The 288,358-nt window shown below is 45.0% G+C and overlaps 1 protein-coding gene across 8 annotated transcripts; it reads right to left on the bottom strand.

Moving 5' to 3' along the window:
* Positions 1–159,896: 159,896 nt before the first annotated feature.
* Positions 159,897–285,975, bottom strand: MELK (maternal embryonic leucine zipper kinase). 8 transcript variants are annotated; one of them, XM_031654318.1, is made up of 18 exons: positions 285,885–285,975; positions 261,051–261,146; positions 258,095–258,180; positions 252,565–252,681; positions 246,566–246,709; positions 243,977–244,045; positions 240,811–240,903; positions 234,336–234,434; positions 211,310–211,378; positions 208,392–208,490; positions 197,969–198,055; positions 187,721–187,852; positions 181,294–181,416; positions 172,553–172,784; positions 168,468–168,564; positions 166,768–166,936; positions 162,651–162,754; positions 159,898–160,420 (listed from the first exon to the last, which is right to left on the bottom strand). In XM_031654318.1, exons 2-18 carry the CDS (start codon positions 261,106–261,108, stop codon positions 160,243–160,245), a joined length of 1,956 nt encoding a protein of 651 aa, XP_031510178.1. In that variant the 5' UTR covers positions 261,109–261,146; positions 285,885–285,975; the 3' UTR covers positions 159,898–160,242. The 8 variants fall into 8 exon arrangements, with proteins under 8 accessions (XP_031510183.1, XP_031510178.1, XP_031510180.1 ...); XM_031654320.1 differs by lacking the exon at positions 285,885–285,975 and adding an exon at positions 282,179–282,198; XM_031654317.1 differs by lacking the exon at positions 285,885–285,975 and adding an exon at positions 270,190–270,332.
* Positions 285,976–288,358: the final 2,383 nt, after the last annotated feature.

Raw genomic sequence — 288,358 nt, 5'->3', positions numbered from 1 at the left:
CGGTGCTTTGCAATCCTTGACCACACTGTGGGGCAACGAGCATGATGCCCACTTTATAGACAGGGAAATTGACATTCGGGGCTCACATGGCAAGATAGAGGCAAAGTGAATTCTCAGATCTCCAGGCCCCATTCTCTCTCCACCGAGTTGTGCTCCTGCACAGGAGTGTATGTCTTTAGACACTCCCCCACCCCCATTCCCTAGAAATCCCCCAGACTCACAATAAGGCAAGAAAGAACAGGGACCCAGAGGCTGGCCTGACCTAGGGGCCTGGAGGTTGGTGGCTTTGTTTCCTATGAACATTGAAACCTGCGGAGTCTTTGACCAAATCAACAACAGCACTTCTGAGGTTTCATCCAGACTGTTTCCCAGCGGTCCCTGAGGCTCAGAAGGTATCAGAGCCAATTCAAGGCCACACCATAATCCCTGACCAGGCCTGGACATGGGTCCAGCCCTGACTGCAGGGGTCCAGGTGCCAGGGTCGTGTGCTGTCCCCTACTTCCCTTTCTTTGCCTTCCCACTTTGGAACAAGCTCCAGGCCTGGCTGTGACAGTATGCAGGAGTGCCCAAGCCAGGGCCACCAGAATGTCCACAGCCCCTGGAAACACAGATCACAATTTCAAGTCCCCTGAATGAACTGCTTCCTGGGTGAATTGGGTGGTGTAACCTTGCCACTCGGGCAGGGCACCAGACAGTATGGTGCAGTGGTGCCTGAGACGCCCAGAAGTGTGCCTGCCCCCCTGAGTGGCATTCAAGTATGAAAACGTGTAAAATGTTCTGTCGGCCTAAAGAAAAATGTCAATGGGCCAAATCTGACGCACTGGTCACCAGCCTGTGAGCCCCAATGCCTGTCAATTGCCCCCTTTCTTATTCACCTCCTGTCCTTTGTTGCAGATTTGGAGGAGATGGGAGCCCAGAGAGGTGAGAGATGTGCTTCAGGGTGTCCAGCAAGGCAGGGGCAGAAACGGGCACGCCCAGAGCCTGCCACTCTCCCACGCCTCATCTTGGGCTCTTGCAAACCTTGCGCTTTGAAGGTAGAATTAGGTAGAAGGTCAGAGGCACTGGGGATGGGATTGGGGAGCTGCTGAGTTTTCAGGGGAGGTCAGTGCTGCTTGGGCGCCTTTCACATGTTCAGGGAAGAGACTCAGATGTGGCCACAGGGCACGGAGGGGTGAAATCCATTCACCAGAAGTCACACCCCAGAATGACTGTCCAGCCTTGGCAGCCAGTGGCTCCAGCCACCCCCTCCTCATGACATTCAGCCAGAATTGAGCTCCAAGCCAGGGAAGCAAATCTTAAAAACCAACCAAGCACCCTGACACAGCCCTAGGAACACAATGAGTCTGAGATACAGCTTCCTGGGAGGGTGGAAACCAGCTTCTGCCCCTGGCCAGGCCAGGCCCAGGCAGGCATGGGTGGATCCCACAGGGCGCCGAGCTAGACCAGCTCCACGGTGGCCCCACTACGAGGCCAGTTCTGCAGGCTTGGCCTTGTCACCCATTGAGAGGCTGCTCTGATGGTTCCCAGCCACACACCAGCTCTCCTGGGGAAGCTATTTCTTTCGTTCTTTTGGCCTCGGAGAGATCCGAGGCAAGTACATTTCTTAAAAGGTAATAAAATGCATTATTGGAAAGTTGGACAGTCAGGCCATGACTCCTAGCCCACAGCGTGCCCCACCTCCCAGCAGCCCCTTCAGTCCCTTGCCCCTGTTGTCCCCTGTTGCCCCAAACCTCAGGGTTCCCTCTTGCATATTCATGGGGGAACCACAGTGCTGATGTGTACTTCCCCACTGTCAGCTCTGCTGCACCTTGTGTGGCGCCAGGTCCCGACGGGCCTCACAGAGGCCAGGCCGTGAGCCCCTTGCCTGCCTGCTCCCCTGATGAGGCAACAGCTTCTCTGAAATGAGCTGCCGCCCAGGAGCAGGCAGGCACCAGTCTGTCTTTCCTTTTCTGGTAATTCCTCAGCACTGAGGCTCCATTCTTGGGCACCCCAGGATTGAAGGGGACCTTAGAATCATGTCACTGCCATTCTAGAGTTTCAATCCAAGGGGTCCCCTTTAGCTCATCTCCAAGACGGGTAAATGCAGCCACCATTCAGAAAGCCCAGAAATTCTTCTTCCCACATCTTAGACCCCTGAGCAACACAAGGAGAAAATGCATCTGCTTACCTGTTAATATCTACTGATGGACAATCAGCGAAGCCTCAAAGGAGTCGTCTCAGGTAGGGTACTTGGCCTGTGGCAGGAGAGACAGAGGCACAAACCCACCCACCCATCAGCTTCGGGTGGCTGATCGGGGCCCAGGGAGAGAAGCAGGTAAAACAGCAGGGTGGGGGTGACTTGGCAGTCATGCACCCCTCCCCTACTCTGAGGCCTGCAGGAGGAAGTCACGCCAGGAGGAGGCCACACCAGCCTCACCTGCCTTGACCCCCACCCCCTGCCCTGCGACCCTGTGGCTATGGCTGCTGGTCGCTCGTGTCCCCAAAATCACCATGCCTGTGGCCACATCCCTCATCTTCTCCAAAAACATCATTAAGAACAAGTGATTTTGGATGATGGATTTTTGATTTACAAATGGTGCATTTCCCTTGGAGTGGAACAGAGAGGAAACCATTTAATGGCGCCCTTCTTTTCAAGCATGAATACATTTTAATGAAACTATTTTATTGTATTTGAGGAAATGGAGAGTTGAACATTCCAACCAATCAATAGCCAATTAATTGCTATAAAGCTAAAAAGAAAATAAATAAATCCTGAGTCTATTTTCAACACTGCAAAAAGTTCAAAGCCTCAGAATCTGGCCTTCCCCCCGTAATGTGCACGAGCACGTAAATACACACACACACACACACACACTCCCCTACACCTCAGACATACTCGAAACTCAAACAGCACTGAGTCTCCCCGTGCCAATTCTCGCCTGCTCTCTTCGACTTTGGTCAGAGAAGGTGAGCAGACCCGGCAGCAGCCTGTCCCGGGGCTCAGGAAGAGGCAGGCCCATCCCCTGGCCCCCAAACCCCCAGCACAGCAGAGGGTGGCAGGCAGTGAGGGCCTGGTGTTACCTGGGCCCCACTTCTCAGCCCCAGCTACTGGGCCTCCAAGGTTGGGGTGAGGATGGAGTTTTGGCTCTGGGTTTGCCCTGACTCCTGCTGGAAGACGCTGCCCTGGTTTTTCACCCTCTAGTGGCCTTGGACATTGCGTATTTGTAGAAATGCAGATTACATTGCAAATGGAAACCTTTGCCAGGAAAACACATGGATTTTGCTTTTTATTCTTTGAGACATTTGACTTTGTCCTAGGGACTGACCTTTCAGCATCAAAGAAATACATATCTACTGTCTCCGCCAAAGTTTGTGATGCCTGCATAGACGCTTACTTGTAAAAAAAAAAAAAAAAAGTACAAAAAAACCCAACAAAAACCACAATTGAATTGCCTTTGAAAGTGGGAGATGATCTGTCTCCAACGGATTGAAAAAAAAAATGCTTCTTAAAAAATGTGTATGTTTTGTATTCTTTTTTTCTAGTAGAAAATAACTGACTTGAAATATTGGTGGTTTTTTTCTTAGTGATGTGTGTTGCTTTTGTGTGTAATAATATTTGAATGTAATTACAGCAGTGCCAATTTGCCAAAGATGTTGGACATATTTTTCTTTTTTGGGGAGGAGGGCAGGGCTAGGGGTGGGACTTGGGAGAAAACAGGGGTGGGGTTTTGGTTTAATTTTTTTTTACTTTTTTTTCTCGTCAAACCTGAGATTTGTGGCTTCCTTTTAAGTTAAATGGTTGACTGCAACACCTTTATTTTAGATTAGTTGGAGAAACATGCAATAAGATTGGCGTAGTTTCAATATCTGTGTGTCTTTTCATGAGTGGCTGTTACTTGTGAAGAATTGATTTTATGTAACCTTTATGTGAGATAATTATTTGTAAATATTTGCCATAATTTTATTGGTTCCTAAAATAAAAGTAATTTTTTAAGTTCAGAGAAAGAATTTGATCTTGTTTGTTTTTACTAGTTTGAGGATGATCTTTGACAACTTTGACTGTCCCCTAAGGGGTTGTGGGGCGTTTGATGGCTGTCCTGATTCAACTGGGGTCAAAACAAATCCATGCATGAAGAATGATGTGTTACAGAATTGGGCTCTGCTCTGGGCAGGGACAGCAGGCACTGAATCCACCCTTGAATGTCCCCAGGTTTGGCAGATGGAGTCATGGGTGAGCCTCCACTCTGGATTTGACTCCTAACTTATTTAATGTCAACCTCTTCAGTTCCCAAATGGTCAGTAATTCCTACCTCATTCATTCATTCAGCACATAGTGATTGAGCATCTGTTCTGTCCTCAGCACTGGGGACACGGAAGTGAACAGGGCCAACAAGGACTCTGCTACCAGTGGCACAATCATAGCTCACTGCAGCCTTGAACTCATGGGTTCAAGCCACCCTCTTGCCTCAGCCTCTCAAGTAGCTAGGACTACAGGCGTTCACCAGCAAGCCCAGCTAGTTTTTTAAATAATTTTCTCCCTACTTACAAACTAACATATTATCAGCTAATTTTTAAAAACTTTTTGTAGAAACAGGGTCTCACTATGTTGCCCAGGCTGATTTCAAACTCCTGGCCTTAAGCCTTCCTCCTGCATCAGCACCCACAAAGTGCTGGAATTACAGGCATGAGCCACCACCCCCATCCCATACGTGCTTTTCACTTTGATCCTGTCGAGCCTCCTGGAACCCAAAGTGCCTGGATCCAGACAGAACTTAGAAGCCATTCACACTGGGAGACCTTGCCTTTGGGCCCCAAAGCCACAGGCCATATCCAGTCAGACCTCAGAGAGCAAGAGTCCACAATCCTTTTGTGCTGTCCTTAAGCCTTTGGAACTGAGCATTTCAGGTGCAAAGGAGCCCAGAGGTGGCTTTTCATCAGGGGGTAGGGCAGCTGCAGACCTGAGCCCTGCCCCTGCCGGGCGATGTCAGTGTGCAAGGGCAGGCGGGGACCACTGCGCCCGCTGGCACAGTGTGTGCAACTCAGTAATTGCCAGAGATGGAGTGGGCGAGTGACCGCGTGGGGGCCGTGGACAGCAGCTCATTCATATTTAATAAAGCAGCTGCACGGCCTCCATTCATTTCTGCAATGGATGGTGGCGAAGGTGATTCCTGAGGGAGAGAGAGTGAGCCATGGCAGAGTGCCGGCCTGGCTCCTCCCTTCTCAATGCTCCTGACTTACAGCACAGACTTTAAAGAGAAGTAGGCGTGTTTTTTAACTGAAATCGGACCCCAAACCTATGAACTGGTGAGGCAGGGCAGGCGCTTGGTTTCCTGACACTGTGGCTTTTGTCCCCGGTGTTCTGGGGACAGAAGCCTCAGGCCTGCCCTCCCGAGAAACAGGGCACCAGTCTCTGCAGTAAGCAGGGCATGTGCAGCCCCCACATGACAGCAGAATGGAGGCAGTGAGCAAGGCCTTCAGGTATGGAGGTGGAAGTACCAACCCTGACAGCCGCAGGCAGCCTCCAGCAGCCCTTCCGCACTCAGGGACAGTGAAAGAGGAGCAGAGAGAGAAGGCTGGGATCTGCCCTGGGAGGTGTTCCTCGAACTCCCCTGGGAACCAGGCCCCATTCTGGGTGCTGGGGACAGAAGAAACCCCTGGGGGAGTGAGACTGCTGCAGGGCAGAAAGATCAAACCTCCCGCAAGCCACGCCTGGGAGTCTCAGCTCCAGGTTTTGACGGTCAGTTTGCTGATGTAAGCAGTCTCTTAACTTCTAGAAGCCTTGATTTCTTCACCTGTGTAATGGGTGAAAACCTGATAACGTTTACCTCAAGGGTGTTATGAGAAACAAGTGTTATGCATTGTGTGCAAGTTTTTCCAATTGACAAACGGGACTTTTGCCAGGATGTCTTCTCCACTGTAAGGAAATCAAAATTTTCCCCAAGGTCAAACTCTAGTCAGAACCTCCTCTGTGCTGGGTGTAGGAGGAGGGTAGAATACAGAAATGAACCAAACAGGAGCCTGCTGTCTGGGGGCAGGTGATGTGTGTATTTTAATTCTAGGCATCACGTGGCCAGTATCACCTACGGCTGGAGCAGGCGGGGAGGTGTGGTCTCGGGAGGGGTGCCATTCAGTTGTGGGAGGGGTAGTCAGAGGAGGCTTCCTGGAAGAGATGGCTTTTGAGCTGAGCTGTGAAGGGTGGGCAGAATTTCAACAGGAAATTTTAGAGAGGGCAGGAAGGGAAGGCATTCCAGACACAGGTAACAGTGTGAACAAAGCCCCACAGGTGGGAAAATGAGTGTGCTGGGAGGAGATACTGAACCATTTACCTCTGAGTTAACCAGGCACTGTGGCCTTTTTCCCAAGCCTACCTTCTGTGGGTGACACCAGATCAAAGGTAAGGGGTAGCCTGGGTTCGGGATCAAAGGTGAGGGCTAGCCTGGGCTCATGTCATCTCCTAGCAGATGGGTTGCTCAAGGAGGAGAGGAGGTGGCAAATGCGAGCAGAGCCTGACGTCTTCCTTAGGAGGCAGTGAAGGGGAGCGTGTTTCAGATGGGGGTGGGAGCAGATGGATTTCCAGCCCCGCAGATCCCATAGCTGCGGAGCCTCTTGGCCAGCTGTGTGGTGCTATGGGGAAGGGGACCCTTCTGGTGGACTGAGCACTGCTGTGGCCTCCTCAGCACACTGTCTCAGTAGCTGTCTCTGGGAGGGACGCCTGGCCTGCAAAACCCCACAAGAGGAGGCCATCACTGGGAGGCCCGCTCTGCCGCAGACACAGATGCTATGACTTTAGACCACTGGGGCCATTAGCACCCCAAGTGATCTTAGTGATTTATTTGATTTATCTACATGTCCTGATTTTTCTTTAGTGCACATGCATTACACACAATTTGAAGATCACTTTTAAAAGCTGGCGTTGCCTCTCCTTGCTTGGTCTTCCCAGCAGATAGTGATGGGGGCCTCTGCAAACTCCACTACAGACCAGCTCTGAGGACATTTAGCAAAGAACCTGCCTGTGTGAGTCTGTCAGGGTGCATAGCACAGGAACACACACTGGGTGGCCGAAACAACGATTTATTTTCTCGAAATTCTGGGGCTAGAAGTTCAAGATGAAGGTGTCAGGCAGGGTTGGTTACTTCTCAGCCTTCCCTCTGTGTCTTCACACCCTCTTCCTTCCGAATGTTCCTATGCCTAATCTCTTCTTACACGGGTATCAGTCGCCCTGGATTAGGGCCCACCCTAAAGACCTCATTTTAACTTCATTACCTCTCAAAGACCCAGTCTCCAAATACAGTCGCATTCTAAGATACTGAGAGTTAGGACTTCAACATATAAATGTGGGGGTGACACGATTTAGTCCGTAACGCCATCTGAGAAGTAAGAGACCCCCAGATCCCGAAAGCAATCCCAGTTGGGATCTGCTCTTTGCCCATCAATCCTACCTCTGCCCGTGCTATGTCACCTCTACCCGGAGACATCTGCCCCTGTTTGTCCAAAGCCAGAGGCTTCTGCCCCTCAGATCTGAACTCCCAAATGTGGCCCCCAGGAAGATCCTTACCTCATACGTTCCATCCAGAGAAATTCCTAGTGGAGCCAAAGTTTCTTTAAAAAGTTTTAAATAAAATGAACGGGGTTATAGATGAATATATTTCAGACTTCTATATGAAATATGACTTTATAGGCTTAAAAAGATGGAAAAGTCTCAAAGGACAAGATTAAAATATTTAATCTTGTGATTTGCTTTTTTTGGTTTTATGTATCCAAAAACATTTAACAAAATACAAAGATGAAGTTGGAAAAACAAACCTAAGAAATATGAAAAGGTATAATGCATTTAATACATGACAAATGTGCATACAATTTTATAAAAAATCCTACCACCCTCAGTAGAGACATGGGTAAAGGTATCCACAGGACACTCGTGAATGAACACAATGTTCAATCCAACAGTGAAAACACAATTCGACTTCACAAAAATCATTTTTTAAAAATACCTAATACTGGCAAGAGTGAGAAGAAGTGAATACCCCTCTATCCAGCCACTGAGCTCTTACAATATGAGGCCAAGGCTACTGTTACTGTCTAACCCCAGCTGGATAGGGTGGCTCATGCCTGTGATCCCAGCTACTCAGGAGGCTAAGGTGAGTGGATTGCTTGAGACCAGGAGTTTCAGATCAGTCAGGGCAACATAGCAAGACCCTATCTCTAAAACAAACAAACAAACAAACAAATCTCTAGGCCTAGGTGCTGGCCCCAGGGTACCTGGAGGTGCTGGGACTTGAAAGGGTTGGAGTGGGGATGCTACAGGGGGCCTGACCACCCCCAGTGCTGTGTTTTTTTCCTGGGGCTGGCTGCCTGCAGTCACAGGATGACATTTACAGCCCAGGTCAGGTAGGAAACATGGCGTTTCAAGCCCAGGGGTGTCATCTGGAAGGGCATGCAAGCAGCAGAGGTTCCCACATTATCCACAAACATGTGTAAATATCGCGACGGCGCATAATGCAACCAAGAAAATCACTTCCCGTTGTTTCCCCTTCAGTGATATTTTCTGCTTGGCTGAGTTTGCTTAGCACACTGGAAAGGCCAACTCATCAGTTCTTGTTGTTAATCAAGAGCAGTAATTGTCCGAGTTCAAAGCCTCCTGACTTAGACTCTGCTGAATAGGATAACAAGTTTCAAAAATGCTAAGTAGTAGTTTCTATAAATGGGCTTTTTTAATAGGGAAGGCCCCTGAAGAGGGTTTGGAAAGAAAACCTTTCTGTGAAGTGGAATTAAAACATTGTGCAGACTTTATAGAGCATGGCAAATAAACTCCTAAAACTCCTAGAAGCTCTTAAAGCATGGACAATGTGGATGCAGACTCATTTTCTCATTCACAGTGCAAACTTGTGTATTGGTTAAGGCAATATCAACTGATGTAAGAAACATATCCCATAACTTCAATGTCTTAACACAGTAAAAATCCATTTCTCACTCACATGTCAGCCTTGTGAGACCCCAGGGAGAGGACCCACATAAGTCATACCCCATGTTAAATGTAGCATTTCTGGTAGGCAGGCAGCCTTCCACAAAGTGACAGGGATCCAGCCTCCTCTCTTGTTTTAACTCTGCTGTCTTCAACCTTATGGCTTCCAAGTTTACCTTGTTTGTCTGCATCAGGCCTGCAAAAAAGGACAGCACGGAGGATCAGCCACCGGGTAGAGTTCATGGGCAGGGATGAAGTGGTAGACATCATTTCCATTCACATTCTAGTGTCCAGAACCCAGTCCTGTGGCCCTACCCAACTGCAAGGAGGCTGAGAAATGCAGTCTAGTTCTGTGCTGAGGAAGAAGAGGACATGGGTCTGTGGGACAGCTAGCCAAGCAGTATTTTCATGACGGTCATGAATTCAAGAATTTCAACTCCAGCTTTGCTCAGTTCCTTTCTACCAACTCTGGGGCAGTGGAAGGCAAAATAAGCTGATGAAAAGAATGGCATGCGTGTGTCTGGCCCAGCTCAGCCCCCTGCTCCTCACCTTTGTCCTGCTCTCGCGTGAACTCACGCTGACCCCAGGCTTGGAGAACAAGCACATTCCTGGCCTGGAAGAACTGAAGGGAGTCCCAGGGCTTGTCATCAGCAGTCCTGTTCTTGGTCTACTCTGATCTTCTGCCTTGCTTCTAAACATAGGACTATTTGGGTTGAGTTGTGAGCAAGAATGTCAATGAGCATTTACTGAGCACCAACTATAACAGTCTACCGGGCAATGATGCTTAGTGAAATTTTCCCCATTGTCCCGGAATTGCACAGCCAAGGCCAAAGCTAAAAACTGAAATTTCGTGGAGCCTCTAATAGTTGGTCCAGTCACCTCCTGCAGTGTGGGGAGGTGACAATTCAGAGAATGAACTTGACCACTCAATAACACCTTCTACTCACCCCACCACCACCATCACCACACACGTAAAGACTGAGAGAGGAAGAGACAGCTTGAGGAAGATGCAAGCTGACCATCTTCCTCTGCTTGGCCAACAGATTTAGTGACCTGCCCTTTCATTTCCTGAAACAGGGGAAAGGAGAATGGGTAAAGATATGCATGTGCCTTGTGAGCTGTGGGATGCCATTGATGAGAGCCACCCTCCCCCTGCCTAGCGGGAACCCCACCCCAAAAGCCTCTTCCTGGACCAGGAACATCTGGAAGCTGCGCAGTGGATGGTCTTTGATGAGGGTTGGGAGAAGGAACAGAGCCATGTCTCCCACCATCCAGGACCTGCCTGCAGGGGCCAAAGAGGGAGGCACATGGGATTACCAAATGAGAATAAAGACAACACATCCTGCAGATGCCATGGAAGCCCCCAATCAGCTGAGTTTAAGCTAATCAAGAGGGAAACGGTCCTGAGTGGGCCTGACCTCATCAGGCGATCTCTTTAAAAGAAGGTCCAGTAGTCAGAGACACAGATGCCCTCCCTTTGGCCTTGAAGAAGCAGAGGGTCCGGCTGTGGAGAGGACCCCACAGCAGGGATTTGCGGGCAGCCCCCTAGGAGTTGAGGGCTTTGGCTGTCTAACAGCAAGGACCCAAGTTCTGTCAACACCCAGGGAATGTGGAAGAGGACCCCAGCCTTAAGTGAGATGACAGCCCTGTGAGACCCCAGGGAGAGGACCCAGATAAGTCACATCCCAACTCCTACCCCACAGAAACTGAAATAATCAATGCATGTTGTCTTAAGCCACTGGGTTTCTCATAACTTGTTATGGAGCAGCAGAAAACCAATGCAGTTTCTCCACAGGCTGCCAGAGCCACAGCAAGGGCCGGTCAGCCCCGGGTGATGGCAGAGAACTCTGACTTCGGATTATGTTTGAGATTGAAATTTCAAAAAGAACAGGACAGAATGTTAAATACCAAAACAAAACTGTTCTAATAACTGAAAGTTATTCAAATGTTCTGGAATCTGACCAAGAAGTCAATAAAGGTGCCATCACCCTACCAGAAATGCGAGAAGGAGGAGAGTGCCATGTAGCACAGCTGGTGGGGGGGGGTGGTGGAAATTAACTCATGTCATAGTTACACTCCAAAGAATTATGACCCCTTTATAAATGGATTTCATACGCAGGATCTCACTTACTCCTTACAATAACACTATGAGGTGCTGACAATTATTACGATCCTCACTTTTATGGATGGAGAGACTCAGGCTGAAAAGCCCAGCTATCTCACTCCCGGTCACACAGCTGGTAAGCCGTGGCCAAGACTTGAAGCCAGGCCATGTGTGACCCTGGGTGGGAGGGAGCCCAAGAGTCACTGCTGCCCATTCAGCCCACGAACTCCCAGCACCTGGGCCCTGCAGCAAGTAGTGAAGGCTTGGTGGAGATGGGAGGGCATTTTCTTACCCTTCACAAGAAAGCCACTGGCTGGTGTCACCTCCAGGCAGAGTCTCCAGGGCCCTTCTCCTACCGCGTCTCACCTCAGCAGCTCTGATGCGGCTGGAAGTCAAATCCAGGAAAAACTAAAATTCCAGTAAAAATCACAGATCAGCTGGAATGACTTGGAACTGCTGTCAGCATCTGCATTTTAGAATGAATTGCCGGCTGTCTCCTCCTTCTTTCGGCCAGTAAACACTCCTGGATCTCTGCTCTGTGCCAGGGTCTCGGCTAGGCACAGGGACCCCAGGGACAAAGAGGAACAGGTATGGTCCCTGCCCTCAGGGAGTGCCCCATGTGGTGGGGTGGGGGAGCACATCCATAGCCGTACAGCAGATCTGTGAGTCTATGAGCAGTATCTTAGGAGGTAGACGTTGTGGGTCTGGCGGGAATGACAGACTCTAGTGGACCACACAGGAACAGGGGTGTGTCGCCGGTAACCAGCACCTTTCCAGAGCAGGTGGATGTGCTCTCACCACAGTCCTGCAAGGAGTGTCTGTATGTTCCCCAGATGAGGAAATGGGTTCAGATCAAGCTGTCTGGGAAGGAGATGAGCACCCCGTCACTGAGAAGCCCAAGCCAGAGCTAGATGTCCACTTGGCAACACCAGAAAGTCTCTTCTGATAGAGACTGGACTGGGGGCCTCATGTGTACAATGGGTTTTCGTTTTGGTGTTAAATGTTGGTGTTTTTAAAAAAAGATCACACGCACAGTTAAAAAATTCAAACATGGGCTGGGTGCGGTGGCTCATGCCTGTAATCCCAGCACTTTGGGAGGCCAGGACGGGTAGATCACAAAGTCAGGAGTTCGAGACCAGCCTGGCCAATGTAGTGAAACCTCATCTCTACTAAAAATCAAAAAAAAAATAGCCAGGTGTGGTGGTGGGCGCCTGTAATCCCAGCTACTCGGGAGGTTGACGCAGGAGAATCGCTTGAACCCAGGAGGTGGAGGTTGCAGTGAGCCAAGATCGTACCATTGCGCTCCAGCCTGGGCAACAGTGTGAGACTCTGTCTCAAAAAAAAAAAAGAAAAAAAAAATTCGAACAGAACAAAAAAAGTAGGCAGTGGGTCTCACTTCCACTCCAACCCTGAGGCTCCCAGGTCTCTTTCCCATGACTCCAATCTCTGTGTATTCTTCCAGAGATAATTTATGCATATGTTATATATGCATATATGTAGAGAGATATATTGTGGGTATGTGTGTATATACACGTATCTCTTTATTTAAAATATTCTCAGAGTCTCGTTTCTTTGTAAAATTTCATTTTGAGGAAGTCCAATTTTTTCTTGGCAAAGCTCGAAAGAATAGTATTTTTTTCAAACCCATGTTAAATATTTATTTTACTGCCTCTAGTAGTCAGAATTAGATCAGCTATGAACGACTGAAAAATCCATAACAGCAATGGCTAAGACAAGACAGATTATCTTGTCTCACATTCAGAGTCTGGAGGCCAGCAATCCATGGCTGATACAGCAACTCGGCTGAAGAGGCCCATAGGGACCAGGCTCAGTCATCTGTGGCCCTCCTGAGGCTATGCCTCTCAGCCCCAAGGCCCAAGATGGCAGCATCAGGATTCCAGACAGCAGGACAGAGGAGACAAAGGAAAGAGAACCTGCTGGCTCTCGAGTAAGGTTCCAGGAGGCTGGCACCTGGCACTTCTGCGTGTATGCCATGGACCAGAAGCGAATCCCGAGGCCACATCTGTCAGCAAGGAAGGCTGGGGAAGGTGATCTCTACTCTGAGTGGCCCTGTTTGTCCAGCTACAAATTTTACTATTCTGGGAAAAGGAGAGACTGGATATTGGATTGTGAGTTGCGGTTTCTGTTCTATCTCCATTGCCCAGTTGGTCAGAGTAGAGACACATTTCTTCATTTATTCAACCAATTGTTATCGAATAAATGTTGAATTAAAGGGAGATGGCAGAAGGAGGAACTTGTGTAGAGATAATAGAGGACCTAGATGTGCTTCAAAAATTCATAAGGGACCAGCTAAGACCACCAGCCTCCAGCCCTAGAGAGAACTGTTATCACATTGCCTGTTTACTCTCATACCTATATCAGAAGGCCCTCACCCAGGACTCAGTCTTTCCATCTGAGCAATGGGGCCAGAGACATGAGTTTGAACCACATGATTTCCAGCCCTTCCATCTCAAAATCTCAATGAGTGTGTGCTTCTAAATGAATCGTAGTCAAGGGACCAAGCAATCATTAGGAAGCCTGAAAGTCACGGGCGAGAGATCAAAGACACCAAGGGCCCCTTGGAGCTGGCCTTCCCTGTGGTGACCCTCATCCCTCAAAAAGCCATTGGAAGCCCCCAGACACATTATTCTGCTGAGGCAAAGAGTTAGGTCTCAGTGAACATAAGCCAAAGGCTAGGCAGAAAGTAAAATACAGCAGACTACCTGTCAACAGAAGTTTCCAAAGGGGAACTATTAAAAACGGTAACTTGCGGGTTCATAAGTTCCAAACTATGGAGGAAGGAGTGTGGCTTCTGCAAAGAGAAGCCTGCCTGCCTGATCCGTGAGGCTTCTTTGAGGAAGAATGATGTCTGAATGAGAATAAGCCAAAAGATGTTATTCTTTAGTCTTCAAATGGCTTTGGAGACATTCCCCAGGAAATCCACTAAAAACAGCATTTTTCAAGAAGTCTTGGGACATTTCCTCTTGATTAACACACTGGCTTAGGGAAAGAAAAGCCAAAAGTAGGGGAAAATAGACTCTTCTCTGAATAGAAGACAGTAGCATTATCTAATTCTCTAGGGACTAGAATTAATGGGTTTTAATTAATATTTGGTAGTTATCAGGGAGAATTTCTTGTGAGAAAGGAGTTAGGTCCATCAGAATTCAGTCAGGCTCTGGAGGAGCTGCCAGGCTACTTGGAGGTCTGAAGTGAATCAGGTGAGCTTCCATGGGGAAAAAAGAACTTCAGGCTATGGGCTTGGAGGAGTAGAAGACACAGTTCAGGAGCCACGTGGACATTAAGGTTGCTCAGCAGCTCCCCAGAAGCTGAACCTATGCTTTATCAAGGGACTTTCAAAATAGGGAATATGCCTATGGGATGTTTGGCTAATCACAGCCGTGGGTGTGTGGACGCAGTCACAGCAGTACTGAAATGTAGAGACAGGGAGGCAGCTAAACTCTGTGGTCTGGTCCGTGGTTCAGAAGCATCTTTCGGTCCCAGGCCAGCCAGCAGCTGCTTCTCCTTCTGCCAGGACACTAGGGTTTCTATCCAACTTCCCCAGCAATGCTGAGCCTGGCGAGGGTTTTAATTTTCTATCTTGATGAAAAATGTGTGGTTTATACACTGTCGTAGAACAAATAGAATTGGGATTTATGTTTCACAACTTCCATGGTTTGTTTGGGTTTCTTCCATATGTCTTTGACAGTCCTATCACATTTCTGACAGTTACGATTTTTTTTTTCTTTCTGGGAAGTTGGGGAGAGGCAGAGAACATGTTTTTCCCTTTTTCCCACTAAGTCTTGCTTGAAAGTATGTGTGTGAGCATCATATGGGCCCATGCATGTGCCTCTCTTGTTGAGAGAATACGTGCATGTGCGTGTGCAGGCTGTGGGGTTACATGTTTGTGTAGAGGGCACTGGGCTACAGTGTGCAGACATGGACGTGTTAAATATAGTGCTATGTATTGGATACATGTCTGTGATGTGATGGTGGTGGTGTTTGTGTGTGTGTGTGTATGTGTGTGTCTACAATAGAAAAATCAGCCAATTAGATGTTATTCTAATTCAGATGTCATCAATGACCGAGTCTTTCTCCTCACAATGTCATGCACGCATGTGTGCAGGGCCTGCCAGCCGTTGGGAAGGGTCAACTTGTTCTCCATGCCCCAAATTCCATGTGTTTTCAATTAATTTGATATGTGTGTTTCCATGTGTGCTGCTTTATTTATGTAGGTGAAGAAAATGTCTCACTCCCAATTATTCATCGAGGCCCATCCCTTCACTCTGTGCGGCAGAGTCCTCCTCACCAAGTGCCGTTAAACACGACATCAATCCCAATAGATTGACTAATTCCTTTTTCATTATTAGAAGAGATTTACAACGTTGGAGTCAGAGTGTTGGGTGGTTTTTTTTTTTTTTTTTTTTCCACTAGAAAATTCATCTGTATCCTAGAATCAGCTTGTAGCTCAATGTAAATTCAGTGTAGAATTTAGTCAGTTATTAAGTGGATTTAAGTGGCTGAACCCTGGTGTAATCTGACCAGCAATGCATGAAGGAAAGAGTTGGAGGTGTAAAAAATGTCAAATAGCTTTCTCAGATGCATTAAACTATTAATAAAGATAAAACGATCTTTATGTTTGGGGTTTAGAACATCTCTTTTATGATAGCAAGAAGCCACTTTGATTCACGACTCGTTGGTTTCAAGGTTTGGTGTCATTATTCAGAAGGTGTCAGGAAGGAAACGGAGACAAGCTCCTCAGCAGGGAGAGAGGTGAAAAAAGAAGCTCGGAGCGCAGGACTGCTCTTGCCCAGCTGGGTTGGGCAGGGAGATGTGACAGTGAGGGGACGAATACAAAAGGCAGTGGTGATCACGTCCACACCATCAGAGCCCTCTGTAGACGCATCTCCGTTTGGTCCTGAGATATGTTTTCCATGGTTCTTCTGAAGAGGTCATGGCCTCCCTCTGAGGGGCTGGTGTGCTGGGTATTTTCCATCTGCCCCCAACCCCACCAGCTCCAGGACTTTCCTCAGCCCTGCTCTGCAGCTCAGGGGGCTGATCTCTGCAGACCACCTCACCCCGACTCCCTGGCCCTCTAGCTTCTGGTGGGATGGATCCAGCCAATGGGAGACAGCAGAAGACTGGAGAGAGGAGAGTGAGAGGTCGGAGGATTTATCCCCACTCCCTCCTTGCCTCACCCCAGTTCAGACAGTGGCTGCCTTCAGGAGTTACATCCTCTTGCAGCCCCTCTTCCACGGCTCCCGGTCTTCCTCCAGGTTCTGGTGACAGCATTCCATCCCCTTGTCCTTCAGGCCTCAGGGTGGTTGTGGTTCCCCGCTGGGGCTGCACCCTCCCACGGTGGGTTCCTGGGCCCTGCCAGCTTGCACCACTGTACGCTGTCTCATCGTTAAACTCTCCTCCCTTAAACTCTCTGAGTGGGCCGACCGTTTTCTCCTGGGAGGCACTGACTCAGAGGAGCCCGATCCTCCCAGAGCTGTGTGCCTATCGTGGATGGAAGCAGGAGCTGGGGCATCGTGCAAATGCTCCGTGAGAAATGCTGATGCATGGCTGCCCATGCAGCCGAGGTGTCTGCAGCACGATGTTGCGCGTGCCTCCTCTATTCCTTTAAGAAGCCTTGGTTGGCCAGCTTCCAGGGGCCGGTTTCCATGCTAGGCAGGCCCTGCCCTCATGGAGTTTACAGTCAGGGGTTAGGTGCTATTGTGGGAGGCACAGGGCTCTGAGCAGCAGAGGAGGAGAGGTGCTGGGTGGAGGGGCCAAGAGGAAGAAACAACCAAACTGAGAATCTGGAGGACAGGAAAGAGATGTCTGAGAAAAGGAGTTTGGGGAGCGACGCAGGGACGGTGGTGTTTCTGGCAGAGGAAACAGCATGTACAAACCCCTAGAGGTGAGCGAGATCAGGAGTAGGGGGCATGGGCATTTGATAGCTGTCTCCCCTTCCCCAGGGACCAGGGACCTGAAGTGCATTCACAGAGGAGGGGTCAGGGAGAGAAAACTGTGAAGGGGGCACTGGGGGACTGCAGCCCTCCCTGCCCCACCCCAAGCCCCACTAAGGGGTTCTGTCTTTATCTTCAGGGCCAGAGGGCCTTTGGACACAGCCAGATTTACATTTGTAAAAGAGCCCTTGGTCCACAGCATGGGGAATAGAAATTCGGCAGGAGGCAGGTGACTTCTTCAGAGGAACTAAGATATGATGAGCTTGCTAGCGGAATGGGGGAAGTGAACCTATACCAGCAAATCTGAACCCCCATTTTCTGGACAGGGATACAAGACCCAGAGAGGGCCAGATCTTGCTCAGGTCACACAGAGAGGCAGCAAGGGAGAGGAGAAAGGAAACAGCCAGGGGCTGGAGCCACCTCGCCCTGGAAGGAAGACCGCTTCAGAAGGGATTCCGGGGGGCAGGCCCTGACCACCCACCTGTTTCCTTGCAGGGCTGGGGGAGCCTTTGGATCCACTGGACCCCACCCTGGCAGGACCTGAACCCTCACCTGGACGCACCCCAGGCACCTCCACCGGCATAGGTGACAGGAGCTTCCCACTGAAATCATGCGGATATTAAGCTAATCAAAGCCTTGCTTGGGAAGGGATGGGACTGGGAAGGCGGCCCTAACGAGCTGCTGCGTGTCACTCCCTCCACCCTGCGCGTCCTGCGCTGTCCCATTTGTCTGGCTGTAATCTACATTTCAAATGATTACATGGGAAGCTGAAGTGGTAGTGACAAGGATAAACGAAGCTTGTTAAACTAATAGCTGCACTAATGCCCAAATATGTGAACTTCCCGGCGCAGGCCGCATCCCAGCCTGGCGGAGCTGTCAGCCCCGCTCCCCCGGGCTCCGCCGCCAGCCGCGGCCACATGATGAATGGCCCTGTCGACCAAACTCATCCGGGGCCCAATTAAACAGGCAGAAATGAACTGGAGCCGTCAGGCAGCCGGGGAGGGGGGACGCGGGGAGGGGGCGGCTGAGCCAGACACAGAGAGGCTGGTAGGGGGGAGGGGAGAGCAGGGAGAGAGAGAGAGAGAGAGCGCGAGCGGGCCTAGGAGATGGGAGAGAGAGAGCAGCCTGGGAGAAGAGAGAGTCAGAGGCCCAGGAAAGAGAGAAGAGACACCAGGGTGGGAGCAGGAGGAGAGAGACAGAGACACACAGAGATAGCCTGAGACAGAGAGACCGAGAGACTGGGAGGGCAGAGGGAAGAGACTCCCAAATATACAGACACAGGGAGTGGGGAGAGACAGTCAGAGACACACACAGAGACAGAGGCAGAAGCACACACAGAGACGGAGTGAGGAGAGAGAGGCGGAGAGAGGCGCGCAGGAGCGGGGGCAGAGTCGTTGCTTCTGAAGGGGGCGGTCCAGGAAGGGCCAGAGGCCAGGCGGGGAGTGGACGAGAAAAGAGGGCGAGCAGAGAAAATGTGTCCCGGCAAGTCCTGGCAGCTCGCAGCGGCAGGGAAGTCGTTCTGTCAGAAAATGGTCATTTAATGGTTTGCCGAGCCCGCGACAGATATGTCATCTGAGGCGGCTCGGCGGCAGTCCCAGGGCATTTCATTTATTAATTACCAGCTTCCAGCAGCTCCCTCGTCCCTGCTCCATGCCGTCACCAGCCCGGCCCCCCACTCCCTCTGCCAGCAACACCCCCATTACCCCATTCCTGCTGGTGCTTCCTCTCGTCCCATTTTCCGGAGGTGGCGGCCCAAGGCCAAGGTCACAGAGCGTCAGGCCCGCCAGCTGTGGGTCAGCCTCCCTCCCCGGGGGGCCTCCTGGGCTGGGCCTCCTAGACTAGGGTGGGGAACCCAGTCCCTCCCCTGCCCCAAGCCTAAAGGGAAGCGGGAGGCTGACCTACGTGCTCTCCTTTTCTCCTTTCGTAGAGACAGGGAGATCTTGTGTTGCTCGAGTTGACTTTGAACTCCCCATACTCATGCAATCCTCCTGCCTCAGCCTCCGGAACTGCTGGGATTACAGGCGTGAGCATACCTGGTCCACATTACACTTTCTCATTCACAAATAAAATAGTGTTTTGCTTGCCTGATAATTTTATATCTATTTCTTTTAGTGTAAACTCACTTTTACAGCCTTCAGATCTGTTCTTTTCCCCCTCTTGGCAGCCCTTTAAAAGGCCTTAACTCTGATTTCCTTTCATTCAGACCCAAGGAGCTTGTCTCTGTTTCCAAGCAGAGGTAAGTGCTAATATTCTCTCACGTGGCCCTTTGCCCATGAGAAATGTTCCACCAGGAATGTTTAGTAAACTAGGAATGGACGCTCACAGACCGTGCTGCTGGCGAGCCTGCCCATTGGGCAGCCTGCACAAGGGAAGCTAGCACCTCAGCCACCCTCCCTTTCCAGCCTCCAACCCCCACCCTCCAAGCTGGCCTGGAGCTGCCTCAGAGGAAGGGAACTGACAGCGTATCTCTCTGTCCCCAGAGAGTCAGGGACGACTCTGGGCTGCCTAGGTCCCCAATTGGCAACACTCCTCAGGCCTTACTGCCCCCCAGGACCCCATGATCCAGACCCTTCCCAGAGGAAGATCCAGAATGGAAGGGAAATCCTTGTTTTTTGTTTGTTTTTGTTCCTTCCTCCCTCCCTCTCTCCTTCTCTTTCTTTCTCCCTTCCTCCTCCTCCTCCTTCTTCTTCCTCTTCTTCTTCTTTTCTTTCTTTTTTTCTTCTTCCTTCCTTTCTTCTTCTTCTTTCTTTCTTTCTTTTCTTTCTTCTTCCTTCCTTCCCTTCTCCTTCCCTCCCTCCCTCCCTGCCTCTCTCTTTCTTTTTTCTTTCTTCTTTCTTTTCTTTCTCTCTCTTTCTCTTTCTTTCTCTCTCTCTTTCTCCTTTCTTTCTTTCTCTTTCTTTCTTTCCTTTCTTTCTCTTTTTCTCCTCTTTTCTTTCTTTCTTTCTTTTTTGAGAAGATTTTGCTCTGTCTCCACCAAGGCTGGAGCGCAGGGGCATGATTTTGGCTCACTGCAGCCTTGACTTGCTGGGGCTCAAGCAATCCTCCAGCCTCAGCCTCCCCACCCCTGACTAGCTGAGTAGGCGGCACACGCCACCACACCTGGCCAATTTTTTTTTTTTTTTTAAATAGAGTAGAGATTTCACCATGTTGCCCAGGCTGGTCTTCAAATTCTTGGGCTCAAGTGACCCACCTGCCTCAGCCTCCCAAAATGCTCATGAAATCCCTGTTTTAAACAGGATGCCTGCTCAGAAATGGTGGCACCAACTAGAGTGGGGCAAACTCTTTCTTTCAGAGGCCCAGGGCTGGTAAGACATTGCTGAGGCCTCTGCTGGGGCTGGCATGAATCTGGAAGGTAGGTCTGAACCTCCCACCTCTACTACCTGAAACCTCCAGGAGGCTCCCTGCACGTCCCGTGTTCCCAGGTGCCCAAGTGAACATAGCTCCTTCCCAGAGCCTCCCTGGGCTCCCCATCCCAGCCAGCAGCACTGGCAGCACCACCCTCCAACTTGAGCATATCCTGTATCTAATGTGTCACTAAATGCGGCACAGCCACCTTTCAGCCTTCCCACCTGTCCATCCCCCATCAACTCCCCAGCACAGACATCTCTCACCTCCCTCAGGCTTACAGTTCTCCTCCACACCTCACCTGGGCGACCTTCCAAGGGGCGAAGCTTCTCCCCTGACTCCCTTCAGAGGCACAGAATTCAGGCTCCTTTTCAGCCTTTGAGATCTTTCCTATTTTTTTCCTGCTCCTGCTACTGAGCTTTTAGCTCCCTCTGACCTCTCTCTATCTCTCTCTCCTCTCCTTCACCCCTAACACTGGGGCCTTGGCATACAGTATCCCCTCTGCCTGGGATTCCCTTCTCTGCACTGGGACCTGTAGGGAAATGTAAAGGTTGTAAAGGTAAACTGGACTGTCAAGGAGTCCAAGGATGGAAGTGAGCCCAGTGTCACGGGCGGCGGTTTACAACAGCAGCTGGAGAAGCACTCTCCTGGAGTTGGGGAGGAGCCTCTAGCACAGGATGGGAGTCTTGGCTCAGAAACCACTCAGGACCTTCCAGCCCAGGTTTCTGACTCTATGTATCTGCTTCTTAGAAATCATAGCTGCTAATCACCCTTTTTATGGGCTCCTGTCAGTGGGGCCAGGGCCGGGAGCTTCCAGGAACACTGAATTTTAGTTTATTCCTAACCTTAGCACAAATCATGTGCTCCAGCAGTCCTCAGAAGAAAGCTGGTGGGGGCAGAACTCACCTGTTCCCTGTAGGGGCATCCAGGGCTTGTGGGGACAATGAATATCTCTTGCAAAGAGACTTAACTAAGAGAAAGCCAGTACTATAGGAGTGGGTCAAAGTCCATGAGGTCTACCAGCAGACATCACCCTTCTCACAGTAAAGATAGGTCAGCTGAGGTTCAGAGAGAGGAAAGGATTTGCCCAAGATCACAGAGTGAGCCAGAGGCAGGCCCAGAGCCAGAGCCCAGGTCACATGACTTCCCACCAGGGCTCTTCCCACAACTTAGCAGAACCACTGTCCCCTTGATGTCAAAACCCTATGGAGGAGCAATTAGATTCCCATTGAAAACAGAATTCCTCAGCTTTAGTTAATCTTGTCATATTGAGATAAGTGACCATGACTGTTTTCAAAAGCTCATTAAAATATATTTTTATATGTTTATTATTATTATTTCTTGAAATGACCTAGGCTTCCAGATTTCTGGGATGAACACTCTGATTTATAAACACTCTCCCATGGATCATTTTCTGTACAGTGGACAGCCTGAGAAAAGGACCATAAGGCTCTTGGGTTATTTTTGTTAGCAATGATTTGCTTTCACTGGCGCTCTGCTCTCCTTCACTGTCTGTGATTTGACTAGCACTGCCAGTCAGTCTTAGGACAAGCCTGGCCACTCATAGTACCTCTTCCCTCTGGCAACAGTGATTGGTCCAAGAGATGGGCATGTGACCCATCAAGACCAATCAGAGTGCTTCCCTGGGACTTACATACACAGAAACTTCCTCTTTCTGCTGCAATGCCAGCCTAGCGCTTTCAACGGCTCTTTTCTTTACCTACATTGAGGAAGCTCAATAGCAATGACAAATAATGAGGTCAATATACAAATGGAAGCAAACCCAAGAAATGGAGAGAGAAAGAGAAACCTGATCACTTGGTTTAGGCCCTGGATTCAGCCATGTCTGAAGCCAGTGCCATCTCCTGGAGGTACCCAGGACCATGGGCGAATTAATTCTCTTTATTCTATTTTTTAGATTGATTTGGGATTTTTTTTCCCCTTGTACATGAAAGAGCTCCAAAATGAATACAAAGCCTTTCCTTCTGTTCGCCTATTTTACACAATAGTTGGCACATACAAGCCCCCTCCTCTGAGCCACTTTGGGTACAGAGTTCACACACACATTCTTTCATCACTGGGGAAGAAGTCCCCAGTAACAGGCCCCTGTGTCCCTTCCTGCCTCTCCTGTACTGGCTTCTCAAGGTCTTAGTGTTTCTTCTTGTGGCAGAGGAAATTTCTAGACCACTGGAAGTCCTCTTTGGACTCAAGGGCTCTGAGATGTTTTTGGGTTATGCACAAGACTGTTTCCAGGAGGGATGAAGGAGTCTCTTTCATTCAAGTGCTCTGATCACATCACTCTCATGTCCAAAAGCCTCCAATTACTCCCTACTACCCATGGGGAAAAGTCCAGACTCCTTAGCCTGGCAGTCTAGACTCTTCACAGTCTGCCCTGGATTCCTCATCCTCTCTTTCCTACCTCTGGGTCTTTGCTTGTGCTGTTCCTCCTCCTTTCTCTGGAACACCCACATGTGAGAGTCCCTCCTGTCCTTCTAGGCCTGGCCCAAGCCCTACCTCTTATAAGCAACCTTCCTCACTCCCCTCGCAATAAGGCAACTTGTTCTGGGCCTCCTAGGACAGGCATGTTATCTGCCCCTCTTTGTGACTTATCATATAGTCTGTCTTGTATTAAATGTATTGTTTCTCTTGCCTGACTTATTCTCTCTACCTCCATCCCATTTCCAGACTGGGCAATTCTTAATTTTATCTTTTGGGTCTCAACTCAAAGGTTACTTGCCCAGAGAAGATTTTCTTGGCTGCCTCCCCATGAAAAAGTCTCTTCCCCTTGATTTCTTGTGTTCACAGCCCTCTAAACTCTTTTTCAATAGTGCTTATTGCATTTTATGGTAAAATATTCATTACTATTAAAAGTTTTTATTAGTGCCTGTATCTTCCTATTACAACATATGCTCCCTGAAGCCCGAGACTTTGTTTTGTGGCTAGAATGGCACCGGTCAAAATTAGTGAAATCACTGTTAGTAGAGTCAATGACTGAATAGGTATATGAATGAATAAATGAAAGGCTCCCTGAGCCCTGTACTAAATGGCAGCTTGCTGAGGTCAGGAACTATCAGTGATCTTTATATCCTTCATTGTTCCTCACATATAGTCACAGTAAGTGGTCAGTAAACATGAATTTAACCATCAGCAGGTGCAGTTTATAGGAGTTCCTGGACTCTACCCATGGCTATAACATGAGCCAGAAACCTAAGGCCCCAATCCAAGCTGGGTCAAGAATTGACAAATTTTAATAACCACAAAGGATGTTCTCTAATCCAGGCATACTAGGGCTGCAGAAATGACTGAAACAAGCCCCCCTGCCCTTGGGAGCAAATAGTACAGTTGTCCTGAGTGAGTTGTTCTGACCCATCACCTCTCCAATGGGGTATGACATCGTTCTCGAGTTTTATTGCTACAAGATGGGCTTACTCAACTCCTCAGTAAATAGCATTACATAAGCACCATGCACGCACACACATGCAAATCCAGAGTGGACAATAACCCCAGGCGTGTTGGAGTGTTTGATGGGATGGCTGTGGGAAAGCGAGCCAGGAGCCAGTTCTAAAAAACAATATTTATTTATTACAATTGGCAGAGCAATGGAGAAAATTGCCACTTAGATAGGATTTTACATTTTGCAAAGCGTTTTGTAATCAGCACAATTTCTCCCAACAATTCTCGAGGACAAGTTGTTTTTGTCATTCCCATCTGCAGGCAAGGAAGAGATAGTAGGAGAGAGTGAGGGAAGTACTATGCTTCTACTTATGCAGACCTCAAGAGGAAAGGAGAACTCTGGCTTAACTGAATATAGACACGTTTTTTGGGGGGAAATGTCCCTACTATGTGCTGGGCAATGGGGAAGACCTGCATAAGATTCTGGGCTTTAGCTCACCACTGATTTCGCTGGGGGTGTATGCCCTTTGTCTCATTCAGAGAAGAAAACAGTATGTAACCTTACATTGCCTCCACTTAGCACTTTGCTTGGCCACCTCTCTTTTGGAAATTCACATAAGTTATATCAGGCTAGGTAATGCTGCTGCAACAAATAATCCCAAAATCTCAGTGCCTTAAAACAGCATTTTATTTCCACCTCAAGCCATCTGTCTGTTGTGGGTCAGCAGGAGCTGAGGGAAGTGTTATGCTCATTGTAGACCCAGGCAGAAGAACACCCACCTGTGAGAGTTCTTCCTGTCCTTCTAGGCCTGGCCCAAGCACTACCTCTTATTAGCAGCCTTTCTCACTCCCCTAGTAATAAGGCAACTTGTCCTGGGCTTCCCAGGACAGGCATGTTATCTGCCCCTCTTTATGACTCTGAATGAGTGTTGTGCTCATTCAGAGACCAAGGCAGAGGAAGTAGCTTTCACCTCAAACATCATTGGTAAATGTGCTAGAGGAAAAGAGATTTCTGGAAACTCTTGCATTATCAGTAGTTCAATTCCTTGGTGCAGAGGTGATGTATCGTTTCAGGGCTTACTTTTTGGTCAAAACTAATCATACAGACCCACTTACCCATAAGGCATCCAGGAATTGCAAATCTTCTGTGCCCAGAAGATGGAGAGGACCGGCAATACTTCACAAATAGAACTAAAAACTACTATTCGAGTTGAAGTTCATCCCATGCCAAGAAGAAAAATTAAAGCCAAATCCTTGAGTTTGTCCTTACATCTGGAAAAACACCAACTTTTTAGGGAAAATGGATTTTTGCAGCTGATCAATTGTGTTTTCTTAGGAAGGAGAAAAACTTGAGACCTGTGCAAAGACTGACTTGTACCAAAATCAGGAGTGTCTTGAGATGCATTAAAGAGAAAAAGCCTATCTGGTGCAATAAGACAAGCAAAGTAAATTAAAAGGCATATAGATTACAAAGGAAGAATTAAAATTGTCTTTGTTTTCAAATGACATGATTGTTCATAGGAGATCCTAAAGAATCTACCCCCCAAAAACCTACTAGAACTAATAAATGGGTTTAGAATAAATCGATATATAAAATCAATATAAAAATCAATTGTATTTCTATACATTAGGAGTAAACAATTAGAAAAATATATTAAAAATAAATACTATGTATAAAAGCATTCAAAAGCATCAAATGCTTAGGGAGAAACTTAAAAGATGAAAACCTTCTACACTGAAACTATAAAACAATGCTGAAAGGAATTTAAAAGACATAAATTAAGGAGATTAACGATTAAATTTCTAAAACATGATTGAAAGACTCAATATTATTATAACATCCATTTTCCATAAATTGATCTAAATATCCAATTTAATCCCAGTCCAAAAGATTTTAAAATTTATTTGGAAAGGTGAAAGACCAGTAGTAGCCAAAACAATCTTGAAAATTAATTCCAAAATGAGGAGATTTATGCTACCAGATTTTAAGACTTACTATAAAGCTATAACCATCAAAACAGTGTGGCTTTGGTGAAAGCATAGACAAATAAATCAATGGAACAGAATGGAGGATTCAGACATAGGTCCACACATATGTTGTCACTTGATTTTTAACAAGGAAGCCAACACAGTTAAATAGGGAAGAAAAATGTCTTTTGCTGGAATAACTGGAAATCCATATGAAAAACAAAGAATCTTGGCCCCATCTCACACCACACACAAAAATAAATTCAAGATGAGTTACAGACCTAAAGGTAAAAGTGAAAACAATAAAATTCTTAAAGGAAAACAGAATATCTTTGTGACCTTGGGGTAAGCAAAGATTCCTTAGAAAAGATGCAGAAAGCATAAATCATAAAGGAAAAAGTTGAGAAAATGAATTTGATCAAAACTAAAACTTCTGCCCATTAAAAAGTACTATCAAGAAAATAAATCGGTAAGCTACAGAATGAAAGAAAACATTAACAACACATTATCTGACAAAAGACTTGTATGCAGAATATATTAACTCCCACAACTCAGCAAAAAGACAGGCAGCAGAATTTACTTTAAAAAAGACAAAAGACTTGAGGAGACATTTTACAAAAGAAGATAGATAAGTGGCTAAGAAGTGCACAAGAAGTCACTTAGCATCATTGGTCATCAGGAAGATGCAAGTGACAATGAGAGATCACTACTTACTGTCTAGAATGGCTAAGATGATAAAAGTTGACAACACGAGATGTTGGAGAGAATGTAGAACAACCGTAACTCACATATAGTGCAATTTGGAAGGTAATATGGTACAACCACTTTTGAAAATGGTTTCAAAATTTCTTGAAAAGCTAAACATATATCTACCCCATGACCCAGAAATTTCATTTCTAGGTATTCACCCAAGAAATAAAAACCTATGTCCACAAAAAGGCTAGTAGGAGAATTGTGATAGAAATTGTATCCGCAATAGTTAAAGAATGGAAACAACCTAGATGTCTATGAACAGGAGAATGACTAAGTAAGCTACGGTATTGTCTTCCAGTGGTGTCCTCACAGCACAGACACAGGCAACAACATGGGTGAATCTCAAAAATATTATGATGAGGGAAGAAGCCAGACTCAGAATGTGTATAATATGTGATTCCACTTATTCTAAAATAGGCAAAACTATCCTATAGTAATATAACTCAGATTCATGGTTGTTTTGGTGTGAGAGTAAGGATTGCCTGGAAAAGTTCTGATTTAATCTACTTTCATGAAAACTGATGAGACACAGATTTAAGATCTGATCAGTTCATTGCATGTAAATTATACCTCATGGGTCAGCGTCTGTCAGCAAAGAAAGCCAGGTAATAATGTCCTCAAGATGCTCCAAATAATATCATGGCTCCATCACTAAGTAAAAAGTGAGAATGAATATTGGGATGCCAGACCTTGTTCTCAGAGCATCATACATTTGTTCATTTAATCTTCACAATGACCATTATTATCCCCATTGTGCTGGGATGACAGATCTCTGCTACAGGAGGTGTTGAAACTCAATGTCATGGCATATGGAGACTGGTTGAAGGAATCAGAGATGTTTGATCTGGAGAATATAAAATTGAGAAGACTCAAGAGTTGATTATACATTCCTGAAGATCTCAGGGCAAGGAACCAGAGTTCTTCTTGATAGCCCCAAAGGGTGGGGCTAAGGTCAATGGAAAGAACATGGTGTCTGGGTCTGGTTTCATGAGAGGAAAGAACATTCTCCTAAGCACTATCAGCCCTTCCTCAGAGCCCCACAAGAGTCTAGTGAAGGAGATATGTCTGGTACTATCTCCAGTCTACAGACAAGGAGGCTGAGGCCAGGAGAGATCACATGATTCATTGCACACTCAGTGACAGAGCCAGGGTGAAATCTTCATGCTCCTCCCCAGTCACTCGGCCTGTCCCCATTTGAATGACATCTGGGAGGCAGTAAAGCTCAATGTGGAAACTCTGGAGTCACACACAGACCTGGGTTAGTGTCTCCACCACTAACAAGCTGGGAACTTTGGATTAGCAAACCATTCTGAGTTTAATTTTCCCATCTGTAAAATGGGAATGATAAAAATGGTAACTCTCTTAAGATTGATATGAAGATCAGTTGAAATAATGCATGTGACATAGCAGAACGTCTGGCACATAGTAAGTGCTCAGGAAATCATGGTTATTATTGTTTGCCCCGGAGATTCATTCAATGGCATAGTACCTGGTACCAATGACCTTGACACAGCCTTAAGTTCACATCCTACAAGATGGGAAACATCTGGATCTTGTGCAATGTTTGCTATGCCAAGGAGAGTTGGAGGCCTAATTAAAATTGCTACTCTGTTTGCATTATCAAATGTCAGGGTTTTTTTTTTTTTTTCCTTCCCACAGAGCAAAGATTTTTCTTATCAAAAATCTATTCGCTAAAATGCTAATGATCGTCAGTGATTAGAAACTGCTGCTCAAATTTTGAAAGTTCCCAGTGGGCCTCTCAGACATGGCTTGTAACTTGTCAGTTGAAGAAATGTTCTCAACAAATCAAACTTTGCTGCGTATGTTAAAAAAAAAAAAAAAAAGAAGAAGAAGAAGAAAGAAAAAGAAAAGAAAAGAAAAAAAGAGAAAAGATTTCATTTCCTTAACGCTTAACGCTTCACTGTACGAGTCCAGCAGGGACTTTTGAGTTAAGTGACAGAGACCACATTATTAGTTGTGGAACTGGTTCTAATAGAAGTCTCTCAAGGCAAGATAGTCTCAGATAGGCCCCAAAAACTGCCAACGAAAACCTGTCAAGCTTATCTTAACTTCAATGAGCATTTAGTTTGCCAAAAAGAGGCACAGCAAGCAATTTTCTCTTATTATATTCTTTTTTGTCCTTCTTCTCCTTTTTCTTCTCCTGTGCCTTCCTCATCTGCAAGGATGTTTCTTCAACGTGTAGCCAAGCATCAGATGCCATCAGCTGTTCTCTGTGGTCAGACCTGGGTACCTGGGGCCTCCTGGGCTGGGTCTGCATAGCCCCAGTAGAACCAGATGGGCTGATGATGTGGGAGGGTGAGAGTCACTTCACCCTGGGCTCTTAGCTGCCCTGACACATGTGGACACCAGAACTCAAAGGCCTTGCCTCTCACAGGACCTCACATACGGCTCACCTGGTCTCTCTAGGTTCTGGGTGGTCTCCAGAAGATACATGACTGGACTGTGGTGGCCTCTAACTTTGGCCACAATGAGAGATTTGGTGTCCGTTTACGTCTTAATGAGGCAGCCCCACTGGAGGGTTTAAAGTCCAGGGACACAGGCCTGAGTCATGTTTGGAGCACAGGCTCTGCAGTCAGGCAGGCTTGGCTTGGGCCTAGTCTCAGCTCCACCACTGTGCTCATTCATTCAAGAAATATTATTGAGTACCTATTATGTGCCAGGTACCGTGCTAGGAGCTAGCAATAGCAAACTGAACAAAACCGGTACAGTCCTTGTCCTCCTGAAATGTGCAATCTGGTGGAAGAGACAATCATCAATTAAGCAAATCAATACATTAAATAATTACAGACTCTGATTAGTGTTTTTGTTTGTTTGTTTGTTTGTTTTTTAGAGAGTCTCACTCATCGCCCAGGCTGGAGTGCAGTGGCGCCATCTCGGCTCACTGCAAGCTCCGCCTCCCTGGTTCACACCATTCCCCTGCCTCAGCCTTCCGAGTAGCTGGGACCACAGGCACCCACCACCAAGCCTGGCTAATTTTTTGTATTTTTAGTAGAGACGGGGTTTCACCGTGTTAGCCAGGATGGTCTCCATCTCCTGACCTCGTGATCCGACTGCCTTGGTCTCCCAAACTGCTGGATTACAGGCGTAAGCCACTGCGCCCAGCCTGACTCTGATTAGTGTTTAAAGGAAATCAACGGAGTGCTATGAGCAATGGTTCTTGAAGTGTGGTCCCCGGACCAACAGCTTCGACATCATCTGGGAGCATGTTAGAAGTGCAAGTTCTGGGTACAAAAGGAAAAACAGAATGCATAAGCTCTAGTATTTGAAAGCACAACAGAGTGACTATAGTCAATAATAATTTAATTGTACATTTAAAAATAGCTAAAAGAGTATAATTGGATTGTTTTTAACACAGGAGGGGCTTGAGGTGACAGATACCTATTTACCCTGATGTGATTATTATACATTGTGTGCCTGTATCAAAATATCCTACATGCCCCATTAATATGAACATCTTTTATGTACCCACACAAATTATAACTTAAAAACTAAAGAAATGCAAGTTCTCAGGTTCCACTCCAGACCTAAGTCAGAAACTCTGGGGTTAGTGGGGCAACAACCTGTGCCATAACAAGCCCTCCAGGTGGCTCAGGTGCATGCTCAAGTTTGATGACCTCCGATACAGAATGATGAGGCTGCCAAAAGCCTCTTGACTGAGGGTAGTGAAAAAGGCCAGCCGGAGGAAGTGATGCTCAAAGAGAGGCCTCAGGAATGAGGAAGACCCATGTGAGGAGTTGGAGGAAAGTGTCCCTGGCTGTGTATTTGGGCCTCAGTTTCCTTATCTGTGAATTGGGGATGACAATAGTTTCTGCCATCATAGGGCTGTAATGAGGACCCAGTGGCTAAAGGGCTTAGCAGGATTTGCAAAAAAGTAAACTCACTGTGGATGATTACTTTTCTTATTTAGAGTATGATGCCACCAAGTCCCAGCTCTTGGGGGCCTGCAATACTAGGAAGGTGGGAGGCAGGCTTCTGGGAGGCCCAGTCTTCAGGGGTCTGTGCTGTATTGTCGATAGAGTCAGGACCTCAGATACAAGCAACAACGCTTCCAGGGGTCTCATTACAGCTTCCACTTAGCATTGGGCTCCACCCTCCATCAGTTTGTTTTTTTTTTTTTTTTTCTTCCTGCTTGCAAAGAACTCCAAAGTACCGGGGATTTTGTGCATTTTTAAACAGCACAGATCCTGGTACATCATCCCAACAAGATGACGTGGAACACTTTCATCTTCACAAAGAAGGCTTGGTTAAAAATCAGAGAAGTCTCATCTGTCCAGCCAGTCAGCAGCCATGCCATGAATCTTGCCTGAGAGCCCAAGGTGCACGGTCGCTGACCTCAGGGAGCTTGTGACCTAGTTGGGGCGTATAAGACATACAAGCAGCTGCACACAACACAAGGTAGAAAATGCTATTAGGGAGATGTCGAGCATTCAGGGGACAGGAGATTGATTCCTGCTGGGAGTTTGGGGACACCTACCTGGATGTACATTCCCTCGAGGACATCCATCATTTTTTGCAGGAGCTTCCAAGTCTAAAGAGCTTATTATTCCCTCCTGCACCACTTGGGACTGTAAATCAAAAATTCAGTTCATAGAAATCCTCAGTTCTCAAGCAGAGAAGAGAGAGGCTCAAAGTTGGTTTAACCTCCCTGCCAGCCCTTTGGAAGGAAAAGGGGAAGAACTTTGAAAGCTGCCTCTGTTGTGTTTATTTCACAACCAGGAGGTCCTTAGGAAATATCTAGACCAATTGTCCCACTGTAGACATGAGAAACTGAGGCCAGAGAAGGAAGGGATGTTGCCAAGGTTACCCGCTGAGTCAGGGGCAGTGCTGGGACTAGAATCCCGGCCCTGTGGCCTCCTGTGGGGGTAAGAGCTGGGGCCGCAGGAGGTTTGCCTGAGAACACTGGTCTGGACTTGCTACCAGAACTTCCTGGGACCTCTGTGCTGGGTCTTTTTGCTCTCATCAATTACCACCAATTTCTTGTCCCTGCATCCAGAGCTTAGGCCGACCCAACTAGAACAGTCTCCTGCCCCAGAGGAGCCAGACAAATGCCCAGAGACTGAGGCAGGGGCCAAGCCTCTTCCTTGTATACTTCCTGCTTTTGCCCTGTTTCATGGCCTCTGACCATTTCCTTAGCCCTTGCCCTGGACTTTGGCCCCAGAGGATCTGGGGCCATTTTGTGGGGTGGGTAGAGTTTCTGTACCTTCTGCTGCCAATGTCTGCTCCCTCCAGACCCCAGCTCATCTGACACGCTCCTGTCACGTCTCCTCTCCCCTGGCCTGCATGGACCTCTCACTGCATAGGTCCTTGGCTCTCACCTGGTTCTTCTGGTCCAATAACTGGTGCCCCTGCTTCCCATCCTTCTACAGCTTCACCAAGAAGAAAAACACCCACTCAGCATCGAGAAAAACTACCATATTTAACTTCGCTTTAAAATTCAGGTAAATTAACACAGCTAGAGAAGAAAAACATAAAAAGGTAGGCTCGATTAGTGAAAATTTTACTATTTAGAATTGATGAAGTGAACTGAGGTTAATTGATCATCCAGGTAACAACACTTATTTGCATCATAATCACATGTCAGAATCACTTAGTTATGAGTTTAATTTGATGATACCACTGAGCTCAGGTAAAGTATCCTGGGCCTTCATATTTGCCACATAGCTTTGTCATCTACTCCCAGTTTTAATACTTTGAAAACGTTTGGCCATATTCCAAGGTCATGGCAGTTGTTGTGATCGTGAAATTATGTTAAAGGGTAACAGAGGTCATCTATATCAGCCTCAAACCCAGGGAGGTAATCCCACCCACACCTCGGGAGTGGTTGCCCAGCCCATTCTTGAAGATTTCTGGTGCCAGGGAGTTTGCTATCAACAAGGAATTCTGATCTTTGAGTAATGCCAATTGAGGGGAAGTCCTTCCATAGATAGAGTCAAAATCTGCCTCTCTGCGGCTTACACCATCAATTACATCATCCATTACACCATCAGTGTTGGTTCTGCTGATCTAGATGTTAGTGAAGAGTCTTCCACATGACAGTCCCTTCAGTATTTTAAGATGTTGAGATTGCGAGACCCCAAGAGGCAGTATAGTATAGTGGATAAGAACCTACTTATTTGGGTTCAAATCCTGGTTCTACCACCCACTAGCTATTGTTATATTCATGGAGTTATGTATTCTCTCTATACCTCAGGTACCTTAACTATTAAATGATGACTATAGAGTTTATCTTTTGAGTTATTGAAACAATTAATGAGCTAATATACCTAAGTGCCTGGAACATACTCAGCTGTATTTAAATGTTAGTTACTGCTCTTTTCTTAGTCTCACAGACTAACTGTTCTCCATTTATTCCATTTTTCCCCTTAAAGATTACTTAAAGCTCCTTCATATGGAAACAATTTAGGAGTCCTACAAGTTTCTCAAATTGGGTACAAAAAACAATAAGCATCGTTATAAAATTAAATGAGTTATTTCAAGTAAGTCGTTGACTACAGTTGCCTGAAACATAGTTAGCCTCAATAAATACTTGCAGTCATGGTTATTGGTGCTTATTGAACTATTCTAAAATAGAGACGAGAAATTAATGACATACATGTCTCAAATCTAAGTGACTTTTGAATAACTTAGATGTGTACCTAAGTGAAATGTCTTAAATAAAGATTAGGCATGTGTGCAGAAAACTGCTCTAATTACTCAGCTCCTGCAGACACATTCCCGTCTTTGGAGACTCACAAAGTCTCAGTTACCATTTCCCCTCAGGTATCGCGCTTCACGGTGATGAATGGGAACTGAATCTTGGAATGGAAATGCCGTTTCCTTGGGGCTGCGGTGGCAGCAGGAAAGGTGTTAGACTGGTGTTTGAAATGCACAGTCTTGGACAGGAAGCCGGAAGCTGCCTTCAACAACACCCCCAGCTCAGCCCTGAGACTCATGGAGGGAAAATCTTTCACTAGCAGGAAGGAGTTCCAGGAACACCAGGGGTCGATCCTGGGGCCACCTCCAAAGCAGCAGCTCCTGATACAGCTGTCCCAGACACAGTGACTTTTCCCAGGTAAATCGACCTTGCTGTCTCAGAAACCCCAGAAGCAACAAATGCTATACTTTATTCTCCTTTTTGCCCACATCTTTTTGTTGTTGTTTTGGCTGTCATTGTTTGAGTGTGACTACATTTCACCTAGACTGCTGCATGCATTACCTCATTAGATTCACAATGCTCATCTGAGGTTGGTAGTTTTATTGCCATTTTACAGATAAGAAAGTTGAGACAGATCGTTCACAACTATTTCAATTCTCACTTTCCCACACTCTGAGAAGATGTGTATGGCCAGACTGGCTTTGACCAGTGGCATGTGAATGGAAATGAAAGAGCTCACTTTAAGGGCCAATGAGTGAATTACCATGCCCTGTTCACATTGCCTTGGTCATTGCAGAAGCAGTAACAAAAAGAAGTTTCCATAAACCTGGGTTCTGGAGTTACTACGATGAAGACAGCCCCTAGCAAATCTTTAATGAACACACAGCATGAGCAAGAGAACAACCTCGGTCATTTTAGGCCACTTAGATTTCAGAGCTGTTTGTTACTGTGGCATAAACTAGATTATCCTGACTGATACAGAAGCGTTCATACCATGCTGAAGGTTACAGAGGTGTGGCGCTGAAATATGAAGCCAGGTTTGTCCGATTTCAAAGTCCATGCTCCACCTGCTACATTATTACACTGCCTCCTTTCTTTCTACCTCCGTGGTTCTCTGCCTCACTGCCTCCTCACCCCAGCCTGCCGCCAGGCAACTATGCTCAGAGTGTAAAAGGGTCTCACTCCACTCCGCCTAGCAGGAAGCACTTCCCTGCCCTGAACTTTCCTGTTCACTAAACACTCCTGGGCAACCACAGTTTTTACAAAGGCACCCTGAACTGCAAAGGCAGGGGTGGAAGTGGATGGAATTGCCTCTCCCACTGTTCCACCCTCTTGTACTTGCTGCCCTCCTTCCCATCCTGAGGGATCCTTCCCCAGAAAACTCCAGTCTCACTGGGTTCCTCATTTTATGTCTCCTCAGGATTAAAGTCTGGCACTCAAGGCCCTCCGTGAACTAGTTCCTGCTTCCATTCTAGTTTTCATTCGTGTCCTTCCTCTGCATGAGGTCCCAGGCACAAACATGTAGGAATTCCCTCCTCCCTGATCCTTTTCATCTTCTGTCAGTCACACATATGCATACACACACACACACGCACACACACACATGCACGCACACACATGCACAACACATCAGTTGCTCCGTCCCTCCATTCCCAGCCCCTAGTCCTTGGCTGCATCTCAGCGTGAGTCACTGCATCAACCTGGTCTGTGCATGCTGTATCTCCCCTCAGACTGAGGCGCTCAGGGCAGGGACTACATCTGATTTCTTTCTGTGTCCCCCGAGACCCCTTAAGGTCTGATCTATCCAGAGTGGGGGCTTCTGACATAACAGCATAGGATGCTAAACACTAGCTACCCAAAGCCTGAACTTCCATAGTGGGCAAAAAAAAAGGGCATTTTGCAACCTTCCTTCTGTCTCCTTTGAATGCGATCCAGCTGAAACAAACAAAAACAAACAAAACGTGCTCTTCTCTCTGAGCCCCAAGCTGGTTCTCCCCGGGCACTGTGCTTTCAAACATCATCTGCTTTCCCACTCCAAGGTCTATCTATCATCTTTGCCAGAATCTGTCCCCGAGGGGCTGTGGCATGAGAATAGTCAACATTTAACACAATCAGAGCTTGTTCCATGGTAGGGGGGCAGTGTGTGTGTGCTGGCAGGGCTGAGCACACGGCCTGTCTTCTGAACTGAACACAAACGCCTAAAGACGGGATTCTCTCATGAGACCATCCTCCTCCTTCCCCCTTTCCTATTTTCCTTTTATTGAGGAGGCAGGGTAGGACAAATGCAAATGGTGGCCCCATTCGAGTGCCCGCCTCTCCCACGATCAATTGTGCTTCTAGATTCTGTCATGTCTTGGCCACATTTAAGGGTTCTCACCTATGCATCACTACATAGCACTCAGTGGCCAGGGACTGGGAAGATACATCATCGACACTTCTTCATGCCTTCAGTAGCAAACATTGTACTTGAGCGTTCAATTTATAGAAACAGAGCTCATGGTGCAAAGTCCTAGCCTAAAGAAACCCAGTGGACCCTCAGGTGGGCTGGCATGCTTAAAGAGGGGAGAGAAGGGAGAAAGACCACAGATGGACAGGTCAAGTCAGATGAAGTGGTGTCTGTGTTTTGGCTCTCCTTTCCTTTCAAGTTCCTGGTTTCTGGTTTCAACACCTTTACTTAGAGGCCTCAACAGTAATGACAAGGTGGGTATTGGAGACCCAGTGCTTGAGTTCCTCCACAGCGACGTCCATGCCCAAATACATAATATTTCTGTACTTGACCATGGTCAAGGGCATGCCCTGGGGCAATTCAGGTTAGGTAGTGTGAGACAGAGGCAAGAAGGAAAGGCCGAGTGAGACAGTGGCTGCCTCTTGGTGTTCCCTTACATCTTCTCTTTGCATTTCCTGGGTGGACATGCCTCTCTCCTCCCCATGTGTTACTCCCTTGGCATTGAGCTGTGGCTGCAGAAGTAGCCATAGCATGCTTTACTGACAGTCTCTAAACACCCCCAAACATGAGGCTGAGACACCTACTTACAGTGGTTCCTTGCAGGTACTGACGTGGGAGTGAAGAGATAGAATAAGGTAATCAATGAAGCTCCTACTATCCCCAATTTGCCGCAAAAACAACCAAGCTCCAGGCACTCTGCTCCAGGTGACGCCGAACCTCCTGTGAGATGGGGTGGCTTCCCCCAAACCACCCAGAAACAGGCTGATTGATTGAGCTGAATTCATTTTTCCTCCTGACTACAGGGACAAGTGCTTACAAATTGAATGCAATTGATGCAACGTCTGCAAGTGAAGTTATTCAATTTTCAACGCCCGCATTCTGAGCCTTTAGCATGCTCCTCACAGTTTTAGGGCAAATAATATTTGTTTTCTTCCTGCACAAATATGAAAATGTTTCTGGCATTCTGAAAGTTCCTCTTTTGAGTATTTGCACTGAATTCCATTTCTGTAAGCGTTTGCAGAGGCTATTGGTCCTAAAAGCCAGCAGTTGGCTGGCGATCCTTGAGTGCTGTATGCCAGGAATTTTAACATGTTAGATCTCATTTGACACCCCCACAAGAACCCTCTGAAGGGGACTATTTCCCCTGCTTCCCAGATGGGGAAACGGGGACTTGGAGAAATGGCTTGCCCAAGGACACACAGCCAGTCAATGTTGGATCTGTCTCCAAAGTCAGGCCTTGTTGTGGGACTCCTCTCAACCATGAGGTGGTGCAGGTCCATAAAAAGGTGTTGGCCAGCTCCAACTTGAGTGGATGGTGAGTCATCAGGGCCCAGCTCAGGCCCCTGCAGAAAACATTTATGAGTGAATGAATGAGTGGGTGAATAAATAGACAACTGAGGGAATCTCTGCCACTTAGGACAAGGCTTCCATCTCCTCCCTTCCGTGCATCATCATTCTGCTTCTCTGACACTGCCCTGGGAGCCATGGACCCAAGAGATCCTCCCAAGTCACATCTTCACCTCATAGGCCACCATGTGGTTGTGCACCACACAGGGCGCAAGCATCAACAGCCCTATGAGGAGAAAACGATTGAAGAGCTATCGCCACTCCTGGAAGAACTCATTTCTGTGTGTGCTGAAGGGCAGTGCCTGGAACAACCGTGACTGTGCAGCTGCCATGGCAGTGTTCCACAGACCTGGCAAACTCCTCTAGCCAAGCCCTTGACAGGCCTTTACAACAGCCTCTGGTAGCAGGCAAAAGGGGAACCAGACTCAAAGAGCAAAAGGAGAACCAGACTCAAAGGGGAAGATCATGCAGCAGAACTGGGAGCAGGCTTTCTGATACCCAGCCCAGTGCTTATCCCTCTGCCCCATGATGCATCCTCTTTAACGACTACCAAAATCATGGAGACCCATCAACCCTAGGCCCTGGTTTGCAAGTAGCTTTAGTTTTGAGTTAACAGTTAGGAGCATATGATTGATTAGTAATGTCTGCCATGAACGAAGGCCAGAGTGACATCAGAGGTGAAGTATATTTATGGACGCCTCCCCAGACCCTAACCAATATGCCTTTTTCCTCTTCAAAACAAAACAGTTTTGAAATTGCCTCTCCTTCTTCCTGTCTCCAGCTCAATATAATTTTCTGATCTAATGGCCAGAACTTGGGAAATTTCACCTTAATGCTACCTGGAAAGGAAGGGTTTGATAAACAATTTAACATTGACTTCAAGATTGCAAGGGGAGTGTTTAATTTGCTCAAGAGACCTACTGTCCTCAAGGACTCCAGTCCATTAGCTTTTGTCCAACTAATGACAAGTGAGTTTTCTATATTCATTAAAGTAGACTTGGGATTTGGCTTGAGGGGCAGTGAACTGGAGAGGAAATAGCACTGGACTCAAGAGGAATGTTCTTGATTACTTGCTGTACGTTTTGAAAAAGAATAAAATGGTGTTTTCTAAAATCCTTTAAAGTCAGGCTTTTCTCTAATATGGGCAGGTGAACCTTCCAGTGGAAACCAGGGGTCCACAGAAAGGAAGTTTGCATGTCAGCTCAAACCAGCTCAACTAGCTCAGGTCACCTCACCAGCTACTTTCCAGTGCTCTCCCACCAGGCTGGGCTGGAGGAGACAGAGATTTGAGAGGCCAAGCCTTGCCTTGGAGAACTCACAATCTAAGGGGGGAAACTAAGGCAAAAACAGCACCCTGCTGGTCCCCGGGGCCCTGCCTCTCTGCCCTGCCTGGCAGAATTCAATGGATCTCAGCACAACAAACATTCATCAGGATCCTGGTCAGTGCCAGAAGTGTTGAAAAAAGGCAAAAGTTCTCACCGTGCTGCCTCTGCCCTGTTCTCTGCACCTTTGCTTCAGCTACCCCATGAGAGACGCAGTGGGGGTTATTTCCTGACCTGCTCAGAACAACTCCCCAAATGCCTACAGACTGCCAAAAGAACGCCAGGAGGTTTCTGAAGCTGCTGCTGGCATAAAGAAGATCGTTGTGTAAATTATGAAAGAGCCCTTGAATTGTCAGGGTTTGGCAGGAGACAGATGGCTCACTCAGAAGGGGTGATTGGAGAGTTTACTGAAGACATTATTTATGAAGGTGTGGTCATGGCTAAGAAAAACTAGCAAAAGACGGTGAAATACCCTAGCAACAGAGGGGAGCTGTTACCACCCTTAGACCCAAAGGGACCACAGAAGAAAGCAGTTGTGAAATCCCACTAGGGCTGCAGCTGGGGAGATTTTGACAGACAAGCACAGTCACTGCTGAGCCAACAGGGAGGGAACCAAGGGAATAAATACTCGAGCCTCTCTCCACCACCTCCTGTCTCCTGTTGGTGTTTTCCCTTGACTTCTCTGCCCAAGAACAGAGATCCTGACTGATATTGGCCATAGACACTGGCCTTCCAGGGCACAGAGCAACAGGGAGAAGGGTGAGAGCAGGTATAGGGGTAGAGATGGCCAGCCCCAATTCCTCCAGATATTTGCTGCCATCTGCCGGAATGTCATGAGAAACATTCCATTCTACAATATGATGTAGATGGCGGCCCAATGTTGGCCTGTACAATCATTGGTGGTAACGCTGCTGTAGTCAGGACTGACCCCAGTCTCATTGTTGCTCACCCCTGCCCAGCTCGTACTCTGGCTCTTCCAAACACCTTGAACAGAAGTCCTACCCTTCCTTCCCTATTTTCATGTATGCCAACCTAGAAAGTCCAGGACAAATACCACCTCCTCCTTGAAACCTGCCTGATGATTCATGAGGGGGCCTCTTTTCTCTCTCTCTCTCTCTCTCTCATTCTCTCCTGTCTCTCTCTCTCTCACACACACACACACACCCCTGGCTCCTCTTTGGGAGTAGAAAGTGGGCTCATTCATTCCTGAATTGACCCGTGAGTCCCCTCTGTCCCTAAGGAAAATGTCCACGAAGCCGTTCACCATCGTGTGCCTCTGTCTGTGCCTCCTCCACAGGCACAGGGGTGCGTGCAGGGAGCCCCACCGACAGTGAGCCCAACAGGCGGGATGTGAACCCTGGCTCCACCTCCCACTAGCCTTCGGTTTGAGGCAAGTCACTTTACCTTTCTGAGCCTCAGTTTCCCCATCCCACCCATGGGAATGATAATCCCTACCTTGGGGCTGTTGTGAGAATTCCATAAGATCCTCTATGTGGCACTCACTAGATGACAGTGTCCCTTCTCTTCCCCCAGTAGAATGAGAGTCCTCAAAGGTGGAGAGGGCACATCTGTCCTGACCCAGCCTCAGCTCTCAGGATGGCCTGCCGCTCGGAGTGGGGTGGTAGAGTGTGCCAGTTAGGAGGGCAACTTCTGGGTAGCCCCTGGGCAGTAACTTGGGCAAGTTACTTGGCCTCTCATGCTCTGTTTCCTCATCTTTAAAGCAAATAAGAGAAATAGCAGTGGTATTCCTAGCTAATATCCATGCAGAGATTACTGGGCCTTTGGCACTGTTTTGAGTACCTAAAGTACATGAACTCATTCAATCCCTAAACCACACCAGCAGGTGATAGGGTGGCGTTTTCCTGTTCACCAAACATTTCCAGTTCTCTTCCAGGCATCTAGTAGGGTTGCATTTCCCCACTACCTTCGAGTTTAATGCGGTCGTGTAACTTGCCTTAGCCAATAAAATGTGAGCGGCAGCGCTGTCTGTCACTTCCTGGCAGAGGCCTTAAGAGTCAGGGCACGGCTTCCCTCTCTCTCCCTCTGTCACAGTGACTGTGCCCCAGGCTGACCATGACAATAGCACAGGCCAGTGCCCTTGGCTGATACAAGAAGGACATACAATGTGACTGAGACCACTTCAGGCCACTGACATCTAGGAGGTGCTCATTACCACAGCATAACATGGCTGATTCTGACTGAGACCAATGGGGCCTCGAATTTATTATCTCTGTTTCATGGTGAGGAAACTGTAGTATCTATATCATGGATATGATTGATGTTACCACAATATTGGTCCATGTAAGCTGGAACATAATTAGCCCTTAGTAAATGTTAGCTATGTAAATATCCATATCCCAGATCACTACAGACTTAAGCACAGATGTAAACACAGACATGACTCTGGGCCTGAAAACCTTTCCAGAGGATGGCTCAGGGCAGCCCAGGCCCTCACAGCCTGGAAGGAAGGCCAAGGTCTCCTCAAGCTCTTTGTGGTTCAGCTTGGCACATTTCTGCTGCTTCACCACAGGCCGGAGCTTGGGAATCGTCAGACCCCAGCAAATACCAACCCTTCCCTTGGTTCTTCTCGTCTGTCTGGCCATTGACCATGGCTTGCGAGTGCTCCCAGCTGCATGTGAACTGGCAGCCCTGGGGTTTCTTTCCTCCTGGGTTAGACTTCTGGCTATCAGTGGGTGACTGTCTGTTACCTCCAGCTCACCTGCACCTGGCATAGTCTGGAAGAGCTGGAGACTGTGATAGCCAAAGGGGCAGGCACCCCTAGGCATCTCCCAGGCCCATGGTCTCTGATACAGGCTCAAGTCACCTGCATCATGTCCTAATCATTCATAATTGACAAGGGGTGACATTACTCAGCATTACATTTGGATCATGGTTCCCAGTTTACAATGAAACATTTTCCTTTTTATATACTCAGTACTCACTAGGCTCTGGGCACTATACTAGGCTGAGGCTTCAGACTCCACCAACTCACAGTGTTAGTAACAACACTACCAACGATGATAGCTAACTTTCAGAATGCTGGGTCCGTGCCAGGCCTACGCTGAGCAATCTACGTGCATTACCCTAGTTTATTCTCCCAAGAAGTATATGAGATATGGGATAGGAGTTATCACCATTTTACAGATGAAAAACCGAGGCACAGAATGGTTGTAACAGGGCCAAAGACAGCTGGAAAGTGGTGGAGCCAGGATTCAAACCCAGGCTGATCTGACTCCACAGCCCTAGTTTCCCAATAGTAGTGACTGTAAATGGCTGAGGTGGAGAGAAGGAAGCTGGATCTTACACACTCCTTACAGCAGCCTTGTGACATAGACTTTTTTGTCCTCATGTTGCAGACAGAGTTATAGAGATAAAAGAAGTTTGCACAGTCACACAGCAAGCAAGTGGAGAACAGGAGTCTTTCTCAAGCATGCATGTCCCTAAACCTCCTCTGTACAGGAAGTCACCAGCCATCAAACATGGAGACAGGTTGTAATGCAGAAGAACATCATAGACCAATAACACGTTTAATAGGGATACAAAGAGAGAGGAGCAGAAAGCACGGAGAAAGTAACTCTGGGGTAATCAAGGAAGACTTCCCAATGGGGGCGGCATCTGAGTAAGGAGAGGAAAGAAGAGAATCCAGAAGGAAGGCATAAAGACTCTGTGGTATCGTACTGGGGGCCCAACACCTGATGGTGAAGGTAGTGTCAGGTCAGCACTGCCTGCACCTCTTCAAGGCTGCCATTCTAAAAGCCCCCTTGCCAAATGTCTCCTTTCCTTCTGCCTGGATACTCAGACGACTCCAATGGGAGGGGAAGTCTCGGCCACTCATATTCCCCATTCCCAGACCATTTGAAGAATGGCCAGGCTGGGGGAGGGGGATGGTGGTACCCTGCAAGATCTCAGGAGACACACCTGTAGGCGCACGGACAAATTTTCTAACCACATTCAATTTCCCCACCTGTCTTCTTGTGATTGTAATTCCAGCTCCATTTATTTTATACCCACCTGTCCCCATCTGGAAGGAAATTGGGCAGGAGTAAGAAGGGAATAAAATAATAGGAACTTTTTAGTCTGGAGCAGTCATTAAATGCTCTTTTTGCCCATCAGACTGGTATTTAAATGGAGGAGGGGTCCGGGGTGGGCAGAGGGCATTGTTAACAACTGCCTCAGTGTGGCAGCAGGAGACAGGAACAATAGACTTGGAGAATGTTTCCCAGATTGTGCTGAAACGATGGAAAACAATGGGTCCCCAAATGGAAGTAACAGTGCACAGACCCCTCCATGGGTCCTGCAGACAGCAGCAGAAACTCTGCCTTGCTCCCTTTCTAACAGGACTGAATTAATTCAGGGACTGTGCGAGCGTTGTACTCCCATTTCGATTACAGGCAGACCTAGTTTTTGCAGAACTCATTAACTAGCAGGTCTTTGGGGATCCGGGCTTCCAAGCCTTGCTGGACAGGCCCCAGGAGCCAGCTTCTGAGGAATCCAGGAGCCTGGATGTGGGCAAGGCCTGTGCAAAGGGGCAGGCCTCAGAGGGCAGCATTGGCTGTTCTGAGTCTGAGGGAGGTGAGTGTGTGGAGGAGGCAGGAGGGGCCTGAACAGATGACTTCTTGCAGCCACACCAAGCCAGGGCAATGGAGGGACTTGGTGGCAGGGTAGTCCAACATTGATGACTGGGTTTCTGAATTTCCTGTGAAAAGTCATTCTCCAGTAGCAACTTAGCTCATCAGCCCAAGGCCAAGAGGGCACTGAAATCTGAAAGGGAGACCCATGGATGTGTTCGAATGCTGCTGGTCTCAAAGTTCAGCTCCAGGGCCCCCTCCTCTGAAAAGCCTCTGTGACACCCCTGCTGGCCAGGATCTCCCCTCTCCTCTGTTTCTGACCCCATCCCGAGGTGGCACACCCTTTACACTGTGCAGCCGGCATTCCCAGCTATTTCACATCTCCCTGCTGAGCCGTAGGTTCCCACAGGGAGGCTTCTTGCACACTTTGCATTCCCAGCTTCAGCAGGCTCCATGTTTACTTGCTGAACACCTGAATGGATAAATGAATGAAAAGTGACCGCAGGAAAAAAAAAATCAAAAGGATACAATATTTCACACAAATCTTCCCAACAGCCTCATACTGGGAGGCAAGTGGAGATACCCCAGCTGAGTGGTGGTACATGTCCACATTCTAGACAGGGCTCCAGAACCACGCAGGGGCAGGCTCCTCATGGGAGCAGCAGAGCACAACAGTTAACCCAGACTCTGCAGCCTGACTGTTTAATTCATTTCCCAACTCGGAACTTAACAGTTCTGTGACTTTAGCCAAGTTATCTGTCCAAATTACGTATGCCTTAGTTGCCCCATCTGTAAAGTGAGGGTGATAAAATAGTTACCTCGTAGGGTGTTATTTGTAAAGTGCTTAAAGTGGTGCTTGGCACAACATAATGAGCCAATATCCCTCTCCTCTCCTCTTGGACCCACTCAAAGTCTGCTGCTTTTCTGTGTTTCATTCCCTGCCACCCCCCACGTTCCTGCCACAGACACCTGGCCTTTCTCACCTCAGAAACCAAGCTGCACTGGGTCAGTGGGGGCCCCTGGTGGCCAAAGTGTGGAACTGTCCTACCATTGTTTCTTCACCACTTCTGTCCTTATTTAATCCCATAGGAGAATGCTGAATATACCAAGTACCCCTTCTCCTTGCCTCTTACTGCTCACAACTCAGTGTACGCTCCGCAAGTGGCCCTTCATACATAGACACACAACCTCTGTAGCTTGTGTCCAGCTACCTTCCACTGAACTTCCTTCTTTGTCTCTGTTATTTTTCCTCCTCCCATCCTACTCCATTTTGTTACACCTGAGAGGCTGAAGTCTGTTTGGGCTGATAAGCATACTAGTAATGCTATGCTGCACTGTTCACAAGTCCACAAATGGCTATTTACATTTAAATTTCAATTCCCTAACATTTAGATAAATTCACTAAAATTAAATAAAATTAAAAATTCAGTTCCTTTGTTGTATCACCCACATTTCAAATGCTGAATAGCCACATGTGGTTAGTGGTGACACAGTGCAGATATAAACAGTTTTATCATTTCAGGGAGTTCTATTGGACAACACTGCTCTACATTCCTCTAAATAAGAGAGAAATGCAATTTTCAGCTTCTGAAAGGAAAACACATAATAAAGAACCAGTTATTTCCTTATCTCTATATATATGTTCAATACAGATACATACATGCCTGTGTGTGTGTGTGTGTGTGTATGTGTATGTGGAGAGAGAGAGAGAGAGAGAGTTTTCATGCATTACAACCATGAACCCCTTTTGAAAGTATTTGGAAGCCCTTGGAACTTCATAAAGGTGTCTATCACCTCTCATCTAATTCAACCTGCTTTTTCTAGAGCATCAATATTCAAGATAAACAACAACAAACTCTTCCTTCCTCCCTTCCTTCCTTCCTTCTTTCCTTCTTTCTTTTTTGAGACAGAGTCTTGCTCTGTTGCCCAGGCTGTAGTGCAGAGGTGCAATCATAGCTCGTTGCTGCCTCAATCTACCAGGTTCAAGTGATTCTCCCATCTCCCTCCTGAGAGCTGAGACTACAGGCGTGCACCACCATGCCTAATTTTATTTTTATTTTTAGTAGATATGGCTATGTTGCCCAGGCTGTTCTCAAACTCCTGAGCTCAAGCGATCCTCCTGCCTCGGCCTCCCAAAGTGTTGGGATTACAGGTGTGAGCCACCCATGCCTGGCCAACAACCTATTTCTTATACAGCTTCATAGACTTAGAATTTTGTTTCCTCACTGGTAGTGTAGCTACTATGTCAGTTCAGTTGTAATCCAGCCACTAAATAACTGTGTGATTTTGATTACCTTCCTTACTCTCCTGGACCTGCCATCAAAGGGATGATTACAGGGGATTACTGAGTCCCCTTTTAGCTCTAAGAAAAGTTTTGCTTCTAGAGTTGTTTTTTTCATCTCATGAATGTAGAGAAGCTTGTATTAAATGGCCATTAGGGTCCACAAAGAATTGATTACATAGCCTTTGTGGGCTGGTGTGGGAACCAACTGACCATTTCACATCTATTTCTATAGGAACATACACTCCGAGGTCCAGACACTGGCCATGTCTCCGTTGGGGCAGTCAGCACCTAGAGCTCAGTGCTCTAAGCCCAGGAACCTGTGGCAGCTGATAATGATGACTAAAGGCTTGGCCTGGAGGCCGGGGGGCAGTGAGTAATGCCTACTGTCATTCCTTCTTCCAACACAGACACAAAATATGCTTTAAGATTGCCTGATTAGCACTAGAAAGAAAAGGTGCCACGTAGACTTTGTTAGACAAAGACAAGTGTTCCTGCATGTATTCAGCTGTTCATGGTATGTTAATGTTAATCCCATTGACAATGGCAAGAATAGGCCTAGGCTGCTATGCCCTTCCTCTGGGCAATCAAGTCCTTCAAGGCAGATAGCGTGAGTGTCCACACTATATGCGACAGCCCAGGAGAAGGATGCCTTTCCTCCTGGAGAAGCCCATCATTTTCGCTCCACCCTTTCTTGGAAAAGCAGCTTGGAAGGGGACTGCTCTACAGTGTGTGGGGCCTGACACACCCCTGCTCTCAGCTGATTGGGTCAGAGGCAGAATCTACCTAAGCCGACCTCATCAGACTGTTTCCTCTGAAAATCTGGAATCAGGGCACTCCGACACTGGCCAATGAGCCACAGGGAATGGCGTAGGAAGGCGTTGGAAGTTTGAGGGCTGAAGCTACCATTTTGTGGAGGCCTTGATGGGCCTTGCGCAAGCAGATGATGAGCAGAAAAGCCAGATCTGAGAGCAGTAGAATGAAATGGGAGCTCAGACAGAAGCAAAATGAGAAACCAGGTGCTCAGTAATGGACAGTGGCAATGTGGAAACGGGAGATATCCAAAGTCCAGTTCCTAAGAGGCCTATCTATACCTTTGGTGACTGGGTGCCACAGGAGCCCCCAGTGCCTTCATAGTTCCTACCCATTTTTTAAACCTGAGCTCCCAGTGGGCTTCTTGCCTTGAAATGATTCCTGCCCAGGCTCTCAGAGTCTCAAAACAAGAGCTATGACCAAATGAATGGATTTTGCTTGTCTTTGCCTTTCTGCTTCCAGGGTTAATTTTTGTTTTTGTTGTTGTTTTTTGTTTTGAGATGGAGTCTAACTCTGTCGCCCACACTAGAGTGCAGTGGCATGATCTTGGCTCACTGCAGCCTCCGCCTCCCAGGTTCAAACGATTTTCTCGGCTCAGCCTCCCAAATAGCTAGGATCACAGGCGCCTGCCACCACGCCTGGCTAATTTTTATATTTTTAGTAGAGATAAGGTTTTGCCATGTTGGCCAGGCTGGTCTTGAACTCCTGACCTCAAGAGATCTGCCTGCCTCGGCCTTCCAAAGTGCTGGGATTACAGGCATGAAGCACCACGCCCGGCCAGGGTTAATTTTTTTAAACACTGTTTGATCATGGCCTGAGGTCCCCAAATGAGTAAACTAGATGTGTAGAGAAAGACTCAAGGGTGGGTTAGCAAGCATTTTGGGGTAGCTCTCGTGTGCCAGGCCTAAGTAAAGGACAGAGGGGTGCCCTTCTGCTTCCATTTCCAAATCTTAGCCTGGCTCCAGGGCTCTGCTCAGTGCTGCTGCTTCCTTAGGCCTTCCCAGATCTACACACACATTCACACACACCCCAGCCAGAGCAAGGCTTGCTGTCTCCCAACTCCCAGGGGATAGTCTCTGCACCTCCATTTGGCCATTCCTACTTTCTGCCTTGTGTGACAGTTCTGTGCATCTGGTCCCATCCCTTACTAGCATGTGAGGTCCTTGGGGACAGAAGCTGGCTCCTGCTCACCTAACCAGTTCGGCTGGATTGCCTGATATTTAGACCATATGTTTGGTTTTGATGCATCTAGCCCCACAGGTGTTCACACAAAGCCACGGCATCAAAACCAAGTCTACGGAATGCTCTGCAGTATGACTGGGCACAATTCTCTGTTTTTGTAAAGGAGGACACTGAGGCTGAGAGAAGTCACTGAGAGATGCACCTGGACTTTCTGCGTTCCTGATACAGCTAATCTCACTTCTCCGAGAAGCCATCTCAGACACTGTCCGTTGACATAAACATCTCCCACCTCCCAGCCTAGCTCTGTGGGATGTTATTTCACGTCCTGATGGGCAAGGGAGGCATCCCAGATAAAGAAGTAAGAAGAAGCCCCAGTTCTTCACTAGTGAAACTAGTGGGTTTCCCTAGTTTGACAGTTCTGCTCACTGAAATGATTGATGGGACATAATCACTGTTTGTGGCTTTTTGGGCCTTTAATGTAGGGAATGCAAGCATTTGTCCCTGTGCACTTTCTCATGTCATTAAACAGCTAAGGGGCAGTTCAACATGACCTCCAAAAGGATGGATTCTTGGCCAGCTCTTTAAGCTTATGCTTTTCTAATTAAGAAAATTACACATGGCTGGGCATGGTGGCTCACACCTGTAATCCCAGCACTTTGGGATGCCGAGGTGGGTGGATCATCTGAGCTTGGGAGTTCAAGACCAGCCTGACCAACATAGAGAAACCCCATCTCTACTGAAAATACAAAATTAGCAGAGCGTGGTGGGGTATGCCTGTAATCCCAGCTACTCGGGAGGCTGAGGCAAGAGAATCACTTGAACCTAGGAGGCAGAGGTTGCGGTGGGCTGAGATCACACCATTACACTCCAGCCTGGGCAACAAGAGCAAAACTCCATCTAAAAAAAAAGAAAATACGCACAATTATCAAATGTTCATCATCAAATATGAAAAACTGTCGTAATAGGGACCAGATTAACTTCTGATACCTACAGCGTAGGTAACATGTAAACTAAACCAATAACACGAAAACACTAAATGTTGATTAAATTTTGGTTCTGTCTTCTGGATCAGGGATGATAAATAGGTTTCCTCTCAATTGCCAGTGGTCATTGTTTGGTGGCAGTTACTTACAGCCTGTGTTAAGAAGGATCCTAAGGGAGGTCCAGAGTAAGGTGCTGATGGATGACTTGGATTTCACAGAGTAGAAATTGGGATATTGAGAAAGGTCATTTTAGCAAAGGGGCTGGGCAAAGGCTCAGCCACATGGCCCATCCATGGAGACATCCACACCAAGCACCCTGGGAGCCCTTGGTTCCTGACCCAAAAAAGACCATAAGCCTGAGGGTTAGGGTGCAGTCCCACAAGCAGCCGCTGGGAAATTTTAGTGAGAGTATGCCTGGAGGGCAGTGGTGGCCCCCTGTGGTTCCCTGTCAGCTGTGATGGCAGGGAACACTGAGGAGAGTCAGCTGCAATGCAGTTCTGCAAGGTCACTGTGACCCCCTCCTGCCAGGGGCTCACTCTCCTCACCCAGGAGGGACAAGACTGTGCCTGCTTCATCAAGAAACTCAATGTTCATTAAGGCTGTGATTCCCAGCCTTGCAGGCAGTGCCAACGTGGTAGTCCCTTAAGCCCTTCACACGTCTGTCTATCCATCCTAGAGACTATCTAGATCCCAAGACCAGAGAAAGCCCAGGGACGTGGCACTGCAGCCCAGACCCCAGGAGGCTCGCACAACAGGGCTTAGATCTTGCCTTTGGCCTGTAGCCCCATTCGTTCCCCTTCTCCTCATCTCCCACTACTCTCTCACCTTTAGGGGGACGTTTGACTCCAGCATTTGAATAAAATAAAAACTGACAGTGTAGAGCCAGGTTCAGAGCTGAGCTACAAAGGATTCACGCAATTATCTTTGTCAGAATTCATTTTGTCAACGCCCCTCTCCTCCTCAGGTTGCACACTACTAATATCTTTGGGAAGTTTGAAGAGACTGAGAATAAAGTGAGGGAAATGCCAGCAACCTCTCCAGGGGGAAGTGGCTCCGGAGTGGAACAAACTCCAGAGTGGCACAAGAGGGGACAAAGGCAGTGTGAAGGCAGAGCAGTGATGAGAGAAAAGCCCTCAGGGAGAAGAGCCACAGAAAGTCCCTGAATCACAGTGGGGAAGGACCTTAGAGGCATCTGCTCAACCCCTGCCCTGATGTGAGACCCCACACTCAGTCCTGCAATTCAAGGACAGCGGCCCATCAGAGTTCAGACCACTTCAGCACGCGGTGGGTGTGGGCAGCCCCTACGATGTTCCTTCAGAGTCTGACCTAAGACTTCTTAGAAAGACCATAGGTCCAAGCCTAGAACAGCCCAGGAAAGGGCAGCCCCATGTCTAAGTCAGCCACACACAGGTTATCCCAACCATTCCCCCATATCCTTCCCACAAGTGAGCGCATGTGTACACACACACACCCTCCACCAGTGGAGAATCTAGATGCTAACTATTCCTAAACCAGTGCATCCAGCTCATATTTCTGCCCTGCACTCCAGGCCTGGGTGTCCAAGTCAATGGGCCATGCCTCCTTGAATGGCTAATGGGCATCCCAAACTTAGCACCTGATCTTCTCCCCCAACCTCCTCTATACCTAGGCTTCCTCATCCCAGCTAACCACAACTCTGTCCTTTGAGTTGCTCGCACTGAAATCCTCAGAATCATTCTTACTTCCTCTATTTCAACCAAACCCCACATCAGATCTGTCAGCAAGTCCCATTAGCTCTGCGTTTTTCAAGGTAAGTCCAAAGTCTGACCACTTCTCACACCTCCCCTGCCTCCACCCTGGTCCATCCCCCACCCTCTCTCATCTGCATCATGTGCCACTGGCTCACAGCAACCTGGGTGAGTCTCTGAAAGTATCAGTCCAGTTATACCACTCTTCTCAAGACCCCCAGTGTCTTCCCGTGTCACTCAGAGTAGCAACAGGGCACTCATATTGGTCTACAAGGCTATGCTGGATGCCATGACATACCCTTTAGACTCCTCTTCAGGGATATAGAACTTATCCCCCCAGATGTTGGGAGTGGCACCAACCACCAGCCCACAGCCATCATCTCCTCAGGCACTGCCTCAACTAAAAGTCACGCCCCCTCTTCCAGGCAACCTGCACCCAGTGCCTGATCAACACAGGAGTATAAGGCCTAGCCATCTCACCCCAACTTAGGACACCTGTGGAAGGTAAGCCTGTCTTCAGACCTCCGTGCGGGGTTGGCTGAGGCCCCCCTTGAGACTGTATTACAGCTCAGCTTCCTCCTCTGCCTTGTCTGTTTCCCTTCCTTCTCCTTTCCTTTTTCTTTCCCTTGCACCTTCCCTTCCCTTCCATAGGTGTTGATCCCAAGAGAACTCCCTAATAAACCTTCTGCCCACTAATCTTCATCTCAGAGTCTACTTCCTGGGGAATGAAACCTGTGACAAAGACCCCACGTGGCCTGTCCCTCTTTCCCCTCTCTCACCTCGGCTTCCACCACTCCCCCCGCCCCCTACTTGCTCTGCTCCAGCCACACTGGCCTCATTGCTGTTCCTTAGTGTGACAGGCATGCTCCAGCCTCAGGGCCTTTGCCTGTGCTCCCCCTCTGCCTGGGAGCTCTCCCCACATGTCTCCACATGGCTCACGCCTCATCTCTTTCATGTCTTTACTCAGATATCAACTTCTCAGGGAGGCCTTCCTTGGCCATCCCATCTACAATTGCAAAAGCCCTAACACCTCTATCCCCTTCCCTATTTAGTTTTCTTCTTAGCCATCACCACCAGATGCATATACTGTGCTTTGTTCATTGTCTCCCCCAGTAGAGTGTAAGCTCCATGAGGGCAGGAATCTTTGTCTTTTGTTCAATGTGGTGTCCCCAGTAACTAGAATAGTGCGTGACACATAATAGGTGCTCATTAGATATATGTTGAATAAATGAATTAGATTCAATGTTGTGAAATCCATCCTTTCAGTCATCCACCCATTGATCCATCTCTCCATTCTTCAAGCAGGTACTGAGCATCTTCTCTGGACACTGGGAAGGACTCCTGGGACGGTTAATGAGGACAGCAGATGAAAACATCAAACCTTTTACCTTTATCAGACAAATGGGGAACCCATAAAGTTATCCGTGGAAAGGACTAATATGGTTACAAATACTCTACTTTACAGGCAGACAGGGCAGTCATCGAAGATGGCAGAGAAGTAACATCAGAAGTTGGGCTGCAGGGTCCAGAGAGCTGGCTCCAGTCCAGTGTCATCACCAACTGTGCAAGTGATATTTGGTGATACCAAACCACATTTCCTCCCTTTTGGCCCACTGGTACCTGTCATAGAACCCCAGAGTCACTGAGCTGCAGGGACCTCAGAGGTCATCTAGTCCAGGTTTCTAAACACCAGGCTGGGAAATCAATTTACTGAGCTGTGAGTGTCTTTGAAATGAAATAGAAGAGAAAGGACTATTTCAGAGAACATCACTTATAGTAAAGGTAAATTGCTTCGTGAAACTTTTGTTTCAGGGGGGTGTGTGTGTGTGTGTGTATGTGTGTGTGTGTGTTGGTTTACAATATAAATCCATTTCTGTGGGTCACAGTAATAAATGTTTGAAAGCCACTGATTTAGTCCACTGCTTTTCCACTGTGTGAATTGCCTTTACAGAATTCTCAGTAAACTAGATGGCTGCTCTTGCCTGCCTCCAGGAGGAGGATGTGGACCACCTCCCAAGGCAAAGCCCCTTCTTTGTTGGCTGCTCTGTGCCTACAAAGTATTTCCTCACACTGAACTCAAATCTACCTCTTGTCCTTCTTCCCCTTGGTCTTCTCTAGCTCTCTGAATATCTCCCCCAATAAATTCAATCCCATTTCAGATGATCGCATTAACAGAATTGAAGACAACTCTGCAGGACTCGTGGCCACGTTCTTTCAAGGCTTCAGAGCTCATCTAGTTCTATTGCCTGCCAGCACTCCTTCTCCAGGAAGCAAGACCTGAGTTTTTATTCCAGGCAACCACCTCAACTCCACTCACAATCAACATGGCTTGAGTGGGACTGACCCCAGCACCTGCTCCAGGGATGGCCAATGGGAGCACCATGGACACAGGGACAGGCTCCAGAGTGGACACACGATCCAAGCTGAGCCAATGAAAGACAGTCAGGGGCTTTCACTGAAAGTCTTAGAAAAGATGGTAGGCTGCTAAGATGGTAGACTATAATAAGCCCAGAACTGCAATGAACATCTTTACCAAAGCCTAGGGCAAATCTGCTATTAAATGAAAGCCAATGAAGAGAAAAGTAAAGAAAGAGGACAAAGAAAAAGAGAGAGAGAAGAAGAGATGTTGAAGTCCCAATCCTCAGTACCTGGAAATTGGATCTTTATAGACATAATTAAGTTAAAATGAGGTCATTAGAGTAATCCCTAATCCAACATGACTGCCTTCATTATAAAACCGAGAAACTTGGACACAGAGACAGACACGGGAAGATGGGGTGGAGACACAAGGAAAATACCACGTAAAGACAGAGATTGCATGGTGCACCTGTACGTCAAGCATGCCAAAGAATTCCGGCAAACCACCAGAAGTCAGTAGGAGGCAAGGATCGATCCCTACAAATTCCAGAGGGAGCGTGGCCCTGCCAGCACCTTGATTTCAGACTTCCAGCTCCAGAACTGTATGAGACAATACATTCTGTTGTTCCAAGCCCCCCAGTTCATGGCACTTTGTTATGGAGGCCTAGGAAACATGTCCAGTTGCTTACACTCAGCTAGTACCTGCTGTGTGCACCACACTAATTTAAGAACATTACAAATATTCACTCACCTAATAGCCACAGTAGCCCTAGAAAGTGATGCTACTTTTATCCCCGTTTTCTAAGCCAGAAAACTGAGGCACAAAGATGTTAAGTCGCTCACCCAAGGTCACAGAGCTCGTAAGAGGTGGGGCCAGGCTCCAAGTCCAGGCAGTGCTGACTACTAGACAATACTGTCTCTCAAGAGACTGGGGCGTCCTGATGATGCTGGTAAGGCCCTAGAACTCACGGGTCCAACATCAGTGATGGAGTCAATAGATATTCATTTTTGCTTCTGTTTTGGGGGTTCAGGGGTTTTATTTTGGTTTTGGTTTTTGATTTTTTTTTTTTGAGACAGGCTCTCACTCTGTCACTCAGGCTGGAGTACAGTGGCGTGACCATGGCTCTGCATCCTCCACCTCCCAGACTCAAGTGATCCTCCAGCCTCAGCCTCCCAAGTAGCTGGGACCACAGGCACCCACCACCACATCTGGCTAATTTTTGTATATTTTGTACAAATTGGGTCTCACTGTGTTGCACAGGTGGGTCTCAAACTCCTGACCACAAGTGATGCACCCACCTCGGCCTCCCAAAGTGCTGGGATTACAGGTGTGAGCCACCACCCCACCCCACCCCGTGGGCATCCCAGCTCTGCGGACCTTGCTGTACAGCGTATGTCTCGGGCTCTTCGTCATCCCACCCTCCCCTGGGTGCACTACCATTTGAGGATGTCCTTTAATTCTTGCCTTGTAACAAAGTTTCTTAAAAATGACACATGGGCTCTCTGGATGGTCCTCGGGGATCCCAAAGCAGAAAGTGGCTGGAAGGGGCAGCAGGGAGCCTGAAGGGAGTTTCCTGAAACATTCATCAGAGAAAATCTCTCTCCCAAGTTTGAAGCAGAGAGAATTAAAGGAAAGAGGAATGACAACAAACATACGAGAAGTTCGTGTGTGACCTTAGGGAACTGGGCATCAACCAAGGCTTGGGGATTGACTGGGAGAGACGGAAGGAGGAAAGACGGTGAGGAGGAGACCTCGTCGATGTCTCCCTCCACTGTGTGCTCTCCAAGCCCTGTCAACCATTTCTCTCCAAGCATCTCCCCAATCTGGCCCTTTATCTCCTATAAGAAATCTCGGGGCTGACCAAGTCCCACAAAAAGACAGTTCTAGTGCTCAAAGGGGAGGGAGATTTCCTGATGAGTAGACTTTTTCAGGCTGGAGCACCATGATTTTGTGCAAGAACACAAAATTGCATTCTGTAAAACCCAGCGGGCTGGAGAAGAGACACAGGGAACTCGCCATCAGCTCCCAACCCCCAGGCTCTGGAGGCAGCCCGTTTCAGGCCAAAAGATAAAAGTGCGATTGATAAATAATGGGTGGTAAATGTTTAAAATTCAGGATCCCATACTGTCAGGATGCAACATGTTGAAGGAGGATTTGGAGAATTTCAGAGGCCTCTGATGGGAGGCAGTTTGGTGACACGGGCTGGCCTTAGTGTTGATGAGAGACAGGGTGAATGTATGACAAAGGAGAAAGAGGCAGGAGGTTGGGAGGGGAGACAGAAAACAGAAGCAATGGGGTGATGGGAAGAGAGGACAGGAGAGAAAACAGAAAGTGGAAGAGAAAGATAAGACATGGAGGGGCTGGGATGGAACAGCTCCCAGGGCAGTGGGGGAGGGTGGGACTGCCCACCATGTATGGAGGCAGAGATGCCCGGACCAGAGAGGGGGCCCATCCGGCTGCATCATGGGGCATATAATGGGAGACCCTGGGCCTGTAGGAATAGCAGAGGGGACCAGGAGGCCGACAGATGCCACTAATAAATGACTTGATAACCCTCATTAAACAGAACTTCACAAATAGCTTAATTTGAATTTCCAATACTTGATAGATTTCAAACCCAGAACAATTATTTCTGATGTAAAGAATCAATACACAGTTTCCCGAACTGAATCCTAAGGAAACGGAAACACTTCTAACAGGGTTGCTAGGATTAAAACTCCTTCAAATGCCAAATAGACACTGACTTATCTCTTTTTAAACAACTTTTTTGTAAGGCAAAGGTTAGCATTGTAAGGAAAGGCAGGATGAAAATTAATCTCACGTACTGTGACCTCCTCGGGCTGGGTTTGAATTACATTTCCACATGGCCTGTGAAGATCTTTCATGTCTCTCGCTCCATTAGTTGGTGTACTTAGCAAAGGTCGGGTAATGAACAGGCGTACTTTTCTAGCCCAGAACAAGATCCTGGCACACAGCCTTTTCCTGCCTTCCCTGGTGTGTTGGAGGTCACCGGTGTGGGCGTGAGTCATCTCTGCATGCTCCTCATCCTGAAGGGGCCTGCAGATGACGGACGTTAACTACCATTGTCGCCACAGTTCTGGGATGGCACAGGTCTCACACGCTTCCCCAGTGATCTGGGGGCCAGAGAGAATTTAGTGGAAATCCTCAAGTGTGTCTGTTTGAATTTTCTGCAGGGGAAATTCACGTGTGCCTTTCAGGGAACGGCTTCGTTTCAAGCAGCTCTGCCAGCTGAAGTCAAAAGAGGGAGGAGGAAGCAGAGGAGGACAAAGAAGAAGAAATGGTGAGAGAAGCCAGTGGAATAAGAAAGCTTCCCATCCCCAGACACTCAGAGCTTTCTGTCTGCTGGTCTCATCCGTGGTTCACATTCATGTGGGTCCCTGAGCTTCACGGTCCACTTTGCCCCATTTCTTTGCCTTCAGAGTAGGATCTGAATTCACCCCTTTCATAAGATGGCATTAGCGGAAAGAATGGGCAGAGCTTGCGTTGGGTAATAACATGTGCTCTTATTCTTCTTCAGCAACGGAACCTCCCTGTTCCGGGGACACAGAGGGATGAACCAGGTCTGGCCTTGCCCCCGGGGAACTTACAACTGAGGGAAGGCAGATGTGTAAGTCATCGGCTGGCACCCACAGGCATTGGGGATGCGGGCCATGCCTCTCCCTCCACACGCCTCCTGAGAGAACACAGCCCAGGTTTCCTGTGGGCAGAGAAGAATGTTCAACCTGTTTATGGAAGGGAATTCAACTTCTGTGTCCTGCTTTTCCTCCCTCTGCCGCTTCTGTCTTAGAAGTCACCCAGCCATCTGTTGGGTTATGCTTCCTGCAGTCTCTTTCCCCAGTAGTTTGGAAGCTACACATTCTATTCCTGGTTGTTTAGTGCTGACTCTTTGAACATTTAAGCACATACTGAATGTTATACTTTTCAAAGACTGAAGAGAATGGGAATCTTTCCTATCGTGCTCCTTTCATTCCCTACACCCCAAACTTCTTTCCTAGGAGGGTCACCTGTCTTCAAACACACACAAAAAGCAGCTGTTTTTTTTTTAGATTATACTTGTGTAAAGGAGTAAGGAAGGTATGGATGAGAACCAAGAAGACTGCAGGGGGAAAAGCAAGGAGGAGGTTACTGAGCCCAAGGACAGGAAATGAATTGTGGCTAGAGGAGTGTTGGGGAGCAATTGGAAAAACCCAGGCACAGTCTAAATGTCCAGGGGGCCAGACACCTTGCTGACCAGCCACCCAATCTTCAGGTCCCCTGCTCTCTGAGCCCTGGCCACCTGCAGACCAGTGACTGGGTGAGGAGAAGCTGTCTTCAGGGTACCTACCCACTGTGCCAGAGGGGTCCCTGCATGCAGTGAGGAGGGGCTCCATGCTGTTCTTTGGGATCAAAGCTAGCACCCCAGAACAGCCAGGGCTGGAATGGTGGGGTTGACATCAAAGATCCTCAGCTCTCTCCTCTCCATCCTCTGCGTCTCCTTTTTACTGGGCTAAGAATCTGCCAGTGGCAAGCCCTCCCAAGGGAAAGAGAAACCGTGAGATGGGATGTGAAATCAGACAACATTCAGAACCAGAGCCCACAGCCATGGCAGATCCTCACCTCCCAAAGAGCCTTTCGGAGGAACTACCCAAGTTTCCTCCCACCTTGCCAGCCTGTCTACTTATAATTATTATTTTTCCGGAACCAGCTATCAAAATGGATATAGAATATTCCTCATTCTGTACCCAGGACCTAGAGTGACCTTTTGAAAATGTAAATTGGATCATATCCCTTCCCTGTGTAAAGTCCTTTGACTGCTTCCCATCTCCCTTAAAAGAAAATCCAAAGTGCTTACCATGCCCTGCAGGGCTCTGTGTGGCCTGGCCGCTGTCTGCTTCTCCCACTGGATGGCGTGCTGTTCTTGCCTGTTCTTGCCTTGTTCATCCCGCTCCAGCACTGCATGGCAGCCTCTCTGTTCCTTGGAACTGCTGGTCTGGTTGCCAGCTCACTCCCTCTGCACAAGAAGGTCCCTCCGCCAAGAACACTGTCTCTCTTCTTCTCTTGTCCTAGCTCACTCCTTCTCATCCATCAAATCTCAACCTCAATGTCACCCCCTGGGAGAAGCCTTCTCCAACCCCCCTTTTGAAATTAAGCACTGCCACCCTATATATTTTCTTTACATGGCACTGTCTTTCTTTGCAGCACTTGCCTCAGTGCGTGATTACTTTTCCACGCGCATGGCTTCCTTGTTTATTATCACTCTCGTCCTACCAGGCTGCAAGTTCCACTGAAAAGGGCCCTACTTCTTCCAGCACCTAGAACACGGCCCTGTACACAAAGGCTACTCAGTCACTATTTGTTAAGCGAATGAATGAATTTATTAAATAAACGTTTAGTGAGCATTGCAAGGTTGTGGTGAAGATCAAGTGAGATAAATGATTATCACCATAAGCAGCCTCATTACTATTTGTACCTGCAATAAACTTGCAGACAATCTCATGGGCCAACCACTAGCCCATTTGGGGTTACTTCCAGCACAATCCGAACAATAGCCACCATGGAAAAGGTCGGGTTCCGCCACACTTTGTACAACAAGAAGCATGTACACTCTGATCATTTGGATTAATCTCCGGACTTAGGTTTGATCTATTTTTTTCAAGCAAGCAAATATATATTGATATTTGCAAAGAGCCTCATGCATGCGGTGCCCACTAAAATATGGCTGCATTTTCCATAGTAATTGTCTCTAGAAGCTCATTCCCAGCTGCGCTGGCTCATTTAGCTAATCTGCAGTAAGTACAGTATTGATCCAAGCAGCAAGGGAGGAGCACATTAACCCGGCCCAAGGAAGGGTGATTGCTTTGGCTGCACGGTCACTTCACAGACTTGGCTGAGGTCTAAAAGCCATCCTGAAATATCCTGGAAGTCAGCCCCCTACCCTCACCTCCCCACCTTCCCTCCTGAGCAACACGCACATTTGCACAGGCAGGGGATCTGAGCTGGTCACAAGGAGAGTGGCAGTGTGACAGCAGCATCTCAAGGAGACATTATCCCTCCCAGGAAAGGCTCTTGTCATTCATTCCTTCATTCATTCATAAGAGACGATATGTTACAAATGTGATAATGCCCAGCGCTCACTAAGATGAATCAATATTGATATTCTCATATGCTGCTTATGGAAATGGAAATCAGTAAAATTATTTGAAAAGCCAATTTAACAGAATGTATCAAAATGTTTCTATGATTTGACCCCATAATTCTACTTCTCTGAATATATTCTTAGTAAATAGTCAGGGATGTGCAGTATTGCTTATAATAATTATAAATGTTCAAAATTAGGAACTGGTTAACTGACTAAGCTACTGTATATTTTTTCAGAGAATACTCTTTAGTCATTGAAAAGTATTTGTGATTTATCACATGGGGAAGGGACCAGGGGACAATCAGCTTTCAAAACGGTGTGGATAATTTGTAGATCATTATCCCAAAAGGTTTAAAACTAAATTTGCAGCTAGGCGTGGTGGTGCACACCTGTAGTCACAGCTACTCCAGAGGCTGAGGTGGGAGAATTGCTTGAGCCCAAGAGATTGAGGCTGCAGTGAGCCATGATCGAGCCACTGCACTCCAGCCTGGGTGACAGAGCAAGACCCTGTCTCAAGGAAAACAAACAAACTAAATAACTAAATGTGCTAATATACATAGAAAAACTACTGGGTTGATAAAAGAAAAGGTGGATGCACCAGAGAATGTTATATTATTCTCCATTCTTTCTGTGTTTGAAATATTTCATAATATTAAAAATGAAAAGAAAGATTGAAAAGATATATACCAAAATATTGGCAGTGGATGTAGGATTTCAGGCTATCTTTAATTTTTTTCTGAAAGATTGTCTCAATTTTCCAGATTTTCTAATGTGAACTTGTATTCTTTTTAGGATCCAAAAAGAGAAAAAATAAAACTTCCTCTGCAACAAAGCACCATGGACACATAGTATCCAGTTGGTGAGTACCTGCCAAGCGCAGGGCCTGGGAAGCAGCCATGAAAGAACCATGGGTAGGTGAGAACAGGCATTCCAGGCGGGAAGAACAGCTTGGATAAAGGCTGGAAGGTGGAAAAAAATGTTGTATGAACAAGTTGGTAAATCCTTGTTTGGCTGTCAGGACCCATGAAAGGTGTGGTGGGAGATCAGACTAGATGGGTTGGGAACACCCAGAAATCAGACAACTGGGAGCCATTAAAGAGGGCTGGGGAGGAACAACGGGAGTGTCGTGTCAGGAGGCTCTCTGTGTTAGCATGGTCCTGCAGGCAGGAGTAGCGGGTGGTTGAATGGGCTACACTACAGCCATGGTACTCAGTGGAGAGGCTGGAATGCAGTCGGGTGGCAGAGACGTGGGCTGAGCCAGGGCAGTGGCAGCAGGGCACCCGGGAAACATCAACAGACAATTCCCTGTCTGTTTCCCAAGACCTGGCACAGGCTCTCTGGAGTGATGGGAAGAGCTCAGGCGGAGGTGCCAAACTGCCTGGGTTTGATCCTGGCTTCACCACTCACTAACTGTGTGACTATGGGCAAGTTACATAACCTCTCTGTGCCTCGGCGTTTTCATTTGCACAGTGGGGATGCTAATAGGGGAGTGTCACAGAGCTGTTGTGAGGATCCAGTGAGTTAATGCACATGAAGCATCTGGTCCAGGGCCTAGAAGAGTGTTACAGCCCCGTTAGCCAGCGTTGTTCCCTCTGACCTGAAGTCCACTCAAAGTGCCCTGAGAAGAGCATGTTGCCTGCAGGACCACCCGTATCTGCAAAAGGCACAAGCCCAGGCACGCAGCGTGGGCTCTGTCTCTCTGATCCTGCCCAAACAGTTATGAAAGAGTTAAAATGTTAACAAAGTCAAGATCAAGGAGAGACTGGAGGGATGTTGTAGAAGGTGCAGTGGCCCAGCCTCCGGTCTCAGCTTTGCCATTAACTCCCTGAATCAGAATCAGAAATCAGGCTGAGGATCACTGTCCTGGCACAGAATCTCGAGGCCCCTGGCTGATGATAGTGCATCTGGGCACGGCCTCCTCTCCCGGGACCAGGGCCACTTTTATGACTCCACCACCAACCTGGGTCCAGGAAGTGAATGAGTGTGGCTTCTCTCATCTAAAGGGACCTTTAACAGCAGCTGTCCTGGGCCAAGATCCATCTACTCATAAGGAAATAAACAAAAACTCTAGTTACTCATCATATAACCTTGCACCCACCAATTCCTAATGCAAAGTGCAAGTGACTTCTTTAAAAATTAAAGGGTTGAAGGCAGAGCTGCCTTTGGTCTAAGTGGGCAGGAGAGGTTGGTGGGAGCAGGCAGTCCCCAGCGGCCCCATGTCCTCTCCTGTTTCCAGATCCACAGAAGTGATAAACAGGCTCATTACAAAGCAAAGGATATGCACAATCAATCCACGCCTTTAGGGCTGGGCTACAATTTAAGGAGAGGAGATGAGAGGATAAATAAAAAGAACTATTTTCGAGAGAGCCATTTAAGCCCAGAGAGAGGCCATAATAATGTGCACACCAGCTCTGCTTAATTCGTCCCTGGCTCTCTCAAAATTGCCCCGAGATAATCAAAAGGAAGTGAAGAGGAACAACACAGGCTCCAATTCAGAAAACGCTGTAGTAATTAGAACCTGAGGCCTGGACCCCGCTGTCAGGCAGCGCGGTTGGTCACCATGGGGCCTCCCACTGTCTTCCAGTGGCAGAAGGCACTTCCGTTCTTCCTATCTCACACTTAAGTCAGAAAGCATGGAACTGACACATCCACGACTGAATTTCTAGAATCATCTCTCAAAGAGATAAATGACTTCCTCCAGCCAACGTTGTCTGACCTGGGTCTGGGAATAGATAAATTCATTTTACTCAGGAGCTGGAGCTCCATTTTTCTCCTGGTGCCATCTATAATCCCATCTCTTTCAATGTTTCAGGCACTCAGTGTGATGAATGTGCCCTCGGCATAGGGTGAGAGGTGAAACCTCACTGGGAAGATGGAGCAGCTGATCGTCTGGCCACCCCATGTGACAACCTGCTCTCAGGGCATGCTGGGTTCGAGAAGATACCATCTCATGCCAGTAGAATGGTGATGATTAAAAAGTCAGGAAACAACAGATGCTGGAGAGGATATGGAAAAATAGGAATGCTTTTACACTGTTAGTGGGAGTGTAAATTAGTTCAACCATTGTGGAAGACAGTGTGGCGATTCCTCAAGGATCTAGAACTGGAAATACCATTTGACCCAGCCATCCCATTACTGGGTATATACCCAAAGGATTATAAATCATTCTACTATAAAGACACATGCACACATATGTTTATTGTGGAACTATTCACAATAGCAAAGACTTGGAACCAACCCAAATGCCCATCAGTGATAGACTGGATAAAGAAAATGTGGCACATATATACCACGGAATACTATGCAGCCATAAAAAAGGATGAGTTCATGTCCTTTGCAGGGACATGGATGAAGCTGGAAACCATCATTCTCAGCAAACTATCACAAGAACAGAAAACCAAACACTGCATGTTCTCACTCACAAGTGGGAGTTGAACAATGAGAACATATGGACATAGGGTGGGGAACACCACACACTGGGGCCTGTTGGGGGGTTGGGGGACTAGTGGAGAGATGGCATTAGGAGAAATACCTAATGTAGGTGACTGGTTGACGGGTGCAGCAAACCACCATGGCACGTGTATACCTATGAAACAAAACTGCATGTTCTGCACATGTACCCCAGAACTTAAAGCATAATAATAATAATTTAAAAAAGAAGCCACCACATAGATACGTCCCCTGGAAGAACCATATTTTGTTCCAAGCAGGAATTCCTTCCTCTTCCTGCCAGGCTTCTCTTTACCTGGCTGCGGACAAACTGAAGCCTGCCTCAAAGAATGGCAGGGCCCCTTCTGCGTCCCCAGCAGCAGAAGATGAAGGCTGGCTGGAATCAGAGGAAGACAGAACAGGCAACCTGATCCCCACCAGACAGTCCAAACCCTCAGCTCCTGAAGCTACAGGGGCCTAGAGAAAGATTCCCTATTGATAGTAATTCTTCTGGGGGATTTTCACATAGCAAGACCACAATGTCTCCTCTTTGCCCTTCCAAGCTGGTGAATCAAGGTCATCCAAACTCCACAAGCTTCACTTTCCCCCTTCATAAAGAAGGGACCTTAATTCCTACCCTGCAAGGATTCAGAGGACCAAGAATATACACCGGTAAGATGTAAGGGTCATCACTATTCTGTCCTAACCCAGTCAAATCAAAGCAGAGACCCTGATTCAGTGTGTCTCAGTCAAAGCTCCCCATGAGCATCATCAGGAGATAGAGATAGATAGATAGATAGATAGATAGATAGATAGATAGATAGATAGATAGATGATAGATAGATAGATAGATAATAGATAGATGATAGATGATAGATAGATAGATGATAGATAGATGACATATAGATAGATAGATGATAGATAGATGATACATAGATAGATGATAGATAGATAGATGATAGATAGATAATAGATAGATAGATAATAGATAGATAGATGATAGATGATAGATAGATAGATAGATGATAGATAGATAATAGATAGATAGATGATAGATGATAGATAGATGATAGATGATAGATAGATAGATGACAGATAGATAGATAGATAGATAGATAGAGAGATAGATAGATAATAGATAGATCATGATGCCCAGGCCCCGGCCGGGACCAATTACATCTGATCTCTGCCAGTGGAGCTGGCATCAGTATTTTTCAATGCGCAGCCAGGACCAAGAAGCTCTGGTCCAGTTTTCTCACTCACCCATTCCTTTCTTCAGAACCCAAGACCAGCTCCTTGTCAGCCACCAAATGGTTAACACAATTGGGTTCAGTGGGCTCTGGGGCAGCCCCTGCAGTGACCTTCACAAGCAGAGGCAAAGGAATGATGACATCTGGTCACGACTCGTCAGTAGGGATACTGGTTTGAAGCAAAGTCAATGACGACAACAAAGCAATTGTTTTTGAGCCCGTATTGAGTGCTGGGCACCGTGCTGAGTGCTTGATGTGCATGGTGTTTCCGTTCATCCTCATTTTAACCCTCGAGGTGGCACTGATAGGAAAGCAACTTTAGTGATGAGAGCACTGAGGCTTAGAGGGGTCAACAGCTGTCCATGGATACATGGATCCTATGTGGCAGAAGATCTCACCTATGGCCCCACAGCAGGGACACATTCATCACCTCACCTCCCTGAGTGTAACCTCATCTTAGTCAAGCAGAGGGCACAGGGAAACCCAGCCCCGAAGGCAGGAGCCAGCTCCAGCTTTGAAGTAGCTCTGGCAGAGCAGAAAGAGCTCATGCTCAGCTGAGTCAGGTGTGGGTCCATGCCCATGCTCTGAATCACTCCTGGCTGCTGGCTTTCAGCACATGGCAGCAGAATAAAGCAAGCTCACAGAACAGTGACCCATTTGGATGGCAAGGGCCTGACCCCAGAGACCAAGATCTTAACAATTCTAATACACAGACTCAGGCAGAGATTAAGCTGTAGAGGCTCCTCCCCATCAGTCCGTTAAGCTTGCCCCACGGAAAGTTGCATGTAATGTGTCCATGTGTGTATGCAGGGAGCTGTCCAAGGTCACTCACCAGTTACAGATAGAAATCTGTCTGTAGTCTCAGGAAGTGCAATGCTCCTTTTCTTAAAATGTGGCACTGCAGGAACCTTTGGCTAAGGACAGGTTCTCCCCTGGGTAAACAATCCTGCTGTTCCAATTCGGTCCCTGGACTGTTGGCCTGGATCAGCCTCATGGCTGCATGGTAGATGTGGTGGCTTGGCACTCAGTATCCTTTCCACCCTCCTTCCAGTGAGCTGTCCTGTACCATAGAGTCAAGAAGACCCAAAAGTACATTTCTCAGATGCCCTGGCAGGTAAAATGTGATTTGGGTCCAGCCAATCAGATGCACTTGAGTAAGTGCCTTTGGAGGTGAAGGTGAGGCAGGAGCTGCGCTGCCTCTGCTTTGCTCCTTCGGCTTGTGCAGAGGTATCTGCAGAAGTTCCAGTAGGTCAAGAAGCAGAGCCCTGGGCATCATTGTTTTACTGTTGTGAATCTCGCTGGTGACTGCTTCTGGATTCCCCTACTTCCCTGATTGTGGCAGAGGCGGGGGCTCCTCTGGCCAGCCAATTCTGCAGTGTTGTTCTGTGTGTCATTTTTGGAGACCTAGCTGAGACCCTGCTTCTCTCACCACTCTATGATTCTGTAAGCACCTAATCCTCTTTCTTAAATTCCTTTTTTTCCTTAAACAACTAAAGTTATGTCTATTATCTGCAACTAAATGAACTGTGATTCACATATGTGCATTCCCAGCAACTTACCTGACCTCAAGAGTGGGACCCAGATGAATAAGGGAGACGGCACTGCACTGAACCAGTAACCAGAGATGAAGACGTCTGCCTCCAGCCCACAGGAGCACCTGAGTGAGTCACTTGCCTCACTTGAGCCCCTATCTCCACATCTGTGCAGTGAAGACAGCCATGCAGTCCATACCCATAGGGCTGTCAGCAAACACTTACTGGACCAGGTCCTTCAGATGCTTAGTCTGAGCAAGGAGAGGGGCTGCAAATAGGGAAATGGTCCTGGCGATGATTTTACCATACAGCGGGTCACAGAGGAGGCACAGGTCCTGCAGTCCGAGAAGCATTCTAGCGGGAGTCCGCACTGACAGGCTGGGGGAGGTACGGTGGGAGAACCAACCAGAGCAAAGACCTAAATGTGTCCAAGAGTCTTGGGAACTTGGGAAATGGTAAAGTGGAGGGCAGGATGAGGGCTGTGCTGCATCAGGAAGTGTCTCAGGAGGGCAGGGCCAGGCTGGGAACTCAGGCTTTCTCCTGAGGGTTTCAGGAGCAACAGTGGCACCAGGCCAACTCCACACCTACCAGCCTCCCAGCTCGTGCCTCTTCACAGTTGTAGTACCCAACTTACTAGGTGTTTCAACATCCACAGCCAACCTGTGAGGTGGGAAAGCAAGTCCTGTTTGTCCCATTTTACAGATGAGGATGCTGAGGCTCAGAGGTAGAAGCTGATCCAAGGTCACACGGGGGGCACATGGTGGGGAAGGAAGTGGGCCAGGCTGGCCCTCCCCTGATGCTCAGTCCCGCTCTTCTCCACCAAGCCCTTGTCAGTTCTGCAGGGCCCAGTTCGTGGGGAGGAGCTGAACAGGCTGATGGAGCAACTGCTCTCACCTGGTTGGCTTCTGGCACACAGAGACCGGAGTTCAATGCTGAAGAAGGGGCCTGGGCTTCTGCACAAAGACCCGAAGGCCTGGAGTGAGAGCAGTGGAGGCTCTGCCCACTCCCAACCCCAAAGTCCTGCCAGTCTCAGGATTTTAGGAAAAAGGACATGGGACCTACAGGTAGAAGGCTGATCCTAACTCTGTCACTGACCTTGGGGAGGGCTCCCACCTCACTGAGTCTCAGCTTGCTTGTCAGGAAAATGGGGATAATAAACCTTGCTTTTGTTACTTTCAAGGTTTTTGGAGAAACAAAAGTGATAGGAGAAGGGACATAGAAGCCCCTGGTCACCCGTAAGACCCAGTCGTCTGAGGTCTTCACTTGAGGCCTGGGGCAAGAGGGATGGGGGCACATTTTTCTCTCCTGCCCCTTGGTTCCCATCTCTAATTGGTGCCCCCTTCTCCCTCTGCCCAGCCTGTGGGGCTGCTCCCTGACATCTCTTTCCTGTGCTTGTCTTTGTCCTTCCTCAGGTCCCTTTTCTGAAGAATCAGGGGTAGGACCCGGGGTCATGGATGCAGAGACAGTGGGAGGAAAGACCTTCAGCAGCCAAGACTCCCTCCTGCTCTCTGGAAGACAGAACCTGAGACTCCCACGAGCTAGGTTTGGTCACAATCTTGCGTGGCCAAGGTGCTCACCCTTTTGTTTCTAGCATCTTAACGCAGTGCAGTCACCGCTGCCATCCCACCATCAGCCCTGTGAAGAGTTCCATCCCATTAACTCCTCCATATCACCATGGCAACACGGGCTCCCAACTCTCCCAAAGATAGGAGATAGGCATGCCACTGACACCAGGGTGGGACTGTGCTCCATCCACAGTTATGCAGGGACAGGCAGAGATCTCAACGCATTCACAGTTGTGGGAGCCACATTGCCTGAGCTCCGACTCTGCACCCAGCACAGCCCCTGCCTCCAGAAACAACCCCTCACCCAAGACACCCACGGCCACTGAGTGTTTGTTAGCACACGGCTTTCAGCTTAGTTTAGGTTAAGTTTCTCCATGACCACTTGCCTGCCCTTTCTCTGCATGGCACTGAAATCTAAGGTGCAAGGCAGTCCTGGAGTTTATCTAGTAATTGTATACAACAGTTGTACATTCGTATTTTCTCAGGATTCCCCAGTGTAAACCTCTAAAGTATATGAGGTGGCTTCCCTCACTTTATAGAAGAAATGAAAGCCTGGAGAGGTTAACACGTCCGGGGTCACATTGCCTTTAAGTGGAAGACTATTTGAATTCAGGGCTGTTGTTTACTTGGTATAGTTAGCATTTATGTAGTTCTTCTAATATGCCAGGCACTGTCTGTCCTTGATGCACATTAACTCTTTTAATCCTCATATTAACCCTATGAGGTAGGTACTATCAATAGCTCCACCTTACAGATGAGGAAACGGAAGCCCAGACAGGTTAGGTAAATTGCCCAGAGTCACACGGAAAGAGATGGAGCATGGACTCAAGGCCAGGCAGTCTGGCTCCTGAGTTTGTGTCCAGAACCGCAATACTATGCTTGATTATAATTCTAGGGCTCCTCACTCCCAGCCGCACCCCATCCCACCCTGAAGTCAAGAAATTGACCACCTGGCCATCTCTCCAATAGCCACGCCTGGCTCTCACTGAACTGGCTGGCCTCTCTCTCAAAAGAACTAACTGGCTAGTTTTGAGGATTTTATCTCCCCAACCAGTCTGCTGCATTCTTTTCCAATTTCCCTAGTTCTCAAAGTGATCTTGCATTTCCACTCATCTCACTGGGCTTTAAAATGCTCCCACTTGGAACAACAGCCGGGAATTGTCTTCTTTCAGAGAGAAGAGCCTTCCAATGCCCTCACAAGGGAAGTCCCTCTTGTCCTCCTACACTCTGCCTGTCTCCAAAGACCATTAATGCAATCACTTAACAAGAGGCTGGCTCTAATAGAAAGAAAAAAAGAAAGAGGAGGAGCATTGTTAGCGGTTTGGAGGGGAGAAGAAATCATAAAATCCATCAAACCTGTATTTGTCTCATTAAAAATGTTTCTAATTTATAATGTCCTGGAATGCAGATGCCACCCAGCTGTGCGGGCCTGGTAGTGCTGCCTGACACACACCCCCACACACACTCCTGGGCCCCTCTCCCACCTCACTGGGACTGCCATCAATTTCTGCTCATCAGCGGCACTTACAGTAAATGGATTCATTTGTGGCAATGGGAGCTGAGAGACAAAGGTGACAATATAATTAAGGTTTTTAATTCTATGCCTGAACAGTTAAGTCCAGAACTCATGATAATTAGCGGGCTGTAATGAAAGATCTTTAATCGTTATTTTCCCTTTGTTTCCTATAATTGTTCATTTTGGCCAACTACATTTGTCCTTTCATTTGAATCTGGCTACACAGTTCTATGTCACTTTCATTATTCCTGTAAACTCTAAAGAAAACATGTTGTGGAGCTGGTCATTTACAAAGTCGCTGGCGAGATGGCCTAGGGAGCTCATCCATGCAGATCTGCTGGTGGGGGGCGTGGCTACTTTCTGGAGGAGAGGAAAACTGGGCTCCAGAAATCCACAGGACTGGGGATGTGTCTACAGAAAAGCAAGCATTCACAGGAGAATGAGGAAGCAACACGCCCTTCACAGCTAAAACTGGCCCCACCAGTTGGTTTGCAAACTGGTTCTCAGAGAGATGATTGTTACTACACAAGTTCTCCATTCTCAAATGTATGTATTGTTTTTTCACATGTTGGTGTTCCTGTTAGAATGTATCTTATAATTGGTGTGTATGTTTAATGTCATGTCTATCTTTTGTATGTCCTGAAAAGTTGTCAATGAATTGACAGTGTTTCCTACAGTTGATGGCACCTTAGAGTTGATAAATCATGATGAAGGTACTATCCATACAACAAGTAACTTATTGAGGACCTACTACATCCCTGCTTTCATGGTCTCTACAGCCTGGAGGACCATCAACTCAGCCTCCTCTCCTATCACTGCTGGGTGGCCAGACAGGACATTTTTCACTTGCTATGAACTGCTTGAACCCTGATTCAACTATGGATTCAGGTAGTCAGATTTCTTATAGGCAAGTGCCTCTCAGGAACCACAAAACGAAAGCAAGAAGGCTGGGGGCTTCTAGCAAGGAAATGGCAGAACCCAGGAATGCAAGTTCTGCCTCACAGCTGCCCAGGACTGGAGAAGGGTTCAGCTGGGAAAATTGGGATTGTGATAGAAAAGGAAAACCACTCTGGGATAGGTTATAGGGAATGCACTGGGATGTGCGGGACACCTGGGCAGACCTATGTGGCTTGTGGGACATCCCATGCATTCCCCCCTCCCTCCACGCCTTCTCTCAGTCCTGAAAGTTGTTTGCCCAAGGCCATACTCAAGCTCATATATTTCTGGAGAGAATTAGGGATAATCTGTGCCTTTTCGGAGGTACTGCCCTTCAACTCAAGTTTCAGGGTGTTGCCTCATCTCAAATTGCCTCTAACTGCCATAAAGAGGAAAATTCAGCCACCTCAACAGAAATCTTCTTGCTCTTGATCAGAGATCATGCCAGCACTTTGGGAGACCCAGGCGGGTAGATCACCTGAGGTCAGGAGTTCGAGACCAGCCTGGCCAACATGGTGAAACCTGTCTCTACTAAAAATACAAAAATTAGCTGGGCGTGGTGCACACGCCTGTGATCCCAGGCTGAGGCAGGGGAGTCGCTTGAACCTGGGAGGTGGAGGTTGCAATGAGCCGAGATCACGCCCCTGCACTCCAGCCTGGGAGTTCTACACACAAAGTCAGAGTAATTATATAAAAATCACATGGCGCTTCCCTGTAAAAATATTCAGTGGCTTCCCAGTATCCCGAGAAAAAAAAATAGTCTAAACTCCTATTATAAAAACAGTCGAAGGAGTTCTGCACGGCTTGCTCTCCTCTGCTCTCACCTTGGGCCTCCCCGTCTAGCCCGGCTGCTTGGCCCCACATGCAGCACACTCATCTCAGCTTTGGGGACTTCTCTCATGTTGTTCCCTCAGTGTGGAGACTTCTCTAACCGCCAACGGTGCGCTGCTCTCTAGTTCAGCTCAAATGTCACTTTCCCAGTAGTGCTACCTGAATTATGCCCCATTATTTTGTTTCTTGACACACTTATTCAATGTGTAATTATAGAGGAGACTGCAGGTTTGTTTACTGTGTTTCCACCCATAGACGGTGAGGCCCATGAAAAGAGGGTCTCAAGGTGTATCCTCAGAGCCCAGACTATTCACATAGATCACCGTGTATCTTCGAGTCTGCATTCTGAAAACTCCCGTGTCACTAAAAGTATTATAAAATAAATGCATTACGCGAAGGAAACAGAAACGAAGGGAAGGGAAGAGAAGAGAAGGGAAAAAGGAGGGCCACCAAGTAGCCTGGGAGACGACAGACTTCGCCTCTGGGACACCCTGGTCATGCACGGGGAGGGGCGGGGTTTCCTCCGCGGGGGCGGTGCCCCGGCCCAGTTCCAGGGGCGGGCTCTTCCTCAGGGCGCCTCTTCATTGGCTATCCACTCGCCCAATGAGGTTCCACCTCTCTGAGGTAGACGCTCTACCCACGTGGGCCCCTCTCTATAGTCCCACTTCCTCCCGCTCGGAGTCTCCGGGGAAGCACAACGTGTTACCCGTGAAGCTGAGGCAAGTTCTGGTCGCCAGCGCACGCTCTCGGCCTGCTCTCTTCCTGCTCGAGCCCCTTATGCACAGAAAGGCTCATTCCTCGCCGAAGAGCAGGTTCATCCATTAATTCAGTCAACCAACACGCAACACCTACTGTGTGCCTGACTTTGTGCAGGCGCTGGGGGCACAGGAGGTGATCCGATTTCTTTCTGTTGTTCTCTCTTACTCTCTTAGAACCATCTCAGGCACAGCCTGGGCTTGGTGACCTCCAAGTGTGGGACATTCTTGTTTGCTCAGACGTCCCTCCTGGAGATCTCCAGTCCTCCTGGATGCTTGTCCCACAGTCCCCCTCCAGCACGACGTGAGTCATTCGTTTATTTACTCGAAAAAAAAAAAAAAAAAATTTAGCGATCACCTACTAGAAGCCGACACTGTTGTAGGTTCTGGAGATAGCGCTGGGAACATGGCAGATGGAATTCCTACTCTCTTATATGCTGGTTGAGCAAAGACAAAAACCAAATAAATGATGAATGTGATTGTTTGCCATGCAGTGATCACTGCTGTGAGGAATGAAAGCCAGGCTCCACGGAGGAGACGACGTTTCCGCAGATGGCTCTGGTCGGAGAAACATCAGTTCTCCCCACACCTGTTCCTCCTCTTTCTGTCAGTGGCGTCTCCAGTCTCTCTTGACCAGAAAACCTGGAGTCCCCAGCTCTTCCCCAGCCCAGCCCTGTGGACTCCATCCCATGTCCCTCTCGCACTGGCCCCCTCCCTGCACGCCTTCCCGTCCTCCCTACCTCGTTTCTTCCCTCCTTTCCTCTTGTCTCATTCCTGTCCCCTTCTAACCCATCTTCGCCCGCCGCTGCCAAAGTCGCCTCCCATCCATAGCTGCTTAAAGACTTGCGGTGGTGACCAGGTGCTCTCGACAGAAATTGCATAATTCCAGCTTGATAATCAGTGTCCTCCACAATCTTGTCCTAACCAGCCCCCCAGTCTTATCTTTCATGACAATGTTTTGCACCCCCAGCATGCCACAGCGTTTACCTCCTCTGGCCCCCTGCTCACCACTAGTTTCCTCGTCCAGAAGGCCCTCCTCCGCCCTTGGTGGCTGCCGGCGCCACCTGCCACCTGCGCCACCTGCCACCTGCCACCTCTTTCTCCGAAACTCCCTCCCTCACCACCACACACACACCACATAACACACACCACAGCACACATACGCCACACACACACCACTCACACACATCACTCACACACACATCACACACACCACAGCACACACCACTCACACACCACCACACACACCACAGCACACACACACCACTCACACACCACTCACACATCACTCACACACCATTCACACACCACTCACACACCATTCACACACACCACTCACACACAACTCACACCACACACACCACAGCACACACCACAGTGCACACACACCACTCACACACACATCACACACACCACAGCACACACACCACTCACACACCACTCACACACCACCACACACCACAGCACACCACACACCACTCACACACCACACACACCACAGCACACACACACCACTCACACACACATCACACACACCACAGCACACACCACTCACACACACCACACCACCACCACAGCACACACACACCACTCACACACCACTCACACATGATTCACACACACACCACACACCACTCACACCACAGCACACACAGCACACAGACACACCACACACACCACAGCACATAGCACTGACACACAACAGCACACACGCACCACATACACACACACCACAGCACACACACACCACTCACACCACAGCACACACGCACCACGCACGCACCCCCACGCACACACCACAAAGCACACACCACTCACACCACACTACTCACACACACCACTTTCCACAGCACACACACACCTCTCACACCGTGACACACACACCACAGTGCACACAACCCACCACACAGCCCACACATACCTCACTGCTCACACACACACCACTCATACAACACACACACCACAGCACACATGCACTACACACACACACACACTACGGCATGCACACACCATCCACACACACCACACACACACCACTCACACCACGGCATGCACACACCAATAATAATTCACAATAATAATACCACTCACACCACGGCATGCACACAGCATCCACACACACCACCACACACACCACTCACACACACCACACACACCACCCACACATACCACTTACACACCACACACACTATTCACACACACCACACACACACACCACTTACACACACCAATAATAATAACTACTCCACACACCACGTACACACTTACACACAGCACACCAACACGCAACACTCACACACACACCACACACACCAATAATAATAACTAATTTCACACATACCACCAATTCCACACACCACACACACTATTCACACACACCACAACACACACACCACTCAAACACCACATACACACTCTTCACACACACACACCACACACACAGCACACACACGCAACACTCACACACACCACACACACCACTCACACCACCACACACACACACCACACACACACAGCACACACACTCAACACTCACTCACACACACCACACACACCATTCACACCACACACACACCACTCACACATACCACTCACACACCTCACACACACTATTCACACACACCACTTACACACACCACACACACCACTCACACCACGTACACACTCTTCACACACACACCACACACACAGCACACACACGCAACACACACACACCACACACCACCACACCACACACACACCACTCACACACCCACACACCACCACACCACAATAATAATTCACATACCACTCAATAATAATTCACACACATGACCATTCAATATCAATTCAACACACACACACACTCTTACACCAATAATAGACCACTAATAATTCAATTCAATAATTAACCACACACACACCACTTACACCATTCACACACCACACACATCATTCACACACTACTCACACACACCACTCACACCACACACCACTCACCACACACACACCACTCACACACCACAGCACACACACCACACACTACAGCATGCACGCACTACATATACCACTCACACACACAAAACAGACACACCCCACTCACACACACCACATACACTACAGCACACACCATTCACACACATCACACCACACACACAACTCACACACATCACACACCACATACACAACCACACACATCACGCACACCACATAAACAACCACACACGACACACACACCACTCACACATCACATATACCACAGCACACACACCACATAAACACGCTACACACTGCACATCACTCACACATGCCACTCACACCACACACCACTCACAACACACATACCATATACACCACACCACACACAAACACATCACATGCAAAGACAACACACACATTACTCACCACACATACACCACATTATACATGCACACACACCACACATACACCACATCACACATACACACACACCACACATATGCCACATCACACACACCATACACAAACACACCCCCCACACACCACACAAATATAGCACACAACTGTACACACCACACAGCTGTCATTGTGGTCCTCCTTCTTCCGAGGTCCTCAGCACCTTACCTGCGCCTCTCTTGACCCAGCAGATGCTGAGTTGCTTCAGGACAGCAGCATTTCCCAGCACATGTGGCCCCCTGAGGCAGTGCCACAGAAGGGAGTGACTGAGTGCATGTTGACCCTGTGACCTTAGACAATTTAAGCCCTCTGTGCCTCAGTTTCCCCATGTGTAAAATGAGGACTAACTGGGTGGATATATATGAATACTTAAAACAGTGCTTGACAGTCCTGCTGACTGTGATGGTGACCGTAACTAGTCCTGGGTAGAGGAGCCAGAGAGACGGGGCGGAAGCAGATGCCAGCTCAGATCTCAGGGAGGGCCTCGGGGTCGATCCCCTCCAGGTCAGCCCAAGTCAGTCTCTCCCAGGTCTCCCCTCCTGCCTGACAGGCTGGTAGGACCTGGGAGGAGACCCAGCTGGATGCTCTCTTCCCCCCAAAAAAGCTGGGGAGATGCCTATCCATATACATTACACACACACCACGCACACACACACACCTGCCTCCATCCTGTGACTGAGCCCTGTTCCTCCACTCCCAGCAGCCGCCACCAGGGAAGGTGAGTCCTCAAGGTCACCCGACAGGCACGGGGCCGCTGGGAACCAGGCGTTGTCCTCGGCTGCTGGGGTCCCGAGGGAGCTGGCCATCATGCTCTCCCAGGCGCCTGGAGAGCTTATGGCCACCCTGATGGGCTGTGTGGGGCGAGAGTCAGGCCCTCTCCCTCCCAGGATGGATGGGGTCCATTTGCCAGCACACTGAGAAGTCGGGAGCTCACAGTCACCTTGAGCAAGGCCCTCCTCACCTGAGCAGCGCATTCCTCACTGGAGACGGCAGAAGTGCTCACGTCGCTGCCTGCCCCTGTCTGCGTGACACCGGCCTGCCACAAAGAGACTTCAAGGTCCTCTGTAATCCCCACAGAGGAACCCAGGCCTCCCTCCCAGCTCAGAGCAAACTGTGGGGAGTCCCATTGCCTCCCTAGGCCCCACTTCCCCCCTGTGAAATGGTAGTACGCCCCAGCCTGGCCCCTCCTGCACAGTGTTGCAGGAGACGGGCTAGGCAGAGGGATGGGTGGGGAATGGAGACTACTCTCTCTATGCTCGTCTCCCAGGAGGTAGGTGTCAGACCCCCTGAACCTGACCCCCATCCCAGGTGGTCCTGCTCCAGAGGACAGAGAGGGAGGGGTTTCAACCCCACCGTTCCCCCAACCCCAGCTTCAAGCTGTTTGCCTGCAGCTACTCAGCAGGTAAACAACAATCCTTTGCAATTTCTTATTTTTTAATTTTTTTAATTTTTTTTTTTTTGAGACAGAGTTTCACTCTTGTTGCCCAGGCTGGAGTACAGTTGCTTGATGTCGGCTCACTGCCATCTCCGTCTCCCAGGTTCAATTGACTCTCCTGCCTCTGCCTCCCGAGTAGCTGGGATTACGGGCGCCTGCCACCACGCCTGGCTAATTTTTGTATTTTTAGTAGAGATGAAGTTTCACCATGTTGGTCAGGCTGGTCTTGAACTCCTGACCTCAGGTGATCCACCTCAGCCTCCCAAAGTGCTGGGATCGCAGGTGTGAGCCACCACACCCAGCAGTCTTTTGCAGTTTCTTCAGTGTGTTGATCCCAACAGCAAGACAAGATGATGACAAAGGTCCCGGGAGTGACATGTAACTGAGCACCTCTGTATGCCACGTGCTTTCCAGATAAAGCTTGCTGGAGCCTCACAGCTGCTGTAGGAGCAGCATCACTATTGCCCCACTTTACAGATAAGAAAACAGAGGCCCAGAGAAGTGACATGATTTCTCCAAGGGCACACAGCTTCTGAATGGTGGGACTGAGATTGAAACCCAGGTCGCTCTGGTTTTGGTGATGATCTCCACCGCCTTGGGCTTGTCCCCTGCCCTCAGGACACTCATTCCAGAAGTCACCTCGGACAGATCCAGGTAAAAGTGCCAAGAACGCCAAGCGAAGAGCTCCTCCTCTCATCATAGTCCTAAAGGCAGAAGTTGGTTGGGGGTCTCAAATGCGTCGCTTCAGCCCCTCCCCGGAGCTCACTCACAACCCACAGAATAAGCCTAAAACTGGCCTTGGTGCGGGGGTGAGGGGGCTCAAACACGTATAGAAGTCAAGGCAGGCTCCAGGCTATCCCCTACACTCCCTCACCAAGCAGAGCCACTGCCCTCATTCCCACTGCCACCCGCCCTCTCCTCCCCGGCCTCCCGACCTCCAGTCTGTCTCACTAGACCCAGCTTCCTAAAACCACACTGGGCCATGGCACTGCTCAGCGGCTCTGGAGAAAATCCAGAGTCCTTACCTTGGCACTCAAGGCCTTTACAATCTCCAGCACGCCCCCTACCATGGCTCTGGATCCCATTCACCCCATCTCTTTCCTGCCGCCAAGGCTTTTGCTGATGCTGTTCCTTCCACCTGGCATGCCTGTCCTCTCCCCACTGTCACCTTACCAGGCTGCCCTGACCTAGGCTGGTGCTCTGCAGGCATCCATGGTGCTCTTAGTCCTGCACTTACCACATGACTTGGCTATCACCTGCCCCGCTACCCTCCACTTGCCCCCTGCAGATGCAGAGGCTGTGGCTCATCCACCCCCGTGTTCCCAGTGCAGGACAGGGCCTGGCCCAGGTCAGGAAATGTGTGTGCTTGGAATTAGTGAAGGAAGACAGCCAGGCCAGAGGCAGCAGGACCCCACCCTGCCGGACCTTCCAGTCCTTCAACAAACATCTCATGAACCCCTTCCTGTGCTAGACCCTAGAATCGACCCTGAGGCAATGACTCAAGTAAGAGTTCGAACCCATCTCAAGGCTGCTCACAGGCTTCCAAGGAGCCCACAGGTTACAGTGGTTGAAAGCACAGGTTCAAATCCTGTCTCTGCTATTTATGAGCCATTTGATCTTACATGAGTTTCCTACCCTCTCTGTGCCTGTTTCTTTGTGCAGCTACCTTAGATGGTGATTTGAAGAATAAACGAGGTCACGTGTGTGAAGGCGGTTAGGACCTGGCCCGGCACGTTGTTGATGCTCGAAGTTATGCTCTCCCAGCTGGTCCCTGCCCTTGGAGCAGCCTCCCTCAGGTGGACGTCCACAATCTGCTGCTCCTGGCCTCTCAGGGACCCAGCGAGCAGAGCCAAGAAGGCACAGGCTGAGGTGTCACCCCGATCGGAATGTAAGACCTGGCTCCACCAACTGGCTGTGTGAATTTGAGAAAGATACATGTGAAATGGGCCATTTCCCCAGAAGCAGGGGAGCCTTTGTTTTCCCTGAGGACAAGTGGGAGGGAAAGAATCATTGTTCTGCCTGCCTCACAGAGCCTTGTGAGGATAGAGCAAGATAGTGGGTGTTCAAGTCCTTTGTGGGCTGAAGAGGGATTAACTAATCAGAACCTCCATGTCCAGGGAGGCAGCTGGGGGGACCAGGCTTGTATGAGCCTGAGGACATGTGCAATACGCAGGAACCCTGGGACAGGGGGAGGGTGGGGGATCAGGAGGTCACAGATGCCTGACACCTTGATCAGGAGGGCCTTGGTGAGCTTGGAGGGGCACAGCCTGCTGAGACCCCATCCTCCAGCCCCAGGTGCTGATTTCCTGGTCTATCTCCCCAGTGCCTGCTGAGGTCGCCATGACAGCCAGTGCCACTCCCGAAGATTCACCCTGGCCGCAAGGCTGTTCCTATGCCCTTGAATCTATTAAACAGAGCAAAGTGATTAATTATTTTACTGTCTTTATGGCATCAACTTTAACTTGCTTCACATCCAGATTTCCAATTATATAAGCCAGAGTCTTAAACTCAGGAGGACGTGTATTATTGAACTATTTATAATCAGAGTTTTTCAGAGCAGAAAAAGCTCTGCTAGGCAGGAGCTACACAACCAAAATTAATGATTTGGAGACCAAAAGACAATCCTTCCATAATCGGAGGGGTGTGAGATGCAGGCAGGGAGAACAGAGAGGTTGAGTCTGAATCAAGGATGGCAAAGCACCTTCTCCTGAAGAACACAGAGCCCTGGGGGAAGACATTAATTGGTGGGTGGGGGTCAGGGAGACACACTCATGCCAACAGCAATCAAATGTAGCCTGGGGAATTATTCTTTGAAAAAAATGATGCAACCTAGGTTACCCCAACCACAGCAACCCTGGTGTAAAGGGGGTCATTATGGATAACTAATGTTTCACAGTTTTATTGTGTCCCCTCTACCTGATCATTCTGGCCGTCTAGCTGCTTCCAGTACCTCCTCAAGTATTTCTGGAAAACTCTTATGTTTTTACCAGTTATCATCTCAGCTACTGCTTCTTCTCTTTCTTCTTCAGCTTTCTACCAAGTCATGGGAGAACGCCCCCCGCCACACACACACACACACACACACACACACACACACACACACACTGCCTCTGTGCCCGCCTTGAAGTCACCTCCCACTCGGCAGCACCATCTTCGCCACCATCATCTGCACCTTGGATGGTCCACAGCCAGCCTGCGTCCCTGTGGGGACTGCCTCTCCCCCGCTTTGGCATTGTTCCAAGGAGGCTTGTGTTCCAATATTTTTCAGAAGTTTTATTTGGACCAATCCCCTCCCCCAGAGGCCCCAGACACAAATCCATGAGAGGCCTGGACCAGTAGGAAAGTTCTCCTCCTGACTGGTGGGTGACTCAGGCTGGTTGCCAGGCTTAGTTTATCAACCTGGCTCTCCTTGCCACAGGCAGATTCCTGGAGGAACCTCCAGTCTGTCTGCCAGACAGGCTCAGCTCAGGATCAAGTTGGGTAGCTGGCACAGGACCACAGAGGGAACAGAAGCTGTGAGATTGTTCCTATTTGTCGAGCTCTAGTTATATGCCAAGTGTTGGGCCAGGCTGTGTCCTCATAGCACCCCATTAGGTACATGCCGTTAGCCCCATTTCACAGATGGTAAAATTGAAGCTCAGAGAGGTTGAGTAACTTGTTCTGGGTGCCATCGCTAGAAGATTGTACCAGGTTCTACCAGGATCGATCCCAGGTCTGTTGAATGCTGTTTTCGTCCATTTGAACTGCTATAATAGAACACCGTAGACTGGGTAGCTATCAGCAACAGAAGTTTATTTCTCATAGTTTTGGGGGCTGGGAAGGTGAAGGTCAAGGCATCAGCAGATTCGGGTTATGGTGGGAGCCTGCATCCTCATTCACAGACACACCTGTCCTCTTGCCGTCTCCCTACATGGTGGAAGAAGCAAAGACGCACCCTCAGACCTCTTTACAAAGGCACTAATTCCATTCGGGGGGATCTAATCACCTACAGAGGCACCCCCTCCAAATGCCATCACCCTGTGTTAGCATTTCAGCAGATGGATTTGGGGGCCTTTGGTAGGTTCAAAGTTTTGATTCTCCATCCTGCTGCTTGTTTAAGAGCACAAACTCAACAACTTGTTACCAGGACTTCACTTCATAGAAGAAATAAACGTTTTGTTTATTTGTTTTCTTCATGGAACGCAGAGGGAAGAACTCTCGCCGTGACGGATGTGGGCACTGGCTTGTTCCCTCCTGGAGTGTGTGTTTGCTGAAGTAAAGCTGTAGTCTTAAAAAGACTACCCAAGAAAATGTATCATGCCTTCTTTAAAAAGTTGTGTGTGTGTGTGTGTGTGTGTGTGTGTGTCTCCATGAAATTTCTTCCACTTCTTCCTGAGCACAGAGCTGGACTACGTTTCACAGCCTTACTTGGAGGTGGGCATGGCCATATGACTGGTTCTGGCCAATGGAATGAGAGAAGACCCGTGTGTTCTAGTTACAGCTCAGTCCACAAAAACCTCCCTCAAATGATCCTCATGCTCACTCCCTTTCATCAGTTTGATACAAATGGGTGTCATGACTGTGGAAACCAGAGGTTGAAGGGACAGGGCCAGGAAGTGAAGGAGCCTGGGTCCCTAAACCAATACTGAAGAAGGACCACCCACCTGTCTAGAGTTGCCAGAATTAACAAAAACGAAAACAAAACGTCTAGGTAGGTTTGAACTTCAGATAAGCAATGAATGCCTTCTTAGTATACATCCCAGCTCAGGGACAGAGGCAACCCCAGCCACCTTTCTGGACCAGTCCTAGATGCTTAGAAAAACTGAGTAGAGAGTTATCACTTGAAAAAAATTATTTGTGGTTTCTCTGAAATTCAGATTTAACTAGGTGTCATGTTTTATCTAGCAACCCTATACCTATCAGAACATGTGTCTGGTACTTTACAAGTGAGACATAAACATCTGTTGTTTGAGCCATCATATAATTAGGAGTTTGTTATAGCAGCCAGCATTACCTTAGCTAATGCCCTATCACTCTTCTGAGGCATCAGATATTAAATAATCCAGGCAGATAAGCTTAGTCTGGCCTGGTCAGTGTACATGTCATCAGCTCTTCTTGCCTGGGCTACTCTAGTTCAATAAACCTTTGGGGTTTTCTCCCTTCCATGAACACATTTAGAACACCTGGAAGGAAGAGAGGACTAACTCGGTTCCTGCCCAATCCCCACCCCCAGGAGCTCTCCACTTAGGGCAATCAATAATTCCAGGAGGCTCACAAACAGGTGCAAACTAAGTCTCAGAGAGCGCACAGATTAAGTCATTCAGGGACGACAGGAGTGTGGGAGGGCTTTGGAGAACAGTAGCAGCAACACTGGGTCCCTCCTGGAAATGTGGCAACAGCCACCATCTTGGACACCCATAGAGCAAGTGCCTTGGTGGACAAATAGCCAGCCCTTCCATGCTGGGACTGGCTGGATCAGGGGCTGTGAGGTCGGGAATACTGAATCTTGTAGTTGGATCCCAGGACCCGTTGTGGGGGCTTCCAGGGAGTTATTTCCAATGTGGCCCAAAATAAAAAGCCAATATTTTGAAGCTTCATAGACACAGGTTCAAGTCCTGGCTTTGCTGAATTATATGACCTTATTATGCATGTTATTTCACCTCTCCGAGCCTCAGTTTCTATCTCCATATAATGAGATAACACCAAACAAGTACTGTAAGATTACCCAAGGTGATGAACCCAAAATATTTAGCTCATGGTTTGTGCCTAGTAAATAATACTTCCTCTCTGAGGGTCTGGTAGCTGAAGGAGAGAGGTGAGAGGGAGCCTACCTTTTTTATTACTCCCCAGTTTCCACTAATATGCCCGTCCTCCACCCCTACTTCCTTGGAACATGGCCTGGAGACCACAGCAACCGTGGTTGGCTTGAAGGAGCTGTGTTTCTGATGTATCCGTCTTTCTTTCTAATCAGGGACAAAAGAGTTTCCATCACCATAAAAATTGGGTTTCAAATAGAAGCTGGGCTCCAGGACAGCCCCCAAACCAGCCTCATTAAAAATATTGCTAAATCTCTGCCCCTTAATAGCAAAATAGACTTTAAGTGGGCGAGCCTGGAAACTCAATCGCTACTTCTAGCCTTGTTTCTTCAGGCCTGAGCCTTGCTCCTTCAGAAGATACCCCCTTGTGAAATTCACACCCCAGGGATGGCAGGTGGGTCCTGAGCTCCAGTATCCAAATGCTCATTTCCAGCGCCCACAACTCACCTGCTGCTGGAAACACTCCCGTTGATTCCTCCGGAGCCATTACCGTTCGTCATGTTTATCTGCATTTAGGTGCAGTGGGGATTCATACACTTCAATCTGTCTTTGCTCATGAAGCAATGGCCCAAAAAATGGTAATGACACCTCTGACGCGGCAGCATTACTGTATTCCTCACAGAGAGGGTTGCCAGATCTAGCTAATAAGAACATAATGCCCAGTTAAATTTGAACTACAGATAAACAATATGCTATTGTGCAGTGCAAGTATGTCTCACCTAAGCATGGGACATACTTATGCTTACTAAAAATTATTCGTTTATCTGCAATTCAAGTTTAACAGGGCATCTATATTTAACATCACAACATTTTCTCTGCATCCTTCTGGTCCACCTGGGCCATACCAGCTAGAGAGTGTTCACAGTCAAGCAAGCAAGAACTGGGGTGGTTGGGCATCTCCCTCCTCAGCCAGATTCTAACCTGGCTTTCTGTGACACCTGCACCCATCCCAGCCATCAGCAATAGGACCCCTTGCTTTTCCCTAAACACACACTTGCCCAACCCCAGGCTTTTGCCCACACTCATCTTTCACCTGGACTATCTGTTCCTCTGTCTCTTTTTCTCTTCTACCTTCCTGCTCTTTCAAAACTGAGTGTCCAGGCCACCTTCTCTATAACATGCCATGCTCCCCAGGCAGGTGATTCCTTTGTCCTCTGCTTTTCCACAGTGCCCAGTGTCCACCACTCTCTTAGGACAATGAACAAATGAACACTTTCACTGGAGCAGCTGCTGTGTGCAGAGCTCTGTGCTAGGCTCTGAGGCTGGCAGAGATGAACAGGTCACAGACCCTGCCCTCAAGCAGCTCAAGATCTACAGGGGAAAAGAGATATGGATGCAAATAGCCATACAGGAAACCATTCTGACTGCAAGGCTGGTCTCTAAGTGCAAGCTGCAGAAAGTAAATGGTAGAGCAAGGAGGAAGCAAAGCTCCATTTCATCTTGGGGTGTTGGGGAAGACTTCCTGGAGGAGGTGGAATGGGGCTACGGTAGAATGAGTAGGAGCTTCAACAGGGGACTGTAGTTCCAGGCAAGGGAGCAAATCAGCAAAAGACTGTGGCCAGAAAGGAAAGGACTTACCTTAGCAAGAAGTACGGGCAGCAGAAGTGTGGGTGTGATTGTAGATGTGGGTGATGTGAATATGAACCCAGAGCTGAAGGCAAGGTCAGGGTGGGGGGTTGCTGAATGACCCCAGTCTGGGGTCTCTGGATGATGTTCTAAATCATCAAAACAATAGTGACTGATTATTTTATACTTACCTTGTAGCAGATATTGTGCAGGGCACTTTATAAATGTGTTATGTTATTTAATTTACTTCTCCCTTTAGCCCTACAGGGCAGATTTTGTTTTCATTTATAAATGAGGAAAATGAAAAATCAAGGACTGGCTGGGCACGGTGGCTCACGCCTGTAATCCCAGCACTTTGGGAGGCCGAGATGGGCGGATCACGAGGTCAGGAGATCGAGACCATCTTGGGTAACATAGTGAAACCCCGTCTCTACTAAAAATACAAAAAAAATTAGCCAGGTGTGGTGGCGGGCGCCTGTAGTCCCAGCTACTGGGGAGGCTGAGGCAGGAGAATGGCATGAACCCAGGAGGCGGAGCTTGCAATGAGCAGAAATGGCGCCACTGCACTCCAGCCTGAGCGACAGAGCAAGACTCCGTCTCAAAAAAAAAAAAAAACAAAAGAAAAGAAAAATCAAGGACTTTGTCCAAGGTCACATAGCCTGAGAACGTTGGAGCTTGAACGCTAATCTGTTTGATTCCAAAATCTGTGTTCCACCCACACTGTCCTACCATCCCAACAGCAATGGAGTGTCATCACAGACTTTGAGCAGAGATACATTTGAGGCTTGGAACTGGCTTGGAAGGGGAGTGGCTGCAGATGGATGAACCAACTGGCGGCTGATGTCACTCCTCAGAAGACAACGATAAGTCCCCAACACTCACTGGGCACTGAGATGGAGATAGGTTTAGTCAACTCATCTGGCAGGGCTGAGCCCAGCAGGCCCCTGAACACACAGCTTTCCTTTGCTTCCCTTCGAGAGCACCAGCGGGCTTTAGGCTGTGTTCCAACAGCGTCAAACTTTTCTTAGTCCCTAAGCTTCTGCAATGCCTTCGGGGTAAGCCCAGCGGACCTGGTATCTGCCCATGAGGGGAGGAGGCCAGCACTGAAGGAGAGGGACCCAGCCCCACCCTCTGCCTTTTAGGGTGACCAGCCATGCTAGTTTTATCAGGACAGGTTGGGGGAGGTTCTTAGAGTCAGGGACTTTCAGTGCTAAAACCAGTAAAGTCCCAGGTGAATTGGGAGGAGTTGATCACTCTACCGCCCAGTGAAGACATCTGTACAGCCACCCATGCAGGAGGGTGACAACTGCAAAGGAGGCTAGGGCACCTTGGGGTGATTCATGTGTGCAGTTGTCACCCTCCCGCACAGGTGCCTTCACTTCCTGGTGGTACCTGGAAAGAGGGGGATGTTTTTATTGTGTCTAGATTCAAAGCAGATGAGCTAAATTCTCTACAGTGAAGTCAAGACTGCACGTGGCTTTGTGTTTCTGTGTGTCTCTGTGTCTGTGCGGGTATCTGTGGAAATGTGCACAAGAGCTTGTGTGGGGATGATGTGGGAAATCCTCAACTATTTACATGAAAATAAATATCCTTATTTATTTCGAGGGAACAGAAATTTGCACAAAGATTATGTCCAAGGAAATTCATCTAGCATTTTTTTCTGAGAGAAAGGAAAAAGAAAAAGGAAACTTGAACATCCAAAAATAGGAGAATGGCTAAAGTATGAAACTTGTATACAATGAAATATGGCATACTCATTACAGACTATATTATAAAAGAATATGTGATGACGGTGGTAAACACTCCTGATGTATAAAAAGAAGTTAATAACACAGTACATGTGATGTGACTCTGTTTTTTAAATAGACTTTGTTTTTTAGAGCAGTGCTAGATTCACAGCATAGTGAGCATAAGGTGCAAAGAGTTCCTGTACATCCCACATGCCTGCACATGCACAGCCTCCCCTGCCACCAGAGTAATGCATTTGTTACAATCAATGACCCTACATCAACACCTCATAATCACCCAAAGTCCATAGCTCGCGTTAGGGTTCCCTCTTGGTGTTGTACATTATATGGGTTTGGACAACGTATAATGATATCTATCCATCATTAGAATATCAGAGTAGCTTCACTGCCCTAAAAATCCTCTGTGTTCTGCCTATTCAACCTTCTCTCTCTCTCTCGGCAACCACTGAGCTTTTTACTCTCTCCATAGTTTTGCCTTTTCCAGAATGTCATGCAATATGTACCTGTTCACACTGGCTTCTTTCACTCTGTAGCATGCACTGAAATTTCCTCCATGTCATCTCATGGCTTGATAGCGCATTTCGTTTTAGCACTGAGTAACATTCCATTATACATTGTCCAAACTCATACGGCAGGGTGGAGCCCAGCCACCCCCTGGACACATGCACCATGGTTTATTTATCCATTCACCTACCAAATGGTATCTTGGCTGCTTCCAAGTTTTGAAAATTAGGAATAAAGCTGCTATAAACATCCAAGTGAAGGTGTCTTTGTAGACAAAGTAAAATTTCAATTTTTCAGTTACTTTGTTTTGGGCATACACCAAGGAGCGTGCCTGCTGAGTCATATGGTAAGAGTATGCTTTGTTTTTTGAAAAACCGTCAAATTGTCTTCCACAGTGGCCGTACCATTTTGCTTTCCCACCAGCAATGAATGCGAGTCCCTGTTGCTCCATGTTGCCTGCTCTCCTTGTAAATCTCCATGACAGGACACAAATCTGAGCTATTATCTGGCATGTCTCCTTGTCTCCCCGGCACCCCCTTTCACCTCACAACCATCATTCCCCATGAGAGCATGTCATGCTCCACTCCGCTCCCACCACTACCCCTAGGGGTAGTTGTCAGAAAGGACCAAAGAACAGAAGTCCCAAGTTCGGAGGTTTTCAGTTCAGGATCCACAGTCTAGGTGTAGGATGAACAAAGTAGGAGGGGACATGACCCACTAGAGTCAGTTATCCCCTGCCCACCCAGACTAGATAAAAGGCACCCAGGCCTGGGGAGGAGGAGAAGTCTGCAGATGAAGCTGCAGCTCAGTTGCTGGTGTGGGATAGCCCTGAACTCTGCCATCTACCCTTGGGGACAAATCTCACAGGAGGGGAGAAGACGCTAGAAGCCCCCAGATAAGTGTGGAGCTGCCGTGACACAGAGCTCCTGTGCCTACACCTAGTGCTGCCAAGGAAGCAGTCACTGGAGAATACGTGAGTGACATGGTTCATCTAGACATGAGAGGCTCAGGGTAGCCCCCATCCCTCCAGTTTCCTGAAGCCCAGAACTATATGGAAGGACATTCAGGACATTCTCAAGACTCCCGAATGGGACACTGAAGTTGTCTGGAAGAGGTCATGGGCCAGGGAGAGGTTCATGGCTAGGACAGCCCTCCCAAGAAGGGCATGGGCAGATGCGGCCACACCCAGTGGGTTTCCAGCCCAAAGGTGCCACTCCTGCCCAGGCCAGAAGGGAAGAGGCAGAGCCACACAGTCCCTTCCTCATCTCTTAGTGTCAACCCAGAAGGTGATATGGAGAGAACACCCTGAAAGGCGAAGCAAACCTGAGTGTGACAGTGCTCAGCTGAGAGCATTGAGAAGTTCCTGAATAATTATGATGTCAGTAAGAAACCGCTAGATTGATTTCTCTGCATCAGGCAGAACAGAAGCACAGGATAGAAGGAAAGCCCAGCTACAGAGAAAGTCAAGTTACATTTGGATGCATCTGCTTTGAACTACAAAATTCCTTCCCATGGACTCCACATGCCTACACACTCATCAGCTGGAAGACCTGGCCTTGAAATGTACACAGGGATGGAAAGATTCCCAATTATTTTAATATTCTGTGTTTTTGCTGAATTACCAGGACCCCCTTGGTAACTGGTTTCTCTGAAGTCTCCAGGAATCATGTCAGGACAGAGACCAGCCTGACTGTCTAATCTTAGGCCACAGGAGTGGATTTGGTTGCCTCCTCTCCCCAGGCCAACTCCTAGAAAGTTGGAAGATTTCTAGAAGGGTTGTCTAGGCTTAACCCCTCTCTAAACAGCAGCATCCCTCCCACCACCCACCCATCACTCTAACAACACACATCCCATAATAAGCAATGGGGAGCATCAGCAAGAGAAGCCAGAGGCACAAACTTACAAATGTGCCTTTCATCCCAATTCAGAGATGCGTGCCCTCCAAGGTCTCGACAGTGATCTCCTGGGACCACATATGACCAACCTCACACCATCATGGTCAGCGGGCTCCAACCAGGGAGGCTTTAGAGCCATTGGGATCATTTGCAAAGCCCGGTCTTAGGAGAGAAGGCAAATACCAACACTGCATAGAATTATACATGTGCAGACGGTGAGCAATCCCAGATCGGACCACTCGATTCTCTCCAGTCTCAAAAGAAGGTACACAGTGTCCTGAGATGAAAAGAGAACACAAAATAACAACAGTAAAGCTGTCTTACATCAAGAACTTGTACTCCCAGCTCTATGCAAGTTAGTCTGTGCATTTTTAGCATTTCATTCTTACAACAACCTATGAGTAGGTACTTCCATTATCACTAAGTGCCCGAATATCCTGGTTTGCCAGGATGGCCCTGGTCCACGCCTATTGTCCCAATGTGCTTATTAAGAGTGCCAACTTTCACTCTCAATAGTGTCCCCATCTGGATGACTTTAACAGTCACCCTGTTATTATCCCCTTCTGTAGGTGAAGGGACAGAGGCTCAGAGAAGTTAGGTGACCTCCCCTATGTCACACAGCTGGGATGTGGTGGGGCTGAGACTTGGGTGAAGTCTGTCTGACTCCAGGGAGAGCAGACTCTGGAGAGTGCAGGCTGGTAGTGAGGTGCAGTAAAGAAAGGTGCAGCCAGACAGGGGAGGCAGGGGTGACATTACCTCCCCTTTCAGCTTTACGTTCCCAATGTTCCTGCATAGACATGTATCCCCTTTTGCAAATTTCCCCCTAAAAATTAAAGCCAATACAGTTTGTGATTGGGATCTTCTCACAGACAAAGACAGTGAGCATTAGAGGAACAGAAGGGACACAGTCCAAGGTGTGTGGAGCTCAGGGACTGTCAGCTCTGAGACTGTGTGAAGGAAACCACCTCCCCCAGCCTGCTCAGGCAGCCTCTGGCCAGGTGCTCCAGAGCCCTGTGTGTCTGCAGCCGCTTCTGCACCTGCCATTGGTAGGGGGCTGGCAGAGATGCAGCAGAAAGGGCCCCGCGGGAGTGCCTGCAGCCTGGGGGCTGTTCTCTTCCACTCTCCCTCTCTGAGCAACATCTCCTCCTCTGTGAAATGGGCCTGGTAATCCATGACCTACCTGCTTCCTGGAGTTCTGCAAAAGGGAACTAAAAGGAAAAGCTGTGTCTAGGGGTATTTTCTAAAAGCCCAAGCCACACGAGCCAACCAAGCCATCAGCATCCCTCTACCCAATGAACACTGCCCAGGCCCTGTGATGTGGTCACCAGGGCCCACATGTCCAGAGCAGGCTCAGCTCAGCAGTGGGGTGAGCAGCAAATAGGGCTCATTTGGCTTGGGGTGATATGTTCTCCTGTTAATAGGAAGATTCCCAACCCATTCTTTTTTTAAACTTCCCTTATAGGAGGTGTTTTTTATTTAACTTTCAAGTAAATTTAAATGTAGTTCCCACCTGGGAGGAAAAGAAAACTGTAGCACTCAGCTCATGGTGTATTGATCATGTTTCAGGCCAGACATTCCAGCCTCCAACATGGAAAGAGGAAGTGAAGCTGAAAGGGAGGCATTGACAGGGGGCCCCATGGCGCAGGAACAAGGGTATGATCCCACTTTCAGCCCCTCCACTGGAAGGTGACCCCTCCCAGCTGAACAATGCACACACAAGTGGCCAAACCTCCTCTGGAAAATAAACCCTTCCTCCAGGAACACCCTCTCCCCTTGCACCCTCTCCAACAGGAGGCAGCATGGCAATTTCCAGAGGAATGCTTACTTTGAAATGACAGTAGGACAGAGTGGGGGCCTCTGGGCCACTGCTGGGAGGACCCCATGAGACCCCTCTGCTGAAGCGAGATCCCATAGTTTCTATAAACAGCATGTGAGGCTTGGCAATAAATGGAACTGGGTTCGGAATCCAAACACCCAAATCTGGAATGTAAAATCTATATGACTTAACCTCTAAGCCTCAGTTTCCTCATCCGTAAAATGGGACCATTAAACCATGCTCTGACCACATCCCAGAATGGCAAAGCCTCTCCAATCCATGAACTGGTGGGGAAACTGAATCCCATAGGAAGGGGTTTCATGATTCACCTACCCACCAGCCTGGTGCTTTCTCCTTTATCCCTTCCCCTCTTTTCATACTCTCAAAAAAGATACTCTGTTACTTTGTCGCCAGAACACCATTCCTGTCATATCTGGAGTTTGATTCAAATTAATTCAGACAGAAGGTCTTTGGAGCTATTTTGTCCCCAATGAAGGATGCCCAATTCCTGCCCTCCCCACTCACAGATTCCGCACAGCCTCTCAGGTGTCAGTCCACGCAGGGTCACCCCTTCTCACCCACGAGCCATCTGAGTTCACACTTGGCAAGAATTCCTACACCACCGCAAGGGCATGGCTCAAAAGAAGCCCAGTGCTTTTCTCAACTCACCTTCTCAAAAGTGCACCCTTATCCCCACAAAGAAGCCAGGAGAGCAAGGTGATGCCTCCAAAGGATGCCATTTACAGACACCCCTTAGCAGTGACAAGAGCAGGGCAATGACCTTCATAGGAATCCCTCGTAGTCACATTTCAGCCCTGGCCCGCGACAGGCTCCACTGACTCCTGGACATAAATTACTTGTTCATTATCAGGCCCCGACATGGGGAAGGATGTCTGCAGCTTGATTGTGTCTGGTGTGGCGGCAGGCATTCTCAGGCTGGGCTGCCACTGTCCATGGTCCTGCTTTGCATGGGCCAGCGCTGCCGTCCTCCTCACCGGGCAGGCTCAGGACGTGAGCCACCCACCAGCTTCGTGTTTCATTTAGGGAGCCCTAGAGTCTTGGGTGCTGGGTGGCAGAGAGAATACACAAGTGCTCACAACAGGGTGGCCAGTGGAAATTCAGCACCAATGTCAAGCTGCAGAGTCTGACTTAATACTTAGAGCCACCACTTAGAGAGCCTTTGCTATAAGCCAGGTACTGGGCTAAGTAATTTTACATTAGTTGGGATCCTTTGGTTGCAAGTGACAGAAACCCAACTCCAACCAGCTAACCCAAAAGGGAAATGTTGTGGGCAGTCCCTCAAACAGTGAAACCACAGGAAGAACAGAAATGACGCTGGACCATGAGATAACTGGAACCAGGGATTCAAGTGCAATCCAGTGTCTCTCTCCTCTCTGCTTCTTTCCAGGTTGTTCTTTTTTTTTTTTTCTTTTTATATTTTTAGACAGAGTCTCACTCTATCACCCAGACTGGAGTGCAGTGGCGCAATCTCAGCTCACTGCAACCTCCACCTCCTGGGTTCAAGCTATTCTCATGCCTCAGCCTTCCAAGTAGCTGGGATTACAGGTGTGTGCCACCACGACTGGCAATTTTTTGTATTTTTAGTAGAGACGGTGTTTCACCATGTTGGCCAGGCTAGTCTTGAACTCCTGACCTTAGGTAATCTGCCCACCTCAGCCTCCCAAGGTGCTGGGATTGCATGCATGAGCCACCACACCTAACTCCAGTTGTTCTTTTCTGATGAGTCAGCTGTACCCCACTCAGGCAAGACCAGAACCCCATGTGCAGGCAACTTCAAGCTTACATCTTTTATCTTTACAACAGAGAGGGGAGAGCCCTTCTTTCTCCAGCTACAGTATAAAATCCCAAGGACAGACTCTGATTGGCTGCATTGAGTCATGTGCTCTGGCCAGGGAAGTGCTGTGTCGTGACCTGCAGCCCTAAGAACACCCGGGAGCCCTTCTTGGGAGAAGGGAAACGCTCAACTGGGCAGAAAAATCATAAAGTTCATGCAGATGTTGCACACATTATCTCATTATTCCTCATAACCATCCTGTGAAATAGGCACTATTATAATTCCCATTTTGCAGGTAAGGAAACTGAGACTCAGAAAGGTTAAATTATCTGCCCACTGTCATCCAGTTAGAAAGTGGCAGGGCCAGGGGTCAAATCTAGGTCAGCTGGACCCCAGAGCCCAGGCTCTTTGCCTCCACTCATGAACATAGACTTGGCAACTTGAAGGAGACACTGGAAAATCTTCCCAGTCTTAAAAAAGCTGAGGGATCTGAGCTGAGGGTTTGGCTCCTAGACAAGGAGACATGGTGGGGATGGGGCAGAGTTGGCAGAGCATTAGCAGAGTCCTCGGTCCACAGGCCTGGTCTGTGGCTTCTGGGTTGGGTCTCTTCTTTTTGCCATGAAGGGATGGTTAGGGCAGAGATCAAACCAGAAGAGAAGGTCCAAGCAATAGCCCAGGCGAGCTCAGGAGCTTGTATGAGCTCCTCCACCTTGATGGGGGTTTGCTCCATTGAAAAGCACTTCTCTCCGTTGCATGCCGTTCTCCTGCTAGAGGCTTTATGCGTAGAATAAGAGGTCTTCTTGAGAGGTAGCCTGAGAGGCGAACAGGAGAAAGCAGCCCTGTATCTGGCCACATGTGCCAGAAGGGGAAAAGCTGCAACACTGCCCTACGCCACCCCTCACCCCTGCCAAAGCACACACAGCAACAAGAGGCTATAAGAGCAGGGCAGAGCCATTCGTCATTTTGGCCATGACTTTTTTAGAGATCATTTTCCCCCACCATCCCTCTCTCACCACATCTCTTCTTTATCAGCTGTTTCGTGGAGTCAGCACTTTACACAATCTCAGAGTGGGGATCAAGCAGGACTAAAGCTCCCATTTCATAGAGGAGCAAATTAAGGCCCAGAGAGGGTATAACTTTCCCAAGGACACACAGCTAGTGTGTGATTTTAATATTTTTGTCATCGACATCAACATCTTCTCTTCCCCAGACAAAATAACAATAGTTTAGTAAAACACATAGCAATTATTTACTCAATCTCTGTATAATTGTGCTGGCATCTTTCCCCAGGTGGGGGCTGGGGTGCAGCAGGGGCCCCTCGGGGCTGCCTTTAGTTGTCTGGGACACACGGGGAAGTCTCAAGTGAAACTAGTTACCAGGGAGGAGCAGCTCCCCTGGGCACTGACTCTGAGGGGAATATGCAGACCTGAACCTACCAGTGTCCAAGCCAGGAGGACTGAGGCAAAACCACAGAGGCAGCCTTGTCACCATGCAGATGGGGACACGGAGGCCCAGTGGAGGGGGTTTGCCTGGGTGCATTCCATATGGGCTCACATGTGGTGCTCCTCAGCTCTTTCTGGGGGGTCCCTCTGCATCCAGAGAAGCCTTCCCTGATCTCCCTGCCAGAATGGATGCCACCTTCCTCAGAGCCTCCCTGCAGCCTCCTTACCAGCACCACATGTTATTCAATGCCTGATGCCTCACTCTCCCTCTGCCAGCCCAAGAACCACTAGAGGGCAGGATGTGGCTGAGTCTTGTCTGCCTCTCCCCTCAGGGTAGACAACAGTTGCTTAATAAGAATTCGAGGTGGCTGGTGTGGCGGCTCAAGCCTGTAATCCCAGAACTTTGGAAGGCCAAGTTGGGCAGATCACGAGGTCAAGAGATCGAGACCATCCTGGCCAACATGGTAAAATCTCATCTCAACCAAAAAATACAAAAATTAGTCAGGTGTGGTGGTGTGCTCCTGCAGTCCCAGCTAATTGGGAGGCTGAGGCAGGAGAATTGCTTGAACCTGGGAGGCAGAGGTTTCAGTGAGCTGAGACCGCACCACTCCAGCCTGGTGACAGAGCGAGACTCCATCTAAAAAAAAAAAAAGAATTTGAGGAACTGGAGCACCTCTGGATCAAGCTGCCCGTGCTGGGGGATCCCTTCCAGCTCTAGGAAGGTTACCCTCTGGAGTAAAGAATCCCTGGAATCCTGGCTTCAGAGCAGAACTAATGCAGAAAAACCTACCAATGCCTGGGATGCCCAGGGGTCACGAGGGCCTCAGCTTCCAGCAGCACTGCAGCCAGGACTATGCCTGGCCATCATTCTGCAAGACGGACACCTCTGCCCAGAAAGCACTTCAGGGCAGCGAGGGCCAAGGGACTGTCTAATCCCACCACATCCTCATCCCTAAGCAGATAAAGCTGTCAGCCCCTCTTCTACAGCCACATCTAATTCCCAGGAGCCAAGCCCAGTGCTTGGCACACAAAAAGGGCTCTGCCAAACTTGCTGAATAAATAAATAAAGAAATGTACCAAAGGACAGCTGAATTGGTCAGGAAGGAAATCTAACATTTATTGAATACTACCTTTGATAAGCTATGAGTGCTCCCCGTAGCTTACCTCACTTAATACACAACCGCCATCCTCATAAAGAAAGCCAACCAAAGCTCAGAGAGAAGAGGTGACGTGCCCAGTGTCACATCTGACCACAGATGGGGCTGTCCAGTTCCCTTGGAGGCTACAAGGAGAATGTCCTGAGGACAGGAAGTAACTCTCTTGTTCACCACTCTCTCTCAGTGCCCAGCACAGGGCCTGGCTGAGAGGAGATGCCCAGCTGTCCTGTGAGGTTGTGGCTGGAGCCATGTTGTCCCCTGGTTGGTAGCAGGGGGCCATTCTCAGTGGCAGGGAAGAGACTGAAGCAGGCATGTCCCAGGCTTGGTCCCAGGGCCAGGAGGTCTCCTGAGGCAGAGCCCCTCCCCAAGGGCTGCTCCTGCCTCCCCCTCGCTGGCCCTCGTAGGAAGCACCCTGTGTTGCTGGCAAAGGGCTTCCGCAGCCAGAGTCCCTGGGCCAAGCAAACCCCGAGGTCCCCAAACTTTCCACTTCCATAAAGTGCTCTGATCTTGTCAAATTGCTACCAGAGGAGTCATAGCTGAGTGAGCACTTGCCAGGTTCCCGCAGCTCTCCCGAGAGCTGTCACCGTCCTCATCCATCATAATTGAAGCAGTCCACCTGCTCCGGGCCCATCTTTCAACTGCAATGATGGCTGAGATGCGATAGATGTGTCTTGTCATCACCTTGACTTTTTTTGGAGAATGCAAAGGTCAGTGGGGCTCCTGGGGTGGGTGAAGGTGCTATGGGCCCACCTTAGTGCAAGCCTTGACCTCAGGGTGGAGGGCTGAGTGCCGCTCCCACTGAGTGCCAGTCCTCACAGTGGCCATCGGCTTTGTCAGGGCCAGAGGAGAACTAGAGCCTCCCTTTACCCCAAAACCCTAGGTGCCTACACCTGCCTACCATCTTGTTCTGCAGATAGACTCCAGAGGGGCAAGGGAATTTGGGAGGCACTGGCTTCCATGACACCCAGACCTGGCTGGCCCTAAGATACAAACTTTTACATGTGCCTCCTCGCAGCCCATACCCGGGGCCACAAGCCTTGGATTTGCTTGTCAGGCAACAGAAATAGTTGTCACCGGTTTTCTGCCCTCAGGTCCATAAATTCAAGCAATGAGTATGATTAGGTGCACAAACACAGACTTCAGGCTGCACTGCCTCTAGGACTCCAGCCCCAGATGGGCCAGCAGAGTCACCTTCCTGAGCAGAGCTCTGCCCGTTCATGGTCCTCCTGCTCAGAGGCTGCCCAGGGCTCCCTCTGCACGCAGAAGAAAGACCAAACTGCTTGGCCTGGCACTCAAGGCCCTGGGCAATGTGCACCAAAGAAGCAGGCAGCTTGAGGAGCAGTAGGTGCTCCAAAAAGAATCAATGCCCACCTCATTTAAGAAAGAAGTTCATTTTGTATCCATCAGAGACGCCCAAGATACAAAGCAATGTCAAGGGAAGAATGAGCTCGGCGTCTCCAGAGACTTCAAGTGCAGCTGGATTATCTCCAGGAAGGCTGCTGCTGGGGCTCTAGAATGAGCTCAGCATTCTGAGGGAGAGGGAGGGGTTGAAGTGGGCAGTGCTGTACATCCCTCCAGCCATGAGTTCTCTGTCACTCCCGCTTCAGCCTTACCTGGCACTGTGACCACCTCCAGCCTTTGCTCATGCAGTTTCTTCAGTCTTCAGTGCCCTGTCTTGCCTTGCCATCTGAAGGCCCCCTACTCAACTATCCTTTGATCCAACAACACATTTTCCAGCTCCCACTCTGTGCTGGGGATATGGAGATTATTAAAACATGGTCCCTGTTCCCAAAACCCCAACCAGCTGTCTCCCTCCTCCCACCTGCCAGGCTGCTGAGCACAGCCAGACAGCATCAGGCGACTGTGCAGGCCAGAGCGCTGCTCATTCTACCCACCCCTCCCACTTGGAACCAAGGGATCCTCTTGTGCCTGTGCTCAGGGGTGTGAGCAGGCACGGGGGTTCTGGATGGCAGTGGGGAGGAGCATGGGGCAGCACAGGCCGCAGTTTAGGGGGACTCTGCCTGGGAGAACCACAGAGCCCCATAGTCCCAGTTCTATACGGGGCCACTTCCCGACCCCAGAATGTCCTGGGGCCAGGCCCCTAGTCTCAGTCCATAGTTCAGTGATTTCACCCAAATACCAGTTTATTCTCCTCAGATCTGAGTCACGGTCCCTTGCTTTATCCCAAGAGGTCAGCCCCTAACAGGCAGAGGAATCGGGGCCCTGTAGCTCATCTGTGTTGAGATATATGCACTTGCACTCTGAGCTCTAATGCCATAATCATTTTGGAAACGTGAGAACCTTCCCTCAATAAGGGGATGTTCACCTGAGCAAATATATTCTCCTCATTGGTGCCACATCTTATGCACTCCTGCCTACCAAAGAAGGGTTCTGGGACCCCAAGGAGGTGCCCATAGAGTGGGCAGAGGGAGGGGCAGAATGGGAGAGGCTGGCACAACGGTCCCCTTCCCTCCTCCCAACCATAGTGAGAATCACTTACAGCACAGCCCAGAAGAGCGCTTCTGCCTCTAGGAGCCCCAGAAGAGACCAGATCAGAGCTGTGCACCTGCCCCTTTGTGGGAGGGGTAAGGAAGCTGCAGTTACCAGCTGCCATACCTGTCGGGGGAGCTCAGGATCCATGCAACGGAAGGCTTCTTAGCTGATCCCCCTTGGAGTGGGCACTGCAGGTCTGAGCAGAGATTCCCAAAGCAAGGACTGGAGACAAAAAAAAAAAGATACATGGATGAGAGGGTAGCTCGGGGTAGGAATATCTTCTGCTCTCTACCCTCTTTCTCCCTATTGACACAATCAACAGACGTCAGTGTTCAGTGAATCTGTCATAAAAATGGTTCAGTGGCATCTGTCATTTTTCTTAAGATGTAAACTCCCCATCCTAAAAGGAGAAGGCTCCATGTTTACTCCATCTCATCCATTGAAAAAACAGCAGGACAAGGGCAGTGCCACAGCTGCCTGACCTTGGGCTGGCCGGAGCCCCCTCTGATGGCACGTGCTGTAGTGAACAGGGGCTCCAGGATTGAAAAGGCGGCCCACGGTCCAGTTTGACAGATCCTGCTGGTGCTTAGTTAGTGTCCCCATGTCTGTCTCTTTTCCCCATTAGCCTGTGAACTCACTGAGAGCAGAGTGAGGCTTGGTCACCTTTATTTCTCCAGCATCTAGCACTAAGCGTATTAGATATTTTAGGCACAATTTCATGATAGTAGTTATACCTTAATTTTGTATAGTACTGTGCTTTTAAAAGCACATTCCTATCAAGCACCTCATCTTACCCTTAAATCTCCCCTTTTGTAGTAGTGGGCCAAATATTATCCCCATTTGGTGGATGAAGAAACTGAGGTTCCATGAGGTTCAGTTAAATGCCCACACTCTCCCATGCCACCCCACCTAGAAGCACACAGCTAATCAGTAGCAGCATCTGACCAGGCCCCTGCTCTGCATCTTTTTCCAGCGGTAAATTCTGCCACACCAAGATCACCCAGCTGCAGCTAGGAATCTTTGAGAAACACCAAGACATGGGAAAGTTGCCTGACAACTGTGTCCTGGCAAATGTTATTCTGGTTTGTTTTAAAGGAAAATAAGGAAGACGGTGCAAACTAGGGACCAGTGACCTTGACATCAACACAGTCAAGACTGATGGTTGTGAGCAGCAAGGGACAGACATCAGTAGAAGGTGGCAGGGCCTGGGTGAGACCTTGGCATCCACATTTGCCAAAGTCGAATGCCCATAGACAATTACAATCAACCATGAAAATCTGTAACCAGGAAGTAGAATTTAATGTAGCGGTATAGAAACCTTTGGTTTCTGTGAGTCCCCTGGTTCTTTCCCTCCCTGCCTGCCAAGTGCTCAATGTTTGCCTTAGCCAACTTCTTTCAGCCACCTCTATCTCTCTCTCTCTCTCTCTCTCTCTGTGTGTGTGTGTGTGTGTGTGTGTGTGTTTGTAAAATGCTCTAAATTACCCAGTGCCAGCCACTGCATCCAGGGTTCAGGTCCTGTTTCTTAATGATGATGGATGGCTTTGAAGATGCAGTGGATCAATAGGGTCTGAATTCCTAAACTCTTGACAAGAGCTGGAAAGAACACACATCTCAATGCCCATCCACAGAAGCAGACGGGAGTCCTGCCCCTCACAGTCCTACTTCTTCTATGGTCAGGTAAACTGAAGATGGGGCCTCGTGGGGTCACTCCAGGAGAGGGTTCGCCATCTTTGGTCCACTGTGTGGCAGACGGTTGCCCCATGCATTCAACAAACGTTCAACCATTTTATCCGGAAAGGGTTGTGCTTGGTGTTAGGGCAAGGAAGATGGAAAGAGGGAGGAGATGGTGAGGCCTGGCCCCTGTCCTAATGGAACTCAGCACCGTGAAGGAGACCCCACCATAGAGAATGACCCTGATCCAGGGTAAGACAATCGCCTGCCGCTGCCTGCTGCTGTGAGCTGGGGGTTACCGCCGGCTCTCAACATGCACCCTCTCATTTGGTCCTCAGCAGACCTTGGAGGAACTTGCTGCTGTCATCCCCAGAAGGAGAGGCCAGTGAGGTCATCTGGCTGCAGAGCTGGTGAGGCAGAAGCAGAATTTGGGCCTGGCATCCTCACCCAACACAGATGGATAAAGCTTCAGACCAGAGGGAAATTACCTGGGCCTGGAGGGAGGGGGGTGGAATCAGGGAAGGTGAGGCTTGTGGGCTAGACCCCGGGGGACAAGAAGGATTTGGAGAAAAAGAGAGAGAGCGAGAAACAGTCTAAGTAGACCCCATACCTGAAGCAAGGGCAGGGGGCAGGCAGGAGAGGTTCAGGAAATGGAGAGAGGCCACTCAAGAGAAGGACTAGTGGAGGATGAAGCTGGAAAGGCGGTTCAGGGTCAAATGGGCAAGACCAGGGAGGGGAAGGGGATTTTCCTGAGTGGGGAAGAGGGAGCCACAGAAGGTAAGGTCTCTGTGCGAGAGAGTCACCACCAGGGCAGTGAGCCCAAAAGAGCAGCCTGCAGGTTGCGTCAATCACGAGACTGAATCAAAGAGCGAGGCCAGGCACGGGAGGGATGGAGAGGCCCGGCCTGTGTGCCCTGGCGCCGGAGCAGCCCGCGTGGCCCCGCAGGTGCCACGGGAGGAGGAAGGAGGCCGGGAGGAGGCAGCCGGCTCCCCTCCACAGGTAAGTGATTGGATTAAGAGGCCTGTCTGACAGGATGTCCGTTCAGCCGCGGAGGCTAATCAACTTCCCCATCCTGTCTGCTAATAAATCCTGCTCCGGGGACCACTCCGCCTGATGATCTGTCCTCGGGGACCGGCGCAGCCTTCTCCTGGAGAACATCCCGCAGTCTATTAAGGCGGCCGCCGCGCGCTGTCAGGCCTCCGTCCCGGGGAGTCTTGGGAGGTGCCCATCACCCAGGTGCGCCCGCCGGGACCCCAGCCTTTGTGCGGCCACCGCGGGGGCTGACAGCCATCCCGCTCCGAGGGGCCCGGACCCCCCAGTCCTGGCCGCTCCAAGCTGCCTCAGGCTCTGCGTGCATAAATTAGCAGGCGGTGATTGTGAGATCTATAATATCTATAGAGAAGATGTATAAATAAATTAAAGCTTTAATTATTTTCTTGGATTCGCTGTCGCTCAAGAGAGCTAGTGGAAAGCTGTCGGGGAAGGGCGGAAGGCCTGATTCTCTGAAGCCTTTCTAGTTTTTTTAGCTGCAGTGATTTTTTTTTTCTCTTTTCTTCCTTCTGCTCCCCCAACCCTCAAAAGGCAAGAGTTGGGGCGGGGAGACAGTGAAACAATGTCCTTTGTTGCTCAAGATAAAACGTACATGCCTTTTGACTTGCTTCCAAAAGAGCGTGCCCCTGCCCCCCCCCCCATCTCCCACCCCCACCCCAACACATGCCCACCCACCAGCAGCTTTCTTTTCTGTGAACACTGTCTATAGGCAGAGTTCAATCCCACATTTTCATCAGTTCTGGAAGAACCTCCAAGGGCGTTATTAAATATGTGAAATACGCCAGAAATATTCAAGCAATCCCCATCTGGCCCTGGGAGGGAGGAAGAAAGGACTGGGAAAGTAATAAAGTGTGTTTGTTTTTTAATCTAGATGACATGTTTTACATCATTAAAAAGGACAATTATTTTTAAAATTCAGCCTGCACGCTTCGACGGTTGGAGAGGTCTGCCGCCCCAGAATCCATCAGAACCTCACTCCACAGCCACGCCTGGGTCCACCCCCGAGGCCAAGTTACATTTTAAAACATTCAAAACCATGGAGGCAATCGTGAGTCCTTTAGAAAGGCCTCATCTCTAAGGAGCAGGAAGGGAGGGGCCGTCTTCTAACTGAGTCACCTTTCCCTGGAAAAGAGGGTTTCTGATCCCAAGACTCCGAGGATCCTAAGTTCAGGCAGAGTTTCAAAGACTGGTGGAAGTTAGATGGAGTTTGAAATGGCTGAGACTTCACCAAACCAGTATCTCTGAAACAAAACACCAGTTGTCTCACTACGAAAACCCTGCTGATCGCTCTCCAGAGTTGGAGTTCCTCCCTTTGTGCTGCCACAGGTCCAGGGCCACAGCCCACTGAGGGAAGCAGCCAGGACATGGCCAAGCCCAACACCCAATAGCCAGTTCCTAAAACGGTTTCTCACCCTCATCCCTTTTCTCTCTCTGCCCTGGACACATGCCAGGAGGTCAGTGTACTAAAGTGTGGGTTTTTTCAAAAGCATGCATCCCTTTTCACTCAGCAAGTGGATTTCTAGGAATGCAATCCTAGAAGTAATCAGAAAAAAATTATGCAAAGATTAGTCTCAAGTATGTTCACCACAGCATCATTTATGTTTGGTCAAATCATATGAAATTGCCATTTTTTAAGTCAAGAACAGTCAAATGTTAGAAATTTTATGTTGTTCAGTTTAATAAAATTAAAACATTAAAAATACTTTTGGCCAGGTGGGGTGGCCCATGCCTGTAGTCCCAGTGCTTTGGGAGGCTAAGGTGGGAGGACTGCTTGATCCTAGGAGTTCAAAACCAACTTGGGCAACATGGTGAGACCCTGTCTCTACAAAAAAAAAAAAAGAAAAAAGAAAAAAAAAACTTAGAAAATTAGTTGGGCATGGTGTTACACACCTGTGATCCCAGCTACTTGGGAGGCGGAGCCAGGAGGATTGCTTGAGCTGTGTTTGCACCACCACACTCCAGCCTGGGCAACAGAGTGAGACTCTGTCTCAAGAAAAAAAAGAAAAGAGAAGAAGAAGAAAGAAGGCTGGGTGCGGTGGCTCGCACCTGTAATCCCAGCACTTTGGGAGGCCAACGTGGGCAGATCACTTGAGCTCAGGACTTCAAGACCAACTTGGGCAACATGACAAAACTCCATCTCTAAAATTATAATTATATATATACACATATGTGTATATATGTATATATATGTGTGTATATATATATGAAATAAAGAAATATCTATATTTCCAATAATAAGGGGTGGTTGCTCCATTTCAGCACCTGCTGGAATACCATATGGCTTTTGGAAATAACCTTGCAGAAGTACATTTAATAGAAAAATAGTTTAGAATTATATTAAATGAAAAATAATGTGTACAGTCTGATCTCTTTTCTTTAAAAATGAAAAAGACATATGCAGAGATAATGATGGACCCCAAGATGTTGAAAACGGTTTTCTCTTGATATTAGGATTGTACATGAGTTTTATTTTCTTCTTTTTGTTTATCTTTATTTTCTGGCTCTTATAACAAATGCACACTACTTGTATAATAATAAATGTAAGCAATAAAAGTTTTTTTTAAAAAACAAAGTGTGGGGCTCCAAGTTGACTCTGCAATGCTGACCAAAGCTGACGACAGGAGACTGCAGCCCTCACCTGGCCTCTACGGCTCTGTGGCTGGCTACAGTCATGACCAGGATCCTGGGACAGGGGTAACAGAGGGCTGGCACTGAGTAGTCCTCTTGGGCCAGGTCATCTGGGCGACTGCTAACCCCACAGGAGCTCCCTGGCTGCCCAGGGTCTGGCCTCAGAGTAGAAGCAAGAGGGGTAGAAAGCACAGAGACAAGGATGTTTTTCACTTGAAGAAAAGCAGGATTTCTCACATCTGAATGTGGCTCCAGAGAAAGGCAGAGTGTAACCCAAGGATCAGTCCCAGATCCACCATGGATTCACCAAGCCTCCAGTCCTCCGTCTTAATGGGGCCAGATAATATTTGGACCATACACTGAGGTGTTTTCCTCCATATTTCCTTATAACGTTTTCTCTTGCCTCACTCAAATTGCGCAATAGGCAATCAAGTTGTTTTAGCAGAATCAGAGAGATTTAAAAGAACAACAAAAAAAGGAATCAGATGAAAGGACTGGGAACAATGCATCATTTGTCAGAGTCAGGTTTTTGTTTTTGTTTTTTTTTTTCACCTAAAAGAAATTTAAAACCTGCTGGGCTGGGAGAGAGAATCATGTCAGAGGTGGGATGATGGAGAAGCCCTGAACTCTGCCCTTCCCTAGGCTTAGGCCAGAGTTACAGGGATGACAAAAATCTCAGGTGGATTTGGAGAATCTTCAAGTGGGAGAGTGCTGGGCCTCTTCCCCAGGGGAGCCCACAGAGGATCAAGCCTGGCAGAGTTCGCAAGTGCCAAGGGTAGTGTGGGAGGGACAGAGTAGAAACGGCTGTGTGTGGTGTACCTGAGCAGAGAGGGCCTTAGGAGCCCTGTGGCTTCCTGTCGCGGAAGAGAGCAGCTGGATTCTCCCATGCCCCTTAGCAGCCTCTAAAGTGGGTGAGATTGCTCTTACCTCTGGAGAACTATGCTTTGAGAATGAGGGATGGTGGAGCGGCAGTCTGGGTCTCAAAGGCTGACAGCACAGATGAGTGTCTTCCAAAACACAGGCAGCCCCCAGCTCTCTTTTGCCAAGGCACCGAGTGAACTCCCACCCAAAATTTAGACACAAATTCTGGCAGATGAAGAGTGAGGGGAAGAGAGAACCCAAAGTAACTGAGATCACTTGGAATTCTCTGAGATGGCCCTCCTGCAGTGCAGCTGAATGACTCCGAAGAAAACAGTAAGTCCAGGGCTGGACGCAGTGGCTCATGCCTGTAATCCCAATACTTTGGGAAGCTGAGGTGAGCAGATCACTTAAGGCCAGGAGCTTGAGACCAGCCTGGCCAACATGGTGAAACCTCGTTTCTACTAAAAACACAAAAATTAGCTGCACATGGCGGCACATGCCTATAATCCCAGCTACTTTGGAGACTAAGGCACAAAAATTGCTTAAACCGGGAGGCAGAGGTTGCAGTGAGCTGAGATCGCGCCACTGCACTCCAGCCTGGGTGACAGAGCGAGATTCTGTCTCAAAAAAAAAAATTAAAAATAAGGCTGGGCGTGGTGGCTCACGCCTGTAATCCCAGCACTTTGGGAGGCCAAGGCAGGCGGATCACGAGGTCAGGAGATCGAGACCATCCTGGCTAACATGGTGAAACCCCATCTCTACTAAAAATACAAAAAATTAGCCAGGCACAGTGGCATGTGCCTGTAATCCCAGCTAATCAGGAGGCGGAGACAGGATAACTGCTTGAACCCAGGAGGCAGAGGTTGCAGTGAGCTGAGATCACGCCACTGCACTCCAACCTGGGTGACAGAGCAAGACTCCATCACAAAAAAAAAAAAAAAAAAAAAAAAAATTAACATTAAATATAAGTCCAGGTAGAAAAAGATAAAATTGTCTTTCTTGCAAACATTGCAAAAGTGTGTGACCTGAGACTGGGTGAAAGGATGGTAAGGTCCCACCAAACAGCACATTCTATGGGTGTCTGCTCAGGTGTTCAGGCAGCCGAGAGGCAAGAACGGCCAGGGTGGGCAGATGGGGAAGGCAGGCAGACTTGGACTCGGAAGAACCCTTAGAGACTATTGTGTCCAACCTTTTGGCTAAACAGGTGGGGAAACTGAGGCAGGGGAAATAGGGAGGTGCTTATGGACAAACGTAAACCCATGTAGCACCAGATGCAGGATCCAGCTCTTTCTTTCATCCAGGCGCTGCAAGTGGCCACAAGACCAACAGAGCAGAGTGGGGTGGATGCAGGTGCCCTGCACAGCTGAGAGCCATCCCTGGGGCTGGGCTGGGCTGGCAGACCGTACTCCAGTCCAGGCTGCTCTCAGAGTCTAGCCCCTGGGTTGGGGATCCAGGTGCTCACATGCACACAGAGCCAGCTCATCCCCAGCCACAGTTTCCTGTTAATAATCGCACTAACTGTCTCCACACCCGTCAGCACTAATCTTCTGCACAGCCTGCCAGGGCCTGATTTATCAGCATGGAGGGCACGCTCTTAAAGGGTCACAGCCCACCGCGGATCTCCAGCTCCTTTAGCAATAAGTGGCAGAACATATTTTCTCTGCTAACACTACTCTATGTTAGAGAATAGATTATTTTAAGAATCAAGACTAAATTGAAACAAGGCAGGCTTGAATTTTTCCCCCAGAACCATAGGAGAGGGTCATCTATCAGTGTGACACAGTGGACAAAGTACTAGAGAGTGACTCCAAAGCCCAGGGCTGGCGTCTCCGTCTAGTACTTACTGGCCCAAGTGACCTTGGGTAAGTCATTTACCCTCATCAAACCTCAGCCTCCTCAGCAATACAGTGGGAGTGGGGGCATAGTCCTCTGTCTAGTGCTTCAGAGTCCTAGAAATCTATCAGGGAAACATGAACCCACCGATGGGAGAATGGGGAAATACACACATACATATGGCCTTAAACATAGAAAAAACTGCTCAACTCCAAACATAGGAACTTATTTAGAGGATTTCCTGTAATGCCAGCACCTTGGGAGGCTGAGGCAGGAGGATTGCTTGAACCCAGGAGAACAAGACCAGCCTGGGCAACAAAGCAGGACCTCATCTTTGTCTTTACTAAAAATCCAAAAAAATCAGTCGGGTATGGTAATAAATTCCTGTGATCCCAGCTAATCGGGAGCTGAGACGGGAGGATCACTTGAGCCTGGGAGGCTGAGGCTGCAGGGAGCCATGATCACACCACTGCACTCCAGCCTGGGTGACACAGGGTCTCACTCTGTCACCCAGGCTGGAGTGCAGTAGCTCGATCTCAGCTCACTGCAACCTCCGCCTCCTGGGTTCAAGTGATTCTCATGCCTCAGCCTTCTGAGTAGCTGGGACTACAGGCGTGTGCCATGAAACCCAGCTAATTTTTTTGCATTTTTAATAGAGATGGGGTTTCATCATGTTGGCCAGGTTGGTCTCGAACTCCTAGCCTCGGCCTCCCAAAGAGCTAGGATTATAGGCATCAGCCACCTTGCCCCACCAAAACCCTGTCTCAAATTATACATATATGTATTTATGGAATTTGTCTGGAGGAAATAATTAACTTCGTGAACAAAGATGTAAAAATTTTAGGAATTTTATTCCAGATTCTGCTTGTAATAGTGAAAAAAAAAAAGGAAACAAACCAAATATCTGATCATTAGGGGCTGGTTAAAGTGTGACACAACCATTTGATGGAATATTGTATATGCAGTTAAACACATAGGTTCACAAAACCATTAGTAACACAAAATTATTTGCTGTTAGGTTTTCTAAAAAGAAGGCTACAAAACAGTACCCAGGGTAAAATCTATGGAGAAAAATTAGAAAGAAAGAAATACTCCAAAATATTGACAATGGAGCAACGAGATTGACAACTGAGCAATGGGATTGTAAATGTTTTTTATCTTCTTTTTGCTTATATGCATCTTCTACATGCTCTATGGTAGCCATTACATTTTTAATTTTAAAGCAATAAAAGTTATTTATGGCAATAATAACTATTCTTTCTCTGTCCCCAGGATGAGAGTGATGAGCAAACTGGAGGAGCTAAAGAAATCGGACTACATAGTGGATCATAATGTCACTGCCCACCCACGGGCCCTGCCTCTGTTCTGTGTCCCATGTGCGTGTCTATGACTCTGCCAGACCTGATCATGCCCTGTTTTCTCTTACAGCTATGTACATGCCCATCTCTCTTGGAGAGGTTGCTGAAGGTGGGGACCACCACGTCTTGTCATCATCACCCAGTCAGAGCTTGTCCCAGAATGGGACCCACTGAATGTCTGTTGAATTACCCTGAATGGCCATCCCCTAGAGCTAGACTGCTTTGGAGGCCCCTCCCTGCCTGCTGGGTACCTCTGGAGGGGTCCGTTAACCTTGTTGGGGCCAGACCCACAAGCCCTGCTTTCAGCACCGTTCCTCCTGGAAGGCCACCCATAGCTTGCTGCTCCAGGAAAACCGGAACTGCAACCCTTCCTCTGTAGGCAGTGGGTGTACAAAGGCTTTCCTGAATACGCGTTCCCTGGAACCTCTTAACCCAGGACTTAGGTCAAGGATTCTCAGCCCGCTATAGACAAGGAAACAGAGGCTCTGAGAACTGGAATAACCTGCCCACAGTAGAACCACTGAGAAAGAGAGGCTCTGCTCCCAGACCCGTGTCCAGTGCTCTGACCCCATGCTCACAGCATGCTGCTTAGCTCAGAGCAGCAGAAACCCAGACCCAAGCAGATATTCTGAAACCTGCAGGCAGTGATGGCTTTGGTCTCTAGCACCACCATTCACTAGCTATTGTTAAAGCAAACTAAATATGGCCTGAGAAGAACTCCATCCTTCTTTTTTGACATGGAGTCTCACTCTATCGCTCAGGCTGGAGTGCAGCGGCACAATCTCAGCTCACTGCAACCTCCGCTTCCTGGGTTCAAGCAATTCTCCTGCCTCAGCTTCCCAAGTAGCTGGGATGACAGGCACGCACCATCACGCCTGGCTAATTTTTTACATTTTTGGAAGCAACAGGGTTTCACCATGTTAGCCAGGCTGGTCTCGAACTCCTGACCTCAAGTGGTCTACTCACCTCAGCCTCCCAAAGTGCTAGGATTACAGCTGTGAGCCACCGCCCCCAGCCAGAGCTCCATACTTCTGCATTTGAGTCCTTGTGGACAAACTGTAACCTAGCTTAACAGGCTGACAAGATTGAAAACCTAACTTAGGAGTATGCGCCTATAACAATAGCTGAGTTTTGGCCAATCCCAGCGGCATACTTCAACCACTCATAGACTGCTGAGTGTTCAAACTGTATTCAAATAAGGCAAACGCCAAACTGTAAGCAATCCAGCTGTTTCTGTACCTCACTTTCGATTTCTGTACGTCACTTCCCTTTTTTTGTCTATCAATTTGTTCTGACCAGGAGACATCCTGGAGTCTCTCTGAATCTGCTGTGATTCATTGCTCAATTAAATTCCTTTACATTTAATTCAGCTGAAGTTTTTAACACTATGTATCCTTGGAAAGTCACTTGCCCTCCCAGAGCCTGTTTTCTCATCTGTAAAGTGGTCCTAATAACCTCTGTCTCAGAGGGTTCTTGAGAGGATTACATGGCACGGGGAAGCTCCTTGCACAAGATCTAATTCTGAGCATGCACTTTCTCTCCCTGGTCAGATGAACTTTTGACAAAGGGCTACCTCCAGACACGGCTGCCAGGTTGGGCCTTGTTCTGTTTCTCCGTGGGAATGGCTCTGCCTTCCTGTGCCCTGAGCTCAGCAGGAGCTGCCCAGCAGGTTGGCTGGCAAACAATGCCACAGCCTCCTCTCTCCCCACCTCCACTCCTTACCCAAAAAAGGGCTCCAAATGCCTTCTATAGCTTCTTTCCTGGGCAGAGAGGGAGGGTGGGAGTAATGAGAATAAGAGAGGAGACTGACAGAGTTGGTCTCTGCCATGGGCTTCACTGTGGATACATCACCTTCTATAGTACACTGAATGATGGCCCCAGCATCAGGGCCTAATTCCCAGATTAGACAGTGCACTTACCTTATACAGCAAAATAGACTCTGCAGGTGTGGTTAAATTGAAAATGAGATAGATGATCTTCGATTATCTGGCGAGGAGGGGAATAAAGACAGTCACAGGTGTCCTCATAAGAGGGAGGTAGAGGGAGATTTAACACAGGCAGAGGAAATGGCAGTGTGGCCACAGAGGCAGAAATTGGAGAGACGTGGCCCCAAGCCAGGAACACAGGCAGCCACCAGGGACTGGAAGACGTGAGGAAAGGACTCTCCCTTAGAGCCTGTAGAGGGAGCATGGCCCCACCAGCACCTCCGTTTCCACCTGGTGAGACTGATTTGGGACTTCTGGCCTCCAGAATTACGAGAGAATAAATTCCGGTTGTATGAAGCCACCAGCTGTGTGACCATTTGCTACAGCAGCCACAGGAAACTGATACACTCACCCTCCCTGAGTCCACATAAAAGTTCTGTGATCCAGACTCATACACCCCAAGGACTAAACAAATCTTCCTGTTAAATCATGAAGAAAGGGACTCACTCTGGGTTTACCCACAGTTATTTGACATCAGATGTCACCTTCTGAATGCCAGAGGGCCAGTACAGGATCCAGCACAACTGTGGTGCTCTTGGAGAAGGGTCAGGAAATCCCAAAAGTGCTTCACCAGCCCCAGGACCCTGTGCCTGGCACGGGTTAGCTGTGCTCGTTTATATGCAGGGCAATATGTTTACTTTTGTTTGAGGAAAAAAAAAAAAAGGGCCCTGATTATTAAAAAAAAAAAGAAAAGAAAAGAAAAGAAAAAAGGGTTTTGGTATGGTCCCAAATAATGCAGTTTTCGGAAATGAAACAGCAGCAGAATTAATTGCAAAAGCTACTGGGCTAGTCTAATGTCTTCCTACATAGACCAAGAAACCAGTGCCCAGAGAGGGGAAGGAAGGGACTTACCCAAGGACACACAGCCAGTCAGCCGAGATGAAGCTGCAACTTGAGACTCCCAGCTCCTCCCACCCTGACACACACACAGACACACAGACACACACACTCACTTAGATTACTAGTACTCTTCAGTTTGCTAACTTTCATCCTCAAGGAGTTTGTTGCATTAGTTTCTAAGGGCTGCTGCAACAAATTACCACAAACTGGGTGGCTTAGAACAATATCAATGTATTGACCCATATTTCTGGAGGCCCAAAGTCCAAAATTAAGGTGTCAGCTAGCCATGGTCTCTCTGAGGGCTCCAGGGGAGAAATCCTTCCTTGCCTCTTCTAATTGCTGGTGGTTCCTGGCAATCCCCATCATTCCGGGACTTCTGAGTGCCTTCGCCTGGCCTTCTCCTCGGCGTGTCTCTCTGGGTCTCTGTCTCCTCGTCTTATAAGGACACCCATCACTGGATTAGGGCCCACCAGCATGACCTCGTCTTTACTTGATTACATCTGCAAAGACTCTGTATTGCATTCACAGGTTCTGGGTGGACAAGTTTTAAGGAGGGATGCTCTTCAACCCAGTATACATCTAGTTATGCTCTTTATCTAGACAGATGAGGATCAGGGGTTCGAAAGCTCAGCAATAGCCTAATAATTAAACATCTGAAGCCCTCTCTCTGTGCCCCTCTCTGTCCTCTGTACGGTAGTAACCTATGGCCAGTTCTTTGGCCCTATCTAGCCTGTGCATTTTTTGCAGGCAAACACTGTGTCCCCAGCCCCCTAACATAGCCCTGACACAAAGGAGGAACTTGGAACCATTTGCTGAACAAACGAATGAAATGAGACATTTGGAAGCACAGCCCAAAGAATGTAATTTCCAGAAATGAAACAGCAGCTGAATGAATTGTAGCAATGTCGGTGCTCACTTCTCATGCTCTTATAGCCTGCTGCTTTCACAGTGGGCAACTGAGTTGCTGGGAGTCCAGCAAATTTCTGGGGAATCTCCCTGTGGGAGTCAGGAACAAAGCTGGCATTTGGCAACTGGCCAGCAGGGGGCAGGATGGTCTCAGGGACAGAGCCCCACAGCCTGGAGCTTGGCTCCACTTACCCAGCAAGCAAAGCCTCCCAGAATCAGAGCGTTTCTGATTGCAAGGACTCTGCAACCTACTCTGACTCCTCTTTGTTCTTTTTTTTATTTCCCCCCCTTTTTTTTTCTTGCTAGATCAGTACCAATGAGTCTTCTTTGAACGGATAAAGAAACTGAGGCCCCGCCGGGCGCGGTGGCTCAAGCCTGTAATCCCAGCACTTTGGGAGGCCGAGACGGGCGGATCACGAGGTCAGGAGATCGAGACCATCCTGGCTAACATGGTGAAACCCCGTCTCTACTAAAAATACAAAAAAACTAGCCGGGCGAGGTGGCAGGCGCCTGTAGTCCCAGCTACTCGGGAGGCTGAGGCAGGAGAATGGCGTGAACCCAGGAGACGGAGCTTGCAGTGAGCTGAGATCTGGCCACTGCACTCCAGCCTGGGCGACAGAGCGAGACTCCGTCTCAAAAAAAAAAAAAAAAAAAGAAACTGAGGCCCCAACAGGGGAAGGGACTTGCCCAAGCTCAGAGAGAGTCCGGATCCGTAACTCCAGACCCCATTCCCTGTGCCAGTTCTAGTACTGCCTGCAGGCTTTGGTCTACCTGGGACCAACTCTAAACAAACAAAAAATAAAAGAGCTTGTCAATGCAACTTGGGTCTTTTTAAAGGTCTTTTTGAATCCCTGATTCAACTAAATATACACAATGTATATGCTCTGACCTGGGGATGCCACTTCCAGAAATATATCCTAGATGCACACAAGGATGTTCATTGTGGTGGTGTTGATAGTAGAGAAAAATTGGAAACAACATACAAATTGGAAACAACCACGACAGGACTGCCTTAATAAATGATGACACAGCCAGGCACAGTGGCTCACACTTTGGGAGGCCGAGGCAGGTGGATCACTTGAGGTTAGGAGTTCAAGACCAGCCTGGCCAACATGGTGAAACCTCATCGCTACTAAAAATACAAAAATTAGCCGGGCATGGTGGCGGGCACCTGTAATCACAGCTACTCAGGAGGCTGAGACAGGAGAATTGCTTGAACCCGGGAGGCCAAGGTTGCAGTGAGCCGAGATCATACCATTGCACTCCAGGCTGGGCAACAGAGTGCGACTTCGTCTCAATAAATAAATAAGTAATGACATATCTGTTTTGTGGAATACTGTATAATCATTAAAAATAAGTTTTTAGAAGATGTTTATAAAGAAAAAATCACGCTAGAAAACTGAGGAAATAATACATATTGTACATTCCTAATATTTTAAAATTCCTTGTGCATATAAAATATAATTTGTGGTTCCAGAGGTACTCACTATTTAGCACTAATTTTCTCTACATGTATTTTTAAAAATTAGACCTTACAATATTAAAATAAATTAATTTTAAATTAAATATATACATAGTTTTATACACACACACACATGCTTAGACCTTAGACCTGGGTAAGTGTGGTCCATGCCTTAGCTCTCACAATTCAAAGTGTTCAGCATTTAATAAACACACATAGGCAAATAGTTATTAGGAAGACATAGGCACTTCTGTTACTTGCGACCTGGTGCTCAGTGCTGCATAGCGTAACCCTAAATATTAACTTGGGACTAACATCATCAAGACCCAGGAAATGTGTCTCCAGCTCTTGCCCTCTGTCTTTGAGACAAAAGGGACTGAAACCCAATGTCACAACACCATGTGGGCTGTGCTGTGGCTGACATCAGAGATGGACGATGCTTCAGAGTACAGGGAAAATTTGAGTAGTGGACGTGCTTAAGCATGTAAGAGAATAGACAAATTAATTTGTCAAAAACTTCCTCTCAGGTCGCATGGAATGCAACATTTTCATACATAACAAGGTAGAGTATCCTAGCAGTGCTAACCGTCCATTTCCCTGCTTTTCTTCATGTTCTAATTCGTGCTTCCAGAGGTACTCGCTAATTAGCAGCATATCTGCAACAGCTGCACCTAACAGCGGAGGAATATTTTGCAATAGCAAACGATTCATTGTACTCTTAAATTTGCCTCTGTGTAGGTCTAGACATAATATGTATGAAGTATATCAGTTCTTTACATTGACAACTATGGACCCTGGACCCTGGCCATTCAAATAGCATAGTTGTGCTATTTTTAATAGCTAATAGAAGGTAATCAAATGTTTTTTTAAAATTTTAATGTCTACTTTACAGAAATAATTTTCATCTAAATTTTTAATATTTACTCATTGTAATTTGAATTTTGCCTTTTGGTCTTAACAGATAATTTTGATCTTTTAGAAGAAAATCTTTCTTAGAAAAAATGATTTAAATATTAAATATTTAAACACACGGTATGTGGAACTCCAATTGTACTCTTGCCCTGGGCCCTTCAAATGTAAGATCTAGGCCTGTGTTTAGAAAACAGATTCTGATAGAAAATACACCAGAATGTCAAAGGAAGTTGACTCTGGATCATTAGATTGCTGTGATTTTTATTTTATTCTTTTGGATTTTTTTCTATTTTTCTAGATTTTCTAGTATTTATCTAGTCAGAAAAAAAATAATAAATATATATTTTCAAGTGTTGCATCAGCCCCCAGCCTCCTCCCGACGTGGAATAACTTTCTACCCTCAATCAGGGTCCTGGGACAGGTCTCTAATTCTGCCCCCATCCCCCTGACCACTCCAGACTTTCAGCAGGAGGGACCCCAGGGGTAGCCCCTCCCTCGGCCCTCACTGAGCACTTCCCCCCTTAGCTGGCACCCCAAGGCCTCAAGGCTTCACAGCTTCCCGTAATGAGATTCAGAAAGCTGCCCCTGACTGCTCTGCCGGTCTCACTCTAGACAAACGGTATTCTCAGCCTTGGGTTTCCCACCCTCCCACCCCACCCCCGCGAGCGTTTAACTTAGTGCTGCTTTCGGGACTAGGTAGAAACTGGCTGCCCTCCCTGGAGTCTGTGCTGGCCTCACATCGCCCACAACAGGGTAGAAATGCCCCCCCAGCTCACCTTCCAGAAGCCTCCTCTGGAGGCTAATCAGGCACACCGAGTGGGGGAAGGTGCCGTCATGGTTCCACGGACCGGTTCTGAGGCCTGGCAGATGGAATTTCCCCACATGTCCCTTGTGAAAACCCAGCAGTAGGAACAGAGGTGGAGAAGACAGAACTTTCTCACTGGCTCCCATTCAGGCCCAGAAGGGCCCTGCAAGGAGTGTAACCTGACACCTGGAGCTTCCCCCGCCTATCCTGCCCCAAGCACCACTCCCACCCGTCCCAGTCTGGCAGCGGGTGGCGCTCACCCAGGGAGAGGTTGCATTCCCTTGACAGACCATATATCCAGAAGGAAGCCCTTCCTGCAACTGGGAGAGGGGGACTTGGCCACCTGGGGGACCGTACAGAGTCCCTGAAGGTTGAAGCCAGGAAGTCCTCAGAGCTACAATCAATCCCTCTGTTTACACCGGCGACACAGAAAGCTCAACTGACTGGCCCCAGGTCCCAGAGCAATCATGTGACCATGAAAACCCAGAATTTTCTCTTCCAGTGCCCCATACAGCCTGGAACTCTCCCTCACATCTGACATTTTAAATTGAACATAGGATACCTGCCACATTCTTGAGGAGACGTACTTACACCTCAGGAGTTTTTAGAAACGTGTCTCCACCCAGAAGCCTGCACTGAGCTGCAAATTGAGCAATGGCAGAGACTTCAACGGCCTTATTCACCACCATAGCCTGGAGGTTCCTAGCATGGTACCTGGTTCATTGATTCTAAGGTGGGTATTTTTTTTCACATTTTAATATTTCTGAAATTGAGATATAATTTGCAATCCATCAGAAGTCAAAGTGTAATGGGCAGCATTTTTTCCTTCATAGTAGGCCAATCTTTGTTCAGTATGCAATTAATTGATGGCACCTTAGATTCAATGAAATACGGGAAAATAGGGTCATAGTGGCCAAAACATATTTGTCAAATAAATAAACATACTATGCTAAGCACTATGCTAAGGTTCTACATGCATTATCTTATTTACCCCTCCCCCAAATCCTCCTGTGAAGGAAATATTATTCCCATTTTACAGATCAGAAACTAAAACCAAGAGCAATTAAAACACTTGCCCCAGATCCCACAGTAATGGAAGAGCCAGAATCGACATCCAGCTCTAGGGGTCATAGTGTCTGCTGTAACCACTGAGAAATCCAGCCTTCCAGTACAATGCAAGTCCCTTGTTGCCAAGTAAAGTATGGTGACCAACCATCTCGTTTTGCCCTGGTCTGAGGGGCTCCTGGGACATGGGACTTTCAGTGCTAAAACTAGGATAAACCAGGGTAGCTGACCAGCTGATCACCAAGATCAAGAGTCCCTCACTCCTCCTGCCCATCTGTGCCTGCTCCCTCCACATAGCCTCCACCTCGTCCAGGGCCTGCACCTGTGAACAGGCCTCCACCCCAGCTCTTGGGCCCCTAGGCCTGGCAGGAATTCCCAGGGCTTGGCTCCTCTCTGAATGAACGGCCCCTCCACTCTTCTGTGCCAAGGAAGCTGCCAAAGTCCCTCTTTCTCCAAATGTCTCTTACCAGTGGGTGCCAGATCTAGATGTTCATTAGACCTGCTGGGCTCTTCCCATCGCTGATGGAACATCTGGCCAGGTTTTCCCAGAGCTTCATTGAAATGATGGACCAGGCTATGGCTCCTTAGTTCCCATTTCACACTGCTACATGGATTTCAAAGGAGCTCAACGTTCTCAGGTTCAGGAAGGCTGCTAATATTAGCACTTTTAGACCCAGTTAGCAAGGACCCTTTCCTGAAAGAAACTTCTCAGCAACTCCATCTGAGACTGCAGGAATCCAGACAAGGCCCAAGTTTGTTCAGAAGGCCAAGTTGCTGTCCAGTGCTTCTCGGTGGAATCCCCAGCCCAGGGCTCTTATTACAATGCAGATTCGTGGGTCCTGGCCCAACTTGATAAACCAATCTCCAGGGATGGAGCTCAGCTGTCTGCAGCTGCAGGTGGTTCTCATACATGCTAAAAGTTATGAACCACACCTGAGGATAGTTTCAGACCATCACATCGCCCTTGTCTCATGCTTCACCTCACTCCAGACCCTCCTGCAGCTGGACCCATTCAGGGACATCCAGAATCCTAGTGCCCCCACCACTGGGACCCTTGACCCCAGCCCCTTCCTCTAGAGCCTGTCACTGATGACCCACAGTTGGTCAGGAGGTAACCAATAGCTCCATTCCTATTCAGGGGGCTGGCTCTGGCCCCTGGGAAGAGCCTGCAGTCCTGCTAAAGTACTCACAGGGGCAACTCCTGGAGCGGAGCAGTACTTACTCCATGCAGGCAGCTTACACCCCCTCTCCCGAATTTCCCACCTCTCTATCACACCTCACCTGCCTTGCATACTGTGCTCTCGCCTCTCCTCACCTGAAACACTCCCAGGGCTCCCTGAATTCAGGTCTTTGGGGACTCCCTATCAGTACCTGTCCATTTTACATAAGTAGTTAATAGATGGATATATGCCACACCACCCTGACCGCAACTCCGGAAATACAGAGGTGGGGGCTGGATTTTGCCCTCTGCTATATCCCCAGTGCTTAGTACAGAGCTTGGCGCATAGTAGGAACCTGAAAAACAGTTGTGTAAATGAATATATAAATAAATCCCCACATGATCCTACAAAACAAGAACTATTATCCCAGTTTTTACAGCTGAGGAACCGAGGCACAGGTTAGGGAGTTTACTCCCGCTGCTCAGCTGCTAATTGGTGGGACACAGCTGGAACCCACCTGGGGTTCCAGACCTGAAAGCTCTTATCCACCATGCCAGTGCACCCCTGGGAGAGCCCAGGAGCAGGCAGACCTGGATCTAGTTTGGTAGCTGGTTTGCCTTTTGTCCTGAGACTGGGCAACATCACCACTTATAAAATCTCGCTTCTGTTCTTGCTCCCAGGCTTTCATTTCTACTTCTCTTTCTTTCTTCTCTCCCCTCTCTCCTTTCTCAGACGTCCCCTGCCCACTGGGTCCACAGCTTGATAGAGCCACAAAGACCCAGTGAGCCCTTCATAGGGAACTTTTCAGAATCAAGGTAGAGTCATGCTGGAAACAGAAAAAGGCCAGCATCCCACCCAGGTGAGTCAGAGAAACAGAGGCAAATAAATACCTAAAAGAATGGGTGCTTTAAAAAAAAAAAAAAAAAAGTCTGCCTTCACTATGAAAGAAAAATAAACAGAGAGAGGAAAAAGCAGCTCCTGAGGATGAAGAAAATGAATATTTGAAAAACTTAGAGAAATAGATATAATAATGATCATTGGAAGCTGGCTTCCACCCTTTATAGCAAATCCTGATGAGATGCATCCTGAAGTGTAAACAGATTTGAACAATAAACTAATTGAACCGCATACAATTATTTCTGGAGAGAAATGGATGAGCGGTTGGTTAGACAAATGGAAGAGGTGTGAATGATTCTTAACACTCTGATCTGGCAAAATGGTCCTTGGAAATTAATGGAACAAAAAATTATACCGGGGAAGAGAAGCATCATCAGGAGAAAGCACTAAACATAGGAACCATGAAATGAAAATGCATTCTTATGTATAAGAGAATTAATGAAATGAATTTAAGAAAAGGTCAAGTTGGGGAGAATATCAGATGGGCTGCAGTTCCACAAAGCTTCTAAATTTACTGTGGCATTTGAAGCACAGGACTTTGGAAGTATAAAGTCCCTGAGAAATCATCCCTTCCGTGCCCTTTTTCTATAGATGAGAAACCTCAGCTCCAGGGAGGGTGAGTGACTTGCCCAAGGCCACACAGTTAGGTGGGTACGAGTCCTTATGCCGCGTGAATGCCACATGTGGATCAAGGGAAGTTGTGCTTCCATCTTCTCTGGGTTGTTTTTAGTGACAGTTGCCATACTTTAGACTCTAAAGTATAGTTTATTGCCCAATAAATGATTAAGCTCCGAGCTCTGCGTAGACATGACCTAGGACTTGCCCAATCAGCAGAGGTCTAGAAGGGCTCAGGCAGTGCACGTCATGCTAAGAACACATGATCACAGTTCTTTAAATCCTTCAGATTAAACTGTCTGTTTTGACTGAATCAACTAAACAATGACCTCCTAGTTCAGATTCTGGCAAGTTCACGGCACCTTCTCAATTCTCTCATCAGGATCCATACGTCCTTCCTCTAACGCCCGTGGCTCCATGTTGACCAGTGTCTTTCTGGAATTTTAGATGTGCCTGTATGTCAAGTGGCAGCAACTGAGGTCAGGGGCCGCCTTTTTCTCATCCCTAGTGCCTTTCGCAGCACCTAGCTGAGTATCTGGCAGATGGCCAGGGCCCAGAGCATTCTTGAAATGAAATAATTGTGTGAAACATGGTGCCAGGCCAAATGGACTGAGAGGCCAAAGTTTCCAGCCATGGCTTTATTGCGTTTATATACCTCTTCTTCCTAGGGAAACCCAGGGTAGTTTCTACCGAGGGACTTGTAGTAAAGGGTACTGGACTGTGCTCAGTCATGGGTTTGGAGTGGCTGGAGTGCTGGTCTATAGGAGGGGAGAGACCTTCTCTTTGGTGATGGATGTACCCAAGGCCAAACTCCAGTTCTACTCCTTTCTGCCCTGGGCTTCATTTTCCTCATCTGTAATAAGGAGATCATAGGATTTACCTTCCAGAATTGTGGTGGAGTTTATTTATTTATTTATTGAGACAGAGTCTTTTTCTGTTGCCCAGGCTGGAATGCAGTGGTGCCATCTCGGCTCACCGCAACCTCCGCCTACTGGGTTCAAGCGATTCTCCTGCCTCGGCCTCCCGAGTAGCTGGGATTACAGGCACATATCACCATGCCTGGCTAATTTTTTTTTTTTTTTTTTTTTTTTTTGAGACGGAGTCTCACTTTGCCACCCAGGCTGGAGTGCAGTGGCATGATTTCAGCTCACTGCAACCTCCACCTCCCAGGTTCAAGCAATTCTCCTGCCTCAGCCTCCTGAGTAGCTGGGACTACAGGCATGTGCCACCACGCCTGGCTAATTTTTATATTTTTAGTAGAGATGAGGTTCCACTGTGCTGGCCAGACTGGTCTCGATCTCCTGACCTCAGGTAATCCACCTGCCTCGGCCTCCCAAAGTGCTGGAACTACAGGTATGAGTCACTGCACCCGGCCAAATTTTTTTTTTTTTTAGTAGAGATGAGTTTTCGCTGTGTTGGCCAGGCTGGTCTTGAACTCCTGACCTCAGGTAATCTGCCTGCCTCAGCCTCCCAAAGTGCTGGGATTACGGGTGTGAGCCACCACGCCCAGCCTTGAGTGAGATTTAAATTTGACAGTGTGCAAAGTACCTGGCTCATAGTAGGCCCATAAATACAGCAGCTTCATTCTCCATCCTGTTTTAAAGAGACATGGTGAGATAGAAAGGGGCTCAAGCTTCAGAGCTAGGCTGACCCAGGCTTGGTTTGAAAGCCTCCTTCTCCACATACATTTGTTTGACTTTGGGCAAGTTATTTAATATCAGCTGGCCTCTGTTTTATCATCTGCAGAATGGCTATAGTAGTACCTACTTTATGTTTTTCGGGGAGAATTAAATGAGATTAATAAAATGCTGAGACTAGGCCGGGCGCGGTGGCTCAAGCCTGTAATCCCAGCACTTTGGGAGGCCGAGACCGGTGGATCACAAGGTCAGGAGATCGAGACCATCCTGGCTAACATGGTGAAACCCCGTCTCTACTAAAAAAGTACAAAAAACTAGCCGGGCGAGGTGGCAGGCGCCTGTAGTCCCAGCTACTCGGGAGGCTGAGGCAGGAGAATGGCGTAAACCCGGGAGGCAGAGCTTGCAGTGAGCTGAGATTGGGCCACTGCACTCCAGCCTGGGCGACAGAGCGAGACTCCATCTCAATAAATAAATAAATAAATAAATAAATAAAATGCTGAGACTATTGCTTGGCAATTACTTCTAAGCAAGTGGACACTAGTATGTTCTTCCGTAGTCAAGGATGTGGTATCTATGAGGCCCTCAATTAGGGTCGGGCTTTGTGGTGGGCTCTGTGGATTTGGGGTCCCAGCTGAGAGGGCCTACCAAGACCAAGGGGCAGAGGCTCTGGCTAATTAATGGTGGGAAGCCTTCTGTCCGGTCAGCACCGCGGACAGCTCCACCGTCGCTGTCACCTGGGTGTGGAGTTGTTCCAGAGGTTCACGGTCCTATATTTTCCAGAGGATTCCCAGCACAGATAACTTTAAAGGAATTAATTTCCTAGTTTTCAACTTCCATACGAACTGTTTCCTAAAACTGTTTCTGTGATAGAAACATCGTGCCAGTTTTCTACTCCCACCTCCTCATCCATGATCCCCTTCTTTTATGGTACAAAGAGACTCCTCTTTGTACTATATGTCTTTTTCACACTGAATCTTATTACTGTAAATTGTCCTGTTGAGCCAAAACTTTTGGGGTCAAATAAAGGGACGATTTGGCAAATGTTCTTCTCAATGTCACCTTTAATCATTCATTATAACCCCGACTCCTCAAATCCAGGGCCACCACATACAGCGGTGCAGGTTGTCCACTGCAATACTCCAGGGGTTGCAATACTCCAGTTGAATGACTCTCTGGGGTTTTGTAGTGCACAGCCTTCCTGGATGTATGACAAGATTCTGATCCCATCCATATTATTAAGAGAAACATTTTCAATAAATTTTAACTGTTTAATAATTAGTCATTAAAATTTGCAGTACATTCATCTTATTTTAATCAAGTTTGTATTACTAATAGTTAAGATGATAACTCAATCCAAAAGAATTTTTAATACTTAGAGGCTTGTGTTCATAGGAAATAAAAAGTTCAATTTATATACATCTTTTTGTTGTGGAGAAGTATGATAGAAAAATCAATAAAAGACTTTCAAGCATAAAAACACATTACATTAGGATAAAATTCTGTGGGGGAAGTGGATTGGAAATACAATTTCCTACTGTTAAATAAGAGCTCATTCGTGTATTTTTTAAAAGAATGACTGTGGGTATCAAATTGTTATGATCGCTGTATTTTATTGGACACATTTAAAACAGAAATGCAAGAGTTTTATCTTGCAATGTCTATATTTATTATATACCAGACATTACATCCTTTATAATTATTTTAAATTGTTATAAAATATTCTAAACATCAACTTAAATGTTCAAGAAGGGAGATAGATTTTCAAAATTGTTTTAGGCTGCATTGAGCAAAAATGGTTAGCCCCACTTGATGTTGTCAACTCCATTTTAAACACTAGCCTGCCCCAGCAACTGGATGCATCCTCTGCACAGAAGAAAACATATTCTCTTTTGGATGTGTTTGTTCTTTGCTTCTCTTTAGACCCTGTTCAGGCTCAGAGGTAGGGACATTGCTATGTGAGAAACATGGTCCTTGACTACCAGACCAGATATGCCTGGAAGTTTGCTGTCATTCTTTTCCTTGCTGAAGAACTTGGGTTTTCTTCTGTGTAACCCTGGGCAAGTGCTTACCTCCCTTTAGGCCCCAGCAACCTCCCTGTCAGGCAAATGAAGGGGTTCAATCAGGCCTCTTCCCACACAGGCCCCGGGAGACTCAGGTGGTGGTTTGAGCTGGTTTCTCCCTCACCCAAGCTCCCTCACTGTGCAGCTAGTACCACACCTGGCACATAGTAGGCCTACAGTAAATATGCCTAACCATGTAACAACCCCAAGCATAGAGAGATCTGCCTTTTCCCAATGGAAATGTCCAGAACAAAGCTTTTGACCAACTAGCATGTATAAACTTTTAAAAATATAGATGAGATAATCAAAGTTCTACTTATAATATTTAATTAATTTAAAATTTCAGTTATACATACATTTAAATTCACTCACATGAAATACATTGACATACCAATGTAGTCATAAATTAATGTGTTAATCAGAAGTTAAAATACAACTATAAAGTCTTTGGCTAATTACAAGTATATTTAGAAACATTGCTTTTTTTCCATGTTCACATTTAATTCCTGAACCAATTGTATTCACTCTTCACGTACATCTTTGACATTATTATCTTTGTCATCACTAAAAGCCACTTCTCGAGTCATCTAGCACAGCTTTAAAGAGCGAATCATCTTCACTTCCATCTAAGTCATTTAAGATACAGGACTTTTTGCATCGTGGATGATGCTGTCACTGGAAATGATACTCCTAGCCCCAATTACCCATTCGCTATTCATGAGCTCTACAAACGAACCACTTAGTGTATTGTTTTTTAAAGGGATCATTAAAAGGCTTGTTTACAACATCCAACACTTGCAATGATAAGGAAAACTGACTAAATCTATGCTTCGTGTTTTCATCTCCATTTTTGCTCCAGTAAGTGACCTTTATAAGCGTTTGAAATATAGGATCAATTGAAGTTACTTTGGACTAATATACTGTTCCCAAACAGTGCTTTGTGGGTCAAAATTAAGTGATTGAGAGTAAGGTCTGTAACAGGAGGGATTTGGTAAGGACTTGAATAGAAGGTAAATTCCTCTTTTTTGAGACATAATGGGTGAGTGGATGAAGTTGGAAGTTGAAGTCTTTGGCTAAATTCAAGATCCTCTCTCCCAGGTTGGGGTTTATGGAGGGCTGCCCTCCAGGGTCCTCAGTGTCCTTCACTGGAATCTCTCCTGACTGACCTACCCATGTACTGGATTCCAGTTTGGGCAGAGAGAGAGCCCAGTGGCAAGGGCTGTAATCCCTACCCAGTCCCCAGCCAGGGAAAGGAACCCACGTTGACCAGGTGCAACGTCTGCACAAACAGTGCACCAAGCCTCCTCTGCTGCCACCCTGCTAAGTCTCCCAGCCAGGCTGTGAAGTGGGTGTTTATGTGCATTTAGCCATGAGGAAATTAAAGCTCTAGACATTTTCCAATAGCATTTATAGAGACATGAAAACCCGGCCAATAATTAGTCTCCCTAGTGGTTACAAACTTCTGCCCAGTGACTCAGAGCTAGTTTTGGAGTTAGACATCCCAGTTTAAATCTTTGTTCTTCTATTTAGAAGATATATGATCAGTAGCAAGTCATTGAATCCTTCTGGGCTTCACTGTTGTACCTATAAAATTGGGATGATAATGCCTACCTCATAGGGTGTCATGAGGATTAAAATAATAGTTATTTGCCCAGAAACCAGTACATCTTACACACTGCCAGTAAGAACCTGGAGCCAGTCAACCCATGTGCTGAGGGTAGAAAACTGATATGGTTTGGCTCTGTGTCCCCACCCAAATCTCATCTTGAATTGTAATCTGAATTGTAATCCCCAGGAGTTGAGGGAGGGACCTGACAGGAGGTGATTAGATCGTGGGGGCAGTTGCCCCCATGCTATTCTCATAATAGTGAGTGAGTTCTCATGAGATCTGACAGTTTTAAAAGTGTTTAACAGTTCTTCTGTCACATTCTCTCTCTCTCTCTCTCAATCTCTGTCTCGCGTGCGCTGCCATATAAGATGTGCCTGCTTCCCCTTCTGCCATGATTGCAAGTTTCCTGAGGCCTCCCCAGCCATGCAGAACTGTGAGTCAATTAAACCTCTTTTGTTTATAAATTACCCAGTCTCAGGTAGTATTTCCTTATAGCAATGTGAAAACAGACTAATACAAGAATGTAATTTACAAAGAGAACCAATGTCTCCTTGGGAGGACACAGCTTTCCCTGGACAGCAAGTGACCACAATCTTTGCACATGCAAAATTGCAAGAAAGAAAATAAGCTTTAGTTCTAAACTAGCCACCCACCGAGACACCGCGCCAGTGGCTATAGCAAGGGTGTCAGCATGGGACAAGCATCTTAAAAATCATGCCCATGGCTTGTTTCTCTTATTATAAAAAAGATACAGTTCATTTTACAAAGGAGCAAAAACTACTATAATCAACTCTAATTCCCAGAGATAACTTCAGTTATTGTTTTGATATAAATTATTCTAATTATTTCTGTGTTGTTGGTTGGTGTTTCATTTGTTCACTCTTTTGGTTACAATCATAGGTTCGTATTTTCTATGTTATTTTGCAACTTGCTTTTCTGACCTAACACTCCATGAACATCTTTCTATGGCATTAACGATAATTTCACGTCATCTTAATGATTACATAATATTCAGTAGAATTGGTTGTGCCATGCTTTTTAAAAACTAGTCCCTTTTTTGGAGGCTTTTGAATTTTCATTTTTCCCATTACCAAGAAGGCCACTTTGAATTTTATGGTGATTAAAGCACTTGTTCCCATCACTTTGGATTTCTCATTAACTTAAAGGGAAAGCAATGTAATAATCACTCTCCTGATTTGACAGATGAGAAAACTGAGGCTCACAAAGAAAAAGTGGGTTGCCCAAGGTCACCCGGTAACTGGTAGAGCAGCATCCAATCCAGGTCTTCTGGGCTTCCAGACCAGCCAGATTCCAGACCTTCCTTTTTCCCTCATGGAGAAATGAATACTCCAAAGGATGCTTTTATCTTTTCCTCCCCAGGACCATCTGGGTTTAAAGGGACCACGTAACCCAAGTCAGAAACTCCAACTTCTCAGTGCAATGTAGCTCCTTGTCTTCTCTCGATCCCATCAGCCAGTTTTGTTTTGATCATTGTAGTAACGGCGTTATTATTTTATTATTTACTTGTATTTTAACCATCACAGTGATTGGGAGGGAGAGGGGACCGAGATACTAGACATCTTGCAAGGCATGGATTGTGTTCAATTTACACTGACTTTTCCAGGAATGTAACCAACATTTAGTTTTTTAGTTTTGTTCTGTTTTGTTTTCTAGAGACGGGTCTTGCTATGTTGTCCATGCTGATCTTAAACTCCTAGCCTCAAGTGATCCTCCTGCTTCAGCCTCCTGGGTAGTGGATCTACAGGTGTATGCCACCCTGCCTGGCTCAGTTTTTCCTTTTTCTTTTTTCTTTTTTTTTGAAAGATTATTTCACTTCCTTCAACTCAAGAGTTTTGTCATTTCAGAAAATGACATCATCAATGGCAACCCCATTCATGGTATTTGAGTCACTGATTCTCTCCCTCTATCGGTCTGCATCTGTGTCTGTCACATTGAAGGCAATTCTAAGTATATTTACCAATGTACTTTTTTTAGCCCTTATTTCAAAATGTCAAAGATAAAGAGAAAATGTCATCAGCATTCCGTAGGATATTATCTTTCTTCTTACATTCAAACACTCAATATAAATAAGTGTAAATGCCTGAGTTCTTCACCATGCTTTCTCATGTAGTTACGACCAAACATTTGCATATTGAAATACATATTTTTAAAAATTATTTTCCTTTTATTTCTCCACAGGGTCCAGCTGTGTTGAGAACCACTGGCTTGGTCTGCCCCCACCCCGACTAGAACACCAGGTCCATGAAGGCAGGGCTTTGTCTGCCTAATTCACTGCCCCAGCCCTCAGCACTCAGAAGAGCATGTGATGAAAATCAGTTGAACAAAGGAATGATGGAGGCATTAAAAGATTTTGAGTGAGGAAGGTATTTCCAGGCAGAGTTCAGCCTTAGACAAGGTGATTAGGTGATGTTTCTGAAATTCCTTTCCTCCAAGTACAAATTGGGGTGGAAACCCCAATCTGCCAGGATATTGAGAGGATTCCAGGAGATCCTGGGTCTGGAGGTGGCTGGCCCTGGTGCCTGGTGGAGGGGAGGGCTAAGTAAATGAGGGTTGTTGTTGTCATGATTAGATTTCTCAAGCAGTAAACCTTAACTCTCTATTTTCAGCTACCCCTCCTTCTCTGCTCAGAATCTGGGAGTTGTTACTAATACATTTTCCTAAGTACCTCCTATTCCCATCTATTTCCTGCCACTTCCCCCACCCTGAGCCTGGGCCACCTTCAATAATCTCACTCTAATTGGAAACTGGGGCTGTCAGGACGACCTTCCTCTCCCCTCCCCGATTCTCACCTTCGTCCCCGCCTCTGACAGATGCGCACGTCCCCACACCTCTAAGCAGAAGCCACCAACCAGGGGGGTGCGTGAGGGAAGACTCCCATGGGCGCCGTGGCGGGCAGACCCGGTGCCCCAGACTTCAGCTGCCACGCAGGGAGTGAACCTGGCCCCTCTGCCAATTCTCCGTGATGAAATGCCGCCGCCCCCGGGGAGCCGTCTGCAGCCTTCCACAGTGGCTCGGCAGCAGGTTTATCACACTCGCTGAGAGAAGACATAATCAATTCCCCAGCTGGCACTTTGCACTGAATACCCACTTTTTCAGCTTGATAGCAGGACTAAATTAGTTATTTAGCAACTAGGCCCTAATTTAGAGCAAGCGAGAGCCTTGACAAGGATCATTGTTCAAGGCCATCCCCCCTTTGCCTTCAGATAGGAGGCCCACAAATCCCCAGAAGGTGATAAATAGACAATTAGAAAATAGATATATTTGGTTAGATCTACAAGGCTCCCTGGCGCTGTCAGGTTCACAATGAAGGGGGCCGGGGTAAATTGGTGGCCAATGAACACCAGCTGCACGGCCATCCGTCCTGCAGACACGCAGCCATATGTGGCCATTTACAGGCCATCCTGAAGAATAGATAGGACCAATAAGACCAGAGGGAACTAAAAATACTTGACAAAGTTGGCTGCTCTTCATTTAACAAGAATAAAATATCTAATGGGGTGTAATGGAAGCCATCAATCACCTGCTGCCAGAGCCAGCCATAACACCATACTTTTAACTATTAATGCAACTTTTTTCTCTAATAAGTGGGATAAACGCATCTGCTTTGTACACAGGGTGGATGTTTGGGGAGTGGAGATGAATGGGAGATGCTGGAGAGCTGTGGCAGAGGATGAATTCCGGCCTAAAAATAGGAAAGGGATGGTGGGAATGTGAAATGGTGTCGCTGCTATGGAAAACAGTATGGCAGTTCCTTAAGAAGTTCAGAAGACTTACCATATGATCCAGCAATTCCACTCCTAGGTGTTTACCCAAAATAATTGAAAGCAGGACTCAAACAGATATTTATATGCTAGTGTTTATAGCAGCATTCTTCACAACACCCAAAAGGTGGACACAGCCCAAGTGTGTACAGATGGACAAATGGATGAACAAAATGTAGTGTATACATACACTGAAATACTAAACAGCCTTATAAAGGAAGGAAATTCTGATATATGCTACCACATGCGTGAACCTTGAAAACATTATTCTAAGTAAAATAAGTCAGACACAAAAGAACCAATACTTCATGATTCCACTTACATGAGGCATCTAGAGTTGTCAAAGTCATAGAGACAGAAGGTGGGGTGGTGGTTACCAGGAGCTGGGAGGAGGGGAGAATGGGAAGTCATCATTTGATGAATATAGAGTTTCTGTAGGAAAAGATTTTAAACTTCTGGAAATAGACAAAGATGATGGTTGTACAACTTTGTGAATGTACTTAATGTCATTAAATTGTATATTTAAAAATGGTTAAAACCACAAATTTTATGTTATATATCTTTTACCACAGTAAAAAAAATTAATAGGAAAAGAAGAGCAGGCAAGACATTTGGAATCATCTGCTCAAATGGCAAACGATGAATTCAGCAGCTCGGGCTATTTGGTTATTTTCTACAGGATGAGGTTTGTCATTCCACCTGCTTCTTTCAACTCCAAGAAGCAGTCACTGAGCCTTCCTCTGCATAGAACAAGGTCCTAGGATGTAGGATGTGTGGGAATCTGGCCATGCCTGGCCTCAAGGAGCTTTCATTCTACTGGAGGAAACAGACACATGCAGAAAGAGCACAAAGAACCACAAGAGCCTGCAGAACTGCGCAAGTGGCGTAGGAGAGGGAAGAGGCAGAGATGGGGAAGGAGAGATAGAGCCTGGTAGGAAGGCTCTGGCACTGTTCATGTAAAGCAGGCCCTTTCGCTAGGGTGGTAACAGGCAAGATTGGGCCAGAAAGAGACAGAGGAAAGGCTCTCCAAGCAGAGGAAAGAATGTAGACAAAGAGAAAGACCCTAGTGAGTGGGACACACATAACCCATTTGGCAGGAGTGGAGGACATGTGAAGGGGAAGAATAGAAGATGAAGTGGGCTGGATGCAGTGCCTCACGCCTGTAATCCCAGCACTTTGGAAGACTGAGGTGGGCAGATCACTTGAGGCCAGGAGTTCGAGACAGCCTGGCCAACATGGTGAAACCCCATCTCTACTAAAAATACAAAAATTAGCTGGGCATGGTGGTGGCATGTGCCTGTAATCCCAGCTACTCCAGTGGCTGAGGCAGGAGAATTGCTTGAACCCAGGAGGCGGAGGTTGCAGTGAGCTGAGATCACACCATTGCACTCCAGCCTGGGGCAGCAGAGTGAGACCTTGTCTCAAATAATAAAAAATTAAAATAAAAAATGAGAAAATGAAGGGAGGTGGAAGATGGGGTTGAAAGAAGTCAAGGAAAATCTTCATTTATTCATTTGTTCGTTCATTTTGCAAATATTTGTTAACTATGACATGCCAGATATTGGGATTTGTAGAAGAGAGATATATGGGTATAGAAGATAAGGTTTTAAATTGTTCAATTAAGTTCTATGTGTTTGGCCTTATAATGTCAGATTTAAGAATCATCTTATAGGACACCACTCTCTGTCCCACGACTTCATCAGGAGAGAAGGGCCCAGGTCCTCTTTACCTAGAATGACAAAGTCTGCTTTTCACTCTAAGTGAAAGCCCTGCCCCTAACTCATCTCCTAGTCCTGCAATGCTGCCATGAAAGCAATTATGGCCGGTGGGGAGGAGGAGGAAAGAGAAAGCTTGCACCTGTGTCAGTTAAGATGTGTTCAGCTGTAACGAATGGGAACAGCAGCCCAAGTTGTCCTAAGCAATGAGAACATGGATTGGCTCCCATAACTGAAAGTCAGAAGTACAGCAGACTCCTGGGTAGACGGATTTGTTGGGTCTGCCTTGCCATCAAATATTCAAGAGCTTTCTCTGTCTGTTGGAAATAGGATACTCACTAACCGGTTTCCTCTTTTTCCAGAGCACACACCTAGAGTACATTTCCCAGCCTCCCTTGCAGGTAGATGTGGCCATGTGACTCAGTTCTAATTAGTAGAATATGGGTACAAGGGCATCACCTCCAAGTCTGGTGTGCAGAGACCACCTACACGCTTGCCTCCATTGTGCCTTCCCTCATCTGCCAACCAGATCCAGAGGACCTCAAAGTCCAAGGGGATTGCAGAACCACCCACCTAGAGGAAGGTAATTCCCTGAATTACCACATGTTCGGTTGCCAGGGCTGCCATAACAAAATACCACAGACTGTGTGGTTTAAATAACACATTTCTTCCCTAGCGGTCTGGAGGGTAGAAGCCCAAAGATCAAAATGTCTGCAGTTTGGTTTTGCCTTGTCTTGCACGTGGCTACCTTTTGGCTTTGTCCTCAGAGTCTTTTCCTCTGTGTGTGTATGTCCTTGGTATCTCTTTGTGTGTCATAATTTCCTCTTCTTAGAAGGACACCAGTCAGACTGGATCAGGGCCCACCCTAACAGCCTCATGCTAACTTAATCACCTCTTTAAAGACCAAATCTCCAGTACCTCACTTTCTGAAGTACTGGGGATTAGGACTTGAGCATATTAATCTTGGGGGAACACCATTCACTAGACCCTCGTGCAAGTTTTTTTCCAGACTCCTCGTTGGGGTTTACAAGATCAAGTACTAAACCTGTTGTAAGGCATTGAGATTTGGGGTTTGTTTGTTAAGCAGCTAATAGGACTCATCCTGACTGATGCGCTATCATTCTGCACTGCAGTCAACAGTGAGATGCGTCAGAAAGCTGGTTGCAAGATGGCTGCCAAGAGAATCAGGGCTTTTGGCTTCCCTGTTTACATCCATTGACAGAGGGTCACTTTCAGAAGCTCTCCAGAACAGCGAGGCCCCTCCTTTCCCAAAGCCCCTAACAACCCTTTCCTCAATTTTCTTTGGCCAGAAATGGGTCACATGCCCATGATCAAGCACCATGACTGGGAAGATGGAATCATTCTGATTGGCTTATATAGTAAAGGCACGTCAATTTCCTCCCAAGCACATGACTGCATGGGAGAGGAAGGGATATCAGCACAAAACTGGAATTTTGTTAGATGGGGGGAAGAGAGAACAGATGTTGGGAATACAACCAACAACATTGGCTCTGACACTTTCATCAAGGTTCTCTTTGTTCTAGAGCCTTCAGGGACCAGAGCTCTGTGAAGCCCAGCCCTGTATGGGCAACTTTTAAAAGACCATATAGAATGTAAGGATTTTCAGAGATTTTTTGAGATCATCTATTTTAAACCAGCCTCTTTATTGTATGAATGGAGAAAGTGAGGCGCCAGGAGTCGGTGGTGATGCCAAGACTGGATGCAGGCAGCCTGACCCCCACACCAGGCCTTCCCTTAATCCAGCAGTGGTTCCCACATCTTACAGCTCCTCAGAAACCCATGGGGAAATTTCTAGGAATACAGATCCCCAGACCCTGCCCCAGGTTAAATCAGAATCTGTAGAAATGGATTCCAGCATTTTGTCTTTTTAAAAATCTTTCTAGTTTATTTTGGTTCAGACAGGTTTGGGAATTAGAATACCATACTTTCTCTTCTTTTTTAAAAAATTTTTTTATTTTTATTTTTTAGACAGAGTCTTCCTGTGTCGCCTAGGCTGGAATGCAGTGACATGATCTCAGCTTACTGCAACCTCCACCTCCTGGGTTTAAGTGATTCTCTAACCTCAGCCTCCCAAGTAGCTGGGATTACAAGCACCTGCCACCATGCCTGGCTAATTTTTGTATTTTTAGTAGAGATGGGGTTTTGCCATATTGGCCAAGCTGGCCTCGAACTCCTGACCTCAGGTGATCCACCCGCCTTGGCTTCCCAAAGTACTGGGATTACAGGTGTGAGCCACTGCGCCTGGCCAAGAATACCAAACTTTTTCTAGAGAAATCATTCTTAAATTCCAACTTGCCTTAAGAACAGAACATCTTGTGAATTCAGTTAATCTAGGAGTATTTTTTTTAAGTCATCCCAGAAGACAAATCTTCTCATGGGCAAGTCATATTTTCTTAGGGTCTCACTTTCCCTATCAATAGATGATAGATAACAAACATGATCCCTGTACCCCCAGAGCTATAGTGAGGCCCCTATGAGATGAATGGGACATGAGCATCCTGTGAAACTGTTAAGCACTATTGTCTAATTTGTCAATCCATACCCGCTTCCAGCCCAGCTAAGAAACATTTAAGAAAACATACTAAAGGTACTTCTTCCATATGGACTGAGCTATCAATCTGAAAGATCTCACGGCTGGAAAGCCAGGTCCCCACAGATGGAGGCCAGACCCTGTCCTCAACCCACCACCCACTTGGGGAGGCTCCCACCCGGCCACTGCTGACTTCATGCATTATTCAGTCATAAGAGTCACCCTACAGTGGCCTGCTGGTGTCCTTCACACAGCCTGAGAGTGTCTTCAGGTAGGGCAAACAAGAAACAAGAAGCTGAATGACTTTGAACACACCTGCAGAATGCAGATGGACCAGGTGCTTTGGCAGCGTGGGGCTGAGTGCTCTTCATGTGGAAGGCAGAAGAGGTCTGGGCATTTGAGGGGACGATGACAGCTACAGAATGTTGGCCATCAGGTTCTTGGTAATGCCTGTGGTTTGGGATTTTTGTAGTCTTTTTTCCTCCAAGAATTTCTATTTGGGTTTATTGTAAAATTTTTTCATATTTCAGTTTTTAAGCACATGCATGCCTCTTAACCCATTTGACCCCCAAAACCACCGTGTACATAAATAGATTACATGTTTCTTTCTCTTGAATTTGGCTTGCTCTGCTTGAGTCCTGGTTCACAAGTTTGAATTCAATGCAGTCCCTCTGCTTACTGTTTTATACACAATGGTGAAGGCAATGACCCTACATTCTCTTTCTTTTCCCATCTGACTTATGCCCAATAATTAATTCATTTAGCAAATTGTGTTACTTAGGATTCACAAGTAGCAGGAAACCAACTCAAATGAGCTTGAATGAGATAGATGGAATTTTGTTTTGTTGTGTTGTGTTTTGAGACGGAGTTTCACTCTTGCTGCCCAGGCTGGAGTGCAATGGTGCAATCTTGGCTCACTGCAACCTCCAACTCCTGGGTTCAAGCAATTGTCCTGTCTCAGCCTCCCGAGTAGCTGGGATTGCAGGCGTGCAGCACCACGCCCAGCTAATTTTGTATTTTTAGCAGTGATGGGGTTTCACCATGTTGGTCAGGCTAATCTTGAACTCTTGATCTCAAGTAATCCACGCCCCCTCAGCCTCCCAAAGTGCTGTGATTACAGGCGTGAGCTATCGCACCTGGTGGAAGACAGTTATTATAAGGATAAAAGAGAAGCTCATGGAACCCAAGAACAGGAATATGGCAGGGTCCCAGTGCAAAAGCTGGGGGTACAGACTTTGCCAGGACACTCTCTTCATTTCCCTTTTATGGCTATTTATATCCTCTCTCTCTCTCTCTCTCTCTCTCTCTGTCTTCTCTAGTTCTCTGGTTCAAAGATAAAGAAATATGGTGACCAATGGTGTCTGAGCTTTGCCTCTTAATGTTTCTATTCACTGAGAAGAAAGAAATCTAGCCTTCCTTGTATCCCAAATTTTTTTTTTTTTTTTTTTTTTTTTTGAGACGGAGTCTCGCTCTGTCGCCCAGGCTGGAGTGCAGTGGCCCGATCTCAGCTCACTGCAAGCTCCGCCTCCCGGGTTCACGCCATTCTCCTGCCTCAGCCTCCCAAGTAGCTGGGACTACAGGCGCCTGCCACCTCGCCCGGCTAGTTTTTTGTATTTTTTTTAGTAGAGATGGGGTTTCCCCGTGTTAGCCAGGATGGTCTCGATCTCCTGACCTCGTGATCCGCCCGTCTCGGCCTCCCAAAGTGCTGGGATTACAGGCGTGAGCCACCGCGCCCGGCCTGTATCCCAAATTTTAAAAGCCCTAGGAGAGAGCTTACTGTCCCAGATAACCACTCCTGGACCAATTACTAGTGGGAACCACTCCACCATATAGAAAAAATAGGAGATTAGGGGGTAATCCTAGAAGAAGATGGTTTGGTGCTAGGGAACAAAACAAAATGTGTCCATTACACAAATATTTCTATAGTCCACCACGTGTGAGACATTCATTCAAAAATATGTATTGAGCACCTACTATGTGCTAGCCACTGTGGTAGACACTGGAGATAAAGCAGTGAACAAGACATTACCCTTGCTGTCAGGGAGTTTACAGTCTACATGGCAAGATAGATGACATATAGTTATAGCTATACCCAATAATTTATTGAAGTTATGGTGTTATGAAAAAGAGGACAGGATAGAAAGGATACATGTGGACAGGATACAGACCAAACCAAGGTCAGGACAGGATATTGATCCTGTTTGGATGGAGAAGAGGTCTTCCCAGAGGAAGTGAGATTGAACCTATGACTGAAGGAGGAGTAGCAGTTAGTTGGAAACTCTACCGAGAACCCTGAAAACTTAAAGATGGAGCTGCCATCTTCAAGAAATATCAATCTAACACAGCAGTGTTTCCAGAACTCGATAGAACATTGGGTCCACAGCATATTAACACGTTTCCAATGTATAAAAAAGGTTGTGTAGTCAAATGCATTTTGGAAACACTGCATTTAACAAAGTTAAACTGTTCTTTTTACTGCAAAACTTGTTAGAGATTTTTATATGCCATGGTGCCCTGAGAATCTCCAAAGAGATTCTCTTTCTCAATCAAGACAAGCCTTTAAAAGTAATGTCTTCAAATGCAAGCAAAAGTGCTCTGTTGGAAAACTCTATCAACTTATGGAAGCCAAGAACACGTAGCTCATAAATGATACTGCATGGACTCTGGGGACCTTCCCACTGCCCTCTCTTCTCCTCCATCTTCCCTGCATGATTATAGAGGTTACAGATGCACAATAACTACTTTCTAGCTTTCTTTATAGCTATGGATGGCCATGAAACCCATTTCTGCTAGGGAGATGTCAGAATTTTGCTTGAAGGCTTGTGAGAAAGACAAGCCTTGCTCCCGATATAAGGAGAGGCTTATAGGATGAGTTCTGATAAGGTTTGGCTGTGTCCCCACCCAAATCTCATCTTGAGTTGTAGCTCCCATAATTCCCCCATGTTGTAGAGGAGGGACTCGGCGAGAGATAATTGAGGCATGGGGGCGGTTTCTCCCTTACTGTTCTCATTGTAGCAAATAAGTCTCATGAAATCTGATGGGTTTTTTGTTTTGTTTTGTTTTTGAGACAGAGTTTCACTCTTGTTACCCAGGCTGGAGTGCAGTGGCGCGATCTTGGCTCATTGCAACCTCCACTTCCTAGGTTGAAGCAATTCTCCCATCTCAGCCTCCTGAGTAGCTGGGATTACAGGTGCCCGCTACCATGCCCAGCTATTTTTTGTATTTTTAGTAGAGACAGGGTTTCGCCATGTTGGCCAGGCTGGTCTTAAATTCCTGACCTCAGGTGATCCACCCACCTTGGCTTCCCAAAATGCTGGGATTACAGGCGTGAGCCACCATGCCCGGCCAATCTGATGGTTTTATAGGGGGAAACGCCTTTCACTTGGCTCTCATTCTCTCTTGTCTGCCACCGTGTAAGACTTGCCTTTCGCCTTCTGCCATGATTGTGAGGCCTCCCCAGTCACGTGGAACTGTGAGTCCATGAAACCTCTTTATCTTTATGAATTACCCAGTCTCAGGTATGTCTTCATCAGCAGCATGAAAACAGACTAATACAAACTCCCTCCCTTTCTGCTTTTGGACTCTGTTGACAGCAGATGTGGTGCTCTGAGCTACTGCAGCCATCCTGTGACCCTGAGCAGACACATCACCAATGCCATGAATGTGGTAAAACATAAAGCAGGTGGGAATGGCATTCGCCTTTGGTTGTACTGTTAGGCTGCTGGAGTTACAGCAGCTCTGGACTGATTTCTGGCTATGAATACCCACTTTAACGAGAATGTTCTATTACTGCAGCCCAAAGAACATCCTTACTAATTCAGTTCTCAACCATAGTCATACATCTGGAAGTTTTAAAATACAGAATGTCTTTCTGTGTAACATTTTCTTGGTAGAATGCCTCTTAGTTTAAATTTCATAGAATGTATGTATCTTTCAATATATTTCAGCAAATATTCAAAAAGGGGAAATTTATATTTATGACTTCAAAAACTCACTGCAGATTTCTCAAAGAGCTAAAAATAGAATTACCATTTGACACAGCAGTCCCATTTACTGGGTATATGCCCAGAGGAAAATAAATCCTTCTACCAAAAAGACACTTGCACTCATATGTTTATGGTAGCGGTATCCACACAATAGCAAAGACATGGAATCAATCCAGGTGCCTATCAGCAGTGGATTGGATAAAGAAACTGTGGTGCATATACACCATGGAATACTACGCAGCCATAGAAAGAACAAAATCATGTCCTTTGCAGTAACATGGATGCAGCTGGAGGCCATTATCCTAAGCAAATTAATGCAGAAACAGAAAACCAAATATCACATGTTCTCACTTATGGGTGGGAGCTAAACATTGGGTGCACATGGACATAAAGATGGGAGCAATAAATACCAGGGATTTCAAAAGCAGGGAGGGAAGGAGGTAGGCAAAGTTTGAAAAACTACATATCGGGTACTATGTTCACTACTTAGGTGCAAGATCATTAGAAGCCCAAACCTCAGCATTATACAATACCTCCATGCAACTAACCTGCATGTGTACACCCTGAATCTACAAAAAAATAAATAAATAAATAAAATAAAAAACACACCTCGACCGGGTGCGGTGGCTCACGCCTGTAATCCCAGCAGTTTGGGAGGCTGAGGCCAGTGGATCACGAGGTCAGGAGTTCAAGACCAGCCTGGCCAAGATGGTGAAACCCTCTCTCTACTAAAAATACAAAAATTAGCCGGGCGCAGTGGCAGGCGCCTGTAATCGCAGCTACTCGGGAGGCTGAGGCAGGAGAATCGCTTGAACCCGGTGGATGGAGGTTGCAGTGAGCTGAGATCATGCCACTGCACTCCAGCCTGGGTGACAAAGTGAGACTCCATCTTGAAAAAAACAAAAAACAAAAAACCACACCTCATTATGACATTATTAACAAAACAATGACTTAAAAAATTCTCATTATATTCCAATTCCAATTGGTAGACTGTCAGAATCAACATGCACAATTTTGAACAGCACACCAGGAAACAGCAAAAGGGAAGCACACCTCTCAGATGGGGCTGGCACTGAAAGAGACATTGTCACTGCACACAAAAATCTGTTGACAACCCAGCTGATCACTGAATGATGGAAAGGTTGTTGTAAGCATTTTTCCATCCTAATGTGATAGTTTATAACACAAATAAAGGCATTTGATTATGCTGTAATTATATTTTTAGGAAAATTTGCTTAAAGGTTTTGGGTTGACATGTAACATTGTGTATTATTCCCATTTGAAATAATGGAAAATAGGCTCCAGTCAGCATTTTGGTAAAAAATGTCTGATTTTCAGGAACGGATTGCTGAAAGTACAGATGCTTGTAATTTCATGTGGCAGGAAACCTGAATTTGAATTGTTTTAGAAATACCTCCACTGAAATACAAATCAATACTTTTCTTGTATTAAGAATCAATATGATAATTGGCTGTATTGAGAGCTTCTGCATCTTCTGCAGAACAGCAATTACTCATTTGTTTTCCATAAACCACTAAGCTGTAGGCCTGGCTGTGCATCACACCCACCTGAGGAGTCTTTCAAATATATAAATGCACATGCCCCACCCTAGACAAATTAAACAATTTCTGGGGATGGGGCTCATGCATCCAAATTTTTGAAACTTCCCAGATCATTCCAAAGTGTAGTTAAGTTTGAGAACCATTGCTCTAAACAACAAATTTCTCCAAGAACTTAGAAGTAGGCAAATATCAGCCGGGTGTGGTGGCTCACACCTGTAATCCCAGCACTTTGGGAGGCCAAGTCGGGTGGATCACAAGGTCAGGAGTTTGAGACCAGCCTGGTCAATATGGTGAAACCCCGTCTGTACTAAAAATACAAAAATTAGCCGAGCATGATGGTGCACACTTGTAATCCCAGCTACTCGGGAGGCTGAGGCAGGAGAATTACTTGAACCCAGGAGGTGGAGGTTGCAGTGAGCTGAGATCGTGCCACTGAACTCCAGCCTGGGTGACAGAGTGCGACTCTGTCAAAGAAAAAAAAAGAAGTAGGCAAATATTGACATGACAACAAGAATTATGAAACCCACTTATTTCCTTTTGTAGCTTGGCTCCCAGGAAACTCAGCCAAGCTTAGTTAAAATAACTCTCTTGTTCCTGATTCTTCCATTAACTCTCTCCTTTCTCCAGATGTCCAGATGCTTTTATCTGGATATCTCAATGCTTTCATCTTACTTCACTTGTATTACAATAAAATTCCAAATTTTCTGTGTCCTATTATCAGAACTTCCACCTACTCTGACCAACCATTCTAGCATACATGACCACACACACATACACACACACACCAGTGTTTATCCTACTATTCTACTGCTGGAAGTCACACCTCCTGCTTTTGACTTTTTTTTTTTTTCTGCTCCAGAAGTGTGATTGCCTTAAACATGTTCTACAGTGGTTAAAACCTTGACTAATCCAATTTTCTATGAATCAGGGATATCAAATATTAATATCAACCTACTCTCTGTAGCTAAAAAAATTTTACTTTGGGAACACAATATATGGCCTCATTTATGCCTGAGTTCGTCAACCAGCTAAACTTTTTTGTGTTGTTCTTTTCATAACCTCTGACAAAGTGATATGGAATTAGACACCCTGTGAACTGTTTTTTGGCTCTAATGTGTGAGCTGCGCTTCACTAGAGGGAATAAAATAATCCACTGTCATTTCTGTTTTTATCATATTCACTTTTGGCAGAGAATTTATTCGCTCTTCAATATATAGTTATTTATGTGCTACAGTCTTGCATTTTTGCATTCTGCAGAGAACGCACCATTAAAACTCTTAATGTGGCACCTCATATTTTTAGTAGACTAGAAAATAGTTACAATTTTAATTTAAATTGAAATGACTGTGTAATAGCTGGACAAATCAGTTTGAGATCCCCAGAGCTCTTAATTATAATTCTCCATTGTTTTCTATGCATAAATTTCTTTTCCAAAGTGCTCATTTTGAAATATTCACTCATTTTTTCAGATGTTCCATGCTCATTCCAAACTCACTTATTTAATAATTTTCTATGGTTAACAACTTCATGATTAAACTTTAATGTTAAATATAAATGGTTGAAATAATAAGCTTATTAGAGTGTTTAGAAAAGAAAGAGGATTAGACATTTAAGAAATGATGAATTTAAGTATCAAGAGTAAGAAAAGGAGAGACATTCATTCTAGCCAAGAACAAAGCAGAAGGACAGATGTAATAGTATATATGTGTATATATATATATGAGAGAGAGAGAGAGAGAGATTAGAGATATATACGGTACAGGTTTAGCATCCCTTACTCAAACTGCTTGGGACAAGAAGTGTCACAAATTTTTTCAGATTTGGAAATATTTGCGTCATACCAATTGAGCATCCCGAATCCAAAAATCTGAAATCTGAAATGTTCTGATGAGGACTTCCCTTGAGCATCATTTTGGAGCTCAAAAAGTTTCAGATTTGGAAGCATTTTGGGCTTGGGGATTAGGGGTACCCAGCCTGTGGATATGATGTTTAAGTCTTCTCCAAGCAATGGGGAGAGGAACTTAGTATGACAGAACTGTGGGCTGGAAGCAGCTGGGAAGTGTATGGTCTAACCTACTCATTTTACAAATGCAGAATAAAAGGTTCAGAAAAGGGAAAGATATTTTTCAAAATCAAATGATTTATTAGCCAAGACCAGGCTAAGAGAAGAATTGGAAACAAACTAAAAGAAAGCAGGGAGAATTCTACTAAAGCAGTCAAATAGGCTCTTTGTGTCCACCAACACAAGTGTCAGGACTGAACAATAAATTATATCATAGCCTCCCACTTACCTGCCATGCTGACGATGTTTTTCATGGCATCCGATTTTCAGTTTAAAAACAACAACAACATAAGAAAACAACAATACCTGAGAAACTGTGAGATCAGATTTTGTTTTAATCCTTCTGGCAATGTTAAGAAGGTAAAAATATCTCCAAGAGAAAACTGATGGAGGCCAGGCATGGTGGCTAACACCTGTAATCCCACATTTTGGGAGGCCAACGTGGGCAGATCTCTTGAGCTCAGGAGTTTGAGACCAGTCTGGGCAACATAGCAAGACCTTGTCTCTAAAATTAATAATAATAATGATACAAAATATAGTGGGGTGTGGTGGCACATGCCTGTAGTCCCAGCTACTTGGGAGGCTAAGGTGGGAGGATCACTTGAGCTCAGGAAGTCAAGGCTGCAGTGAGCTGTGTTTGCGCCACTGAACTCCAACCTGGGTGACAAAGTGAGACCCTGACTCAAAAAAAAAAAAAAAAACAGAAAAGAAAAAAGAAAATGGTGGAATGTCTCTCAAATAAGCCTTGAAAGTTTTGCTCAGATCCTTTGAACATTGTTGGAAGCAAGGACATCGATTCTTCCCCTCTGTGGCACACTCAAAACCCCCAGGAGACACACACACATAACACACACACGCGCACGCACGCACATACACACAAGGGCCTAATAAGAACTGACTGCTGAGCTGTCCCTGTACTTAATGAAGAAGGTTTAAACCACCTACATAAGAGCCATGGAGAGGTTACTGGAGACCCGGGATCTAATACTAACTCTGGCATTGACCTGGGTCAAGTTCATTTTCCACCCTAGGCCTCAATTTCCTCATCTGCAGGATGAGAAGTTACATCATAGGGCCCACCCTTCCCTCTAATTTTCCATGGCTTCTCATTCCATCAGTTAACTCCATCTTCTTGCCCTTTATTCAGCATCTACTGAGCACCTTCTCAGGCAAGACTATGCTTGGCATGGGGAACATGAGAGTGAACAAGACACTGCCCCTCCCCTCCAGGGGCTCAGAGCCTACAGGAATGAGACAAACAGTGTAGAATGTGGGAGGGAAGCAAAAGGGGGTTTAGGATAAACATGAAGTTTCTGGCATGAGCTTTGAGTGGGTGGTCATGCCATCGTCCAAAATGGATGGAGTGACTGTACAATGTATCACACAAACCAGGACACTTTTGGAGTAAAAGAAGGAATTATTAAATAATTATGCTGGAAACAACAGGCTTCAACTGAGACCATCCCAGGCAACCTGGGACATATATCACCCTAAAGATGGAGACTATGCAGAAAGTAGATTTGGGGGGATAGTAAGTTTGAGTCTAGAAATGTTGCCTTTTAAGTGACTATGGAACATCCAAATGGAGTTGTGCACACAGGGACTTGGGACTGAGGAGAAAGGTCTGGGCCAGAGAGACAGATTTGGGACCCATCAAAAGCCATTGAGTCACTGGGATCATCCAGAGAAATGTGAAGAGTATGAAGAGAAGGGGGTCAAAGTCAGAGCCTGAAATTAAGGGGAAGGCAGGGGAAGAAGCTGAAGAGCCGACTGAGAGGTGTGGTAGGAATGGTGGGAAAATCTGAAGAGGGTAAAATCAAAGTCAGGCAGCCATGCAGATGGAAGACACGGTCAGCAGAGTCAGAGGCTGTGAAGAGAAACAGTGATCACGGAGTCATCAAGTAAGTCAACGGTGCCCTTGGAGATTCCACCTCTGAGCATTTCCTGCACAGACATACTCTAAGATCACCCTAAAACCTAGAGATTTCTCACCTTACCTTTAAAGCAAGTCCCATCTGAAACAGATGCCTGTTTGTGCATCTGATACCCAAAGACTGCAGGGCACTATCTGATATGGTTTCACTCTGTGTTCCCACCCAAATCTCATCTCAAATTGTAATCCCCATGTGTCAAGGGAGGGATCTGTAGGGAAGTGATTGGATCATGGGGGCAAATTTCCCCTATGCTGTTCTCATGATAGTAAGGGAGTTCTCACAAGATCTGATAGTTTAAAAGTGTGGCACTTCCCCTCACCATCCTCCTACCACCACATAAGACGTTCCTTGCTTCCCTTCACCTTCTGCCATGATTGTAAGTTTCCTGAGGTCTCACCAGCCATTCAGAACTGTGAGCCAATTGAACCTCTTTTCTTTATAAATTACTCAGTCTCGGGTAGCTCTTTATAGCAGTATGAAAACGGACTAATACAGAATATTGGTACCAGAAGTGGGGCACTGCTATAACAATACTTAAAAATGTGGAATTGACTTTGGAAATGGGTACCAGGCAGAGGTTGGAAGAGTTTGGACGGCTCAGAAGAAGATAGGAAGATGAGGGAAAGTTTGGAACTTCCTAGAGACTTGTTGAATGGTTTTCGCCAACATGCTGATAGTGAAATGGACAATGAAGTCCAGGCTGAGGTGGTCTCAGATGGAGATGAGGAACTTACTGGAAACTGGAGCAAAAGTCACACCTGTGCTTTAGCAAAGAGACTGATGGCATTTTGCCCCTGCCCTAGAGATCTGTGGAACTTTGAACTTGAGAGAGATGCGTTAGGGTATCTGGCAGAAGAAACTTCTAAGCAGCAAAGCATTCAAGAAGTGACCTGGCTTTTTCTGAAAATGTACAGTTTTGTGAATGTACGCATTCACAAAGAGATGGTCTGAAATTGGAATTTATGTTTAAAAGGGAAGTAGGGGTAAAAGTTTGGAAAATTTGCAGCCTAACCATGTGGTAGAAAAGAAAACCCTATTTGCTAGGGAAGAAACTCAAGCCTGCTGCAGAAATTTGCATAAGTAACAAGGAAACAAATGTTAATAGCCAAGACAATGGGGAAAACATCTCCAGGGCATTTTCTCCAGAAAATGTTTTCTCCAGGGAAACTTCTCCTGTGATGGGAGGGGCTGCGGAGATCTTCATGGCAATCCCTCTCATCACAGGCCTGGAGGCCTAGGAGGGAAAAATGGTTTCCTGTGATGGGCCCAGGGCCCCGCTGCTCTGTGCAGCCTCAGAACATGGTGCCCTGTGTCCCAGCCACCCAGCTCTAGCCATGGCTAAAAGGGGCCAAGGTACGGCTTGGGCTGTTGCTTCACAGGGTCCAAGCCCCAAGCCTTGGCAGCTTCCATGTGGTGTTAGGCCTGTGGGTGTGCAGAAGACAAGAGTTAAGGTTTGGGAACCTCTGCCCAGATTTCAGAGGATGTATGGAAATGCCTGGATGTCTAGGCAGAAGTCTGCTGCAGCAGTAGAGCCCTCACAGGGAACCTCTACTATGGCAATGCAGAGGGGAAATGTGGGGTTGGAGCCCCCACACAGAGTCCCCACTGGGGTACTACCTAGTGGAGCTGTGAGAAGAGGACCACCATCCTCCAGACCCTAGGATAGTAGATCCACCGAAAGCTTGCACCATGCAACTGGAAAAGCCTCAGGCACTCAATGCCAGCCCATGAAATCAGCTGCAGGGGCTGTATCCTGCAGAGCCACAGGGGTCGAGCTGCCCAAGGCCTTGGGAGCACACCTCTTGCATCAGTGTGCCCTGGATGTGAGACATGGAGTCAAGGGAGAGAATTTTGGAGATTTAAGATTTAATGACTGCCCTGTTGGGTTTTGGACTTACATGGGGCCTGTAGCTCCTTTGCTTTGGCCAATTTCTCCCATTTGGAATGCGAGCATTTACCCAATGCCTGTACTCCAATTGTATCTTGGAAGCAACTAAATTGCTTTTAATTTTACAGGCTCATAGGCAGAAGAGACTTCCCTTGTCTCAGATGAGGCTTTAGACTTGAACTTTTGGGTTAATGCTGGAATGAGTTAAGAGTTTGGGGGACTGTTGGGAAGGTATGATTGTGTTTTGAAATCTAAGAAAGACATGAGATTTTGGAGGGGCAAAGGGCAGAATGATATGGTTTGACTCTGTGTCCCCACCCAAATCTCATCTCAAATTGTAATTCCCACATGTCAAGGGAGGAACCTGGTGGGAGGTAATTGGATCATGGGGGCGATTTTCCCCATGCTGCTCTCATGATAGTGAGTGAGTTGTCATGAGATCTGATGGTTTAAAAGTGTGGCACTCCCACTCTCTTTCTCTCCTACCACCATGGAAGATGTACTTTGCTTCCCCTTCACCTTCTGCCATGATTGCAAGTTTCCTGAGGCCTCCCCAGCCATGCAGGTCTGTTAGTCAATTAAACCCCTTCTTTATAAATTACCCAGTCTCAGGTAATTCTGTACAGCAGTGTGAAAATGGACTAATACACTATCTAAAATGGACTAATACACTATCTAAAAGACCAAACTGCATCATGGACCTAGAAAGCACTTTACAACTGTAAATACCGTACTGAAGTCCTCTCTCTCCTCTACCTAACATACTTTCTGTCTACAATGTGAAGCGATTTCTCCTCACCTTCTGCCTTTGATAGTCATAGGCCTTACTGGTTTAGCCTCTACCCTATTATTCTTGCAGTCAAATTCATGAGCATGTGGTCTGAGCTTCTTGTCTCCACATCCCTGCCATTCTCTTGTCTTCCTGAGGCCAAGCTTCTGCCCCTACCACACTCTAGAAACTGCCCCAGCTCCTCCTTGACAGATCCAAGGCCCTCTTCTCGTTCCTCAGACTCCTTGTCCTTTGCAGCATCCAGTACTTCCAATTATCCCTCCTTCAAAGGTCTCCACTCTTGGCTTTGATGACTTACTGTTTCTTTTCTCATTTCTCTTCAACTTTTTCACCTACTTTTTAGGGCCATGGTTTACAAAGGCTGGGTCTAGTTGCAGTTTGCCTAAGGCTTAGACCTATTCATATATTGGAATAGGGCCACTGGAGATGCTGAACCATTGGTCAGGGTTTAATTTCTCCTTCCTGAAGCCTGATCCTACACTTGAACTTTCTATCAAGAAACTCCTCCCACTCTACAACCTAAAATCCAGGTCCTAGATTCTTAAGTCAAGGACCTCATAGAATTATTGCCTCTCATGATTTGAAGGTGACCCAAAGTAATTTAGTTCCAACACCACCTAATCCTTATAAACCCTCCTCAGCAGTGCCAATGGAGGGACTCTGATGCTTCTGCGTGAGCACTCCAGAGACAGAGAACTTGCCACTTCCAGGGCAGGCATCTTTCCTTCCCAGATAGCTAAAAAGGAAGTCCTGCCTTCTATCAAGCCAAACTAGACTTATTATACCCATGCATTTGGTCTTTTTAATACTATATGGGTCTACCCAGAAGAGGCCAAATTCCTCTTGCACACATCTTCAGATTTTTTTTTTTTTTTTTTTTTTTTTGAGACTGAGTCTGGCTCTGTCGCCCAGGCTGGAGTGCAGTGGCCGGATCTCAGCTCACTGCAAGCTCCGCCTCCCGGGTTTACGCCATTCTCCTGCCTCAGCCTCCGGAGTAGCTGGGACCACAGGCGCCCGCCACCTCGCCCGGCTAGTTTTTTTTGTATTTTTTAGTAGAGACGGGGTTTCACCGTGTTAGCCAGGATGGTCTCGATCTCCTGACTTTGTGATCCGCCCGTCTCAGCCTCCCAAAGTGCTGGGATTACAGGCTTGAGCCACCGCGCCCGGCTAACATCTTCAGATTTTTGAAGACGCCTGTCCCATCTCCTCCTCAGTCTCTCCCTGCAAAGCCTGGCCACCTCCACTATTTTCACCACTCCTCACAACACAGCTTCAAATCCCCTCACAACCCTGACCCACTTATCTGAGTGTAACCATTTCCAATAGTGAAGTGTGTGTGTGTGTGTGTGTGTGTGTACAAAGGGAATTTCTGTAAGTAGTTCATTTTTGCAAACATCAGGGAACAATTTCCGAGAGGCAGCATGACATATGATGACATAAGAACAAGGTTATACAGAGCCCGCACATCAGACAGTCTGGAAAACCCTTAAGTGAAGAATGCTTGTCTTCATGAAACCTTGATAATTGAGAAGGGACAATGACTATCAGAAGCAGTCAAGGTCTCCGTTAAATCCAGCAAAGCAAGGCGACTAGAAGGGGGGGCTTCTCATGCAAGGGGACCCTTTGGTCTTTCGCGACATCATTATCTGTGGGTTATTATCATTACTACAAATACTAATACACTTTTATTAAGCACTGGCAATGACCCAGGGCAAGCGAGTTTAAGTTCATATTATATCCATTTTCATTATCAAGAGAAAAGAGGAGAATGAACAAAGGACTATAATGTGAAATTCTAAAGTAGGAAAAATGAAAAAAGGTTAATTAAAAAAACCTCACAGAGTAAAGAGAAAGGCTCCAACTGTTGGTAGTCAGGAGCCATGATGGATGGTGGATCTTGTCACCCTGGACTTGTCCCCTGTGATTTCTTTTCATCTCTCTCTCTCTAAAAAAAGATCCTCCTCTTAGTTAAGGACATGGCAGGGACAGGAGAAGGGGCTAGAAGGGAAGTAGACTTTGATCTAAAGGGCCCATTTGGGCTCTGAAATTCTACAAATCAATGCTTCCTCATTCTATTATCTAGCCCAAAACAAAATCAAATTTAACATTAAGCATGCATTAAAATAAAAAAATAAAATGAAAATGTTAAATGCTGAGAGATGGCCCCTTCCCCAAAGCTCTTTTTAGCACCTCTAACACTGAAATATTGAAGTACACCACTCTCACCTTTGGCCTCTGGTTTATGTCATTCAGGACAAATGTGAGAAGTTTCCTGTTAGCCACCAAACTTCTTCTTTTCTTTTTTGAGACAGGGTCTCCTCTGTCACCCAGGCTGAAGTGCAGTGACACAATCACGGCTCACTGCAGCCTTGACCTCATCAGGCTCAGGTGATCCTCCCACCTCAGCCGCCTGAGTAGCAGGGATTACAGGGACGCGCCACCATGTCCGGCTAATTCTTGTATTTTTTTATAGAGATGGGGTTTTGCCATGTTGGTCACTATGGTCTCGAACTCCTGGGCTCAAGTGATCTGCCTGCCTCGGCCTCCCAAAGGGCTGGGATTATAGGTGTGAGCCAGCATGCCTGGCCTACCAAACTTCTTTGAGATGGAGTTTCACTCTTGTTGCCCAGGCTGGAGTGCAGTGGCGCCATCTCAGCTCATTGCAACCTCTGCCCCCTGGGTTCAAGCTATTCTCCTGCCTCAGCCTCCAGAGTAGCTGGGATTATAAACACCTGCCATCACACCTGACTAATTTTTGTGTTTTTAGTAGGTTTCGCCATGTTGGTCAGGCTTGTCTCAAACTCCTGACCTCAAATGATCCACTGGCCTCAGCCTCCCAAAGTGCTGGCATTATAGGCGTGAGCCACCGCACCCAGCCTAAAATTACATCTTTTGCTCTATACTCTGTTTGACCATTTGGATTATGCTTCTATGAAGTTATTCTTCTCCATTAAGGGAATGACTAAAGTTTTCCAGAGAGATTGTCCAAATGAGGCTGAGAATTTAGGATACCAAGCAGGTTAGCAGAATGGACACCTCAATGTAGAAGAGATGTGCTGTTCAGACCAGAACATCTTGGGAAGGAATGTTGTATTTTGAGTATTTTTATATACACAGTGAACTGTTTGTAGCTACCCCACTGGATTTACTTACCTTGCTGAAACTTTTTTTTAACTTTTATCTTAGGGTCAGGGGTACCTGTGCAGGTTTGTCATACAGGTAAACTCTCCACCTTTCCAAATTACACATCAAGCCCTGATGTCTTTTGTGGTGTCAGCTATGAGGAACCCTAAATTAGGTGTGTAAATGTTTGCATATGTACAGAAACAAACCTGCAAATAAGCATGCCTTACCCAAGGTGTTCCGGGTCTGGAGTCCAAGTGCCTGCGTTCCAAAATCTAGTGCTTTTTCCACTAATGTGCACAGCCTCCTAGGCAGTGATTCAACACCACAGCTGGTCTTAGAGAATTCTACTGTGCCTCACAGTAGGAATAAGAGGTAATATGCCAGACCTTTCTCTCATATGCTATGAGAAACAGGTGGCTTACAGTGATGATTGTGTAAAAAGGACACACCAAAAAATCTTATGTGTAAACTTGTGAGCATCTTGGTGTCACCCGTGTGCTTTTCACTAAGGCCCTAAGCACCTTGATGGCAGGATAATACATGTTTTCCTTTTCCATATACCACCTAGCACCGAGTATGAAGTTCAAATTTAATAAATGTTGACTGAATAAATGAGCTAAATTAATTTAGAAGTGAGTCAAGAATGTATAAGCTGGGTGCTGTGACATGCACCTGTAGTCCCAGCTATTTGAAAGGCTGAGGCAAGAGGATCACTTGAGCCCAGGAGTGCAAGATCTGCCTGGGCAATATAGCAAGACCCCATCTCAGGGGAGGAGGAGGAAGAATAAATTAAATTAATATTCAATAAATGGTATTGGCTAATCATGGGGCAACATAGCAAGACCCCATCTCAAAAGAGGAGGAGGAGGAGGAAGGAGGAGGACGAGGAGGAAAAGGAGAAGAAAAGGAGACGGAGGAGGAGGAGGGAGAGGGGGAGGAGAAGGAGGAGGAAGAGGAGGAAAAGAAGAAGGAAAAGGAGGAGGCCAGGCGTGGTGGCTCACGCCTGTAATCCCAGCAGTTTGGGAGGCCAAGGCAGGTGAATCACCTGAGGTCAGGAGTTCCAGACCAGCCTTGCCAACACGGTGAAAGTATTCACGTTGTAAGTATTCACCATCCAATGGGGAACAATTGTCATGTATCCACCATTATAGTATCATAGGAAATTGTTTTACCATCCTGAAAATCCTCTATGCTTCACCTATCACCTATTCAACACCCTCCCCCTGCCCCTTACTACCATTGGCAACAACAAATCTTTTTTTTTTTTTTTTTTTTTTTTTGAGACAGAGTCTCAGTCTATCACTCAGGTTGGAGTGCAATGGTGCGATCTTGGCTCACTGTAACCTCCCCCTCCTGGGTTCAAGCAATTCTCCTGCCTCAGCCCCCCGAGTAGCTGGAATTACAGGTGTCCGCCACCATACCTAGCTAATTTTTGTATTTTTAGTAGAGATGGAGTTTCACCATGTTGGCCAGGCTGGTCTCAAACTCCTGACCTCAAATGATCCATCCACCTGCCTCAGCCTCCCAAAATGCTGGGATTACAGGGATGAGCCGCTGCACTGGGCCAACTACAAATCTTTTTAATGTCTTTATATAGTTTTGCCTTTTTCATAATGTCCAATAATTGGAATCACTCAGTAGGCAGTATTTTCAGACTGATTTCTTTCACTTAGAAATATACATTTAAGTTTCCTCCATGTCTTTTTATGGCTTGATAACCCATTTCTTTTCACTGCTGAATAATTTTCCTTTGTATAAATGTACCACTATCTGTTTATCCATTCACCTATTGAAGGGCATTTGGTTGCTTCCAATTTTTAGCAATTATAAATTGCTGCCCTAAGCATTCATATGCAGGTTTTTGTGTGGACTTAAATTTTCGAACCAACTGAGTAAAGATGAAGGAGCATAATTACTGGGTTATATGGTAAGATTATGTTTAATTTTGTAAGAAACTGTCAAACTGTCTTCCAAAGTGGATATAACATTTCGTGTTTCTTCTAGCAATGAAAGAGAGTTCCTACTTCTCCACATTCTTGCCAACATTTGGTATTTGTTTTGTGTGTGTGTGTGTGTGTGTGTGTGTGTGTGTGTGTGTATTTTAGCCATTCTAATCGGTGTGTAGTGGTATCTCTTAATTTAACATTCTCTAATGACAAATGATGTTGCATCTTGTCATATGTTTATTTGCCATCTGTATATCTTCTTTGGTGAGGCATCTGTTCAGACCTTTTGCCCAAGTTTACTTTTATTTTTATTATCATTTTTTTTTCTTTTCAGACCTTTTGCCCATTTTTAAATTGAGTTTTCTTATTGTTGAGTTTTAATGAGTCTTTTATATTTTGGATACAAGTCTTTTTGCAAAAGGATACAAGTTCTTGCAAATATTTTCTCCCATTCTGTAGGTTGTCTTTTCACTTTCTTTATGGTGTCCCTTGAAGCAAAAAGTCTTTTTAATTTTGGTGAAGTTCAATGTATAACTTTTTTCTTTTGTTGCTTGTGCTTTTGGTAGCATATCTAAGAAACTACTGCCTAACCCAAGGTCACATTTACTCCTACATTTTCTTCTAAGAATTTTTATCATTTTAGTTCTTACATTTAGGTCCCTGATCCATTCTGAGTTTTTATATGTGGTATGAAGTAGGGAATCCAACTTCATTATTTTTACATGTGTATATCCAGTTGATCTAGCACTATTTACTGAAAAGACTATTCTTTCCCTATTGACTTGTCCTAGTATCTTTGTCAAAATGCAACTGGCCATTGTAATAATCAGAAGAATGTGACCCCCTACACACACACAACATCCTAATTCGTGGAACCTACTGATATAATATGTTACATGTCAAAGGAGAATTAAAGTTGCAGATGGAAACAAGGTTGCCAGTTAGCCCACCTTAATATAGGAAAATAATCCTGCAGTATCTGAATGAGCCCAGTGTAATCATAAGCATCACTAAAAGTGAAAGAGACAGAAAAATTCAGAGTCAGAGGGAATGTGACTACAGAAAGTCAGAGTAATGTAATGTGAGAAAGACTTGCCTTGCCTCTCTCAGCTTTGAAAATAGAGGAAGGGAACAATAAGTCAAAGAATGTAGGCTGCTTCTAGAAGTTGAAAAAGGCAAGAAAATGTATCCTACCCGGAGTCTACAGAAAGGAATGCAGCCCTGTCAGTGCCTTAATTTTGGCCTGGTGGGACCTGTGATAGACCTCTGACCTACAGAACTGTAAGATAATAAATCTGTGTCTCCAGCCACTAAATTTGTGGTTATTATGAGAGAACTAGAAAAATAATACAATTATAATGTGTTTATTTTTGGACTCTCAATTTTAGTCTCTTGATCTTATATGTATATCCTTATGCCAGTACCACACCATCTTGATTACTGTAGCTTTGTGGTAAATTTTGAAATTGAGAAGTGTCGGGCCTCCAACTTTGTTCCTTTTCTTTTTTTTTTTTTTTGAGACGGAGTCTCGCGCTGTGTCACCCATGCTGGAGTGCAGTGGCGCGATCTCGGCTCACTGCAAGCTCCGCCTCCCAGGTTCACGCCATTCTCCTGCCTCAGCCTCCGAGCAGCTGGGACTACAGGCGCCCGCCACCACGCCCGGCTAGTTTTTTGTATTTTTAGTAGAGACGGGGTTTCACCATGTTAGCCAGGATGGTCTTGATCTCCTGACCTCGTGATCCACCCGCCTCGGCCTCCCAAAGTGCTGGGATTACAGGCTTGAGCCACCGCGCCCGGCCGAACTTTGTTCCTTTTCATGATTGTTTTGGTTATTGTGGGTCTTTGCATTTTCATATTAATTTTAGAATCAGCTTGTCAATTTCTGTTAAAAACAACAACACACAGCTGAAATTTTGATAGGGATTGCATTGAATCTGTTGGATCAGGTTGGAGAACACTGCCATCTTAACAACATTATGTTTTCCAATCCATGAACATGGGATGTCTTTCCATTTATTTAGGTCTTATTTCTTTCAATGATGTTTTGTAGTTTTCAGTGTACATGTGTTACATATTTTTCCTAAGTATTTTTCTTTCTTAATTGTTGTTTTTTAAATTTCATTTTCAGATTCCTCATTGTTAGTGTATAAAAACAAAATTCATTTGTATCCCACAACTTTGCTGAACTTATTAGTTCTAATAGTTTTTTTTTGTATGTGTGTATTCCTTAGTGTTTTATATATACAAGATCAAGTCATCTGCAAATAGAGATAGTTTTACTTCTTCTTTCCAATATGGATAACTTTCATTTCCTTTTCTAGCTTAATTGCCCTGGCTAGATCTTCTAGTACAATGTTGAAGAGAAGTGGCAGGAGCAGACATCCTTGCATTGTACTTGATCATAGAGTGAAAGCATCCAACCTTTCACCATGAAGTATGATCCTAACTTTGGGTTTTCAGGTTGAGGAAGTTCCCTCCTATTCCTAGTTTGCTGATTATTTTTATTACAAAAGGGTGTTGGACTCTGTCAATTCTTTTCCACATCTATTGGAATGATCATGTACGGTTTTTTGTCTGTTATTCTCTCAAAGTGGTGCATTACATTAACTTATTTTTAGATGTTAAGCCAACTCCCAGGGCGTTTTTAAAAACATCCATTTTTTGCAAAGTTCTATGATTCAGATACATTAATTCAGGTCATTTACAGGACATTTCTAGACATTCTAATTTCTTCTTTATAAAACTACTGTCTCACAGGCATTAGTTTCACATAGATGAAACTAAAGCAATTAGAGGGATAAAGCAAATTCCTCAGGGTCATGTGTCTAGTAAGAGAGAAACCAGCATTACACCTAATTTTGACATTTTGCTCTCCCCACCCTGCCACCCTTGTGTCTCCATACTCCTCAAACATCAGTCCCAGGGCAGAGAGCTCCCACAGCACAAAAAGTACAGGACTAAGGGAAGGATTCACCCACAGTCAAGTGATCCCTCCTGTTACTCTAACCCTTTCAGGTAATAGCTGATCATCCAAGGTTTGAGGATGGCATCCAAGTAACTGTTGAATTCTTTCACCTTTCAACATGCTCCTCTCTTCCCTCCAGACCCTTATAATCAAACCCATTTCTAGAGATGAGAGTTTTGAGGTATGGACCCCACCTTTAACAAGCACCAGGTTAAAGCCCAGACCAGACCTTCCAGATACCTCAAACCATTCACCCGCTGGGGGCATGAACTCTTCCCCTAGGCCCTCCTGCATAGGGGTAGGGCTTCTCCTTGTAGTTTATCTGAAGATCCAAAACGGATAAAGAAGCACTCTGAACAGTTGATGGTGCTGGATCCTCTATTTGAATACGAGGTACTCTGCCTTTTGGCTTCTGGTTGACCAGATGTCTCTGTAGCCACCACCTGGCCATCAGGTTTTCCTAGAGCAGGCTTGCACTCTTTCCTCCAAGTCCTTATTCTGAGGCCCTTCCAATCTCCACTATCCTAGATTCTCTGTATTCCAGTCTCATTTTCCTGTCTAATCCATTTTATTTGAAGTTTCCTTAGCTTCTTACCATTTTCCCAACAACATCATCAAGTCACCTGGGTTCTGAAGATCTGTATCCCCACTGATGCCAGAATAGACAGACCTTCTCAGGGTTCAGCAGTTCACACTTGCATGTTAACCACTGCCATCACCTCACCCTCCTGCCTTATAGCATGTGCTCCAGATGCCACATTACAAAGTCAAACATCGAAGGCACTGAATCACATCATTTTAATACATTAACCTTCAGGCTCTTGCTTACTCTTTGATTACTCCAAATACTGTTAGACATGGCAGTGGGGGCAGGACATTTTGCCATGGTAGTGAACAGGAATTCTGTGAAAGATAGTTCTTGCAATAAACTTACTCTCCAAAGAAAGGTGCCTCATAACACCTTACACTCCAAAACAGTACCCAACACTCTGGAAATACCAATGAATATGGGACTTAATATCATAGTACCTTCATTTCAATCACTTTTTCAGAGTCTCCCATACCTTTCCCACAGCTTCTTTCAGTTCCTTTAACTCAGAAACAAGCTAAATCTCTGCCAAGGTTCACCCCAAATCCTGATGTAGAGCCTGCTGGATGAGTATTGGGCCAGCCAGGAAAAGCTCCAGCTAGAGTACATCTACCTAGGAAAAGAGCAGTGAAGTTGCATCTGTATCCGTACCACAGTCTAGAGAGGCACACTCCACACTTATTGCAGTTGGCTCTGCCCCGACACTTGGCAACAGGCACCCCAGATCTGTTGCATAATACAAAAACTCACAACAACAAAAAAAACTACTAATACTACCACCTGATATCCAGATGTCTTGATCATTTTTATCTTTGTGGTTTGTAAAAGATCATTGTATCTACTATCTTATTTGACAGGATAAATATTATTTCATTATGAAGATGAGAAAATTGACGGTTAGGAAACAGGTAAGCTCTCCAAAAGAGATTTTAGATATCTGAGATTTTATAGATAGTAAGTGGGAGTCAGAACTAGAAGCTAAGTCTTCAGACTCCTTGCACAGTGCTTTATGCTACTCTCTGCTAAATCTGCTCTTCAGTGCAGCTTCACCATTTGTTTGAAGAAGGGTCCCAGGATATATCTTTATTCAAATACATGTATACATATCTCAAAGTCAATGATAATTATTAATAAATCATCAGGGCTGGGCTCGGTAGCTCACACCTGTAATCCTCTTTGGAGAAGAGGGAAAGAATTGGAAAAGTTGTATTTTTTTTTTCAGGAAGCTTATGGGACAACCTAAATAAATAAATTCAGATATACTTAAATTACATCATTTTTTAAGACTATCACAGAATCTCACTAGTTTGTAAAGAGATTAGTTTCACAATTATTAATACATATTTGCATTATAAATCATTACAAAGAATAGGATTTTCTTTTTTTAATGATATAATGCTGTAGGCCCTATATTACATAAAACAGAAAGTTCTTTAAAATGCATGAAATTATAGAGGAACCTAGAAGCTGAAAGTCTTTCGATTATTTTCTTAGTAGGCTCTATTCTTATTCAGAGGAAAACACTCTGAACTTGTTACTTTAACAAATAAGAATCACATAACACTCAACTGTAGTAAATACACAGTAATCTGGTCTGAATTGGTGAAGTTTTCCTATACTTCAACAGTTTGCGTAAGATTACTGCTATAAAAAGGCAATGTCTTCATAAATATCATATATAACCATGCTTTCATATATGGTACAATTTCAGGAGAGAGGTAGAAGTTCTATTTCTGGTATAAGAAAGAACATGGACTTTGGAGCCTGCCATACTTGGTTCCAATCCAAACCACTTGTAAGTTATTTGACCTTGAGAGTTATTACTTTGCCTCCCTAAGCTTGAGCTTCCTCGTCTGTAAAAAGGGACACCATCTACCTTGCAGAGTTAATGTAAAGATTAATGAGCTAATATGTATAATATGCAGAGTTGTTATATTTACCTAAATCGGGGGTCAGCAAACTTTTTCTGTAAAGGTTCAAATAGTAAAATACTTTATACTTCGCAGGTCATCAGTCTCCGTCAAAACTACCCAATTCTGCCACTGTAGCACAAAAGCAGCCACAGACAATGTGACTATGACTATGTTCCAATAAAACGTCGCAAAAAGAGGCCACAGGCTGGCCCACAGGCCATAGTTTGCTGATCCTTGATATAAATTATTCAGCATAGTGTCTGGCACATAGTGGGTGCTCGATATATGATCGCTGCTGTGATCATTATTTTATTTCTCCCTATTACAGCCAACAAACACCCAAATAATTGATCCATTATCTTCCATATTGTTACTGGATCACAGATGCTAAGGTTAAAGGAAGCTTTTAAGACAATGGGATTTAGTTCAATACTTAAATCCCTTCTATGACAACATCCCACGAATGGTTGTCTAACATGTCTGAAGAACTCCAACAACAAGGAAACCACTGTATAAGCAGCCCTTTCTCTTGTCAGGTAGCTTTGAGTTGTCTCTGAAAGCTTTTTAGTGTGAGCTCAAGTTCAATGTGATTCAACTTTATGAGCATCTGCTGAGCCTCTGATGTGTTCCACACTCTACTACATGCTGGAAACACAAAGATGAGTAAGATACAATCTCTACCTCCAACTTCTCACTGGACTGAACTCAGCCTGTGTGATGGTTAATACTGAGTGTCAACTTGATTGGACTGATGGATGCAAAGTATTGATCCTGGGTGTGTCTGTGAGGGTGTTGCCAAAGGAGATTAACATTTGAGACAGTGGGTTGGGAAAGGCAAACCCACACTTAATCTGGGTTGGTACCATCTAATCAGCTGCCAGTGCAGCTAGAATATAAAGCAGGCAGAAAAACATGAAAAGACTACACTGGCCTAGCCTTCCAGCGTACCTCTTTCTCCTGTGCTGGATGCTTCCTGCCCTTGAACATCAGACTCCAACTTCTTCAGTTTGGGGACTCAGACTGGCTGTCCTTGCTCCTCAGCCAGGAGATAGCCTATTGTGAGACCTTGTGATTGTGTGAGTTAATACTTAATAAACTCAATACTTAATTGAGTTAAGTTAATTAAGTTAATAATTAATAAATTTAATAATACTAAACTTAATACTATATATCTCTCTCTATATATATCCTATTAGTTCTGTCCCTCTACAGAACCCCAATACAGCCTGCTAAAACAAGTCTCATAATCTCCCGCACATGACAGTCATTTAGATATTTGAGGGTAATGCCCTGAGTTTTCTCAGGTTCCAAACGCTTAATTTCTTCAACTGTAAGTTCCCTTATCATCTCTTCATACTGCCTTCCTCTGGATGTAAAATCCCTAAATGCCCTACAAAGAAGCCTAGGTGTGGCTGGCCAGTGGATGATGAGGCAGACTTACAACTGTGCAGATTTAGTTTAGTGCCAGCAACCTGATCATATTTGCCTCTTAGGAACTAGCCCAGCTCACTTGTCTAACTCATATCTATATTCCTTTAATTTTCCAAGTGATTCTATAGAATTAGAATTAAATGATAGGTTTTAGATGACATGGCAACCATTGATGTTTTATTTTCCTTAAAGAAAATCTTTAGGCCGGGGTGGTGGCTCATGCCTGTAATCCCAGCACTTTGGGAGGCCGAGGCAGGGGGATCACCTGAGGTCAGGAGTTCCAGACCAGCCTGGCCAACATGGTGACACCCCGTCTCTACTTAAAAAAAACTACAAAAAGTAGCCAGGCACGGTCGTGTGCACCTGTAATCCCAGCTACTCTGGAGGCTGAGGCATGAGAATTGCTTGAATCCGAGAGGCGGAGGTTGCAGTGAGCCGAGATTGCACCACTACACTCCAGCCTGGGTGACAGAGACTCTGTCTAAAAAAAAAAAAAGAAAAAAAAAAAAAAAAGAAGAAAGAAAGAAAGAAAAGATTTAGCCTAACTAGCAGAGTACCTATTTTTACTTGATCCAGCCTGATGGGTAGTAGAATAGCATTTGTCAGCTGAATTGATGTGATTAACTAAAAAATGTATAAAATTGATTTGAAAACTTCTACCTATCCACTAATGAGTAACAAATTCACAGCTCCAGCTGCCATCTCTCTCTTGAGTTCTAAATAAGTGATTCTTTCCGCATATCAGAAATTCCCACCTGGATGTTATAGGTATCTCAAACTCAATGTGTACAAAAGTAAACTTAATCTCAATTCTCTAAAATAGATCCCTGTCCTGTTTTATTAGTCCATCGTGGTAAATGGCTTGCCTATCCACCTGGATGTCTGAGTCAGCAACATCAGTGCATTCTTCATTCCACCATCTCATTCCCCTTTGACAACTAAACACTTCCTAAAATCTGGTAATTCTACCCATCTCCTGGATTTGTCTCACACATTTATCCTTTATGCATTTCATAAACTGCAGGTTGCAACTAATCAATGTATCATGAAATAAACTGAGTAAGCTTTAATCTCCATATTTAAGAATAAGAGGCTTCTCCCTCAAAATGGGATAGAATAGTTTGTGGCAGATTAACGCTCCTGCAAAGAACTAGAAAAAAATGGATTAAAATGTTTGTTCAAACCACTATGGAAAACAGTATGGACATTCATTGAAGAACCAAAAGTAGAACTACCATTTGATTCGGCAATCCCACGGGGTATCTACCCAAAGGAAAAGAAGTAATATGAAAAAGACACATGCACACACGTTATAGTAGCACAATTCGCAATTGCAAAGATACAGAATCAACATAAGTGCCCATCACCAACCAGTGGATAAAGAAAATGTGGTATATATACACCATGGAATACTACTCAGCCACAAAAAGGAATGAAATATCTTTTGCAGCAATCTGGATGGAGCTGGAGGCCATTATTCTAAATAAAGTAACTCAGGAATGGAAAACCAAATATATGTTCTCACTTATAAGTGGGAGCTAAGCGCCAGGCGCAGTGGCTCACGCCTGTAATCCCAGAACTTTGGGAGGCTAAGGCGGGCGGATCACGAGGTCAGGAGATCGAGACCATCCTGGTTAACACGGTGAAACCCCGTCTCTACTAAAAATACAAAAAATTAGCCGGACGTGGTGGCAGGTGCCTGTAGTCCCATCTACTCGGGAGGCTGAGGCAAGAGAATGGAGTGAACCTGGGAGACGGAGCTTGCAGTGAGCCGAGATCCCGCCACTGCACTCCAGCTGGGCGACAGAGCGAGACTCCGTCTCAAAAATAAATAAATAAATAAAAATAAATAAAAACAATACATAAGTATGACTGCAGATTAGACACAACAAGACGACAAAGTTAATGAGCTAGAAGACATGTTAGTAAGTAAACTGAAGCACACAAAGGGTGGAAAACATACAAAAGGGAATAAAAGTATGTGAGACACAAGGAAAAGGTTTAACTTACATGCTAAGTGGAGCCTCAGAAGGAAGAATAGAGCAGAAGCAGTATTTGAAGAGATAACAGTAAAGAATTTTTCAAAACTGAGAAAAGACATCAACATAAAGATTCAAGTCTCTCAACAAACTCCAACCAGCATAAATTCCAGAAAACAAAACAAACAAAAAAATGTACATCAAAGTCAACCTACTGAAAACCAGAAACAAATAAAAATAATTTTTTAAGCAGTCAGAAGAAAAAAAACATTACCTTCAAAGAAGCAACAATAAAACTGACAGCTGATTTCTCAAAACAAATGATTGAAACCAGAAGACAATGCTATGACATAGTGAAATGGTAGTTGTAAATTCAACTATATGATTACATTAAAAGTAAATTGGTCGTAATTCACTATATGAACAAATTTAAGAGAAAACCAATGGCTGGGCGTGGTGGCTCACACCTGTAATCCCAGCACTTTGGGACGCTGAGGTGAGCGGATCATGAGGTCAGATCGGGACCATCCTGGCGAACATGGTGAAACTGTCTCTACTGAAAATACAAAAAAAATTAGCTGGGTGTGGTGGCAGCTGCCTGTAGTCCCTGCTTCTTGGGAAGCTGAGGCAGGAGAATGGCGTGAACCTGGGAGGCAGCAGAGCTTGCAGTGAGCGGAGATCGCGCCACTGTACTCCAGCCTGGGCAGCAGAGCGAGACTCCGTCTCAAAAAAAAAAAAAAAGGGAGAAAACCCATGTAATCATCTTGAAACAGAAAAAGGATATGACAAAATTCAGCATTCATTCATGAACAAAAATCTGAACAAACTAGGAATAGAAGGGCTCTTCATTGAACTGATGGCAAACATCTATGAAAAACCCAGTTAACATCATACCTAATGGTAAAAGAATTATTCTTACCCCATAAGATCAGGAACAAAGCAGGAATGTCTTCTCTCACCACCTTTATTCAACGTCATACTGGAGGTCTTTGCCAATGTGATATGGTAAGAATAAGAAATAAAAGGCACAAAATTTGAAAAGGAAATAAAATGGCTTTATTCACAAATGATGACATAACTATTTACATAGAAAATCCTTAAGAATCTACCAAAAAAAGCTACTAGAATTACTAGTGAGTTTAGGAAAGTTGCAAAATACAACGCCAATATATAAAACCCAATTGTATTTCTATAATGAACAATTAGAAATTGAAATTTTAAAAACACCAGTTCAAAGGCATCAAAAACACATGGGAGGCACTGATGAGACAAATTAAAGACGACCAAATACCACATTGACGAATCAAAAGAATCAATATTTTTCCTGACATGACTTAGAAAAAGAATCAGGCCAGGCGCGGTGGCTCCATGCCTGTAATCCCAGCACTTTGGGAGGCCAATGTGGGCAGATTATTTGAGGTCAGGAGTTTAAGACCAGCCTGGCCAACATGGTGAAACCCTGGCTCTACTAAAAATGCAAAAATTAGCTGGGTGTGATGGCACGTGCCTGTAGTCCCAGCTACTCAGGAGGCTGAGGGAGGAGAATCACTTGAACCCAGGAGGCGAAGGTTGCAGTGAGTCGAGATCGTGCCACTGCACTCCAGCCTGGGCAACAGAGGGAGACTCTGTCTCAAAAAGAAAAGAAAACAAAAAAACCTCTCATATGTGCTAGTAACTGTTGGTAGTTCCTTCTACAAACATACACTGACCACAGGATCCATTAATTCCATTCCTGGATATTTACCTAAGTGAAATGAAAACACATGCATACATCAAAACCTGCACACGGATGATTATAGCAGAATAAAACCCCAAAAGTAAAAACTCAAAAGTACTTCAACTGGTGAATAAACACATTTTGGTATATCCAATTGACTACTGTCAACAATATTATTCAAACTATTATTCAACAATAAAAAATGAGCTACTAATATAGACAACCACATGGATAAGTCTCAAAATCATCATGCTAAATGAAAAGAAGTTATACCCAAAAGTCCCATGTAGTAAATGATTCCACTTATATAATACTCTGGAAAAAAAACGAAACTATAGAGATGGAAGTCCTATCAGTGATTGTAAGAGCCTGGGAGAAGGAAGGATTGTCTAAAAAAAAGCAAGATGAAACTTTTTAGGGTGATGGAAACATTCCAATCTCAACTATGGTGGTAGTTACACAACTACATATATTCATCGAAACTCATCAAAGTGTACACCTAAAAAGAGTAAATTCCACCGTATGTAAATTACATCTCAATAAGCCTGATCCCCCAAAAGGATTTTAATTTTAAAGTAAATGCACTAAAGAACTCCAATTTAAAGATTACAATTGTCAGAGTAGACATTTATAAGAGAAAATGGAATACGCTGTCACTTAGTAAGGCTAAGCAGTGCTTCATATATGTTTATATGTGATGGATCCTAAAGTCATTAGGGAAACGTAAATTAAAAGCAAATGAGATAGATACTACTAGTGCACTACAAGTGCTTCCATCACGTGTACTTGTTTCTTGCTGTGGCTAGTGGTCAAAAACTTCTGAGAATCACTATTTCAAACCACACCACTTCCCATAGGGAAAAATTAATCATACTTTTGTATTTCATAAAAATAGGTAAATTGGACTTCAGAAAATTAAAAACTTTTGTTCTTCAAAATACGCGATCAAGAAAGTTAAGCCCACAGAATGGAAAAAACATTTGCATATCATATATCATATATATTATCATATATCTGGTAACAGACATATCTAGAATATATAAAGAACTCTTACAATTCAACAATAAAAACATAATCCAATTTAAAATGTGCAAAGGATCTGAATAGACATTTCTCCAAGAAAGATATACAAATGGCTAAAAGCATATTAAAAGCTGCTCTATATCATTAATCATTAGGGAAAAGACAATCAAAACCACAATGACATACCACTTCACACCCACTAGGATGACTAAAATTAAAAAGACAGATAACAAGTGTTTGACAGAATGCGGAAAAGTTAGAACCCTCATACATCACTGGTGGGATCATAAAATGGTGCAGTGGCTTTGGAAAAACAGTTTGATAGTTCCTCAAAATGTTAAATGACCCAGCAATTCCACTCCTAGGTATACATACAAGAGAAATGAAAACATATGTCCACACAAAAGTTGTTTATATACAAGCATTCACAGCAGCATTCATAATAGCCAAGTGAAAACAATCCAAATGTCTATCAAGTGATAAATAGTGATATATCCATACAATGGAATATTATTCAGCTATAAAAGGAAGTACTGATATATGCTACAACATTACAAATCTTGAAAATGTTATGCTAAGTAAAAGTAACTAAACCCCAAAAGTCTCATATTGTATGATTCCATTTATATGATATGCCCACACCAGTCAAATTCATAGAAAGAGAAAGTAGGTAAGTGGTGGCCAGGGGCTGGGGGGTGGGGAAAGGGGAGTAACTGCTAACAAGTATGGCGCTTCTTTTTGAGATAATAAAAATGTTCTAAAATGACATTGTGGTGATGGTTGCACAACTATGAATATACTTTTATTTATTTATTTTTGAGACGGAGTTGCACTGTCACCCAGGCTGGAGTGCAGTGGCACAATCTCGGCACACTGCAACCTCCGCCTCTCAGGTTCAAGTGATTTTCCTGTCTCTGCCTCCCAAGTAGGTGGGATTACAGATCACATGCCACCACACCTGGATACTTTTTTGTTTTCAGTAGAGACGGGGTTTCAACATGTTGGCCAGGCTGGTCTCAAACTCCTGACTTCAGGTGATCCACCCACCTCGGCCTCCCAAAGTGCTGAGATTACAAGCATAAACGATGGTGCCCGGACTGAATATACTTTTAAAACCCCACTGAATTGTACAGGCTTTAAAGGAGTAAATCTTATGACATATGAATTATATCACAATAAAGCTGTTGTTAAAAAATTAAAAATCCTTTGACAGCTCTCCTTTGCCAAAAAACTTATTTTAATTGGGCATTCAAGTACTTTCATGACTTACTTCCATCTAAACTTTGAAACTCATCTACTGTCATTTCCCGCTTCCACCCCAAACACATAATGACATTTTATAACTCCCTGTCTTTGCACATATTGTTCTCTCAAAAATGTCATGTCCCAAGCTGGGGTGGTGGCTCATGCCTGTAATCCCAGCACTCTGGAAGGCTGAAGTGGGAGGACTGCTTGAGATCAAGAGTTTTGAGATCAGCCTGGGCAGCATAGTGAGACCCTGTCTGTACAAAAAACAAAAAAATTTTCTGGGTGTGGTGACACATGCCCGTACTACCAGCTACTTGGGAGGCTGAAGCAGGAAGACTGCTTGAGCCCAGGAGGTCGAGCCTGCAGTGAGTTGAGATCACGCTACTGCACTCCAGCCTGGGAGAGTGAGACTGAGTCTCAGAAAAAAAGAAAAGAAAAGAAAAGAAAAAAGTCACACTCCTCACTCTTCTCTTTCTGCTGAACTCCTATATATCCTTCAATGACAAATGCTGTTTCTTTCAAGAATTCATTTCTAACTCCATGCAAAGTGGGTCAGTCCTGCTATGCTACAAATACATCTGTCCCCGCTAACAGACTCTGAAATCCTTGGGTTTACTAGACAGTAGCAGCTTCAGCCTGAGGACCTAAAGCTTGTAAGTACTTAGTAAACATTTATTGAATAAATGAATGACAAAACATTCCCTTCACTACTGACCAGAAGGAGTGCTATTTTTCCTCCAACTAGTTTAATTGGTGAAATCCATACCAATATAACTTGAGTTCTAGCCTTTAGAGACCAATAAAATAAAATAAAAATACAAATTTGGGGCCAACATTGAGACTTAGGGAAATTACCTTAAAGTAACATTTCAGGGGGGGTTCATAGTTTGGATACTTATCATTTGTTGACCAAACATACTTACTGAAGTCAATACTCTTTTATTCAACATATTAAATGTGTTGTTTAACTCTGGTAACCACAGCTGTGACTTAGTTAACGATCACAATAAATCCTACTTAAATCAGAGACAGGAAAAATTATGCAAATGAATTCTTATCTGTTTTTCTGCCCAAGGCATATTTGATAACAGATAAAACATACTCCAAATAGTCTCTACTTAATAGTCAGGAAGCCATTTGAGGTTTTATTTGGATCAAAATCAAATACAAAGAAGAGAAGCCTGCTATATTCACAAATGGTTTTATTTCAGAAAGAAATTACACATTAAAAAGAGACACAGTTAAGAGCTTACATTCACATATGGAAGTGAATCTAAGAAAGTCAACAATTATTAATATACAAAACCACATGATTAAAAAAGACAGTAACAGATAATGACAGATGGGCTTGACTTAGATTCATCCACAAAATAATCTTTTGTTTAAAAACAAAAAGATATTGGTCTTAAGATAGCTCTTTAGAAACAAGTTGGTAGTTCCAATGAACTTTAAAATCAAAGCGATCATAACAGTCTTTATGTAGGCTGTATCACACCCACACTCATCCGGCAGGATGGAAGAATCCATCAATTATACCTTGCAGCTAGATAGGATGTCTTCCACTAATCTCTTGTAAACCCAGGCATCGCCCTTAAGCCGCTGCCTCCTGATACCCACCACATCCGGTTTTTGAAGCTGGCACACTTCTAGTTCAAATTGCATTGTCACTTTGCCAAAATCTGACTGTGTTTGACACTTCAGTGTATAACTGCAAAAAACAAGATAAGAAGCTAGTTAGTAGGAGAACCATATTCTGTATAAGAGTTTTCTAAGCCTCTAGGAGGCCAGTGGAGGAAATGAACCATTATTTCATATTAAGCCAAGTATTACTGTTTACAGTTTCCAAATGACCTAACTATGCTTTAGTAATAGAGTATGACTGGTGTTTTCCCAGAAACTGAACTAGGATCCTAAGAATAAGCATGAAAAGGCTTTATTAGAATTCTCCCTTGCTCCAAAGAAAAGCCCCTATTTCATAGCTATACATGCCATTCATGCTCAAGAAATCTGGCATTCTTTACGTAACCCTTTCAACAGTGTAATCTGCAAACACTGGGCATTTCCACAACATTCACAACAAAGGAAAGTGCAAGAAAGATAATATTTCGTATGTGTGAGCCTTGTCAGAAACTTCTGTCTTTCATATAAATAAAGCTGAAGCCACTAACCTGTCAGAAAGGCACGTGTTTTTGAGGTTTTTCTAATTAGTAATAAGAGGTTATGATCATCACATCACTTTATGGCAGAAAGAAAAGCAGAAGAAAAAGCCCAAGGAAATGATATATTTCCATAACTGAAATGTATAGCATTTATAGCTAGAACTGCCACATTATCTACTCTGAGAATGGAAAGGCCCAGTCAAAATGAAGCCTGAAACTCATCTTAAGACATATGTATGACCCTGAAAAGTTGGATAAATTTAATTCATGTAAATAATTTTTAATTAGTTTACATTCTATTTTAGAGTTTTGTCTTACTAATCTTCAATAAATAGAACTGATTTTAAGTTTCAATTCCCTAAATACTTAAGGGTTCCTGATTAGGTGCTGTTCCGCAGATGTGTGGAGAAGTTACATTGTTTCTGTTACGCACTTTTTTCTGTTTCACACTGTTATGTACCAAAATATTCTTTTTCTTAGTAACTTAGTCATGTGTTTTGGGAAAGAGGCTTGATCTCTCAAAAATAAGCAGTCAACATCAGAAATGCCAAAAGGAGCACCCTGTAGTTAACATTCTTGACAGGAAGATGAGGCATAGAACAATTTAGTCACATGTTAGAGAACAGATCATTGAGAGGCCTGTGACAGAGATATGCCCAGAGGCTCATAAGCCCCAAGCATGAAGAAGAGATCAGAGTGGGAGAGACGTGTTCTAATGAAGCCTGAGAGGAATGCCAGGGTTCATAGAAGGAATGCTTGCCAACATTCATAGGTAAGTAAAAAGTAAAATTATATCTGTACAAGAATGTTTCTTAAAATCTTACTCTATATTGACTATTCTATTTACATGTTTAAATCCATGTGTGTCTCTACTGGCTGCTTTAATAAAGAAATTTTAAAGGGAAATAATTGAATGGAAATGCTTAGAAATATGGCCATCTTGGGTAACCAGAAGAGGCCTGGCTATTGAGACCAGGAGATCATAACCAAGGAGCTTTTGATGGCAGTTCCTTCAAAAGGAGAGAAATAAGGTGAAAAAACTTCCTAAAGCACTGAAAATCCAGCCCTGAAAAACAGCCAGTCATGAAGAGAAGGATTCTATATAAATCCCTGATTTGTTTGAAATGTCTCACAAATTTAATTATAATTTATAAATATTATTGTAAAGCAGAAAATCAAAGGAAAATAGAGGATCTACAAGAAAGCTAGAAGAATTTTGAATTTTCCTATTTTGAAATAAAAAGTCTAACTTTGAAAGTGGAACAATATCTATGCTTCTAAAACTTTTATAGCTTGAACCAAACAAAAGAGAATAAATTATAAGCAATAACACTACCTTAAAAGCTTTTGGAATGAGGTGGGAGAAATATATTTTTTCTAAAGCACAGAGGTGGGGAGATCAACTCCTATTTTCCCTTTTTTTTTTGAGACAGAGTCTCGCTCTGTCACCCACGCTGGAGTACAGTGGTGTGATCTCAGGTCATTGCAGCCTCCACCCCCGGGTTCAAGTGATTCTCATGCCTCAGCCTCCCAAGCAGCTGGAACTACAGGCATGTGCCACCATGCCCAGCTAATTTGTTCGTATTTTCAGTAGTGATGGTGTTTCTCCAGGTTGGCCAGGCTGAACTTGAACTCCTGGCCTCAAGTGATCTGCCCACCTCAGCCTCCCAAAATGCTGGCATTACAGGCATGAGCCACAGCACCCAACCAACCCCTATTTTCTCAAAGTCCAAAAGACATTAAGTAATAAATGCAACAGCTTGTAAATGTGCTTCTTACCCCTTTTGTACAAAGTCAACATGCTTCTTTGGAAGGACAGACATTATTTCATTCAAGAGTTGATCTGGATTCACTAATCTAGTTGTAGTCACATTATAGTGAAGCTTAAAAAAGAAAAAGAAGAGAAGTAAATTTTTACATCAACACAAAGACTATCACACCAGATCAAGAGTTCCAAAACTCCTCAATATAGTACCATTTCAAATGGAACTATTTCCTGAAAAATACCAAAGGAATTTACAGTCAACTCTTAGTGAGTTCATGGCACACTGGGAAAGTTTGGAGAAATGATGGTTATTAGTAACCACACCCATAGCTTCCTTTTCATACTTTCATCTTCCTCTCCTACCAATCCTTTTAAAGAAATAAATATTAAAGAGCATCCATCTAACTGTTTGAGCTGTGCTTGTTTTCCCCTTCCCACACTATTTTAAGAGACATTAACAGTCCTGAAATGTATACCACAGAAAGATAAACACCATACGAAGTTTGCTTTGTAGTTAGTTGGATATGTTTCCTTAATTCTTTCTGGATTATTTAAAGAATACAGGCCGGGCGTGGTGGCTCAAGCCTGTAATCCCAGCACTTTGGGAGGCCAAGACAGGCAGATCACGAGGTCAGAAGATCGAGACCATCCTGGCTAACACGGTGAAACCCCATCTCTATTAAAAAATACAAAAAACTAGCCAGGCGAGGCGGCGGGCGCCTGTAGTCCCAGCTACTCGGGAGGCTGAGGCAGGAGAATGGCATAAACCCAGGAGGCGGAGCTTGCAGTGAGCTGAGATCGTGCCACTGCACTCCAGCCTGGGTGACAGAGCGAGACTCTGTCTCAAAAAAAAAAAAAAAAAAAAGAATATTATAGAGTTCCAGGAGCTGATTTTATGACAGTTATATGAGGAAATAAATGTAACAGGTATTCCTTTAAAAAAGTAATGTCATGTTATTTTTTCTCATTGACTGAGAGCCTAATCCTGAGAGATAATTTCATTCCTAATTGATATTTATCCTTCATTCATTCAACAACTATTTTTTGAATATTTACTATGTGCTAGGCACTGTTTTAGCGGGTCCTGGACACACAAAAATCCCTCCCTTTCTGGTAAGTACCTTCACTGTCAAACAAAACCTTAGTTTCTATATCTTTCAGGTTTGAGTTCATTGTATAAATAAAATGCTGAGGGAAAAAAGTATCCAACTTTTCAAAATAAGAACCTATTGCCCAAAGAAGAGATATAAGTTTCTTAAGGTAGTGCTTCTCATAGTGTGATATAAGATATACAAGGTAATTCTGGGTAGCACATGGATAAATATTTTTAAATATGTATTTGTTTCCATCTGATTTAGAAAACATATTTGTATTAAATATGTATTTGTTCCCATCTGATTTAGAAAACATAATTAACAACAACAACAAAAAACCTAATGATATATGTTTCCTTTTAAATAAATTTGAGTTTTAAAAAATTATCTTGATTGTGGTAATGGTTTCACAGATGTTATATATAATGCCAAAGCATATTAATTGTACTTTAAAATATGCACAGTTGGCCAGGTGTGGTGGCTCATGACTGTAATCCCAGCACTTTGGGAAGCCAAGGCAGGAGGATTACTTAAGCTCAGGAGTTCAAGACCAGCTTGGGTAACATAGTGAGACCTCGTCTCTACAAAAAATTAAGACTTAGCCAAGTGTGGTGGCATGTGTCCCAGCTACTCAGGAGACTGAGGCAGGAGGATGACTTGAGCCCAGGAGGTTGAGGCTGCAGTGAGCTATGATCATGCCATTGTACTGCAGCCTAGGCAGCAGAGCAAGACTCTGCCTCAAAAAATTAACAATAAATAAAATAAAATATGTGCAAGTTTATTACATATCAGTTATATCTCTATAAATCTATTTGTTAAAGGAGAGTCAACATAAAGAAAATACCAGATAAATAATAGTGCACACAATACACCCATATAGCAAATGTCGTGAAACTGAGTGTTAACAAAGGGACCCTCTCTTTCTTGGTTCCTGATCTAGCACTCTTTTCACCAAACTAAATTGGCTCTGTCAAGACGATATTAATAATAAACTGAACACCTTCAAATCACAATATAAATCACTGCTTTGGTAAAATAAAGAATGAATCCTAATTTATCTATTTAAATTTTGGATTTTTAGTAGACTGTTTCCTAAAAGAGGACATAACTACATATGATTTGCTATCTTAAAAAACTATGGTATTATTTCTACTATCCTTGCAGCTCTTCTGGTAAGTGTATAGTTTTTAGTACAGTATTTGAAGTTGGTGGAAAAAAATAAGGTTAATTTCCCAAAGACAGTCCTTCAGTTTTGCAAAAACTTAAAAGCAACAAAAAGTGTTAAAGATCTAAAGTTAAAGTTTTTGATCTTAGCACTCTGCTAATTAGACCATGGGCCTATACATGGGGGGGTAAAGTGCTCAACACTGATAGTAATCCTTGATGTTGGAAATACCACCTTATACTAATAAAGTATTTAATACGCCACGTAGCATCCCATACGTAGAGTCTTGTTTCTACATCTCAGCCCTGTGAGGTTGCCAGGGTAGGCATTTTTCCAGATTTTACAAATGAAGAAACTGAGGAGATCAGGAATAAAATGATTTATCAAAGCTATATAGTACAAAGCTGGAGCCAGAACCCAGGTCTTCTCATTCCCAATCTTGTGGTTTTTCTCCTACATTCTGGAGGTACTGGAGAACTCCCTAGAAAGCCAACTAATACCACAGTAGTTTCTATTGAAAAATGCATTCAGGTTCCAAAATATTTACATAAGTGACCATTTTTAGAACATTATCCATTAGTATTTGGTAACTGCTGAGCTTCTCAATAATGTATATATACATACATATGGTTGAACTAGTTTCCTTAATTTTATTTAACATTTTTCAGTGCAATGGTACTATGGTTTTTTTAAATCCCAGTGTCAGTCCTTGAAATACTTAACTATCTCCAACCAGAGAAATTTCAGAACAAAAGAATAAAATATGCCTAATAAACAGCCGTATGTAACGTAAACTTCTCAGCACACTACGTAAGTTCAAGGCAATGACTGCTAGTGGATAAATCCTATCTTCTTCCACTTTAAGACAGAACACAAATGAGATCTCAGAACATTCTCCTCTGAAACACCCTTCTGCCCAATAGCTCAGCATTTTCCTTCCCTCAAACCACCCAGATTTGCTCATTACGAGAGTCTCAGTGCAAAAACTAAACACAGACCCAGTCCCCAAATGATGGGCACACTACCATCTTCTCCCCCGCTCTGGGTCCACACCTCTTGGAACGTGTTTTTACTATAGCACTGAGCCCAGTGTGTCAGAACAACATCCCAGCCTGTTTTCACAGCCAGCCTAAGAGTTCCTCAAGGACATGGGCTGTGTCTCATTCATCCCTTTACCTCTTAATTACTCCCCTTCCACAAAACAAACATGTATTCATTAGGTGTTTGAATGAATGCTCAGAGAGAATCCAAAAGAATAAAAAGTACTTTGTATCAACTAATAGTTTATTTTTCCTTTCCTTCCTTGACCAAATATATTGTCCACACCACTGACACATTAACCCTTTTAAAGCATACTGGGTCTATTAAATAAGATCCACATCTTTTTAGCCAGGCCTTGAGGCCCTTCCAGCCTACCATCTCCACTTTTCACTCACTGTTTTCCTGACACACACCACACTCAAAGTTCCAATTATCTTCCCATGCATTCAAATATTTCATGAGGGCCTACAAAGTATCCATGAATCAGGGACATAACTAAGCTCAAGTCCCCCTCCTTAAGGCAGCTCTCAGTTCTCCATCTGTGCCCACTGCTTCCTCACCTCCATGTTGCCCCTGTGACCAATCCCTCCAACTGCTCTTGAATATTTGAATGATAGCTGTTTGCTCCTTGAAGGGAGTGACTGTATCTATTTACCGACTGCACAATAACATACATATTTTAGTTGCTCAAAAAACATATATTAACTAAGTGAATAAATACTCAAATAAAAAACACTAATAAATTCATTCAGTACCTTTAAAAAAAAAAAAAAGGCAATCCATTAGCAGTCAGCTTCTGAAATCCATATGAAAGAATTCCAGCCTGCTTACCTTCAGTCTTCTGGGCCCATCTCTGGCACAGCCTTTCCTTTTGCTCCTGGTGAGCACAGTGATAACCTTATCCAACCCCCTTTCAAGGCTCCCAAACACTTTGGCTCCCTTTCTTTTTGGAGTCTCCTCCATATGTGCTTGATTGAGATCCAGTTCCACTGAGCGGCACCTGAAACAAAACAAAAAAGGCATGAGGAGAGCTGGGCCTCCGGCCTGTGGGGTCTGCAAGGGCGAACTTTTGTCCCTTCATACACATTAGGGTGCCTCATTCAGGTATCATTCAGGTATACTCATTCAGGTATACTCATTCAGGTACCTCATTCAGGTATACTCATTCAGGTATTCAGGGCCAGATCACCTCTCTCCTCTCTCCTCATCAGGAAGCACCAAAGCCATTTCCTCCTGGACAGGAGCTGTCACCCTTCCACCAGGCAACTGCCACTCAGCAAAACTATTTATCCCCTTCCTTTTAAAAAAATGTCATATATATAGAAAAGTTCAAAGAAGAGTACAGTGAACACCAGTATATCCTCCTAGATTCAACAATTGTTCATATTTTGCCACTTTGCTTTCTGTATGGATATAGATAATATATATACTGATATATATATCAATGCATATATCTATATACATAAATTTAATGTATATAGGTAATACATTAAATTTACTTATAAGTAATTTAATGTATTACCTATATACATTAAATTTACTTATTTGCTAAGCCAACTGAAAGTAACTCATCTGAAGATATCATGACACTTCACTCTGAAACACTTCAGTATACATCTCCAGTGAATAAGGATGCTGTCTTCCATAAAGATGATACCATTATCACATCAATAAATTAATAATAATTCCATAATATCTAATACCCTGTTCACATTCTAATTCTCCCAATTGTCTCCAAAATAGACAATGCCTTTAAGAAACTGCTATAAAAGAATAGCAGGGTTACCTATGCTGCAGAAGGGTTACTTGAAGGGTTACCTATGCTGCAGAACTTTTCATACAGAGGATTTTCTTTGAAACAACAGTGAGTATCTTTACGATTTGGGAGGACTACAATCTGTTAGTGGATATCTATATTTCACTGGCCAAAGAGAAGGGTAAGATGGGCCTCAGAGAGGCAACTAGTTGGCTGAGATGAGGTCCACTGTCTTCCCAGCCTGTTGTACTTAAGGTGCCGTCCTACTGCTGATCAGTTTCACAATTCTACCCCATGAGGAAGGCAGTGGCTACATGTCCAGGAATGGCCACAGGTCATCCACATATAAACAGATATTCCTACTCTCCAACAGAATCTATGTGATGATTTACCTTAATCAGGTCTATTAATATATGAAAAAGGAAATCTGGTTACATACACTAAAGATTAGAACCTAAAAAAACCAAACACTAGGCCGGGCGCGGTGGCTCATGCCTGTAATCCCAGCACTTTGGGAGGCCGAGGCGGGCGGATCACGAGGTCAGGAGATCGAGACCATCCTGGCTAACACGGTGAAACCCCGTCTCTACTAAAAAATACAAAAAACTAGCCGGGCGAGGTGGCGGCGCCTGTAGTCCCAGCTACTCGGGAGGCTGAGCCAGGAGAATGGCGGGAACCCGGGAGGCGGAGCTTGCAGTGAGCTGAGATCCGGCCACTGCATTCCAGCCTGGGCGACCGTCTCAAAAAAAAAAAAAAAAAAAAACCAAACACTTACCGTCTCTCAGGGCTAATGACACCTGTCATTAACTTGTCTGTTCCTGTTGAATTTACTGGCATTTTAATTGGAGTTTCTTTCAGGCACTGGTTTCTAGCTATTAGAAACAGAACAAACACAATCCATATGCAGCACATACTATGGTTCTGAAATTTCTATTATTAATAATAATATAATAACATTATTAATAACATTATTCAATAATAATAACATTATTCATTGACTCAGAAATAGTATAATCACTTGACCTGTGATGTCAAAGGCTCTAACTCTTTCAAGAAATGTTTCCATGTGATTTATAATAAAAACAAAATCATTTTGCCTTGTATGTGTGGCTCTTCTTTTTTTTCTTCACTGCAAATTGAGGCCATGCTTTTAATTTTATTATAAACATCATATGATAAATCTAAACAGATCATAAAAATACAAATCTCATAATTACTGATTCTTTTTCTAAAAATAAAAGTCAATCTGTATTTGTACAAGGGCCCAATTTATGCTTTTAATTGATCTAATTTAATTAAAAGGTGTTAATTCAATTCATAGCCCGATTAAACTCATGTTAGGCAAAAAGAACAGACCCCTGTGAAAGCTTGACATAAGTTATTAAAGAGATGTAAGCTTTGGCCAGGCACGGTGGCTCATGTCTGTAATCCCAGCACTTTGGGAGGCCGAGGAGGGCAGATCATGAGGTCAGGAGTTAGAGACCACCCTGGCCAACATGGTGAAACCTCATCTCTACTAAAGATACAGAAAAATTAGCCGGGCCTGGTGGCGGGCGCCTGTAATCCCAGCCACTTGGGAGGTTGAAGCAGAAGAATCCTTTGAACCCAGTAGACGGATGTTGCAGTGAGCCAAGATCACACCATTGCACTCCAGCGTGGAAGACAGAGTGAGACTTCATCTCAAAAAAAAAAAAAAAAAAAAAAAAAAGAGATGTAAGCTTTGATTTTTTTTATATTCTCTGTTCCAGAATTTTATGTTTTATTCTAAGTAGGGTATTTGCATTCCAGATAGTTTGTGACAAATTTGTACTAACAAATCTGGTTATGCTGATTAGCTCATGATCTAAAAGTTTTATACCCTTTAGAGATAATATTCACACTATAAAAACAAAGATATAATATCAAAATTTGTAAAAGAGATTAGGGGCTTGGTTTTGTTTATGACTATTTGGCTATATTCTCACTTTGCACAAGAACAAGAAAATAAGAGCAATCAGAAAGATCTATAAAAACAGCTTTCATCTTTGTATACAAACAGTATCTATCACCATACAGAACTGACCTTCAACAAACTGCCAATGCCTGCATTGTGTAGGAATGACAAAAATGAAATTAATGTTTATGTCAAAAATAACTCACAATGAAAGTAAAATGCAGGGCTGGGCATGGTGGACTCACCCCAAATTTACTTTGGGATTACTCACCCCAAATTTACTTTGGGATTACTCATCCCAAAGTAATCCCAGCACTTTGGGAGGCCGAGGTGGATGGATCACCTGAGGTCAAGAGTTCGAGAGCAGCCTGCCCAACATGTTGAAACCCCATCTCTACTAAAAATACAAAACATTAACTGGGCATGGTGGTGCACACCTATAATCCCAGCTACCCAGCTACTCAGGAGGCTGAGGCAGGAGAATTGCTTGAAACTGGAAGGCGAAGGTTGCAGTGAGCCAAGATCATGCCACTGCACTCCAGCCTGGGCAACAAGAGTGAAACTCTGTCTCAAAAAAAAGGAAAAGGAAAAGAAAAAGAAATAAAAAAGAAAAAGAGAAAAAGAAAGAGCAAGAGCAAGAGAAAGAGAAAGAGAAAGAGAAAGAAAAAGAAAAAGAAAAAGAAAAAGAAAAAGAAAAAGAAAAAGAAAAGAAAAGAAAAGGAAAAGAAAAGGAAAGGAAAGGAAAGGAAAGGAAAGGAAAGGAAAGGAAAGGAAAGGAAAGGAAAGGAAAGGAAAGGAAAGGAAAGCGAGTGAGAAAGGAGAGGAGCAGTCACTAATGGAAGCTGAAGAATCATGGTTTGAAGCCACTTGCTTCCTGGAGCCCATGAAGAGAAACTAATTAATAATAATAGTTAACTAACACAATTTATCATGACAACATATGTCAACTGATAATATTTCAAGATTGTAAAATAAATTCCAAACTACCCACACTGTAAAACCTTCAGAGTTACACAAAAAGTAAAAAATGTCAATAATGGAAGGGATTATGGCACTAAAAGTTTTTTAAAATAAAAAAGCCCTGGGCCGGGCACAGTGGCTCACGCCTATGATCCCAGAAATTTGGGAGGCTGAAGCAGGCAGATCACCTGAGGTCAGGAGTTCGAGACCAGTCTGACCAATGTGGTGAAACCCCGTCTCCATTAAAAATACGAAAATTAGCCGAGCCTGGTGGCAGGTGCCTATAATCCCAGCTACTAGGGAGGCTGAGGCAGGAGGACTGCTTGAATCCAGGAGGTGGAGGTTGCAGTGAGCCAAGATCGCGCCACTGCACTCCAGCCTGGGCAACAGAGCGAGACTCCGTCTCAAAGAAATAAAAAAAAAAAAAGAAAAAGAAAAAAAGCAAAAAAAAAAAAAAAAAAAAAAAGGCCTTGAATGAGCTAAGGTGAGCTGAGGTCCAGTTTATCTCCCTGCCCAATCCCATGATTCACAGAGGGTATTGTACTTACAGTAAGAGAAAGAACAGAAAGAGACCCTTTCATTGGGAAAGAATGCAATAGCAGCTACCATTGCAGGGTAGATGCTATCTCACTGAATTCTCACAACCACCACAGGAAGTGCCCGCCCCCCCCCCCCCCCCACACACACACACACACACACACACACACACACACACCAGGACACCAAACTGGTCTCACATTTTGGGGGGAAAGTGTTATTTGAGTTGATGAAACAGAAAATGTCATTAACATAAAAATGGGACTCCTAGCAAATATTCTGGCAAAGTCTTCCGTAATATCTTTATAGATAAGAAGTTAACCCCTCAAACCGGCTACAAGCTGCATTAGTGAACTAGAAGCACAAAGGTAGGATGCGGTTTCACAGCAGTTCACATGGCAATGCTCCAGAGTTTAGGTTTGTTAGAATCTTAAAACTAGAGAAGGTCACAATTGCTAGGGGAAAAAAGGCTAATAAAGTTTAGGTAACATTTTTTAAAGTGACACAAACAGGATCACCAAAAATAAAATTCCTTTGGGCTCTTATTATTTCATTACATAAATATGGCCCCTATTATGTACTAGGCATCAGGCCTAGTACTATGTACTATGTACCAGACAGATATGGCCCCTAATACAGACCATGCCATGCTGCAATAAACAAGGCAGAGAGTCTCTACTGTCATGACACTTACCACCCTATCCTCGTGAGATCCAGTCTAGAAAACTCAGTTTAGTTTTAGGTACTGTATTCTAAGAGGCAGACTGACCAAATGGAATGTGTCCAGATGAGGCCAGCAACCAAAACAGTGAAGTATCATAAAAGAAATGGTTTAAATAACTGGTGATGACTAAACTGAAGAGGAAACCAAGGGAAATGAGGAAGTTGTAGTAACTGGACAAAGACAGATATCTGGAAGGGCATCACAGATTCACCCTGTCTGTTAAGGACAGGCAGTAATACCACAGGGCAGAATAGGACCAGACACCAGAACTGGAGCTCCAGATAAGTAAAGGCTCGATGGAGGCGTCAGCTTGAGTCGTAAGTCGGGGTAAAGGGCGTGCAAGGTCTAAACCTGGGTATATGACCTTGGACAAATCACTTCACTCCTTCTGAGTCTCAGGTATCTTAGTTATGAAAAAGGGAGTTGGATTAAATGAACTCTAACTTGCCTTTCAGCTTTGATATCCTACGATGCTATGATTCAATTTTATAAATGTGAAAAAGAGGAAAAACTCGGTATCATTTGAGAAGAAATTGAAATTGACAAATATGCTTTCATTTCAACTAATGCAAACGACATGATAAAAAAGCATCTTGACTTCTAGAAATTCCTGAAAGCAATGCTAGTCACTTCTGACCTGCTATACGTTTACTTAATGTGGTAAGAAAAATGAAACTTCTTACTGCTTAATTCACTTAGCAAATACCTTTTGAGGGTGTAGCGTAACGATTTGGTGTAGTGAGTATTTCTCTCTTATGCTGGTTCTTATTAACTGGAGTCTTTGGCTCAGGAAACATAAAGTACTCTTCATTCTTTACAGCAGACTTAGGAGTATATACATTTTCTTTGTTCTTTAATTTATTTGCAGGTGTTCTGCATAAGGCTGGAGTTAATGATTTAGATTCTACCCCATTTGATTCTGTCCAATACTTGGTAAACTGGAAAAAAAAAGTTACTTGATAAAGCACACTGAAGAAGAAAAGTCAATTTCTTTACAACATTCCTTAATCATTTGCAAACTACCTTGTACTATTTATTTATTTATTTATTTATTTTATTTTATTTTATTTTATTTTTTTTTTTGAGACGGAGTCTCTCTCTGTCCTCCAGGCTGGAGTGCAGTGGCCGGATCTCAGCTCACTGCAAGCTCCGCCTCCCGGGTTTAAGCCATTCTCCTGCCTCAGCCTCCCGAGTAGCTGGGACTACAGGCACCCACCACCTCGCCCGGCTAGTTTTTTGTATTTTTTAGTAGAGACAGGGTTTCACCGTGTTAGCCAGGATGGTCCCGATCTCCTGACCTCGTGATCCGCCCGTCTCGGCCTCCCAAAGTGCTGGGATTACAGGCTTGAGCCACCGCGCCCAGCCCCTTGTACTATTTATTAAAATGAATTATCAAAAGGTGTTATTGACAATATTAGGAAATTTGAAAATATATAGTTTTCTTTAATACATGTAGAACACTTTAGTCTGTTCTATTGACAGTAATTGTCAACATGATACAGGTTGAGTGTATATACATACTCAGATCCTAGGCAATATTGTGAATGGCCACAAATCAATCGCTAAGAAATGCTTTCCATACCTAGATAAGATTATGGCATTATGGCATAATCTATAGATAGTCACGGCTTGCCTCTGATATATACCAAAAAAAAAAAAAAAGTTTAGTCAGCAATTAGGGCAGAAAAAACATGTTATTAACTACTCTAACAGAAATGTTGGATAAAAAATACTTTTTAATCCTTTTAAATTTATGGTTGAGCTTGCAAGAGAATAAGGAAAATCCTAAGAGGCCAAACTAAAAACCTGAGAATGAATCCAAAGGTGTAACCAAGGCTGAAACTCTCTGCTGCCCTAAGGGCATCTATCTTCTATCTCTGATAACCTACAGCTTGTGTTTCTACAGCCACAGAAGCCTTGGGCCTCTGTAAGGTGGTGAGTTAGATCCAAAGCTCCCATGTAAAGCCAGGAAGTGCTATAACTATAATGAAAGGCTGAGTTAAATATAAATCTGCTCTTCAAAGGGAATAGGCAAGAAAAAGAGTGTCCTGGTCTTGGTTCTGAGGGAGGAGAAAAATGAAGCTTCTTTTAATAATTTGTAAGTAAACACAGGCCAGTCTTCAAATAAATAAAGGTCCAAATTAATACAACCTGCATGTTCCAGAAACCTCACGCCTAATTTTAACTTAAAGTAGTCCTAGGCTGGTTGTGCCCGAGGAACCTGGTAGAAGCAAGCACAACTCCTACCTGAAAGAAAAGCTTCAGTCCAACCCAACTCAAGACCTTAACCCAAGCCTCAGATAATTCCCATAGAGTTCAAAGAAAAATAAACCTACATAAGAAATTCCAAAAGACACAAGCACTATGAGCATAAAGACTTCAGGTATTAAAATTATCAAATACAGAACATAAATAAGTATGTTTGCATGTTTAAAATAGCGAAACAAAAACATGAGAAAAGAACAAGACTACCAAAACTGTTCAAATAGATTTGAAAAATAAAAACTTCTAGAAATAAAAACATGATAAAAATGAAAAGTTCAATGCACATGCCAAATAACAGAATAAAGGAAATAGAGACATTTGAATAGAAATATAAATCTGAAATTACTCTGAATGTAGTCAAGAGAGAAAAAGATATAAGATACATGAAAGATGGTTTAAGGAAACAGAAAATGAAATAAAGTAAGTCCAACATAAGGCTATTCTAAGTTACAGAGACAGATAATATGGACAATGCAAAAGCAGCAATTCCCTCTACTTCTTTTCCCAAAGGAAAAGAAATCAATACATCAAAAAGATACCTGCACTTGTATATTTATCACAGTACTTACTCACAATAGCAGAGATACAAAATCAACCTAAGTGTCCATCAACGGATGACTGGATAAAGGAAATGTGAGAGAGAGAGACAGAGAGAGAGAGAGAGAGAGAGACAGAGAGAGAGAGAGACATAGAGAGAGAGAAAGAATACTATTCAACCATAAAAAAGAATGAAATCCTATCTTTTGCAGCAAGGTGGATGGAAGTGGAGGTTATTTTAGTGAAACAAGCCAGACACAGAATGACACATATTGCATGTTCTCACTCATAAGTGGGTGCCAAAAAAAGGTGTACACATGAATGTAGAGAGGAAAATGTAGACTTGGAAGGGTGAGGAGATGGGAAGGGGTAGGTGATGAGAAATTACTTAAGGGGTCCGATGTACATTATTCAGGTGACACTTTAAAACCTTTCACTTGACCACTATGTAGGTAAGAAAACTGTACTTGTACCCTACAAATGTATATAAATATTGTTTTTAAGAAAAAGCACACTGGGCGTTGCTGGCTCACACCGGTAATCCCAGCACTTTGGGAGGCCAAGTCATGAGATCACGTGAGGTCAGGAGTTCAAGACCAGCCTGGCCAATACAGTGAAACCCCATCTCTACTAATAATACAAAAATTAGCTGGGCATGGAGACAGGCACCTGTAATCCCAGCTACTCGGGAGGCTGAGGCAGGAAAATCGCTTGAACCTGGGAGGCAGAGGTTGCAGTGAGCCGACATCGCGCCATTGCACTCTAGCCTGGGAAACAAGAGAGAAACTCTGTCTCAAAAAAAAAAAAGAAAAAAAAAAGAAAAAAGAAAAAGCAGTATATTATTCAACAAATTTTCCAAATTTGATTAAAAATACAAATCCCCATACATAGAAAGCATGATGAATCATAAACAGGATACATAAAAGAAATCCACATCTCTACTTACCAGATTATACAACTGTAGAGGACAATATCCACAGAGACACCACTCAGATGGTGTGCTCCCTGGAGGTGTGCAATGCAGTAGCCCTAACAGTGAAGCTGCAGAACACAAAAAGCAAAGACATGGCCCTAAAAGGAGCCAGAGAGAAAAGACAGACTAACTAAAAAGGTGCTAGACTGAGGTTAGTTTTTCAATAGCAACAACAGAAGCAAGAAGAAAGTAGAATGATATCTTCAATAACATCCTGTGAATCCATAAATATTTCAAAATAAAAAGCTAAAAACATTCAAGAGCTAATACCCTGGACACATCAATAGCATGTAATCCAGGAGGGGTAATCAGAGATTAAGTGTTCTAAGGCCTTCATATTGTTTAGAAGGAAAGTAAAGATACAGATTCACAGCCGGGTGCAGTGGCTCACACCTGTAATCCTAGCACTTTGGGAGGCCGAGACAGCTGGATCACCTGAGGTCAGGAGTTCGAGACCAGCCTGGCCAACATGGTGAAACCCTGTCGCTCCTAAAAATACAAAAAAATTAGCCGGACATGGTGGCGGGTGCCTGTAAACCTAGCTACTCAGGAGGCTGAGGCAGGAGAATCACTAGAACCCAGGAGGCAGAGGTTGCAGTGAGCAGAGATCATGCCATTGCACGCAAGCCTGGGCAACAGAGCAAGATTCCATCTCAAAAAAAAAACCAAAAAACTACAGACTTACTATATATTTGGTTAAATATGTTAAAAATTTAGAGTAAACATTAAAAGAATATAAATCAAATAGAAACCAATAAAATGTGGGGGGAAATTAACAGCAAAAAAATAAGAAACAAGGGGGAATACAGAAAAAGACAAATAGGAAACATAAAAAATGAAAGATATATAATAAATAAATCCATAATAAAAATAAATGTAAGTTGGGTACGCTCACAATTCAAAAGACAGATTTTCAGTTTGCATACCAAATCTAGCTATGTTATTTATTTATTTTTTTTGAGACAGAGTCTTGCTCTGTCGCCCAGGCTGGAGTGCAGTGGCGCGATCTCAGTTCACTGCAAGCTCCGCCTCCTGGGTTCACGCCATTCTCCTGCCTCAGCCTCCCAAGTAGCTGGGACTAAAGGCGCCCGCCACCACGCCTGGCTAATTTTTTGTATTTTTTAGTAGAGACAGAGTTTCACTGTGTTAGCCTGGATGGTCTCGATCTCCTGACCTCGTGATCTGCCAGCCTTGGCCTCCCAAAGTGCTGGGATTACAGGCGTGAGCCACCGCACCCGGCCTAACTATGTTACTTTTAAAGAGATATACCTAAATACAAGGTATGAAAGGTTTCATTGTTTCATTTTTTATTTATTAAGGAAATCTTAATTTCTTTAATTTTATAATAGTTCTTGTATCAGGTTAACCAGTTTCCTCCCATCTTCTTATTCTTTAGGCATGATTTAGTTATTCTTGCCCCTCTGTATTTCCACATACATTTTAGAATCATTTTGACTTATTTTACATCCACTGAAAAGTTCAGATTACATTAAATTTAAAATTCATTTTGGGAAAAAATGAGATCTATACCTTCAAATCTCCCTATCCATAAACAAAGTATACCTCTTTTCTTTCAGAACTCTGTGTATTAGCCAAGGATCACAGCATTTATTCATAGAAAACAGCTAAGTAGAAACAGTGAGCTTTGAGGTGTTTTAATTTGTCCTACCTATCCCCATTCCCCTCTCTCCAGCTCTATAATCGTCTTAGAAACTCAGAGCCCACAATCATGATGAAAACCAGCAACCTAGGAGCCACTGGACGGGGCAGAACAGGCTGGAGCTCCTTCAAAGTTTTATGCTCAGAAAATTGTCATTATTTAGCCTGGCCAGTAGTTCCCTACAAGACCCTACTATGAAAGCTGTCTTTTTTAATTCTTTGTTTGTTTTTTATTTGAGATAGAGTTTTGCTTTTGTTGCCCAGGCTGGAGTGCAATGGTGCCAACTCAGCTCACCACAAACCCCGCCTCCCAGGTTCAAGCAATTCTCCTGTCTCAGCCTCCCGAGTAGCTGGGATTATAGGCATGCACCACCACACGTGGCTAATTTTGTATTTTTAGTAGAGACGGGGTTTCTCCATGTTGGTCAGGTAGGTCTTGAACTCCTGACCTCAGGTGATATATCCACCTTGGCCTCCCAAAGTGCTGGGATTACAGGCATGAGCCACCGCACCCGGCCTGAAAGCTGTCTTCATTTGACCTTACTCAGAGCCTGCCCAGTGTGAAAAGCCTTTTCCCCAGTGGCATCTGTTAAAAAGATTTAGAGGTGCCAGGCACAGTGGTTCATGCCTGTAATCCCAGCACTTTGGGAGGCCAAGGCGGGTGGATCTCTTGAGTCCAGGAGTTTGAGAACAGCCTGGGCAAAATATTGAGACCCTGTCTCTACAAAATAATTTTGTAAAAATTAGTTGGGCATGGTGGCACATGCCTACAGTCCCAGCTACTGCCGCCGAAGCAGTGGGTAACAGCTGGTGATGACAATAGACTAACAAAAATGCTGAAAAGAAAAAGTTGGAGAATAAGATGTCCACAGTGACTTGGAAAAGCTCCAAAATATACCAGGGAATCTACAAGCCCAATGTACATGTATAGGATGTGCTCATACCCAGGGCTGTGCATTTGCTCAGGAAAGACTTTAGAAGGGGCTGGGCGTGGTGGCTCATGCCTGTAATCCCAGCACTTTGAGAGGATGAGGCAGGTGGATCACTTGAGGTCAGGAGTTCAAGACCAGCCTGACCAACATGGTGAAACCTCGTCTCTACTAAAAATACAAAGTTAGTCAGGTGTGGTGGCACATGCCTATAATCCCAGCTCCTTGGGAAGCTGAGGCAGGAGAATCGCTTGAACCCAGGAGGCAAAGATTGTAGTGAGCTGAGATCACGCCATTGCACTCCAGCCTGGGCAACAAGAGCGAAACTCTATCTCAAAAAAAAAAAGCCATACTTTGGAAGGATCTAAGATCTCACCTCAAGCTGACCGTGAGGTTCTATACAAATAGGAAGTGAAATCTAAGGCAGAGTTGTCGGCTGCCTGGCTGAAAGCTGAAGGCATACCCCAGATGTACACAGAGCCGGCACAAAGACTGAGAAACATATTGATTCCAGGCATCTAAGGAAACCTCGCCAAGCATTAGCTGATCACTATGCTAACTGAGCAGAGAAAAGGTATAGTAAAAATATGGTATTATAATTTCATGGACCATCATCATAAATGCAGCCCAATACTGACCTAAATGACTTTACAGAATTCGTTCAGAAAAGTCACTAAACAACAACAACAAACAGCAATAATACCAAATCCTGAGGAGGGGATAAATCTGATTATCAGAGCTGCCACATTATATTATTTTAAATGTCTAGTTTTCAACAATTACAAGACATATATATGCAAAGAAGTGAAAAAGTATGGCCGGGTACGGTGGCTCACGCCTGTAATCCCAGCATTTTGGGAGGCCGAAGCAGGCAGATCACCTGAGGTCAGGAGTTCAAGACCAGCCTGGCCAACTTGGTGAAACCCCATCTTTACAAAAATACAAAAAAAAAAAAAATTAGCCAGGCGATGGCAGGTGCCTGTAATCCCAGCTACTCAGGAGGCTGAGACAGGAGAATCGCTTGAACCCGGGAGGCAGAGGTTGCAGTGAGCAGAGATCACACAATGCACTCCAGCCTGGGTGATAGAGCTAGCCTCCGTCTTTAAAAAAAAGGATGGCCGGCCGGGCGCGGTGGCTCAAGCCTGTAATCCCAGCACTTTGGGAGGCCGAGACGGGCGGATCACGAGGTCAGGAGATCGAGACCATCCTGGCTGACACGGTGAAACCCCGTCTCTACTAAAAAAATACAAAAAACTAGCCGGGCGAGGTGGCGGGCGCCTGTAGTCCCAGCTACTCGGGAGGCTGAGGCAGGAGAATGGCGTGAACCCGGGAGGCGGAGCTTGCAGTGAGCTGAGATCCGGCCACTGCACTCCAGCCTGGGCGACAGAGCGAGACTCCGTCTCAAAAAAAAAAAAAAAAAAGGATGGCCTATACACAGGAAAAAAAAAAAAAAAAAAGCAGTCAATAGAAATCGTCCTTGAAGAAGTCCAGACATGGGCCTTACCAAGCAAAGACTGAAAATCACAGTTTTTAAATATATTCAAAGAACAAAAGGAAATGTCTAAAGAACCAAGGGAAAGTGTAAGAGCAATGTCACAATAAATAGAGAGTATAAATAAAGATAAAATTATTTAAAAGAACCAAACAAATTCTGGAGTTCAAGAGTACAATAACTGTAACAAAAAATTCACTAGAGGGATTAAACAGCACTTTCAGTAAGCAGAAGAAAGAATCTGAAACTTCTGAAACCTAGAAACAAGTTAACTGAAATTAGTCTGAGAAACAGAATGCAAATAGATAAAGAAAAATGAACAGGGCCTCAGAGTACTGCAGGGCATCATCAAGTGTGCCAATATACATGGAAGGGGAGTACCAGAAGATAAAACAAAGAGAGTAGGGCAAACAAAATATCTGAAAACTTCCCAAATTTGATGAAAAACATTAATCTATACTAATCTTCATTAATCTAAAAAGCTCGGCCGGGCGCGGTGGCTCAAGCCTGTAATCCCAGCACTTTGGGAGGCCGAGACGGGCGGATCACGAGGTCAGGAGATCGAGACCATCCTGGCTAACACGGTGAAACCCCGTCTCTACTGAAAAATACAAAAAAAAACTTAGCCGGGCGAGGTGGCAGGCGCCTGTAGTCCCAGCTACTCGGGAGGCTGAGGCGGGAGAATGGCGTGAACCCGCGAGGCAGAGCTTGCAGTGAGCTGAGATCCGGCCACTGCACTCCAGCCTGGGAGCACAGCGAGACTCCGTCTCAAAAAAAAAAAAAATAAAAATAAAAAAAAAAATAAAAAGCTCAACAAACTTAAAGTACAATAAAAAGATTATCAAAAGGAAAGAAAAACAGATCAATTGCCACCGAGAGTTGGGAGGGGAAGTTAACCACAAGGGGAATGAGGGAATTTTGAGGAGTAATGGAACTGTTTTATATCTTAATTTTGGTGGTGGTTATACAACTGTATGCATTTGTCACAGAATTACACACTAAAAAAGGTGACTTTACCTATTTAACTACATGTAAAGTATACCTCATTATACCTCATTTTAAACAAAAAAGAAGGCCGGGCACGGTGGCTCACGCCTGTAATCCCAGCACTTTGGGAGGCTGAGGTGGGCGGATCACCTGGGGTCAGGAGTTTGAGACCAGCTGCCGACATGGTGAAACCCCGTCTCTACTAAAAATACAAAAAATAACCAGGAGAGGCAGCAGGCACCTGTAATCCCAGCTACTCAGGAGGCACGAGAATCACTTGAACTTGGGAGGCAGAGGTTGCAGTGAGCCAAGATCGTGCCACTGCACTCCAGCCTGGCCAACAGAGCAAGACTCAGTCTTAAAAAATAATAATAATAAACAGGAAATAAAGGAGCAGTAAAGAGCTCTAAAATAGAATCTTGGCTTGCTTCAACTTGGATATAATTGACTTCCCTTTCATTCATATTCCAGTTATCTCTCATTAACGTTTTCGGTGGCTTAAGCATTCATTAAATTTGCAAGCACACCTTGGTTTCACATTACTCTGGTTGTTTTTATAATTGAAACAATAGATTCTGCCTTAAATAGTAATAAAAATTACTAACCTGTGATTTTTGGGGAGTAGCAGCACCTGTTGATAAATTATCTTCACACCAATCATAGTCTATTAATCCAGTCACATAATTTTCATCACTTGTGGTCACATCTTCCAGACTCCGATTCTTTGACTATTCAATGAAAGACAGAAGAACTTAAAGACAACAGTATTATGATTCAATATTTAAAATACAGTCATGCATCACTTAACGACAGAGACATTCTGAGAAATGTGTTATTAGGCAATTTTATCATTGTGTGAACATCATAAAAGGTACTTACACAAACTGAGATGTCAGAGCCTATTACACACCTAGGCCACACCTAAGTTATATGTTATAGCCTATTGCTCCTACACTACAAACCTGTGTAGGATGTTACTGTACTGAATACTGTAGGTGGCTTTAACACAACAATAAACATTTATGTATCTAAACAAATCTAAACATAGAAAAAGGCCGTCCCCGTGGTGGCTCATGCCTGTAATCCCAGCACTTTGGAAGGCCAACACAGGTGGGATCACTTAAGCTCAGGCATTCGCGACCAGTCTAGGCAATATGGTGAAACCCCGTCTCTACAAAAAATAGAAATTAGCCAGGCATGTGCCTGTAGGCCCATGTACTTGGGAGGCTGAGGTGGGAGGATCGCTTGAGTCCATGAGGTGGAGGTTACAATAAGCAGAGATTGTGCCACTGCACTCCAGCCTGGATAATACAGCGAGACTCTGAAAAAAAAAAAAAAAGAAAGAAAGAAGAAAGATAGAAAGATAAGAAAGAAGGAAGGAAGGAAGGAAGGAAAGAAAAAGAAAGAGAGAGAAAGAGTAGAGTAAAAACATGGTATTATAATTTTATGGGACCATCATCATAAATGCAGTCCAATGTTATCTTTATGCAGCACAAAACTGTATTCCAGGCATAGGGCAAGGCCTTGGAAACAAAAATGAATAGGAGACACTATAATGAAGGAGCTGACCATCCAGTCAGAAAAAGGAAGTCAGAAAATTTCAGTTCAAATTATCAGAAAGGAAAATGTCTGACTCTCAAATAATATGTCTTGCAACATTCTTATGTTATATGGCATACTACTTTTCATTACCACATAATCACTATAATACCAGACGACTCTACTGCAAATTTACAAATAAAAAGATCTGACAAAGTAGAGGATGGAGGGGAAACAACTTCGAAATATACGTTTCTTCTTTGTAAAAATATACAGGGTAGTGAGTAATTTCTACCAGGAAGAAAATTAGCCTTATGAAGGATCTCCCAGGGACAGGACATTTGGGGTCTTGTGCTAACAATGCCACCAGGTAACTTACGTTCTTTCATTCTTCCTCCTCTATAAACTAAGGGTATAGTAATTACACCCTGAATTCAAGACTGTGGGTGTACTTGCATTTTATTTCTCCTTTCTTTCTTTTCCCTTAATATCTTGTTAATCTAGCCAAGCAATTTTACTTGAATTTGTTATATCTCATCCTTTTCTTCCCAAAGTCATACTGCCACTATCCTAGATCAAGGACAAATCTTCTCATACCTAGACTATTCAAACAGACAATATTGTCTGTACCACTCATCTTTCCACCCTCCCAACCAAGGATGACAGAGTTCTCCAGGATTACCAGTTACCATCATTTGGAACTGGGTGCCTGAAGAGCTAGGCTAAGAAAAATCCTAAAGCTAAGTCTAGGCTTGGTGGGGGGAAGTACAGTGCTGTATGAATGACGGCTGTCACGGGTACTCCGGTAGGGACTAATAGCACACACATCACCCCTGACTGAAGAATTGTATACACCACTGGACAAATTTTTCAAAATCATGTTCATGTCTCTCTCTCTTGCTCAAAAATCAATGGCTCCTCATTAATTATTGAATAAAGTCTAAAATTCTGATGTGCATTTTCAGGTTTTCTACTATCTGGCTCTTGTCCACCCCTCCAGCTCACTTGCTCGCTCACTCGCTCTCTTTCTCTCTCTCTTCCCCTACTTGAACTCTTTTTAAACACAAGTCCAGCCACTGTCAACAGAATACATCAAGCAAAATTAGGTGCCCATGCTTTTGCTGATTCCATTTATCTTGCCCTGAATGTTGTGCCACTTCTTTTCCATCTTTCCAACTCGACTGTTGGTCCAGTTTGGATCCCATGGTGATCATTCCTGTCCTCTAAAGCTCCTCAGGGCACCTCTGGCCACTTCTCTGGCCCCCATCATCTACTATGATGCAGTATTATCTATGTATATATATGTCTTGCCTCAACTTGACTGTTAGAGAACAAGTACCATACTTTACACAGATTTGTTTCCCAGCAGCCCAGCATGGGGCCTGAAAATGCTAATGACACTGATGATGATGTGGTCATTTGTGATTCTTGGATCAGTCTGTATTGCTGTTTCACTGAAAGGGCCATCTATTGATTGATTATCAGGATTACTTACTTTCTTATAAACACCCCAGAGAAAAGGGATAATTCTATCAAGGGGAAGAACAGTACAACCAGACTATGTGACTTGCTTCATGTCTCAGCAATTTGCATAAAGATCAGAAGAGAACCCAAAATTTGATTTCTATTTCACTTCTTGTCACTAAAATGTCTCTTGATCTGCCATAAAATTGGTTCAATAATATGACTTTGCAAATAATTAAATTATTAGGTAAATGTTCATTATGTAGTAGATGGAAGATAAGAGTAAATATCTTTCCAGGTCTTTTCCACTTATAATTCATATAAGCAGATCAATTGAGATCAGGTCAATTCAGATATAAGAAAATCCAGGCCGGGTATGGTGGCTCACGCTTGTATTCCCAGCACTTTGGGAGGCTGAGGCAGGTGGATCATCTGAGGTCAGGAGTTCGAGACCAGCCTGACCACATGGTGAAATCCCATCTCTACTAAAAATACAAAAATTAGCTGGGTGTGGTGGCATGTACCTGTAATCCCAGCTACTCAGGAGGCTGAGGCAGGAGAATCACTTGAACCCAGGAGGCAGAGGTTGCAGTGAGCCAAGACCACACTACTGCACTCCAGCCTGGGCAACTGAGCGAGACTCCGTCTCACAAAAAAAAAAAAAAAGACAATCCAATGGCTCAGGAAAATGTCTCAGGCCCCTTAACTGAGGTGTCATAAATTTTAAAATTTAATGAAAGTGGTTTTTCTAAACATAGAGGTATAGGTATCTAATAGTTTTCTCCAATTACCTTGAGCAGAAGCAAAATTCAGGGTTTTGCATTTCCCGGGACCCAAATGTGTTACTTGCACCTGAAAGTTTAAAGGGTTTGGCAGTGTGGGCCGGATGAGGGATTGGCTGATTCACGGAGTCCATGTGCAAAAGAGCTGCCTAGGCACAGAATATTTACCAGCCATTAAAACTCTCCGACAACAGACTAGAAAACCATGCAGGAATAAGATTATCTCCCTTCAGAGATTTCTTTACACAACAGCCAGTGTACTGACCAAGCAGGGAGGGAAAAAGGGGGGCAGGTTAGGTCTGGCAGTGACATAAGACCCACTATACCTGTAGCACATGACTGATGAGTACCAAAAGGAGACCTAAATGAGATATTAAAGGAATTTGAGCCGGGCGCAGTGGCTCAAGCCTGTAATCCCAGCACTTTGGGAGGCCGAGACGGGCGGATCACGAGGTCAGGAGATCGAGACCATCCTGGCTAACACGGTGAAACCCCGTCTCTACTAAAAAGTACAAAAAACTAGCCGGGTGAGGTGGCGGGCACCTGTAGTCCCAGCTACTCGGGAGGCTGAGGCAGGAGAATGGCTTAAACCCGGGAGGCGGAGCTTGCAGTGAGCTGAGATCCGGCCACTGCACTCCAGCTCAGGCAACAGAGCGAGACTCCATCTCAAAAAAAAAAAATAAATAAATAAATAAAAAAATAAAAAAAAATAAAGGAATTTGAGGGAGGGGGAATTCAACAAAAGATCACAAAAGAGGTGGCATTTTAACTTTTTTTTTTTTTTTTTTTTTTTTTTTTTTACAGTTTTGAGGCCTACAAAGGGGAAAAAAAGAAAAAACTTTCATCCACATAGTCAATTGTGTTATCTTGAATTTCATAGAGGGCCAACTACCTCTCTCTGAGGATGAGGTGCAATTTCCTAGTGCTAAGATTATTTACATTGCAACCTGAATTAATCTGAGGGAAGATGACATTACAAAGTTCCATACCCATCTGGCAAAGTATTTGGATAGCTGAATTTTAAGCCATGGGAAATACAAAGAATCACACAGAAAACAAGGACTAACACAAGCATTTAGGAATGACACGTGCCTCTATGTATGTAAGCTTCTTCACCATTTTAAATGTCCATGACGGGCCACGTGCAGTCACTCATGCCAATAATCCCAACACTTTGGGAGGCAAAGGAGGGAGCACTGCTAGAGTCCAGGTGTTCAAGACCAGCCTGGGCAACACAGCTGGACTCCATCTCTACAAACAATTAAAAATTAGCCAGGTGTGGTGGCACACACCTGTAGTCCTGGCTACTTGGGAGGCTGAGGCAGGATGATTGCTTGAGCCTGGAAGGTTGAGGCTGCAGTGAGCCATGATTGCACCACTGTATTCCAGCCTGGACAACAAAGCAAGACTTTGTTTCAAAAAATAAAACAAAAAAATTTTTTGAAGTCCACGACAAAGAAAACTGAGACAAAGACGGCAAAGTAGAGAAAAATAATTTGGTTATAACTCACTCTCATGCAAGAACTGCAGGAGCTCTAGCTACTGCTCAGAATAACACAAGAAGAAACACTAATCAACATGCTCCATTTCGGTATGCAAATTTTAAAAGAAACAAAAGCCTAAACCCTTAACATAAATATCAAAATATTTATCAAAATATTTTATGTCTTATAAAGTATTATATATTCTGTATCACAGATCTTATTCCCAACAATTTATTTGTTCTCTGCAATTCAATAATGTGTCCTTTAAAAGCACTTAAATGCATGTAAATTATATAAAAGCATACTTAAAAAAAGACTGGAAAGACACAATAAATGTTAACTACATCCTCCACAGGTAGTTGGTTTATAGGTAAATTCTATTTTCCTTTTAGCTCTTCTGTGCCTTAAGCATTTTCTTTTTCTTTTTTTTTTTTTTTTTGAGACAGAGTCTTGCTCTGTCGCCCAGGCTGGAGTGCAATGGTACAATCTCAGCTCACTGCAACCTCCGCCTCTCCGGTTCAAGCGATTCTCCTGCCTCACCCTCCCAAGTAGCTGGGACTACAGACGCTCACCACTATGCCTGGCTAAGTTTTGTATTTTTAGTAGAGACGGGGTTTCACCATATTGGCCAGGCTGGTCTCGAACTCCTGACCTTGTGATCCACCTGCCTTGTCCTCCCAAAGTGCTGGGATTACAGGCATGAGCTACCACGCCCGGCCTGGCTTAAACACTTTCTACAGCCATCAGGAATTGCTATTATGAAAAAAAAAGGGGCCGGGGGAGGAGGTTTGTAAAATGCCATTTTAACATTCAGAATTTTAGAGGCTGGACACGGTGGCTCATGCCTAAAATCCCAGCGCTTTGGGAGGCTGAGGCGGGAGGATCACTTGAGGCCAGGAGTTTGAGACCAGCCTGGCCAACATGGTGAAACCCCATCTCTATTAAAAGCACAAAAATTAGCTGGGCATGGTGATGTGTGCCTGTAATCCCAGCTACTCAGGAGGCTGAGGCAGGAGAATCACTTGAACCCAGGAGGTGGAGGTTGCATTGAGCCAATATCATGCCACTGCACTCCAACCTGGGCAACAAGAGTGAGACTCCATCTCAAAAAAAAAAAAAAAAAAAGACTGAAAAGATACAGTAAACGTTAACTACATCCTCCATAGGTAGTAGGTTTATAGGTAAATTCTCATCTGTGGCTGAAACATTTTCTACAGCCATCAGGAATTGCTATTATGTAAAAGAAGGGGCTGGGGGAGGAGGTTTGTAAAATGCCATTTTAACATTCAGAATTTTAGAGGCCGGGCACGGTGGCTCATGCCTATAATCCCAGCACTTTGGGAGGCCAAGGCAGGCTGATCACTTGAGGAAAGGAGTTTGAGACCAGCCTGGCCAACATGGCGAAACCCCATCTCTACTAAAAATACAAAAATTAGCCAGGCATAGTGATGCACACCTGTAATTCTAGCTACTCGGGCGGCTGAGGCACAAGAATCACTTGAATCCAGGAGGCAGAGGTTGCAGTAAGCTGAGGTCATGCCACTGTACTCCAGCCTGGATGACAGAGTGAGACTCTGTCTCAAAAAAAAAAAAAAAAATTAGAGCTCAACTTTAGATCTTCCCATTTTTCTCATCAAAAATATTGAAATCATAAAACGTCTTGCCTCTGACTCCTTGACACCAGAAAGTTTACCATCCCAGTGGTATACGCACTCAGGAACAGGGAGGGCATGTGGCAAGACACAACAGGCTGTAACACTTACCTTGATGTCTGTCAATGGGGTAGCACTGGCTTGTCCACAGGAGAAAGAAGAAAGCCTTAAACGAACTGGTTTTCCCCGAGCCTTCTTGGCTAGAAGCAGAAGATAGGTAGCTGTGAGGTGATCATACTGCCACTAAAGAAAAAGAAAATCAAGTTGGTTAGAAGACTACTTGTTTGTGGAAATGATGTTCTATTTTTAATTAATTTTTTTCTTCAGTGTAACATTCAGAACTTTAAAAGCCAATAGGTTTACAAGGCATATGATGGAAAACAGCAACCATCATACCACACCTCCACACACATACAATTTCCACTCCCCCTAAGGAACAACTTTTAAACACTTTTAGCTGTTTCTTCTGTTATTAATTCTGTATTTTTTTTTTTTTTTTGAGACAGAGTCTCGCTCTGTCGCCCAGACTGGAGTGCAGTGGCACGATCTTGGCTCACTGAGAGCTCCGCCTCCCAGCTTCACGCCATTCTCCTGCCTCAGCCTCCCAAGTAGCTGGGACTACAGGCACCTGCCGCCACACCCAGCTGATTTTTTGTATTTTTAGTAGAGATGGGGTTTCACCGTGTTAGCCAAGATGGTCTCGATCTCCTGACCTCATCATCCGCCCACCTCAGCCTCCCAAAGTGCTGGGATTACAGGTGTAAGCCACCGTGCATGGCCTTAATTCTGTATTTCTAAACTAAATGCTTACATGGTTTAAAACTCTTTTCAGCTTCAAATATTATGTATACATTTCCTAGTATGAGAAATATGAATTTAGCTCTACTACAACTCCCTCCCTTTCCCATACATCTTTTCCCTGTATCCTCCTACTATAATTTTATCACAATGTTTAGCTAAGTTAATATTTGCATTATGATGATTATGTAAATAGCATTCACAACTAAGCAGGGATAATGTTCAAAATATTTAATTGGTACCCTGACACCAACCATCAAAATAGAGGCCAAGAGGTCAGTAGGGTCCTGGGAGACGCCTGCCTTTCCAATTATTAATCTTTTAATTGTGAGAAGAGGGGAGGGAGTAGTGTCCAGGGTGTCTAAGGGAAGTAACAGGGCAACATGGAGGGCACTGGAGACAGTGGTTATTTACCAGTCAGTATATAAATACACCAATATTTTAACAACCAATGTGGTCATGCTGGCTGAATATCAGCTCTGCAGCTAAACCACACAGGGTGCTCTTCTTGCATTTCCATTTTTTTATACCTTTGTTTTTCCTGAAGATAAAAATAAAAGAGTCAGTTATTCCTCACAAATTGAACTCCACCCTCTTCAACACTTTACCTCCTCTCAACATGTTCACACACATCTGCTAACTGCTTCCCCACTTAGAGAGATTCTACCAGATGTCTGCATCCTCTGCTCCACTCTGGACCAGCTTCTCAGCCAGCTACCCAATTGTCAGTCTAGGGATTCCTTTCCCCTCTATCTTACAATGTAGCCCCAGTTTCCTAGATCCTAAGTATTCTTCTTTCTTGGTTTACTCTCTCATTTTGGTGGAACACATCCTCCAGTGACTTCCTGAGGGTGTGTGCACGGGACGTAAATTTTTTGAGATCTTGCATGTCTGATAAATGACTGCATTCTATCTTCACACTTGATTCTGATTTGGTTAAGCAGAGAATTCTGGGTTGATAATAATCTTCACGGTTTTGATGGCAATATACTCTTCTTGATTCTAGTACAGCTACTGAAAAACCTATAGTCATTTAGGTTTTGATTCTCCAGTCTTTGTGTATGAACTTTCATTTTTATCTTTGAAAACTTCCTGAATCTTATTATTTCCCCGTTTTCTGAAATTCCACTAGAACAGGCCTTGGTGTGAATCTATTTTCATCTACTGTTTCATCCCAGGTTAGGCCTCTTCATTCTTGAAAACTCGTATTTTTCAGTTCTGGAATAGTTCTCTTTTTTGTTTTTAACTTTAAATTTTTTTTTTAATTTTTAATAAAATAGAGATAGGGTCTCACTATGTTGCCCAGGCTGATCTTGAACTCCTGGACTCAACCAATCATCCCATCTTGGCCTCTCAGGTTTAGAATTACAGGCATGAGCCACAGTGCCCAGCCTGGAATATTTCTTCTTGTATTATTTTTCCTTTTTTTGAGACAGAGTCTCGCTCTGTCACCCAGGCTGGAGTGCAATGGTGCAATCTCGGCTCACTACAACCTCTGCCTCCTGGGTTCAAGTGATCCTCTCACCTCAGGGTCCCAAGTAGCCGGGATTACAGGTGCATGCCGCCACACCTGGTTGATTTTTGTATTTTTAGTAGAGATGAGGTTTCACCATGTTGGCCAGGCTGGTCTCGAACTCCTGGTCTCAAGTGATCCACCCGCCGCCTCAGCCTCCCAAAGTGTTGGGATTACAGGCATGAGCCACCGCGCCCAGCTGAGCCAGGTTCTACTTTTAAAAGATTTCAAATTAATTTCATTTTCTAACACTTTTACTGAGCTTTTAATTTCTGTGGTTACATTTTAGATTTTGAAGAGCTATCTCTTGGAATGTTCATTTTTATTCATCTTATTCCTATGTCAAGAATGAAAATCACTTCTCTTATCTGAGAATATTAATTAGCAGTTTTTAGCCATTTTCTCCTGCTCCCTCATATCTGCGTTTTTTTTTTCTCAGTATCTACTTTTTATTCTTTCCTCTCCCTACCTTACTCCATTTGTTTTGATCTCCGACTTTCATGTTAGAAGTTTTCTCAAATTTCTAGTGATTTTTGGTTGTCTGTTTCTACTTAAAAGTGAAGAAGTATGTTGCACAGCTGATTCGAGGCTCTATGTGTATGATGGGGCTGCTCAATACCCTGAAGGCTCTTCTCCAAGATGAACAGGCAGGAACCTGAACTCCCAACCACTGATATAGTAAGACATTTATCTTAGCTTTTCCCTAGAGATAAATCTTCTACTATTTTCCCTACCCTCACTGCAAATAGGATACAAATCCTGGTTTCAGCATTCTCAAAGTTGAATAGGGAAGGGAATTCGAGATGGTGGTGGTTCACTGTTCAATATGAAGACTTTGTGCATCCATTTCAGAATGGTTCAGAATGGTTCATCATCCGCATCTGAGCTGTGTTTGGTACAAGAATGCCTTGTGACCTCCCGTCTTCTGCTGGGATGGGGAAGAGGAGGCTGTTATGCAGCACAGGTAGAGAAAGGAATCTAGGGTTCTAACTGCTTCCAATACAGGCTTTCACCCATCTTCCTGTTTTCCCTCCTCACTTCCCTGATTTCAGAAGCTCCTGGTACCTCTGATTCCTGAGCCTTTCTGGAGCTCTCATCCATTTGCTTGATGCCTTTTCTCACTGCAAGCACTTAGCTTTCAGTTTTCTCCAAAATGCTCTAACAACTACCACTTATATCACTTATCTATATCTTCCAAACTTCTAATGACATCCCTTTGTCTCCCCTTTTATTGTTTGTAAATGTTTTGCCTTTTTATCCCTTTTTGTTAAGGTTTTAGGAAGTGTTCGATGTAAACTTAGCTGTTCAATCCACTATGTTTAATGGAAAGTTTCTAAATAATATACTGAGAAAACTATGGGGCTATCTGCCCTACAAAAGTGTTAACTTTTAATAGTACCGAATAGTCTTTCATGCTATGTAGCCCCCTTACAAAGTACATGACTCAAAAGTCAACTACCAACTCTGTTTTCAGTAATGAATTTTATTAGTTAATAACTTAGATGGCCACGATCATAGTATAAGCTTTGAAATTTGCATAATGGCCCAATCAATCTAGTAGAGGAAGCATAAAATACTATCATAAATTATGAAATGTTGCCTTTAATCCAAACAGGATGAGACAAAGAAAGGACGGAAAAGGCTTCATGGCTGGGCACAGTGGCTCATACATGTTTTAATCCTAGCACTTTGGGAGGCCGAGGCGGGTGGATCACTTGAGGTTAGGAGATCGAGACCAGCCTGGCCAATATGGTGAAACCTCGTCTCTACAAAAAATACAAAAATTAGCTGGGCGTGGTGGCAGGCGCCTGTAATCCCAGCTATAGGGAAGGCTGAGGCAGGAGAATCGCTGGAACTCGGGAGGCGGAGGTTGCAGGCAGTGGAGATTGTGACGCTGCACTCCAGTCTGGCGACAGAGGGAGACTCCATCTCAAAAAAAATAAAAAATAAAAAGAAAGAAAAAAGAAAAATGAAAAGAAGAGGCTTCATGGAGAAGGTGTCTGGGAAACTATGGTGGGAGGAAACTATGTACTTATAATCACTCTTCACTTTCCAAAAACTACATTAAAGACTTTTTCCCACCCCATATCTATGATATCCCCATGTATTACAGCCACCTTTTTGAAAGAGGTGTCATAAACTGACTAGAGACAATGGCTAAGAAACAAGTTGTCACTTTCTTTTTTTTTTTTTTTTGAGAGGGAGTCTCGCTCTGTTGCCCAGGCTGGAGTGCTGTGGCCGGATCTCAGCTCACTGCAAGCTCCGCCTCCCGGGTTCCCGCCATTCTCCTGTCTCAGCCTCCCGAGTAGCTGGGACTACAGGCGCCCGCCACCTCGCCCGGCTAGTTTTTTGTATTTTTTAGTAGAGACGGGGTTTCACCGTGTTAGCCAGGGTGGTCTCGATCTCCTGACCTCGTGATCCGCCCATCTCGGCCTCCCAAAGTGCTGGGATTACAGGCTTGAGCCACCGCGCCCGGCCTCACTTTCTTATCAACAATGGGATGGCATAACTCAGGCACTGTAAACAATTCCTGGATAGTGCTAAGAGTTTTAGATGGAGTTTCCTAATCATGCCTAGGATTTCTACAACCATCCTCTAAACCTTCCTTTTCCCTAGGCAAACAAAGCATCTTTTTTATAACTTTCTGGCCAGTGCCATTGTATACTTCTCATTATAAGATGCACCACAGGAGAGTTCTGTGTTCAAAAACAGATAAATCAACACATTAGTTATGCTTTCAGGTGATGTCAATCCACAAGTCTAAGACAAAGGTTTCCCTTATTTTATAGGCAATTCCCTCTTTTGAAAGTCAAATATCTGAAAGTAAAGTGATAGGGTTACCCATGAGAAAGTTCCATTTCTAGAAAACTAAAAACATCTTTAAATCCCCAGTTAAATGTTAAAGAAGTGTCCAGGCACCTGGGTTGAGGAGACGCAGCTACTAGTGCAGAGGGGTAGAGACACGGAGGAGTGGCCCCACCCTTCCTCTGACCCTCCTCCTGAGGCCTTCAGTCTTTACATGCATGGGTGTTTACATCACAGGGATGGGGAAAATGGATCTGTCCTGGACTGAATAGGTTCTCGAACACACATGTGACCCTTAGTGAAGGTCCTCTAGCAGAGAACTGGCTGCTGCCACAATCCAGAGCCACTCAGGGCTGGAGGAACAGGGAGAAAGTAAGCAAAGTACTGTTGGGAATCTCAAAAGGAATACAATGAGATCAGTCAAAATCACAAGACATAGGAGACTCACTGCTGCATATAAAAAGCAGTACCAGAGTGCTCCTGTATATAATATAAAAGTGGGAGTTCTTATTGAGAGGTGACAACGTGCTAGCAACCCACGTTCTCGGGGCCTCCTCGGCCTCAGCATCCACTCTGGCGGCGCTTGAGGAGTTTTTCAGCCCACCACGGCATTGTGGGAGCCCCTCTCTGGGCTGGCTGAGGCCAGAGCCACCTCCCTCTGCTTGCAGGGAAGTGTGGAGAGAGAGGCGCGGGCAGGAACCGGGGCTGCACGCCGCGTTCGTGGGCCAGCACGAGTTCCCGCGGGCCCAGGCGCCGGTGTGGGCTCAGCGGGCCCGCACATGGAGCAGCCGACCAGCACCGCTGGTCCAGGGCAGTGAGGGGCTTAGCACCCAGGCCAGCAGCTGCTGAGGTTGCCTGGGGCTCCTCAGCACCGCCTGCACACATGCACGGGGCTCAAAATCTCGCTGAACCTCAGCCGCCTCCCCGCAGGTCAGGGCTGGGGACCTGCAGCCCGCCATGTCCTAGCCACCCCCTCCGCCGTGGACTCCCGCGCTACCCAAGCCTCCCCACGGGCGCCGCCCCCTGCCACCCCCTGCTCCATGGCAACGGGTACCATCGACCGCCCAAGGGCTGAGGAGTGCAGGTACCGCTGGGGACTGGTGGGCAGCTCTGCCTGCAGCCCCAGTGCGGGGATCCACTAGGTGAAGCCAGCTGGCTCCTGAGTCTAGTGGGGACCTGGAGAACCTTTATGTCTAGCTAAGGGATTATAAATACACCAATCAGCATTCTGTGTCTAGCTCAGGGTTTGTAAATACACCAATCAGTACTCTGTATCTAGCTAACCTAGTGGGGACTTCCAGAACTTTTCTGTCTAGCACTCTGTGTCTAGCTCAAGGATTGTAAATGCACCAGTCAGCACTCCCTGTCTAGCTCAGGGTTTGTAAATACACCAATTGGTACTCTGTATCTAGCTAACCTAGGTGGGGACTTGGAGAACTTTTCTGTCTAGCACTGTGTCTAGCTCAGGGATTGTAAATGCACCAATCAGCTCTCTGTAAAATGGACCAATCAGCAGGATGTGGGTGGGGTCAGATAAGGGAATAAACGCAGGCTGCCCTAGCTAGCAGTGGCCACCCGCTCAGGTCTGCTTCCAGGCTGTGGAAGCTTTGTTCTTTTGCTCTTTGCAATAAATCTTGCTGCTGCTCACTCTTTGGGTCCATGCTGCCTTTATGAGCCGTAACACCGCAAAGGTCTGCAGCTTCACTCCTGTCAGCGAGACCACGAACCCACCAGAAAGAAGCAGCTCCAGACACATTTGAACTCGTTTGAAGGGACAAACTCTGGACACACCATCTTTAAGAACTATAACACCGCAAGGGTCCATGGCTTCATTCTTGAAGACAGCGAGACCAAGAACCCATCAATTCCAGACACATTATGAGTTGAATGTTTGAGAGAAATATTGTTACTCTCTCTCTCTCTGTACAAAGATCCGCAGCACCATACCAGCATATAGATCACACTAATCTAATCTAATCTCTCTCTGTCCTGTCTCATCAGCCCCAAAAGTGAAGGCAGAGGTCTCAGGATGTCACAGAAAAACATAACAGACGCTGGCTAATCTCAAACCTGGTTTTCTGAGGCTATTCAAATTGGAAAGTATGTAGAGCCAGTATGAATTCCCTGAGCCACCCAGACAAGGGTTTCTCAACCTTGGCACTGTTGACATCTGACCTGGATAATTGTTTGTTGTGAGGGGCTCTTCTGTGCATTGAAGGATGTTTGGCAGCATCCCTGGCCTCTACCCACTGGATGGCATTAGTAGACATACACAAACCCCAGTTATGACAACCAAAATTGTCTCTAGTCACTGCCAAATGCCCCCTGAGTGCCAAAATCACTCCTGGTTGAGAACTGACCTAGACCAACACTTCTGAAGCTTTACTGACCATATGAACCACTTGGAGATTTGACACAGATTCCAATTCAGTAGGTCTGAGGTGGGGCCTGAGATTCTGCATGGCAAATAAGCACCTAGATGTTGATGCTGATGCTGCTGGTCCTAGACCACACATTGAACAGCAAGAATCTAGAGCACTACTTCTCAACTCTGGCTGCATACCACAATCAGCTGGGAAGCTTTAAAAAAAATTCTGATGCCTTGGCCAAACCCCAGACCAACTGAATCATCATCTGTGGGGTTGAGACCTAAACATCAGGATTAAAGTTCCCAAGAAATTCTACTGTACAGCCAAGGTGAGAATCTCTGATTGAGAGTGAGTAGCCTATATCCTACTCATCCCTGGGACTCAATGAAGTATGAACAGGGATTTAAGAATGAGAGAAAAGTACAAAAGGAATAAAAAATATTACTTTCCTCACTGCATTATTGATGTTGGTCATGCTTAACTTTAAGAATAACTGAGAAGCTCTTTAGAGAGTTGTAACACCAGGAAACAACCTCTACTATGCTTTGTTATGTTTTATGCATCAGAAGGAAAGCAAATAATTTGTATTTCCATTTCACTTTTAAGTCTGACAATTATAGGTAGAGATGTCATAAAATATACCATTTTAAAGACTTTTTTTTCAATGATTATTGAAACTCTTAAGTATGTTACTTTTTTTTTTTTTTTTTTTTTTTTTTAGACGGAGTCTCACTCTGTCACCAGGCTGGATTGCAGTGGCACGATCTCGGCTCACTGCAACCTCCGCCTCCCGGGTTCATGTCTTTCTCCTGCCTCACCTTCCCAAGTAGCTGTGATTACAGGGGCGTGCCACCACACTCAGCTAATTTTTGTATTTTTAGTAGAAACGGGGTTTCACCATGTCGGCCTTGATCTCCTGACCTCATGATCTGCCCACCTCGGACTCCCAAAGTGCTGACATTACACGCATGAGGAACCTTGCCTGGCTTAAGTATGTTACATTTAAGATTCAGATTTTTAAAGTTTGTGGATCTCACACCAATTTGTCCTGGATAAAATGACATGCTATCTGGGATTTACTTGGAAATATCCCAGCTGGAAAGGGAGGAAGGGAGAAAGTGGTAGGATACAGATTAAATTGGCAAAACGTTATTAACTATTGAAACTGAATGATGAGAACATGGAAACTCAGTGTTGTTATACTATTCTCTCTACTTTGGTGGGAAAATTTTTCTATAATAACATTTTTTAAAATTTCAGTATCTAAAGTATAGTCTTCCATTAAAGACTATCCCAAAGAAAATGTCCTACAATTTATTTTTTTAGGTGGCTTAAATGGAAACTTCAAATTTTCACTAATGAAAGACTAAGGACCATACAAATCTTACAGCAATTCCCAATTCTTACTATTCCCCTAAAGGCATTATCCATGAAAAAGTAAATTACACTACCATTTCCAGATACATTCTGTTTGTCTTTACTTATTATGTCATTCAAAAGAATTTCTTTATATTTTCTCCTTACTGAAAAGAATTGTGCCTTAGCAAAGCTTTGCTTGATTTTTTTTTTTAATTGCTTAAGGACTCCACCTTGCAAGTTAAAGAACAGATAAAGCAAACATAAATTACAGGTGATAGAAGACATAGCACTGGGCCAGGAACAAAGTGACGTACAAGTCACTCTTCACATTAGAGACAGCTGTGACTACCTTGATCTCTTAAAACACACACACACACACACACACAACACAGGTATGATCTAGAGACTGAGCATCTGAAAGAGCCAAAATAATCAAACACCAGAAATCATGATGACGCTTTCATGGTATTTGGTTTGTCCACTTAGGGGTGATGTGACACTGCTGTTGCTTTCAGGTGAGAAGAAAATTGCTTTGTGTTTACCTCATTTTCACAGCAGAAACCCAGTTGCACGTTAGAGAACTTTAAAGTAGTCAAAATTAGAACTCTGTCCATTCTTTGTGCACTAGTTTGTTGTTTCTTTTTTTTTTTTTTTTTGAGCTGGAGTCTCGCTCTGTCACCCAGGCTGGAGTGCAGTGGCACAATCCTGGCTCACTGCAAACTCCGCCTCCCAGGTTCACACCATTCTCCTGCCTCAGCCTCCCGAATAGCTGGGACTACAGGGGCCCGCCACAACGCCCGGCTAATTTTTTTGTATATTTAGTAGAGACGGGGTTTCACTGTGTTAGCCAGGATGGTCTTCATCTCCTGACCTCATGATCCACCCACCTTGGCCTCCCAAAGTGCTGGGATTACAGGCCTGAGTCACCGCGCCCGGCCAGTTGTTTTTTAATTATTTTTTCACTGTAATGCTTCTTCATCAATGTTTTAAGTATGGAGTGTTCATTTTTAAAGAAAATATCTAGTACACATCAGGATTGTGTGGAAATCATATGTAAATATTTTTAAATGCAATATTTGTACCCATAATAAAATCATAGGTCTGAAAATGCTACACTATTTTTCATGTACTGATAAAATAAAGAACAATGAAACAAAAGATATTACTCTCAAATTCATGCTGTATTGCTGTATTTTTTTTTTCTTTTTCTTTTTTGAAATGGAGTTTAGCTCTTGTCGCCCAGGCTGGAGTGCAGGGGCGGGATCTCAGCTCACTGCAACCTCTGACTCCTGGGTTCAAGTGATTCTCGTGCCTCAGCCTCCTGAGTAGCTAGGATTACAGGCACGTGCCACCACACCCGGCTAATTTTTGTATTTTTAGTAGAGACGGGGTTTCACCACACTGGCCAGGCTGGTCTCGAACTCCTGACCTGAAGTGATCCTCCCACCTCGGCCTCCCAAAGTGCTGGGATTACAGGCGTGAGCTGCTGCACCCAGCCCGTGCTGTATTTCTTACCAGTGAAATTAAAGCCTCCATTGTTTGCCTGTTGTTTCTGTGATGTACAGAAAGTTCTGTTACGCAATCATCATCAAGGTGAATAAACTACAAAAAAAAATTATGCACTTTATTAACAAAAAATTACAAATATATTCATTGTTTTGACATTTTAAAATCAGTATAATTACTTTATACAATCAAATATCATTATGTAAAACATGAATTTGTCAATTTCTTGGGGAAGAATCAACATTCTCTACAATCTTTTAAGATGTAAGCATATTCCAGGAAGCATTTCAAGATGAGCTCTTTCCCAGCTCTTTATATCCCCATCATTATCTGAGCAACTGTTGTTAAAGTTCTGTTGTACAATGCTGGGCGCAGTAGTTCATGCCTGTAATCTTAGCATTTTGGGAGGCTGGGACGGGCAGATCACCTAAGGTCAAGAGTTTGAGGCTGGTCTGGCCAGCATGTGAAATCCCATCTCTAATAAAAATACAAAAATTAGCCGGGCGTGGTGGTGAGTGCCTGTAATCCCAGCCACTTGGGAGGCTGTGGCACGAGAATCACTTGAACTCAGGAGGCGGAGGCTGCAGTGAGCTGACATTGTGCCATTGCACTCCAGCCTGGGCAACAGAGTGAGACTGTCTCAAAAAAAAAAAAAAAAAAAAAATTCTGTTGTACAGCCCAGGGACTGTATATCCCTTCCCCCTTCCCTACTGCAAGACCTGCATTGGTATTTCCTTTTTCACGGGGCGAGATCACTCTGTGGCCAGGCACAGATACCCAGTGGCGATCACCGACCGCGGGCCTCCCGCCTCAGTTCATTCTCCTCAGCCTCCCGGTAACTGGACTACAGGCGCACCATACCTAAGCCGGCTTAGGCCCACAACCGATTTTTTAGTAGAGACGGGGTTTCACCGTGTTAGCCAGGATGGTCTCGATCTCCTGACCTCGTGATCCGCCTGTCTTGGCCTCCCAAAGTGCTGGGATTACAGGCTTGAGCCACTGCGCCTGGCCTCTGCGTTGGTATTTTCATCAAAGAGCAGCCACCTAGGCATCTAAAATCAGTGGTTATACAACAGACTGGTAAAAGATTCAGACTTGTAGAGCACAGGGTACCTCTCATTATATTTACGTTTAGCACAATTCAAGGAACCTTTACGACAGTGCCATAGATGCCACATAATCATTATTATGCTGAACTACAACTTTAAAAAATAATAAGTAAAAGCCTCTACACAAAATTCATTTTGCTTAAGGACAGAAATTATCCAAATAATCCCTACATGATGGTACCTCACTAAAGGTAGGGCCGGAAATGGGTTCTCAGAACCAAACAAGGATCACTGAGAACAAAAAGGCAGGAATAGCTTGGCCTGGACCTGGAAGGGAGCTCAGAAGATTACACGGGAAGAGAAGCAGAGGAATATAACTTCAAAGTTCATCTTTCCAACATACAAACTCTCTTAGGCCAGGTGCGGTGGCTCACGCCTGTAATCCCAGCACTTGGGGAGGCCGAGGTGGGTGGATCATCTGAGGTCAGGAGTTCAAGACCAGCCTGATCAACATGGAGAAACCCCATCTCGACTAAAAATACAAAATTAGCCAGGTGTGGTGGCACATGCCTGTAATCCCAGCTACTCGGGAGGCTGAGGCAGGAGAATCACTTGAACCCGGGAGGCGGAGGTTGTGGGGAGCTGAGATCAAACCATTGCATTCCAGGCTAGGCAACAACAGCAAAACTCCATTTCAAAAAAAAACTCTCTTTATGGCAGCCCAAGTGAGGGATGCTTTACGTTCTGCTTAAAGGCCTCCTCTAAAGTGTACACAGAACAGCTGGAATGGTTAGCATCTCCCTCCTGCTGCCTGAGGTCTGTCTCCCTGTGATCTCTGTCCACTGGGAATTGGTACAACCTGATGGCTAACAGGCTTTGGAATTAGACAGACCTTAGTTTTAACTGCAACAGGACTAATAACCATTTGGCCTTGAACATGACTACACCTCTGAGTCTCAGTTTCATCATCTGTTAGAGAGAGATGGTACGTGCCCTGCAATATATGCAACATACAGCAAGTGCCTAGTACAACATCTCAACAGAGTAGGCCCTCAAAAAATGGTTATTTTCACTAACAGTCATAATTCTATTTCCTCTATGATAGAAGAGCCTTTCAGAAATTTGAGTATTCCTATTATAAGCAACCTTTCCTCTGCAAGTCTTCTGTTTTCTAGTTCTGCCAACCTCCACTTTATTGATTAACTCCCCTTACTATTCTGGCCCTTTCTTTAGATCACACTCTAGGTTGATACTATACATCGAAGTGAGGTATTCAGAACCAAACATAACATGAAAGAGAGGTCTGTCCAGCACAAAGCAGGGCAATATCATGAGCTTCCCTTGTTTTGAACATCACACTTGTAACAAAAAGCTCAAGAGAAAGTAAGGCTGCCATCATGAAAAGAAACAGTAAAGATAAATTTCTCTCCTCAATTCATATGCTGAAACCTAATCACTAGTGTAATAGTATTAGGAGGTTGGGCCTTTGGGAGGTGAGTAGGTCATGAGTGGGCTCTGCCCTCATAAATGGGGTTAGTACCCTTATAAAAGAGGCCCCAGGTCAAAGTACAATGGTTCATGCCTGTAATCCCAGGGCGTTGGGAGGCTGAGGTGGGAGGATCACTTGAAGCCAGGAGTTGGAGACTGGCCTGGGCAATACGGCAAGATCCCGTTACTACAAAAAAAATTCAAAAATTAGCCAGGTGCAATGGCTCACAGTCCTAACTACTCAGGAGGCTGAGGTGGGAGGATCACTTGAGCCCAAGAGTTCAAGGTTACAGTGACGTATGATTAAGTCACTGCACTCCAGCCCGCGTAAAAGCATGAGACCCTATCTCAGAAGGAGAAAGAAAAGAAAGAAAAGGAAAGAAGAAAGGAAAGGAAAGAGGAAAGGAAAGAGGAAAGGAAAGGAGAGGAAAGGAAAGAGGAAAGGAAAGGGAAAGGGAAGGAAAGGGGCTCCAGAGGCCTTTCCCCATTGTCACCTTCCATCATGTGAGGACACAGCAAGAAAGAACCATTCTATGAACCGGAAAGTGGGACCTCATCAAACACCAAATCTGCTGGTGCCTTGATCTTTTTTTTCTTTATTTTTACCCTTCAGAACTGTAGCTCTATGATGACTTGATCTTGAACTTCCCAACCTCCAGAACTGTGAGAAATAAATTTCTGTTCTCTCTAAGCCACTCAGTTTATGGTATTTTGTCATAGCAGCTCAAACAGACTGAGACAGCCTTGCATTATTGACTGGTACAAGCACAACCTCATGGGTTACAGACAAAGTAGAGACCACAAAGGTTTATACTAGTGGTAATGTGAAAGTCCAAAGTGCTAAGAATAAGTTTTCATTGTGCTGCTTTGACTGTGACTGCTCCTAGAACTGTAGATTCCCCCTCAAGATGGTCTCAACCTCAGAAGCCTAGACACCTTAATATCTGTTATCTTCTTGTTGATGTCAACACTGCTCAAGCAAGAAAATAAATTTTTGAGTTCCCTCCATCATCTTAAGTTTAAAAAAAATTTTTTTTTAACTGTAAAAGAACCCCTCTCTCCCCCAGCCTCCTGCCTGTACCTTTACCACAAGGCATATGTGTGAGAAAGGCAGGAGACAGAGGAAGGAGGTGCTACCATCTCTGCTGGGCTCCTGAACTGGAAACAATGAAACAAGTGGGGTAGAAAAGATACCAAGGGTCTGAAAAACATGATTAATCTCAAGCTGTGTTTTCCAAAGAGGATCAATACTTAAAGCGCTCTGAATTCTCAGCCATACATACTCAAATTAAGTACAAAACTGCATCCCAAAAGCTAGCCAATTATTTTGGATTATCCGTGCCTACTACATTTCCTGTTCACTAAGGCAGAAAATGGAACTGACTATAACTTCTATTTGATACAATACTTGGGTACCAGAACTATGTATGAAAATGGTAGGAGGAGATCATGCATAGAGTTACAGAACAGACAGCATCTATACCTTAAATATTCAAGGAAATCTGAATTTTTTAAATAGTTCACTCTTGATGAAACACAATACTGAAAGAGAAAAGCAAATCCTTCAAAAAGCAACAACAATCCATTATGCCTCTCCTGTATATAATTCATTTGATCTTGTAACAGCTCTGCAAGGCAGGCAAAAGAGATTAATGATACAACATGTAAAGGTACTCTATAAATGGCAAAACATGACCCAAACATGCACAGATTGACATTAGAATACCCATATTAGAGGTGATAAAATGAAGACTCAGAAAAGTTACTGTGATCTGCCCAAGACTGGCATTTTTCATTCCTAGCCCCAGGTTTTTCTACCATAACACAATGCCACCTCTCCATCACTCTGCTCCAGTAGCTACTTCAATAGAAACCAGATAAGCAATGCTGGCTGCAAATACACAGGATGTGGGCCCTGAGCTTGAATCAGCTAGTCTATCAGATCCATTCCATTTCAGAACCCTTCAGTGTGGGTTCAAATCCTGGTTCTACACTTACTCATTGTTTGACCTTGGGCAAGTTACTTAATGATTCTGTGTCTCAGTTGCCTCATCTGCAAAAGGGGGCAATAATAGTACCTACTTCGGAGGGTTGGTGTACAGATTAAATGGATTAAACGAGTTAAAAAACATAAAGCCCACAGGGTAGTACCTGACTCTTAAAGGTACTATCCTAAGAGTTCTACCTATATTATACCACAGTATAATATACAGAGAGCCCTTACTATAATAGTACACTATTCTACTCTACGTGCTCAATAAATAGTAGCAATTATTATATTAAGATGTAAGGGAGGCCAGGCGTGGTGGCTCACATCTGTAACCCCAGAACTTTGGGAGGCCGAGATCGGCGGATCACCTAAGGTCAGGAGTTAAAGACCAGCCTGACCAACATGGATACACCCCGTCTCTACTAAAAATACAAAATTAGCTGGGCATGGTGGTGCATGCCTGTAATCCCAGCTACTCGGAAGGCTAAGGCAGGAGAATCGCTTGAACCCAGGAGGCGGAGGTTGCGGTGAGCTGAGATCACGTCACTGGGCAACAAGAACGAAACTCTATTTTCAAAAAAAAAAAAAAAAAAACCATGTAGGGGAAACGGTAGACTCTTTTGGAACACTCAAAACTTTATATATTTTACTTTATACTGTGTCCCAAATAAAAAAAATATTGGGGCTATAGAAAGTAGAGACTTTCTTCATTTTGGCATCTAACACAAACAGTAATGTATTCTATCCTATTAGGATCATGGCTGAGAAGATGTGCAAAGCCCTCCACACATGGAGAAATGATGACCCCCAATGGCTGAACACAGGCATTTGCACCACCCACTCTCTCCACCTCACAAGGGGCACATCATAGCTTCCCTGGTTCTGCTGCTACACTGCTCAGATGCTTGCACATTCTACTATTCTTAGGATCTTGGTATGGTTGCTGTTAGAATTATGTTGTATTTGCTCAATAGATATTAAAGATGTCACGTAGGGCCAGGGGAAATTTGGATAAGAGAAGTTTTAGGAGTTAACAATCATAGGAGAATCAGGAGTGATTTCAGCTCAGGCCACATGGCCCATTAATAGTGGGCAGAATAGTGGGAAGGGGCCTGGAACAAGTATAGTCTTTCTTTCCAAGATGAGCTGGCTACTGGGAAGGATATTTACATTGGTGTGATTATTCCAGAAAGCAAATACCCCACAGATCTACCAATTCTACGCTTTGGCCTATCTGAGACACACCTCTAAGCTATTCTGTTGATTCATGCACATGTCCTAGTCCACTGAAAAAGTTTTGGTGAGATATCAGAGAATATCCCCAATTATCTGGAAACACTATTAAAATACTTCTCTTTTTTCTAATTACATATCTGTGTGAGGCTGTATTTTCTTCATTTGTTTCAATCAAAACGACGTTATCAAAACAGGCTGAATGCAGAAGCACGAGTGTCTTCTAATAAGACTTCAAAGAAATCAGCAAAGATGTAAAGCAATGCCATTCTTCTCACTAAATTTATTTCATAAATAGTTGTTTTTCATTTTTCTGTTCCCTTATCTATAAATAGAGAATAAGAACTGTACAACCTTGAAAGATACAGCTTCCATAGTGGCTCTGGGCTTTGCCACATGGCTTGCTTTGGCCAGTGGGACACTAGTTAGTACAATGCAAGCAGAGGCTTGAAAAATGCTACAATACTAGGGCTTATCCTCTTTCTTCTTCCGAAATGCAGTTGCTGGCCGGGCGCGGTGGCTCACGCCTGTAATCCCAGCACTTTGGGAGGCTGAGGCAGGCGGATAATGAGGTCAGGAGATCGAGACCATCCTGACTAACACAGTGAAACCCCGTCTCTACTAAAAAAAAAAAAAAAAATTAGCCAGGCATGGTGGCGGGCGCCTGTAGTGCCAGCTACTCGGGAGGCTGAGGCAGGAGAATGGCTTGAACCTGGGAGGCGGAGCTTGCAGTGAGCAGAGATTGCGCCACTGCCCTCCAGCCTGGGTGACAGAGTGAGACTTGGTCTCAAAAAAAAAAAAAGAAAAGAAAAGAAAAGGAAATCCAGTTGCTATATAAAAAAGTCCAGGTTAGCCTGATGGACACATGTGGCCCAGGAAACAGCCAGTCTTTCTAGCGAGGCTTGGACCATTCAGCCCAGTTACAAGACAACTGTAGCCACGACCCCAGGCAAGGCATACGTAAGAACGGCCCAGCTGAACCCAGTCCAAATGTCTGGTCCACAGAATTGTAAATTATTATTATTTTTTATTATTATTTATTTTTTGAGGAAGAGTTTCGCTCTTGTTGCCCAGGCTGGACTGCAATGGCGCGATCTTGGTTCACTGCAACCTCTGCTTCCCGGGTTCAAGTGATTCTCCTGCCTCAGCCTCCCGAGTAGTTGGGATTACAGGCATGCACCACCATGCCAGGCTGATTTTGTATTTTTAGTAGAAACAGGGTTTCTCCATCTTGGTCAGGCTGGTCTCAAACTCCCGACCTCAGGTGATCCACCCGCCTTGGCCTCCCAAAGTGCTAGGATTATAGGTGTGAGCCACCACACCCAGCCAAATTATTGTTTTAAACCACTAAATTTCAGGGTAGTTCTTAATGCAGCAGTAACTAATACACAAAATATCCATGTCCTATAGTAATATCCGCATTTTTACCAAGTGGCCGTTTGTTTGAAAAAAACCATTTTTAAGGCCCAGTGCAGTGGTTCACACCTGTAATCCCAGCACTTTGAGAGGCCGAGGCAGGCAGGTCAGGAGTTCGAGACCAGCCTGGCCAACACAGAAAAACCCCATCTCTACTAAAAATATACAAATTAGCCGGACATGGTAGCGCATGCCTGTAGTCCCAACTCCTCGGGAGGCTGAGGCAAGAGAATCACTTGAACCCAGAAGGCAGAGGTTGTGGTGAGCCGAGATTGCGCCACTGCACTCCACCCTGGGCATCAGAGCAAGATTCTGTCTCAAAAAAAAAAAAAAAAGCATTTTTTAAAAACAATGTAGAAATATTTTTAAAACTGTTTAAACTTAAATAACATTTGGTGTTGTTTATGTGTTTTACATATATGCATGTTAGACCAGTTCTCAAAGCACGGTCTGCAGATGCCTGAGAGTCTCCAAGGTCAAACTATTTTTATAATATTATCTTTCATTTTTCAAAGTGTTGACATTTGTATGGATGGTATGAAAGCAGTGATAAGTAAAATTGCTGGCAGCTGGGTGCAGTGGCTTATGCCTGTAATCTCAGCATTTTGGGAGGCTGAGGCAGGCGGATCAACCAAGGTCAGGAGTTCGAGACCAGCCTGGCCAACATGGTGAAATCCCGTCTCTACTAAAAATGCAAAAATTAGCCAAACGTTGTATCAGGTGGCTGTAATCCCAACTACTCGGGTGGCTGAGGCAGGAGAATTGCTTGAAACTGGGAGGTGGAGGTTGCAATCAGTCAAGATCGTGCCATTGCACTCCAGTCTGGATGATAATAGCGAGAATCCCTCTCAAAAAAATAAAAAATTAAAATTAAATAAATAAAATTGCTGGCACCTTAGTATTAATCAATGCAGTGGCACCAAACTGTACTAAAATATTGTATTCTTTGTCATATACCCATAGTTTGAAAAGAAGGCAGTTTCAATTAAGAATTTCCTTGATAAACCAGTAAAAGATATTAATTTTGTTACATTTTTACTTTGAGTACATGTTTTTAATATTCTGTGTGACTAAACAGGTAGTAGCATGATGTACTTCTACATACCAAAGTATGATAGTTGTCTTGAGGAAAAGCACCTGTGTGACTGAATTATGAGCTCAATTCGTCATTTTTTTCTTTCTCTTTTTGAGATGGAGTCTCACTCTCCTCTGGGGTTCAAGCCATTCTCCTGCCTCAGCTTCCTGAGCAGCTGGGATTACAGGTGTGTGCCACCACACCCAGCTAATTTTTGTATTTTTAGTAGAGACAGAGTTTCATCATATTGGTTAGGTTGGTCTTGAACTCCTGACCTCGTGATCTGCCTGCCTGGGATCCCAAAGTGCTGGGATTACAGATGTGAGCCACCGCACCCAGCCTCTTTTCTTTTCTTTTTGAAACAGAGTCTCACTCTGTCACCCAAGGCTGGAGTGTGGTGGCGCTCTCAGCTCACTGCAACCTCTACCTCCTGGGTTCAAGCAATTCTTTTGCCTCAGCCTCCCGAGAACCTGGGATTATAGGCATGATTATAGGCACTACCATGCCAACTAATTTTTTGCATTTTCAGTAAAGACAGGGTTTTACCATGTTGGCCAGGCTGGTTTGGAACTCCTGACCTAAAGTAATATGCCTGCCTCAGCCTCCCAAAGTGCTGGGATTACAGGCGCAAGCTACCATGCCTGGCCTAATTAGCCGTTTTTTTCAAAGAAAACCATTTTGACGAGAAAGAACACTGACCAACTATCGTTATTTAGACTTAAATGTTTAGCAGACATTTTCTCAAAAATGAACCAAGGGAACTTGTCAGTTCAAGGAAAATGACACATTTGTTGTCAATGACAGAATTTGAACTTTTAAGCAAAAATTAGAATTTAGAAAACTTTTATTTGCCACCATGATCTTCAGTGCTTTCCAATAGTTAAAAGACTTTTCTACTGAGATCAGTAGTGATTTTAAGGAATGTGATTTAATGTTGTATAATGAAATCTGTTAACGTTTGGAAGATTTGCATAACTCAGCGAACCAGTGTTTTCCAAATAACCAATGCATCACGTTATGTGGGGAAAAGATCCAATGGACAGAACAATGGATTTTATGGAGTACAAAATGTCATTGATATGGCTTCAGATTCCACATGCAATTACCCTTTAAGAAACTACCACTTTTCAAGTTTTAATGGGATATTAGAAACTGTCTGAAAGGCTATTAAAATTTTTCTTCCTTTTCCTACTACATATCTGTGTGAGGCTGCATTTTATTCCTTGGCTTCAATCAAAACCTATCAAAACAGACTGAACACAGAAGCACGTGAGTATACAGGTGTCTTCTATTAAGCTAGACTTTAAAGAAATTTGCAAAGTTGTAAAACAATGTCATTCTTTTTGCTAAATGTATTTTGTAAATGGTTATTCTTCATAAAAATATTTGTGTTAATATGTAATAGTTATGTTATTTTTTAACGAATAAATAAATATTAAGAGTATAAAGGGGTCCTCAAACTAAAAAGTTTGAGTACTGTACCCTCATAACTTCTCTGGGAAGTAGAAGTGGTTTAACCTACTTTTTACAGATGAATAAATAGGCTCTGCAAAGTTAAGTAACTTGCCCAAGATTCCCAGAGCACCGTGACTGACTGCACATGAGAAACACCAGGGAGCTTTTAAAAATTCCCATTAAGGCCGGGCGCGGTGGCTCAAGCCTGTAATCCCAGCACTTTGGGAGGCCGAGATGGGCGGATCACGAGGTCAGGAGATCGAGACCATCCTGGCTAACACAGTGAAACCCCGTCTCTACTAAAAAATACAAAAAACTAGCCGGGCGAGGTGGCAGGTGCCTGTAGTCCCAGCTACTCGGGAGGCTGAGGCAGGAGAATGCGTGAACCCGGGGCTGAGGAGCTTTGCAGTGAACTGAGGGAATCCGGCCACTGCACTCCAGCCTGGCGTGACAGAGTGAACTCGATCTCAAAAAATTCCCATTAAGTGTTCTGGGATGGGGGTAGGTATTTTCACAGGAGTCCCAGGTAATTCTCATTTGCAGATGGGGTCAAGGAACCACTGTCTATTAGGTGTCAAGTCTCCCAAACACCAATCTGATTAGTAAGTCTACAAAATATATTTTCTTGTATATTTAGACCACATCATTGTAGGTTCTGAATTCACCCAAAGACCACACAAAGTTAAAAGAAAAAAAAAAAATTCTACTGGATTTCATTTTACTTACAGGATTCTTGCTTTGCCACTCAACAGGATAGTTGTAATCTTGCATGATCCAGGGATGGTTCAATAGATTTTTCATAGAAATCCGTTTCTTTGGGTCCACCTAGTGGCCATTAAAAAGTAGTTAGAGATTAACATTTCAAATACAGAACATAGAACACCTTTCCTCCTGAGAACTAAAAATGCATCAGAACAGATGTAAACTTTATCATCACAAAAATGCTGTCAAAGTCCTTAAAATGGCCTTGGAATAAATTCTTTTAAAAAGGCAACAGAGGCAAGAAAACTATAGCAAACAACACAGGCTTAGAAGATAAATGTTTAACAAACATGAACTTCATTGGTATGGACATTATTCATGAAGTTCAGTCAATCTATTGTATGATGTAATAGTCTTTTGCTGGAAAACCTATTCACGGGAAATATTCACCAATTTAACATTCAAGCAGCCACAATGCAGGGCATTCATACTAAATAGGCAATCTCTACCTCCAATGAGCTTACAATCACACAGAACAAGTTGAAAAGCACACCTTTCCATTTGTAATTTTCAAATGTAAGGAGAGAAAAATTAATCAACAAAGATTTAAGGTTTTTTTGGAGTCTAGAAGAAAGAGTAAGGCATTTTCAATCTCATTACGGAGATTTGGTGGTCTGGCCCTACTTAATCAAGGTGAGTGAGTCTGAGGTAAATTTTGAATAAAAGATGGAGATGACTTAATAGATGGAAAAAACAGAAGATATTCTGAATACATAATGAAAAAAAAATTGCACTAATAAGATACTCAGATTTTCAAAGTGTTTCCTATCAATCTCACTTTGTCCTCATACTACTACATAGCAGTGAGGCCAGGCTCAGAACCCCCATTTTATAGATCAGACTAGGTGATACATTGATTAACTGGTAGAGTGCTTACCTAGGCTTCAGCACTCCTATCTTTCACCCTCAGAGGCTCATTCCACTAAAACTGTGGTTCTCAAAGTGTGGCCCCAAGACCTGCAGCATCAGCATCTTCTGGGAGCTTGTTAGAAATGCAAAATTTCAGTCCTGCCCCAAATCTATTGAATTACACACTCTGGGGCTGGAGTTCAGCAATCTGTATTTTAACAAGCCTGGGGTAATTCTGATATCTGCTGAAGTTTGAGAACCACTGCACTAGGTAACAGGGCCCATTCAATAGCACGTCAACTCATTCAAGCATTTATTATCTTTAATTAATTAAATAAACATTAATTAATATTCAAGCATATATTATCTACTAACATACTTAATGTGCAAGAGTTGGGAACAGGCGGGACGCCATGGCTCATACCTGTAATCCCAGCACTTTCGGAGATCGAGGCAGGCAGATCGCTTGAGCTCAGGAGTTAAAAACCAGCCTGGGCAACAGAGCGAAACCCCATCTCTACAAAAAATATATGGTTTGCTGAAAGTAATTATAAGGAATGAAATGATAAATAAAATTTAAAAACAACCAAAAAAAAAGAAAACTAAAGAAAGAACACAAAAAATTAGTCAGGTGTGATGGTGTGTACCAGTGGTCTCAGCTGCTCGGGAGGCTGAAGTAGAAGGATCACTTGAACCTGGGGGTCGAGGCTGTAGTGAGCCAAGATCATACCACTGGACTCCAGCCTGGGTGACAGAGTAAAACCCTGTCTATAAATTTTTTTTTTTTTTTTTTTTTAAAGAGGCCAGGCTGGGCATGGTGGCTCACACCTGTAATCCCAGTACTTTGGGAGGCCAAGGCGGGTGGATCACCTGAGGTCAGGAGTTCAAGACCAGCCTGGACAACATGGTGAAACCCCATCTCTACTAAAAGTACAAAAACTGGCCAGGCATGGTGGCACACACCTGTAATCCCAGCTACTTGGGAGGCTGAGGTACAAGAACCGCTTGAACCTGGGAACCCAGGAAGCGGAGGTTGCAGTGAGCTGAGATCGCACCATTGCACTCCAGCCTGAGCAACAAAGCAAAACTCTGTATCAAAAACAAACAAACAACAACAACAACAAAAAGCCAGTGGCTCATGCCTGTAATCCCAGCACTTTGAATTTTGAGAGTCCGAGGCAGGCAGAATATGTGAGGTCAGGAGTTCGAGACCAGCCTGGCTAACGTGGAGAAACCTGTCTCTACTAAAAATACAAAAACTAGCCAGGCATGGTGGCACACGCCTGTAGTACTAGCTACTCAGGAGACTGAGGCAGGAAAATTACTTGAACCTGGGAGGCAAAGTTTGCAGTGAGCCAAAATCACGCCACTGCACTCCAGCCTGGGCAACAGAGGGAGACTCCGTCTCAAAAAGACAAAAAACAAAAAAAACAGTTGGGGCCAGGTATGGTGGCTCATGCCTGTAATCCCAGCATTTTGGCAGGCTGAGGCAGGCAGATACCTTGAGGTCAGGAGTTCGAGACCAGCCTGGCCAACATGGCAAAACTCCGTCTCTACTAAAAATACAAAGATTAGCTAGGCAAGGTGCTTCACGCCTGTAATCCCACCTACTTGGAAGGCAGAAGCAGAAGAATAGCTTGAACCCAGAAGGCAAAGGTTGCAGTGAGCCAAGATCGTGCCACTGCACTCCAGCCTGGGGGTCTTCTAAGGAGTGACACTCTATCTCCATCAATCAGTCAATCAATCAATTAATACTTTGGGATTAAAAGAGAGTGGAACAAGAGCTAGTTAGAGAAAACAGACAGTGCTCAAAAAAAAGTTAGAAAAACCACACCAGCTACGACATATGGTAGGTGTCTAAAACAAATTAGGTTTACAACATAATTAAGAAAGGATCTAATAGAGGATATTTTCAAGGTAGATATGAGTGGGATTTTTTTCAAGCTAATAGGAAATGATGTAGCACCACAGATATCTTAAAAGTTGAACCAAACAATTACAATAGACTTCTATTATTTAAAAATAAAGTTTACCTGCAGCATTTGTTGAAGAAGCAGAATGCTACTGGGAGAGAGCCACTTGGGAACATCATATTTTCCTCTCTACAAAAAACAAAACATTTAAGAGGTTCAGGTTCAATCAGCCTTGACACAAATTCCTTAGGTAATAACATGCTGGAGGTTTACTTTTAAGCTTGAAGACTTCTCCCAACTACAATACTTGGTAAACATTATTAACTAAAAAAAATCAATTTCTTGGCTGGGAGTGGTGGCTCACACCTGCAATCCCAGCACTTTGGGAGGTCAAGGCAGGCAGATCACCTGAAGTTAGGAGTTCAAGACCAGCCTGGCCAACGTGGTGAAACCCCGTCTCCACTAAAAATACAAAAATTAGCCAATTGTGGTGGCAAGCGCCTGTAATCCCAGCTACTCAGGAGGCTGAGGCAGGAGAATCACTCGAACCCGGGAGGCGGAGGATGCAGTGAGCCAAGATCGCGCCTCTGCACTCCAACCTGGGTGACAGAGCGAGACTCCATCTCAAAAATAAAATAAAATAAAATAAAAAAATCAAAGAACAAAATCGAGCATATTAAATACTATCATTGCCTCTAAATTACCCACATATCAGAGAAGGGCTAGAGCACAAAGAACGTAACCGCAGAAAACATAAATGTAATACGGCTTTGGAATCTGTAGTATTAAAGGGACAGCAAGTAAACACTGTAGTCCATTTTTGTACTGCTAAAACAAGTATTAGTCTATAATCTCAGAGCAATTATCAGTTGACAAAATGAAACAGCAGAAAAGCATATTTGGTGACAGTACATAGGCTATGGTTAAAAACAGGTCATCCACAAAACAGAATTTACAATCTTTGAGGAAAACTAGTGAAAGCCACTTTCTAAGTTAAATACCTCTTTTAGGACTAAAAGAGACTAAGAAGGCAAATGTATACAACCTAGTATACTCAGAAATTATGGCCAGCAAGTCATCAAAGATAAGATCAGGGACTTGGCTAAACACTAACACATGATAGAATATCTCTTATAAACCTGCCACACACATCCTCTTTCCCAATTCAGAGGAAGCAATACTACAGTTTCTCACAGCAGAAATCACATTGTTTAATGATGCTAAGAAAACAGGTTATTTGAGAAAAATTGATTGAACTGTAACTCACAGAACATACCAAAATTAATTCCACCCAGATTAAATGAAAATACAAAACCAGGCTGGGCACGGTGGCTCACAACTATAATCCCAGCACTTTGGGAGGCTAAGGCAGGTGGATCACGAGGTCAGGAGTTCCAGACCATCCTGGCTAACAAAGGGAAACCTGGTCTTTACTAAAAATACAAAAATTAGCTGGGCGTGGTGGCAGGCACCTGTAGTCCCACCTACTCGGGAGGCTAAGGCAAGAGAATTGCTCGAACCCAGGAGGCAGAGGTTGCAGTGAGCTGAGATTGCGCCACTGCAGCACTCTAGCCTGGGCGACAGAACAAGACTCTGTCTCAAAAAAAAAAGGGAAATACAAAACAAAACCATAAGAGTACTTAAAGAAAGCATGAGTGATTATTTTTATAATCTTTCTAGACATGACAGCAAAGCCAACCACTATAAAGAATAATATATGACAAAATTAACATTTGATATTTCTGTATAACAAAACATCATTGGTCGGGCATGGTGGCTCATGCCTGTAATCCCAGCACTTTGGGAGGCCGAGGTGGGTGGATCAAGAGGTGGTCAAGAGATCAAGACCATCCTGGTCAATATGGTGAAATCCTGTCTCTACTAAAAATACAAAAATTAGCCGGGCATCGTGGCACACACCTGTAGTCCCAGCTACTCGGGAGGCTGAGGCAGGAGAATTGCTTGAATCCGGGAGGTGGAGATTGCAGCGAGCCGAGATCATACCACTGCACTCCAGCCTGCCAATAGAGCAAGACTCCATCTCAAAAAAAAAAAAAAAATCATTAACAAAGTTAACAACAAATTGAGAAAAAGCCTTTTCCAAAGGTCACAGGCAACTGTCAGACTACTGCTGACTTCCAGAGAGTCGGCTAGAGCATCTAAAACCCCCACTTCCCAGGGATAGGCATGGAGCCCAGGCAGCAGTGAGCCTTCAGGTTGGGGTCCAGTTGGCCGTACATGAGGCTTGGTAGGGAAAAATAAATTCAAAGTTTCATTGCTATAATTCAAAAACAAACTCTGAGCCAGGCACAGTGGCTCATGTCTGTAATGCCAGCACTTTGGAAAGCCAAGGTCAGGAGTTTGAGACAAGCCCAACCAACATGGTGAAACCTTGTCTCTACTAAACACAAAAAATTAGCCAGGCATGGTGGCCCATGTCTGTAATCCCACCTATTTGGGAGGCTGAGGCAGAAGAATCACTTGAACCCAGGAGGTGGAGGTTGCAGTGAGCAGAGATTGCACCATTGCATTCCAGCCTGGGCAACAAGAGTGAAACTCCATCTCAAAAACAAAACAAACAAAAAAACTTTGTTAGTTTCTGTCTCTGGCAAGTGCTAAGGTGCCCTGGCAAGGTATAAATAAGAATGAGCTCTCAGGCTGGGCGCTGTGGCTCACGCCTGTAATCCCAACACTTTGGGAGGCCAAGGCGGGTGGATCACCTGAGGTCAGGAGTTTGAGACCAGCCTGACCAACATGGAGAAACCCCGTCTCTACTAAAAATACAAAATTAGCCAGGTGTAGGGCAGGCACCTATAATTCCTAGCTACTCAGGAGGCTGAGATAGGAGAATTGCTTGAAGCTGGGAGGCGGAGGTTGCAGTGAGCCGAGATCACGCCATTGCACTCCAGCCTGGGCAACAAGAGTGCAACTCTTGTCTCAAAAAAAAAAAAAAAAGGGCTCTCTGGGTAATATTGAGTGCTTTAGATAAAGGGAATAAAAATGTAATAATATTAAAAGGCATTTGTAAAATGAAAGCTACTGTTCTTCCTAGGAAACACTCATAGGTCAGTGTGTCTATTCTCATCAGAGAGGTTGATTTTTGACCCTTTCTTTTTAGATTCATTGTTTGACAATGCTTCTCTGGGACTTTGATTATTTCTTTAACATAATCAAAAGCCAGCCTGCCTTAACATCTTAGGACTCTGAGTGATCCATACCTGTCTATTTTCTCCTTCATCTTTAAGGTGGACTGATTCTGTAAGAATTATATCCTACACAGTTCATAAGAACAGAGAACCCCAATGCCAGTACAAGTCAATGGCTTCCTCACCTACCTGCCTCCATCCTTCTAGCCGCATTCATTTACAGTTGGCGTGTGTGTGTGTGCGCGCGCGTGCTTGTGATTGTCCTTGTCTCCCTTGTGTTCCCAGACTAAACTGAGGGTTGGGCTGCTACTTCTTTTCTTTTGTTTTTTGTTTTTTTTTTCTGGAGATGGAGTTTCACTCTTGTTGCCCAGGCTGGAGTGCAATGGCGTGATCAGCCTTCGCCTCCTGGGTTCAAGCAATTCTCCTGCCTCAGCCTCCAGAGTAGCTGGGATTACAGGTGCCTGCCACCACACCTGGTTAATTTTTTGTATTTTTAGTAGAGATGGGGTTTTGCCATGTTGGTCAGGCTGGTCTCAAACTCCTGACCTCAGGTGATCCGCCCACCTCAGCCTCCCAAAATGCTGGGATTACAGCCGTAAGCCACCTCGCCCAGCCTCTTGGGCTGCTATTTCTTGTGGCCCAATAACAAGATGTAGATGAACTGCGGAGGAAGAATTTTTATCTCTGTAACCAGCCACAGGGAAAAGGCCTGGAAATAATCGCCAGACCAACTCAAAATTACCAAGTTTTCCAGAGCTTATATATCTTCTAAGCTATATGTCTACATGTAAGTGTGTATTTATCTAAAAACATAAGTGATTAACTTATTTTAAGCTATAACTAAGGTCTGAGTCCCGAAGACCTTCTGGAGCCTCAATAAGTTTACTTAATCTAAATGGGTCTAGGTGCTGGGGTGATTACCCTTATCTTGTATCCTGCTAAATCATAAAGGTTTGGGGAGTTCCTTTAGACTCCAATGAAATTTTTTGTGCAGGCCTGGGGAATTTCTTCAGACCCCCAATATAATTTGTTTAATCCTAAAAGGGTCCTGATAAGAATTCCTTAGTTATCTTGCTATGCTTCAAGGCCCTGGAAAAGCGTAGGCAAAACTCTTGGTGGGCTCTTTGTTATACTCCAGCCTTGGTATAAGGGCACTGGCTCAATCAGCTTTTAATGTATAACCTAGCTGCTCAGTCAGTGCTGAGACAGTTGTAATAGAGGCCTGCATTAGTGAGACCTGGCCTGCCACACTTGCACTTACATTTCTAACCTAGAATCCTTATTCAGTGCATTTTGTCTTTCATTCATTTTGGAGACCCTCTGGAGTTTGTCATAGACCAGTTCCTAATTATATCATAAACAATTCTGTGATGAATGTTATTCTTCATAATTTCTTTTTTTTTGAGATGGAGTCTCATGGTACAATCTTCGCTCACTGCAACTTCTGCCTTCCGGGTTCAAGCCATTCTTCTGCCTCAGCCTACTGAGTAGCTAGGATTACAGGTGTGCACCATCATGCCTGGCTAATTTTTGCATTTTAAGTAGAGACAGGGTCTCACCATGTTGGCCAGGCTGGTCTCAAACTGCTGACCTCAGGTGATCCACCCGCCTCAGCCTCCCAAAGTGCTGAGATTACAGGCATGAGCCACTGTGCCCTGCTCAAAGTTTGTTTTTGAACTACAGCAATGAAGCCTTGAATTCATTTCTCCCCACCATGCTTCATCTACAGCCAACTAGACCCCAACCTGAAGGCTCACTGCTGCCTGGGCTCCATGCCTATCCCTGGGAAGGAGGGGTTTTAGATGCTCTAGCCAGCTCTCTGGGAGTCAGCAGTAGTGAGTCACAGTTGCTGCATGACTAGCCCTGACCTACTTGGCCCCACTTTCATATCTGAGCTTTACTTTATTCCTGAGACCCAGGCTTTTCGTGATCCCAATCCTGAGGACTTGCCTTGTTCTCTTTATTGGCAAGCTGCTTATTTGCCCGGCCTCAAATATTTCAGCTTGCTCTTGCCAGGGTCCCATAGAGAGTGGAGATCAGCTTGGAACAAAGAGCTTCCTATGTGCTGATCAAATGGCCATGAGCTGTCTGAGTCTCTGATCACAGCCTGCTCCTAGAGTGTCCTCTGCCAGCTTCACTCCCTGTACTCTGGGTGGTCTCCCCTCTGCTGTTTGCAAAGCTGTTTGCTGCTTACTCTCTGGACACTAACTGTACTGGGTTGAACAGTATCCCTCCAACTGCGCAAGAATCCATTTCTGTTGTTTTAACCCATCACTCTCCAGTACTTTGTTACAACAACCCTAGGAAGCTCATACACTATCTATGAGGGTTTAGCTGCTTCACATCACCTCCCCGACACCAACATCTGCCCATCTCAAGGACAAGTCTGATTCCAGGTTTCAGCCCTTTCTGGTCTGCTCCAACACACAAATAACAGACCCATAACCAGATCTATCATAATCAAAAGACATTATGCCTTTAAATTCTGAAGCTATCGTAATAAGAGACATTATGCCTTTAAATTCTGAAAAGTACTCTTAACTAAAAGGAGTACTCCACAGAAACCAAATGTAAAAATACTCAGACCAAAGTACTAAAGAGAGATCTACCACACTGATTCCAAATTCCTCTTTGCCTTTTTATCACCCCTTTTAATCAACCTATTTTGAATTCTTAAAGTATCTTTTAATAGATTCCCCAGCTATAAGCTGGCACCATGGAAGCAATCCTATCCAGAAAGCAGCAGAAAAAAACAAGTGAATGAGAAGTGTGGTGTTTGGCACATTGGAACAGCAATGGATTGGAGTCATATATTATATTTGAATCCCAGTTCCACCTCTTACTGGCTCCATGGGCTTGTAAGAGTATTCCGTCTCTCTGGCCCCATTTCCTAAGAAAGGCTCTGAAGACAAATGCCTAGGTTCAAATCCAGGATCTACCTCTTACTAGCTATGTGACCTTATATAAGCTATTTAACCTTGCCGTGCTTTAGTTTCTTCATCTAAAAAAAAAAAGTATAACAACAAAAATTAGCTGGGTGTGGTGGTGCATGCCTGTAGTCCCAGCTACTTGGGAGGCTAAGGCAGAAGAATCACTTGAACTCGGGAGGCGGAGGTTACAGTGAGCCGAGATCGCGCCACTGCACTCCAGCCTGGGCAAGAGAGTGAGACTCCATCTCAAAAAAAAAAAAGAAGTATAACAACAATACCTACTGCATAGAATTTTTGCTAGGATTCAATGATTTAGTATACATAAAGCACTTAGCACAGTGCCATGAACACAGTAAGAACTTGATAAATGTTAGCTTTGACTGCTGCTGATGATACTATTACTACCATTATTACTATCTGTAATACAACTAATGCCACTTACAGGATTATAAACCAAGACAATGTATGTGAAAGCACTTGGCATACTGCCTTGCACATAAGAAACAATAAATATGTGTTGAATCTGAAATAAATAGGAGGAGATAGGAATACTCAAAAAAGTAGTATTCCTTTTCTGAGGGCCAGAGATGGGCACATTGGCCAAAAGCCATGTATCCAAAAGTGTTAAATACTCGGTGCAGCAAGAAAGGCTAAAGGCATTCTGAGGAATGTCATAGGCCTTCCCAATGGAGCACGGCCCCACTGCAGCTATCTCAGAATCTCAGGATTGTCTGGTAAGGTACACATCGTCTAGTCAAGCCCTGTTCACATCACCTCCTGAAATGTACCCATCCACTTCCCCTATTTGGGCAGAACACCTCTGTAGAGTATCACTCACAAGTGGGTCATAAGGCTTCTGACTCATTACCATGTCCTGACATTCTCAACTTCATTCTCTGTGCTGAAATACTGGCCAAAATAGAGTTCAGAAACGAGCTCTGCTGCCAGGCTTAACCCAATCTCTTATTTGTACACCATGCTTTAAAATGCACAGAACACTTGTACATATATTTTACCCTGTATAGTAGGTAGGGACTATTAACCACATTATACAAATGGAGAAACCAAGTCTCAGCCAGGGAGATTAAGTACTTGTTCAATATTGTAGGGCACTGGGGATGATTTGTCCTACAAGGGGACATCTGGTAGTGTACGGAAACATTCTAAATTGTCACTACGTGGATATTACCCCTAGCAATTAGTGGATAAAGGTCATGGAGGCTGCTAACCATCCTATAATGCATGACAGTCCCCTACAACAACGAATTATGTGGTTCCAACGCCAATGGTGTTAATGTTGAGAAACACTGTTACAGAGCAAAAAAGGGTCAGAGATAGGACCCTTGTTTCTGCTATTCTTTAAAGAATTTGTGTTTGTTTATTTAAGGGACAATTACCTTACAAATAAGAGCAAGAAACAGATAACAGTGGAAGAATCCAAGTGAAGAGGGGGAGAAAAGATCTATGGACAAAGCAAAATAATCCTGGGAATTCCAGTGGCTTGAAATTGTTTGCTTTTCACACTGTTCTAAAAGAGGCAGGCCATCTCTCCAATACATAATCATAATGCTATAGTCAACTCTGTAATTGTAAAAATACAATTTCATAAAGAGACAACTTGCTCATTTTCTTTAAAATTATAAATTATAATTGTTAGGCAGCAATTTTATTTTCAAGCTACTCAATTTTCAATTGCTAAGTTATTTATACTTCCCTAATATTTGTATACCACAGCTGGAGTACAATCGTGCTTGTCTTTGAATGCAGTGACGACAAATGAATATAGGTGACATTAATAAGATTAATATTCAAGCCATTAGTAATCATGCTGGAAATTGCAGTTGAGCATTTTGGTTAAAATAGTCAACAAATGCAAAAGATAAACGAAGTCTGCCTTTTAAACAAGAGTTACATACGGTGCGTCAAATATTGCTGGGTTTTTCAATCAAACCAAGAACTGAGGAAAGTGTTATTCCCAAGTGAGGAATTTTAGAACATTCTAGGCAAAGATACATACTGCATGCAAGTGATACGACACCTTAATTAGATTCAACCAGCAGACTGTATTACACTGCGACTCGGAACAATAGTTCTGAGCCAAGATTACAATAAATTTCAAAATCTATAATGTGTGAAATTAAATTCTACAATAATGCATAAAAGTCCTAATTTGAATCAATTTTCAACTTGCAAATACATGAAAAACTAAAAAATGAAATTCAGGGTAGGAGAAACAAAGAATATACAAGTATCAGTAAATACTATTAATTAGGAAGGCCAAATTTCCACTGAACAAGAATTAGACATTTTCTACCATATTCATTCCACTGCAAAGATATTTAATTTTTCAAAAATATCAGAACTTGAATCTCACATATACTATTAGGATATACTTTTGTATTATTTTAAGGTAAGCTCTCTCCCTCAAAGGATTAATCTAGGATCCACTAGTGCATTCAAATAAATAAAAGTAGAAAACACTGAAGTTTGTATGTTGGTACATTCACCTTTTACTGATGAAACAATATATTGATAATAGTATGAATTTCATGGCTGCCATATGAATGTGAACTTGCAGTAACAACAAATGAAGACAAATAAACAGCACAGAGGATTAAGGTCCAGACAGGTAAAAAATATAGCAAAGGTTAGAGTTAAGTCAATAAATTAGGATCACCATGAATATAATGTAGTTCCATTTCAGTAAGGTATTAACAAGGTAAGGTATTCAGTCTCTCTGGCCCTGGATCCTAAGAAAGGCTCTGAAAGCAAATTGGCTAGGTTCAAATCCAGGAGCTACCTCTTACTAGCTGTGTGACCTTACACAAGCTATTTCACCTTGCTGTGCTTTAGTTTCTTCATCTAATAAAAGAAGTACAATAACAAAAATTAGCTAGGTGTGGGGGGTAAGTAAAATAACAGTTACTTATCTTATCTTTGTGGATAAGACTACAAAATCTTAGTTAAGTGTAACTGAAACAGAATAAAACTAAAAACCAATACTTGGAACACTTAGGGAGTGGTCCTGTTCTATTCAAGTTTTTTGTTTTGTTTTGTTTTGTTTTTTCTGAGACAGAGTCTCACTCTGTCATTCAGACTGGAAGGCAGAGGCACGATCTCAATTCACGGCAACTTCCGCCTCCCAGGTTCAAGCAATTCCCCTGCTTCAGCCTCCTGAGTAGCTAGGATTACAGGCGTGCACCACTATGCCCAGCTAATTTTTTTTTTTTTTTTGAGACGGAGTCTCGCTCTGTCACCCAGGCTGGAGTGCAGTGGCTGGATCTCAGCTCACTGCAAGCTCCGCCTCCCGGGTTTAAGCCATTCTCCTGCCTCAGCCTTCCGAGTAGCTGGGACTACAGGCGCCCGCCACCTCACCCGGCTAGTTTTTTATACTTTTTAGTAGAGACGGGGTTTCACCGTGTTAGCCAGGATGGTCTCGATCTCCTGACCTCATGATCCGCCCATCTCGGCCTCCCAAAAGTGCTAGGATTACAGGCCTGAGCCACCGCACCCGGCCTTTTTTTGTATTTTTAGTAGAGACGGGGTTTCACCGTGTTGGCCAGGCTGGTCTCAAACTCCTGATCTCATGATCCGCCCACCTCAGTCTCCCAAAGTGCTGGGATCACAGGCGTGAGCCACTGCGCCCGGCCTCTATTCAGTCTTTCAATCAACAACTTAGTTTAGGGATATTTAAGAAATGTGCAAATGCTGGCAGGTGCAATGCTGGCAGAGACAGCTGTTATTACATGAGCGCAGAATCAAGATTCAAAATTTCAAAAAAAAGGAAAGCGGCTGGGTGAGGTGGCTCATGCCTGTAATCCCAGCACTTTGGGAGGCCGAGGCAGGCGGATCACAAGGTTAGGAGTTCGAGACCAGCCTGGCCAATATAGTGAAACCCCATCTCTACTAAAAATATAAAAATTAGCTGGGTGTGGTGGCGGGTGCCTGTAGTCCCAGCTACTCTGGAGGCTGAGGCAGGAGAATCGCTTGAACCCAGGAGGGGGAGGTTGCAGTGAGCTGATATCGCACCACTGCACTCCAGCCTGGGCAACAGAGAGAGATTCCGTCTCAAAAAAAAAAAAAAGAAGAAGAGAATGCTAGGCTGAAACAAGAAGAACTGAATGTGAAGAAACAGAAGTCAAAGAACTTATGGCTACTCAGAGCTGGAATGGATCTTGAAAATAATTGATTACTGCAATGCTCTAACGCTGCTGATGAAGTAAACAAGGACCACTAAGTACCCTTCCGGGGTTACACCTAAAATGCGTGGGAAAGCCGATGCACAGTAATACCTAAATGAATTAGGAGAACTAACTTGTAGCCTTAGTAAATCAGAAAAGATGGGATGTCTGGGAATATTCCCAAATTAATAGGCACAAAAAGATGCTTGGGATGGGGATCCTTCCTCCTTTAGGCATCTGTGATTCTCAGATGACTAGCAACTACAGAGCTGAGAAACAATATTTATTTCATAGTGGTTATGAGAGTGGGCTCCCAGCTTGACTGCTAAGGTTCAAATCCCAGCTCTGCTACTCACTAGCTATAAGACTCTGAATAAGTTATTTAAGGTCTCTGTCCCTTTGTTTCTTTATCTGTAAGAGGAAGACAATAATAGCAACCACCTCATTTAGAGCAGAGCCTGGTAAGTAACAAAAGCTCATGCATGTTAAGTATTATTTTTGTGACAATAGAATGAGAATATGCATGCCAGCAAATATTTTATTTTTTCTGAGCAACCATGTGCAAGAGCCACAAAGATATGTAACACACACACTTCAGAAAACTCTATCCATTTGGAGGGGGGAAACAAGGAAGTAGAGAAAGAAGCAGAAAGAATTAAAACAACCAAAAGAGTGTTGCAGATGCTCTAGATGGAAGAGATTTCATTCAGCACAACTCAAACACAGAACTGCATTTCTGGACACCTAAGACTTAGACCTGGTCTGCAGGTCGGCATCTCCCCCACTTTCTACATCAGTTTTTGGGGGTTCAAAACTCACTGAAAACTTTATCATTCCATTTTTTAAAAAATCCACATAACACTTCATTTTGTTTTACATAACATACATCTTTATCAAGACTTTTTATGGTCAAGGTGAATATTCAAAATCTTAGCTGGATAAAATGACTCTAGTTATCCTTTATGGCACAGTATCTCATAACCAAGAAGTAAAGTATGGTTAGAAGGCTCAATATTTACAGAAGAATGCCAATCCTAGCCCCAGTTATACTCACGGCCCCTCTTGTTCTTATTCAGCATCATAGAATACCCATAACTTCAAGTAATTTCCAGGTAGAATAATCCCTAATTGACTGACACTTAATAACTTGGCTGAGAGGTATTATACTTATCAAGGGACTGCCTAAAGAATATGTAGTTACGCCAGGCACAGTGGCTCATGCCTGTAATCCCAGCACTTTGGGAGGCTAAGGCAGGTGGATCATTTGAAGTCAGGAGTTCAAGACCAGCCTGACCAACATGGTGAAACACTGTCTCTACTAAAAATACAAAAATTAGCCAGGTGTGGTCGTACACGCCTGTAATCCCAGCTGGGAGGCTGAGGCAGGAGAATTGCTTGAACCGGGAGGTGGAGGTTGCAGTGAGCTGAGATCATGCCACTGCACTCCAGCCTGGGCAACAGAGCAAGACTCCGTCTCAAAACAAACAAACAAACAAAAAACGTAGAGTTAACCATTTACTCATTCTTGATTGGCAGTCTTCAAAGTTGGGGCATCTGTACCACAGAGGATATGCAAGATGATCACTGAGGTGTGGAAAGAATATATTAAGACTTCTATTTATATTCATTTTCTACCTAATAAATAAGAAATTGAGCTTTGTTAATATTTAGTATATGGATCGGCACTGGTACGCTCACTAGTCCCTATATAACCTACATTATGAGACACTTTTAAGAAAGAATGGTATTGCAAAGCACTGTGCTTTACAGGAGCACAGTTAAATGGATTTACAGATTATAGTATACAGTTTTTTTTTTTTTTTTTTTTTTTTTTTTTTGAGACGGAGTCTCGCGCTGTGTCACCCAGGCTGGAGTGCAGTGGCAATCTCGGCTCACTGCAAGCTCCGCCTCCCAGGTTCACGCCATTCTCCTGCCTCAGCCTCCGAGTAGCTGGGACTACAGGCGCCCGCCACCACGCCCGGCTAGTTTTTTGTATTTTTAGTAGAGACGGGGTTTCACCATGTTAGCCAGGATGGTCTCGATCTCCTGACCTCGTGATCCACCCGCCTCGGCCTCCCAAAGTGCTGGGATTACAGGCTTGAGCCACCGCGCCCGGCCTTAGTATACAGTTTAATGAAGCTAAATCCTCATTGAATAGACAAGTGGCTGAAGACTCTTGCAAAGAAACCACAGACTGAAGACTATGAATACAAGCAAACAGTAATGGAGCTGACTTTTAGTATATCAACCAAAACACAAAGTTAAAAAAAGACCTAATTAGATTTAACAAGTTGTCTGCAAAACTTGAAATTAGCAAGACTATTTTAAATAAGGACTTATATACACTATTGTTAACAATGAACCTTAAATCTTAAGTATATATAGCTATATTGCCATCACAATTCTATTTTCTTTTCTTTTTTTTTTTTTGAGAAGGAGTCTCTCTCTGTCACCCAGGCCGGAGTGCAGTGGCGCGATCTCAGCTCACTGCAACCTCTGCCTCCCGGATTCAAATGATTCTCATGCCTCAGCCTCCAAAGTAACTGGGATTACAGGCATGCACCACCACGACCAGCAAACTCTTGTACTTTTAGTAGAGATGGGGTTTCACCATATTGGCCAAGCTACTCCTGGCCTCAAGTGATCTGCCCATCTTGGCTTCCCAAAGTGTGGGGATTACAGGCGTGAGCCACTGGGCCTGACTTTCTTTTTTTTTTTTCTTTTTTTAAGATGTGGGGAATGTAGCCTGAGCTGGAGTGCAATGGTGCAATCATAGCTCGCCGCAGCCTTGAACTCCTAGGCTCAAGCAATCCTCCCACCTCAGTCTTCTAAGTAGCTAGGACTAAAGACAAATGCCACCATGCCCAGCTAATTTTATTTTTTGTAGAGACAGAGTCTCACTACATTGCCCAGGCTGGTCTCAAACTTCTGGCGTTAAGCCATGTCCCTGCCTCAGCTTCCCAAAGTGGTGGGATTACAGGCATGAGCCACCACACCTGGTCTACAATTAGATCTTTAAAATCCAGAATCCAGAATATGAAAGCAAATCTCTACAGTTTTGTTTTTTTTTAATGATGTTTAAAGTCAAGAAAACACACTAAAGCAAATTCTAGATGCATCAAACATTTAAACATTTTTAAAAAGTGAAACCATAAAAGCACTAGAAGAAAACATGGACATTTAAAAAAATAAAGTCAAAAAGCCCTTCCAAATATGACAATAAAAAATTGACAGGCTGGGCACAGTGGTTCATGCCTATAATCCCAACATTTTGGGAGGCCAAGGTGGGAGGATCACTTGAGGCCAGAGACAAGCCTCAGCAACATACTGAGACCCTATCTCTACAAAAAATATTAGCCAAGTGTGGTGGAGCACGCCTGTAGTTCCAGCTACTCAGGAGGCTGAGGCGGGAGGATCACTTGAGCCCAGCAGACTGAGGCTGCAGTGAGCTATAACTGCACCACTGTACTTCAGCCTGGGTGACAGAGCAAGACCTTGTCTCTAAAAAAAAAAAAAAAGAAAGAAAAAGACTGATGAATTCCACTAAAAACAAAAAAATTCATGCAGAGCAAAAAACAAGTCTTAAACATAACGATCAAAAACAGTGATACACTGTATTGGTGGGGGATATGGAGAAACTGGCATTATTATGCTACTGTTGGTAGTTGCATAAACCAATACGACTTTACTAGGAAGCAATTTGGCGATATCTATCAAATTACTAATTCACATGCCTTTGACCCAACAACTGTTCTAGAAATTTTCTTACAGATTTATTATATTCACAATGTACAAATTACTACTTGGAAATTACTTAAACGTCCATTAACCTAGGACTGGTTAAATTATGGTACATGCATACACTACAATTCTATGCAGTCATAAAAAGAATGAAGAGGCTCTGAGCTGGGTATGAAGTGCTATGATTTCCAAGACACACTGCTAAGGGAGGAAAACAAGGTGCAGAACAGTGTTTATGGTACGCTACCATCTGTGTAAAAAAAAAAACAAAAAAAAACTGGGAAGGGGGTAACAGAAAGAGAAAATATATAAATATATAATTCCTTACATATGCAGACTAATGTCTGAAAAAAAAATACATAAAAATCTGATAAACGTGGTAACAATGATTGCCTCTAAGAAACAGGTTTTATGGCCAGGCACGGTGGCTCACGCCTGTAATTCCAACACTTGGGACGCCGAGGCAGGCTGATCACCTAAGGTCAGGAGTTCGAGACCAGTCTGTCCAACATGGTGAAACCCCGTCTCTGCTAAAACTATAAAAATTAGCTGGGCGTGATGGTGGGAGCCTGTAATCCCAGCTACTCAGGAGGCTGAGGCAGCAGAATCGCTTGAATCTGGGAGGCAGAGGTTGCAGTGAGCCAAGATCACACCATTGCACTCCAGCCTGGGTGACAAAGTAAGACTCTGCCTCAAAAGAAAAAAAAAAAAAAAGAGTTTCACATGCTAGATACCTTTAATAATTTTCCAACTTTCTAGCTACTCAGGTTACTCCCCTCATCCAATCCATCCACAAATCATGTTAGCTATGCCTTCAAAAGACATCCAGACTGTTCTACATTCTGACTGTGGCGATGGTTATATGAACCTATACATGTGTTAGAATTCATAGACCTGTATATACAAAGGGTCAATTTTACTTTATGTTAATACAAAAATAATTTTTTAAAAAAGACATCCAGACCAGAAGCGGTAGCTCACGCCTGTAATCCCAGCACCTTGGGAGGCCGAGGCAGGTGAATCACCTGAGATTAGGAGTTCAAGACCAACCTGGCCAACATGGCGAAACCCCATCTCTACTAAAACTACAAAAATTAGCCACACGTGGTGGCAAGAACCTATAATCCCAGCTACTCGGGAGGCTGAGGCAGGAGAATCACTTGAACCCAGGAGGTGGAGGTTGCAGTGAGCCAAAATCGCACCACTGCCCTCCAGCCTGGGCGACGGGGTGAGCCTCCATCTCAAAAACAAAACAAACAAACAAACAAAGACATCTGTTGTCTACCCACTTTTTACCACCTCCACTGCCACCATCTCTTATCTGAATCATTACAATATCCTCCTGACCAGATGCCCTGGTTCTCTTCTTCATTTCCTACAGTCATCTCCACACAGCAGCCAGTGTGATCCTGTTAAAAACTAAACCAAGGCCGGGCGCGGTGGCTCAAGCCTGTAATCCCAGCACTTTGGGAGGCCGAGACGGGCGGATCACAAGGTCAGGAGATCGAGACCATCCTGGCTAACAGGGTGAAACCCCGTCTCTATTAAGAAATACAAAAAAAAAAACTAGCCGGGCGAGGTGGCGGGCGCCTGTAGTCCCAGCTACTTGGGAGGCTGAGGCCGGAGAATGGCGTGAACCTGGGAGGCGGAGCTTGCAGTGAGCTGAGATCCGGCCACCGCACTCCAGCCTGGGCGACAGAGCGAGACTCCGTCTCAAAAAAAAAATAAATAAATAAAAATAAAATAAAATAAAATAAAATAAAACTAAACCAAATCATGTCCTCAAAAGCCTCCAATGGCTATCCACTTCACATAGAAAAAATGCTAAAGTCCTTATGAGAGCCTACCCAGCCCAAAGCAGCTTGACCTCCTGTTCCCAAGGTTTCCTTTCCTACTGGCCTCCTCACTTACTAAACTCAGGCTGCATTGGCCCTCTCGCCCTCCCTTGACAACACCAGGTGTGTTCCTACCTCCCAGTCTTTGCTCTAGCTGCTCCCTCTGCCGGAAATATTTTTCTCCTAGATATCCACTTGACACTCTCACATCCTTCAAGTCTCCTTACACCTCGCCTCCATGAAGTTTATCCTGACTATCTTATTTAATCATGCAACCTACTGGACCTTTCCTCCACAACTCCCCCATCTGTACTCCTGATTCCTCTTTATCCTACTCAATTTTTTTCTCTTTTCCAAAGTACATATCATCTTTTAGTAAAATTTACTTATTAGGCTTATTGTCTTTCTCTATATCCCCACTACTAGAAGATAAACTCCACGAGGACAGGGATCTTTCATTTGTTTTATTCACAGATATACCCCACACATCTAGAAAAGTGCCTGGCAAATATTAGGTGTTTGGTAACTATTTTACTCCTCCCTGAGGTGAAATGACGTCGAACAAATGAGTAAATGAACACATAAACAAGGGGTTGTCTTTCTGATTAGAGAACATTTGAACAGAGACCTGAAAGAAGAGAGGGAACAAAGCATCTCTCCTGGAGAAAACCATTTCAGGGAAAAGGGTAAGTACAAATGCCCTGAGGCAGGCACACCTTAGCATGTTGCAGAAAAAGGGGAAAAAAGAAACAACAAGGAGAACAATGCGGGTGGCACAAGTGAGGCAGGAAGTAAACCACAAGGGCAGTGAGGTGATGGGTGGCCACATTACACAGGGGAAACCCCACAGCACACAGGGCAAACTCTGGCTTGTATGAGATGAGAAAGAGGCCACTAGAGAGCTTCAAATGAAATGTTATGATCTATGTTAGTTAAATGTTACATGTTAGTTAAAAATCTTTCCATAAAGAAGGCACAGGTGGAGCTGAACTTCCATCCACAAAATGTTAAGCTCTCCCAGGACAAGTAAAAGAAAGAATACTCCCCAATGTAACTTTATGGGGCTAATACAAATCATGAATCCAAAACCAAACGTACAAAGATAGTTCCCAAAAAAGCACCCATTAATTTTTGAGCCAATTTTAAGTCCTGGACAAAATACTAGCAAATCTCATTTAGAAATGCATATAATCCCAGCCTCTTTGGGAGGCCAAGGCAGGAGGATCACTTGAGGTCAGGAGTTCGAGAGCAGCCTGGCCAACATGGTGAAATCTCATCTCTACTAAACATACAAAGTTAGCTGGGCTTGGTGGCACTCGCCTGTAATCCCAGCTACTTGGGAGGCTGAGGCAGGAGAATCACTTGAACCCAGGAGGCAGAGCTTGCAGTGAGCCAAGATGGCGCCACTACACTCCAGCCTTGGCAACAGAGCAAGGCTTTGTCTCAAAAATAATTGCCAGATGTGGTGGCTCATGCCTGTAATCCCAGCATTTTGGAAGGCCGAGGTGTGTGGATCACTTGAGGTCAGGAGTCCGAGACCAGCTTGGCCAACATGGCAAAACCCCACTTCTACTAAAAATAAAAAAATTAGCCAGGCACAGTGGCGCATGATTGTAATCCCAGCTACTCAGGAGACTGAGGCAAGAGAATCGCTTGAATTGAGGAGGGGGAGGTTGCAGTGAGCTGAGATCGCGCCACTGCACTGCAGCCTGGGTGACGGAGTGAGACTCTGTCACAGAAAAAAACAAAAAACAAAAAAAAAATAATAATAGCAGCCAGGCGCGGTGGCTCACACCTATAATCCCAGCACTTTGGGAGGCAGAGACGAGCAGATCACGAGGTCAGGAGTTCAAGACCAGCCTGGCCAATATGGTGAAACCCTATCTCTACTAAAAATACAAAAATTAGCCAGGCATGGTGGTGTGCAACTGTAGTCCCAGCTACTTGGGAGGCTGAGGCAGAACTGCTTGAACCCGGGAGTTGGAGGTTGCAGTGAGCTGAGATCTAACCACTGCACTCTAGCCTGGGTGACAGAGCAAGACGCCATCTCAAATAATAATAATAATAATAATAATAGCCACATTTATTGAGCACCACTCTAAATGCTTTTCATAGATTAACTCATTTAATCTTCACAACAACCCTATGCCATGTTATTTCATCCATTTTTACAAAGAAATGAAGACACAGAGAGGCTACATAATTTACCAAAGTCAACAGATAGAAAGTAGAGATTCTGGCCAGGCACGGTGGCTCAAGCCTGTAATCCCAGCACTTTGGGAGGCCGAGACGGGCGGATCACGAGGTCAAGAGATCGAGACCATCCTGGCTAACCCGGTGAAACTCCGTCTCTACTAAAAAATACAAAAAACTAGCCGGGCGAGGTGGCGAGCGCTTGTAGTCCCAGCTACTCGGGAGGCTGACGCAGGAGAATGGTGTGAACCCAGGAGACGGAGCTTGCAGTGAGCCAAGATCCGGCCACTGCACTCCAGCCTGGGCGACAGAGCGAGACTCCATCTCAAAAAAAAAAAAAAAGAAAGAAAGTAGAGATTCTGAAGATTATGAATTTCAAAAACATCAATGATATTCTGATTTAATTGCTCTGGGGGGTGGAACCAATATTTTTTAAAGCACCCCAAGCAATTCTAATGTGCAACTAGGGTTACGAAGAACTAAATCCATTAGCTAACTTCCCCCACCCTGAGAGAGAGTACATGGACATAGCCAAGGCAGGAGACGTTTTAGTGAGGATTAAATATAAAACAAGCAACAAGGGTCAGAAAACATGATTTCCCAAGTGTTTTCCAACAGTGAAAGTCTACCATTATCTGTTTCCACATAGTCTTTCTAGAAGTCTAGGAGGTGTAATATTCCATGTTACACCAGCTAGCAGATTCAATTCTAGTTCACTTTCGAGAAATCTGTCAGCTTATTTCTTTGGGATAGAGTTCCCAAAACAAGAATAGGGTAAAATATCCTAGCAACTTACAATACAAGTTGAGTATCCCTTACCCAAATGCTTGGGAACAGAAGTGTTTCAGATTTCAGGCTTTGGAATATGTGCATTATATACTTACTGACTGAATATCCCAAATCCGAAAATCCAAAACCTGAAATGCTCCAGTAAGCATTTCTTTTTTTTTTTTTTTTTTTTTCAAATTATACTTTAAGTTCTAGGGTACATGTGCCTAACGTGCAGGTTTGTTACATATGTATACTTGTGCCATGTTAGTGTGCTGCACCCATCAACTCATCAGCACCCATCAACTCATCATTTACATCAGGTATAACTCCCAATGCAATCCGTGCCCCCTCCCCCCTCCCCATGATAGGCCCCGGTGTGTGATGTTCCCCTTCCCGAGTCCAAGTAAGCATTTCTTTTGAGCATCATCTCAGCACTCAAAAAGTGTCAGATTTTGGAGCATTTCAAATTTTGGATTTTCAGATTAGGGATACTCAACCTATACTAGAATACAATTATTTAAGAATAAGAAACACAGCTCTATTTTACAGAAAAGAGTAGCAAAAAGAGGGAAGAATTCAAGAGGCCAACCTAATATTTTGTAAAAGTATAACTGGATAAATGTTACTGAGCTGCACAAAGATCACTTCTGCTGACTGGAGCTAAAGCCACAAAGGGATCCTAACCCTATTCTCCTCTGTATCCTGATGTTGATGCAGTCAGGTGTGGTTCTATGGAGTCAGGAACTACTGCCACAGTCAGCATGCAGAAGCCAAAGCAACGAGTGCTACCCAGCAAAGTTCGAGAAGGTTCAACAAGTTGTTTTTCGGGAGGAAAACAAGCTGTCTTGGCTACAGCAGCAGGCTCTAGGAGGCCGGCCTCCAGCCCACTTCCTCATTTATCTCCCCTTCACAAGGAGAAGCCTGGACACACATGGGTCCCCAAAGCGGTGTTAACAGCTACCACTCACACTGCTTCTCTTTGACCCTGTAGAATCAGAGCTCCTCAGCCTTCAAGGAGTTGGAACTATTGCAATTCCATCTCTTCCCAAAGCTATTCTCTGAAGCTTGGGAATCAACTTTAAAGAATCTTCTAAGGTGGGGTATAGGAAAAACTGTATCCTTAGACTTGGTGTTCTATAGAGTGGGCAACAAGCCAACCGGGTCTACCACTTTCAACGCTGTGTGCTACTTCCTAGAAGTAAGAGTTGCTTTAGGTAGTCTCCTCGTCTAATTGTTAGAGATCCAATGGTTCAGCTACATAAAACTGCCCATTCCTCCCCACATCTCTCCCATCTCTATGCCTTTGCTCATACTATCTGTACTATCAGGAATGTTCTCGCCCACATCTCTTTCTGAAATACTTCTACCCTTCTTTTAAAGACCTGCTCAAACCTCACTTCCTCTAAGATGCCCTCCCAGATCCCACTCCAACTCCTATATTAACTTCATTTACACTGTGTTATAATATGGCATTCCCCACCCTTTGCCATTTTTAGATAGCTTATACTTGTCTCCAACAAGAAATCAGGCCCTGGTGACAATAATAAAGTTTCATTAGATCTTTTCTACGCCTTTCAGCACCTCATATAGAGCAGAAATTCAGGAAATATTTGTTAAACAATTGGATTCAAGAAGCATTCAGAAGGCTTCTTACAGTAGCTCACGGCTGTAATCTCAGCACTTTGGAAGGCTGAGGTGAGAGGATCACTTGAGCCCAGGAGTTTGAGACCAGCCTGGGTAACATAGGGAAGATCCTATCTCTACAAGAAAAAATTTTTTAATTAGCTGGGTGTAGTGGTGCAGTGCCTGTGGTCCCAGCTAGTTGGGAGGCTGAGGTGGGAGGACCACTAGAGCCCAGGGGGTTGAGGCTACAGTGAGCCATGATCGCACTCCTGCACTTCAGCCTGGGTGACAGAGCAAGACTTTATCTCAAAAAAAAAAAAAAAAAGGCTGGGCGCGGTGGCTCACGCCTGTAATCCCAGCACTTTGGGAGGCCAAGGCGGGCGGATCACAAGGTCAGGAGATCGAGACCACGGTGAAACCCCGTCTCTACTAAAAATACAAAAAATTAGCTGGGCAAGGTGGCGGGCGCCTGTAGTCCCAGCTACTCAGGAGGCTGAGGCAGGAGAATGGCGTGAACCCGGGAGGCGGAGCTTGCAGTGAGCCGAGATCGCGCCACTGCTCTCCAGCCTGGGCGACAGAGCGAGACTCCGTCTCAAAAAAAAAAAAAAAGAAGAAATACAGAGAAGCATTCAGAGAAGCTGCTCTGCTAGTCTGACCTTGGTTTGCTATGGAACACAAGATGTTCTTTCTTCCTCTTTACCTGTCTTCTTTTGTTAGTTTGCTTTGAAATATTACTCTTTAAAATAATTTTCCTATTTTCCTTCCTGTGATTTTTTTTCTGATTTTTTTAACTGAACATAATTCACATACCATAATATTCACCCTTTTAAAGTGTAGATTTTAGTATATTAACAAAGTTGTGTAATCATCACCTCTTTCTAATTCCAGAATGTTTTCATCATCCCAAAAAGAAAATGCATACTCACAGGCAGTCACTCTCCACCCCCAACCCCAAGCAACAACTAATCTACTCTCTGTCTCTGATATATAGGATTTTAACAAAGCTTACAGTAGGTGATCTCAATTGTGGTTTTATTATACCCTGAAGTCAAAATTTTATCTTCCAAAAAAAGAAAAGAAGAGATTCTTATTTTATAAGTCAAAAGGAAAATGTGATTTGACACAGCATTCTGTTTTTGTTTTGTTAAGCTTTTCATTGAGCAAGTATATATATAGAAGTTTGTATATTGGGCCGGACGCGTTGGCTCACGCCTCAGCACTTTGGGAGGCTGAGGCGGGCAGATCACCAGAGGTCGGGAGTTCGAGACCAGCCTGACCAACATGGAGAAACCCCGTCTCTACTAAAAACACAAAAAATTAGCCAGGCATGGTGGCACATGCCTGTAATCCCAGCTACTAAGGAGGCTGAGGCAGGAGAATCGCTTGAACCTGGAAGGCTGAGGTTGCAGTGAGCCGAGATACAGCCATTGCATTCTAGCCTGGGCAACAAGAGTGAAACACCGTCTCCAAAAAAAAAAAGAAAAAGAAGAAGGTTATATAGGTTGTATATCATGAGAGTACACCTCAATGAGTTTTCAAAACCTGAATACTGTAGTCCCCTTTATCAGCAGGTAATACCTTCAAAGACCCCCATGGATGCCAGAAACCACGGATAGTACTGAGCCCTATATGTGCTATGTTTCTTTCTGTGTGTGTGTATATATATATATATATGTGTGTGTGTTTGATAAAGTTTAATTTATATATTATGCAGAATAAGAGATTAACAATAACATAATAAAATAGAATAATTATAACAATATACAGTTAAAAATGTTATGTGAATGTGCCTCTTTTTTTTTTTTTTTTTTTTTTTTTTTGAAGGACGGAGTCTCGCTCTATCACCCAGCTGGAGTGCAGTGGCGGATGTGGCTCACTGCAAGCTCCGCCTCGGGTTCATGCCATTCTCCTGCGCAGCCTCCAGCTAACTGGGACTACAGAGCACCATGCCTGCGCCCGGCTTCAGTTTTGTAATTTTCCAGCCAGGGTAGGGAATTTCACTGTGTTAGCCAGGATGGTCTCGATCTCCCCTGACTCGTGATCCGCCAGGTCTCGGCCTCCCAAAGAGATGCTGGGATTACAGGCTTGAGCCGCAGCCCGGCCTCTTTTTTTTTTTTTGAGACAGAGTGCTCTGTCCGCAGGCTTACAGGTGCAGTGGGCGCTAATCTTGGCTCATTACAAGCTCCCACCTCCCAGGTTCCACGCCATTTTCCTGCCTCAGCCTCGAGTAGCTGGGACTGCAGGCGCCCACCACCACACCCGGCTAATTTTTTGTATTTTTAGTAGAAACGGGGCTTCACCACATTATTCAGGATGGTCTCGATCTCCTGACCTCGTGATCCACTAGCCTTGGCCTCCCAAAGTGCTGTGATTACAGGTGTGAGCCACCGCGCCCGGCCTGAATGTGCCTCTTTCTCTCAAAATATCTTTACTGTATTATATAAACTCACCAATTTTCAGACCGCAGTTGACCATGGGCAACTAAGATTGCAGAAAGCAAAACCGCTGACAAGGGGGAACTACTGTATACAAGTGTAGCCAACTCCCAGATTAAGAAACAGAACAGAAGCCTACTCCTTAACCATTCCCAAAGAATAACTATGATTTTTGACTTCTAACAGCAGAGAATAACTTTTTTGCCTGTTTTTGTACATTTATGAATGGAAGCATATACTATGCAGAATAGAAAAGTTCTACATTGAAATTCTATGCCTTGTAATACTCACCATAATCTTCTTGTATAAAGCCATTACATTATCATCATCAAATGGTAGAAATCCACACATAAGAACATATAACAGTATGCCCATACTCCAAACATCTGCCTGAGAGAAAGAGGGAAAAAGGAAAATCACTGAAACAAAAATTCAAACATATTTCAGAACGGCAGGACTCTTGATACAATCACAGAATTGTCACAAAGCTAAAAGAGAGCTCAGAGATCAACAACTTCAACCTGCTCATTCTATAGTCAGAGAACCTGAAGCTAAGGAGGCTTCTCTAAGGTCACCCAGTCAATTGGAGGCCACCCAGGAAGGCCTCCTGACTTCCAATTCAATGCACTCTCCTCCAGCTGGACTCTAACACTTCACAGAAAATAATTTCCAGTAGGCTGGGCTGTATTGGACATGATAAGAAGATGAGACAATTCTACAGTGCTACTGAAGGTTTAGGTTACACATGAAGTTTATGTAAACAGGCATGAGGATGTCTTAAAATGTATTAATAATCAGCAAGTATGACTAAGCTGTACTATAAAATTCTATGTAGAGAACTTTAATAAAGTTCAATGATTGACTTTTCAAATGTAGAGGCAGCCGGGCGTGGTGGCTCATGCCTGTAATCCCAGCACTTTGGGAGGCCGAGGTGGGCGGATCACCTGAGGTCAGGAGTTCGAGACTAGCCTGGCCAACATGGTGAAACCCCATCTCTACCAAAACTACAAAAATTAGCCAGGCATGGCGGCGCATGCCCACAGTCCCAGCTACTCGGGAGGCTGAGGCAGGAGAATCACTTGAACCCAAGAGATGGAGGTTGCAGTGAGCCGAGATCACGCCACTGTACTCCAGCCTGGGACACAGAGTGAAACTCCATCTAAAAACAAACAAACAAACAAACAGACAAACAAAAATATATATGTATTTATATGTATATATATGGAGAGAGAGACTAGAAATTAGCCTACCAGCACAAATAGTCCTACAAATCTCAAAATCCCAGGAAAGAGCTTAACCTTTATATGTGATATCCATGTGTCCCATGAGTCCTAAGCAGTAACTACTTATTCAAGCAGTATTTGGCCTTAGTAATGATGCCACCATTAGCCGAGGAGAAGTCACAGCTCTTACTCTCATTTGAGCCTTAGGAAAATGTTTTTTTTTTGGAGAGAGGGTCTCACTCTGTTGCCTAGGCTGGAGTGCAGTGGCACAATCTCAGCTCACTACAACATTTGCCTCCCAGGCTTAGGAAAGTTTAAGAGGAAAAAAAGAAAAAAGAGGAAAGAAGGAAAGGAAGGAAGAAAACAAAGAAGGAAAAGAAACAAAGAGAAAACAGAGTTAAAATAAGTTGAGCAGCATCACGTATCTGGGTAGTACTTATACTAGATAAGCCAAATCTAACCCCTAGTCCTGTTTACCAAATCATATCAGATTATTAGGACTCTACTACGATGTCTCAAGTGAACAATCTGCTTTGAAGCAAACACCTGATTACTCTTCCAAGTTGCAGGAGGTCAGAAATTGACCATTTATGCCTCAGAGATGTCAAATATTTAATCTATAAATTGAGACATGATGGCATGACACTCATTCATGGTATTAAATTCAAAGCAGATCGGGTGCAGTGGCTGACGCCTATAATCCCAGCACTTTGAGAGGCCGAAACGGGCCTCCTCCCACCTGAGGTCAGGAGTTCAAGGCCAGCCTGGTCAACATGGTAAAACCTCGTCTCTACTAAAAATACAAAATTTGGTCAGATGTGGTAGTGGGCACCTGTAATACTGGCTACACGGGAGGTTGAGGCAGGAGAATCGCTTGAACCCGGGAGGTGGAGGTTGAAGTGAGCTGAGATTACACCATGGCACTCCAGCCTGGGTGACAGAGCGAGACTCTGTCTCAAAAAAAAATCAAACCAAAGAGGTTGCACGGGAAACAGTGAGCTACATGGCCTCATCAAATACCACAAGAGGGGCCAGGTACGGTGGCTCATGCCTGTAATCCCGACACTTTGGGAGGTGAGGTAGGTGGATCACTTGAGGTAGGAGTTCAAGACCAGCCGGGCCAACATGGCGAAACCCTGTCTCTACTAAAAAGACAAAAAAAATTAGCCGGGTGTGGTAGTGCATGTCTGTAATTCCAGCTACTCAGGAGGCTGAGGCAGGAGAATCACTGAACCCAAAAGGCGGAGGTTGCAGTGAGCCAAGATCACGCCACTGCACTCCAGCCTGGGCAACAGAGTGAGAGTCTGTCTCCAAAAAAAAAAAAGGGTCGGGCATGGTGGCTCACGCCTATAATCCCAGCACTTTGCAGTGAGCCGAGATCGCACCATTGCACTCCAGACTGGGGGATAAGGGCGAGACTTTGTCTCAAATAAATAAATAAATAAATAAGGCTGGGCACGGTGGCTCATGCCCGTAATTCCAACACTTTGGGAAGCCGAGGCAGGTGGATCACTTCAGGTCGGGCATTCGAGACCAGCCTGACCAACATGGAAAAACCCCCATCTCTAATAAAAATACAAAATTTGCCAGGAGGGGTGGTACATGCCTGTTAATTCCAGCAACTCGGGAGGCTGAGGCAAGAGAATCGCTTGAACCCGGGAGGCGGAGGTTGCAGTGAGCCAAGATCACACCATTGCACTCCAGCCTGGGCAACAAGAGCGAAACTCCGTCTCAAAAAACAAACAAACAAACAAACAAACAAAAAGTCAACAGAAAGATTATGTCTAGGGTTAAACTTAAAGAGGAATAAAATTATAATAACATCCTCATAGTGCTACCAACACTTATTAGAGAAAAGAAAGCAGAAAAAGTATTTTTCAGTTAACTCAAAGCACTTTTACTTCACTGTTTTGAATTGAATACGAGAATAAATTAACTAAAATCATAACTAAAGCAAATGCAAGTAAATCCAAAAACTACCAGTTGACATGAAAAATAACTGGCTCCCAGCACTTTGGGAAGCCAAGGCAGGAGGATCACTTGAGCCCAGGAGTTCAAGACCAGCCCCAGAAACACAGAAAGACCCTATCTCTGCAAAGAAATAAAAAACATTAGCCAGGTGTGGTAGTGCACACCTGTGGTCCTAGCTACTTGGGAGGCTGAGGTGGGAGGACTGCTTGAGTCTAGGAGGTAATGGCTACCATGAGCCATAGTCATGCCACTGCACTCCAGCCTGGGAGACAGCGTGAGACTCTGTCTCAAAAAAAAGAGATAATAAAATAATTGGGAGGAAGAGAGAACTGAAACCATTTCCCATGAAAAATTACTGAAGAAATTAGAGATATTTACAATGGAACATGTCCTTAAAGCACAATCAGGACCGTGAACATCAGAATCAACTATTTTATTAGTATTTTAAATGAAGATTCTTAAAGCCCCATCTTAGAAAATGAAACCAAAATCTCTGAGGGAGTTACTACCCTGAGCTCTGCATCATTTAGTAAGTACCTCAAATGACTCCTCAGTCCACTATCCTTTAGACACTCTGAGAAGGACAGGAAGTTGAACAAACATGGACAAGAAAACAATTTAAAATTACATAGGAAAAACCCAGATACACTCAAATCCGCAGATTTTCATCACCTCTAAGAATCTTGTGAGATCAGGCATACAATTATCACTCCTTCTGGGAAACTAAATGGAGTAGTGGAAACAGTACCTCACTCCATTCAAATCTCACTCCAGCCTGGTCAACAAGAGCAAAACTCCGTCTCAAAAAAAAAAGTCTGTAGAGCTTAAGTGAAAATTATTAAATGTATCTAGCATGTGAAACTCTTTTTTTTTTTTTTTTTTTTTTGAGACAGAGTCTTGCTCTGTCACCCAGGCTGGAATGCAATCATACAGTCTCTGCTCACTGCAACCTCTGCCTCCCAAGTTCAAGCGATTCTTCTGCCTCAGCCCCCGAGCAGCTGGGATTACAGGTGCACATCACCATGCCTGGCTTATTTTTGTATTTTTAAGAGAGACAGGGATTCACCATGTTGACCAGGCTGGTCTCAAACTCCTGACCTCATGATCCACCCACCTCAGTCTCCCAAAGTGCTGGGATTACAGGCATGAGCCACCACGCCCAGCCCACATGAAACTCTTGTACACTGTTGGTGGAAATGTAAGATGGTGCACTCACTATGGAAAACAGTATGGAGATTCCATAAAATATTAAAAATAGAATTACAATATGATCCAGCAACTCCACTTCTGAATATATACCCAAAGAATTGAAAGCAGGATCTCAAAGAGATATTTGTACACTCATATTCCTATCAACATTATTCACAAGAGCCAAAAGGTAGAAGCAATCTAAGTATCTACCAGTGGATGAATGAATAAACAAAATGTGGTATATACATATAATGGAATATTATTCAGCCTTACAAAGAAAGAAATTGTGACACATACTACATGAATGAACCTGAGGACATTATGCTAAGTAAAATAAGCCAGTGACAAAGAGACAAATATTGTATGATTCCATTTATATGAGGTTCCTAGATTAGTCAAATTCATAGAGTCAGAAAGCAGAAGGGTAGGGGAATAGGGTAGGCAGAAATGAAGAATTGTTTAACAGGTATAGAGTTTCAGTTTTGCAAAATTAAAAGAGCTCTGGAGATTGGTTGCACAACAATGTGATTATATTTCAGTACTACTAAACTACATATTTTAAAAACAGTTAAGATGGTAAATTTTATGTTATGTGTATTTTACCACAATTAAAAATAAAAAGTATCCAGCATGATTCCAGGACCATGATAAACATTCAGAAAACATTTGGTCCCTTTCCTATAATGCACTAAGAAGCCACAACATCATTTCTGTGGTATTTCTGCCAAAAATACATAATCTGAATCTAATCATAAGGAAACATCAAATAAATTCAAATTAATGTACATTCTACTATAAATAACTGGCCTCCTCAAAAATGTTGAGATCAAGAAAAATAAAGCCTAAGGAAGTCTTCCAGATTAAAAGGGACTAAAGAGACACAGTAACTAAATGCAATAACTAAATGTATCCTGCACCAAATACTAGACTGGGGGGACAATAAAACTATAAAGGACATTATTGGCACAATTAATACCATTTGAATATGAATTATGAATTAAATAAATGGTATCAATGTTAAATTTTGACACTAAAGTGTGGTTATAACAGGAAAGGTCTTTACTTTCAGGAAAAATAAATAAAGAAATATTGAGTGATAAAGAGATATGATGTTTCTAGCTAACTCAAATGATTCAAAACAAATGCATATATAAAAACATAGAGAATGATAAAGCAAATAAGGAAAAATGTAAAAGACTGTGAATTTGAGTAAAAGATATACCATTCTATTTTTGCACTATCCTGTAAGTTAGAGATTATATCAAAATAAAAAGTCACCAAAAACAGTTCCCATCTTCTCGTGTTAGGAAGTAACTTGGTATTCCCAAAGTTCCTTACACTAGTTCCAAAAGATGCTCTCTATCAAAAGTGGATCCCATAGGCAAATAAAATCAGGACCAGCTGCTATCTGTGATGTTCCTTTCCTGAAGGATCACACTGCACAAGAGTACATTAAATATTTGGAGGCTGAGCACAATTGTTCATGCCTATAATTGGGAGGCCGAGGTGGGTAAATCATTTGAGGTCAGGAGTTTGAGACCAGCCTGACCAACATGGTGAAACCCGTCTCTACTAAAAATACAAAAATTAGCCGAACGTGGTGGCAGGTGCCTGTAATCCCAGCTACTTGGGAGGTTGAGGCAGGAGAATCGTTTGAACCTAGGAGGCGGAGGTTGCAATGAGCCAAGATTGCGCCACTGCACTCCAGCCTGGGTGACAGAGTGAGACTCCATCTCGAAAAAACAAAACAAAACAAAACAAAACAAAAAAAGATTTGGACATGTCCTAAAATAAGAAACCCGTTTAACCGAGCAGTTCCTGAGCTTTTCACAACTACAGTGTTTTTTTAAATCTTATGACACTAACATCAGCAAAACTAGTACTCCAGAGAATGGGAGGAGCTGCTAATTTGATAATCTGAGATACAGCAAATATAAATCAGGCAAAGCCCAGTCCTTCTCAGCCTGGACTCCTACACAGGGCTGCTGGCCTTGGAGAATCAGCTATGAATAGACAAAGCACAGGTTTTCTCTGTGCTAACCAGCATCTCTGAAAACTGAGCCTGGAACCTTGGTCTTTTGTTCTATCCAGCTAGACTAACCAGTCCAAACTATGGCACTATTTAATTCAAAAGCAACCACAACAAGGACACCAGAAATATCCCTGCTTCATAAGTATATTATGTGTTACTATATTTATTGCAAGTTATTAATTTCATTTATAAGTATATATATCTCACTCACCAAATAGACTGAACTCTTTGATTAACAAGATTATTTCTTACTTCATCATTATACCCCCATGCACAGTGCCTGACTCACTACAGGTCACCAATATAAATGCCTGTTGATTATATAATGAATTAATCAATGAATAATTACCTCTGATCCAAGATATGATTTGCCTTGTATTAATTCAGGTGCTGCATAAGCCAGACTCCCACAGCATGTCTGCAGATGGTAATCCTTGTTACCCTGTCAATAAGATAAAAATGAAACACTTATTAATTACAGCCCTTAAGAGAATTAAACCTTGATAAACATCCTTTTCTTTTTTGAGACTGAGTCTCACTCTGTCACCCAGGCTGGAGTGCAATGGTGCAATCTCAGCTCACTGCAACTTCTGCCTCCTGGGTTCAAGTGATTCTCCTGCCTCAGCCTCCAGAGTAGCTGGGATTACAGGCACGCAGTTTGCCACCATGCCCAACTAATTTTTGTATTTTTGGTATAGATGGGGTTTCGCCATGTTGGCCAGGCTACTCTCAAACTCCAGACCTCAGATGATCCACCCACCTCGGCCTCCCAAAGTGCTGGGATTACAGGCATGAGCCACCGTGCCTGGCCGATAAAAATTATCGGCCATTTTTATTCTATGCCAATTTTTTTTTTTTTTTTTTTTTTTTTTTTTGAGACGGAGTCTCGCTCTGTCGCCCAGGCTGGAGTGCAGTGGCCAGATCTCAGCTCACTGCAAGCTCCGCCTCCCGGGTTCCCGCTATTCTCCTGCCTCAGCCTCCCGAGTAGCTGGGACCACAGGCGCCGCCACCTCGCCCGGCTAATTTTTTGTGTTTTTAGTAGAGACGGGGTTTCGCCGTGTTAGGCAGGATGGTCTCGATCTCCTGACCTTGTGATCCGCCCGTCTCGGCCTCCCAAAGTGCTGGGATTACAGGCTTGAGCCACCGCGCCCGGCCGCTCTATGCCAATTTTTATGGCACACAACATATAACATAAAATTTACCATCTTAACCTTTTTAAAATGCATAGTTTAGTAGTACTGAAATATAATCACATTGTTGTGCAACCGATCTCCAGAGCTCTTTTAATTTTGCAAAACTGAAACTCTATACCTGTGCATTTTATGAGCACAAGCAAAGAGAAGCTAGATGAAAAACTACCCCACATTATAAAGGATTTCTGTAGCCAACGCAATACTCTGTATACATGTGTGCATGCACGTGTGGTCTCTGCTTCTCTGGATTCCCAACACCACTACAACCTGGCATGAACAAATCCTTTTCCCTTAGCTCAGTCAAATCAGGTTCATACTTCCCTAAATATCCACCTACATAAATAAGCCTAGCATATATCCAAGCATCCAAGTCTTTCCATCCCCAAGTATCCCAGGGGGGGAAAATTTATTTACTGGACCTTATCTCCAGTATCAAATCTTTACAAATACAGAAGAGCTCTATTTTTTTAGAGGGAAAAAAGCAATATGTTACATAGAACAGTGCCTTCAAAGTCTGTTTTCTAGATGCAGTTATAAGACAAATCACTCCCTTAGCTTCCAGATCTGTTAAAATGAGTAATCTGCTCATCCTCCTCTGCCCTCCCACAGAATATCAAGACATAATGAAAACAAAGCTACAGTCCAACAGCTGCATAGAGTTCTTACAGCTGGCAAAGGATTTGTGAATTGTGAGATGTCATTTACAACTGAAACAACATGCCCAGGAGCGCGCTCCTCGGAAGAAGGCTCAGGCAATCCTCTCCCAGGCAACCCCGCTTTCCTTAGATGTGTCTATGTGGGTAATCTGTGGCAGCCATAAATGAAGGCACACAGGGTCTGTCACAAGCCTTCTCCACTGCCTCCCATGGAGAACGACTTAAACCAGTTTATCTGTTCAAAGTATGTTTTATCTTTATATGTCTGTCAATCAAAAAAAACCCTGCCTTTTAGCATTTGGTTCCCAGAAAAAAGGTTCCACTGATAGTTTCTGAAGAGCCAAGGGAATCAGAGAAGAATCAGAAAGAGTCATTCTGCCAAAGGGGTAAAATCTGCTTCCCTTTGCACCTAGCTAATTCTGATCGGGACAGGAAACAGTAATGGGACTACAAAAGCCTGAGACAAGTCTGCAATTTCAACATTCTTAATGAGTGTAGACAGCTCATTTTTGAGATTGTGAGTACCATGATTAGAGAACTCCAGAGGAAGCCTCCAACAGGCAACCACACAGGAGATCTGCTGCAGACAGGACAGCGAGAAAGTTCAAAGTCACCTCAAAGAGAAGTTATGCTGGAGAACACCAAAACGTAACTGTCCGGAGCTGCGCGCCCCGGCCATAGCAAATAATAATTAATGATTAAACGCCGGAGCTCTATTCCTTTCCACCTTCTACCTCCTCCCTAGATTTGTTGTTTCTCTTTTGTATCAATACCTCATAAAAGATGGCGCTCTTCCTGCTTCTTCTTCACCTGTTTTTCCCCCGCGCGGCGAAAATTGTTACTTTGTAGCGCAGGCACCATCCCGCGCCCAGGAAAATTACCAACTGACAGCGCAGGTGCAACATGACCTTCGACCAGAGAAACCAATACCTACTTGGTCACGCCCTCCGCGATGAGATCATCTCCGCCTCTGGCCCAACCCCTTCCCCTCCAGGTGTATATAAGGCACTGCATTACTGCCATTAAACGAGACTTGATCAGAGCACTGTCTTGTCTCCATTTCTCGTGTCTCTTGTCCCCCAAATTCCCACTCCCTCCTCCAGGGCCTGCATCGACGATCCCGCGGGCCGGGATAGTAACCATGGAATGCAAATTAAGGAAATATATAACAGTTATAAATTTAGAAGTGCACATGGGATTTTTCCTTCTTTTAAAAGGAAAGGGGATTGTTTCTCAAAACGTAACTAATTGTTAGCTATAGAACCATTTGGATAATAGATTTGCACTAAATTCTCAACTTTTATCTAAACAAACAAAGGCATCATCTAGTGGCAATATACTCAAACTGCAAGCACATTGTCAAGTCAGCATTCTTGCTATAATAGCCTCAAGTCACCTCTGCACTGCAAATTCTCACAGCATACTCATGGAGTCTTCTTCGGCAGGACCAATCCTAGAACTAGGGCAGTGACTCTCAATCTTGATTGCATGTTATGATCATCTAGAGAACTTACAAAAACTACCGATACCAGGGATGAAATTTAACATTCTTCTCAATGGATGCAACCAAGCTCAATAAAGACTAAGTGGAAGTCAGGACGAAATCACACACTAAGAAACAAATGCATTTACAAAGAACATAGATGCATCTTATTTCTGCACTTACCTTGGGTTTTGCACAGAGACCAAAATCAATCAGCTTTAATTTATGATATTCATCAAACAGCAAATTTTCCTGGGAAAACAAAGATATTTTGATAACTGTATACTGACTTCCTTATATCAAATCCCACCTCTAGCCATTTCTAAAAATGATTTAAGGCCGAGTGTGGCAGCTCATGCCTGTAATCCCCCAGCACTCTGAAGGCAGAGAGGAGAGGATTATTTGAGCCCAGGTTTTCAAGATCAGCCTGGGCAACATGGCAAGACCTGGTCTCATTTTTTAAAAATAAACTAATTAAAATGAGTAAAAATGATCTAAGGTTGTCTCTGTTAAAAAATCTGGATACTACAGGCCGGGCGCGGTGGCTCAAGCCTGTAATCCCAGCACTTTGGGAGGCCGAGACGGGTGGATCACGAGGTCAGGAGATCGAGACCATCCTGGCTAACACGGTGAAACCCCGTCTCTACTAAAAATACAAAAAACTAGCGGTGAGAAGTGGTGAGCCTGTGGTCCCAGCTACTTTCAGGTGAGGCGGGAGAATGGCGTAAACCCGGGGCCCGGGCTTTGCAGTGAGCCAGGGGTCGGCCTGCACTCCAGCCTGGGCAGAGGCTGAACTCAGTCTCAAAAAAAAAAAAAAAAAAAACCTGGATACTACAGGCTAGGCAGGCTAGAAACTAATGAAATGACAAGAAGTATATAAGGGAAAGGAAGGGCCAGGCATGGTGGCTCACGCCTATAATCCCAGCACTTTGGGAAGCTGAGGCGGGCACATCACCTGAGGTCAGGAGTTCAAGACCAGCCTGACCAACATGGAGAAACCCCATCTCTACTAAAAGTACAAAATTAGCCAGGCATGGTGGTGCATGCCTGTAATCCCAGCTACTTGGGAGGCTGAGGCAGGAGAATAGTGTGAACCTGGGAGGCAGAGCTTGCAGTGAGCGGAGATCCCACCACTGCACTCCGGCCTGGGTGACAGAGTGAGACTCCGTCTTTTAAAAAAAAAAAAAAAAAAAAAGGAGGGAAAAGAGGAGGAATATTGATCACTCTATCACTTCCCCACAAGACTCACTAGTATAAACCATTTTCTCCTATTTTCTCCTTGGTGTTCTGAGGGTCAACTACAAGCAAACACAATTTGTGCCAAAAGCAAATTTAAACCAAAAGAGTGAGTTCAAATCAACGAGTTCAGTATAAACAGGTGGAAAAAGAGTTTCCAGCCAGGTGCCCTGGCTCATGGCTGTAATTCCAGCACTTTGGGAGGCTGAGGCAGGCACATCACTTGAATCACTTGAAGTCAGGAGTTTGAGAACAGCCTGGCCAACATGGCAAAACCCCGGACCTACTAAAAATACAAAAATTAGCCAAGAGTGGTGGCAGGCACCTGTAATTCCAGCTACTCAGGAGGCTAAGGCAGGAGGATCACTTGAACCTGGGAGGCAGAGGTTGCAGTGAGCCAAGATTGCGCCACTGCACTCCAGCCTGGGTAACAGAGCAAGACTCAGTCTCAAAAAATTAAAAATAAAAATAAATAAATAAACGCATACATACATAAAATAAAGATACAAAAAATTAGCTGGGCATGGTGGCACACGCCTGTAGTCCCAGTTACTTGGAAGGCTAAGGTGGGAGAATCACTTGAGCCCAGGAGGTTGAGGCTACAGTGACCCTTGATCATGCCACTGCACTCCAGCCTGGGTGACAGAGTGAGATCTTGTTAAAAAATAAAAATAAAAAAAAGACATTTATAAAGTCACACACAATTGACAGATACACAGAATGCTCATAAATGCATCCAAAAAGCCTACCAAGGCCAGGAGTAGTGGTTCACACCTGTAATCTCAGCACTTTGGGAGGCCAGGGCAAAAGGATAGCTTGAGCTCAGGAGTTCGAAACCAGCCTGGGCAACATGGTGAAACCCTGTCTCTACAAATAACTAAAAAATCAGTCAGGCATGGTTGTGTGCACCTGTACTCCCAGCTACTTAAGAGGCTGAGGTGTGTGGATCACTTGAGCCCTGGAGGTCAATGCTGCAGTGAACCAAAATTGCACCACTGCACTCTTGTCTGAACAACAGAAAAAATAAAAATAAAAGTAACACCTCCCAGAAGTCAAAAGTAAGAGGAAGAAAGGCTGGGTATAGTGGTTCACGCCTGCAATCCCAGCACTTTGGAAGGCCAATGCAGGTGGATCACCTGAGGTCAGGAGTTCAAGACCAGCCTGGCCAACATGGTGAAACCCCATCTCTACTAAAAATACAAAAATTAGTTGGGCATGGTGGCCTATGCCTGTAATCTCAACTACTTGGAAGGCTGAGGCAGGAGAACTGCTTGAATCCAGGAGGTGGAGGTCGCAGTGAGCTGAGATCACACCACTGCACTCTAGTCTGGGCGACACAGTGAGACACCACCTCTTAAAAAAAAAAAAAAAAAAAAAAAGAGGAAAAAAGAAATGTGATGTTATGACTGGAGCAACAACAACAAAAAATAGCAAACCTAAGATAGATTCCTAAACAGATTATTTGGAAACCTAAAAATAACAGGTAAATGATGCTGAACTCTCAGGTGAGCATCTAACTATGATGCAGTCACTTACTGGCTTGAGGTCCCTGTGAGCATAGCCCTGGCTGTGCACGTAAGCGACAGCAGATACTATCTGACGGAAGACAACCCGGGTCTCCTCTTCTGACAGGCGATCCTGGGAAATTATGTAGTCAAACAGCTCTCCTCCAGGGCAGTACTTCAACAGCAATGGAATCACAGATATTGTTACAACGTACAAAAATCACTTCACAGAAATTTAAAATCGGCCGGGCACGGTGGCTCAAGCCTGTAATCCCAGCACTTTGGGAGGCCGAGGCGGGTGGATCATGAGGTCAGGAGATCGAGACCATCCTGGCTAACATGGTGAAACCCCGTCTCTACTAAAAATACAAAAAACTAGCCGGGCGTGGTGGCGGGCGCCTGTAGTCCCAGCTACTCGGAGGCTGAGGCAGGAGAATGGCGTGAACCTGGGAGGCGGAGCTTGCAGTGAGCCGAGATCGCGCCACTGCACTCCAGCCTGGGTGACACAGCGCGAGACTCCGTCTCAAAAAAAAAAAAAAGAAATTTAAAATCAAAAAGTACACTTAACTCAGATATTATTAATTTGACTTTATAGGGAATAGAACCGAGTAAGGCATATTCAAAAGTACACTCTCAGGATCAAACAAGTCAATAATGACTCCAGGAATGAGAACAATAACTCTTTCCTCGAACAGTTTTATCACCAGTAAGTAGAAGTAAAACCAACTACCACTGTGATTTTAAAAAGCTCACTCAGGGTTTTATATTTTTATAGCAAAGTATTAAAACCCATTCTCATCTTAATGCACTCTCATTTAGTGTAATTACCTGAAATTTTAAAACCCAGCAGTAATTATTGTTTCTCTCTCCCAAAGACCAGTGGTTTTCAATCTGTACCAGAAGGAGCCCAGGTCTACAGAGGTATCTCAGACGCTGCAGAACAGGTACCAGAGCACAAAGCTCAAGGCTTTCCATCCCTTTCCCAGGGCAGTTCCACTTTTCTATGAGCTGGGTTTCCATTTTAGCAATATTAATTAAAATTACAAATGCATATAGACTTGACCTCACAGTTCCACATTTAGTTATTGCTCTTATAGATGTACTCACTCATATCAAAAAACAGTACTTTGGTCAGGCGCGGTGGCTCACACCTGCAATCCCAGCACTTTGGGAAGCCGAGATGGGTGGATCATTTGAGGTCAGGAGTTTGAGATCAGCCTGGCCAACATGGTGAAAACCCGTCTCTACTAAAAATACAAAAAATTAGCCAAGCGTGGTGGCGGGTGCCTGTAATCCCAGCTACTCAGGAGACTGAGGCAGGAGAATCGCTTGAATCCGGGAGGCAGAGGTTGCAGTGAGCCAAGATTGTACCATTGCACTCCAGCCTGGGTGACACAGTAAGACTTCGTCTCAAAAAACAAACACCATCACTAACAAAAAATGTACCTTAAAGATCATTTACTACAGCAGCAGTGTTTGTAAAAGCAAAAGACTAGAAACAACTGTCTTAGTCCATTTGGGCTGCTATAACAAAATACCTTACACCGAGTAATTTATAAACAAGATAAATGTATCGCTCACAGTTCTGGAGCCTGGGAAGTCTAACATCAAGGTGCCAGTAGATCCAGTGTCTAGTGAGGTTCTGTTGCTCACAGTTGGCATATGCTATGTATCCTCATGTGGTAGAAGGGAGCAAACGAGCTCCCTAAAGCCTCTTGTATAAGGGCACTAATCCCATTCATAAGAGCTCTGCCCTCATGACCTAATCACCTCCTTAAAGGGCCCCAGCTCTTAACACTGGGGATTAAGTTTCAACATACAAATTTGTGGGGAGCATTCAGACCTAAATGCTGATACTAGATAAACTATGACACGGAATGGAATTCTAGGCAGTAATTTAAAAAAAAAAAAGGAAGCTCTTTACAAACTGCTATGAAACAATGTCCAGTACTAAGTTAATAAAAGACTACAGATTGATATAGTGGCTTGCAAAAGCATTATGCTGAGCAAAAGAAGCCTAACAATAAGCAAAAGAATACTGTATGAGTCATTTACATCACATTCTAGAACAGATTAAACTAATCTGCGGTGATAGAAATCAGATGAGTAGGCCGGGCGCGGTGGCTCAAGCCTGTAATCCCAGCACTTTGGGAGGCCGAGACGGGTGGATCACGAGGTCAGGAGATCAAGACCATCCTGGCTAACACGGTGAAACCCCGTCTCTACTAAAAAATACAAAAAACTAGCCGGGCGAGGTGGCGGGCGCCTGTAGTGCCTGTAGTTCCAGCTACTCGGGAGGCTGAGGCAGGAGAATGGCGTGAACCTGGGAGGCGGAGCTTGCAGTGAGCTGAGATCCGGCCACTGCACTCCAGCCTGGGCGACAAAGCGAGACTCCGTCTCAAAAAAAAAAAAAAAAAAGAAATCAGATGAGTAGTTGCTGGTAAGGGCAGGGTGGCTATGGTTACAGGGAAAACTTCAAAAGGGCAGGAGAAAACTTTCTGAGGTGATAAGAGATGTTTTACACTTTGGGGTGGGAGGTACATGGGTATATACATTTGTCAAATTGCATACCTAATGTGCACATTTTATTATATCTAAATTACAACTCAATAGGAAATTTTTTTAATGTTATCCAATAAGTTTTACAAAAAGAAAACAGCCTACTTCATATTTCCAAATAAAGAAATACAAAATAAAGAGAAATAAAAATGTCTGAAATATCTGAATGTGCTCAAATGGTCTCTAAGATCAATTGTTACATGGGAAAAAAACAAGGTGCAAAGTAATAATTTGTGACCATTTGTGTGACAGAAACCAATAAGCAACACACACACATACACACACACATAAAATACACATACGTATAAAATATCTGTAGGTATCTACAAGAGACACAAGAAAAATACATGAATGGCTCAGAGAAAAGAAAATGTGAAGGTCAGGAGCGGTGGCTCACTCCTGTAATCCCAAGCACTCTGGGAGGCTGAAGTGGGCAAATTGCCTGAGGTCAGAAGTTTGAGACCAGCCTGGCCAACATGGTGAAACTCCGTCTCTACCAAAAAATACAAAAATTAACCGGAGGTGGTGGCACATGCCTAGAATCCCAGTTACTCAGGAGGCTGCGGCAGGAAAATCACTTGAACCTGGGAGGTGGAGGTTGTAGTTAGCCAAGGTCACGCCATTGCACTCCAGCCTTCAAGACAGTGTGAGACTCCGTCTCAAAAAAAAAAAAAAGAGAGAAAAAAGAAAAAGAAATGTGATGACTGGGGTGGAGCATGGTTGCTCACGCCTGTAATCCCAACATTTTGGGAGGCCAAGGAGGGAAGATCGCTTAAGGCCAGGAGTCCAAGACCAGCTGGGGCAACAGGCCAAGACCCGCATTTCTATGAATAATATAATAAAATTTAAAAATTAAAGAATATTGGATGACTGGGATGTAGGGGAAATAGAGGATTTTGTTTTTAATATATACTCCCTTGTACCTTTTTTTTTTTTGAGACAGGGTCTCACTCTATTACCAAGGCTGGAGTGCAGTGGTGCAGTCATAGCTCACTGTAGCCTATATCTCCCAGACTCCTCACCTGAGCCTCCCAAGTAGCTGGAACTACAGGTGTGCACCACTATATCCAGCCTTTTTTTTTTTTTTTTAAGTAGAAACAAGGTCTCACTATGTTGCTCAAGCTGGTCCCAAACTCCTTAGCTCAAGTGATCTTCCCACCTTGGCCTCCCAAAGTGCTGGGATTACAGGCACAAGACACTGCACCTAGCCACACTCTTGTACCTTTAAATTTTCTCCTACATTCATGGATGCTTGGGAGATTTTGTTTAACAATTTTTTTTCTTTTTTCAGACAGAGTCTCGCTCTGCCACCCAGGCTGGAGTGCAGTGGCACAATCTCAGCTCACTGCAAGCTCTGCCTCCCAGGCTCAAGCAATCCTCCTACCTCAGCCTCCCAGGTAGCTGGGACTACAGGCATGCACCACCACAACTGGCTAAGTTTTTGTATTTTTTGTAGAAATGAAGTTTTCCCATGTTGCCCAGGATAGTCTCGAACTCCTGGCCTCAAGTGATCCACCAGCCTTGGCCTCCCAAAGAGCTGGAGTTACAGGCATGAGCCCCTATGCCTGGCCCTAAGAATTTTATTTGAACAAAGGGATCAGCTAAAAATATAAAGAGGTTTTAAAATTACCATTGTGGACCATGTAGATAGATCTACAGTGTAGTAACGGCAGAAAATAGTTCTAGATCCAAAACATTCAACGTTGTAATTATTTTGTTTTTATTTTTTAGAGACAGGGTTTTGCTCTGTCACCCAGGCTGGAGTACAGTGCCATTATCATGGCTCACTGCAGCCTCAAACTCCTGGACTCAAGCAATTCTCCCGCCTCAGCCTCCTGAGGAGCTGGAATGACAGATGCGCACCACACGCCATCATACCCGGCTTTTTTTTTTTTTTTTTGTACGTAGAGACAGGGTCTTGCTATGTTACTGAGGCTGGTTTTAAACCACTGGTTTCAAATGATCCTCCCACTTCAGCCTCCCAAAGTGCTGGGATTATAGGCATGAGAGGACCTGGCCAAAATTACGATTTTTAAAACATGCTTTTAAAACAGTACTAACCTGTGAAAATCATGTGCAAATTACATATTATTTGGCGGAGACTAACAAAAACTAAACAAGTTGAATAATACAAGTTCTAAAGATATCTTTCAAGACAAAAAGGGCAAGTTAAAACTTGAAATTGCTTGGTTTACATAACAGACACTGGAAGCTACCCAGTGCTGTGTGTTGAACTGTCACTGGATCAGCGTAAGCCTAATCCTTGGGTCCTTTTAAGAAGAGAGGGCCGGGCGCGGTGGCTCAAGCCTGTAATCCCAGCACTTTGGGAGGCCGAGACGGGCGGATCACGAGGTCAGGAGATCGAGACCATCCTGGCTAACACAGTGAAACCCCGTCTCTACTAAAAAATACAAAAAACTAGCCGGGCGAGGTGGTGGGCGCCTGTAGTCCCAGCTACTCGGGAGGCTGAGGCAGGAGAATGGCGTAAACCCGGGAGGCGGAGCTTGCAGTGAGCTGAGATCCGGCCACTGCACTCCAGCCTGGGCGACAGAGTAAGACTCCGTCTCAAAAAAAAAAAAAAAAAAAAAAGAAGAGAGACATTTGGAAAGAGACAGAGCTACACAGAGAAGAAAACACCATTTGAAGACGGAGGCCAAGATGGGAGTGGTGCATCTATAAACCAAGGAGTGCCAAGGACTGCCAGCAACTACCAAAAACTAACAAAGAGGCAGTAAACAGATTCCCCCTCAGAACCTCCAGAAGGAACCAGCCTTGCCCACATTTAATTTCAGACTTCAAACCTCCAGAACTGTGAGACAATGAGTTTCTGTTGCTTTAAGCCACCAAGTCTGTAGTACTTTGTTCCAACAGTCCTAGGAAATTAATATACCATATAAAACTAGAATGAGGCCGGGCGCAGTGACTCACGCCTGTAATCCCAGCACTCTGGGAGGCCGAGGTGGGCAAGGTCAGGAGATCAAGACCATCCTGGCTAACATGGTGAAACCCTGTCTCTACTAAAAATGTAAAAAATTAGCCGAGCGTGGTGGCGGGTGCCTGTAGTCTCAGCTACTTGGGAGGCTGAGGCAGGAGAAGGGCATGAACTCGGGAGGTAGAGCTTGCAGTGAGCCGAGATTGCACCACTGCACTCCAGCCTGGGCAACAGAGTGAGACTCCGTCTCAAAAAAAAAAAAAAAAAACAACTAGAATGAGTCCTTCCCTCTAGGAGAAAATTCTAACATATTCTATCTAATAAACCATACTACCCCATTAGGGGTGTATTAGAAAGATGACATTTACACTGAATCTCCAATTTATTATATACATCTACTTGATCTAAATTGTTACAAATGGAACAAAACAGGTAAGTCGCTTAACATCTATTCTAATCTTTGAGGTGAAATGTACTTTTCTCTTTTACTACTGATAAAGTGACCAAATGTTTTTAGGTATCTGGAACATACTACTAACCTCAAGAACCATGAATATTTTGTTGGCTGTCTCTAGCACATGGTAGAGTTGACATATATGCTGATGTCTCAGATTCTTCAAGGCCTCAATCTCCGTTTTGATTCGGGGCAAATCACTCTGTGACAAAACATCATATGGAATGAGTAATAAACTTACTCCGGTGGTATTCCAAGCTCCAATACTACCAGCTTTAATACTAAGTAGCAAAAGCTATCAAAAAGCCCCCCAAAAATTGTTCAACACTACAGAAAAATATAGCAAAATTTATTTGCATGTACATAAAATGGGCATTGGAGATTTTATGAAAGACAGGTTCAATGTGGGTCAACAGTACAACATCCAGGAAACAATCTCAGACTCCTTAGGTTAGCATTCCAAACAAGGAAAATGACAGAAACACTACTCAGTTATCATGCCTAAGCTACCACTTTCAGCCTCAGCAACACCGTTTAAGAAGTATGCTAAGCAAAAAACCAGTGAACTTAGGTAAAAGATATATGGGTATTCACTGTCTCAGTCTCCTATCTTTTCTGAGGTCTTGAAACTTTCAAAATAAAAACTTGGGTGGGGAGACGAAGATAAGCCAAGCTGAAAAAACTTTAAAGGACAGAAGCTTAGAGATATCACCAAGTAAAAAGTAAAACTTCATTATAAAAAGGGACTTAGGCCTGGCACGGTGGCTCATGCCTATAATCCCAGCACTCTGGGAGGCTGAGGTGGGCAGACCACCTGAGGTTGGGAGTTTGAGACCAGCCTGACCAATCTCATCTCTACTAAAAATATAAAATTAGCCAGGCATGGTGCCGCATGGCTGTAATCCCAGCTACTCAGGAGGCTGAGGCAGGAGAATTGCTTGAACCTGGGAGGCAGAGGCTGCAGTGAGCCGAGATCGTGCCATTGCACTCCAGGCTGGGCAACAAGAGCGAAACTCCGTTTCAAAAAAAAAAAAAAAACAAAAAGGGACTCTGGGCCAGGCGCAGTGGCTCACGCCTATAATCTCAGCACTTTGGGAGGCCAAGATGGGTGGACCACCTGAGGTCGGGAGTTCAGGACCAGCCTGACCAACATGGAGAAACTCTGTCTCTACTAAAAATACAAAATTAAAAATACAAAATTAAGCCGGGCGCGGTGGCTCTCGCCTATAATCCCAGCACTTTGGGAGGCCACGGCGGGCAGATCACGAGGTCAGGAGATCGAGATCAGCCTAACACAGTGAAACCCCGTCTCTACTAAAAACACAAAAAATTAGCCGGGCCTGGTGGCGGGCGCCTGTAGTCCCAGCTACTCCAAAGGCTGAGGCAGGAGAATGGCATGAACTCGGGAGGCGGAGCTTGCAGTGAGCTGAGATCACGCCACTGCACTCCAGCCGGGGCGACAGAGCAAGACTCCATCTCAAAAAAAAAAAAAAAAAACAAAATTAGCCGGGCATGGAGGCGCATGTCTGTAATCTCAGTTACTCGGGAGAATGATGCAGCAGAATTGCTTGAACCCGGGAGGCAGAGGTTGCAATGAGCCAAGATCATACCCCTGCACTCCAGCCTGGGTGACAGAGCAAGACTTTGTCTTGAAAAACAAATAAAATAAAATAAAAAGGGACTCCGTCTAATGGCCAGTGGCTCAGGATCCAGTTGTCCAGGACTATGCAACTAGATGTCACGTCTTGACAAAGAATCAACTGCAACTTTGACTATCTTGGTATGATAATCTTTTTTCTTCGTGGGGAGGAAGCCTGATGACTAAAACCAGGGAAGTAATCGGCTGGGCGCGGTGGCTCATGCCTGTAGTCCCAGCACTTTGGGAGGCTGAGGCGGGCAGATCAAGAGGTCAGGAGATCGAGACCATCCTGGCTAACACGGTGAAACCCCGTCTCTACTAAAAATGCAAAAAAGTTAGCCAAGCGTGGTGGACGGCGCCTGTAGTCCCAGCTACTCCAGAGGCTAAGGCAGGAGAATGGCGGGAACCCAGGAGGTGGAGCTTGCAGTGAGCCGAGACCCACGTCACTGCACTTCAGCCTGGGCGACAGAGCCAGACTCCGCCTCAAAAAAAAAATAAATAAGGCCAGGCCTGGTGGCTCACGCCTGTAATATCAGCACTTTGGGAGGCCGTGGCGGGCGGATCACGAGGTCAGACGATCGAGACCACGGTGAAACCCCTAAAATCAAAAAAAAATTAGCCGGGCATGGTGGCAGGCGCTTGTAGTCCCAGATACTCGGCAGGCTGAGGCAGGAGAATGGCCGAACCTGGGAGGCAGAGCTTGCAGTGAGCCGAGATTGCGCCACTGCACTCCAGCCTGGAGGACAGAGCCAGTCTCCATCTCAAAATAAATAAATATAAAAATAAATAAAACCATGGAAATAATCAAAATACATTAAAATCCTAGGAAATAACTAAAATAAGCATAATAACAGAAAATATAAAAACAAGTTTAGAAATTATGTCATACTGACGCTTTAGAATAAGTTTTGAGCATCAACGTGATAACACATTTTGTGTTATTTAACATTTTGTTTGCTATTTAAGTATTTGAAGTGTTAAAGTAAGTCATATTAAAGTTATAACTGAAATTTAAACTGCTTAAGGGTTAAGCAGTTTAAACTGCTTAATCTAATTGATACTCATGTTTAAATGCTCAAGAAAAATGGTTTTAATGCTTTTTTCTTAGATTAATAAATAGAAAATAAAAAATTGAATAAAACAAAAAAACTGAAGGAAAGCCTGAATTGTCCACTGACAGAATTTCTTACACTGGTCACTGTATGATTTTAGCATATATTTAGGAAGAAATTCAAAGAATTTAATGACATTGCTATAACAAAACTACTTACATTCTCTTTGACTTTTTTTTCTTCTGGAGACAGGGTCTTGTTCTGTTGCCCAGTCTGGAGTACAGTGGCGCCATCTCGGCTCACTGCACCGCAACGTGCCAGACTCAAGTGATCTTCCCGCCTCAGCGCCCCCAAGTAGCTGGGAACAGGTGTGTACCACCACGTCCAGCTAAACTTTTTGTATTTTTTGTAGAGAAGGGCATTCACCATGTTGCCCAGGCTGGTCTCAAACTCCTGACCTCAGGCAATCCACCCACCTTGGCCTCCCAAAGTTCTGGGATTACAGGTGTGAGCCACCGTGCCTGGCTCTCTTTGACTTATTTATGTGTTAATCAGAACTTATATTCTTAACAATTAAAAAAGTAGGTAACAATTGATATTAAGCCCTATCTCATTCCGACAATAAAAACATCAAAACGAAATTTTTTTTAGACAGGGTCTTGCTCTGTTGCCCAGGCTAGAGTGCAGTGGTACAATCACAGCTCACTGCAGCCTTAACTTCCTGGGCTCAAGGGATCCTCCCACCACCACCTCCTGAGTAGCTGGGACTACAGGCATGCACAACCACACCCGGCTAACTTTTTTTTATTTTTTGTAGAGACAAGTCTTGCCATATTGCCCAGGCTAGTCTTGAACTCCTGGCCTCAAGCAATCCTCTGGCCTCAGCTTCCCAAAGTGCTGGAATTACAGGGATGAGCCACCACACCCAACCAAAAATTATTTTTTGTGTTTGATAATTAAGAACATTTACAAAATGTTAGGCTGGGAGCAGTGGCTCACACCTGTAATCCCAGCACTTTGGGAGGCCAAGGTGGATCACTTGAGGTCAGGAGTTCGAGACCAGCCTGGCCAACATGATGAAATCCCGTCTCCACTGAAAATACAAAAATTAGCTGGATGTGGTGGCACACACCTGTAGTCCCAGCTACTAATTAGCTGAGCAGGAGAATCACTTGAACCCAGGAAGGCAGAAAAGGTTGTAGTGAGCCAAGGTGTCTTACTGCACCTCAACCTAGTGATAGTGAGACTCCATCTCAAAAACAAAAAAAACAAAGACTAGTAGGAGGAATTATAAAAAAAAGATGACTCAAGGTGACTTCAAACACTGGAAGGGTATAAAACTAGAGAAAAACCACAAAACAGGCTTGTCTCAATATAAAAATAACTTTTTATACATTGTAGCCAAGACCACAAATTGAATGGGCTGCTTTAGGAGGTAACAAGCTGTTCATCCTGGAAGAATTCACACAAAGGAAAAAGAGGCTGATTAGGAAAAGGATTTAATTAGATAACTTCTAAAGCCATTTTGAATAAAATGCTGGGACAGGCCAAGTGTAGTGGCTCACCCCTACATTCCCGGTACTTTGGGAGGCTGAGATGGGAAGACTGCTTGAGGCCAGGAGTTTGAGACCACCCTGGGCAACAGAGTGAGACCTTGGAGCCTGAGGTGGGAAGATCACTTAAGCCCGGCAGGTACAGGCTGCAGTGAGCTGTGATTGTGCAACTGCACTCCAGTCTGGGCGACAAAGTGAGACTCTGTCAAAAAAAAAAAAAAAAAAGCTGGGACATAATACTTATCTGTCCACCTATCTATACTACAAAAATGATTTATATATTTATATTTAGTAAAACTATCATAAGAAAATAAAGATGGGGCCAGGCGCAGTGGCTCATGCCTGTAATCACAGCACTTTGGGAGACTGAGGCAGGTGGAGCACAAGGTCAGGAGATCAAGACCATCCTGGCTAACACGGTGAAACCCCATCTCTACTAAAAAAAGAAAAAAATACAAAATTAGCTAGGGTGGTGGTGGGCACCAGTAGTCCCGGCCTCAGGAGAGGCTGAGGCGGGAGGAATGCAGTGAACCTGGAGAGGCAGAGCTTACAGTGAGCGAGATTGTGCCCTCAAAAAAAGAAAGGCGAGGCGTGGTGGCTCAAGCCTGAAATCCCAGCACTTTGGGAGGCAAGGCGAGGCGATTCCGAGGTCAGGAGATGAGACCATCCTGGCTAACACAGAAACCCGTCTCTACTAAAATACAAAAACTAGCCAGGCTGAGGTGGTGAAGCCTGTAGTCCCAGCTACTCGGGGAGGAGGCTGAGAGCAAGGAAGAATAAGTAAACCCGGGGCTTGCAGTGAAGCTGAGATCGACCACTGCACTCCAGCCTAGGCGACACAGTAAGACTCCGTCTCAAAAATAAAATAAAATAAAAATAAAATAAAATAAAATAAAAATTAAAAAAATACAAAAAACTAGGCGAGGTGAGGGTGTGAGCCTGTAGTCCCAGCTTCTCGAAGGGAGGCTGAAGACAGGAGAATAAGTGAACCCGGGGAGGGCTTGCAGTGAGAGCTGAGATCCAGGCCACTGCACTTAGCCTGGGCAACAGAAGCCGAGACTCCGTCTCAAAAAGAAAAAAGAAAGAAAAGAAAAGAAAGATGGGACATATTAATATCCAGAAACACCTACAGACTACAGACTACAGATGGATGATACAGACTTCAAATATGTGCCACTGTCCTGCATTAAAATCTGAAGGACAAAGTAATCCCTTCCCTCAGATTACTTTTTAAAACCACAGATCTATGTTTTTTTAAAAGCTATAAAAATATTATTCTAAGAGCAGTAACTAGAACATTAGAACAATTCAGGTTTTAATTCACAAAACTGATCTATAAGTAGACTATTTTTAAAATAAATTTAAACTTACCCCTAGTGTGTTTTTATCCATGATTTTTATAGCTACCATCTCTCCAGTAAGGATATGGCAGGCAAGTTTGACCTTTGCAAAGCCACCTAAGTAGGAAAATGTATTATGAAAGCATAAGCAAGGACTCAGGCACAAACACCTTTTTATAAATAATAATTTTAAAAGACTCTATCAAGCCAAATTTTCCTGGAAGTTTGTGGCTTTTTTTTCCTGTTGCTTCTTGTTATCCAATGTCTAGCTAAAGGTTTTTGTTTCTTTGTTTGTTTTTACCATGAAAGTGTATCTCTAACTTTGTAATAAAAAAAAAAAAAAAACAGAACTCACTTTAGAAATTTGCTTTATGGCGGTGGCAGTGGCTCAAGCCTGAAATCCCAGCACTTTGGGGAGGCCCGAGGCCAGGCGGATCACCCGAGGTCAGGAGATCGAGACCATCCTGGCGACCGCGGTGAAACCCGTCTCTACTAAAAAATACAGAAAACAGCGAGTGAGGTGGTGAGCATGCATAGTCAACTACTCGGAGACTGAGAACCCGGGAGAATGGTGAACCGGGGAGCTTACGGTGAGCTGAGATCCGGCCACTGCACTCAACCTGGGCGGCAGAAGCCGAGACTCCGATCTCAAAAAAAAAAAAAGAAATTTGCTATGATTGCAGGCCTTGGTGCAGTGGCCTGTAATCCCAGCACTGGGAGCGAGGTGGGGCGGGATCAGGTCAGGAGGTCGAGACCATCCTGGCTAACACAGTGAGGCGTCTCTACTAAAAATACAAAAACTGCTTAGCCCGAGGCGTGTGGCGCCTGTAGTCAGCTACTCGGAGGCTGAGGCAGGAGAATGGCCTGAACCTGGGAGGCGGAGCTTGCAGTGAGATCGGCAGCCACTGCACTCAGCCTGGAGGTGACACAGGCAGACTCGTCTCAAAAAAAAAAAAAAAAAAAAGAAATTTACTTTATGATTAACACTGCAATTAATTTCCTTTATAGTTAACACTGCTAGAATACAATATAAACTTTGCTGAGGCCAAGACAAATTATGTGAAAATTCCACTCAGTTTTAAAACTTTGGAAGATAAGCAATTATTTTCAAAACTGGATCAAAAGCTGGATAAATGTCTCCCACTCAGGTAGCTAAAAGGAAATCTCCAGGCCGAGGCTGATGGCTCAAGCCTGTAATCCCAGCACTTTGGGGAGCCGAGAGGCGGAGGATCCACCCGAGGTCCAGGAGATGAGACCATCCAGCCTAACATGGTGAAACGTCTCTACTAAAAAAAATACAAAAACTAGCGGTGGTGGCTGAGCCTGTAGTCCCAACTACTCGGGAGGCTGAGGCAGGAGAATAGGCGTGAACCGGGGCCCGAGGAGCTGCAGTGAGCAGAATCCGGCCCTGCACTCAACCTGAAGCGGAGGCTGAGACTCCGTCTCAAAAAAAAAAAAAAAAAAAAAACTTTGAAGATAAAAGCAATTATTTTTCAAAACTGGATCAAAAAGCTGGATAAATGTCCTCCCACTCAGGTAGCTAAAGAAATCTCCAGGCGAGCGGTGGTGGCTCAAGCCTGTAATCCCAGCACTGGGAGGCCCGAGGCGGGTGGATCACGGTCAGAGATGGAGACCATCCTGGCGAACAGGTGAAACCCGTCTCTATAAAAAAATACAAAAACTAGCCGGTGAGATGGCGGCGCCTGTAGTCCCAGTGCCCAGGAGGCTGAGGCAGGAGGCCGGCGTAAACCAGGGCCCGGAGGCTTGCAGTGAGCAGAGATCAGCCTGCACTCCCAACCAGGCAAGTAGAACTCCGTCTCAAAAAAAAAAGAAATCTCCCAAATTGAAATTTCAAAGAACTTCCTAGTAGTCTCTCCCATGGTCGTCTTCCTTTCAACAAAGGGCAACTCCATTTTCCCTGGTGCTCAGGCCAAAAACCCTGGAACCATCCTTAGCCCTTCTCTTTCTCTTGCACTCTAACCCATCAATAAATCCCACTGGCTCTGTCTTCAAAATGTATCAATGGTTTACCTTGGAAGTGGTGGTACTCCCTGGAAACAGTCATAATGTGATCCCTTGGGGAATATATGGGTGTGTGTATACATATATATGTGTAAAACTCCACTGAGATTATTGCACTTTGCATATTTTACTATATGTTATACCTCAATAAAAACACACACACACATAGGTGTGTATATATGGGTGTGTGTAGTGTATAGAATCCCACCCCTTTCACTGCTTTTACTACATGATGCTCATCCACACCACCATCATCTCTAGCATCAACACCTGAATTACTGCAATAGCCTGCTAACATCTCCCTGCCTCTGCTCTTGCCCTCCTTCACCCAACCTCTTATCTACCAAGCAGCCACAGCAGCTCTGTAAAAACAAAGGTCAGATTACCCCTTAACTCAAAACTCTCCAATGACTTTTATTTAGAATAAAAGTCAAGAAATAAAATAAATATTTAGAATAAATTTTTTATTTAGAATAAAATCAAAGTTCTTGCAATAACCTACAGGGCTTCTACTATTCTCCTCTGCTTCTACTTTTCTTACTGAGTAGGTAGGGTACACTACCAAAACTGGGCGGTAGCTGATGGCTCAAACCTGTAATCCAGCACTTTGGGAGGCCTAGGCAGTGGATACCCGAAGAGGTCCAGGAGATCGAGACCATCTAGCTAACACAGTGAAACCCGATCTCTACTAAAATACAAAAAACTTAGCGAGGTGGCAGAGCCTGTAGTCCCAGCTACTCCGGGAGGCTGAGAGGCAGGAGAATAAGTAAGCCGAGGTGAGCTTGCAGTGAGCTGAGATCGGCCTGCCTCCAGCCTGGGTGACAGAGCAAGACTCCGTTCAAAAAAAAAAAAAAAAAAGAATTTTAAAACTGTATGGGTTAGACGAAAAACCTCATGCCTACCCAAATAATCTATACTCTCAAATAGTTGATCGATCCACTACCTCCAAAAAAAATAATAATTACCTGTCCCAATAGTTTCATGTAATTCATAATATTTAAGAAGTTCATCATAATCTTTCATAGTCCTCTTGCAAGTTTATTTAGAATTAGAAAAAGAACCTAGAAGACAGAGAGTACATAATCAATAAAGGAAATAATATCGGATCATCTCCTCCATTCTTACAACTGCAAATCTAAATAAGTCTTATGCATATACACGATACTGAAAAAACTGATTATTGGCCATATGAAAAAAAGGATTCCTATCTCACACCATATATAAAAATGAATTCCAGATAAAGACTTAAAAAGTATGAAACATAAACCTTTAAAACTTTTTAAAGAATACTGTCATTATTTCAGGATAGGAGAGGATCACTTAAATAAAGTACCAATAATAATGAAAACAATTAATATATTAAACAACATTAAAATGAAGAACTTCAGCTGGGCACAGTGGCGCATGTGTTGTCAGCCACTAGGGAGGATTGCTTGAGCACAGGAGTTCGAGGCCAGCGTGGGCAACAGAGCAAGACCATGTCTCTAAAAAGAATAAAAATAAAAATAAGTTCTTCTATACATACAAAGACACCATCAAAAAAAGAAAACCATAAATGTGAGAAGATACTTGCAACAAATATAATAGTGGATATACACAGAAAATACATAAACTCTGACAAAACAATAAGAAAAACTCAACAGCAAAATAAGCAAATGATACAAAAAACTTTTCTCGGGGCCGGGCGAGGTGGCTCACGCTTGTAATCCCAGCACTTTGGGAGGCCGAGGTGGGCGGATCACGAGGTCAGGAGATCGAGACCATCCTGGCTAACACAGTGAAACCCCGTCTCTACTAAAAATACAAAAAATTAGGTGGGCAAGGTGGCAGGCGCCTGTAGTCCCAGCTACTCTGGAGGCTGAGGCAGAAGAATGGCATGAACCCGGGAGGCGGAGCTTGCAGTGAGCCGAGATTGCGCCACTGCACTCCAGCCTGGGAGACAGAACGAGACTCCGCCTCAAAAAAAAAAAAAAAAAAACTTTTCTCGGCCAGGCATGGTGGCTCACGCCTGTAATCCCAGCACTTTGGGAGGCCGAGGCGGGCAGATCACAAGGTCATGAGTTCGAGACCAGCCTGGCCAACATGGTGAAACCCCATCTCTACCAAAGATACAAAAAATTAGCCAGGCGTGGTGGTGTTCACCTGTAATCCCAGCTACTTGGGAGGCTGACACAGGAGAATCGCTTGAACCCGGGAGGTGGAGGTTGCAGTGAGCTGAGATCGTAGCCTGGGCAAAAGGGCGAGACTTTGTCTCAAAAAAAAAAAAATTTCTCAAAGAAACACAAATGGCCAATAAAAACATGAAAAAGGGAGTCTCTGAGCCTACTCTGGCTTGGGAGGCTGCCTGAAGAAAAAATAATTTAAAAAAAAAAGAAATGAGGCTGGGCGAGGTGGCTCACACCTCTAATCCCAGCACTTTGGGAAGCTGAGGCGGGTAGATCACCTAAGCTCAGGGTTCGAGACCAGCCTGGCCAACATGGCAAAACCTGTCTCTACTAAAAATACAAAAATTAGCCGGGCGTGGTGGCGGGAGCCTGTAAGTAATCCCAGCTACTTGGGAGGCTGAGGCAGGAGAATCGCTTGAACCTGGGATGCAGTAAGCTGAGATCACGCCATTGCACTCCAGCCTGGGCAACAAGAGTAAAACTCCATCTCAAAAAAAAAAAAAAAAGGCCGGGCAAAGTGGCTCACGCCTGTAATCCCAGCACTTCGGGAGGCCAAGGTGGGTGGATCACAAGGTCTGGAAAAGAAGACCATCCTGGCTAACATGGTGAAACCCCATCTCTACTAAAACTACAAAAATTAGCCGGGCACAGTGGCACACACCTACAGTCTCAGCTACTCGGGAGATTGAGGCAGGAGAATCAATTAAGCCCAGGAGGCAGAGGTTGCAGTGAGCCAAGATCATACCACTGCACTCCAGCCTGGGTGACAGAGCAAGACTCTCTCTCAAAAAAAAAAAAAAAAATGAAAAAATTTATCAGTATTATCAGGAAAACCCAAACTAAGAACCCAGTCATATACAATTTTAATATGAATATGATGTATTTTATTATTATGCTTCACAACTTGTTGGTTATATATACAGTTAAGTATACATCAAATAATACATAAAAATTAGTTGTGAAAAAAATTAGGTAGATCTTACTGATTTTGTCTCCCTGAGTTTTAAAATTAAGTAGTTTATTTTTAAAAAAACCATAGAAATGAGTAGGGCCCTGTTATGCACATTAATAAACAAAGTCACACTCATACCATCTCTGTCTTACTTGTGGAAAATATCCTCTTGGTTGACTTTTAGAGATCAGCAGTGTGTCTGGAAGAACTGCAAATGCAGTCCTAGAAAACTCTTGAATTTGCTTTTATTCATTCATTTATTCATACAGATATTTACTGAGCACCTATGATATGCCAAACCTGCCCTTGGCACTAGGGCTGTAATGGAGAAGAAATGTGATTCTGCCCTCATGGAGTGTATATTCTAGTGGAGAAGACAAAAGGCAAATAAGTAGACAACAAATTAATAATTATAATTTATAGGCCAGGTGCGGAGGCTCTCGCCTGTAATCCCAGCACTTCGGGAGGCCGGAGTGGGCGGATCCCAAGGTCAGGAGTTCAAGACCAACCTGGCCAACATATTAAAACCCGGTTTCTACTTAAAAATACAAAAATTAGCCAGGCCTTGTGGTGTGCGCCTGCAATCCCAGCTACTCGGGAGGTTGAGGCAGGAGAATTGCTTGAACCTGGAGGCAGAGTTTGCAGTGAGCCAAGATCACACCACTGCACTCCAGCCTGGGCAACAAAGCAAGACTCTGTCTCAAAAAATAATAATAATTATTATTATTATTATCTATAATAAATACTGAAATAAAAATAAGCAACAGTGGTTTCTGAGAAGGTAACATTTAAGCCAAGCTCTAATTCAAAGGATGAGAATTGAGAAAATCAGCCCTGCCAGTAATCAGACTGTGATATTCCTATCAAAACTTGAACAATGGTTTCAATAGAATCTGAACATGACCATGTAAACAATGTTTCCATTCAAGGCTGTTAAAATAAAGATCCTTTATTTGGCTGACTTCATTCTCTTCAATGATATCCTCAGCCCCACCTCATTATGCCCTCATTCTGCCCCTTTCAACTCACTCTGAGACTACCCAAAATTCTCAAGAGTATGGTTTCTCTTGCTGCAGCAAGCTAAACACATCTAATGATTTTTACTACGGATGTGGTCTTTGGTCTGTAGGCCTTAACAGTCATAGCCCACAAAGAATTAGAGGGAGAATATTCCAGAAAGAGGGAATTTAGGTGCAAAGATCCTAGAGGAAGTAAAAGTTGACAGGTACTGAACTGAGACTGCTTTTAGAGGTAACAGGTGATGGAAATGCAGATCTGGAGCTGGGACAATTGATTAGCCATGAGGCGAAGGGAAAAAAAAAAACACATTGGATCTCTATCTCACACCATAACAAAATCAATAATAGTTGTAAAGACTTAAAAGTAAAAGACAAATCTCTGAAAAGTTGAAAACATAGATAGCCAAGGCTTACCCATACCAAACCTACAGCTAGGAGTGGCAAAAGGAAGAAGCATAAAGATAGCTGGGCATGGTGGCTCATGTCTGTAATCCCAGCACTTTGGGAGGCTGAGACGGGCGGATCACCTGAGGTCAGGAGTTCAAGACCAACCTGACCAACATGGAGAAACCCCGTCTCTACTAAAAATATAAAAAATTAGCCAGGTGCTGTGGCCCATGCCTGTAATCCCAGCTACTAGTGAGGCTGAGGCAGGAGAATCACTCGAACTCGGGAGGCAGAGGTTGCGATGAGCCAAGATCGCACCATTGCACCCCAGCCTGGGTAACGAGCTAAACTGTGTCTCAAATAAATAAATAAATATAATAAAAATAAAAAATTAAAAACTAGGCCTGGCGCGGTGGCTCACGCCTGTAATCCCAGCACTTTGGGAGGCCGAGGCAGGTGGATCACAAGGTCAGAAGATCGAGACCATCCTGGCTAACATGGTGAAACCTCGTCTCTACTAAAAATACAAAAAGTTAGCCGGGCGTGGTGGCGGGCGCCTGTAGTCCCAGCTGCTTGGGAGGCTGAGGCAGGAGAATGGCGTGAATCCGGGAGGCGGAGCTTGCAGTGAGGTGAGATCGCACCACTGCACTCCAGCCTGGGCAACAGAGCCAGACTCTGTCTCAAAAAAAAAAAAAAAATTGACCGGGCGCGGTGGCTCAAGCCTGTAATCCCAGCACTTTGGGAGGCCGAGACGGGCAGATCACGAGGTCAGGAGATCGAGACCATCCTGGCTGACACGGTGAAACCCCGTCTCTACTAAAAAATACAAAAAAAAACTTAGCCAGGCGAGGTGGCGGGCGCCTGTAGTCCCAGCTACTCGGGAGGCTGAGGCAGGAGAATGGCGTAAACCCAGGAGGTGGAGCTTGCAGTGAGCTGAGATCCGGCCACTGCACTCCAGCCTGGGCGACAGAGCGAGACTCCGTCTCAAAAAAAATAAAAAAATAAAAAAAATTAAAAACTAGTCAAGGTCAGTCACATGCCACCACTTCTGGCTAGTTTGTTTGTTTGAGATGGAGTCTCGCTCTGTTGTCCAGGCTGGAGTGCAGTCGTGTGATCCCAGCTCACTGTAACCTCCGCCTCCCGGGTTCAAGCGATTTTCCTGCCTCAGTCTCCCGAGTAGCTGGGACTACAGATGAACACCACCACACCCAGCTAATTTTTGTATTTTTAGTAGCGACGGCGTTTCACCATGTTGGCCAGGCTAGTCTCAAACTCCTGACCTTAGGTGATTCACCCTCCTTGGCCTCCCAAAGTGCCGGGATTACAGGTGTGAGCTACCGTGCTGGCCAAGCATGACTGTTTAAGCCTCAAATTGATGAGTGGCAGGTGCCACATAAACTACCTTCAAATTCTGTGTTCTTTACCCTGTTCTTATCCAGAACTGAGTGACTAGCATGTTACTAAGCCTTAATAATGGCCATGAATTTGGAAGACCTAGAGTGTGAGTTCAACCTCAGAAGTGTGGTAAGCTTATAAAGGAAGACAGAGTAATAAGAGAAGGCCCTTCATACAATGATGAGTAGTCTTCTTAAATTGAGGTGGAGAAAAATCTGAATGAAGTTATCAAAACCCCAAGAGCCACAAAGGACGTTTTAAAAATACCATTTTTCAATGCCTGAAACACTGATTCCATGAATCATTTTACTTGGAGAGAAAAGGAAAATTATTATCAGCAAGTAAAAAGCTGGCAGGGCACAGTGGCTCCCACCTGTAATCCTAACACTTTGGGAGGCCAAGGCAGGTGGATCAGCTGAGGTCAGGAGTTCAAGACCAGCCTCACCAACATGCAGAAACCCAGTCTCTACTAAAAATACAAAAATTAGCCAGGCGTGGTGGCGCACACCTGTAATCCCAGCTACTCGGGAGGCTGAGGAAGGAGAATTGCTTGAACCCAGGAGGTGGAGGTTGCAGTGAGTTGTGATCATGCCACTGCACTCTAGCCTGCACAACAGGAGTGAGTCTCCATCTCAAAAAAAAAAAAAAAAAAAAAAAAAATTGGTCAATGAATAGAAAACTAGAGCAGAAGTTTTAGAAGGAAAAATATCAAAACTCAAGAAAAAAATTAAGTCGGCTTTAAAAAACAGGGTTCAGTCTTCAACATCAAAGCAGAAACAGCACGCAAAAAGATAACATGCAAAAAGACATTCTGATAAAATAAACAATATTAAGCCATTTCCTAGGAAGAGATCACGCTAGACCCAACTTAATAAGTAGGTTGAAAATTTAACCTAACGAAATCTGCATGAACAGGGTAGGCAAACATTAGAAGCAGCAAGGTTAGGTCCCAGTGCTGAGGGAAAACTGTTGATAGCAATGAAACATTCTGCTTCCACTGGAGTAGAAAAAGTTACTCATGGCAAAGAGATACCACAGAGGACAAATTTATTCTCACTGGGCACCTGAAGGCACAGGATTAAATACTTTAAACAGCAACACTAATTCAGAAATATTTTAAAGGGCATTTGTCAGTGGGGCAAATGTGGGGATAAACAGGAACCTCATCCTAAAAACAAACAGGAACCATAGGACTAAAAAATTCCAAAAGGCAATGAAAACAGTAAAAGTACAGAGGTCAACCTAAGTCTCAGAAATCTCTGGAATCCTGACACAGGAGAAGAAAAACAGCAGGAGAATGGAAATGGAGAAACACTGGGCTATAAATCTGAATGCACATGTCTACATTCCATGCAAAGGACTGGACTATTTCAAATTGTCACTCAGAAAGAGAAAGCAATTTGTAAAATGTTGGAATTCACTTCCCAGATTAGGGATTTAAGAGTGTCATAATTAACTTAATAGACTTCTCCCTAAAGAGTTATAAACATCCCAGTCATGGCCTCTGGAAAACTACCAGAGATGGGCTAGCTGTCCATTTAACAAGTAAGGTAAGACTGAAGTCATGTGCTTTTTTTTTTTCCTTTCTTTCTTCCATTTTCTCTATCTACGCCCTTCTCTCAAATTACACCATGTCTTTGGATGAGTAATACCAATGTGGGCCTAGATTATATCTACTGAATCCAGGGAATATCGTTGTGGATGCTATATGAGAAAACTGGTGCTTACATTACAAACTGCTACACTAATTGCAGATTATACTTGATTTGTAAATCTTTGTGAATGTGGAGCTGGTTCTAAATATTCTTATGTGCCCTGTTTATCCTCTAGAGTTTGTTAATATAGAATACAGAAAAGCCTTGTGAACAGTTACCCAACTTTGTAGCTGCTGAAGGAGGTATATATCAGTCAATGTGGAAGACAGTCTCTCAACTGTGAATAATGAAGAAGGAAATTAGACCCCAATCAGACACCTGAGTGCCCTTCTGGGCTTGACTAAATAGATAGAAGAATTGGGGGTATATGTAACTGGTTTTTTTTGAGACGGAGTCTCTGTTGCCCAGGATGGAGTGCAGTGGCATAATAATCTCGGCTCACTGCAACCTCCACCCTCCGAGTTCAAGCAATTCTTCTGCCTCAGCCTCCCGAGTAGCTAGGATTACAGGCGTGTGCCACCATGCCCGGCTAATTTTTTGTATTTTTAGTAGAGACAGGGTTTCACCATCTTAGCCAGGCTGGTCTTGAACTCCTGACCTCATGATCCACCCGCCTCGGCCTCCCAAAGTACTGGGATTACAGGCGTGAGCCACCATGCCCGGCCTATAATTGGGGTCTTTAAACTTCTCTGAAGAGCAAGGAATTGGGATAATGAGAAGACGTTTATGGTTAAATTTTAAAGGATAGCAACAAATCGGGGGCATTTTCTAACAGTATTATTTGGGCTAGTCTATTACTTGCCACATAATACATTTACCTTATCCTCAGAGCTTGGAAAGACACTGATGCTGAGGATAATTTCAAAGAGGAAGTAGAATACAGAATGATTTTTTGGGTTTTGTTTGTCTGTTTATTTGCTTGAGACAGGGTCTCCTTCTGTCACCTAGGCTGGAGTGCAGTAGCTTGATCTCGGCTCACCGCAACCTCCGCCTCCTCCTGGGTTCCAGCAATTCTCGTGCCTCAGCCTCCGAAGTCGCTGGGATTACAGGCATGCGCCACCATGCCCGGCTAATTTGTGTGTGTGTGTGTGTGTGTGTGTGTGTGTGTGTGTGTGTGTTTTTAGTAGAGACGGGGTTTCGCCATGTTGGCCAGGCTGGTCTAGAACTCCTGGTCTCAAGTGATCCGCCCGCCTCGGCCTCCCCAAGTGCTGGGATTACAGGCGTGAGCCACCACGCGGGGCTCAGAATGGTTTATAATGTGGCCTTGCAACACATTTAATTAGCATCCTGCCCTGCTCCTTTGCAAAGGCTTCTGGGAGCACCAACAATGAGGCACTCATTGGAATGGATTTGCCCATCTAGTTGGTCCACACTAGTTACACAGAAAGGGCAGACCCTCCGGCGAAAAAAGCCCACGAAGGCCCAGTAAGGGCTTTTCTGACTTTTCTGATTTTCTAATTTCTCCCAGACTCCATGGGAAACAGAAACCAAAATACAAACCAAAGTTAGGAACACTGCCCTCTAAGCAACAATCCAGGCTCCTGATACTCACCTCGTTCCACTAACGAAGGAAAAATACCAAAGGTAATTACTCGCCCTAAGTACTAGGGGCCTAATCCCTCTCTTGGGCAGCCTTTCCTGAGTCTACCCCTTCCAGCTCCCCCACCCTACACCAGGTTTCTTGGTGGGAGCAACCCTGCTGCTTCTATTACTGATACAGCATTCGGTGCAAATTCCCCTTTTAGGCCAGGCGCGGTGGCTCACGCCTGTAATCCCAGCACTTTGGGAGGCCAAGGTGGGCGAATCACCTGAGGACACGAGTTGGAGACCAGCCTGGCCAACGTGGTGAAACCCCGTCTCTACTAAAACTACAAAAATGAGCAGGGCGTGGTGGCGCATGCCTGTAATTCCAGCTACTCGGGAGGCTGAGGCAGGAGAATCGCTTGAACCCGAGAGGCGGAGGTTGCGGTGAGCCGAGATCGTACCATTGCACTCCAGCCTGGACAACAAGAGTTAAACTCCATCTCGAAGAACAAGAAAAAAAATTCCCCTTTAGTGTGCGCCTCTGACGCCACTACTTTGGGGAGATGATAGGAGAGGATGGATTTGGACTCTGAAAAGGTAGTGATAACACATCTCCTTTTTTACTGGATTGCCCCAGGAAACTGAGTTGTATAAACAGAAAAAACTCGAAACTGTTCTGTGAACTTTTTTAGCGGAGAAGAGTCACGGACACTGGAAATGGGAATTCACATCTATCGCAGCCTCCTAGGTGGCAAACGCTTGGCCTGAACACTTCAATAACCCTGTTAAGTAGACACGGTCATTATCCCCACTTACGGAGGAGAAAAACGCGGGTCGGAAAGGTTAAATATCTTATCCAGGGAACAGGGCTGGTAAAGGGCGGGGCTCCGATGAAATCCTCCAGTCTCCCGAGAGCCAGGAGCAAATCGGGCTTGGGCCGCTGCGCCCTGCACAGCCCAGACCCCAGCCCTCACCTGCGACTCCGGCGGGCAGGCGGGAAAACTGACCTGAGGGGTGGAGGGCACGGCGGGGCGGCGCCCAACAAGACAGGAGCGCGCTGTCCTGACAGAAGTGGCTGGTACAGCGTTCCTAGGAATCTTTTCGATCGCAGGGTTGTGGCCGCTTCCGCCCGCCAAGGGAATCAAATCTCCCGGGCCGGAAGGGGCGGGGCGGGGGGGCAGCCGGGGCGCGCGCGGCACCGGATCCCAGGGAAGCGGACGCGCACGGCAGGCGGGGGCGCGCACAGTGCGGGGAGGTTCTCACTCCGGCAACGGTAGGGGGTAGTTGTGGAGCCCTGAAAGGGATGGCCGTGAGGTCCACTGGGCTGCGAGGGGTGACTTGAGGCCTTGGTCTTGCCCCGGACTTGAGGCCTTGGTCTTGCCCCGGACTTGAGGCCTTGGTCTTGCCCCGGAGGGCACGTGATGATTTTCCGTGTGGCGTAGGTATGTCAGTCAAGTCTCCACATAACCCAACTTTCTCACGTTCTCTTCCTATAATTGACGTGCCCTCTGGCAGTCACAGTTCTCATTTTCGTTCTCCCTTGCCCACTGGCCGTTCTCCCGCCCAACAAAGACAGGAATACCTCCCCCTCTCCAAAATGTGTTCCCACGAGGAATAAAAACTCCGATAACTGAGACTACAGACACGCGCCACCACGCCTGGCTAAATTATTTGTGGGTAGAGACGGGATCTCGCTATGTTGGCCAGGCTGGTCTCAAACTCCTGGCCTCAAGCGATCCTCCCGCCTCGGCTTCCCAAAGTGCTGGGATTACAGGTGTGAGCCACTATATCCGGCCCAGAAAATCTTTAGACAAATTAAACTTTACAGAGTTGAATTGACCAAAGAATGAGTCCAGAATCCAGCCATCCCCGGAACCAAAATAGGTTCAGAGTGACTCGGGCTGCCATATCTTCAAATAACATTTATGGACAGAAAAAGGAAAATGACTTACAGAAATGGCAGTCGAGTATGGAAACAGCGGGACTGGTTGCAACTCAACCTCTGACTATTTTGAGCACTGTTTAAACAGTTGGCTACCTGTGATTGGCCAAAAATCCGCTGCTGTGATTGAGACTCGCTACTCGTTACAAGAAAGGTTACAGTTTCTTTACACAATTCACTATGTATGGAGAAAATGTTAGGCCAGGTGCAAAGGCTCACGCCTGTAATCCCAGCACTTTGGGAGGCCTAGCGGGGCAGATCATTTGGGGTCAGGAGTTTGAGACCAGCCTGACCAACATGAGGAAACCCTGTCTCTACTAAAAATCAAAAAAATTAGCCGGGCGTGGTGGTGCATGCCTGTAATCCCAGCTACTCAGGAGGTAGAGGCAGGAGAATCTCTTGAACCCGGGAGGCAGAAGTTGCAGTGAGCAGAGATGCTGCCACCGCACTCCAGGCTGGGCAACAAAGCAACTCCGTCAGAAAGAAAGAGAGAGGGAGGGCGGGAGGGAGGGAGGGAGGAAGGAAGGAAGGAGTTAGGCTGAACTTAAAATGCATAAGGAGGCAGCTTTAGGCTAAACTTAATTAAACATGGTCATCTGAATCTTCAGCAAATCATAATCTTTTTGCTGGTGGAGGGTCTTGCCTCCATGCTGCTGAGTGATCAGGGTGGTGGTTGCTAAACGTTGGGATGGCTGTGGCAATTTCCTAAAATAAAACAACAATGCTACATCGATGGACACTTCCTTTCACGAAAGATTTCTCTGTAGCATATAATGCTGTGTGATACCATTTTATCCACAGTAGAACTTCCTTCAAAATTAGTTCTCTGAAAGCTTGCCACTGCCTTATCAACAAAGTTTATGGAATATTCTAAATCCTTTGTTGTTATTTCAGCAAGGATCACAGCATCTTCACCAAGAGGAGATTCCATCTCCAGAAACCCCTCTCTCTTTGCTCATCAGTAAGAAGAAACTCCCCATCTATCCAAGTTTGATCATGAGATTGCAGCAGTTCAGTCACATATTCAGGCTTCACTTCCAATTCTAGTTCTCTTGCTGTTTCCATCAAATCTGTAGTTACTTCCACAAGTGAAGTCTTGAATCCCTCAAAGTCATCCATGAGGGTTGGAATTAACTTCTTCCAAACTCCTGTTAATGTTGATATGGTGACCTCTTCCCATGAATCATAAATTTTTTTTTTTTTTTTGGAGATGAAGTCTCGCTCTGTCACCCAGGCTGGAGTGCAGTGGCACGATCTCAGCTCACTGCAAGCTTCACCTCCCGGGTTCACACTATTCTCCTGCCTCAGCCTCCCGAGTCGCTGGGACTACAGGTGCCCACCACCATGCCTGGCTAATTTTTTTGTATTTTTAGTAGAGACAGGGTTTCACCATGTTAGCCAGGATGGTCTCGATCTCCTGACCTCGTGATCCGCCCACCTTGGTCTCCGAAAGTGCTGGGATTACAGGCATGAGCCACCGTGCCTGGCCATGAATGTTCTTAATGACATCTAGAAGAGTTAATTCTTTCCAGAAAGCTTCCAGTTTACTTTGCCCAGATCCATCATAAAATCACTATCTATGGCAGCTGTAACCTCACAAAATATATTTCTTAAATAAAATGACTTGACAGTCAAAATCACTCCTTGATCTATGGCCTACAGAATGGATGTTGTGTTAGCAGACATCCAAACAACCTTCATTTTCTTTTTTTTTTTTTTTTTTTTTTTTTGGGGCAGGTCACCATCACAGCCAGGCTGGAGTGCAGTGGCCGAGATCTCAGCTCACTGCAAAGCTCCACTGCCCGGGTTCATGCCATTCTCCACCTCCAGCCTGCCGAGTAGCTGGGACTGCAGCCCGCCACCTCGTCCGGCTAATTTTCTTGTATTTTTAGTAGAGATGGGGTTTCACCGTGTGTGCCAGGATGGTCTCGATCTCCTGACCTCGTGATCCGCCCGTCTGAAGCCTCCCCAAAGTGCTGGGATTACAGGCTTGAGCCACCGCGCCCGGCCTTTTTTTTGAGGCCAGGGGAGTCTGGCTCTGTCACCCAGGCTGGAGTGCAGTGGCGGATCGCAACTCACTGCAATCCCGAGCTTACACCATTCTCCTGCCTCAGCCTCCAGAGTAGCTAGGACTGCAAGCCCATGCATTCGCCCAGCTAGTTTTTTTTTTTTTTTTTAGTAGAGACGGGGTTTCCAGCGTGGTAGCCAGGATGGTCTCGATCTCCTGACCTCATGATCCACCCATCTCGGCCTCCCAAAGTGCTGGGATTACAGGCTTGAGCCACAACCTTCATTTTCTTGTACATCTCTGTCAGAGCTCGTGGGTGACTAGGGGCATTATCAATGAGCATTAATATTTTGAAAGGAATCTTTTTTTCTTAGAAGTAGGTCTCAGAAGTGGGCTTAAGATATGCAGTAAACCTTAGCTAGGTGTGGCGGCATATGCTGGTAGTACCAGCTATTCAGGAGGCTGAGGCAGGAGGATCACTGGAGCCCAAGAGTTCGAGGTTACCGTGAGTTATAATCATATCACTGCATTCCAGCATGGGTGGCAGAGTGAGACCCTGCCTCGAAAAAAAAAAACACAAAGATACTCAGTAAACCATACTACGACAGTTATACTGTCATCTAGGCTTTGCTGTTCCATTTATAGAGCACAGGCAGAGTAGATTCAGCATAATTCGTAAGGGCTCTGGGATTTTGCAGGCCCAGCCTACAGCGTCTTTCCTTAAATCTCATGAACTGACCTCTGCTAGCTTCCAACTTTTCTTCTGCAGCTTCCTCACCTCTCTCAGCCTTCACAGAATTGAGGAGAGTCGTGGCCTTGCTTTGGATTAGGCTTTGGCTCAAGGAATTTTGTGGCTGGTTTGATCTTCTATCCAGACTGCTACCTATCAGCATGAAGGCTGTTTCGCATTCTTATCACTCATGTGTTCAGTGGAGTAGCACTTTTAATTTTCTTCAAGAACTTTTCCTTTGCATTCACAATTTGGCTAATTATTTGGCACAAGAGGCTTCCCTTCCAGCCTATCAGCTTTGGACATGCCTTCCTCACTAAGCTTAATCATTTCTAGCTTTTTATTTCAAGTGACAGATGTGTGACTCTTCCTTTCACTTGAACACTTAGAGGCCATTGTAGGGTTATTAATTGGCTTAATTTCAACATTGTTGTGTCTCAGGGAATAGGAAGGCCTGAGGAGAGGGAGAGAGACCGGGAACAGCCAGCCAGTGAAGCAGTCAGAACACACACAACATTTATTAATTAAGTTTGCAGTCTAGGCCGGGCGCGGTGGCTCAAGCCTGTAATCCCAGCACTTTGGGAGGCCGAGACGGGTGGATCACAAGGTCAGGAGATCGAGACCATCCTGGCTAACCCGGTGAAACCCCGTCTCTACTAAAAGGCACAAAACCAGCCGGGCGCAGGTGGCGGGACATACTGTAGTCCCAGCTACCGAGGCTGAGGCAGGAGAATGCATGTGAAACCCGGGAGGCGGAGCTTGTAGTGAGCTGGAGATCTGGCCACTGCACTCCAGCCTGGGCGAGACACAGACCCGGCCTCCCCAAAAAAAAAAAAAAAAAAAAAAAAAAAAAGTTTGCAGTAGCTCATCTATGGGCATAGTTCATGGTATCCTAAAACAGCTACAAAAAAGAGCATCAAGATAACTGGTCTGCTGTGTGGGCTCACGCCTGTAATCCCAGCACTTTGGGAGGCTGAGGTGGGCAGATCACGAGGCCAGGAGTTCAAGACCAGCCTGACCAACATGGTGAAACCCCTCCTCTACAAAACTTCCAAATTAACCAGGCATGGTGGTGCATGCCTGACATACTTGGGAAGTCGATGTAGGAGAATCGCTAACCCTCGGGAGAGGCAAAGGCTGCAGGACTCAAGATTACATTGCACTCCAGCCCGCAAAAGAGCAAAACTCATTCAAAGAAAAAAGAGTCACTAACTGCAGGTCAGGCCATTTGGGATGTAACATCCTTTTTTTGTTGTTGTTCTTTTTTTTTTTTCCTTTGCTTTGAGATCGCGGGTCGTTCTCTCTGTCACCATGGGCTGGAGTGCAGTGGGCTCACTGCAACCTCCGCCTCCCAGTTCAAACGATTCTTCTGCCTCAGCCTCCCAAGTAGCTGGGACTAAAGGTGTGCACCACCACGCCGGCAATTTTGTATTTTTTTTTTTTTGAGATCGAGTTCAGCTTTCTCTGCCGCCCAGGCTGGAGGTGGCCGGATCTTTAGCTCACTGCAAGCTCCGGGCCCCGGGTTCACGCTTATTCTCTGCCTCAGCCTCCCGAGTAGCTGGGGACTACAGGCGCCACCTCGGCCTCTCGCTAAGCTTTTTGTATTTTAGTAGAGACGGGTTTCACTGTGTTAGCCAGGATGGTCTCGACCTCCTGACCTCGCGATCCTCGCTCCCGCCTCCCAAAGTGCTGGGATTACAGGCTGGAGCCACCGGCTAATTTTTAGTGGCTTTTAGTAATGGATCGGGTTTCACCATATTGGCCATCCCAAAGGGCTGGGATTACGGCTTTTTTTTTGAGAGATGGAGTTCACTGTGTCCCCTTAGGCTAAGTGCAGTGGCACACCTTTGCTCATTGCAGCCTCCACCACCCGAATTCAAGCGACTTACCTGCCTCAGCCTCCCGAGTAGCTGGGACTACGGGCACACACCACCACACCCGGCTAATTTTTGTATTTTTAGTAGAGATGACGTTTCACCATGTTAGCCAGGCTGGTCTTGAACTCCTGACCTCAGGTGATCCACCCACCTCGGCCTCCCAAAGTGCTGGGATTACAGGCGTGAGCCACAGCACCCGGCCGAATGTAACATCTCTACCAAGAATAACACCATTAGCAGCAATAATAAAACCCACAACAGTCTTTTGAATGATTTATGTGCACATCCATGCATCATCTCTATACTCAAAAGCCTGCCCCTCTCTCACAGGGTAATTTGTGCTATTCATTCTTTCATCAGTCACCGATGTCTACACTGTGCCAGGCCCTGGTCAGGGTAATACCAGAGAAATGAAGAAAAGAGACATGGTTTCTGCCCAAGGGAGCTCACAGACAGAGGAGCCAGACCCATACTAGAGTTGGCTAATGCTAATGAAGGACCCCATAGAAGTGCTAAATACAAGTGCAGGTAGCTATCTTGTTTAGAGCTCAGAGGGAAGCGACTGAAATATTTTCTACCGGAGCTAGGCCTTGAAAATAATAGAAAAATCCAACGGGGGAAGAAGAGCATTCCCTAGGCAGGGGAAACTAGGTGTGCAGAAGCAGGGGGCAAGAAAACACAAGTCACCGTGGAGAAAGGCCAGTTGGGTGGAGCACAGGATGGCAGAAGGCAGGAGAGGAAGAGCTGGTAAGCAGGGGACCCAGTGGGAGAGCCTTGTGTGCCAGGCTAGAGCTGGGAGGTGTGCTGACCAGGAAAAGAATGGATTTGCATTTCAGAGAAAGCCAGAGCAGACGCTGGGCCAGCATAGGAGTGTGCCAGGCCTGCCAAGGCAGGCTGAGAGCTGTGCTTCTCTGTTGGCAGAATGAATGCCATGAATCTCAGTGCCATGTGTGACTGAGTCATCCGTAGAACGGGAAACAAAGGCTGGAGTCCAGTCTCTGAAGGCACCTCTCAGTACAATGCCCTTTCCCTTCTGTGGGCCTCCAGGTTAGCCAGCCTGGGGCTACAAGTCATGCCCAGATTTTACATCCAATCTAAGGGCAAGTGGGAAGCCACACAAAATTAGGGTTTTGGTCACAGTCCTGCCAGAAAAGGAAACAGCTTTTAAAAACTATTAAAAATATTTTAGGGATTTGAATTCAGAAACTACTTCAGGAATTTGTTAAATTTTGTAATTTTGATAACTGAACTGTGGTTAAGTGGTTGTATAAGAGAAAGTCCAGGCTGGCAGCAGTGGCTCACGCCTGTTAATCTCAGCACTTTGGGAGGCCAAGGTGGGTGGATCACCTGAGGTCAGGAGTTCATGACCACCCTGACCAACATGGTGAAACCCCGTCTCTACTAAAAATACAAAAATTAGCCAGATGTGGTGGCACCTGCCTGTAATCCCAGCTATTCGGGAGGCTGAGACATGAGAATTGCTTGAACCTGGGAGGCGGAGGTTTCCGTGAGCCGAGATTGCGTCACTGCACGCCAGCCTGGCGATAGAGCAAAGACCCCAAAAAAAAGCAGCAAAAGGCCGGGCGCTGCGGCTCAAGCCTGTAATCCCAGCACTTTGGGAGGCCGAGGCGGTGGATCACAAGGTCAGGAGACTTTAGACTATCCTGGCTAACATGGTGAAACCCCGCCTCTACTAAAAAATAAGCAAAAAACTAGCCGGGCGCCGGGGTAGCTGGTGCCTGTAGTCCCAGCTACTTGGGAGGCTGAGGCGGAGAATGGCGGAACCTCGGGCGGAGGCTTGCAGTGAGCCGAGACCCGGCCACTGCACTCCAGCCTGGAGACACACAGTGAGACCTCGCCCCCAAAAAAAAAAAAAAAAAAAAAAAGAGTAAAAAAAATACAAAACTTAGCAGGATGTAGTGGCTTTATGCCTCTGTAATCCCAGCTACCTGGGAGGCAGAGGCAGGAAGAATCGCTTAAACTGGGAGGCAGAGGTTTGCAGTGATCCGAGATCAAGCCACTGCACTCCAGCCTGGGCAATAGAGCAAGACTCCACCTCAAAAAACAATTATATGAAAATGAAGCCGGGCTGGGTGGGTGGCTCAAGCCTGTAATCCCAGCACTTTGGGAGGCCGAGACGGGCGATCACAAGGTCAGGAGATCGACCATCCTGGCTAACACGGTGAAACCCCGCCTCTACTAAAAAAATACAAAACTAGCCGGGCGAGGTGTATGGAGCCTGTGGTCCCAGCTATCCGAGGCTGAGGCAGGAGAATGGCGTGAACCCGGGAGCTTGCGGTGAGCCGAGATCCGGCCACTGCACTCCAGCCTGGGCACAGAGCCAGACTCAGTCTCAAAAAAAAAAAAAAAAAAAAAAAAAAAAAAAAAAAAAAAAAAAAAAAAAAAAAAAAGAAAATGAAAAGCAAGCCAGGTGTAGTGTAGTCCCAGCTACTTGGGAGGCTGAGGTGGGGGGATTGCTTGAGCCTGGGAGGTAGAGGTTACAGTAAGCTGAAATGGCACCACTGCACTCCAGCCTGAGCAACAGAGCAAGATACTGTTTCAAAACAAAAAAAAAGTAACAAAAAATTTCAGGAATGTTAACTCTGTTTATCCCTTAGTACCCACCATAGAATCTTAACATTACTATAAATAAACAATGATTTATTTCTTAAGTTTCCATTCTCTGCTAGACACTAGATTAGAGGGTTGTAAATGCATTATTTCTAATCTTGTAAAATAATTATTTCTATTCCCATTTTACAGGTGAGGAAACCAAGGCCAAAGAACATGAGGTATTAGCCAGGTGTGGTAGTGTACACCTGTGGTCCCAGCTATTCAGGAGACTGAGGTGGAAGGATTACTTGAGCCCAGGAGTTCAAGGCTGCAGTGAGCTAAGATCATGCCACTGCACCATAGCCCAGGTGACAGAGCAAGACACTGTCTCTAAATTTTTTTTTTTTTTGAGACAGAGTTTTGTTCTTGTTGCCCAGGCTGGAGTGCAATGGCGTGATCTCAGCTCACCACAACCCCCGCCTCCTGGGTTCAAGTGATCCTCCTGCCTCAGCCTCCCTAGTAGCTGGGATTACAGGCATGTGCCACCACACCCGGCTAATTTTGTATTTTTAGTAAGGTGGGGTTTCTCCATGTTGGTCAGGCTGGTCTCGAACTCCCGACCTCAGGTGATCTGCCCGCCTCGGCCTCCCAAAGTGCTGGGATTATAGGCATGAGCCACCACGCCCGGCCCCCTGTCGCTAAATTAAAGTAAAAAATAAATAAAAGGTGGTTAGGTATCTAGTAAGAAGCAGAGCCAGGGATCGAAAGCCAAGGCTTTTCCCACTGCAGTTCTTAGTGTTCACTGAATTAAATATAGGAGTTAGAACAATTAAAGTTTAAGGTACCAGCCAGGTGTAGTGGCTCACGCCTGTAATCCTAGCACTTTGGGAGGCCAAGGCGGGTGGATTGCCTGAGCTCAGGAGTTCGAGACCAGCCTGGGCAATATGGTGAAACACCTTATCTACTAAAATACAAAAAATCAGCCAGGCTTGGTGGTGCACACCTGTAGTCCCAGTTACTCAGGAGGCTGAGGCATGAGAATTGCTTGAACCCAGGAAGTTGGAGGTTGCAGTGAGCTGAGATGGCACTACTACAGTCTAGCCTGGGCAACACAGGAAGACTAAAAAAAAAAAAAAAAAAAAGTTTTAGGCTGGGCTTGGTGGCTCACACCTATAATCCCAGCACTTTGGGAGGCTGAGGCAGGTGAATCACCTGAGGTCAGGAATTCAAGACCAGCCTGGCCAACATGGTAAAACTCCCATCTCTACTAAAAAATACAAAATTAGCCAGCCGTGGTGGTGGGCGCCTGTAATCCCCGCTACTCAGGAGGTTGAGGCAGGAGAATTGCTTGAACTTGGGAGGCAGAGATTGCAATGAGCCGAGACTGCACCACTACACTCCAGCCCAGTGACACAGCAAGACTCAGTCTTGTCCGGTGGTTCATGCCTGTAGTCCCAGCACTTTGGGAGGCTGAGGTGGGCAGATCATGAGATCAGGAGTTAAAGACCAGCCTGGCCAACATGGTGAAACCCCATCTCTACTAAAAATGTAAAAATTAGCCAGGCATGGTGGCGCATGCCTGTAATCCTAGCTACTCAGGAGGCCGAGGCAGGAGAATTGCTTGAACCTGGGAGGCGGAGGTTGTAGTAAGCTGTGATCACACCACTGCACTCCAGCTGGGGTGACAGAGTGATACTCCGTCTCAAAAAAAAAAAAAAAAAAGAAAGGCTGGGCGCAGTGGCTCACGCCTATAATCCCAGTACTTTGGGAGGCCGAGGCGGGCGGATCAAGAGGTCAGGAGATCGAGATCATCCTGGCTAACACAGTGAAACCCCAAACCCCATCTCTACTAAAAAAATTAGCCGGGCGTGGTGGCGTGTGCCTGTAGTCCCAGCTACTCGGGAGGCTGAGGCAGGAGGCTGAGGAATTGCTTGAACCCGGGAGGTGGAGGTTGCAGCCACGGTACTCCAGCCTGGGTGACAGAGACTCTGTCTCAAAAAAAAAAAAAAAAGAAATATTAGAGACTCTCTGTATTAATGAGAATGATGATGAACACTGTGATCTAAAGAGCACCCTCATTATTAGGCAAAGGCAAAGCATTATACAGAGGAATATTATGCAATTATTTTTCGAAAGAGTTACGTGAGCATACTCCCATTAGTATTGCCAAATAAAATAGCAACATATTAGGGACATAGCTATGCTAAAAGATCAGCCATTTCAAATTTAAATGGGCATCCTGTATTTTTATTTGCTGTATCTGGCAACCCTAAATGCTATGGAAAGATGTCTGGTTTTTCTTATATGAACGAAATAAGCTACTGAGATACAAAAATAGCACAGTCCCACTTTTGTTTAGAAAAATGTGCAAGTATAGAAAAAAGTCTGGAAAAATATATATTATAGTGTTAACATTCTCTCTAGGGAATGAAATTCTTTCTTTTTTTTTTTTTTTTTTTTTTTTGAGACGGAGTCTCGCTCTGCTGCCCAGGCTGGAGTGCAGTGGCCAGATCTCGGCTCACTGCAAGCTCCGCCTCCCGGGTTCACGCCATTCTCCTGCCTCAGCCTCCCAAGTAGCTGGGACTACAGGCGCCCGCCACCTCGCCCGGCTAGGTTTTTTTTTTTGTATTTTTTTAGTAGAGACGGGGTTTCACCGTGTCAGCCAGGATGGTCTCGATCTCCTGACCTCGTGATCCGCCCGTCTCGGCCTCCCAAAGTGCTGGGATTACAGGCTTGAGCCACCGCGCCCGGAATGAAATTATCTAGCATAGCCATGGAGAGAAGACTATTAGTACTTACTTATTTACTTTCTAAACTACTGTATTGCCTGCATTTTTAATTGAAAATTTTATTGAGATAATTTCAGATTCATACGCAGTAGTAAAAAATAATACAGGCTGGGTGTGATGGCTCACGCCTGTAATCCCAGCACTTTGAAGGGCTGAAGCAGGCAGATTGCTTGAGCCCAGGAGTTCAAGACCAGCCTGGGCAGCATGGTGAAATCCCATCTCTACAAAAAATATAATAATCTGTCCAGTGTGGTGGCTCACACCTGTAGTCCCAACTACTTCTCAGGAGGCTGAGATGGGAGAATCACCCGAGCCCAGGAGGTTAAGGCTGCAGTGAGCTGTGATGGCACCACTGCACTCCAGCCTGGGTGACAGAGCAAGTCCCTTTCTCAAAATAATAATAACAATAATAATAATAATAATACAAAGAAATCCCTTTTTTGTTTGACTCAGTTTCAACCAAAGGTAACATTTTGCAAAAGTATAGAACAATATCATAATCAGGATATTGACATTGGCTCAGTAATCCACTGGTCTTATTCAGATTTCCCCAATTTACTCATTTGTGTACGTGTGCATTAAGTTCTATATAATTTTTCACCTGTGTAAGTTCATGTACCTACCAACATAGTCAAGACAATGAAAAGTTCGAACATCACAAGGATCCCTTATGTTGTCCTTTTATAACAACTTCTACCTCCCACTGGATCTATCCCCACCCCTACCCACTATCCTTTTGACAAACACTAATCTGTCCTCTATTTCTGAAGTTTTCTCATTTCAAAAAGACTATATAAATGGAATTTTACACCATGTAACCTGGGATTGTCTTTTTTCACACAGGATAAATTCCTGGAAATTCATCCAAGTTGTTGTGTATATCAATAGTTCATTCTTGGCTGGGTGCGGTGGCTCACGCCTCTAATCCCAGCACTTTGGGAGGCCCAGTCAGGTGGATCACTTGAGGTCAGGAGTTTGAGACCAGCCTGGCCAACATGGTGAAACCCCGCCTCTACTAAAAATACAAAAAATTAACCAGGCATGGTGGCGTGTGTCTGTAATCCCAGCTGCTTGGGAGGCTGAGGCAAGAGACTCACTTAAATCCGGGAGGCAGAAGTTGCAGTAAGCCGAGATCCCGCCACCACACTCCAGCCTGGGCGACAGAGTCAGACTCCATCTCAAAACAAACAAAAAAATTAGTTCATTCCTTTTTATTGATGAATAGTATTTTATGATATGTATGTACCAGTTTGTTTAACCATTTACCTGTTGAAGGACATCTGAGATCTTGGCTTACCACAACCTCCGCCTCCTGGGTTCAAGCGATTCTCCTGCCTCAGCCTCCTGAGTAGCTGGGATTACAGGCGTGCACCACCACGACTGGCTACTTTTTGTATTTTTAGTAGAGACGGGTTTCACCATGTTGACCAGGCTGGTCTTGAACTCCTAACTTCAGGTGACCCACCCACCTCGGCCTCTCAAAGTGCTGGGATTACAGGCGTGAGCCACTGCGCCTGGCCTATTATATGCATTTTTGAATAAAATTTTCTATCAAAAAATAATAGACTATTGTGTTAGGGTTCTCCAAATTGACATGACCATTAAGAGATATAAATATAAGAGAGAAGATTAATTAACTCTGGTGATTATGGGAGACTCAGCAAGGCATCTGCAATCTGGAGACCTTAGTATGCCAGTATTGTGGTTCAGTCCAAGTTCAAAAGCCTCGGAACCAGTGGAGCTGATGGTACAGTTCTCACTCTGAGGCCACAGGCTTGATAACCCTGCAGGAGGGTGATTGTAAGCCCTGGAGTCCCAAGCCCTGGAAAGCCTGGAATTCTGATGTCCAAGGGCAAGAGGAGGAGAATATCCCAGCCTGGGGATCAGGGGAGTGAGGAAGGAGGAAAAGGAAATCCTTTCCTCTCTTTTTTTGTTCTATTGGGCCCCTAGACAATTGGATGGTGCCCACTCACACTGAGAGTGAATCATCCCTTCTCAGTCCACTGACTGTGAGGAAACATCCTCACAGACACATCCAGAAAAAAAATGCTTACTAGTTCTTTAGGTATTCCTCAATCCAGTAGAGGCAACACCCAAAATTAACCATCACAATTATATAAAAATATTAAAACATCAACATGATCAAAACACAAATTCAAAAGCAAACAAAAAAAGTAGGAAATATTTACCACTTATGTATGGACAAGGGGCCAGCTTCTTTAACACATAATTTCTCCAAATCAATAAGGAAAACTAAATCAATAAAAAAACTAAGCTGGGCACGGTGGCTCACGCCTGTAATCCCAGCACTTTGGGAGGCTGAGGTGGGTGGATCACGAGGTCTGGTGTTTGAGACCAGCCTGACCAACATGATGAAACCTCATTTCTTTCTTTATTTATTTTTATTTATTTATTTATTTTTTGAGGCGGAGTCTCGCTCTGTCGCCCAGGCTGGAGTGCAGTGGCCAGATCTCAGCTCACTGCAAGCTCCACCTCCTGGGTTTACGCCATTCTCCTGCCTCAGCCTCCCGAGTAGCTGGGACTACAGGCGCCCGCCACCTCGCCCGGCTAGTTTTTTGTATTTTTAGTAGAGACAGGGTTTCACTGTGTTAGCCAGGATGGTCTCGATCTCCTGACCTCGTGATCCGCCCGTCTCGGCCTCCCAAAGTGCTGGGATTACAGTCTTGAGCCACCGCGCCCGGCCTGAAACCTCATTTCTACTAAAAAATACAAAAATTAGCCAGGTGTGGTGGTGCGCACCTGTAATCCCAGCTACTCAGGAGGCTGAGGCAGGAGAATCGCTTGAACCTGGGAGGCAGAGGTTGCAGTGAGCTGAGATCGCACCATGGCACTCCAGCCTGGGCAACAGGAGCGAAACTCCGTCTCAAGAAAAAAAAAAGGAAAAAAATGTTAAGAATGTTAATGATGAAATGAAGTCGCTTCCTTTGAGATAGGAGTTTGACAGGACTGGTTTCACAAGACACAGCTCACAAAGACCCAGCTGATAAAACATAGAGCAAAAGAAGCCGGTCAAAACCCACCCAAACCACGATGGCCAGGAAAGCGACCTCTGATCATCCTCACTGCTTATCATATGCTAATTATAATATATTAGCATGTTAAAGGAAACTCCCACTAGTGCAATGACAGTTTACAAACACCATGGCAATGTCTGGAAGTTACCTTGTGTGCTCTGAAAGAAAGAGGAACCCTAGGTTCCAGGAATTCCCTGCCACTTTCCTAGAAAACTCATGAAGAATCCACTCCTTGTTTAGCGTATGATCAAGAAATAACCATAATAACCATAAAAACAGCCACCCACCAGCCCTCAGGGCTGCTCTGCCTATGGAGGCTACTTTTTATTTATTTTATTATTATTTTTTTTCTTTTTTTTGAGACGGAGTCTCTCTCTGTCGCCTAGGCTGGAGTGCAGTGGTGTATGGTTTCGGCTCACCGCAAGCTCCGCCTCCCGGGTTCACGCCGTTCTCCTGCCTCAGTCTCCCGAGTAACTGGGACTACAGACGCCCGCCACCTCAACTGGCTAATTTTTTATATTTTTAGTAGAGACGGGGTTTCACCGTATTAGCCAGGATGGTCTCGATCTCCCGACCTTGTGATCTGCCCTCCTCGGCCTCCCAAAGTGTTGGGATTACAGGGGTGAGCCATGGTGCCAGGCCTATTTATTTATTTATTTATTTTGGGGACGGAGTTTCACTCTTGTTGCCCAAGCTGGAGTGCAACGGCGTGACCTCGGCTCACTGTAACCTCTGCCTCCTGGGTTCAAGCCTCAACCTCCCAAGTAGCTGGGATTACAGCCATGCGCCACCATGCCCAGCTAATTTTTTGTATTTTCAGTAAAAACAGGGTTTCACCATGCTGGTCAGGCTGGTCTTGAACTCCTGACCTCGTGATCCACCCACCTCGGCTTCCCAAAGTGCTGGGATTACAGGCATGAGCCACCACTCCCAGCTATTTATTTATTTTTTTAAGACGTCTCACTCTGTCGCCCAGGCTGGAGTGTAGTGGGGCAATCTCAGCTCATTGTAACTCCCGCCTCCTGGGTTCAAGTGATGCTCGTGCCTCAGCCTCCTAAACAGCTGGGATTACAGGCATGTGCCACCACACCCAGCTAATATTTGTATTTTTGTAGAGACGGCATTTCACCATGTTGACCAGGCTGTGAATTACTTCCTGTGAAACCAAGAACCCACGGGGCCTCCCAGGCTGAACCCCAATTCTGGAGTTCACCCTGTGACACCTTCAAACCTTAACCAAGGCGGGGCACAGTGGCTTAAGCCTGTAATCCCAGCACTTTGAAAGGCCGAGACACATGAGGCCAGGAGTTCGAGACCAGCCTGGCAAACATGGTGAAACCTCTCTACTAAAAATGCAAAAATTAGCCAGGCGTGGTGGTGAGTGCCTGTAATCCCACCTTCTTGGGAGGCTGAGGGATGAGAATAGCTTGAACCCCGGAGATGGAGTTTGCAGTTAGCAAATATCACACCACTGCCCTTCAGCCTGGGCAACAGAGCGAGAACCTATCTCAAAAACAAACGAACAAATCTTAACCAAGAGAACAGAAAGCACAAAACTAAGAGGGTATAATTGTCAGAGGCATTTGAACTAGAGCAACTCCATCTTGAATAAAGCTGGGTAAAATAAAGCTGAAACCTACTAGGCTGCATTCCCAGAAGGTTAAGGCATTCTAAGTCACAGGATGAGATAGGAGGTCAGCACAAGATACAGGTCACAAAGACCTTGCTGATAAAACAGTTTGCCGGAAAGCAGCCAGCTAAAACTCACCAAAGCCAAGATGATGATAAGAGTGACCTCTGGGTGTCCTGACTCCTACACTCCCACCAGCACCATGACAGTTTGCTGTGCCAACTGTCACAAATGCCATGGCAACATCACGAAGTTACCCCAGAGGGTCTAAAAAGGGGAGGAATGAATAATCTACACCTTGTTTAGCATATCATCAAGAGATAACCATAAAAATGGGCAACCAGCATCCCTCAGGCCGCTCTGTGAAGTAGGCATTCCTTTCTTCCTTTACTTTGCTAATAAACTTGCTTTCATTTACTCTACTGACTCGCCCTGAATTCTTTCTTGTGTGAGATCCAAGAACCCTCTCTTGGGATCTGCATCAGGACCCCTTTCCGGTAACATAGTTGTCAGAGAAATGATAATCAAGGAAACTGTAAATTGCTGGTAACAAAAGTGGAGAAAGAAGGGGACCCGCATGGAGCCCAGAGGGAAAAAGGATAAACTTTTTTTTTTGAAACGGTTTCCACTTCCGAGTCTCAGGCCGAGTGTAATGGCGCTGAGCCTGAGCCTGCCACTGGCAACCTCTGCCTCCTGGGTTCCAGTGATTCTCCTGCCTCAGCTTTCCACGTAGCTGGGATTACAGGCAAGCACCACCGCTTGGAGTTTTTATTTTTAGAGACAGGGAGTTTCTCCACGCTGGTCAGGCTGGTCTGAACTTCCCGACCTCAGGTGATCCAAGTTTGGGAGTAGCCTGGCCAACACATGGTGAAACCCCATCTCTACTAAAAACACAAAAAAAAAAAAAAAAAAAAAAAAAAAAAAATTAGCTGGGCATGGTGGTAGGTGCCTGTAATCCCAACTACTTAGGAGGCTGAGGCAGGAGAATCAATTGAATCCAGGGGGCAGAGGTTGCAGCGAGCCAAGATCGTGCCATTGCACTCCAGCCTGGGCAAATAAGAGCAAGACTCCATCTCAAAAGGCCGGGCGCCGTGGTCCTCAAGCCTGTAATCCCAGCACTTTGGGAGGCCGAGACGGGCTGATCACGAGGTCAGGAGATCGGTGACCATCCTGGCTAATGCGGTGAAACCTGTCTCTACTAAAAAAAATACAAAACTAGCCGGGCGAGGTGGCAGGCTCTGTAGTCCCAGCTACTCGGGAGGCTGAGGCAGGAGGAACACAAACCCATGAGTGAGCTTGCAGTGAGCTGAGATCCGCCACTGCACTCCAGCCCATGACAGAGCCAGACTGCCTCAAAAAAAAAAAAAAAAAAAAAATTTAGCTGGCGGTGGTGGCATGTGCTTGTAGTCCCAGCTACTAGGGAGGCTGAGACAGGAGAATTGATTGAACTGGGAGGCAGAGGCGGCGAGCCGAGATTGCACCACTGCACTCCAGCCTGGGCAACAGAGGGAGACTCTGTCACAAAAAATAAATAAATAAACAAAGAGGCTGAGGCAGGAGAATCGCTTGAACCCAGGAAGCGGCGGTTGCAGTAAGCCAAGATTGTGCCATTGCACTCCAGCCTGGGCAACAGAGCAAAAACTTGATAAAAAAGGAAGGAAGGAAGGAAGGAAGAGAGGGAGGGAGGGAGGGAGGGAAGGAAGGAAAAGTAAGGTCGGGTGTGGTGGCTCATGCCTGTAATCCCAGCACTTTGGGAGGCCGAGGCAGGTGGCTCACTTGAGATCAGGAGTTTGAGACCAGCCTGGCCAACATGGTGAAACCCGTCTCTACTAAAAATACAAAAGTTAGCCAGGCGTGGTGGGTTGCAGCTGTAATCCCAGCTGCTCGGGAGGCTGAGGCAGGAGAATCACTTGAACTCAGGAGGTGGAGGTTGCAGGGAGCTGAGATGGCACTACTGCACTCCAGCCTGGGCGACAGAGCGAGACTCTGTGTTTAAAAAAAAAAAAAAAAGAAAGAAAGAAGGAAAGAAGGAAAGAAAGGAAAGAAAGAAAAGAAAGAAAAAAAGAAAGAAAGAAAGCTAAAGAGAAAGTTCAGTCTCCCAGGGAAAATGGATGGCAATGGAGGACAGTGGGACAAACAGAAAAAATAACAGCACCACTGTAAGGGGATGTAGGGTGGAGACAGGAAGGACAAGTGACTCCAATATAAACTAAAACAGAAGATTGGCATAGAAGTGGTAGAGAACAAGTCTTGACACCAAACTCCAGCATCACCACTGTTTTACAAAACATGAACACCATGGTTTAATATTCCTGGTTGTTGTGAGAACTAAATGAGATATGGATATAAGGTTCTTGGGCTTAATAAATTATAACTATTATTTCACACTATAAAGACACAGCATTAGACTATTTTATTTTTTTAGAGAAAGGGTTTTGCTATGTTATCCAGGCTGAAGTATAGTGGCTGATCATAGTTCACTGCAGCCTTGAAATCCTAGGCTCAGGCAACTTCATGCCTCCACCTCTCAAAGTGCTGGGATTGCAGGTGTGAGCCCACTGCACCCAGCAGCATTGTTTAATTTAATTTAATTTAATTTAATTTATGTATGT

Source organism: Papio anubis, chromosome 13, assembly GCF_008728515.1.
Source record: "Papio anubis isolate 15944 chromosome 13, Panubis1.0, whole genome shotgun sequence".
In the NCBI taxonomy this organism is placed as follows: domain Eukaryota; kingdom Metazoa; phylum Chordata; class Mammalia; order Primates; family Cercopithecidae; genus Papio; species Papio anubis.
The sequence above is the reverse complement of the archived record's forward strand: the minus strand, read 5'-3'. Positions and strand labels throughout refer to the sequence as shown.

Bases quoted from the DNA above. Each gene is read 5' to 3' on its own strand.
- MELK (XM_031654318.1), bottom strand. From the start codon at position 261,108: ATGAAAGATTATGATGAACTTCTTAAATATTATGAATTACATGAAACT. The intron at 240,904-243,976 runs GTAAGTGCAGAA...TCTTATTGACAG, and splicing joins GTCTCTGTGCAAAACCCAAG to GGTAACAAGGATTACCATCT. The intron at 187,853-197,968 runs GTAAGAAATACA...CTTTTTCTTTAG, and splicing joins TGGAGGCTTTAATTTCACTG to TGGCAGTATGATCACCTCAC.